The sequence below is a fragment of the Scyliorhinus torazame genome, chromosome 12 (assembly GCF_047496885.1).
Source record: "Scyliorhinus torazame isolate Kashiwa2021f chromosome 12, sScyTor2.1, whole genome shotgun sequence".
Classification (NCBI taxonomy): Eukaryota; Metazoa; Chordata; class Chondrichthyes; order Carcharhiniformes; family Scyliorhinidae; genus Scyliorhinus; species Scyliorhinus torazame.
Window position 1 is genome coordinate 218,078,478 of NC_092718.1, and position 271,077 is coordinate 218,349,554.

Below are 271,077 nucleotides of genomic sequence, written 5' to 3' on the forward strand. Positions count from 1 at the left end.
GTGGGTCGGGTGCTGGGTGGGATTGCAGGTTGCGGGTGCTGGGTAGACGTAGCGGGTGCTGGGTGGGGTGCAAGTGAAGGTACTGGGTGGGGGGATGCGGGTGCTGAGTGGGGGTGCAGCTGCGGGGGTGGGGGAGCGGGTTGGTGCAGGTGTTGGGTGGGGGTGGGGAGCGACTCTACTTCAAACACAAATGCTAATGCAAAGGTCAACTTTCATAGGTGACCCTCGACATTGAGCACGGACAGTGAGGGACATCGTGCTCAACTATGTTTTAATTTGTTATACATTCACTCACACACACTCACTCACTCACACACACTGACACAGACATTCACACTCAATCACAGACATACACTCACTCACACACAGGCTCACGCACACATACTCAGTCTCATTCACGCACACTCTCATTCACACACACGCACACACTCACTCACACACCCATTCACTCACACACATATTCACTTGCACACACTCACGCACATACGTGACTCCAGTCTCACAGCAATGGGGTTGACTCTGAAATGGCCCAGCAAGCCACTGAGTTGTATTCAACCGCTACTAAATCACGAAAAAGGAATGAAACCGGACCGACCACCCGGCATCGAACCCGGCACCGGAAACAACAACGTCAAACCCAGCCCTGTCGCCCTGCAAAATCTTCCTTACTTGGTTTGTGCCAAAGCTGGGAGAGCTGTCTCTCAGGCTAGTCAAGCAACAGCCTGACACAGTCACACTTGCAGAATCATACCTTACAGATAATGTTCCAGCCAGCGCTATCACCATTCCTGGGTATGTCCTGTCTCACTGGCAGGACAGACCCAGCAGAGGTGGCGGCATAGTAGTATGTAGTCGGGAGGGAGTTACCCTGGGAATTCTCAACATCGACTCCAGACCCCATGGAGTCTTATGTCTTCAGGTTAAACATGGGCAAGGAAACCTCCTGCTGATTACCACGTACAGGCCACCCTCAGCTGATGAATCAGTACTCCTCTATATTGAACGCCACTTGGAGGAAGCACTGAGGGTGACAAGGATGCACTCTGGGGAGTGGCTCGGTAGTACCACTACAGACTAAGCTAGCTGGATCCTAAAGGACATAACTGCAAGACTGGGACTGAGCAGATGGTGAGGGAAATAATAAGACCTCATCCTCACCAACCTGCCGACACAACTGTCCATGACAGTATTGATGTGGAGATGCCGGCGTTGGACTAGGGTGGGCACAGTAAGAAGTCTTACAACATCAGGTTAAAGTCCAACAGGTTTGTTTCGAATCACTAGCTTTCGGAGCGCAGCGCCTTCATCAGGTGAGTGAAGGAACTATGTTCTGAAAGCTCGTGATTCAAAATAAACCTGTTGGGCTTTAACCTGGTGTTGTAAGACTTCTTACTGTGATAGTATTGGTAGAAGCGACCACCACACAGTTCTTGTGGAGACAAAATTCCGTATTCACATTGAGGGTACCCTCCATCATGTTGTGTGGCAATCGACTGTGCTAAATGGGATAGACTTCAAACAGATCTTGCAGCTCAAGTCTGGGCAGCCAGGAGGCGCTGTGGGCCCTTCAGCAGCAGCAGAATTGGACTCAACCACAATCTGTAACCTCCTGGCCCGGCATATCCCCCACTCCCCCATTACCACCCAGCCAGGGGGTCAACCCTGGTTCAATGGAGAGTGCAGGAGGGCGTGCCAGGAGCAACACCAGGCATATCTCAAAATGAGATGTCAACCTGGTGAAGCTACAACACAGGACTACTTGTGTGCCAAACAACATAAGCAGCAAGTGATAGACAGAGCTAAGTGATTCCACAACGAACACATCTGATCTAAGTTCTGCAGTCCTGCCACATCCAGCTGTGAATGGTGGTCGACAATTAAACAACTCACTGGAGGAGGAGGCTCCACAATTATTCCCATCCGCAATGAAGGAGGAGCCCAACACATGTGTCCAAAAAAACAAGGCTGAGGCATTCGCAACAATCTCCAGCCAGAAGTATCGAGTGGATGATCCGTCTCGGTCTCCTCCGGAGGTCCCCAGCATCACAGCTGTCAGTCTTCAGCTAATTCGATTCACTCCACGTGATATCAAGAAACATCTGAAGGCATTGTATACTGCAAAGGCTAGGGATCCTGACAATATTCTGCCAATAGTACTGAAGATTTGTGCTCCAGAACTTGCCGCACCCCGAGCCAAGCTGTTCCAGTACAGCTACAACACTGGCATCTACCCGGCAATGTGGAAAATTGCCTAGGTGTGAACTATAAACAAAAAACGGAACAAATCCAACCCACCAAATCATTGCCGTACCAGTCTACTCTCCATCATCAGCAAAGTGATGGAAGGGGTCATAAACAGAGCTATCAAGCGGCACTTACTCAGCAATAACCTGTTCACTGACACACAGTTTGGGTTCCACCAGAGTCATCAGCTCCTGACCTCATTACAGCCTTGGTTCAAACATGGATGAAAGAGCTGAAAGCCAGATGTGAAGTGAGAGTCATGAAGACAGCATTTGATAGAGTATGGTATCAAGGAGCTCTAGCAAAACTGGAGTCAATGGGAATCAGGGAGAAACTGTCTGCTGCTTGGTGTCATACCTGGCACAAAGGAAGATGGTTGTGGTGTTTGGAGTCAATCATATCAGACCTGGGACATCGCTGCAAGTGTTCCTCAAGGTAGATGGCCCAACCATCTTCAGCTGCTTCATCAATGACCCCCCTTCCATCATAAGACCAGAAGTGAGGATGTTCGCATTCAGCACCATTCGCAACTCCTCAGATAATGAAGCAGTCCATGTCCAAATGCAGCAAGATCAAGACAATATCCAGGCTTGGGCTGATAAGTGGCAAGTTGCATTTCTGCCACAGAAGTGCCAGGCAATAACCATCTCCTACAAGAGAGGATCGAATCATTGCCCCATGACATTTAACGGCATTACCATTGCTGGATCCCCCACAAACAACATTCTGGGGGTTACCATTGATCAGAAACTGAACTGGACTAACCATATTAATACTGTGGCTACCAGGGCAGGTCAAAGGCTGGGAATCCTGTGGTGAGTAACTCACCTCCTGACCCCCCAGAGCCTGTCCACCATCTACAAGGCACAAGTCAGGAGTGTAATGGAATAATCTCCACTTGCCTGGATGAGCGCAGCCCCAACAACACTCGAGAAGCTTGACATCATTAAGGACAAAGCGGCCCCGCTTGATTGCTCCTCCTCCCACAAACATTCAAACCCTTCACAACAGATGAACAGTGGCAGCCGTGTGTACCATCTACAAGATGGTTTTAGGGGCTGGTTTAGCACAGTGGGCTAACCAGCTGGCTTGTAATGCAGAACAAGCCGAGCAGCGCGGGTTCAATTCCCGTACCGGCCGCCCGAACAGGCGCCAGAATGTGGCGACTAGGGGCTATTCACAGTAACTTCATTGAAGCCTACTTGTGACAATAAGTGATTATTATTATTATTATTATTATTAAGATTCACTGTAGTAACTCACCAAGGTTCCTTCCAAACCCACGACTGCTACCATTTAGAAGGACAAGAGCAGCAGATACCTGGGAACCTCACCATCTCGAGTTTCCCCTCCAAGTCACTCACCATCCTCACTTGGAAATATATCGCCGTTCCTTCACTGTCGCTGGGGCAACATCCTGGAACTCCCTCCCCAACAGCACTGGGGGTGTACCTACACCTCAGGGACTGCAGCGGTTTAAGAAGGCAGCTGATCACCGCCTTCTGAAGGGCAATTAGGGATTGCCAATAAATGCTGAGCTAACCAGCGACGCCCACATCCCATAAATGAATTTAAAAAACACACTCATACACACACTCACTCGCATTCATACACACACAAACTCACTCACTTACTCACACTCACCCACTCACATTGACACACTCACTCACACACAAACTAACAAAAGCACACACACTCACACATGCTCACTGACATACGCATGTACACACACACATGCACACTTTCACACGCACACACCAAACACATGCAGGTAAGGTAAGGTCGCCATAGTCCCAGGTGACCATCGACTGCTTTCCCCTTTGAGGGGGAGAGCTGACTGCTGGTGATTTCACCTGAGGATCACCACATCTCAGGCGGGGGGCAAGGTTGAGACGGGGGGGCCTGCATAAATAACCTTTCACACATATAAACATGCACTCTCTCACACGCACACACTCACATGCACTCATGCACACACACACACTCGTATTCTGGCACACACACACACACTCATTCTCACACACACTCACGCATGCACACTCTCACTGCACACACGCATGTACATTCTCACGCGTACACAATTACTCATTCACACACCTACAACCATAAATAAAACTCTCACAAGTATGCACTTGCACATTTACACTCACACATCCACACTCTCATACACACTCACTCTCCAACAGGTCTCACTGAATTGCGATCAGAAAGTGGGAGATCAAAGACTAACTTTCTCTTGAACTGTAATCGCCAAAGTTTGATTGTACCAAACAAAACCCTGAATCATCTCTGACCACTTAACACATGTACTGGGCCTCCAGTAGATTAAACTGGAGAATGTGGGGTCTCTCTCCTTGTCTGAGGTGGTTGCTGACTGTGATGGCATCTGTGGTGGTGCGAATTCTCTCAGTCTTCCGGTTATTTAACCTGGCGATGAAGCTCCATCTGGGTATTTCAGAAGGTGAAACAAAGCAGCTTCCTGGGGCTTAACTCCGAGATGTGGGATCTTGCAGAGTCTACGCCAATTACAGGTACAATGAATGAGCGATATTGACGATGATCTAATGGTTACAATCAGAGTGAAGAGGTTGTGAGTGGGTTCGTTCAGCGAATCTCAGGTGTCTGAACCCATGTAGGTCACGGAGGTCATGATTTGACACTTGCCAACTTCATTCCTTCCGATTAAACAGCAATCAGCGAGGAATGTCCCAAAGTGAATGTGGCGCAACCAATTACTCATGAGTCGAGAAGTGATTAAGTCAATCGAGGCTTTATTAAGCAAGACTTGTTCCCCAGCAGCTCTGTTACAGAATGCGGCTGCTGGGAGAACCCGGGCTCTTAGACTCCGCCTTCCTGGGTGGAGCCAGCAGGCGGCAGATCCAATCAGGACCCAGTGTCTGTCTACCAATAGCCTCTCGGCATCACATGTACCGTACTACCCCTAATACATACCACCACATTCATCCCTTGTTAAAAAGGAACCCGGCGGGGTGGTGAGTCGCATGGTGGTAGGGGTTTACAAAGCTGGTCCTGGAATTACCTCCATACAGCGGCTATGCATTGATCCCAACAGTTAACTAGTTACAGGTTTTGGCTGAATTATTTACAGATTTTTGTTTTGTCACACGGATTCCACGAGTCGAGTGGGTGCCCTGGTCGTCCTCGTCGACAAGGGCATTGCCTCGAGCAGGACGTCAGCCCCGGTGGTGGTGCAGGTGCTGGCTCGGGCACTGTCGTCTCTGGGAGCGTTGCGCTGTTTGTTCCTGTTTCCTTACTCCTGGGCGGGCACGGGAGGAGGACCGATCCACCCGGGAAGGGAGCGGCCGTGGGGTGCGCCGGCGGGAGGGAGGGGGTGATTGGTGTTGGGGGGGGTGTGTGTGGTTCCGGCGGGTGCCAGGTCCCGCAGGGAGACCGTGTCCTGTCGGCCGACGGGGTACGCCACGTAGGCGTACTGAGGGTTTGCATGGAGAAGGTGAACCCTCTCGACCAACGGGTCCGATTTGTGCGCCCGCACATGCTTTCGGAGCAAGATGGGTCCTGGGGCTGCCAGCCAGGTCGGCAGCGACGTTCCGGAGGAGGACTTCCTAGGGAAGACAAGGAGGCGCTCGTGAGGCGTTTGATTAGTGGTGGTACACAGCAGCGACCGGATGGAGTGGAGGGCATCCAGGAGGACTTCCTGCCAACGGGAAACTGGGAGACTTCTGGACCGTAGGGCCAGTAGGACTAGGACGGTCTTCCAGACCGTACCGTTCTCCCGCTCTACCTGACCGTTCCCCCGGGAGTTGTAACTGGTCGTCCTGCTCGAGGCAATGCCGTTGCTGAGCAGGAACTGACGCAGTTCGTCGCTCATGAAGGAGGACCCCCTATCGCTATGGATATACGCGGGGAAACCGAACAGTGTAAAGATGGTGCAGAGGGCTTTAATGACTGTGGCCGCGGTCATGTCGGGGCAGGGGATGGCGAAGGGGAAACGGGAGTATTCGTCCACCACGTTTAGGAAGTACGCGTTGCGGTCGCTGGAGGGGAGGGGGCCTTTGAAATCCAGACTGAGGCGCTCAAAGGGTCGGTAAGCCTTTATCAGGTGCGCTCTATCTGGCCTGAAAAAGTGCGGCTTGCACTCTGCGCAGATTTGGCAGTTCCTGGTGGCTGTTCGGACCTCCTCAACCGAGTAGGGGAGGTTGCGGGTCTTCACAAAGTGGTAGAATCGAGTGACCCCCGGGTGGCAGAGGTCCTCATGGAGGGCGTGGAGGCGGTCTACTTGTGCGTTGGCACATGTGCCGCGGGATAGGGCATCGGACGGCTCGTTCAGCTTTCCGGGACGATACAAGATCTCATAGTTATAGGTGGCGAGCTCGATCCTCCACCTCAAGATCTTGTCGTTCTTGATTTTGCCCCGCTGTGCATTATCGAACATAAAGGCTACCGACCGTTGGTCAGTGAAGAGAGTGAATCTCCTGCCGGCCAGGTAATGCCTCCAATGTCGCACAGCTTCCACTGTGGCTTGGGCTTCCTTTTCCACTGAGGAGTGGCGGATTTCTGAGGCATGGAGGGTCCGGGAGAAAAAGGCCACGGGTCTGCCCGCTTGGTTGAGAGTGGCCGCCAGAGCTACATCGGATGCGTTGCTCTCGACTTGGAAGGGGAGGGACTCGTCGATTGCGTGCATCGTGGCCTTTGCAATATCCACTTTGATGCGGCTGAAGGCCTGGCGGGCCTCTGTCGACAGGGGGAAGGTAGTGGACTGAATTAACGGGCGGGCCTTGTCTGCATATTGGGGAACCCACTGGGCGTAATACGAGAAGAAGCCCAGGCAGCGTTTCAGGGCTTTGGAGCAGTGGGGGAGGGGAAATTCCATCAGGGGGCGCATACTTTCAGAGTCGGGGCCTATCACTCCATTACGCACTACGTATCCCAGGATGGCCAGACGGTTGGTGCTAAACACACATTTTTCCTCGTTATAGGTGAGGTTCAGGGCGTTAGCGGTGTGGAGGAATTTGCGGAAGTTGGCGTCGTGGTCCTGCTGGTCATGGCCGCAGACGGTTACATTGTCGAGGTATGGGAACGTGGCCGCAAACCTTGCTGGTCAACCATTCGGTCCATCTCCCGTTGGAAGACCGAGCCTCCGTTCGTGACGCCAAATGGGACCCTTAAAAAGTGGTAGAGTTGCCCGTCTGCCTCGAAGGCCATGCACTTGCGGTCACTCAGGCGGATGGGAAGCTGGTGGTAGGCGGACTTAAGGTCCGCGGTGGAAAAGACCTTGTACTGTGCAATCCGATTGACCTTGTCGGATATGCGGGGGAGAGGGTACGCATCTAGCTGCGTGTACCGATTGATGGTTTGACTATAGTCTACGACCATCCTCTGCTTCTCCCCGGTCTTTACAACTACCACCTGGGCTCTCCAGGGACTATTGCTGGCCTGGATTATGCCTTCCTTCAGCAGCCGCTGGACTTCAGACCGGATAAACGTCCGGTCCTGGGCGCTGTATCGTCTGCTCCTAGTGGCAACGTGTTTGCAATCCGGGGTGAGGTTCGCAAACGAGGAAGACGGTTCAACCTTGAGGGCCACGAGGCTGCAGATAGTGAGTGGGGGTATAGGGCCGCCGAATTGGAATGTTAGGCTCTGGAGGTTACATTGGAAATCTAACCCTAGGAGAGTGGGAGCGCAGAGGTGGGGAAGGACATAAAGCCGATAATTCTTAAACTCCCTCCCTTGCACTGTTAGGTTTGCGAAGCAGAACCCTTTGATCTCTACGGAATGGGATCCCGCTGCCAGGAAAACATTTTGGGCGCTCGGACGAATGGAAAGAAAACAGCGTCTTACCGTATCCGGATGGATAAAACTTTCCGTGCTCCCAGAGTCGATCAGGCATGGCGTCTCGTACCCGTTGACCAGCACCGTTGTTATTGCCGTTTGGAGCGTCCGGGGCCGCGACTGGTCCAGAGTCACCGAAGCCAGTCATGGTTGCTGCATCGGGGCGTTTTCTTCAGACTCCGTGGAGCCGTCTATGCTGGGGTCCTTGGCTATCAGCCAAGATGGCGGCGTCCATGGATCGCACGCGGTCGGGGGCGGACAAAATGGCCGCGCCCATGGATCGCACGTGGCCGGGGGGGTCACAAGATGGCGGCGCCCATCCTCCCCACGTGGCGTCCGGGATCAAAATGGCGGCGCCCGTTGGCCGCACATGGATCGTTGGGGGGGTTGAGTCTGCTGTCCCCGTTCTCACTCGGAGATTGCGGCGACCCCCCGGGACTGGCACACCGCTGAGTAGTGCCCCTTTTTGCCGCAGCTTTTACAGATGGCCGAGTGTTTAAATACGGCCGCTGAGTTTGCTGCATGGGGGCTGATTCGCAGACACTCCGGGGCGAACCGGAGCTCCATAGTCTTTTTAAGTCTGCTTAATAAATTGTGGCGCAACCAATTACTCATGAGTCGAGAAGTGATTAAGTTAATCGAGGCTTTATTAAGCAAGACTTGTTCCCCAGCAGCTCAGTTACGGAATGCGGCTGCTGGGAGAACCCGGGATCTTATACTCCGCCTTACTGGGTGGAGCCAGCAGGCGGCAGATCCAATCAGGACCCAGTGTCTGTCTACCAATAGCCTCTCGGCATCACAGGTACCATACTACCCCTAATACATACTACCACAGTGAACTATTTAAAAGGTAGTGAATACTTCTCGTGATTTCAGGATTTCCCAAAGCTCCTCACAGCCAATGAAGTGCTTTTTGAAGTGCGGTTACTGTTGTGATGTAGGGAAAGTGGCAGATGGTTTACACACAGCAAGATCCCATAGTCAGCAGTATGACAAAGAGCTGGCATTGTGACTGGTCTCACCACCCCTAGGGAGTCAATTAACAAAAGCAGCTCTTGATCCCCAGCAACTCGTCAAGGCTCCTTCGACAACAAGTCCCAAACCCGCGACCCAAACTCACCATCCTGACTCGGGAATATCCTGGGTCAAAATCCTGGCACTCCCTCTCTAACCGCGCTGTGCGTGTACCTACACCTTACAAGGCACTGAGACGATTCATGAAGCCGCTATCTTCCTCAGGACAACAAGTGATGGATAAAAAAATGGTGGCCTTGCCAGGAACACCCACCTTCCAAGAATGAATTACAAAATCATCGGTTAGGAATATAAATTAGGAATATGGGCGTCAGACAAGAAATAGAATCAGGATTGGTGACTCACACCTCTGCGGTGAAGCATTGGGAGAGTTTTCTTTGTACTGAGCAGGGAGGCAGATTGAAATATAAGAGGAAAAAATGTTTTTTCAGTTAGCATCGTGAGATGTACTTCTGAAATAACGTCCTGTCTCCTGTGGACAGTTGGCTGTGTGATACATGAACGTCAGGCTTTTCTTCTCAACTGAAAGCTCCTTTTACTTCTGTAATCCCTGCCCTGTGGTTTAATGTTAATTAAGTTTATTAAAACGATGCGTCTGTAACCTTCATACATGCAGATCCTGGCTAAGCCTCGTAGGCATCTCAGCTTGTACGCTATTGGGATGGGACAAGATTGAATGAAGTGATTCTCGAGAAACACCCTGGCCTAATTCACCAGGGGGGCCTTTATAAGGTTTCTGTTGCCAATACTGATCAGGAGTTGGATTCCTGATGTGGCCTTGTGGTGATGCCATGTGATGTCCCCAATCACAGCCTAGATTATCATAGAACAAGAAAAGACTTGCATTTCTATGGCGCCTCTTGCTCATTCTGTAACTCTCCCTGATCCTCCTCTGACATCCTTCCCTAACATTTTCTTCAACTTGTCCAGTCCTGCCTCTAAAGCCCTCCCACTTTGAGAGGACAGCACCCTGACAGAGATAAGGTGTTAAAAATGAGGCACTGTCTACCCCCTCAGGTTGGCCTAGAAGATCCCTTGACTCTATTTTGAAAGCTGGGGAGGTCCCCCCCAAAGTCCTGATCCCTCAACTAACACCACCAAAAGCAGAATTTTTTTAAAAGTATCTTCTATATACCGAGGATATAAGACACAGGAGCAGAATTAGGCCACTCGGCCCATCGAGTCTGCTGCGCGTTTCAATCATTGCTGATATTTTTATCATCCCATTCTCCTGCCTTCTCCCCATAACGCCTGATCCCCTTATTAGTCAAGAACGTATCTATCTCTGTCTTAAAGACGCTCAGTGATTTGGCCTCCACAGCCTTCTGCGGCAAAGAGTTCCACAGATTCACCACCCTCTGGCTGAAGAAATTCCTCCTTATCTCTGTTTTAAAGGATCGTCCGAGATGGTGTCCTCTGCTTCTAATTTTTCTGACAAGTGGAAACATCCTCTCCACGTCCACTCTATCCAGGCCTCGCGGTATCCTGTAAGTTTCAATAAGATTCCCTCTCATCCTTCTAAACCCCAACAAGTACAGACCCAGAGTCCTCAACCGTTCCTCATACGACAAGTTCTTCATTCCAGGGATCATTCTTGTGAACCTCCTCTTGACCCTTTCCAAGGCCAGCACATCATTCCTTAGATACGGGGCCCAAAACTGCTCACAATTATCCAAATGGGGTCTGACCAGAGCCTTATATAGCCTCAGAAGTACATCCCTGGTCTTGTATTCTAGCCCTCTTGACGCGAATGCTAAAATTGCATTTGCCTTCTTAACTGCTGACTGAACCTGCACGTTAACCTTAAAAGAATCTTGAAAAAGGACTCCCAAGTCCCTTTGTGCTTCTGATTTCCTAAGTATTTCCCCATTTAGAAAATAGTCTATGCCTAAATTCCTCCTTCCAAAGTGCATAACCTCACACTTTTCCACATTGTATTTCATCTGCCACTTCATTGCCCACTCTCCTAGCCTGTCCAAGTCCTTCTACAGCAGCCCCCCCCCCCCCCCCACCCCACCCCCCGCTTCCTCAATACTACCTGTCCCTCTACAGATCTTTGTATTATCTGCAAACTTAGCAACAGTGCCTTCAGTACCTTCTTCCAAATCATTAATGTATACTGTGAAAAGTTGTGGTCCCATCACAGACCCCTGAGGCACAGCACTAGTCACCGGCTGCCATCCTGAAAAAGACCCCTTGATCCCCACTCTCTGCCTTCTGCCAGTCAGCCAATCCTCTATCCATGCCAGGATCTTACCCTGGACACCATGGGTTTTTAACTCATTTAACAGTCTCCTCTGCGGCACCTTGTCAAAGGCCTTCTGGAAATTTAAATAAATCACATCCACTGGTTCTCCTTTGTCTAACTTGCTTGTTACCTCCTCAAAGAACTCAAACAGATTTGTCAGACACGACCTCCCTTTGACGAAGCCGTGCTGACTCAGTCCTATTTTACCATGCATTTCCAAGTACTTCGCAATCTCATCTTTAATAATGGACTTTAAAATCTTACCAATTACCGAAGTCAGGCTAACCGGCCTATAATTTCCCGTCTTCTGCCTCCCTCCCTTCTTAAACAGTGGTGCTCCATTAGCCACTTTCCAGTCCTCTGGGGCCCTTCCTGCCTCCAGTGATTCCTGAAAGATCATCACTAATGCCACCACAATCTCCTCAGCTGTCTCTTTTAGGACCCTGGGCTGTAGTCCATCCGGTCCAGGTGACGTATCCACCTTCAGACCTTTCAGTTTCCCCAGAATCTTCTCCTTAGTGATGGTCACTGCACTCATCTCTGACCCCTGGTTCTCCTGGAGCTCTGGCATCCCACTGGTGTCTTCCACCGTGAAGACTGGTGCAAAGTAACTATTCAGTTCATCTGCCATTTCTTTGTTTCCTATTATTACTTCTTCAGCCACATTTTCCAGTGGTCCAATGTCTATTTTTGCCTCTCTTACCTTATTTATATTGAAAAAAAACTCTTCTTATCTTCCTTTATATTATGAGCTAGCTTGCACTCATATTTCATCTTTTCTCCCTTATTGCTTTTTTAGTTGTCCTCTGCTCGCTTTTAAAGGCTTCCCAATCCTCTGGCTTCCCACTAAACCTCGCCAGTTTGTATGCTTTTTCTTTTTCTTTTATGCTGTCCTCAACTTCCTTCGTAAGCCATGGTTGCCTTGTCCTCCTCCTTGGGATGAATTTCTGTTGTGCCTCCCTAATAACCCCCAAAAACCCCAGCCATTGCTGTTCCACTGTCTTCCCTGCTAGGCTCCTTTTCCAATCAAATCTGGCCAGCTCCTCCCTCATGTCTTCGTAGTTACCCTTATTTAATTGTAATGTCGTTACATCTGATTGCAGCTTCTCCCTCTCAATCTGCAGCATGAATTGATTTTAAAGAGTAACGCTGTTGTAGGCTCAAACAGAGCAGTCACGAGACATCTCACAAACAGTAATGAGGTAGGTGACCAGGTAAAATGTGTTTTGAACGTTGAGAGATAAATGCTAGAGGTGGAGGGAAAATAAACCTCCTGACAGGAACAGTCAACAGCAAGAGCAATAAATATTTCAAACACACCAAATGTCAGACAAGCTTATCATGTTTATTGATTCTATGTAAACATCAATCTTGTTTCTTGGGGCTTGTACTTCCACATTACGATCACCAGGGGTCAGTGTTAGATCAGGTTTATGGAAGAATGACTCAGCAGGGAGCAGCATTCATGATTTCAGGGGATCCTCTCTCCCTTTGACTGAGATACGGGGGAGCATTGGAATACTCAAAGACTTGCCTTGCTATAGCGCCTTTCACGACCTCAAGTTGTCCCAAAGCCAATGAAGTACTTTTAAAACCAAGTCACTGTTGCAAGTGGGAAACGCGAGAACCAATTTGCGCACAGAGATTGGTCGCACGGACAATGTGATAGTGATTATGTTCTATGTGAAGCTGGTATTGGTCAGGACCTAGGCTGTCTCATTTTGAGAGGAGGTAGGCCCGGCCTCTCAGTCTATCCCGTGGTTCTAATGTGCTGCCATCAGAACAGCAAGTGTAAACCACCACAATTTATATTAGAATCTCAGAATGGAAGCCATTCAGCCCATCAAGCCCAAAGAGCACTCCAGTGAGTTCCGCTTCCCACTCTGTCCCAATACTCTTCTGAGGTTTTCCCTCTTTCAAATGGGTGGGTTGTGTGGCTGAAGGGGGCAACAGAGAGAGGGCGGAGTGAAACTGCAGAACTTTCAAGTAAATCAACAGGGGGAGCCTTTATAAAGTTTATGTGGCCAATACTGATCAGGAGTTAGATTCCTGATGTGGGCGTTGCTTAACTGGAAACCAATGTTGATCAGTCAGCACAGGGTGAAGGGGTCGGGCCGCACGCTATGGTGGCGATATTTGGGATATCAGCGAAGTCGGAGCTGATGGAGGGGGAGGAAGGCCGATGTTGTGGCCTTCGCCTCTCTAGTTGCCCGGATCTTGTTGGAATGGCTGTCGGCACCACCACTGGGGGTGGTGGCCTGGCTGGGAGACTTGTGTGATTTTTTTCAGTTTGGAAAAGAGTAAATATGAACTGAGGGGATTAGTGGAGGGCTTTGAGGCAAGGTAGGGGCTGTTCGTGACCATGTTTGAGGAGCTGGTCATCGTGGGGGGAGTGAGGGAGGGGGGAAGAGGTAAGGGGGAGGGGGTGTGGGGCAAACATTGGGAAATTCTGTATCAACTGCAGAATTGTGTGATGGAGAGTATGTTTCCCGGATTGTCTATGTTTTGTAACTGTTTGAATAAGTTTGGAATAAAATACAATAAAAAAAAGCACAGGCTGCAAGGTGTATGGGATTGGGTGCGAGTTAAGATACAGGCAGCAGAACTCAATTTCGCGCAGGCTAGCGTTATGTATTGTATGTTTTGCTTGGCCCGGCCTGATTTTAGAAGTCAGAGTATTGGGGGATCGCAGGATCCATGTTTTCTCATTAGCTCGGCAGAGACAGCCGTGAAAGATCAGCTGCGATGTTCCACACCTCCTGTGTCTACCTGAGCACTGGCTGAGCATGGGGAAGGTCCCAGGTCCAAAAAAACATAAGTGGTTAGCACTGCTGCCTTACGGCGTCGAGGTCCCAGGTTCGATCCCAGCTCTGGGTCACTGTCCGTGTGGAGTTTGCACATTCTCCCCGTGTCCGCGTGGGTTTCACCCCCACAACCCAAAGATGTGCAGGCTAGGTGGATTGGCCACGCCAAATTGCCCCTTAATTGGAAAAAATGAATTGGGTACTCTAAATTTATTTTTAAAAACATAAGATTATCCAATATTGCTCCCAGCTGCAGAACATCCAACGCTCGGAGAGGTACGGTCTGAAGACTCAATGATACCGTCACAAATTATCATTCACTGATTAACTCTAATAGATGTACAGCAGCAATCTTAATTAAACATATATTTCCCTTTGACTGCTGCTTACTGACCTTTGGTTTGTTTATCAGTTGATTTATAACTTCCAAACCATGATAATGATAAGGACCGGTGAACACACAGATACAAACTAAAGCTTATCTTATACACCACAAGCTTTTATAATCTTCAAACCACATTAAACACTGATTATTTAATATATAGCTTATCAGCACACAAAGTGTTGATTTGTGTTATTTTCCTACTCAACACTGTTACACAGTGTAAACAGGCCATTTCACACACATGGTCTGGGCTCCACCCACCCAGATCATTTTCTCCTATTGCTCTCTCCCTCATGTACTTATCAAACCTCCTCTTAAATCTCCCCCATTTATCCCAAACACACTTTGTGGTAATGCGTTCCCCGTTGTGGCCATTCTCTGCGAAAAAAGCAAGAGGAGCGGGAAACAGACAGGCGGGGATAGAAAAAGGAGAGCAGAGAAAGAGATCTTCACTATACAAGGAACAAAGGCAAGTTTAAAATTCACAGAATTCTTTTCTCAAATGCATTAATTTAAGTTTTTTAATTATTTCATGCGATGTGGGCTTCGCTGGCTAGGCCACTGCTTATTGCCCAGTCTAGTTGCACTCGAGAAGGTGGCGGTGAGCTGCCTTCTTGAACCACTGCCGTCCTTTTGGTGTAGGTACACCCACAGTGCTGTTAGGGAGGGAGTTCCAGGATTCTGACCCAGCGACGGTGAAGGAACGGCCGATATATTTCCAAGTCCTGGGGGTCACCATCACCAACAGTCTGTCCTGGTCCACTCCCAGTCTCTGACCTGTGCTGGTAGCCACAGTATTTATATGGCTGGTCCAGTTCAGTTTCTGGTCAATGGAACCCCCCCCCCCCTCCTCCCCTCCCCCCCCCTCCTCCCCTCCCCCCCCCTCCCTCCCTCCCCCCCCCCCCCCCCCCCTCCCTCCCTCCCCCCCCCCCCCTCCTCCCTCCCCCCCCCCCCCTCCTCCCTCCCTCCCCCCCCCCTCCCTCCCTCCCTCCCCCCCCCTCCCTCCCTCCCCCCCCCCCCTCCCTCCCTCCCCCCCCCCCTCCCTCCCTCCCCCCCCCCCTCCCTCCCTCCCCCCCCCCTCCCTCCCTCTCCCCCCCCCTCCCTCCCTCCCCCCCCCCCTCCCCTCCCTCCCCCCCCCCTCCCCTCCCTCCCCCCCCCCTCCCCCTCCCCCCCTCCCTCCTCCCCCCCTCCCTCCTCCCCTCCCTCCCCCCCCTCCCCCCCTCCCCTCCCCTCCCTCCCCTCCCTCCCCCCCTCCCCTCCCTCCCCTCCCTCCCCCCCCCCTCCCTCCCCCCCTCCCCTCCCTCCCCTCCCTCCCCCCCCTCCCCCCCCCCCCCCCCCCTCCCCCCCCCCCCCCCCCAGCGGTAAATAGCTGGGTTGGATTTGTTCTACACTGTGTAGACAAGGCATATCTGGGCAATTTTCCACATTGTTGGGTAGGTGCCAGTGCTGCAGCTATACCGGCTATGGGCACAGCTATTTCTTCCATCTTCAGTCCCAATGCCGGAATGTGGACAGGGCCCAGAGCCTTTGCAGTGTTCAGTGTCATCAGCCGTTCCTTGACAACATGTGGACTGAATCCCAGTTAGCTGAAGACTGACATCTGTGATGCCGGGGACCCCCAGACGAGGCCGAGGTGGGTTGCCAGCTCACCATTCTGGCTGATGTGCTGGGCTCCCAGGAGGGGGATACATGTGGAGCAGTGGCTTGTCATCCCTTCCTCTGAACCTGAAGCTCCAGGTTCGAGTCCCACTGCAGGACTTGGTGGCCGAGGAAGTTACATTTATAAAACAGCCAAACTAGTGGAATATCAATCTGTAAATCCTTCAAGCATATGCCAAAGGCCAATGGTAAAAGTGGGAGAGATTTCTGGTTGTGATGTGATAGAAAGAAATTGGCTCCTGTAGCATAGCTATCCACAGCTCTTGGCCACAACATGCATTTAGAAATGTGTGTTGCCACAGCAACTTGGACTCCTTTGATTGGATGGCCGGTGTGGATCAGCGTGGGGTTCAATCTCCATTCTGGATGGGTGGATTTGGGACCTGCCTCCTTGCTCTACCCAAGGTGGAGACTGTGTGTCCGCCTTGCCTCTGGGCAGAGAATTCAAGAAGGTATTTGTGGGGCAGCACAGTGGCGCAGTGGTTATAGCACTGCTGCCTCATGGCGCCGAGGTCCCGGGTTCGATCCCGGCTCTGGGTCACTGTCCGTGTGGAGTTTGCACATTCTCCCCGTGTCTGCGTGGGTTTCGCCCCCACAACCCAAAGATGTGCAGGTTGGTGGATTGGCCACGCTAAATTGCCCCTTAATTGGAAAAAATGAATTGGGTACTCAAAATTTTTTTTTTTTTTTTTTTTAAGGTATTTGTAGAACCTCCTGCTTCAGTTGTTTGTTTAATTTTCCACCACCATTCCCAACTGGATGTACCAGGACTGCAGAGCTGACATCTGATCTGTTGGTTGTGGGATGGTTAAGCTCCATCTATCGTTTGCTGCTTTCACTGTTAGGCACATAAGGAGTCCTGTGTTGTAGCTTTACCCTCATTTTGCAGTGTGCCTGGTGCTGCTCCTGGCCTGCCCTCCTCCAATCTTCAATGAACCAGGGTTAATCCCGTGACTTGATGGCAATGTGGGATATGTCAGGCCATGAGTTTACAGATTGTGGGCGAGTACAATTCTGCCGCTGCTGATGGCACACTAACCCTCATGGATGCCCAGTCTGGAGTTGCTGCATCTGTGTGAAATCTATCCCATTGAGCAGTTGTAGTGCCACACAACACGATGAAGAGTACCCTCAATGTGAAGACAGGACTTGGTCTTCACCAACACTGTCATGGACAGATGTAACTGCGACGGTAGATGGTTAAGGACCAGGCTGAGTCAGCTGTTCTCGCTTGTTCCCACCCCACCACCTGCCTCACATCCAGCCTGGAAGATGTGCCCTTCAGAAATTAACATCTTGGCCTCTACGTTGGCCAAGAGGGCAATTTTATCAAAATGAATCAGAGGACATGTGCATATGTCATTGATGGTGGCAGGAGAGGTGGAGAGAGTAGTTAATAACGCAGTGCCCTGGTCTCTATTAATAGGGGCACAAAGTAAAGCGCAAGGAAGTTATGTTGATTTTCTATAAGACACTAGTATGGCCTCAGCTGGAATATTGTGTCCAGTTATGGGTTCCGCACTTTAGGAAGGATGTGAAGGCAATAGAGAGGATGCGGAAAAGGATGGTTCCAGGAACGTGGAACTTCAGCTGTGAAGATAGATTGGAGGAATTGGGATTGTTTATCTTGGAGTAAAGAATGCTGAGAGGAGACTTGATAGAGGTATTCAAAATCATGAGGGGGTGGATAGGGAGAAGCTGTTCCCACTCGTGAAAGAATCAAGAATTAGCGAAAGAAACTGAAGTGGCATAAGAAATGTTAACTTTACGTAGCGAGTGGTTAGGGTGTGAAATGCGCTGCCTGAGAGTGCGGTGGAAGTAGGTGCATTTCAAAAGGGAATTTGATTGTTATTTGAGAAGGAGCAATGTGCAGCATTACGGTGAGAGGTTGGGAGAATGGCACTCAGCTCACTCGAGGACAGGTACAGACCGATGGGCTGAATGGCCTCTTTTGGTGCCATAACAATGATCTAATTCTGTAAATTGCCAGCTTGTTGCCCTGATGATTTCTCACAGAATCGATCCTTTCAAAGTATAATATCCTCAGGAGTCCCAAGAAGGTTATCATACATAGATCATAGAAAATTACAGCGCAGAAGGAGGCCATTTGACCCATCGAGTCTGCACCGGCCCTTGGAAAGAGCGCCCTACTTAAGCCCACACCTCCACCCTATCCCCGTAACCCCACCCAACCTTTTGGACACCAAGGGGAAATTTAACATGGCCAATCCACCTAACCTGCACATCTTTGGTTTAACAATAAATGTTTATTTAGTCAAACAAAAGTAAAAGCCCCAACGTGCCATACAGTCCCAGCCGAGACTACTGGTCGTGCCGGTCCCAATCTGGGCCGGCTTTTAAGTGCATGTTTCACAAGCCCCAGGTGCCCGGCCTCCGTCCCTCAGTGGACACGGGGAGATCAATTGGGTTATCCCTTGGGTCTCATGAGGGTTATTTGACAAAATTCATGTAATATTAAAGATGGAACTTGGAGGTTCACGGAAGCATGTACTTGTATCCGACCTAATCGCACACATCCTAGTTTCAATGGACATACCCATCATGGTTAAGGTGTCTATATACGTGTTCCAGTGTTATATATCCCCACCCCCACATTCTCCCCGTGTCTGCGTGGGCCTCACCCCCACAACCCAAAGATGTACAGGGTAGGTGGATTGGCCACATTAAATTGCCCCTTAATTGGGGGAAAAAAAAGAATTGGGTATTCAAAATTATATATCCCCACCCCAACTCCTCCAAGGTCCTGGCTCTCATTGGCCAGTTCCACAGCTGACATCACCCCACTCATTTATACGGCAATGAACATCAGCTGATGATCGACAGCGAAGCATCAGAGTTGCACATTTACCAGCAAATGGATCATGGACAGCTATGCTGCGGAGATGCCGGCGTTGGACTGGCGTGGGCACAGTAAGAATCACTAGCTTCCGGAGCGCAGCTCCTTCCTCAGGTGACTCACCTGAGGAAAGAGTTGCGCTCCGAAAGCGAGTGATTTGCAACAAAGCTGTTGGGACTTTAACCTGGTCTTGTAAGACCTCTTATCATGGACAGTGATCAGGAGGGGCCATTTCCCTCCCGGTCTCTCTCACCCAGAGTCACTAAAGCCAATTATTTCTACTCACACGCCCAACCCAAAGCCACCTGACAGGAGCTTGTGTCACGTCCAAGCTCCAAAAGGTGAGTTTGAATTGTGTGACTGGCCCTCAATAGCAATCTTCCATTTGCAGCTTCTTGACAAAATTCACTTTCCAAGGAATGGTTCAAATCCCATCGGGTAACTATGCGTTAAATTTGCTCACAAGGAAACTTCTCAGCTTCAGGGTATTCCAAAACATTTTGCAGCCCGTGAAGTACTTTTTAAAATGTAGTTACTGTTATAATGTGGGAATCGCAGCAGCCAATTTGCACAAGGTCCCACAAATAGCAACGTGATAAACGATCAGATTATTTTTGCTGCTGTGATGATGGTTGAGGGATAACTATTGGCCAAAACACCAGGGAGAACTCCTCTGCTCAGCTGCCGGGAGTTCTGCAGACAGGTTTTGCCATTCCTGGTCTCCTGGCAAAGACGGAATGGAGTTGACAGATAATTCAGCAGATCGGTTGTGAGATGGAGGAGCAGAGGGCTGCAGCAAAGGGTACCAGTCGTAAAGTGTCTAATGGTCAAAACCTAAAGGCAAGGCAATTGTTAGCAGAACAAGGTTCACTGAACTTGCACAGTGGTTAGCACTGGTGCCTCACAGCTCCAGGGACCCGGGTTCAATTCCCGCCTTGGGTCACTGTTTGTGTGCAGTTTGCATGTTCTCCTCGTGTCTGCGTGGGTTTCCTCCAGGTGCTCCAGTTTCCTCCCAGTCTAAAGACGGGCAGGTTAAGTGAATTGGCCACGCTAAATTTCCCCTTAGTGTCCAAAGGTAAGGTGGGGTTACAGGGATAGGGCGGGGGATTGGGCCCAGGTAAGATGCTGTATCAGTGCAGGAGCTGGTGCATTCTCGATGGGCCAAATGACCTCCTTCTGCACTGAGGGATTCTATGATGAAAGGGGGATCTCACAGAACCCTACAAAATTCTAACAGGTCGAGACTGACCTGGGCAGCATGGTAGTACAGTGGGGAGCACTATTGCTTCACAGCAGCAGGCTCTGGGTTCGATTCCCGGCTTGGGTGAAAGTGTCAGTGAAAGTGTCAGTCCAGGTGAAGCACTCACCACTGTGCTCTCTGACTTAAACCAGGGCAGCACAGTAGCACAGTGGGGGGGCAGCACAGTGGTTATCACAGTTGCTTCACAGCTCCAGGGTCCCAGGTTCGATTCCCGGCTTGGGTCACTGTCTGTGCAGAGTCTGCACGTTCTCCCCGTGTCTGCGTGGGTTTCCTCCGGGTGCTCCGGTTTCCTCCTACAAGTCCCGAAAGACGTGCTGTTAGGTGAATTGGACATTCTGAATTCTCCCTCTGTGTACCCGAACAGGCGCCGGAGTGTGGCGACTAGGAGCTTTTCACAGTAACTTCATTGCAGTGTTAATGTAAGCCTACTTGTGACAATAAAGATTATTATTATTTGAGTAGATGCAGAAAGTATGTACCCGGTGGTGGGTGTGTTCAGAACCAGGGTCACAGTCTGAGGATACGGGATAGATCATTTAGGACAGAGATGATGAGAAATTTCTTCACCCAGTGAGTGGTCAACCTATGGAATTCGCTAATATGGAAAGCATTTGAGGCCAAATACTATGTTTTCAAGAACAGTCAGATATAACACTTGGGGCGAAGGGGATCAAAGGTCATGGGGGAGGGGAAGCGGGATTAGGCTATTGTAATGGATGATCATAATTTATGGCGGAGCGGGCTCGAAGGGCCAACGGCTTCCTCCTGCTCTATTTTCCATATTTCTATGAACCCACGCTCCCATTCATCAAATGATAACACATTAGAGTTAAATGGAGCTACTGTCCATTTGGAGGTTTGTAATGCAGTGGCCTAGGACGCTGTCTTCATAAAGTGGTCAAACAGCTGGACTATCAACCCTGTAAATCCTTCCAACATACGCCAATAGCAGGCAGCAGGAGTGGGAGAATCCTGGCCTGTCACGTGATCATTGCTATCCATGGCTCCACAGTATAACAAGCATGTAAAAATACATGTTGGCACATCAACTTGGGCCTGCTTGGAGTGTTGGGTGCCTCAGTTGGCTGCACGGCCAGTGCGATCACATTGGGGGCAACAGCATGGGGTTCGATCCTTGTTCTGTGGAGTGGGGTGGAAGGTGGACGGTGGATTTGGGACCTGTCTCCTTCTCCTAACCATGGCGGACACCCTGATCCTGTAGCTGGGACTTAGAGAGCTGAAAAACACAGCCGAAGTCCGAAGGACTGCGAACACGCCAGGATGGTTTTGGGTCTCGGAATTGAAGATTTAGGTGCAATGCATTGAGGGGTCATTGGGGCGTCCAACAAATCTTTTTATTCCATTCTCTTTGAACATTTTGATTTGTTTTAAAAATATTGGAAATGAGAGGAAAAGGCCATTGGCTAAGAGTCAAGATTCTTCCAACTGATTAACAAAGACTCTGCTCCCTTTCCAATTGGCTGAACCAATGGCAGGAGTGTGGGAGAGGAGCTCTTTGAGGAAGATCATGGGAAGGAATCTCCAGGAATAAACCCAACCAAGGTTGGCAACAATGTTCTGGCCCCCCAACCCCGAGTTTATCGTCAACGTTCTCCCTCACACCTGGGAACTTTACATTCCTGGGATGAAAAAGACACATCGGTGGAAGCACTTTATTAATTATATTTTGCTACACACAACACATTACAATCGCAATATAACAGCTCAGTGATTGGATCCCACATGAGCTGGGTCTCCTCCAGGATACACAGGCAACAGCCACAGGCCGAGCACAGGAATGGGACATTAGACACCGTCAGCTTGGTGATGATTGAGGGTTGGGGGTGTACAGGGGGCAGGAAGCGGGACTTGGCTCGTGGCAGCCGGAGCATTTCCTGATTGCAGCTCCCAACACTGACATTGGAAACCTCACCGTGTCCTGGATACAGGGGCCGAGTTTGGAGAGGGAACTTCGACACTTGGAGCAGTAGTATGTTTATAACTGCTGTCTGCCACTCACCCATTCACAAAAGGGCTCAGCTATGCAAACTCTCGTTCCCCACTGAGCAGAGAGGAATTACAGAGACACCAGCTATTTGGCGCCTCTCTCCTCTCACATGATTGTATCAAACCCAATCAGTACAAACACAATGTGACCATCGAGGCAATCATATTTTTGACAACTTGCCTTCGTGTCGGCAGCTCAGCGCCAGGGACCCAGTTCGATTCGCGGCTTGAGTCGCTGTCTGTGTGGAGTCTGCACGTTATCCGTGTCTGTGTGGGTTTCCTCCGGGTGCTCCAGTTTCCTCCCACAAGTCCCGAAAGACGTGCTGTTAGGTGAATTGAACATTCTGAATTCTCCCTCTGTGTACCCGAATAGGCGCAACACTTCTTCCTTTATAGATTCTCACTGGCAAACACTGCTACCCATCAACAGAGAGAGCTGGTAGGGGAATGGGGACTTGGTGGCTGTATGCCTGTACACTGGGTAAAAATGGGAGTTATGTGACCGTTAGCAATCTCCAGTTTCCAGCTTCTTGATTAAAAAAAACCCTCACTTTCCATGCTGGAAACATGATCACAATCCCATCATGTAACTGGCATCAAACGTGATCAGGCAGAAAGAAACTTTAATTGTATGGCATCCTTCCCAGCCCCAGGGCACCCCGCCACCAATGGAGTACTTTTAAAAAAGTGGTCACTGCCGTGATGTAGGGTACAGAAGAACTGGGAGCAGGAATAGGCTATCTGGCCCCTCGAGCCTGCTCGGCCATTCAATGAGATCATGGCTGATCTTTTGTGGACTCAGCTTCACTTTCCCGTCCAAACGCAGCAGCCAATTTGCACGAGAGATCCCACAAACAGCAATGCTTAGAGTATTTTTGCTGATGTGATGGTGGTTGAGGGAAGAAGTATTGGTTGGGATACCAGGGAGACCTCCCCTGCTGGGAGCTCTGCGGACAGGTTTGGTCACTCCTGATCTCCTGGCAAAGACAGAATGGAATTGACAGCTAGTTCAGCAGGCCGATCGTGAATCAACAATGTGAACCTCGTATCAAAAGAAGTTTTAAAAATTCATTGTTGAACCTGCTTCCATGAAGGGAGTCCTACTTTGGAGGGTTTATCTTCTGTAACGTGGGTGGAAAGAGATTCGTGTGGAACCTTCAGCTCAACTGGTTTGTGTTGTGTGGTATTATAGGTATTACGGTACCTGATAGGCTAAAGCACCATTGGTGGAAACTGTATGCTTTCTATTAGTTAGAACATATGATAGCTCTATCCTGCTAGGTAGGGTATAAGAACCCGTGCCGCTCCAGCAGCCTTCATTCTGTACCTGAGCTGCTGGGGGAAACATCTAGCTTATTTTTTAAATATATATATTTTATTTAAGTTTTTAAAACTTAATTTTTCCACTTTACAAATCAACATAAAAATAGCACAATAACTGATAAATAACATTATTTAAATAAAATAGTGAACTAACAAAGTAACAAAAAAATAGTGCTCCCCCCCCCCCCCCCCGGGCTGCTACTGCTGATCTATTTTCCCTTAACGTTCCGCGAGATAGTCAAGGAACGGTTGCCACCGCCTGGAGAACCCCTGAGCCGATCCTCTCAGCGCAAATTTCATTTGTTCCAGTTTTCTGAACCCTGCCATGTCGTTTATCCAGGCCTCCACGCCGGGGGGGGTTACGCTTCCTTCCACATAGGTAGGATCCTTCGCCGGGCTATCAGGGACGCAAAGGCCAGAATATCGGCCTCTTTCGCCTCCTGCACTCCCGGCTCTTCCGCTACCCCAAATATAGCCAACCCCCAACCTGGCTTGACCCGGACCTTCGCCACCTTTGAGATCACCTTTGCCACTCCCCTCCAGTACTTTTCCAGTGCCGGACACGACCAGAACATGTGTGCGTGGTTCGCCGGGCTTCCCAAGCACCTCCCGCACCTGTCCTCCACTCCGAAGAACCTGCTCAGTCTTGCTCCCGTCATATGTGCTCTGTGTAGAACCTTAAATTGTATCAGGCTAAGCCTGGCACACGAGGACGAGGAATTTACCCTACTTAGGGCATCAGCCCACAGACCCTCCTCAATCTCCTCCCCCAGCTCTTCTTCCCATTTTCCCTTCAGCTCCTCTACCAGCGCTTCCCCCTCGTCTCTCATCTCCGGATATATTTCGGACACTTTACCCTCCCCGACCCATACCCCGGAAATCACTCTATCCTGGATCCCGTGTGTCGGGAGCAGCGGTAATTCCCTCACCTGTAAATGCCCTCACTTGCATGTATCTAAAATTATTCCCCGGGGGCAACTCATACTTTTCCTCCAGCGCTCTCAGGCTCGCGAACGTCCTGTCAATAAACAAATCTCTCAATCTCCTAATTCCTGCTCGTTGCCAGCTCTGGAACCCTCCGTCCATCCTTCCTGAGGCAAACCTATGGTTGTACCTGATCGGGGACCACACCGAGGCACCCGTCACCCCCTTGTGTCGCCTCCACTGCCCCCAGATCCTTAAGGTTGCCACCACCACTGGGTTTGTGGTATACCTTTTCGGGGAGAGCGGCAGTGGCGCCGTCACCAGCGCCTTTAGGCTCGTTCCCTTGCAGGATGCCATCTCCAGCCTCTTCCGCGCCGCCCCCTCTCCCTCCCTCATCCACTTACAAACCATCGCCACATTGGCGGCCCAGTAGTAGTCGTCCAGGTTCGGCAACGCCAGTCCCCCTCTGTCCCTGCTACGCTGCAGAAACCCCCTCCTTACCCTCGGGGTCTTCCCTGCCCACACAAAACTCATAACGCTCCTGTCTATTTTCTTGAAAAAGGCCTTCGTGATCAGAATGGGGAAACATTGAAACATGAAAAGAAACCTTGGGAGAACCATCATTTTTACCGCCTGCACTCTGCCCGCCAGTGAGAGCGGCAGCATATCCCACCTCTTGAAATCCTCGTCCTTCTGCTCCACCAGCCGCGTCAGATTGAGTTTGTGTTGAGTTCCCCAGCTCCTGGCTACCTGAATCCCCAAATATCGGAATCTCCTATCCACTCTCCTTAACGGCAGGGCGTCTATTCCTCTTCCCTGATCCCCAGGGTGTATTACAAAAAGCCCACTCTTCTCCATATTTAGCCTCTATCCCGAAAAATCTCCAAACTCCCTCAATATCTGCATAACCTCTGTCATCCCCTCCACAGGATCCGCCACATATAGCAATGGGTCATCTGAGTAGAGTGACACTCGATGTTCCTCTCCCCCTCTAACCATCCCCCTCCATTTCTTAGAGTCTCTCAACGCTATGGCCAGTGGTTCAATTGCCAACGCGAACAGTAATGGGGACAGGGGACACCCCTGCCTTGTTCCCCTATGTAACCGAAAATACTCCGATCTTTGCCGATTTGTGACTACACTTGGCACTGGGGCCCCATATAGGAGTCTGACCCAACTGACAAATCCCTCCCCGAACCGAAACCTCCTCAGCACCTCCCAAAAGTACTCCCACTCTACCCTATTGATTGCCTTCTCTGCATCCATCGCCACCACTATCTCTGCCTCCCCCTCCGCTGGGGGCATCATTATCACCCCCAACAGCCGTCGCACGTTGACATTCAGTAGTCTCCCCTTTACAAACCCTGTCTGGTCTTCATGCACCACCCCCGGGACACAATCCTCGATCCTCGTCGCCAGTACTTTTGCCAGCAGCTGGGCATCTACATTTAGGAGTGAGATAGGCCTATATGACCCGCATTGCAGCGGATCTTTATCCCGCTTCAGGATTAGTGATATCGTCGCCTCCGACATTGTCGGGGGTAGAGTCCCCCCTTCTCTGGCCTCGTTAAAGGTTCTCGCCAGCAGCGGGGCCATCAAGTCCACATATTTCCTGTAAAATTCCACCGGGAACCCGTCTGGTCCCGGGGCCTTCCCTGCCTGCATATTCCCCAGCCCTTTAGTCACCTCATCCACCTCAATTAGCGCCCCCAGACCTGCCACCTCCTGCTCCTCCACCCTCGGAAACCTTAATTGGTTCAGGAACTGTTGCATTCCCTCTTTTCCCTCCGGGGGTTGGGACCTATATAGCCTCGCATAAAAGGTCCTAAACCCCTCAATTATCTTCCCTGCTCTCCGCTCCGTAGTTCCCGTTTCATCCCTAACTCCCCCAATTTCCCTCGCCGCTATCCTCTTGCGAAGTTGGTGGGCCAGCAGCCGGCTCGCCTTTTCCCCATACTCATATCGCATCCCCTGTGCCGTCCTTCACTGTGCCTCTGCCTTTCCTGTGGTCAGCAGGTCAAACTCTGTCTGAAATCTTCGCCTATCTCTATACAGTCCTTCGTCTGGGGCCTCCGCATATCTTTTATCCACCCTCAAAATCTCCCCCACTAATCTCTCCCTTTCTTTGCCCTCTTGTTTCTCCTTGTAAGCCCAAATGGAGATCAACTCTCCCCTAACCACCACCTTCAGCGCTTCCCATACTACCCCCACCTGGCTCTCACCATCATCATTGGCCTCCAGGTACCTCTCAATATGTCCCCGCACCCTCCCACAGACCCCTCATCCGCCAATAGTCCCACATCCAGTCGCCAGAGTGGGCGCTGCTCCCTCTTCTCTCCTAATTCCAGATCCACCAGTGCGGGGCGTGGTCTGAAACGGCTATGGCCGAGTACTCCGTTCCTGCCACCTTCGAGATCAGTGCCCTGCTCAAAACAAAGAAATCTATTCGGGAGTATACCTTGTGGACATGGGAGAAAAAGGAGAACCAATGGCCTAGCAAATCTCCACGGATCCACTCCCCCCATTTGCTCCATGAACCCCCTCAGCACCTTGGCCGCTGCCGGCCTTCTTCCGGTCCTGGATCTAGACCGGTCTAGCCCTGGATCCAGCACAGTATTGAAATCCCCCCCTCCCCCCTCCCCTCCCATTACCAGGCTTCGCACCTCCAGGTCCGGGGTACGTCCCAGCATCCGCTTCATAAATCCCGCGTCATCCCAGTTCGGGGCATATACATTTACCAGCACAACCTCCTTTCCCTGCAATCCACCACTCACCATCACGTCTCTACCCCCGCTATCCACCACTATATTGCTAGCCTCGAACGACACCCGTTTCCCCACCAATATCGCCACCCCCCTATTTTTCGCATCCAACCCTGAGTGGAACACCTGTCCCACCCATCCTTTCCTTAACCTAACCTGATCCGCCACCTTCAGATGCATCTCCTGAAGCATGACTACATCCGCCTTCAGTCTTTTTAAGTGCGCGAACACTCGGGCCCTCTTAATCGGCCCATTCAGGCCTCTCACATTACACGTGATCACCCCCCCCCCCCCACCCCCACGCCGACTAGCCATCCCCTATTCTAGGCCAGCCCCCCATCCGGGTCCCGCGCACCCACCCATCCCCCAGGCAGCGCCTTCCCGTCCCGACCACCTCTTCTCTTGCCAGCTCCCCCTTGCTCCCAGCAGCAGCAACCCAGTTAGTCCCCATCTAGCATGGTTACTCCCCCCTTGATGCTTCCGAAAGTCAGCTAACTCTAACTGACCCCAGCATCCCCCGTTCTCTCCTTGACCCCCCTGTGCGTGGAACTCTCTTCCCGCCATCATCTCCATAGCGCGGGAAAAACCCCGCGCTTTACTGGATCGGCCCCGCCCCTTATGGCGCAGCTCCCCCATTCCCCACCCCCCCCCCAGTCCCTTTTTCCACCGGCGCCCATATTTCTCCGTATCCCCCCATCAAGAGGAGAAAAATTCCCCGTCTATCGTCTCGATACTATAAACCTCCCATTCCCCAATTTACACTTCTGTACATCAACCTCGTTGTCTCCCCCCCAACATCAGTCTCTCAGTTCTAGTCCAGTTTCTCTTCTTGGATGAAGGTCCATGCCTCATCCGCCCTTTCGAAGTAGTAGTGCTTGCCCTGGTGCGTGACCCACAATCGCGCCGGCTGCAGCATCCCAAATTTAATTTCTTCCTGTGAAGCACTGCCTTGCCCGATTAAAGCTCGCCCTCCTTCTCGCCACCTCCGCGCTCCAGTCCTGATACACTCGTATCACCGCATTCTCCCACCTGCTACTCCGTACCTTCTTGGCCCAGCTCAAGACAGCCTCTCTGTCCGTGAAGCGGTGAAATCTCACCACTATCGCCCTTGGTAGTTCTAACATCTAACTTCCGTTGGATTACAACCTCGCTTTAGTGGTCATTGATCGTGCATCATTTTGATAACCATAGGGAGCTGATTGGCATGATCAGACATTGCTGGGAACACAATCACAATCCCATCATGTAACTGGCATCAAACTTGCTCCTGATAAGCCTCTTCCCATCATATCTTTCAATTCATTTCTCACTCACGTTGATCCAAATTTGCCTTCAATGCATCTCTGCTATTCACCTCAACTACTCCTGCGGCAGAGTTTAAAATCTTTTTACACTGGATATACAGTACGGCACAGAAAGAGGCCCCCCCCCCCCCCCCCCCCACCCCCAGTTGATGGCAGTGCTTATGCACCACGCAAGCCCAATTTTGACACAAACAAACGGGGAATTAGGAATGACTATGTGAAAGGGAGATAATGGTGGGACACTCAGGAGAGAGGAGAGCGGAACTCTCTCGGTTAGTTTTTTCAAGTTGGCAATGTTGGGCCAAATGGCCGTCTCCCGCACAGGAACCTTCAGCAACAACATCCCTCGAGCCAGTCACCCAATGATACTGTAATCCACTGGAAATATGCACATCTTTACAATGCATAATATGGGGAGGAGCCTTATGCAAACCAATCAATAGGTTGAATGTGAAGCCCAGGATTTAATCTGGCAGCTGCTGGTTGGTTAGGGTTAAGGTACTTTCCAACTCTCTCAGCCCCATCCCAACCTTTCTGATGGTCCAAAATGCAACTCACATCCAAGAAAAAGTGCGCGCGCGTGTGTGCGGATGAGGGGGTTGGGGGGGGGGGGGGGGGGGGCGGAAGAGAGAGAGAGAGAGAGAGAGAGAGAGAGAGAGAGAGAGAGAGAGAGAGAGAGAGAGATGCTTACCACTGAAACTCATTGCAGCCCATGAACAGAACAGACGGTCATGTGTGGTTTGCACTCAGGGAGGATAAATTTATTTTTAAAAAAAAGAATTGAGTACCTATTTTTTTTTTCCAATTAAGGGGCAATTTAGCAACGCCAATCCACCTACACTACACATCTTTTGGTGTTGTGGAGGTCACACCCACGCGGGGAGAATATGCATAAAGATTTACAATTCCATCTGCCGTTCGCACATTATAATCCGAGGGACAAAGGTAAGTCTGATTTCATTGTGAATTTGTTTTGTGATTTAAAAAAAATGAGGCTGTTATTCATCTCCAATGGTCAAAAGTTAACCATTCCCATATTATATACCCTCCACAGTCAATGCCCAATATTATACCTCCCTCCACAATGCCCAATATTACACATCCCTCCAGTCAATACTCAATATTACACATACCCTCCAACAATGCATATTACACATCCCTCCATAATGCCCAATATTACACATCCCTCCACAATGGCCAATATTACACATCCCTCCACAATGGCCAATATTAGACATACCCTCCAGTCAATGCCCAATATTACACCTCACTCCAGAATGCCCAATATTACATACCCTCCAGTCAATGCCCAATATTACACATGCCCTCCAGTCAATGCCCAATATTGCACCTCCCTCCACAATGCCCATTACACATACCCTCCAGTCAATGCCCAATATTACACATCCCTCCACAGTCAATGCCCATTACACATCCCTCCACAATGCCCAATGTTACACATAACCTCATCAATGCCCAATATTACACATACCTTCCAGTCTATGCCCAATATTACACATCCCTCCATTCAATGCCCATTACACATCCCTCCACAGTCAATGCCCATTACACATGCCCCCACAGTCAAAGCCCAATATTACACATCCCTCCACAGTCAATGCCCAATATTACACATCCCTCCAGTCAATTCCCATTACACCTCCCTCCACAATGCCCAATATTACACATCCCTCCAGTCAATACTCAATATTACACATACCCTCCAACAATGCATATTACACATCCCTCCACAATGTCCAATATTACACATACCCTCCACAGTCAATGCCCAATATTACACATCCCTCCAGTCAATTCCCATTATACCTCCCTCCACAATGCCCAATATTACACATCCCTCCAGTCAATACTCAATATTACACATACCCTCCACAATGCCCAATATTCCACATCCCTCCACAATGTCCAATATTCCACATACCCACCACAGTCAATGCCCAATATTACGCATCCCTCCACAGTCAATGGCCAATATTAGACATACCCTCCATAATGCCCAATATTACACATCCCTCCACAATTCCCAATATTACATACCCTCCAGTCAATGCCCAATATTACACATACCCTGCACAGTCAATGCCCAATATTACACATCCCTCCACAATGCCCAATATTAGATATACCCTCCAGTCAATGCCCAATATTACACCTCCCACCACAATGCCCATTACACATACCCTCCAGTCATTGCCCAATATTACACCTCCCTCCACAATGCCCATTACACATAATCTCCAGTCAATGCCCAATATTACACATCCCTCCAAAGTCAGTGCCCAATATTACACATCCCTCCACAATGCCCAATATTATACATAACCTCCAGTCAATGCCTAATATTACACATACCTTCCAGTCAATGCCCAATATTACACATCCCTCCACAGTCAATGCCCAATATTACACATTCCTCCAGTCAATGCCCATGACACATCCCTCCACAGTCAATGCCCATTACACATCCCTCCACAGTCAAAGCCCAATATTACACATCCCTTCACAGTCAATGCTCAATATTACACATCCCTCCACAGTCAAAGCCCAATATTACACATCCCTCCACAGTCAAAGCCCAATATTACACATCCCTCCACAGTCCAAAGCCCAATATTACACATCCCTCCAGTCAATGCCCAATATTACACATCCCTCCAGTCAATGCCCAATATTACACATCCCTTCACAGTCAATGCTCAATATTACACATCCCCCCCCAGTCAATGCCCAATATTACACATCCCTCCACAGTCAAAGCCCAATATTACACATCCCTCCACAGTCCAAAGCCCAATATTACACATCCCTCCACAGTCAATGCCCAATATTACACATCCCTCCAGTCAATGCCCAATATTACACATCCCTTCACAGTCAATGCTCAATATTACACATCCCCCCACAGTCAATGGCCAATATGACACCTCCCTCCAGTGAATGTTCAATATTACATATCCCTCCAGTTAATGCCCAATATTACACATACCCTCCACAGTCAAAGCCCAAATACCTCATGTGAATAATTGAGAATTAGAATGGCCGATATTTGCAGTGGACCTAATGTGTACATATTAGGATTGAAAAATGAAATTCCAAATTGTTACAATGAGCCCACAGGGGATTTGTTGCAAAGTCAGATCAAAGCTTTACACATTCCTAAATTAACCTGTCCACTAAGAAAAAGGCTAAATTGCAGTTACTCCAATCTATTTCCTCCTTCCCGAGAGGAGGCTTGAAGTGAAATGAAGTCTGTTCCAGGGCACTGTCTGCTCTGCTTTATGGCCAAGGTCGTGGCTAAACCTCTAAGGTTGGAGCTCGGGAGCGGGGCTTGTGGATTGAACCTTGGAACATAATTCCATGTATAAACTGATCTGAAAGCAGATTAATTCAATACCCTGCAAGATTATCCTCACTTATACATTCATCAATCTCCGATTGACGCACTTTAATTATTCAAACTCAAACTTCCCAATTAATTTGTCAGGTTTTCAGACACTCTGTCATCTGTACAGTTAAAATTGCCCAAAAATGTGTTACTTGCGCACGCTGAGTCCGAACAATCTGTTAAATACAACAAACATTTACATTTGTTCTTAATAAACTTTCAGTATTGGGCTCGGGTCACATTCTCGGAGATTTATCGGTCTGGTGTTGTGAAGATTGGGTTTGGAAAATTCCACACCCAGCTTTTGAAATGTGACCAGGCCAACGAGCTGCCCGGTGTTTAAATAATCTGCTTCAGCCTGTAGGAAATGTATTCTGTCGCAACGTTACCGGTAACTCTAATTTGTAACCAGTGTCTGCTCAACCCCCCGCATTGGTGATTTTTGTTCAAATTGAAATTCTGATAAATTTATCCGTCCTGAAATCCATTGTTGGCCAATTCTGCTCAATTAATTTGCCCAGAATCTCCCCCGCATGAAATGTCATCCATATCCCAGAGCGCAGCTCCTGAGAAACTCAAAACTGATTCAGAAATTAACTGGTAGGGGGGAGAAATTCTGCTGGGTGAGTTAGAGCAACAATTTAAAAATCAACAGGACTCAATAATTCAGGACTCAGGTTGTAGTATAAGTAAATGATGAGGGAAAATGTGGGTGGCCTGATTAGTAAGTTTGCAGATGACACGAAGATTGGTGGAGTTGCTGATAATGCAGACGATTGTCAGAGGATACAACAGGATAGATAGATTGGAGACTTGGGAACAGAAATGGCAGATGGAGTTTAATCCAGACAAATGTGGGGGATGCATTTTGGAGGATCAAATCTAGGTATGAATTATACTGTAAATGGCAGAACCCTTAGAACATTAACATACAGAGGGATCTGGGTGTGCAGGTCCTCTAAATGTGAAAACACAGGTGGGCCAAGGTGATTAAGAAGGCATATGCCAAGCTTGCCTTCATCAGCTGGGGCACTAAGTACAGGAGTTGGGAAATCATGTTGCAGCTGTATAAAACCTTGGTTCGGTCGCATTTGGAGTATTGCGTGCAGTTCTGGTCACCACATTAACAGAAGGATGTGGACACTTTGGAGAGAGTGCAAAGAAGGTTCACCAGGATATTGCCTGGTTGAGTGTGCTGGCTATGAGGAGAGGTTGAATAAATTTCACTGGAAAGGAGGCTGAGGGGAGACCTGATAGAGGTCTACAAAATTATGAGATTCACCTGAGGAAGGAGCAGAGCTCCATAAGCTAGTGATTCGAAACAAACCTGTTGGACTTTAACCTGGTGTTGTAAGACTTCTTACTGTGCTCACTCCAGTCCAACGCCGGCATCTCCGCATCATGGCTACAAAATTATGAGAGGCGTAGACAGGGTGGATAGTCAGAGGCTCTTTGTAAGGATGGAAGTGACAATTACAAGGGACACAGGTTCAAGGTGAGAGGGGAATATTTACGGGAGATGTGCAGGGTACGTTTTTCACGCAGAGTGTGGTGGGTGCCTGGAACGTGCTGCCAGAGGATGTGGTGGAAGCAGGCACATTAGCAACATTTAAGAGGCATCTGGATGGACACATGAATAGGGAGAACATAGAGGGATACTGACTGAGTACGGGTAGAAGTTTTTTTTTTTAGTTAGGGCACCATGATCGGCTCAGGCTTGGAGGGCTGAAGGGCCTGTTCCTGAGCTGTGCTTTTCTTTATTCTTTGTTAAGCTCCCACATAGTTGGGAGCAACCACTTGAACTCCCTGAAGGAGAGGTCAGAGTCCTGGCTCGACAGGGGTTCATTCACCCCAATGAATCGCATTTGGTAGATGCTGTAGAGCAAGGAACCTGCTCACTTTTCGAAAGCTGCGCCCTTAGTTTCAGGTCTGGAAATCGGGTGCTGCGTTTACATTCAAGGAGACACGGCTGCCTCAGGACAGATATACCCAGAAATTGCCCCTATCTGGCCCAACAAAGTCTGCACCAAAGAGATGGAGCTACAGCAGTGCTGCTATCTGAGCACACGGTGGCACAGTGGTTAGCACTGCTGCCCCAAGCGCCAGGGACCCGGGTTCAATTCCAGCATCGGGTGTCTGTGTGGCATTTGCACGTTCTCCCAGTGTCTGCGCGGGCTTCCTCCGGGTGCGCCGGTTTCCTCCTACAGTCCAAAGATGTGCGTGAGGTGGATTGACCATGCTAAATTGCCCCATAGTGTCCTAGGTTAGGTTAAGGGGATAGGGCAGGGGAGTGGTCCTAGGTAGAGTGCTCTTTTTTTGGGGGGGGGGGGGGGTGGTCAGCGTAGACTCGATGGGCTGAATGGCCTCCTTCTGCACTGTAGGGATTCTATGATTCCAGTGCGGTCCAAGCCCAGTACTCCCAGAGTGCATGGTGCTATCACAATGCACAGCAGGATATCAGGGTGAGCCTCTGGCTTCGCTAATGGAAGGCACAGCAACACAAACGCAGCTAATGGCACAGGACATAGAAAAATACAGCACAGAACAGGCCCTTCGGCCCACGATCTTGTGCCGAACTATTGTCCTAGATTAAGAACAAATTAATCTACACCCCATCATTCTACCGTAATCCATGTACCTATCCAATAGTCGCTTGATACGATATGAGATGTTAGCAATGTTCATATTAACAGTACAGAAATCATATGTAGTGGCTTTCAATTTAGCTCTATTGCAGTAACTTTTAAACGTGTGGTCCCCCAGGTCTGCACTCCACTCACCCAATCACTCAGGAAGACTGAAAGTAAAAATTGTAAAGCTCACACAGTCGGACAGAGACTGTGCCCTGCAGTGTCTTGTAAATAAACACAATTTAATAATCTCAATTTTTAAAATGTATTCATTCGTGGGTTGTGGACGTCGCTGGCAAGGGCCTTTATTGACCATCCCCAATTGCCTTCAAGAAGGTGGAGGAATTCCTTCACAGACAGAGATACTTTTCAGATAGTGACTGGGCCCGGATTTACCAGCAAAACGGCCAGACTCCCTCAGTATTGCAATTTTGCAAACGATGTGTTTAAATGTTATGTGGCTTTTGAATTTGGAGGAGTACGCGCTCAGGTAAGCAAAACTGACGTGGTGTTTGCATTAAGCAGTGATCAATAATGAAGAAAGAAAAACAGGACAAAAGGTTCCATGTTAACATTTATAATAGTCACCATGTGGCGTGTTTGATGGATGAAAATCCATCCTAAAATATGATTACATGAACAATCACTAGTGTTGCATACATAATATTAGCACTAACTCTATAGAACTGATAAGAATACATATTAAATATACTACATTTGTCTCTTTTTCTACTTATTTTGTTTTTAAGATTTATTTTTAAACCATAATTTTGATTCATTCAAACAGATACACCAACTGTACTGAAGCAAAATCATTTTTTGGCAGGTGAAGAAATTAGATAAAATTTAAAAATATTTATTGATAAAAAGATGCTTTCGGCTGTCTACACAATAAAAAATAAGTGACCAACAATTCGGGCCTGTGCAAGGCAGCAACCACTGTCCAGTTAACAGTCTCCCGTTGGCTCAGCATTAGTTTGGGATTTCCTCATTTACCTGGGGTCTTACCAGAACAAAAGTACAACCTCAAGACTGAACACGTCATTGTACTTTTCACACACCCTGTCAGCAATTCCATCCCAACTCCAAACAAATCATACATCTGTACTGATTGCTAAAATAGTCACTCTCTACCTTGCCCTCTGCCACACAGAAACAACTCCATCCTGCCCAGAACTAAACTCCGTTATAAATCTAATCAACACTGAGCAGAAAGCTACACTGAGACACTGAATCTTACTGTACAAGAGATAGAGGGAAAACAAGAAATAGGCAAGGTGGAATTACCCGACAGGGGACCGATTAGCAGTGCACCAAAAAAAACACAGCATATATCAATCCAAGCTCAACTAAAATGATTCCCCCCCCCTCCCCAGGTTGCGAATGAGATGTGTATTAAGGCTTTTGTTTCCAGAAGACTTTTTGCAAAACAGGAATATCTGACAGCACCCGTTTGGTTCTGGTCTTTTGTGAGTTGTACCACAGGTGTTGGGAAACAGTGACTCTCTTCAAAACGGCATTCCAGAAATTGCATATTAGACCACGGTCAGGAACGAGACATGGTTGCCTTGACCACCGTGCAACTCCATCTACTCTACTGGGGAGGAAGGTCACCTTTGATGAGTTCAGATCACATGTGTCATACACAGTAACCAATAATTGTGTAATGATTCTCTGCTTTTTCAACAAGTCACTGATTTGTTTAAAATAAATCATTAATTTGTTAGGTTGATGCAGCCTGCAAATAAATGTCAAACAAACTCGCTTATAAATATGCGCTTTCCACCTCCCCCCCCCCCCCTCCCCAAATTGAAGTTAAGACTTTTCATAAATTGAACAGCCGGTATTGAGCTGTTGAGTGGAGTTTGCTCCCGGGTCTGTGGAGAACCTGCACTCCTGCAGTGGTGCGAGTGCCCTCCGTTTATTCTGCATTGGTGCCAATGGATCAATTGCAGGTTATGGACAACCTAGATCCGATGAGGCCCGGTATTACTAATCATCTATTCCACGTGAGGTATCCCTATGTCACCGGGGCCCTCATGGCATCAGATTTAATTCATTTCGCGGGAAGAGTCACTGACCGAGGTATGAAACTATTATTTGCACCGGTGAAATTTGTTCTCTGACCTCCGAAGGACACTTTAAAAGTCAGGAAAAGATCACTTGTGCTCGTGTTCATCAATTTCCCCCCTTAACAGGGGAGAAAGAGTAAAACAGATATTTGATCGCTGGTGTGTAGAGGACAATTTTTAAGTTGATGTTAAACCCCACTGGAGATCATATTGTGGTGTACATGTGTGATTTAGCCACATATACAACACACAAGACACTCAACAGCCAAGACAAAATAGTTACCTTCTTGCAAACTTTATTCTTGTAGGTTATGTACCTTGTACCAAACTCTGCTGTGAATTTCAGTTTAAAATAAGATTGCATATTTTAATATACACGTTCACGTAAGCCTCAAGTTGAGGAGCACACCCCAATACACTCCAGGACAACATCTGAAAATATCCTCTACACATCACCAACCCATGGCAATTACCACAAATCAATTCTCTCCCATCTCGGGACAAAACAGAAATGGCTTACAAAAAAAAATACACGATTAGTAATGTCTCATGGCATCAACTTTACATGATCACATCAAACCAGTGACATCCCTGGCAGCAGAAGCACGCCTGGCTTGCTGGAGTTACTTATGGCTTTTAGAATTTGTCATTTTCTATCTGATTTGTCCGTGTCCACGATGCAGGGTCAGATATCTAGATATGTCCAGGGAGCGAAATTTAAACTTAAAAGAAAACACTTCAGGGCCAGAAAGGAAGCAGCATTTGAAATTTAGTGGAAATTTGAGTTTATGTATTTGGGAACTCTATTTGAATGTGAGAGCTGAGACAGACCAGCTTGTGGCTTCAAATCATTTACAGAGTTGGCGTAGGTGTGACAGGGCAAATTCGAGGAAATCGCGCCCCTCACCGTCAACGCCAGCTGTTGACACCTTCACGGCCGAGAAAATAGAGCCCGATTCCAGCAGGGTATGAGGCTGAGATCAACATTGGCACTGGCGTTATAATCAGCGGACAAAGACACGCAAGGGTAGAGCAGTAAGAAAGCTTGAAACGGGCAAATTTTTCATAAGAACTGGACCATTCCGCTCCAGCCGACCTACAACATGGGCATCCATCAGAACCTGCTTTTTTCTTTAAGTGATTAGCAACAAATGGAAAACTATCATTGAAAGTTTGGCTTTGAAGGGAGAAAATAAAAGAATGCCTGTTATGCATTGAATTCTGACCCAGATTAAATTAAGGCACCGGAGGTTTTAAAGAGGAAAAAAAAATAATAATAACATTTTTTCAAAAAAGGAAAATCGCACAAGTTGTCAGTAGAAAAGGTGTTTCCTTATACAAGTGTTCTGAGGTGGAGATCTGTGGAATAGTATTTTCTATAGAGAAATATCCTGAATTTGTTGTGGCTTTTTCATGATCAGGCCTGGGCGTTGGTTAATTTTTGGATTAAAGGTACCTAGAAAAGAAAGACATGCAATATTGAGAGAACGATAAAAAATGGCAACCTGGAATTTATACTTGGGTTATGATTACATGGTTAGGGTTTCACTAAATATCAAGGGACCACCACAACAGGAGAATACCCTGACAGCCACCCGAACATGCAACAGGGCCTTGGTTTAATTTAAAGAGCACCCCCTTTATTATGTCAGTGAAAGTGTCAGTCCAGGTGAAGCACTCACCACTGTGCTCTCTGACTTAAACCAGGGCAGCACAGTAGCACAGTGGGGGGGGGCAGCACAGTGGTTATCACAGTTGCTTCACAGCTCCAGGGTCCCAGGTTCGATTCCAGGCTTGGGTCACTGTCTGTGTGGAGTCTGTACGTTCTCCCCGTGTCTGTGTGGGTTTCCTCCGGGTGCTCCGGTTTCCTCCCACAGTCCAAAGATGTGCAGGTTAGGTGGATTGGCCATTCTAAATTCCCCTTACTTTCCAAAATGCTTATCATACATAGATCATAGAAAGGTGAGGTTACTGGGTTACCGGGATAAAGTGGATAGGGTAGAGGCATGGGTTTTAAGTAGGGTGCTCTTTCCAAGGGCCGGTGCAGACTCGATGGGCTGAATGGCCTCCTTCTGCACTGTAAATTCTATGATTCTATGAAACGAGCACTTGGTTAAACTACACCTCAATTTAAAAATTCCCTTCCTGGTTTTCAAATACCTTCATGAGCTCATCCCTCCCCATCTCTGTAACCTCCTCCAATTTTAGAACCCTGAGACGCCTGCACTCCTCCATTTCTGAGCATGCCAGGTTTTAATCGCTCCACCATTGGCAGCCGTGCCTCAAGTTGCCTGGGGGCTCCCTCCCCAAACCTCCTCTTCCCCCACACCACATCTCCCCTTTCCCTGCTCCCCCTTTTCCCCACCGCCTCTTTTAAAAAAAAAAAGTGTTTTTAAAAACCTACCACTGTATCCATTGACCCCCGATATACTCTTATTTTTAAAAAAAATTTAGAGTACCCAATTCTCTTTTTTCCAATTAAGGGGCAATTTAGCGTGGTCAATCCACCTACCCAGCACATATTTGGGTTGTGGGGGCGAAGCCCACGCAAACACTGGGAGAATGTGCAAACTCCACACGGACAGTGACTCAGGGCCGGGATCGAACCTGGGACCTCGGCGCCGTGAGGCTACAGGGATAACCCACTGTGCCACCTTGCTGCCCCCCCCCCCCCGATATATTCTTACGTGGCGCATTGCCGATTTGTAATTGCTAACACCCCTGTGACATTTTACTATGATAATGGCATTGCATAAATATAAAACTGTTATTGAGAGAGGCTCGAAATCGATTGAAGCCAAGAGGTGAAAGTGATGTTGCTGAACGAGCTGGGATACCCATAGTTCCCAACTGGAGCTGTTTAGCACAGGGCTAAATCGCTGGCTTTGAAAGCAGACCAAGGCAGGCCAGCAGCACGGTTCAATTCCCGTACCAGCCTCCCCGAACAGGCGCCGGAATGTGGCGACTAGGGGCTTTTCACAGTAACTTCATTTGAAACCTACTTGTGACAATAAGCGATTTTCATTTCATTTCAGTTCCAATTTCCATGGGCCTTATTTGGATAAAACCATAAGTTTGCATCAAATTGTTATTTGATTGAGAAGTTCGCCAAACATACAAAGTGCTTACTAGTTAATTGAACAAAAATGTTTCGATATAATATGAAAATACTCAGATACTAGAACGAGATGTGGTACTGACCTTTGTTAGATCGACTCCCGTGAGAGCATGGACAGAGGCAGGGACCTCTGCCAATAAGCGTGTGATCTCCGATGTAACACGGTTACTGTCTCCTCCAAGAATCACAATTTCATCAGTCTTAGCAAGAGGAGCAGTCACCTCGGCAGCGATCTGGAGACAATTTACCATAATTACAAAAGAAAGACATTGAGACAACACAAATGCCCACCCGCCCCCTCCACTCACTGATCATGAGATGAATCCAAGTATTTCTGAGCAATTTGCTGTTCTCCTCAACATCCAATGCTCTTTCGGTTACCCCCTCATTGCAGACGTTCCAATTGTAGCTGAGAGTTAAACCCACCGAGCACGAGGGTGGATGAAATTCCGAAGGCGCCCAGTACCCCACCACGTGCTGCCAAAGTGCAAAGCTTTGCACTGAGTGCAGGCTTGTGAAGTTTGCCATCTAACCTCCAGAACTCTGAACCCAGTCAATGAGACCAGCATTTAATTAGAACGAGGGGAAAATAGGGTTACGGACAATAAAAGGCCTAAGGAGATTGCAGAACCGACCGTTAGAAGGTGCAGTCACAAGCCAGACATGCAATTTATAAACTCAGAATTTACAATTTGCAGGTGCCAGCTCTTCTACAATGAGTTCACTTCCCATTTTATTTATAATCTTCCTTCTCCAAATGAATATCCAGCTCTCTTTTGATTTTAAGCAGCAGTCTGTTATTGCTCAGACGCTGAGCAATAACAATCACTTCCAGTTTCCCCCTCTTGTTCTAGCGCTACCTCCAGTTCACCAACCGCACAGCAGGACTACAGGTGGCAAATGGTGAAATTAAACGCGCTTCATCACCATTGGACATCATCTAAATCAGGCATTGTCAAACTCGGGGGCGCGACCCGCGGGTGGGTCGCGGAGCCGTCTGTTGCGGCGCTCCCGATTTCGCAAATCTGCACGCAACAGCCAGCTGTTAATAACGCCTTAAAAATGGCCACGATCATGTAAACAAAATACAGCCGCACTGCGCATGCGTGTCCGATCATCGGTGCGCACGCGCAGTGTGGCCGTTTTTTTTGTTTTTAAACGGTCGCAGCTTTTTGTTTTACAAGTTCGGGGTTTTTTTTTCATTTATTTTATTCATTTAATTTTTTTTTTCATTTTTTTTTTTTACTAGTTCGGTGGGGGATTTATTTGATAAAATTTTACAGGAAAAAAATGCAGAACTTTGGACAGATGGAGACTCCATACTTTCCAACACCGGAAGGCTTCACCTTCATCCAACAGGTTCCATTGGAGGAGTGTGTACGAGGGCCAAAGGGACCCAAAACCATTTCCTCCATTTTTGTCAGCAGCAAACAAGGTAAGAGAAAATGGCGGGTCGCTCAGGTCGGCCGGCGTGGGTCGCGAAGATCGGCTGTTTGGTAAAAATGGGTCCCTGGAAAAAAGTTTGAAGAACACTGATCTAAATCACCACGTTACCTTTGGAAGAGCATTCAGCACCAGTGCAACCTTGGCTGCGTTTCCATACTGTTGGTAAGCTGCCGCCTTCAATCTCATTTTCTCAGCATCAGCTTTGCCAATCGCTGAAATGGAGGAAGCTTCTGCCTCTCCAATCTTGCGAATCTTTTCAGCCTGAGCCTGGGCGATCAGCACTTGTTTCACTCTTGCGAAAAAAACAAACAAGAAGGGTAAACATGAGGAGAAATTTCTTCAGCCAGAGAGTGGTGGGTCTGTGGAATTCATTGCCACAGAGGGCGGTGGAGGCCGGGACATTGAGTGTCTTTAAGACAGAAGTTGATAAATTATTGATTTCTCGAGGAATTAAGGGCTATGGAGAGAGAGCGGGTAAATGGAGTTGAAATCAGCCATGATTGAATGGAGGAGTGGACTCGATGGGCCGAATGGCCTTACTTCCGCTCCTATGTCTTATGGTCTTATGGTAAGAGAATTGTGGAGGCAGGGGCGACCAAACTGAAACACAAAAGACTTGCATTTATATAGCACCTTTCACCATCTCAAGACAGCACAAACCGCTTTATAACCGGTCAAGTACTTTGCAAAATGTAATGACGGGGGTAACACAGAAAACAAGGCAGCCAACTTGCATAAAGCAAAATCTCACAAACAACATGATAAAAGGTTAGATCAGCTGCTTCAGCATTGCTGATTAATAGGGGGATAAATATTGTCCACGTTTTATTCTTTGAAATATTGTTCACCAATACATGACCTATATGAACAGGTGCTGCCTTCACATCTAAATGTATGATTAGGAACAGGAGGAGGCCATTCATCCCTTTTCGCCCATTCAATAAGATCGTGGCTGATCTAATTGTAACCTCAATGCAACATTCCATCCTACCCCAAAGAATCTTCCACCCTTTGCTCATCAAGAATCTATCCAGTTCTGCCTTAAAAATATTCCAAGACTGCCCCCACTGCCTTTCAATAAGAAGTCTTACAACACCAGGTTAAAGTCCAACAGGTTTGTTTCGATGTCACTAGCTTTCGGAGCGCTGCTCCTTCTTCAGGTGAATGAAGAGGTATGTTCCAGAAACATGTATATAGACAGATTCACAGATGCACGGAACAGCCATGGGGACCAAATTCACACCCCAATACGCCAACATCTTCATGCACAAGTTTGAACAAGACCTACTCATCGCACAGGACCTTCAACCGACGTTATAAATCAGATACATCGGTGACACTTTTTTCCTTTGGACCCACGGCGAAGAATCACTGAAACGACTACACGATGACATCAATAAGTTCCATCCAACCATCAGACTCACCATGGACTACTCTCCAAAATCAGTTGCATTCTTGGACACACTCGTCTCCATCAAGGACGGTCACCTCAACACTTCGCTTTACCGCAAACCCACGGATAACCTCACGATGCTCCACTTCTCCAGCTACCACCCTAAACACATTAAAGAAGCCATCCCCTATGGACAAGCTCTCCGTATACACAGGATCTTCTCAGACGAGGAGGAGCGTAACAGATATCTACAGACGTTGAAAGATGCCCTCGTACGAACAGGATATGGCGCTCGACTCATCGATCGACAGTTCCAACGCGCCACAGCAAAAAACCGCACTGACCTCCTCAGAAGACAAACATGGGACACAACCAACAGAATACTCTTCGTCGTCCAGTACTTTCTCGGAGCGGAGAAACTGCAACATCTTCTTCACAGCCTTCAACACGTCATCGATGAAGATGAACATCTTGCCAAGGTCATCCCCACATCCCCATTACTTGCCTTCAAACAACCGCGCAACCTCAAACAAACCATTGTTTGCAGCAAACTACCCAGCCTTCAGAACAGTGACCACGACACCACACAGCCCTGCCATGGCAATCTCTGCAAGACGTGCCAGATCATCGACATGGATACCACCATGGTGAGAACACCACCCACCAGGTACGCGGTACATACTCGTGCGACTCGGCCAACGTTGTCTACCTCATACGCTGCAGGAAAGGATGTCCTGAAGCGTGGTACATTGGCGAGACCATGCAGACGCTGCGACAACGAATGAACGGACACCGCGCGATAATCACCAGGCAGGAATGTTCCCTTCCAGTTCCGCACACATGAGTGCGGCCTCAACCGGGACCTGTGATTCATGTTGCATTACATTCATCCCCCACCATCTGGCCTGCGAAATCCTACCAACTGTCCTGGCTTGACACAATTCACACCTCTTTAACCTGGGGTTACCCCCATCTCTGGCTCTGTAAAGATTTAATCACCTGCTAATGCTCGTATTCCAAGCATTGTCTGACATCTTTGAATCTGTCCATATATATGTTTCTGGAACATACCTCTTCATTCACCTGAGGAAGGAGCAGCGCTCCGAAAGCTAGTGACATCGAAACAAACCTGTTGGACTTTAACCTGGTGTTGTAAGACTTCTTACTGATCTCACCCCAGTCCAACGCCAGCATCTCCACATCATGACTGCCTTTCAAGAAGGGGAGCTCCAAAGTTGCAGTACCCTCAGGAAACAATTTACATCTCTGTCCTAAATGGGCGACCCCATATTTTTAAGACAAGCAGCCCATTCCAGATACAAGTCCAATTAACCTTCTCTGAACTGTTTCCAATGCATAAGGAGACCAATACTGAACACATTACTACAGATGTGTTTTCATCAATGTCCTGTATGGCTGAAACGTATAACATTGCCCACTCATACCCTCCAAATGTTCAAGCGCGACAAGGTTCTGCTCGCTTGGTCTCCACACATTTCCACATGGTCCTTCCTTCTGGAAGCAAAGCATAGTCCACGGGAAGCAACAATATGGGAGACCGTTGCAAAGTCATTCAACACTGGTCCATCATGATGAGTTGCAGAGGGAGAGAGCGTTCTGACGAAAGGCCACAACCCGTTTCTGTCTCTACAGCTGCTGCCAGAATCTGCTGGATTATTCCAGCACTTTCTGTTTTTACTTCAGATTTCCAGCTTCTGCAGCATTTTGCTTCTGGATAGAGTGACGGTGATATCTGTGACATCACAAGGTTTAAAATGTAGCTTTAAATTTACATCTAGACCTTTTTTAAAAATGAATCTATTTTCCTTATTTAATGAATCTATCGAGTAGGGTGTGACATTTGAGCCGTACCTCCACACAGGGCCTTTGGAGCAGTGCTCCACTGTTTACAGCACATACAGTGCAGAAGGAGGCCATTCGGCCCATCGAGTCTAAGCCGACCCATTTAAGCCCTCACTTCCACCCTATCCCTGTAACCCAATAACCCCTCCTAACCTTTTTTGGTCACTAAGGGCAATTTATCATGGCCAATCCACCTAACCTGCATGTCTTTGGAGTGTGGGAGGAAACCGGAGCACCCGGAGGAAACCCACGCAGACACGGGGAGAACGTGCAAACTCCTCACAGAGACCCAGCGGGGAATCAAACCTGGGACCCTAGCGCTGTGAAGCCACAGTGCTATCCACTTGTGCTACCGTGCTGCCCTAATAATAATAATCGCTTGTCACAAGTAGGCTTCAATGAAGTTACTGTGAAAAGCTCCTAGTCGCCACATTCCGGCGCCTGTTCGGGGAGGCCGGTACGGGAATTGAACCTGCGCTGCTGCCTTTTTCTGCATTACTAGCCAGCTATTTAGCCCACTGTGCTAAACCAGCCCCTTAATTATATTTACTGTTTTTTTTTTTTTAATTTAGTGTACCCAATTACTTTTTTCCCAATTAAGGGGCAATTTAGCGTGGCCAATCCACCTAACCTGCACATCTTTGGGTTGTGGGGGCGAAACCCACGCAGACACGGGGAGAATGTGCAAACTCCATACGGACAGTGACCCAGGGCCGGGATCGAACCCGGGTCCTCGGCGCCGTGAGGCAGCAATGCTAACCACTGTGCCACGTGCCGCCCTATTATATTTACTGTTCATTTCATAATCCCAGGGGCAGCACGGTGGCGCAGTGGTTAGCACTGCTGTATCATGGCACCGTTTGCAAAATGTGCCAATCTTACCGACATAAATAGTGACTACTCTTGAAAAATAATCATTGCACACGTGCCATTTTCAGATGTATCGGAGAGGCAGAATCGGGCACTCAACATAAATATCGAAAAGCTCTTTTGAAGGAAAATATTCCATTGCAATTAGAAACAATGTTAAAAACTGCACGGTGAGGTGGTCTCAACGCAAGTTGTTGCTTTGAACGGTGCTGGGGTACAGGGAGCACTTAGCATCATTGTGAACTTTCCTCCATGTTCATCGACACATGCAGATTCAACGAAGATATAGATCATAGATCATAGAATTTACAGTGCAGAAGGAGGCCATTCGGCCCATCGAGTCTGCACCGGCTCTTGGGAAGAGCACCCCACCCAAGGTCAACACCGCCACCCTATCCCCATAACCCAGTAACCCCACCCAACACTAAGGGCAATTTTGGACACTAAGGGCAATTTATCATGGCCAATCCACCTAACCTGCACATCTTTGGACTGTGGGAGGAAACCGGAGCACCCGGAGCAAACCCACGCACACACAGGGAGGATGTGCAGACTCCGCACAGACAGTGACCCAAGCTGGAATCGAACCTGGGACCTGGAGCTGTGAAGCAATTGTGCTATCCACAAGGCTACCGTGCTGCCCCTGATATAAGGAGTACAAGACTGGGGAGAGGAGCTGGGAGTTCAGATAAAGATTGGCCATGATCTAACTGAATGGCAAAACAGGCCCAAAATGGTCAGGTTCTGATGTTGCTAAATGAACCTGTGGAGATTGGGAACTACCGTGAATCCCACTTCACTACCAAACGTTTTGTAGAGGATCCATCACAATTTACAGGTATGTTCGTGTGACAAGATGGCAGCTGCACAATGCAATTTCAATAATGTACAATACTGATTCTGGGGATACAGAGCACATCAAGGGGGAGCACGTACTTTTGCCCTTCTGCAATCTGCTGCATTCTGAAGGCCTCTGCTTCTGCCGGCCTCTTCACTGTCCCTATCAGCTCCTTGTCCATACGAGCAATTTCTTTCTCCTCTATGTCGATCTGCTTTTTGCGCTGGACCACCTCGATCTCTATTTCTTCCTGACGGATTTTCTGCTGCTCCTTAGCTCCCTGCAGCTCGTAAGCCAGCTGAGCCTCTGCTTTCTAAATAGAGCCAAGAAAATACAAGACAAAGCATTAATCTAGCTTGGCCCAGACAGTGACGTCAAAGCTTTAATCCTCACCGTGCTTGCAGGACATTACAAATTAAGCTTAAACATTTACATTTAAACATTTTTGAATCTATATTCAGCATTTCTTTCTCTGCTGCTCAGTCAATGGACGAACAACCTACTACAAAGTTGTTATCTACAGCAGAATTTAGTTTTATTGTTCTTTTAAAAACTATGAATCCTAACAGAAAATATGTCTCTATTGAGAATTTAACCAACGATAGCTGTACCCGCCCTAACTTGGACATTATCACCATTCCCACATCACTGGGTTAAAAGCCAATAATTCTCTACGTAATGTCTACTTCATTACATGGCCCACCATAACCTTCTAAAGGGTAACCAGGGATAACGAATAAACAACTAATAAATGCTGACGTGCCACTGTTCAGAATTGGGGAAAATTAAGATGAAAAAAATCCAAAGTAAAACAGGGAGTTGATTAGGGACAAATGTCTGGAGAAATGATGAGCTGCAAATTCGCCTATCAGTGGAAAACAAGTATTTTTCCGATGTGATTCGAGAAAATAATGGGGCTCTCGAGGTAGTAACTTCATAAGGAAATGGTCACGTGCCTGCCAAAAGCCAACTCCACAGGGTGAATGACTTCAAAGGGAAAGAAATAGGATAACTGTAGAACCCTAACTAAGGAAAGCAGGGGAAGAGAGAGACACCTAACATCAGAACTGTATCAAGTTGCAGATATGTTTCCTGAAAGAAGCAGTCATTTTCCAGAAGACTATTTCCCAGACGTGGTCACCATAATCTGGTTAGCTCATAAAGTTACTTCATATTGGATGTTGTTTGGTGCCTCAGAGTTCAGGTAATGGAGGTTTGGGGACCAAGGCATGGTTCCATCTAAAACTGCGTGTATAGTTATTGGTCTGCTCAAGCATCATAGTGTATTATTGTCCTTCCTGTTGTGTGTGTTTTTGTTTTTCCTTTAAGTTCATGAATATGCTTTGTTAAATAGTTCACACAGCGACTGGACTGCTCCCTGTTAGGGGGTTGTACATGTTCCTCACATTATACTAAAAACAAACAAACACCACTACGAACCGGAGTTCCAAGTTGCCTTCTGGATTTTGGGATACTCTTGCACTTATCAGCGTCGTTCGGCAAAACCCATATCCCCAAGAATGAAACGAGAGAGAAAGCTACGAAACATCCCAGGTTTATTTCCTGGTAATTGCTAGTTAAGCTGCTATAGGGCACTAAGGCTAGCCTCAGCATCCCAGGATTAGCAAAGCTCCTGCATTTGATCACTGCCCTATGGACTCCTCTATGGTGCCCAATAATCGAGGTATGGCACACTTGGAGCAGGTCACAAAGCTTATGATTGATGACTGATCTTAATTTAAAGGAATACTTCTCAATGCCCCTCCGGAACCTGTCCCATAAGCCCCGAGCTTGCACCCTTCATTGCCATGGTATTTGCTTTTGGTTTGTTTCCTCTCACCCATTGAGTATCTTGCCTCCAGTCAATGGACCTTGAACATTCCCTTCAAAGCTCACCATGTTGACCCTCACCACTCTTTTGTAGACTCCTGGGCTAGCCTCAACATTCTCTCTGCATTTTACCTTGGCCACTGTATGATCTGCTCCATTTTCTTGTCCCACGTGGCAAGGTTGAAAAATGGGATTTAAATATCATGAATTACAGAGAAGTTTGATAAATTTCTGCCCACAAGTCAGGTCGCCAAGAAGGCTACCAGAATGGAGAGGTTATAACTATCAGGGAAGATGAACTGACTGAGTGACGCTCTTTCTCCAGAAAAGGGAAGGTGGAGGGGTGAATTGGCGAGCATTAACATAATTAAGGGATTTGGTAGGGTGGAAATGGAGAAAATATTTTAGCTTGTGGGATAGACTAAAACGAGGATTAGAAAGCTTGGATAATCAGTCGTAAATCCAACATCTTTACCTAAGGAATGATTAGACCGTGGAACTCACTACCATTTGGTGTATTTTATGCATTAAATGCATTTAAGTATTGAAGGAGAAGCTGGACAAGCACAAAAGTTTGGAGCAGGCTTGCATGGAGGGTAAATACTAGCATAGACCCGATGGGCTGAATGGCCGGTTTCTGTGCTGTGCAATCCATGGCCGGAATTTTACCAGACACCGGAGTCAAGGCACAAAGCAGATCCCGAGCCTGTGCTTATTGGCAGCAGAACCTGCTCAGAAATGTTACCACAGACACCCCCCTAATTTACTAATTGTGCATTGCTGTGCAATTGAGCATGGTTGTGGGGGGGCACCTCCATTAAACTGGCAGTTTCTCCACATGGCAGAGGGTGGCTCCACTGTCAGAAAAATGATGACAGGGCCGATAAAAAAGGTCTCACGGCGAATAGCTGATAAGGATCCAGTCCAGCTGATGAGCTCTCCAGATATGGCTCCCGCTATTTCACTGTCACCCCCGCCATCTGTCCCTGCAGTCTGAGGGGGGCCAGTAAAATCCAGGCCTATGTCACAGAGACAAACCCTCGCACCGTACGTCACAGTGTCATCAGGACAAAATCATTTCTGATTTGCCAAGGATTCCCTGATCTCACATTGTCATTGAGAGTGAGAGTCAGCGGCAGAAGAAAATATACCTACTTTCATATTTATTTCCTGATTAAAGGATGCCTTCTGCATTTCGAATGCTCGCTTGGAGTCAGCCATCTTGGTGTCAGCACTATACTTAACATCCATGGCTTCTTTCTTGCATTCAGCTTCCTGTGGATTTTGGGGTTGGAGAAAACAAAGAATAATTTGGATTAGCCAGGCAGGATGAGCAAGACTCGAGCATTGAATTACATCATAATACATATATATGGTTTTGCAAGTTAACATTAATAAAGACAACCTGGAGTTCCCTAGTGAATACTGGAGTTATATGGGTCTCAGTTTTGGGTGGAAGGCGAGTTAGCTGCTCTCACCTGGTCTGATTTGCGGTGGTGGCTGTACCTGTAACTGAGGAGGCAGGAAGGGAAGCAGAGTTCCACTCTCGTTTATTACCCGATGACCAGGTGAGACAGCAGGGCGTCAAGATGAATCCACCTGGATAACAAAGATTGTGTTCCCTTTCCGATTGGCTGCGACAAGTTATACACCTAGTGGTGGACCAATGATGGTTGGCGGCAGGCTGTGGGAGTTGGAGGACTGGAGAATAGCCAATGTTGTTCCTCTGTTTAAGAAGGGTAGCAAGGATAATCCAGGGAACTACAGGCCGGTGAGCCTTACGTCAGTGGTAGGGAAATTACTGGAGAGAATTCTTCGAGACAGGATTTACTCCCATTTGGAAGCAAATGGACGTATTAGTGAGAGGCAGCATGGTTTTGTGAAGGGGAGGTCGTGTCTCACTAACTTGATAGAGTTTTTCGAGGAGGTCACAAAGATGATTGATGCAGGTAGGACAGTGGATGTTGTCTATATGGACTTCAGTAAGGCCTTTGACAAGGTCCCTCATGGTAGACTAGTACAAAAGGTGAAGTCACACGGGATCAGGGGTGAGCTGGCAAGGTGGATACAGAACTGGCTAGATCATAGAAGGCAGAGAGTAGCAATGGAAGGATGCTTTTCTAATTGGAGGGCTGTGACTAGTGGTGTTCCGCAGGGATCAGTGCTGGGACCTTTGCTGTTTGTAATATATATAAATGATTTGGAGGAAAATGTAACTGGTCTGATTCGTAGGTTTGCAGACGACACAAAGGTTGGTGGAATTGTGGATAGCGATGAGGACTGTCAGAGGATACAGCAGGATTTAGATTGTTTGGAGACTTGGGCGGAGAGATGGCAGATGGAGTTTAATCCGGACAAATGCGAGGTAATGCATTTTGGAAGGTCTAATGCAGGTAGGGAATATACAGTGAATGGTAGAACCCTCAAGAGTATTGAAAGTCAAAGAGATCGAGGTGTACAGGTCCACAGGTCACTGAAGGGGGCAACACAGGTGGAGAAGGGAGTCAAGAAGGCATACGGCATGCTTGCCTTCATTGGCCGGGGCATTGAGTATAAGAATTGGCAAGTCATGTTGCAGCTGTATAGAACCTTAGTTAGGCCACACTTGGGAGTACAGTGTTCAATTCTGGTCGCCACACTACCAGAAGGATGTGGAGGCTTTAGAGAGGGTGCAGAAGAGATTTACCAGAATGTTGCCTGGTATGGAGGGCATTAGCTATGAGGAGCGGTTGAATAAACTCGGTTTGTTCTCACTGGAACGACGGCGGTTGAGGGGCGACCTGATAGAGGTCTACAAAATTATGAGGGGCATAGACAGAGTGGATAGTCAGAGGCTTTTCCCCAGGGTAGAGGGGTCAATTACTAGGGGGCATAGGTTTAAGGTGAGAGGGGCAAGGTTTAGAGTAGATGTACGAGGCAAGTGTTTTGCACAGAGGGCAGTGGGTGCCTGGAACTCGCTACCGGAGGTGGTGGTGGAAGCAGGGACAATAGTGACATTTAAGGGGCATCTTGACAAATATATGAATAGGATGGGAATAGAGGGATACAGACCCAGGAAGTGTAGAAGATTGTAGTTTAGTCGGGCAGCATGGTCGGCACGGGCTTGGAGGGCCTGTTCCTGTGCTGTACATTTCTTTGGTCATGTGCAGATTTCTCCAGGAATGCACCCAACCAGAGTTGGTAATGCCTGCTAAGATATTATAGATTGATTATAGCGATAAACATCTTGAGCAGAGGAGAAAGGTCTGGGAGCAAAAAAAACAAACAAACCCTAGTTTAGGCTGGAGGTGAATCACTGCCCTTCAATCTGGAGAAACGTTAACACAATTCAGACACCGTGATTCATACTGTAAGGATCCTCCAGTATAAACCCGGTTTTCCTCTTTTATTTTATTTTTGCGATTACAATTTTTACCCATGGACGATTAATGAACCTGTACCTGTAATGCAGGCTTCTGCCATTAATTCAAGCAGGAGAAATCAGTGATTTTCTTTTTTAAATTTAGTGTATCCAATTAATTTTTTCCAATTAAGGGGCAATTTAGCGTGGCCAATCCACCTACCCTGCACATCTTTGGGTTGTGGGGGCGAAACCCACGCAAACACGGGGAGAATGTGCAAACTCCACACGGAGAGTGACCCAGAGCCGGGATCGAACCTGGGACCTCGGCGCCGTGAGGCAGCAGTGCTAACCACTGTTCCACCGTGCTGACCTAGGAGAAATCAGTGATGACTGGTTTTAGTTTCATTTTGGATTCTGAAGCCTGGATGGAGGAGCTCTAACTCGCTCTCTCAAAAGTCTGAGGAATTCTCCCTAAACATCCACTGTAGGAACTCTTTTCGCTCCCCAGTAAGGCTGGATGTCATTTTATTGAAACCGCAAAGGATTGAGATTAAAACTCAGGCTGGAAACCGGGTTTGATGCGAAACACAGTCTTAAGAGAGAGGCAGACTCAAAGGTGGACCTTTGAGTTGAAGGCCCAGTTTTATAAAGGCTAAAGTTCTCTGGGAACGAGACAGACTCGCGGTTGGTGTGTTGCCTCCCAAGTGCCAGGGTGCGTGATGTCTCGGATCGTGTTTTCGGGATCCTTAAGGGGGAGGGGGAGCAGCCCCAAGTCGTGGTCCACATAGGTAGGAAGAGGGATAGGGATGTAAGGCATCAATTCAGGGAGCTAGGGTGGAAACTTAGATCGAGGACAAACAGAGTTATTATCTCTGGGTTGTTACCTGTGCCACGTGATAGCGAGACGAGGAACAGGGAGAGAGAGGAGTTGAGCACGTGGCTACAGGGATGGTGCAGGAGGGAGGGTTTCAGATTTCTGGATAATTGGGGCTCATTCTGGGGTCGGTGGGATCTCTACAAACTGGATGGTCTACACCTGGACCAGAGGGGTACCAGTATCCTGGGGGTGAAATTTGCTAATGCTCTTCGGGAGGGTTTAAACTAGTTCAACAGGGGCTTGGGAATCTGAATTGTAGCTCCAGTATACAGGAGGTTGAGAGTAGTGGGGTCATGAGTAAGGTTTGAAAGTTGCAGGAGTGTACCAGCAGGCAGGATGGTGGTTTGAAGTGTGTCTTCTTCAATGCCAGGAGCATCCGGAATAAGGTGGGTGAACTAGCGGCATGGGTTGGTACATGGGACTTCGAAGTGGTGGCCATTTCGGAGACATGGATAGAGCAGGGACAGGAATGGTTGTTGCAGATGCCAGGGTTTAGATATTTCAGTAAGCGCAGGGAAGGTGGTAAAAGAGGGGAGGGATGGCATTGTTAGTCAAGGACAGTATTATGGTGGCAGAAAGGACGTTTGATAAGGACTCGTCTACTGAGGTAGTATGGGCTGAGGTTAAAAACAGGAAAGGAGAGGTCACCATGTTAGGGGTTTTCTATCGGCCTCCGAAAAGTTCCAGAGATGTAGAGGAAAGGATTGCAAAGATGATTCTGGATAGGAGCGAAAGCAACAGGTTAATTGTTATGGGGGACTTTTAACTTTCCAAATATTGACTGGAAACGCTGTAGTTCGAGTACTTTAGATGGGTCCGTTTTTGTCCAATGTGTGCAGGAGGGTTTCCTGACACAGTATGTAGATAGGCCAACGAGAGGCGAGGCCATATTGGATTTGGTACTGGGTAATGAACCAGGACAGGTGTTAGATTTGGAGGTAGGTGAGCACTTTGGTGATAGTGACCACAATTCGATCATGTTTACTTTAGTGATGGAAAGGGATAGGTATATACCGCAGGGCAAGAGTTATATCTCGGGGAAAGGCATTTATGATGCGATGAGGCAAGACTTAGGATGCATCGGATGGAGAGGAAAACTGCAGGGGATGGGCACAATGGAAATGTGGAGCTTGTTTAAGGAATAGCTACTGCGTGTCCTTGATAAGTATGTACCTGTCAGGCAGGGAGGAAGTGGTCGTGCAAGGGAACCGTGGTTTACTAAAGCAGTCGAAACACTTGTCAAGAGGAAGAAGGAGGCTTATGTAAAGATGAGACATGAAGGTTCAGTAAGGGCGCTCAAGAGTTACAAGTTAGCTAGGAAGAACCTAAAGAGAGAGCTAAGAAGAGCCAGGAGGGGACATGAGACGTCTTTGGCAGGTAGGATCAAGGATAACCCTGAAGCTTTCTATAGATATGTCAGGAATAAACGAATGACTAGGGTAAGAGTAGGGCCAGTCAAGGACAGTAGTGGGAAGTTGTGCTTGGAGTCCGAGGAGATAGGAGAGGCGCTAAATGAATATTTTTCGTCAGTATTCACACAGGAAAAAGACAATGTTGTCGAGGAGAACACTGAGATTCAGGGCTACTAGAATAGAAGGGCTTGAGGTTCATAAGGAGGAGGTGTTAGCAATTCTGGAAAGTGTGAAAATAGATAAGTCCCCTGGGCCGGATGGGGTTTATCCTAGGATTCTCTGGGAAGCTAGGGAGGAGATTGCTGAGCCTTTGGCTTTGATCTTTAAGTCACCTTTGTCTACAGGAATAGTGCCAGAAGACTGGAGGACAGCAAATGTTGTCCCCTTGTTCAAGAAGGGGAGTAGAGACAACCCCAGTAACTATAGACCTGTGAGCCTTACTTCTGTTGTGGGCAAAATCTTGGAAAGGTTTATAAGAGATAGGATGTATAATCATCTGGAAAGGAATAATTTGATTAGAGATAGTCAACACGGTTTTGTGAAGGGTGGGTCGTGCCTCACAAACCTTATTGAGTTCTTTGAGAAGGTGACCAAACAGGTGGATGAGGGTAAAGCAGTTGATGTGGTGTATATGGATTTCAGTAAAGCGTTTGATAAGGTTCCCCACGGTAGGCTACTGCAGAAAATACGGAGGCATGGGATTCAGGGTCATTTAGCAGTTTGGATCAGAAATTGGCTAGCTGGAAGAAGACAAAGGGTGGTGGTTGATGGGAAATGTTCAGATTGAGTCCAGTTACTAGTGGTGTACCACAAGGATCTGTTTGTCATTTTTATAAATGACCTGGAGGAGGGCGTAGAAGGATGGGTGAGTAAATTTGCAGATGACACTAAAGTCGGTGGAGTTGTGGACAGTGCGGACGGATATTACAAGTTACAGAGGGACATAGATAAGCTGCAGCGCTGGGCTGAGAGGTGGCAAATGGAGTTTAATGCAGAAAAGTGTGAGGTGATTCAGTTTGGAAGGAATAACAGGAAGACAGAGTACTGGGCTAATGGTAAGATTCTTGGCAGTGGATGAGCAGAGAAATCCCGGTGTCCACGTACATCGATCCCTGAAAGTTGCCACCCAGGTTGAGAGGGTTGTTAAGAAGGCGTACGGTGTGTTAGCTTTTATTGGTGGATGGATTGAGTTTCGGAGCCATGAGGTCATGTTGCAGCTGTACAAAACTCTGGTGCGGCCGCATTTGGAGTATTGCGTGCAATTCTGGTCGCCGCATTATAGGAAGCATTGGAAAGGGTGAAGAGGAGGTTTACCAGAATGTTGCCTGGTATGGAGGGAAGATCTTATGAGGAAAGGCTGAGGGACTTGAGGCTGTTTTTGTTAGAGAGAAGGTTAAGAGGTGACTTAATTGAGGCATACAAGATGATCAGAGGATTGGATAGTGTGGACAGTGAGAGCCTTCTTCCTCGGATGGTGATGTCTAGCACGAGGGGACATAGCTTTACATTGAGGGGAAATAGATATGACAGATGTCAGAGGTAGGTTCTTTACTCAGAGAGTAGTAAGGGTGTGGAATGCCCTGCCTGCAACAGTAGTGGACTCGCCAACACTAAGGGCATTCAAATGGTCATTGGATAGACATATGGACGATAAGGGAATAGTGTAGATGGGCTTTAGAGTGGTTTCACAGGTCGGCGCAACATCAAGGGCCGAAGGGCCTGTACTGCGCTGTAATGTTCTATGTTCTAAAGTGTTTCTCCAGAAGAAATCCTACTGCGAGTACTGAATGAAGGTTTCTACAAGAAGACCATCACCAACTGTACTCCAGTGGCTTCGATCAATCAGCCTGCAGGGAGGGCAGCCTGCTACAAAAATTCACGTCGAAACCAAGGACTCTTATCTTTCTTTTACCTCAATTATTTATACCCTTTTCCACTCCTCTGTGTTTACTCTGTCTTGTGTGCGTGGGTAGTGGGTGGGACAGTAAAGGGGAGGTAGTAGGTCACCTCGCCATTTTTCCGTTTTAATTACTGCATTTTTCGTCTTAATTTCTGTTATAAATAAACAGTAATTCTGTTTCAACTTACAAACCTGGTGACTGCAAATTATTGGGCAGTCAAGGGCCAAAGATTTCATAGAAATGGTTGGTTAATTCACTTGTGTTGGGACTCCGGGGCCTGTGGGGCTGCAATTGACCGTGCACTGGCCCAACATGTCATAGTAACGATACAAACTTGTTTAATGAGTTTGAGGACAAAGCACTGGCAGAAACTGTTTGTAACCTATATTATGGACTTTTCCTGTTGTACACAATAGCTACAGAGTGGAGACATTTTGCAATCGTTGACAAGCGCCAATCCAGGTGTCATTGATGAACACCACAGATCAAGTCTGATTATTTTCACACTGTTAGAAGCAAGGATCTAGGGATCTATGGATTGGACACTACATAAAAGAGTGAGTAATATACAGGAGCTAGGCATGCGTGTTCCACACCGAGTGTCACTCCTGCTGAACTGATCAGAATTAATGGCACATTGATCTCGGAGCTTTCCAGTTAATGATTTGTGAATCACAGTTACCCGAATTCCGGCGTCTCTCTCAGCTTCTGCCACTCCTATCTCTGCGTCTCTCTGCACTATCGCTGTCTGCGACTTCCCCAATGAGCTTAGGTACTCCACTTTGTCATAAACATCCTGTAACACAACGAGAACAAAGGAGATCACTGGCACCTTGAACAGGCTCTCATCAGTGAAACACATTTAATCATAAAAATCAATAATGGAGCTCACATTGGCAAAAATCAACAACTGACAATGGTGAACATGTTGGTAAATGGTTCAGTGAAACAAAACACTGGGCATAGACCCACAGAAGGTTATTCTGCAGAATCGGCTGTGCGCTGGTGTTGCACTTTGGTTTAGCCACTTAGTTTAATTTCACTCTTCAGCTGAAATACGAGTACCCAATTCTTTTTTTCCAATTAAGGGGCAATTTAGCCAATCCACCTACCCTGCACATTTTATCAGGTTGTGGGGGTGAGACCCACGCAGACACAGGGAGAATGTGCAAACTCCACACGGACAGTGACCCGGGGCTGGAATGGAACCCGGGTCCTCAGCGCCTTGAGGCAGCAGTGCTAACCACTGCGCCACCATGCTGCCATCTATGAAATACTTTTGATGTACAGTCACTGCAGTAATGTGTGAAATGCGGGAGGGAATCTACACACAGCTAGCTTCCATGCAAACATCAACCTGATAATGACCAGTTCTTGGGTTGTGTGAGTGATTGAGGAATGAATATTGGCCAGAACATCTCTGCTGCTCTTATGAACATATGAATTAGGTGGAGTAGGCTACTCCACCCCCGAGAGTCTGCTCCGCCATTCATTAAGATAGTGGTTGATTTGATTCGAACCTCAACTCTTCATTCTTGCCTATCCTGGATAACCTTTCACCCCATTGCTTCTCAAGAATCTATTCATCTTAAAAATATTCAAAGACTCTGCTTACATCAGCTTTTGAGGAAGAGAGTTCCAAAGGCTTTCAACCCTCAGAAACAAATTCTCTTAATCTCCGTCTTAAAGGAGTGACCCCTTATTTTTAGTAAGAAGTCTTACAACACCAGGTTAAAGTCCAACAGGCTTGTTTCAAACACTAGCTTTCGGAGCACTGCTCCTTCCTCAGGTGAATGAAGGAGGAAGGAGCAGTGCTCCGAAACCAGTTGGACTTTAACCTGGTGTTGTAAGACTTCTTACTGTGCTCACCTCAGTCTAATGCCGGCATTTCCACATCATGGCCCTTATTTTTAAGCAGTGATCTCTAGTTTGAAATTCTCCCACAAGAGGAAAACATCCTCTCCACAACCACCCTGCTAATACCCCTCAGGGTATTAGATGTTTCAATTAAGTTGCCCCTTACTTTTCATGTTTCCAGCAGATACATGTCCAGCCTGTCCAGACCCATTCCATGTCTAAGTCCAGTAAACCATCTCTTAACTGCTTCCAATTCATTTACAGCGTTCCTTAACTAAGATCAATACTGTACACCGTACTCCAGATGTAGTCTCCATATAACTGAATCAAAACGTCCATACTTTTGTAATCAATTCCCCTTGCAATAAATGATAACCTTGTATTATCCTACCTAATTACGTGCAGTACCTGTATGCTAATATTTTGCGATTCATGCACTAGGACACCCAGATCCCTCTGTACCCGAGCTCTGCAATTTCTCACCGTTAGATAATAAGCTTTGTTTTTATGCTTCCTTCCAAAAAGGACAATATCACATTTGCCCACATTATACTCCATTTGCCAGATATTTGCCCATTCACTTAGTCTGTCTATGTTCCCTTTGTGGCCTCCTTACATCCTCTTCCCAATTTACTTTCACAATTTACTTTCCTACCTCTTTGTGTCATCACCAAATTTAGCAACCGTACCTTCAGTCTCTTCATCCAAGTCATTTATATAAATTGCAAAAAAGTTGAGACACCAACACTGTTCCCTGTGGCACACCACTCGTCACATCCTGCCAACCAGAAATTACCCATTTATGCGTACTTTGTTTTCTGTTAGCTAGCCAACCTTTTATTTATGCAAACATGTCCCCCCCACTCCACCACCCCCATACCATGAGCTTTTATTTCCCACACAAACCTGTGATGTGGCACCTTATCAAATGTCTTCTGGAAATCTAAGTACAGTACATCCACCAGTTTCCTTGATCCACAGCACTTTATCCATAGTACATGTTAAATTTGTTAAACATGATTTCCCTTTCACAAAACCCTGGTGACTCTGCCCGAGTCGGCTATTACATATTCATTAATAGCTTCTAATATTTTCCCCAAAATAGTGCTGGGGATCTTTTACATCCATCCGAGGAGGCAGATGGGACCTCTGTTTAACTTCTCCAACAAGTAACACTCCTTTGGTACTGCACTGGAGTGTCAGTCTATATTTTTGTCCCAGAATGGGGCTTGCATCCGTAACCTTATTTACTCAGAGGTGAGAGTGCTGTCAACTGAGTGAGAGCTGACATGAAAACCATCATCTAATTCCCTTTCATTTAAATCTTGGCTGGGGGTAATTCTCAACACAGATTTCAGTATTTGTTTTTTCTCTGCTCCTTCAACAAAGCCCACCAAGTTTCCTCAAAGCACCCATCTCCAAGATCAACAGACATCCACATGGCTAAAAACTATTTTCTTCAACAAAACTCATCTGCACTTTATCCCAGCCAAAAAGTAGCTTTTAAATTATATTTTGGCAGGGCGCCTGGTGATCGATAGCTTGAAATAACTGATATTCCACCTTGCCTCCAGTAACAGGATGGCTCAAGCGCTAAGGGCTGAGACGCCTCACTCAACAAGTCCCCGATCTCAGCAATGCTGGATAAGGAGCACAGAATGAAAACACTTCGCAATGGTCAAGAAACAGGGGAAGAGTGAAGTTGGGGGCAATTTTGTGAGCAACATGCAGAGTCAGAATTTGATTGTAAATTTGATCCAGACTTTTTCAAACTCCAGTGTGAAGTCAGGTTAGAACGTTCAAAATCAGAGACAAATGCAATATTGGCAATGATGGAGCATTTTCCATATGAAAAATACAGAAGATTCTGAAGAATGCCAGTGCTGACAGAAGGCAAGTCAGGAGTGTCACAAACAAATGGGGGAAATCGCCATTTTCTGGGCAGCACGGTGGCAGAGTGGCTAGCACTGCTGCTTCACAGCACCAGGGACCCTGGGTTCAATTCCAACCTTGAGTGACTGTGTGGAGTCTGCACGTTCTCCCCGTGTCTGTGTGGATTTCCTCTGGATACTCTGGTTTCCTCCCACAGTCCAAAGATGTGCAGGTTAGGTGGATTGGCCATGCTAAATTACCCCTTAGTGTCCAGGGATATGCAGGTTAGGTGGGGTTATGGGAATAGGGCAGGGGCCTAGGAAGGGTGTTCTTTGAGGGTCGGTACAGGCCCGATGGGCCAATTGATTCTGTGATGTGCATTTTACTGCCGAATCTTTAAAAGTCAAGACACCATATTAATTTAAATTAGTGCTCCACAGGACATTTTCATTACACAGGAAAAATGTTTCAATGACCATTGTAAACGAAAGGAGTCAACCAGGCAGTGAATGTTGGCTAAGAAAGCAAATTATTTGTACTTCTTCACTGAATGGAAATTCCCAGAAAAAGAAATGGAAAGAAATGCCAGCACTTACCAAATTGCTTCCATCCCTAGATTAATGCATTAGCTCATATACCGTGTCCCTTGCTGTTTAATCCTTGCAGAATTACAGCATTATTTCTGCACCATAGTTAAGGGAACCTAATTTGATTTCAAGTCAGAGAATTGCACAAGTTAAATCATTCGAGGATTTCACTATTTCTACCCAGTGAGAAGATTTAGGCTCAGTCGGTCGCACCATCACCTTCCAGCCATGTGGCCGTGGGTTCAAGCTCCACTCTCGGACTTGGGTAAGATGATACCTCAGTGCAACACTGGGTCCCATTCTTCGGAAGATGTGGCTAAACTGATGCCTCATTCGCCTGTTTTGATCATACGAGCAAAAGTTGGAAACCACCTGACACAAATTTGCCAAGTGTTTATTGTGAGAGATGAAAAATGCGTATTTCTTTTCAAATGAGAATTATGAGGCAATCAGAGGGTTAAAGTGTTACACATCCCCAATATTTCTAAATGCAAGCACAGCAAATACGGTGTCAGGTCTTAAAATATAAAATCAAAGCCTCTCACCACATTCTTAACATGGCTTTAGAATTTCAGTCTAAAAATAACACAGCTCTAGAGAATTGCATGGAGATGAGTGAACGTATGCTTGAAAGAGTGGAGCAGAATGTAATGGAGTAGGTACGTGTTAAAGAAATAGCCTCCTACTATACAATGTTATGACTCACTGAATACTGCAGGGTATTTAAACCCACCTTAGATGGGGTTGTCTTAAAATTCCCACCCCTCTTTTGAAACAAAGAGTGGTATCGGTACCTGTGATCTTACTGGAAAATGTGACTGGGTATTCCCACTGGCACGGTTTCAGATGCATAAGGGAAGCAAGATAAACACGTGAAGGAGAAAGGTAGAGAGGTAATGTCGATGGCATTAGATGAAGAGGTGTGGGAGGAGGCATGTGTAAAGTGAATAAGCGCAGAAGCAGATCATTCTATGTAAACCTCATTACAGCTTCCTCAATCGAACGGTCCATGGAGTTAGCTGATCTCAGTCAGGATGTGTTAGCTGAACGACAGGCAGCCCCAGAGCCTGAAGTCAAAATAAACACTTGCCGACCACCGATAGACTTTACTCTATGCTGGGTGACAGGTTGGACAGCCTTGACCGAGATGCTTTCCATGGTAATTTAGCTTGCTGACACACAATCGAGGTTTCCACATGACTGATGTATGCTCTCGCGCAGTACTGAAGGGGCATTAGAAGTGCCATCATTCTGGTGAAACATTAAACTGAGGCCTGTCTGCCCTCTTGGATGTAAATTATTCCATGTCACAAGAGCCAGGGAGGGGGGTTCTCACCAAGAGTCTCTGGCCAAAATCTATTCCTCAACCAACATCACCAAAACAGATTATTTGGTCATCATCACGTTGCTGTGTGTGGGAGCTTGCTGTGCCAAAATTGGATGTTACCTACTCTACAGCAGCAACTGAAGCATTTGATTGGCTTCCAGGTTCTTCGGGGTACAGTCAAGGTGCAATATAAATCTTCCTTGCCTGAAATGCAACTTGTTAAAGAAAACCAGTATTTCAAGCACAGGTCAATATGGTTCATAGTCATCTGGATTGGATTGGATTTGTTTATTGTCACGTGTACCGAGGTACAGTGAAAAGTATTTTTCTGCGAGCAGCTCAACAGATCATTAAGTACATGAGAAGAAAAGGGAATAAAAGAAAATACATCATAGGGCAACACATTTAATTAATGGTTTTGAAATAACATTGCACAACACAAACTCAGTATTCTTCAGCACTCTTTCAAACCTCACATTTGAGCAATCATCAGGACTGTCTACCTGCATCTCAACTTTCATCCATCTCCAACCTTACTTTGTCATATCGGTGATAAAACCCTCATTCATGCTTTAGACCAAATGTCACCCACGGAACCAGAGCTCCACTTTATGTAAACTCAAACCAATCTAGAATTTCTCCACCTGCATCGCACATGATGCAAAATCTCACTCACCATCACTACTGCCCTTACCTCCGGAAGCTCCCAATCTACCAGTTGGTTGATGCAGAAATTCAGCCGTAACCTTATTGAACGGCAGTGCAGGTTTGCCAGGCTGTGTTCTACTCCTGCTCATGTGTATTATGCTCTTCCCTAATAACCTCTCCATGACTTCTCACCTCCCTACCATTATAATCTCCTCCAGTAGTGCCATTCTGCCTCCATGCCCCCTACAATGATATACCATCTGTGGTGAAGCTTTCAGGCATAATGCCATCGCACGGTGGAACTTTCAAAAACCTGCTTAAAATCCACAGTTTCTTGTGCTGTGTTCTGTTCGGTCTGCTTGATCCACACAACCCTTGCTACTTCAATTAGTACAAGCCGGCACTCCGTTTTTAAATAATTCATATGGCTGGGGGAGAAGTTTTCGATCGGCGTTGAGCTAACTGTGCTAAGTACCCGGCTGCGACTGAAAATTCCCCAAGGACATGTGCACATGGCAGTTTTTATTTAGAAACATGCAAAGAGTATGGTCTGAAATTGCAGAACTCAATGTTTAGTCCACAAGTCCGAGGAACAGCAGCAAAGTGGTTAGCACTACTGCCTCACAGCTCTAGGGACCTGGGTTCAATTCCAACCTTGGGTGATTATCTGTGTGGAGTTTGCACTTTCTCCCCATGTCTGCGTGAATTTCCTCCGGGTGCTCCGGTTTCCTCCCACAGTCCAAAGATGTGCAGGTTAGGTGGATTGGCCCCTTAGTGTCCAAAAGGTTAGGTGGTGTTACTGGATTACGGGGATAGGGTGCAGACTTGGGCTTAAGTAGGGTGCTCCGAGGGCAGCACTGGGGCGCAGTGGTTAGCATTGCTGCCTCATGGTGGTGAGGTCCCAGGTTTGATCCTGGCTCTGGGTCACTGTCTGTGTAGAGTTTGCACATTCTCCTGTGTTTGCATGGGTTTCGCCCCCACAACCCAAAGATGTGCAGGGTAGGTGGATTGGCCACGATAAATTGCCCCTTCATTGCAAAAAATTAATTTTTTCAGTTCAAACAATGCCAGAGCATTTTGTTGCTTCACAACGACCTACATGTGCAAGGCTAGATTTTCAATCCTTACAAAGATGGAGACAGCACAATGGAACCAGCGGAAATCTGCACCTGGTATGTGCACTGTCCTCTCCTCCTGTGAACCTAATTGAAGTGAGACCATGAGGACCAAGCTGACTTACCTGACGCATTAATGATTAGTGAAAGGCTTGGGTCGCAAAGGTCAGCCGGCGAGGGTCGCAAAGACCAGCCGGCGGGTAAAATAGTGGGTCCCAGGAAGAAAAGTTTGCACAACACTGATCTACATCTTTCTTTTGTTTCTTCTTCATACCCGTCTTCCAGCTTTTCTCCACATACTTGGTCACATTCTCATCATCCCCATCACATAGCTCAACGGAAGCTGCAAAATTCATTGATCGCGGCACTTCTTGTCTCACTTGCTCAGTTAGAACGTCCATGACTATCAGGAGGAAGGGGCTCAACGCCGATCCTTAATGCAATTTGAATCATCTACATCCTGCTACAGTAATCCGTGCCACAGCCCAAGAATAATGGAAATTAATCTGGTCCTTTGCAATTGAAAACAAAATAAAACAGATAATCCCAAAACAAAACAGAAGCATAAATCCCAAGACAAAAGCACCCCTCTGCAGCAGAAGCCACAAGGAGCTGTTTGGACACGGCCCCTTCAGTTCCCCTTCCCACACAGCACCTCCCTCCCTCCAAATGCTCCACGTTGCAGCCAAGAAGGTAGGCAGGCCATCTGCTCTCGATGCCCTGCCAGTTCCGATCGACAACTGAGCACACAGAGATATTCAAACGGCAGCCTGGGTTTACCAACAATCTCGGTGTAGAAACAGCTCATCTTCATTTGCAATCTCCCCCTCAGATTGGCTGATTCAAATTGATAGTGTAGTGTGGGAAGCTCTGTCATTTAAATGCAAATATACCACAAATTACTTCCCCTTCAAAACCCACATGCACAAAAATCGGCTTTCAACCCATATGTGATTTGGAGTGGAAAAACAAAAATCACAAGTGGAGAGGTACAAAAAAAATCATAGAAAAAGCTAATGGAATATTGTTGTCTATCTCAAGGGATCTACAATACCAAGGGATGGAAGTCACGCTACCATTATGTAAAATTGGTTGGACTTCACCTGGAGAAGAGTTGTGCTTGAAGAAGGATACTGAAAGGGTGCAGCAGATTCACCAGAATGATAGCCGGGACAAAAGGGTTAATTTGCAAGGACAGATTGTGTAGACAGGACTTGTATTCCATTGAATATAGGACATCAAGTGGGGATCTAATTGAGATGTTTAAAATGGTTAAAGAGTTTAATAGAATAAACAGAGAAATAATTTCCTCTGGTGTGGCAATCTAGAACAAGGGGGCAGAACACTAAAATTAGAGTTAGGTCAGAGTTGGTGTCAGGAAGCCCTTTTTCACGCAAAGGTTAGGGGAAATCTGGAACCCCCCACAACCCCGAAGAAAAGGGCTGCTGAGGCTGGAGGAGGGGGAGGTGAATTGAAAATTTCAAATCTGAGATTGATAGCTATTTATTGGGTAACAGTATTAGGGAACACAGAACTGAAGGAACACAGACCGTAAGGAACTACAGCGAGTCGTGAACACCGCCAGTCCATCACGCGAAACCGCCTCCCATTCATTGACTCCGTCTACACCTCCCGCTGCCTTGGGAAAGCGGGCAGACTAATCAAAGACCCCTCCCACCCGTTATTCTGTTTTGTATCACCTACCCAATGGATGAGGTTGGAAAAGTCTGAGAACACCCGCTAACAGATTCAAAAACAGCTTCTTCCCTTCTGTTAGCAGACTCCTGAACGGCCTCTTATGTACTGAATGGATCTCTTCACACATCTTCTCTACTGAGTAGGACTACACTCCGTATGCTTCACCCGATGTCTAAGTCTATGTATTTACATTGCGTATCTATCGTATGTCCTATGTTTTTTTTCATGTATGGAACAATCTGTCTGGACTGTAGGTAGAACAATACCTCGGTACACGTGACAATAAACCCAAATCCCAATTGGATAGATGGAGTCAAAATTGCAGAACAGCCAGAGTATAATTGAATGACACAACTGGTTTGAGGTACTGAATGGCCATATTTTGTTTCCATGGACCCACTCCAAGCAGAAGCAATGCCAGATCCCCAATACACAGCGAATATTAAACATGCTTATTCCATTTGACTCTTTGTCTGATCTTTGCAAACCTTGGATCCAGCTACCGATGGGATATTTCGGAATTCATTAAAAATGAAAAGCAAGTGAAACTAACGTTGGCCACAGATAAATCTACGTTCAAAGTATGTTTTTTATTTTTAACCTTGATTGTGAAACTGAGGATCTCGATTCCCATGCGACCGACATCAGGAGCTGCCACTTCACGCACCAGCTGGGCAAACTGATCTCGGTCCTGATAGATGGCTTCAACGGTCAGTGTTCCTTTGGGAAAAAAAATAATTCACTCCAATGAATCTGAAAGTTTACAAACAATTTTCTGCAAGGGGGGGGGGGGGGGGGGGGGAAGAAAGAGAGAGAGAGAGGAAGGAGAAAACCACATATTAATTTGCAACTCCACAAGGGAGTCAAGATTTATCAAAAGTTTAAAGTGATAAAACGCCAATACGACAAATTTAAGGTTGCAATTAAATGCTTTTGAAAACATTTCAATGTGTACACAGTGGACGGAGACAACAGTAGGAGTAGGAGAGGCACAGAATTTAAGTGAGCCCTGCTCAGCTTTTGAGAGTTATGTCCAGTGAGTGAGGCATCAACTCGAACGGTGTTTTTCAAATGTTTTTTTTCCTGGGACCCACTTTTACCACCCGGCCGGCCTTCGCAACACATCATTTTCTCTTATCTTTAATGCGATAGGTAAGCCTGCTTGGTCCTCACGATCTCACTCCAATCGGGTTCACAGGAGGAGACGGCAATGCGCATATCAGGTCAGAGTTCCGTCAGTTCCTTTGTGCTATCTTCATCTTTGTAAGGATGGAAAATTCAACCTCACACATGTAGGTCATTGTGAAGGGGAATAGCAACAAAATGCTTGTTTTACTCAGCACTGGATACTCCTTGGAGACGTTACTCCAGAATGCTGACAGCTTCATAGAATTGTGGTATGTTTTTAATGTGCCGTCACAGGTGAGGCGCAGAAGTTCAGTCTCTTCATTTGGAGTGAGCTGTAAGTTATTAACTCTGGGATCTCAAACTCAAAATGATTTTTCACCCGCCTCTCCGCTTTCAAAATCTGAAACTTCTCAGGAATGTAGCAACAAAAACTGTTGATCAGCACACCCAAATGCGACTGAATATATCATGCCAGTCCACTGACACTGTTTTCTTCAATGTATTGTAGCAGTGTGGGGAGCATGTAGCAGTTTTGGCTTTGTACTCGCACTTGCCAAACTTTCAATGACTTTTGGAAAGCATCTATTTCTTCACAGTGCCGAAAGCCATCATCATCCTTTCCTTGCAATTTGAGGTTGTTAGTTTGCAATTGAAAAAAATGTCTGCAAAACTTTTTATTTTAATTTAGAGTACCCAATTATTTTTTTTTCCCAATTAAGGGGCAATTTAGCATAGCCAATCCACCTAACCTGCACATCTTTTGGGTTGTGGGGATGAAATCCACGCCGACACGGGGGAGATTGTGCAAACTCCACACGGACAGTGACCCAGGGCTGGGATTTGAACCTGGGTCCTCAGCGCCGCAGTCCCAGTGCTATCCACTGCGCCACTGTGCTGCCCCATCTGCAAGGTTAAGACAAAGATAGCATCCAAGTTTCATCACCAATAGAAGGTGCCAGAATGGACAAATTCTCAAGGAGGAAAGTGTGGATTTGGTACCTGAGTTCGCAAACTCTTGACAAGCACCCAAACCCTTGACGGCCAACGTACTTCCGTGTGGAACAATAAATGTGTGCGCTCGGCCCCCATATTGGAGCACAGAGCCTCAAAAAGCCCGGTATTGAGTGCACTGCATTTAATGAAATTCACAACTTCCACAATTCTTTTCAACAGCATTTCAAGGTCAGGTGGAATGCCTATCGACGCCAATGACTCACGGTGAATACAACAATGATTCCAAACAACTGTCCTGACCAGGTACCTCCTTAATCCTTATTATAACTCCGCTGTTTTCCCAGTCATGTTGGCTGTCCCATCGCTTGTGATTCCTCTGCAATTACCTCAGTTGAGCCTGCACTTTCCAACCACATAACCACTCAATGCTTCACAAATCTCTGCACCAGTCATGTGGGTTGGCAGTATCAAGCAGCACAGCAAATCCTCAACAAATGAATTGTGCTAAATATATCTAAAGTAAACTAGCAAGGTTGCACAATCTGAAACGTCTGTACTTTCATGCAGTTGTATTGAGACCTCCTGTGCTGACTTTAAACGAGAAATAAGCTGGGCTTCTAAATTCTCAGCAATATCACAAATCCGGCGATCCACTGTGTTATCACTAAGTGGGATGCATTTCAGCTAACCTCCCATCCAGGACTGTACAAACCATGCGTATTGCTGGAGGGATAATTAATCTCTCTGCTACTGTGTGGGCCATTTTCTCTCTTGCTATATGGTAAGCTATCATGTAAGAGTCTGATTGTGCTTTGTCACTCAATGTTACATTTCTGCTAAGGACTTCAGCTGATGATTTAAGTTCTTGCTGTATCCTTTGAAAAACAAAACAAGAGGTTTGTTCTCAAACTTGCCATGCTTAGTCTTCAAATGCCTTTAAGGTTTTGAGGGTTTTAAACTTTCATTTACCAGTACTTCCCTGAATTCAACACACATGGGCTTTGCATCCTGATTTGCACTGGTACAATTAATAAAACCATACCTCAAGAAATCATCTTTATACTGCTTTGTTCCTGATTTCAACAACTTCTTTATGGACTGTTCACCAGAGGCCCTGGAGCTTACATCAGCACTGCTTTATCCTGTTGTGGATTCTGCCGAGTAGCTCACACGACCACGGATTTGTCCTGCTGTGGACTCTCCTGGGCAGCTCTCTCCAGCAGATTTAGTTGAGAGATTCTGGCCTGTTTGTGTCTCTGGGTCTCTCTTCCTTATTCCAAAAGGATGAACTTGAAACGTTTCAGTCCTGTTGCTTGCTCGCTGGCAGCTACAAAATGGAGGAATCTCTCTTCAGTGATTTTTGTGTCAGAACACATGACGTCAGTGTACTGCATGATCTGCTCTCTGTTGCCAGTTCTGGCAGGAAGACTCCATTGATTAAAAAATATTCTGCTCCTGGAACAGCGTGCTGACGCCTGGAGGAAGCGGTTTGCCCATTGGGCTCTGGGCCTGCGCACTGCTACATCCGGCTGAGGGGCACGCATGCACCGGACATCCGGCATTTTTAAAAGTCGGTCAGGCCGTTGGGCACTTCCGGGAATGCCGCGACTGATCACTCTGCGACCCTCCCGACACCTGCCCACAACCCACCCCTGGGTTGCGACCCTGAATTTGAAAATGACTGAACTAAAAGCTGTTGCATTTCTCAGTACCCAGAGGCAGAGTGGAAGGAGCACCAGAGGGAAACGCCAAGCCCACACAGTCCCTTACATCTCCACGCAGGTACAGGAGAAGACCCATCTTCAGACATGTTGCAGTGAGACAGGAACATGCATTGCTCCTCTCTCCCCCCCCCCCTTAAGAATAACCACAAAAACCCATCTCCTATGATTAGCACCAATTTGATTTGTTATTCAGGATTGGGGTTGGAATAAAGTTAATTATTCTGTAGCAGAGACAGATAATTCTTCTCAATTATTATGCTTTTTCTCGCCTTCGTTAACAACCCTCACTGAAGATTAAACTAGCTTTGTAAACATAGCTTCTGTAATGTCGAGTCAGCATGAGAGGAGATTAAAAGTGAATCTGTGAAAGTTTAACTCAATTAACGTGATTGGGCTAATATATAAACTCCTGGAAATTTAAAGCAGAGCAGAAACAACATTTCAAATTACACAAATTTAAGTAAAGGGCGAAGGGTCACAATACAAAAATCATAAACTTGAGAGTTAGACGGTTGTGGGTTCAAATCCCATTCTGGTGGCTGAGCACAAACATCAGGCTGACACCGCCAGTGTAGTGCTGAGGGAGTGCTGCACTGTCAGAGGTCCTGTCTCTCAGATAATTGGTTCTAATGGTTCTAATCAGATGAACAGCGAGTTCTCCTTGGTGTTTTAGATGATATTTACCCCCTAACCAATATCATTAAAAACAGATTATCTATTGTGCAACTTTGCTGCCAGCAAATTAGCTGCTGCAATTTATAAATTACAATAGTTCAAAAGATTGCAATGGCTGTCAAGTGTTTTGGGAGGGACTGAGGTTGTGAGAAGCACTTTATAATCTTTTACTTTAACTGCGATTAGCTAAATCAGTAAGATATCAAAGTTTGGATTTTAAATTTTGATTTAGGTCGACAATTTATTGCAAATTTAGGATTTACCGATCATTGAGGTGTTTCATTACTGATATCTATACTGCATATGTTCTTGTGAAAAACACATTGTCGAATTACATTTTAAATTGATTCTCACTGCTTGTGACATGGTAAATCTTTCTTTGATTTAGAAGGGCAACTTAATCCCACAACAAACATTTATGTCTGTGGCATGGAAATCCTCTGTACAGTGTTCAGAACTCTGCAAGTTTATTTCAGGATCAATGCAGCTGCAACCCTTGCAGCCAGTGACATTTAGTCAAAATAATACTGGTCTGCGCTTGATCGAAAGAGGCTTGTTCAGCCAGGGCCAGCTGCTCATTCCAAGGGAACTCAGTGATGTGCATAACATCAAAGTTGGAAGTCGGGTTCACTGTATTATCTGATCAGCCATGAAGGAGATAAGCCTGGCCAAGAAAGCAAATGCAATTGGCAATTGTGGCCAAACGCGCAACATTAATAGATTTTCTTTCAGTACAGCCTCGCCCACTGTATTAAAGAAAGAAAAAAGATTTAACAAACTTTACACAACCAATGGACATCTCAAACTGCTGTGGAGGCGATGAAGAACTTCTGAGGTTTAAGTTCCTGTTGTAACGTAGGAATTGCAGCAGGCAATTTATGCATAGAAAGCCCCCACAAACAAGGTGATAATAGTACGAAGTCTTACAACACCAGGTTAAAGTCCAACAGGTTTGTTTCGATGTCACTAGCTTTCGGAGCGCTGCTCCTTCCTCACCTGTTGTAAGACTTCGTACTGTGCTCACCCCAGTCCAACGCCGGCATCTCCACATCAAGGTGATAATAAGCAGATGTTTTGTGCTGTTGGTTGAGGTGTAAATATTGACCGGGAGATTAGGCTAACTTCCCCACTCTTCTTCAAACTAGTTTCTTTTTACATCCACCCATAAGCGGTACCTCAGTTTAGTGTCACATCCAAAAGACAACTCCTCTGACAGTGCAGCACTGCCTCAGACCACACTGCAGGGGCAGCCTTGATCTTTGTTGTCAAAGCCTGGAGTGGGACTTGAACGCAAATCTTTGAGAGCCAGAGGTGAGAGTGCTACCAAGTAAGTCATGGCAGATGCAAACGTAAAAAAAAAGATTTAAATCCCACTGGTACAATGAGAGGGTACATCAACTTAAGGTCCACGTATCGGCATTGCACAAAATATGCCTCCTGCCTTCAATGCTCCTGGAGTTGAGTTGCTGGTCGAACTCCGTCCTATCCTTTGGGGAATGGAATTGAGGAGGGATATCGTCAAACACAGGGTGAGTGTCGGAAGAGAGTCGTAATGGGTCGGAAAGAATATTAAAATTGGGGAGCATGGAGTGATGCCTGAAGCAAGAGGGAATATTCACAGCTCCCAGTACTTATTCTGAAGATGGTTACAGTCCCTGTAAATGACGGCTCACTATCCAACATCAACAGTGGGCCAATCACATTAACACCAATACACGGGTTATTAACAATGGGGATTGTATTACATCATGTGTTCGCAAATAGTCTTTTTTGGCGGGGAGGAGGGGTAGGAGTGAGGAGCAACAGGCTTGCAACAAGAATAAAAGAAACTCAGGCCCACCAATTACCTAAGATTGCTCGGAGATGTCCTTCTAGGGTTTGTAACACCACACTTTTGGTCTCCTGGACACTTTTCCCCAGGAACTGCTCACAAGCCACAGCTAACAGCTCCATCTCAGTCATTACCTTCACCTGCACACAGGGAGCACAATATAAACCAACAACACATGACAGTTATATAACACTCTTAATACTTTAAGGCTATTAACAGAAGCAGGTTCTAAAACTTACAGAATTAAAATAAGACTACAGTTCTGTAATGCTTCTAAAGATGACTAAAAGCAGGTGTTAAAAATTGCAGGATTGCACCATGAAAGCAGATTAGCACAGCAAAAACTAAACAAAGCACACCCAATATGAACAAAAATCACACCGATGCACAAAGCAACAAAACAGTATTTGCACCCTACAACACTTCAACTTGGCAACAAGGTAGTGAAATTAAGACTTAATAAAAGGGATTTTAATTCTGACCATCTGAGAAGGCTGGGATATTCAGATTCGCGCATTGAATTTCTGCGTGCGCGTGTTGCTAAGTTAAACTGTTGCAGGGTTCAGAGGCAAAACACTTTTTTTTTTTTTTAAATTACCAATCACAACTTATTTGAAAATTGAATTTGACTGGCTCGAATGGAGGTCTCACCAGCACATGCATTTGCGTGAATCACACCACCACATACGTTACATCAAAGCAATTCCAAAATGACACAACGTGGCATGCAGTTTTGACCGTCAAGGTCTAACTGGCAAAATAATTAAGAAAGCAAAACGTGGAGTTGACAATGAGGGGGAAGGGAAGAGTCGCATGTGGAAGGGCTGGAGAAGTCCAAGGAATTATAGAGCTGTGAGCACGGGAGCATGTGAAAAATGCCCCAGTTATACAGCACGGCTGTGGTAACAGAATCTCAAGTCACTTAATTTCAAAGGGCAAGTTTCGAAGGAAAGGTAATGCCAAACAGATCTGCCTTCTCAATAAACCACAATTAAACAGGATACTTGTGGGAACAGTTGAAATGAATTGCAGGTAGCTTCAATCACCTGGGCTGGTACTTCCCTCCCTCACTTCAGGTAAACCAAAGTGTTCAGTAACAAACTTATAATTAGTTAAGATCCTTTCTCCGATCTGCAAGATGGCATTGTGGAACTGTTCTTTTTAGTCAGGTTCTACAACCAAGGACTCAAGGGGCAGTCTAAAGACGAACAACGTTCACACCAAAACAAACGGCGACCTGGAACACAGGTACATCGCTTCCAGAAATACAAGCTGATGATCAACCAAACACAACCAGTGCTCTTGCCAACAGCAGCATCATTCACATCCACTTCCAGCTTCTCTCATGTGTCTACCTATGTGCGCACCGGTGCAATTTGCTTCTCTCATTGGAAGACAAATGTTCACTTGACAGGAATGGCAGCTGGTTTCAAGCTGGTAGCTATCACTGTGACACTAATAATGAGCCAAGCAGCCTCCTGTTTATTTGATTGGATACTGGGTTTTCTTTCCCTCTCTCCTCCCCATCACCCTACGCTGTGCTTTCTCTCTCTCCTCACCTTTACCCAGTTCCTGTTGTCACTCTTCTCCCATGAGCATTTTGACATTCTTCACCCCATGTAGCACACAAGAGTATTTCTATCTCTCTCAACACCTCTCTCAGTAGACCACTGCGAAAAAGAAAGACTTGCATTTCCATTGTACCATTCACAACTTCTGGTCATCCCAAAGCCTTTTAAGTAAAGTCACTGTTGCAACGTAGGAAACGCAGCAGCCAAATTGTGCACAGCAAGCTCCCACAGTCAGCCATGAGATTTTGTGATGTTGATTGAGGAATAAATATTGGCCACAAGATCTGCTGTTTGAAATAACGCCATAGGATATTTTATTTAAACCCGAGGGCAGGTGGAACCTCAGTTTAACTTATCAAAAGATGGCACCTCTGCCAATGCAGCGCTTCCTCCACTGAATTTGAGCGCCAGCCTAGGACCTGTGTGTTCAAGCCTCTGGTGTAGGACCTGAACACACAGCCATCTGACTCAATTGTGACAAGTGTGCTACCCACCAAATCATAGCTCTCTCACCACACTTCCAGCTGCCATTCTACACGTCATCTTCACACTGACATCTTTCATCTTTTCTTTTCTTTGCCTTGCCTAGCGCATAGCATCATTCTTTGTTCGACCTTCTGAAAGAGCAGCCTACCTAGGCCCACTCACCTGCAAACCCGCAACCCCACCTAACCTTTGGACACCAAGGAGCGGTTCATCATGGCTAATCCACCTAACCTGCGCATCTTTGGACTGTGGGAGGAAACCCACGCAGGCACAGGGGAACGTGCAAACTCCGCACAGTCACCCGATTTCAGAATGTTAAAATTCAATTAGGACATTTGAATTAATAATTCATCTCTTATTCATCCACTGTTTTCTCAGTCCACACCTGCTGCTGCTACCAGAGTATTTTACCCTATTCCCAGACCTACCACAGAGCACCAAAGGGAGGTTCTCTCTCTGCTCTGCAGACAACAATTGCAACTCCACTCAATACTTCAGTCTTCGTGCAATTCAAATGGGGACCAGAGTTGGGAGTGATTTAATCTACCTTGTATTTCACATTAAAAACATTTTTAAAAATTTTTTTTAAAAAGAGTACCCAATTCATTTTTTCCAATTGAGGGGCAATTTAATGTGGCCAATCCACCTGCCCTGCACACGTTTGGATTGTGGGGGCAAAACCCACGCAAACACGGGGAGAATGCGCAAACTCCACACGACAGTGACCCAGAGCCGGGATCAAACCTGGGACCTCGGCGCCCTGAGGCAGCAGTGCTAACCACTGCGCCACTGTGCTGCTGTATTTCACATGTCCAAATGTTAATTGCTGAAATTTATTTTTACGTAAATATTTAACACGTCAATGGTCACCCAGAGCCTTTATCCTGGAATACTAATCTAAAGTCAACCTGATTTCATCAATGGAAGAGTTATTTGTCTCTACAGTTTCAACAGTCTCTCTACGGTTTCATATTTCAATTTTGAATAAAATTGTTCAATCAACTCTAATTTGGTTTTGAATCACTTTGCTATTTTGCATTGTGACATTCAAGGAAATGGGTGGCCTCTTCGTTATGGAATATTTCAATTTCCACTAAGCGTTTTAATATTTCACAGTCCATTTCAAACTGCAAGTTTGAATGGACTGATTACATTTAACAGAATTCCTTTTCACAGCCTCGTCACTGTGCCCAACACAGGCCAGAAGGCAATAATGACTTAACCACAGGAAAACAGAAGGTGGGAGGTGGAGGAAATCAAAGAATGATATCGCTTTAAAGAGGGCCATTCAGCCCATTTTGACATTGCCAGGTCACTCCTGGCACACGTTACAATAACATGGTCTCCTTATCTGCGGAGGGATGCTCTTGGTCTAGAAGGAGCGCAGAGGTTTGCCAGACTGGATGGCAGGACTGATGTATGAGGAGAGATTGAGTCAGTTAGGACTAGAGAAACTAAGAGGTCTAAAAATTGATAAATATCCAGGCCCAGATGGGCTACATCCTAGAGTTCTAAAGGAGATAGCTGAAGAAATAGTGGAGGCGTTAGTTATGATCTTTCAAAAGTCACTGGAGTCAGGGAAAGTCCCAGAGGATTGGAAAATCGCTGTTGTAACCGCCCTGTTCAAGAAGGGAACAAGGAAAAAGATGGAAAATTATAGGCCAATTAGCCTAACCTCAGTTGTTGGCAAGATTCTAGAATCCATTGTTAAGGATGAGATTTCTAAATTCTTGGAAGTGCAGGGTCGGATTAGGACAAGTCAGCATGGATTTAGTAAGGGGAGGTCGTGCCTGACAAACCTGTTAGAGTTCTTTGAAGAGATAACAAATAGGTTAGACCAAGGAGAGCCAATGGATGTTATCTATCTTGACTTCCAAAAGGCCTTTGATAAGGTGCCTCACGGGAGATTGCGGAGTAAAATAAGGGCCCATGGTATTCGAGGCAAGGTACTAACATGGATTGACGATTGGTTGTCAGGCAGAAGGCAGAGAGTTGGGATAAAAGGTTCTTTTTCGGAATGGCAACCGGTGACGAGTGGTGTCCCGCAGGGTTCAGTGTTGGGGCCACAGCTGTTCTCTTTATATATTAACGATCTAGATGACGGGACTGGGGGCATTCTGGCTAAATTTGCCGATGATACAAAGATAGGTGGAGGGGCAGGTAGTATGGAGGAGGTGGGGAGGCTGCAGAAAGATTTAGACAGTCTAGGAGAGTGGTCCAAGAAATGGCTGATGAAATTCAACGTGGGCAAGTGCGAGGTCTTGCACTTTGGAAAAAAGAATAGAGGCATGGACTATTTTCTAAACGGTGACAAAATTCATAATGCTGAAGTGCAAAGGGACTTGGGAGTCCTAGTCCAGGATTCTCTAAAGGTAAACTTGCAGGTTGAGTCCGTAATTAAGAAAGCAAATGCAATGTTGTCATTTATCTCAAGAGGCTTGGAATATAAAAGCAGGGATGTACTTCTGAAGCTTTATAAAGCATTAGTTAGGCCCCATTTAGAATACTGTGAGCAATTTTGGGCCCCACACCTCAGGAAGGACATACTGGCACTGGAGCGGGTCCAGCGGAGATTCACACGGATGATCCCAGGAATGGTAGGCCTAACATACGATGAACGTCTGAGGATCCTGGGATTATATTCATTGGAGTTTAGGAGGTTGAGGGGAGATCTAATAGAAACTTACAAGATAATGAATGGCTTAGATAGGGTGGACATAGGGAAGTTGTTTCCATTAGCTGGGGAGACTAGGACCCGGGGGCACAGCCTTAGAATAAAAGGGAGTCACTTGAGAACAGAGATGAGGAGAAATTTCTTCAGCCAGAGAGTGTTGGGTCTGTGGAATTCATTGCCACAGAGGGCGATGGAGGCGGGGACGTTGAGTGTCTTTAAGACAGAAGTTGATAAATTCTTGATTTCTCGAGGAATTAAGGGCTATGGAGAGAGAGCGGGTAAATGGAGTTGAAATCAGCCATGATTGAATGGTGGAGTGGACTCGATGGGCCGAATGGCCTTACTTCCGCTCCTATGTCTTATGGTATTTGTTGGAGTTCAGAAGAATGAAGGGGGCATCTTATAGAAACATATAAAATTCTAACAGGGTAGATGCAGATAGATATTGCACTTGGAGTGAAGGGGATCAAAGGATATGGGGGGGGGGGGGGGGGGGGGAAGTGGGATTAGGCTATTGAGTCGAATTATCAGTCATGATCATAATGAATGGCTGAACAGGCTCTAAGGGCCGAATGGCCTCCTCTTGCTCCTATTTTCTATGTTTCTCTGCCGGAGTTTGAGGAACTGTAGAGAAAACTGCTTTCAAAGACTGTAAACTTCAGCTCTTGCAAAACTCTGCTGCCTATTTCCTAACTCTCTGACCAGCAATGCCTCAATTTTAAAATGTTATCCTTGATGTCAAATCCTGCCATGGTCTTGCCCCTCTCCTTCTCTGTAACCTTCTCCAGTTCTACAACTAATGTTCCTACGAAGCTGCACTGCAGCTGAAAAGTACTGTGCAGTTATTGTTCTGAGATGACAGCGCTTGTGCGCATTAAAGGCGCTAGATAAATGTAAATTGTTCTTGATCTATAACCGCTTGGCTAAAGGTAAAATGAGAGCTGCAGAAGAAGGAGAGGAAATAGGGGAAATTGGCTTGACCACTGTTTAGTTTGCTTTTTTTTTCAATTTTATTCTATTCCATAGGGTAAAAGACAATTAAAGCAGCTCCACTATTTTTACTTAGTCAGCTCTAGCCTGGAATGTGATTGCTCACTTGACTTGCTACAAGAGGCATTGCATAGTGCCAAAAGAGCACTATAAATTGGCACGGGGGTGGGGGGAATGAGAAAATGGACCAATTCTAAGGCATAATTAACTTTAAGGCAATCATTTGAATTACTTGGCATTCATCTGGACCTGCGTAGCGACATTAATGGCACAGTATCCAAGACCTTGAGGAAACGTGTAGATAATAAAAATATAGAAAGTTTTACTGCACATCGTGTGTATCAAATTAAATGTGGGATTTGGATCGCACGGAAACCATACTATAATAAGTACATATATATCCAGATCATGACCGATGACAGGTATTTACCACATCTCACTCAAATTCAATTGAATTGCCTGAAAGTTAATAATGCATTTAAATTAGTCCAATTTTGTCATTCATTGCGAGCCCCCCCCTCCGCTCCCACCCACCCAACAGTTGTTAAACATGCTTCTGGCACTGGGCATTCTCCTGTTTTCCACCAGTCAATAAGTCTCCCTTACTCCTTGCAAGCCGATTCATGCCACTGGTGACTCTCCACTAGCTTGACCTTCACGTGAGCTCAAACAACAAATGTTGCTCGACCACTTGTAGCATCACATTGGAATCGGACCCCGTCCACACTCTTGTATTTCCCAGCAATTGCTGGTCAAGTAATGACCAAGAAACTGGGGGGGATGGGGGTAGCGGTGGTATACTCCTCTGGGTGATTTACACTCATCCCAACAAGGCTGATAAGAGTGGAATCTCCACTTAGCAGGGATGCCAGTCTTCAATCCAGCATCTCTCCACCACACTGCATGTATATTCAAAGTGGTCAGGGGGGAGCCAAAAGCAAACATGTAAAATAGTCTTCAAAACGTGGCCACACCTTATGTGCAGAGAAATACAGATCAAAGATATAACACAATGGTTCATAACCCCACAGAATAAATTACAAGGGTGCACGCATTCAGGAAGCATTTAGTTCAATGAGCAGAAGTTGTGGATGAATATTCACCCAAATTCCTGAGCTCATCCTTTTATTATCAAGAATGTTTAAAGTGGGGAGGAGGAAGGAGAAAAAGCAAGGGAAATAGAGAGGGAAATTATAAACAAAACACAATAAGCCTGTAGTGAAAGATGCTGAAGAGATAGGAAAACAGAAGCTTTGTGCTGCCAATGCTTTTGAAAGTTACAATTTCTCTATTTTAATTTGGGTGTTCCCTCCACCCCAGCCTTTTCACCCCTCTGGTATTTCAAACCTTGCACCCGTCACTGCCTCCACCCGCCTTCTGTGCTTTAACCTGGCAAGCAAGCACAGTGTGGGTTTAGCACTGCCAACAAGTGCCGAGTCAGTGATCTATCTGCCACTTTGGAGTCAGTTCTTGGCTGCACTTTGACTGATATTGCAAAGATTAATCAAATGGGTTGGCAAGAAATTATAAATATCCATGAACCTTTCCACTTTTCAGTTGTAAACTGATCACATTGCACATTCTGCAATGACAAATATGACCACCGTGTACCCCATTATGGAAGAGTGGTTCACACCAGAATTATAGTCTAAAACGCCCGCCCAAGGCTGCAAAGTTTTATTGAGCCAATTGACTCAATGCTCCAACATGGCAGAACAAAGTGCATTTGCAAAGTGGTCTCTAATTGAATGGTCAGCAACCATGCACCTTTCCTTTCAGTCTCTACCAGCCCTTTCACAACAGCAGCACAACCTGACACACTGTCCTGTGATGTACATGCAGAAATGAGAGATTAGACAAAAAGTGTTTTTGTAAATTCAGGTGGGGAAGAAAAAGATTTCTGAAGTGGTCAGCAGTGCATCCGAGGCTGTGAAATCTAAACTCAAGGTGCTGTCCAGATTCCATTTACACTGAATAATAAAATGCTAATCACTTCCATTTTTAAAATGTTGATGATTGAAATTTCACTTTGTGACACCCAAATGCGAATAGATATAATCTATTTTCTATCTTCTCATTCCACCTTCTGTGGCAGCCTGGAATTTTGTAGGTCGCGTTCTCTGCGTAAGGAGACACAGAGAACGTATCGTTCAGAGGCAGAGAGACAGCATCTTTGAAAAATTTAATCAAATCAAGTACTTTTCGAACTGATTTTTTTGGTCAATTTTGGCGTCCCGAGCCCCTTTCTTCTTCTGAAGGTACAGAATCCTGCAGGGATATGGTTCCCAAGGGACAGGAGGATGCTCTTTTCCAGTACATTGGCCAAGTGTCCATGAGCCTACACAGTGAATGGGGCCAAGACATTGGCTGTGACTATCACAGTCCCCCCACCCCCCCTGAGAGAGAAAGGGGGGCTCGTCCCTGCCCTTTTGCGATTTGACCCAGTAAGGGTCCCATGCTCAGGGTCATAAGCTTTAACCAAGGGTGGTGCCAGTGGATTTTCGGTGATTAATCGTGGGAGAGCTTGAAGAGCCTGGAGGGATAACAGCTACTTATACGCAGAGGATCCTTCGACAAGAGGACTGGTTTCTGGTCTGCAGAAATATTATCCGACTACAATCCACAACATAGTGAACAAAAGCAGCCCAATGCAACTAATTTGCAGACATGCTTGGTCATCATGGCCTAACAAACAGCGGTTAAGTCCCTCGCCACAGATAGTATTGTAAATTCCATCCCTTAGGCCTCAATGGTTGCAGTTCCCACCTCACAATGACCCTTTTGGGGATGCTGGAATCGTCCAGTGCAGGGGGGCAGGTAGAGTGAAGCTGGACGAGTGCACTTTTGGCAAGTCAACTCCATAAGAAACCCTAGTTGTTGTCACTCTCATATCTCATCTATTCTAGCTCCTTGGAATGGATGTGCACAGCAAGGAACTCGAGCAGCACCATGCTTCTCACTCACTTCTCTTTTAATTCAAACTCACTCAGTCCTAACGATAAGTTAACTGGTGCCAACACTTCAGCTTCAAGCACTTTTAGAGTTCCCTATGCATCATTCCTCCATGATTAAATACTGCCTATGACATTACTCACTCGTACCGAGGAGGCCAGTCAATGTCCTAAATTGGTCTCTTCTGGAAACAGACCACTGAGCAGTAGAAATACTGAATATCATATTTTTAAATAACAAACATAGCTAGGGTCCAGGAACCAGTGTGTCCTTTTGCATCAGTAACAATTCATGTTAATGTAATGAATATTGTTTACTAAACCAAAAGCAGGAGGCAGATTGGGAGATTCAGGATAGACTGGGTCTGTAGGAGTGGGATTTACCTTTCGTCCTGCAGTGGATTGAGTAGGGTATGCCAACCATGGAACAGTGGCACAAGTGCAAATCCCATTAAACAGGCACCAAGTTGACGCGACAAATGACTACACCTTGCTACAGGTTGGGTAGTCTCTTTCAATATGCCTGCGACCAGTCAAATTATTTGATGGGAGCTGGATAAGTATTTGAAAGTGAAGTCAGCAGAGCGCTGGGGAAAGAGCAGGGCTCATAGGACTAATTGAATAGCTTGTTCAATGCACAGGCACCAACGAGCTGAATAACCCACTGAGGTGTAAAATTCGATGAACTGTGAGGTTACTGCTGCAAACGTGAGACTCGATTTGTGGCAAACACAATTTTTGAAAAATCACATTAGGCTGGAGTGGCTCACACAGATGATCTATAGCCAGCTCTTAAGTGGTACTTATTGTGAGGATTCACTAAAAGCTGCCTCCCACTTAATGTAAACAAAGGAAATACTGAAGGGAAGAGTATCGTTGGTAATGTCCTGGATCTAATTTTTAAAAAGCAGCTTCAGTTCAGGTGCTAATGCGAGAAACAGTGAGCAATTCCCCCTCCATCAAGCAAATAGGATTCCACAGCAGTGCCCCATGTTTCCCCAGGGGCAGGAACCTAGCTGTTCATTGATGTAGGGAATCAAAAGAGGTGATCCTGTGCACTGCAGAGGAGGGGGCCCATGAAAGAATGATATATAGATTGGACTTGATGGTGCAAATCACTATGCCTTGCTACAGATGGACTAATCTCTTTCAGACTGACTGTTTTGCAATATTGAAAATGGTAGCTTATAATACTTGCGATATTTTCTATTGGGATTGATAAATCTTCCAAGTAAAAAATGCAATTTTAGTCTTGCTTAAAAGATTCAGCCCTGCAGTGCATCATGAGAATGTATGTACTTACATTAAGCAGCAGCACAGAGGAAATAGACAGGTCTCCCTCAATCAGCCGCAGTTCTGAAACACTCCCACTCCACACACAAAGGTGGGTTTTTTTTATTGGCAAGCGGTTAGATCAGTGTGACTGGCAGCCAACTTTAAAAGTGGAGAATGAATTACAACCATCGCTTGCCCTTAAAAGACAGCAGGAAAACAGCCAGGCAACATCGATGCCCCCTACAATGCAACATCAGCCAGGACTTGGGGCTCAGTGGGCAATGGAGCAGACATGATGGCAGTGCGTTGAGACCGTTGTAGCAGCATCATTCCATCGGTCAATACAGATTCCCGCATCAACAAGTTGGCAACAAAGGCTAGTCCGCAGGTGCGGAAAGGGGAAACTGTGGTTTTCTCCAGGGGAAAATAACCCAAAATTAAAATTTACCTGCAATTCACTGAGCACAAATGCACCTTGGAAAACTTGCCACCTACACTAACTAGTGTGATCACTTATGCAAACTGTTGCCAAAGGAAAAAACTTGCAGCTTAATTACGACTCAATTTGAATTCCAAAAATCTGATGGATGTTCCTATATTCCAAATTGTCATTCGGGGGACAGAAACTTTTTAAAAAAACAAAGTAGGGCATGACAAAGGGACTATCTTGAATTTTCAACAGCGATATTGTGTTTGCCTAATTTCACCCTCACTGCCTAAGGTTCTTACTGGAGTCCAGGTGCCTTGTTTCATATGCAAGAGCCTGGCCAGGGGGTTTGCACGAGGATAATCGACTTAATCAATTGAGCCCAATGCTGTCCTCACATGGACATTCACAAGTGCTCTTCCCAGTAACGGTCACTATGTAGCAACAGGGAACCATGAATTTCTTGACGACTTCTCTCCGCTTTCTAACCTACACATCTGAAGGCCAATGTCTACCCTGTCGAGTTAAAATCAAAATTTTGTGCAAGGAGAAACAAAAAGAATAAACTGATACAGTAGCTCCAATTAATTTTCTTTTTAATTAACATAATTTGAAACGATGAACTTAAAAGTAAAAATAGACTGGACCAAGGACCAGATATCAAATCCAGGATCCTCTGGCCTCCAGTACCACAGCTAGTGGTTTCCCCTACAGTTGGGTTTAAATAAAAACCTCAAAATGTTATCCCATGTTGAATTCATTAATACTAGGTCACGGGAAGGCTGAGCGTGTGTGAAGTCAAGAGATCGCCACAGGCAAATTTCACAGTCTGGTGCAACTTCTTAGCTTTGCATTCAGGGCAAGTTTGTAACAGAACTCGGAAGTGAGCAGTCTTCAAGCTGCACTCCAGATCAAAGCCTCTTAATTGTGGCATTTGGGAGCATGTGCCTTATCACCCTCTCCCTCTAGATTCAAGATTTTCTCTACCCAAATGCAAATAGTTACCATTTCTCAAAGTTTGCGAGCCACATAACGCTATTCCTGTGTTATAAGTCTGTTGCAAATTGTTTTGGCATTAATCTGTTGCAGTTTGAAGCTTGAATGTGCAACTGGAAAAAAAGAATAGTTAGCAGGACAATAAACTCAGCTGTGGGAATCCCCGACACTGCAAACTCTTCAAATACCACAATATAGGTCACACTGGTGGTTTGCGCCACTCAAAATGTAATTCGAGCAAACACTGAATTATAGCCATCCATAGGTAAGTAAATGTATATATGTCAGCACAGTCCCAGAGGGCCATAGGCTGCTCTCCCCTTTGAGGGGGAGAGCTGACTGGTGGTGATTTAACCTGAGGGTCACCACACCTCAGGCGAGGAGCAAGGCTGAGAAGGCGGGGCATTCGTGAATAACCTCACCCAAAACGGGAATTGAATCTGCACTGTTGGCGTCGCTCCGCATCACAACTCCGCCATCCAACCAATTTTCTGCAAACTCAAATTCTTTAAATTATAAATTTCTAAAATGCTCATGACATGTGCTGTTAATGAGTACTGGGACACTGTCAATTTTGCCATTCTGCTAACCTCATCTCAGCTACACATCCAAAGTAAGCCGATCGGATTTAATTAATTTCTGTGCTGCTCGTTCTGGGTTTCCTGGACTCCCCCTTCCTCAGCCTCTTGGTCACATGGGTTCAGCTTGTACAAACACACTGATAGCTACCTCTCTGCCATCTCTCTGTCTCTCCACTGCCAGATTCTTCTCTGAAATCCAGTCCAAGATGCCTAGAGATTTCCACCAGTTAAAAATTGGGAACACTGAAGCCATTGTCTTCACTCTACCAGATTCAGTTGTTCCAATGCTCTTCTGGCTAGCCCCTCACCCACGCTACTGCATACACTTCAGCTTATCCAAACCTTACTGGGGCCATTTCAGGGGTAGCATTTCTGCCTCTGATTCAGAAGGTCATGGGATCATCTGCATTATTTTTCTTTTGTGATACGGGATCCTTTGGGATGCAGAGGCAATGGGTTTAGACACACAGTAACTTAGGATACCAAGGTGGCGAGCAATGTTCAGCTCGAGATAGTGTCTGGCGAGGGTGGTGCAAGATCAATATACAAGACATAGCAGAGCTAACGATGGCTTCAGTGTTCCCAACGTTTAAACATGTGGAAATTGCTGACATCCAAGACCGGATGTCAGATAAGCAGTTTGCCAGTGGAGTGACTGAGAGATGTTGGGAGAGGTGGACATAAGTGTGATCGTACAAGCTGACCCCATGTGGTCAAGGGGCAGCATGGACCTGAGGAAGAGGGAGTCCAGGATAGATCGCTGGCAAACCCCAGAACTTTAACATAATCCAGGCTAACACTTCAGTGCAGCACTGAGGAGGCGGTGCACTGTCAGAGGAAGGTGGTGATGACGTGGTCATGTCACTGGACAACTAATAACGAGGCCTAGGCTAACATTTTGGGGAACACGGGTTCAACTCCCATGATGGCAGCTGGTGGAATTTAAATTCAATTGATAAAATCTGGAATCAAAAGCTAATCTCTGTAATGGTGACCATGAAACTATCGATCGTCATAAAACCCATCTGGTTCACAAACGTCCTTTAGGGAAAGAAATTGGTCATCCTTAATCAGTCTGGCCTACATGTGACTTCAGAGCCACAGCAATGTGGTCAGCTCTTAGCTGCCCTCTGAAACGGCCTGGCAAGCCATTCAGTGATGTCTGCATCCCATAAAAGAAATTGCCATCTTTCGACTGAAATATTGAGCCCCTTCCACTGTCCCCTTCATTGGCTGATTGCCTGGTGATGTTTTCCTACTTTGAAAAAATTATATAAATGCAAATTGTTGTCGTTATGGGGAAGGGTCGCTTCTCTATGCCCACTGCGAAATTTCCCGTTTCAAGTATTTAACCAATTCCCTTTTGAAAGTTACGACTGAAACTACCTCCCATAACCTTTCAGGCAGCGCATACCAGATCATAACTCATGATTATAAATCTTGTTTTCTGTGTTTCTCTGGTTACCATCAAACCTGTCAATGGAGAGGGGTTCTCTTTATTACCTTCCATCATTTTAAAAACTTCTACTAAATCGTCCTTTAAGTCTTCTCTGCTTTAACGAGATTAACTCCAGCTTCTCTCGAATCACAGAACGTTTACGGCACAGGAGGCCACTTGGCCCATCAAGTTTGAGCCGGCCGAAAACACGGACCACCCAGCCTAATCCCACTCTCCAGCCCATTTGGTGCGCTATCCTGCAGCACTTCAGGGGCATATCCGGACACCTTCTGAATGAGATGACATGAGATTTCATGCCTCTACGACTCTTTCAGTCAGTGAGTTCCAGGCCCCCGTCACCCTCTGGGTGAAAACACTTTTCCTCATCGCCCCTCTAATCCTTCTACTAATCATTTTAAAATCAATGCCCCTGGTCCTCTCTGCTAAGATAAATAGGCCCTTCTCATTCACTCTATCCAGGACCCTCACCATTTTGTACATCTCAATCAAATCTCCCCTCAGCCTCCTGTGTACCAAGGAGAAAAACCCCAGCCTACCCAATCTTTCCTTATAGCTGCAATTTTCCAGTCCTGGCAACGTTCTTGTAAATGTCCTCTGTACCCTCTCTATCGTCCCTCTATATAACTGAGGTTCCTCATCCTTGGTATTATTGTATAACTTTGCTAAAACTCCTTGACCTTCCCACACCATTCTTCCTAAAGTGTGGTGACTGGAATTGGACAATAATTCAGACAGCAAGGAACACTTACAATAACATGGAGACTATCACGGGTTCAGGATTTCCCAATGTGTTTTAAAGCCATGACGTTATTTTGAGGCGCTGTTAAATTTACAATGTCGGAAACTTAACTGCTGATTGGAAAATAACATACCATAATGCGACAACAGTCAGATATTGATTGAGGGATAAATATTGGCCAGGAAATCAGACTGAACTTCTGTGCTCTTTGAGATAATGTCATGAAATATTTTACCTGAGGAGGGAGCAGACTGGGACCTCAGTTTATGTCTCTTCCAAATGACTGCACCTCTGATAGTGCTGCACCTCTGATAGTGCAGCAATTCCTCAATAGTTCACTCCAGCCTTGATTAAATTTCTGCAGTGTGACATGAACCCATAACCTTTCGATTCATTGAACCAAGGCTGGCATTCCAGCTGAAGCAAAGCAGCAGCTTGTAAAAGGTACAGCTTAACATGGTGCTTTTGCACAACATGCCTTTATTTATGAAGCCAATGATTTTTTTTCCCTTTAAAACAGCTCAGCAATGAATGACGCTGATGGGCTGCACTGATTTAGCTAATTAAACTCCAAACATAATCTTGTGCACATATGGGGACTCTTGAGCATGGTCTCCTCCTGAACTCTGTCTCACCACTTGGGACCTGAATACATGGTGTGTCCCGAGAGAGCAGTGTCTGCACTCCATATCCAACAAACAAACACTCCACTAAGGATGACTTTACTGCCACTTAGTTTGGAGATTCCTGGCTCCCGTGTGCATCAGACACTCTCAGTTGCGACAGGAAAAAATAATTTGGTTCCACTTACATTGAAGATTAATTTCCCAACGTTAACTATAAAAAATCTGTTTTATTTTGCAGTTTTTCCAACCAATTTGTCTCTCTTATCTTTGATCATGATATCAAGAAAAAGTTTGTTCCTGCATTTCTTCCCCCCCTCCAACTCAATTAATTTTCTCTCGCTCTCTACCCGAGTTGTCGGTTAGCTCTGCAAATAAATTAATCTAGCTCTATCCTTTCAGCCTGCCTCAAACAGTTTAATCTGCGGTCCTGATCTAGTCACTCCGTTGTGGGAAATTAAAATTCATTGTTAAAGGATCTCACTGCATCTCCGACCTATTATGCCGCGTCAAAAATCCCATTCAATGCCAAGGGCTTGAAGAAGCATCAAAAAAAAAGGTCTGCTGTCACTCGTTCTAGATTAAGGGTTATTACTGTCGGGTGAAGAAGCCGATTTATACCTGCCGATTTATAGGTGAAATGGCATAGTGAAATATCGCAATTCTTGGCACATGGAAAAATCATTTGTGATATTACCAGATACAATACTTAATTTATTATATGCATTATCTTCACATGCTGCTGTTACCCTGGGGCCCAGACCTGAAGACAATACTCCAGCTGAGGCCTAACCAGTGATTTTTAAAGGTTTAACAGAATTTCCATGTTTTAGTACTCAGTGCCTCTACTTGTAAAGCAGAGCACCCATACAGCTGTTTTTTAAAAGCAACAATTTATCCGTGAATAAGGCAGTTTATAAGCAGCAAGTTGAATGCTTCTGGATTATTTTAAATATTTGTCAAAAACGTCCAGTGAAAGCACAGGTAACTTGCTGGAAGTTATAGCACTTGGGCACATGTTGCACTGTAATAGATTGGAGCCCCAATAGGAGACACTAAGAGAGCTCAGGATGCTTGCGACTTCCCATGCTGTGTGGGCTCAAACCAGGGACAATGCCATTCATTTTATGGTCATGCAGTTCCACTTAACCGGTTGAGGCAGAATAACCAACGAAAAAAAAAGAATAAAATTACCAAAGCCTGCAAAGTTAATTGAACGTTACAGAATATGTTCCCATGGTTTCAAAGTGAACCATCAGCTCACCATTAATATTCAGGGGTGGAAAGTTGTACGAGAGTTTTCATACCAGATTCTTTGGGACTTTTTCAACCACAAATGTACAAATTTTGTTGCAGAGCCCTTGGGCTGTCCATTGGCACTTGCCAAGGGTCTGTTTTATGTCACTACAAGTTTCAAATCTCACACAGCCCTGTGCTGCATGGTGTGAATAACATGGGAGGGTGCTTGAATATAGATGGCAACGAGCCTGAATGTTATCACAGTCAGGTCCTATTAAAACACATTTTCCACCCTTGAATGTCATTCATGTAAGAATTACAGAATAAGTGGCCTCCTACTGTTTTGTTAAGATAAGCAAAAAGCATTAGTAAGTTTTCTTTTGTGCCTTTGACAGACTCAGGCTGCAAAGAGTTTTTAGAAATTAGATTTTCTTTGGGATTGTGGGGTTATTTACCTGAGCGACCCCTGTGACAGTTAGTGCTACCCCCTCTGCGGTCTCTACATCCTCACACTTGGGCTGAAGCGTCATAATCTCAAGGGAAATCCTGTGAAAAACGTAAAACACTCGCAAATTCCAGGTCACATGACAGGCCTCATGCCTCACTTCCTTTTTATTCCAATCTTTTCATCGCTCACCTTTGAAGCCCAACTAGAGGTACTGTACCGGGCTCGAAAACAAAGCCAAGCTAAATAATTAGCATCAAAGAAAGATCATCGCATGGGTCTTGAGATAGTCACGGTGTGGGTGATCCCACTTAGTTAGAACTCCTTCTGAAGAAATTGCTGCACCAACCATTTTATGCAATAAAGTAATACATACAAAGAAATAAACTACTTTAAAGAACACACAAACGTGGCTTATAATTCGGGCCACTCAATAATTCGTAACATCAAGTCAATCCCCATAACCTGGTGCGGAAGACAGCATCATTTCTTCAGAAAGGAGTTCTGTTTGTCATCATTGCAATAGATGCATTTCATAATTCGAAGACCTGATAAATCCTGATGAAATCAGAGACTGTCCATTTGAGAAATGCAACCCATGATCAATGCCCAGAACAGCTCATTCCGAAGGGCATTAGACATTTCTGCCCTTCTGATGTGGAGGTGGCAGGGGAACAAACGCACAAAATGTGCACCCATTTTGGTCTTTCCTTCACTGAAATTTAAAACAGTCTGTCCCTTCCAACCTTTTTCTTCCCTCTTCATTTGGTTTACTCCATTTCCTTGCTGAGCAATACCTACAGAGCTACAGACCATGCCACTTGGCCGTGATGCTGGGGGGAATAAAGCGGTGAGGGTGCTGCATTAGAGGTCAACATTCAGTTGCTGCTGGGGAGGAAAGGGGGAAGGAGGGAGAGAGTGGGTGGATTGAGATAGTGGGGCAAAGAGGGAGGGGGTAGAAAAAAAGAGACAATCATACGAGCAAGGTTAAGATCAAGTTACCTGTGCGACCCCTGTAACATATACAGGGACCCCCTCAATGGTTTCTATATCCTCACACTGACAGACGACGGTCATGATCTCCAGAGGTAGTCTATGCAGCAGGTGGCGTTTTGAGGGGGGGTGGGGGAAGGAGGTGGGACAGCACATATTCAGTCAGAGCAATTATCAGAACAAAGCATGAGAAATCCAACTCCCAGAGACATTAAGTAAATCATTCCATGTTTTGCTATGGGTGGTCGAAGTGATTTAACCCTTTGAGAACTGCTTTAGCAATTTGGCAGCCCAATACGTCACTCATTTTCCCTGCACAGCAAGGATAATTTGCTTTTGGGTTTGCTGTGTCTGCAGTAAAGTCCGCTGGCGATTCCACTTGCGAGTTGTAATTCCAGTAATATTGCGAATCAAGTGTCTTGGAGTTTGGGGTGCATGATTTACACACTTGTGAATCTTTACTTCCTAAAACCGAACTAGAAAGCCCATTAAATCAGTTTTACAATCACTATATCCAGAGTGAGAAGCATTTGACAGCTGCAAAAGGCTTCCAGTTAGATGATCTACTTTGAAATGCGAGACAACCTGAAACCTTTTGGATGGCATTTTATTTTAGAAAACATCAAATAACATCAAAGAGTTGGAGGTGAGATCTGCTTTCCTGGAAACTCCCCGACTGAAGACAACACTGTGTGCTTATGGTGACCACCCTACTGCAATAATAAGGACACTGGAGGCTGCAGGCTTCGGGTTCTGAGTGTCCTGTTACCAGGATGTAAGTAAAACGCTGATGGGTCTGCTATATTTAAGTTAACAGCCCATTAGCAGCAAGAAACATTTAAAATCGGGAGTACACAATCATCAAGTGGTGTGAAGCCATGAGCAGTTTGAGAAAAGAAATCTGTGGATCTTGTGCCCTCTTCCACACATCAGCTCCCCCATTCCCCTGAAAAACGCCTGCCAGCTTGAGCTATTGGCTTTTTCAAAATGGATTCATTAATAGATGTGGACATCACTGACAAGGTCGATATTTATTGCCGGTCCCCAATTGCCACCTTCTTGAAACGCTGCAGTTCGTGTTGAAGGTGCTCCCATGGTGCAGTTAGGCAGCACCAGTGATGATGAAGTAACGGTGGCATATTTCAGAATCAAGATGCTACGAGATTTGGAGAGGGATTTGGAGGTAGTGGCATCCCCACACAACTACAGCCGACGTCTTTTGAATTGGTGGAGGTTGTGGGTTTGCTGTCAAGAGAAGCATTGGGAAGTTTCTGCAATGCAACATATAGATTGCATACACTGTGGCCATACTGTGTTGGTTATGGAGGAAGCGAATGTTTAAGGTGGGCAATTCATAACCCTCGAGTGGTGAGCTCCAATAGTGAGGGGTTGGCTGACATCGGCAGTGAGGCTACGCCCAATACTAGCCTCCTGTGCATTCTTTCACCAAAGGGTCTCAAATCAGGAAGGATTTGTCGGTGATGAACAAATGACTCTCTTGAATATAGGGTGGTGATGGTGATGGCACCAAGCACGTCTTCACGCAAAGGATGGAGGAAATCTGGACCTCTCCCCTCCCAAAATAAGCTGCCAAGTAAAAATTTAAAACTTGAGGTTGACATATTAGTGAGGCAAGGTTTTGAAGGGATTCGGAATCAAGGTGGGTAAATAAGATTACGGTATAGATGATCTAATTGAATGGCACAGCCAACTAAAGTGGCTGATTGTTCCACTCCAATTCCAAGTATTGTTACATTGTGAGCCACTTAATAATCATCTTAATTATCACAAGTAGGCTTACATTAACACTGCAATGAAGTTACTGTGACAATCCCCTAGTCGCCACATTCCGGCGCCTGTTCAGGTACGCTGAGGGAGAATTCAGAATGTCCAATTCACCTTACAACACATCTTTCGGGACTTGCGGGAGGAAACCAGAGCACCCAGTGGAAACTCACGCAGGCACGGGGAGAATGTGCAGACTCCGCACGGACAGTGACCCAAGCCAGGAATTGAACCCGGGTCCTGTGAAGCAACAGTGCTAACTACTGCACTACTGGGGACTTAAATCCCAGCTATAATAAAAAAGTGTAAAACATTTAAACAAAAACGAAATGATTCCTGCTGGACCTGCAGCCACCCTTAATTTGAGGTGAGACATAACTAAATCCACCATTTATGGCAGCCACCAGGTGGCAAGTCACAATGGCAGCAAGGGTTGGTTCTCAAATATTCTCTTCCTCCCACATGGGGAGGGCTGGCAGAGGGATTGCCTCTCTTAGCAAGCCAGTCAATACTGGAAACTAACCACGATGAAAGATTGCAAACAAGGACGGTTTCCTGCCACTGGATTGCACATGCCACAGGGAGTACTATACTTTGAGAGATTAAGAGGTCTGTGGCACATTGCATGTTACAGCAGGAGTTACTGTTGTGACACTGTAGGAATTGAACATTTACAGTTTTCCATCCTCTTGTGTAAGCTCTCAGTTTGGAACATCTCACTTGGCACAAGTACTGCAATCCACAATTGGGTAAGTGATCGTCCATGCCTTAATGCCTTGCAAAATATTTTCTCAGTTCTCTCCAACTACTACAGATTAAATGTTCTGCATTTCAATCCATGTTTTATGTCCAGGATTACATTGCACTCACACTTCCTCAGCTTTCTAGGCCAGGACACAGAATAAACAAAACACAGGCCAGCTCGATGAGTGTGTGTAAATGGCGCATAATAAAAATAATCGCGCAGTAAACGAGATACTATTTCGGTTATCAAACCAGGAATATCTGATTCCAGCAGATCAATAAAATGCTGAAATCTCCTTCCTCACATGAACTCGTCTCCCTGGAGATTTATTTTTAAAAAAAATAAAAAAAATCAGTCTTCGCAAATCTAGAAAAAAAAATCATTGACAATATGGTTGCTGGGAATTCTAACAGCACCAGATTCTGTCAGGCTTTTCCTTGAATTGCAATGCAGTGTGAAACCTTCGGCAGCGATGTTTGGAATCAACTTGGGACAAGTCAGGAGTGTTCGGGCAAATTGAAGACTGGAGTAAGATCCAACTGACCCAAAACAGCGAGGATTTGTTTTTAAAAAAACAAACTTTAGATATTGATTGCAGGGTTAGTACTGTTGCTTCACTGCGCCAGGGTCCCAGGTTCGATTCCTGGCTTAGGTCACTGTCTGTGCGGAGTCTGCACGTTCGCCCCATGTCTGCGTGGGTTTCCTCCGGGTGCTCTGGTTTCCTCCCACAAGTCCCGAAAGACGTGCTTGTTCGGTGAATTGGACATTATGAATTCTCCCTCTGTGTACCCAAACAGGTGCCCGAGCGTGGCGACTAGGGGATTTTCACAGTAACTTTATTGCAGTGTTAATGTAAACCTACTTGTGACAATAATAAAGATTATTGATATTGATTGCAGGATTTGCAGGTTGGATGGGGATGTTGGATGCGAGAGTGGGCCGAAGCGGGGTGCTCGTTCAGAAGGTCAATGCAGACTCGATGGGCTGAATGGCCTCTTTCTACACTGTAGGGATTCTATGATTCTAAGCAGATTATTTCCTGTGGCATTTTAACATCCATGGCATGTGAACAAGGAATCAAGTGTTGTACTACATCATGGTCATTCCACTTTCAAAGGGAGCCTTGTACCTTCAAAGCCACTGAAGACTTGATCAGAACAAGAGAGATATGCAAGACCTCTTAAATCATGAGCAATAGAATATATGCCACCTCCACACCTTTTCTTCCTTTCCCCTATTTCAGTAGTCAGCAAAGTTAGATGGTAAAATAATCAGTATATATTTTTTGAAAAGGACACAAGAGCACAACCAATATGGATTCAACCCGTGAAATGTGTTAGAAGTATTTTACATGGAATAATGGGTAGTTGGCAGTGCTGACATGATTAAGAGGTTCAGCGGAGGCCATAAAATAAGGGTGGAGCTGGCAGGATTCACAGGCAGCAAATGATCATCCAGCCTTCAACTCTCACTGCAGTTTAGCATTTTAGTTTACACCGTGTGAGATTATAATCTACTTTTAATTAAATAATTCTTGTGGAGTTTTCTTAGGTATTGGGTTCCGTGGCTGGAGCATTGTGAAACTGAAGCCAGTTCCACATATGCTGAAGTATAACCACCTATTTTTGTGGATACTCTTCTCAAGCTTCACACCATTTGATATTCTGCGTTGATGAATGGAATGATTTTGTTTTGGAATGTAAAAATACGCAGAGCGATGATTGTATACGCCAGCAGAAATGGTTATTTAATTGCACAGTATGGATTCACTCGAATTGTGATAATCCCCCAAATCATCCTTGGGATGTTTTCTAGATTTCACAGCTGTCTTGTTTCAGCGGTTTTCGTAATTGTTTTTTTTAAAGTACCTGGAGCTACAGGAATGAAATACAATTTTCTTTGGATTTGAAGGATATCATGACACAGTGAAGAATTTACATAACTTATTAGGGACCAGCAATTTTAAAGCGTAACCTACAATATTGCGGGATGACCGCTTCCAGAAGTCATTCTGTAGCATTTCCAAGTTGGATTTCCTTTGGTATTGAACATAAAAGGATGTAATTTAAAAAAAACACCCCTCTTGACATCACAAAGACCTAAATTGTCTTTGCTGTGCAACAACTGTTCCAATTGCCGGAGCACCCTTATTAATTTGGGCTAACTGTAGAAGATGTTGCAAGATTTGTTCATTGCATTTTTAGAGTAGGATGCATTTGTTTAGACAACCGGACATATATGGATGGACATTAGTTTGCTGGGGTATTTTGTTTAACAAATGGACTGGGATTGCTCAGCAGTATGGAGTCCTGATAGAAAAGTGACTTGATTGGGGAGTCGGTTACTTCAAATCAGATTCTTAGATTTTTAAAGCGTTGACTGCATTTAAAAAAAAAAAATCACTTTAGTTATTTTAGTGACTGCAAACAGGAACATTTAGGTTTGTAAAATAAATCTGAAGTTTTTCCTCTCCTTTACAATTTCCAAAATGTTGTGGATTCTTCCAATACTCTAATATCATAAAAATCCACCCTTCAGTCAACAGCCAGCAGTGTGTGCTGGTTTGTGAGCAGGAGCAGGAGGAATTGAGATTTTCACTTCCTCAGTTCAGAGACATGAAGATCAGGTGATTGGCAGACCCGGGAATCAGTCATGGGGTTTTCCTGTTCAGCAAAGCTTGGCACTCACAGCTCCAGAGCAAGCTCTTTACAAATAAGGGCAGCACGGTAGCATAGCGGTTAGCGCAATTGCTTCACAGCTCCAGGGTCCCAGGTTCGATTCTCGGCTGGGTCACTGTCTGTGCGGAGTCTGCACGTTCTCCCCGTGTGTGCGTGGGTTTCCTCCGGGTGCTCCGGTTTTCTCCCACAGTCCAAAGATGTGCAGGTTAGGTGGATTGGCCATGCTAAATTGCCCTTAGTGTCCAAAATTGCCCTTAGCGTTGGTTGAGTGGGGTTACTGGGTTATGGGGATAGGGTGGTGTGGGATTGGGTAGGGTGCTCTTTCCAAGAGCTGGTGCAGACTCGATGGGCCAAATGGCCTCCTTCTGCACTGTAAATTCTATGAAATCGGATTTTAAGTAACCAACTGCCCTGTAAAGTCAATCAGGGCTCCATGTTGCTAAGCTATCCCAGTCCATTTGTTTAATAAAATACCACAGCAATCTAGCATCCATCAACATTGATCAGGCAGTCTCAATAAATGCATCCTACTTCAAAAATGCATCAAGCAAACCTTCCAGCAGTTTCTAAAACTATCCAGAATTAACCCATTACATAGAACATAGAACAGTACAGCACAGGCCAGGCCCTTCAGCCCACGATGTTGTGCCAACCATTTATCCTAATCTAAGATCAACCTAACCTACACCCCTTCAATTTACTGCTGTCCATGTGCCTGTCTAAGAGTCGCTTAAATGTCCCTAATGACTCTGACTCCACCACCTCTGCTGGCAGTGCATTCCACACACCCACCACTCTCTGTGTAAAGAACCTACCACTGACATCTCCCCTATACCTTTCTCCAATCACCTTAAAATTATGTCCCCTCGTGACAGCCATTTCCACCCTGGGGAAAAGTCTCTGGCTTATCCACTCTATCCATGCCTCTCATCACCTTGTACACCTCTATCAAGTCACCTCTCTGCCTTCTTCACTCCAGTGATAAAAGTCCTAGCTCCCTCAACCTTTCTTCCTAAGACATGCCCTCCAGTCCTGGTAAATCTCCTCTGTACCCTCTCCAAAACAAACACATCTTTCCTATAATGAGGCAACCAATACTGGACACAATATTCCAAGTGTGGTCTAACTAGAGTTTTACAAAGCTGTAGCAAAATCTTGCGGCTCTTAAACTCAACCCCCCTGTTAATGAAAGCCAACACACCATACACCTTCTTAACAACCCTATCAACCTGAGTGGCAACTTTGAGGGATCTATGTACGTGGACCCCACGATCCCTCTGTTCCTCCACACTTCCAAGAATCCTGCCTTTTAAGCCTGCATTCAGCATTCAAATTCGACCTTCCGAAATGAATCACTTCACATTTATCAAGGTTGAACTCCATCTGCCACATCTCAGCCCAGCTCTGCATCCTGTCAATGTCCTGCAACAACCCTCAACACTATCTACAACTCCCCCAACCTTCGTGTCATCAGCAAACTTACTAACCCACCCTTCCACTTCCTCATCCAAGTCATTTATAAAAACCACAAAGAGCAGAGGTCCCAGAACAGATCCTTGCGGGACACAACTGGTCACTTACATGCAACACAGACACATTTACCATTCATGATTAAGGAGATCCTGGTCACAATTGGCAGATTCAATTTTGCATTGACCCCAATGAAAATTCAATGCATTTCAGTCGAGTGCAGTTCCTGGTGCTTGAGAGTGATTATGCCACTCCTTGAACAGATCACCGCAGGTTGGAATTAGCATTTTCAGTCGGAAAGCTCTGCTTGGTGTCAACAAGGCAATGAATCACCACACCAAGATTGAAACAAGTTTGCAATTTTCTTTTTGCATTAGGTTAGCATTGAAGGAGGTCCTGCGGAGCAGTGGGTAGTGGCCAAGCAAAGTGCGCTCATAACGTGGACAAACAGGTTGTTTATCAGCCAGTAAACCTTTTCAGTACATCTGATGGAAGGCTGCAAGAGCGGGAGAGTTTCCTGTCAACCACACTGCAGAAATCATCGACCACTCGCTGCAATACTGCCAAACATAATCATGAACTAATGCAATGGATCAACCTAAAAGAGGCATTGAGGTCTCCAGTGCAGTTGAGTGCAGTGTGAAACACCCTCCAGTCATATTATAGATGTCTCAGAGAAAGACTGGTCATTTTTTCTGGCTGAATTATAGGAATAAGGAATTGGGTTGAAAATTTCCAAACTCAATTTTGCAAAAACAGCCTTCACACTACTCGCAGGTGGTTGGATTCAAGACCAACTATCTGGAACAAAAGAAGGGCTTTGATCCTGTCTGTCCACCATCAGTACAACTGTTTCACATTACCTGCACTCCCACGTGGTGTACAGCTCAATAGCACATGAACACTCAGCATCATGGCTGTGAATGATGTATACAGAACAGCTAATATTTTGCTGCTGGATTATCAAAATGACATGGAGATTTGGACATTCTGGACCAATGCATTTCTCTGATGCACCTTGTCCATTATGAATCATGAGCTATAATTGCCTTTGAACAAAGCAGTGATCAACAAGTCAATGCAGAAAAGCATGTGTGGCTTGGGTCCCACTCACACAGGAGAAGAAAAGCAACAGGACAAAAAAATGAAAGGAAAGAGAATCACCTTCTGCCATTAGCCTACTCAGCATTCGCATATTTCAAGGCAGAATAACTTGTACCTAAATTCAATACGTGCCCCTCTGACCTCTGTTAGAGTCCCTCCTTTTGATTTTCCTTTGTTCCCATTTCTTTTCTTTTATTACTTTTGATCCGTGGACCAATAATTGGAATGTGTCTTCAAGCAGAGGACTCAAGCTGAGACAGCCTGTTAGTCTGGACAGTGTGTTCCAGGTTTTGTATTTTGGGGAGGAGAAAACAGACTCGCCTGCACCGAGTGAATCTTAAGAATCAGCTTTGGAGGAAATCGGTTTGATTGGCCGGCTGCAACCTGTGGGTCGGCCAGCAGTATTCTGGCTGACAACAGTCAGTAACTGGTTCCTGCGTGATGCTTCCGAGAGAGCTGGGCAGAAGTGATTAGACCTTTAAAGCAGAAGGAACAGTCTCTCTCGCTGCTGAAGTAAAGAACTGCTTTAATGTTCCAAAACAAGAGAGGGCCTAGCACATCTTTGATATACTTTTGAAATGATCTTGAACTTACAGGGAGCAGACAACCTTGCCAGAGGAAACCATCTCTTGCTCTTGCCTAGAAGGAACTGAAATGAAAGCTTGAACCCCTGAAAGACATTAACTGGAAACCAAACTAGTCGATCAGAGATCCTTTATCCGTTTGTGTTATGATTACTTTCTTCCCTCTCCACCACCCTTTGTTGGGCCTGCGTGGGGGCGGGCCTGTGCAAGAGGTGGGCCTGCGGGCGGACATGCCTGTGGATGTGTGTGTGTGGGCGGGCGCGTGTGTGGGGGCAGGCGTGCATGTGGGCAGACGTTGGTGTGGCCTTTATAGAAGATCAAAATACAAGTTAGATTGTGAAATCCGAAAAAGCAATTAATAACTTCTACTGGATAGTTAGAAATTGCAGAATTGTTGAGAAATGTGCAAACACAACAATTTCCCTGTAAGATTAAATGTGTTGCAATTAGAATTCCAAGAGCTAGATTATCCAACCCCCAGGCTGCAATTATTCTGATTTCACACCTATTCTATGGCTATTGTGTCAATGGGAATTGACTAAATAAAAATGCCAAGCTCCCTCGTCAACTGGGTAAATAAGCTTTGTGATGTAGTACCAAGGCATTGAGGTTCAAAGTTTGATTTCCGAGTCTGCTGAGCTAATGAATACAGGTTTGGAAAACAAATTGCCATTACATGAGTATTTGGTATGCTTTCAAGGTCTAATCACTTCTGCCCAGTTACATTGCAGCAAAAATTCTCAAACTTCTTCATTAATGGATCACTTTGACAGGTCAAAAGACATCGACCAGTCCTATCACACCTGCTTTCACAGGTGTGAACATCGAATCAGATATATGGGAAGAATGGAGCTGCTTTTTAATGAGACACCAAAGGGGTGATGCCTGGTTCAAAGCTGGGGAGCTTCAGTCTCACGTCAGCTATTCAGCTGGTTCCTCTTCTTTTTAGCCCGGCGGTGTTGAAGATCCGATCTAGCAGTTATTTATTGTTAGGACCAGCAGCAGGTGCTCCAGAGCTGCACCAGCGAATCCTGGATGCTCAGACTGTACGTGGAGTCAAAAGTCCATCAAACCTTTCTGGTCAAATACCAGCTTCAGTGACTTGCATTTACATTAGAGAAACTGTACAACGACATTGTGATAGTCAGAAGATTGGACAGAATATAAAGAACAGCAAAGAACGACTAACAGATTAATAAGGAGGGAGAAATTAAGAATACGAGAGGAAGCTAGCTACAAATCTAAATACTGGTGACAGTTTCTCCGGCTATTCAAAAATGAAAAATAGCAAAGTGAAAGTTGATCCTCTAGAGAGTCTGAGGAACTATTTAGTGGAAAATAAGGAAATGGCGGATGAACTGAACAAATATATTGCGTCTGCGATGGGGAGAAACTCTAGAACTGAGAGGAGGAGGAACTACTTCTCACAGAGGGTGGTGAATTTGTGGAACTCGCTATCCCATAGTGCGGTGGAATCGGGGTCATTAAATGGTTTCAAGGAGGAGATAGACATATTTCTGATTTTTAAAAGCTGGATAAAAGGATATGGGGATCAGGTGGGGAGGTGTATTTGAGACCAGGAAGAGTTCAGTTATGATCTGATTGAATGGCGGAGCAGGCTCGAAGAGCTGAATTGCCGACTTCTACTCCTAATTCCTATGTTCCTATGTCTGTCTTCATTGCAGAGAATACAAATAGCATCCCAGAATTAAGTGTGAATCAAGAGGTGAGAGCGAGGAACTTAAAACAATCACAATCACCAGGGAAAGAGTTCCAATCTAATGATTGGAACCAACAGTTGCCAAGTCCCCAGATGCTGATGGACTTCACCCGAGGATTTTTAAAGAAGTCATTGTCGAAATAGTCGGTGCATCGTTTTAATTTGCCAAAATTTCCCAGATTCAGATTGGACAATAACAAATGTGACTCGTTTAATCAATAAAGGAGGATTTTGTGGTGACGTTTGCACGTAATGATCTGAGCACTGAAGTACAGCATGATCACGGTGGGAGTGAACCACATCAGAGGGGCTTCTGAAGTAGTTCTCTCCCAGCAACGTTGGAAGAATAAACAATCGTGCTGTACCCGAGTCTCCCGAGATCATTTTGTACAAACGTTATCAGAACAATTTAGCGTGGTCAGCAGGATTCAAATGTGCACAGAGAAACCCCCCTTTAATTTACTCCTATATGGGTGTGGTCAGTTTAGCTAGGCCTTCCATGAAAGTTGAGCAATAATTAAATAATCCCAAAATGTATCTAACCCCTCACATGTCTGCAAGTCTTGCATTCTTTCTATAACCTCTTTTCGGCTGTGGGGAAGTTCCCGCTTGTCGTGCTATCATATAGCCCAAATATTGTACTTCTTGTTTTCCTCGCTGAGCTTTCTTTGGACTGGCTTCGAGTCCGGCTGCATCCAATAATCTATGGATATGCAACAGCACCCCTGTGTTCTTTAGCGGTTTCTGAGACAACCAGCAGATCATCTCCATACCACATTAATGTAGCATGAGTTGTCGGCAAATTCAGGTCCATAATTGAAATGGCTGCTCCAGTGCCTATTAACATACTGTATACCGGCTCCCCAATAGCACGTCAATAAATATACAGGGATCCCCGGCTCTGGATGTTCAAAAGATCAGCACCACCTATTCTTATCAGCTAAATGCTGGAAAAGTTTCAAGGCTTCATCCTTGTATGGGGTGTCTGCCCTGTGTCTATTTCCAAGGATTACCTTGGCCCCTGACTTTCCCATCCTGTTCCTTACAGCAATCGTTCCCAGGGTGTCCAAGCTTCCTGCAATTTGCACAACGTATCCCCTTCCATGAAGCCCTACCGTCCCCGGACACGTCTCGCTCCTTTTCTACAGTTGAAACATCCCCTCCTTGGGGGTCACTGCTACTTATTTTCAAATATATTTGTTCAGAGCTTGGCCAGCATTTAATGCCCATCCCTAATTGCCCTTGAACTGAGTGGTTTGCTCGGCCATTTTAAAGGGCATTTAAGAGTCAACCACATTGCTGAGGGTCTGGAGTCACATGTAGGCCAGACCGGGTAAGGATGGCAGATTTCCTTCCCTAAAGGACATTGGGTTTTTACAACAATCAATAACATTATTCGACTTCTAATTCCAGATGTAAAAAAAAAATAATTTCACCATCTGCTGTAGAACATTACCCTGGATTACCAGTCCAGCGGCAATACAACTGAACCACCGCCTCCCCTACTGGTGCGACTTTATTTCCCTGACATTGTAATTCCGTAGCCCATCGCATAATAGCCATATAATTTCCACTCACCGAGAGACCCAACCGAATGATCTTCTGATGCTCCGGACTGAACCCCTCCTTTAACAATTTCAAGGAAATGTATTTGTCCCGGTCGAGACAATGGTCCCTGAAAACTGTACGGATGCCTCCTACCTTCACTCCACATAATTCATGACTGATTCACCCAATCTTTGGGCAACTGATGTCATATATCCCCAGTTTATTTCACCTATTCCCAGGGCCTCTTTGACCTCTCTCTCAAATCTCCTATGTAGGCCCGTGTCACTTCTCGACTGAGAACACCCTTTGGGTTCGCCCCGTCTCCATTTTTCATTTGCCAGGGCAATTGCCCCCAAACATCCCGTGGATATTTTGCCTTTACCAAGATGTGCTTGTCCATAGGGTACATTACATGGAAGTCCTGCAATTCCTGTAATTTAGTCCAGAATGCGGAATTGTTACATCTCAGCAACTTGTTAAACAACATTTGTTTCTCTCCAGGGCTAAAGGGCGTGTCCAATGCTGCACCAGAGTCTCTGGAGATCATTTTGTGCAAATATCACCAGACATCTTTGGAACAATGAACACAATGTTCTGCATCCATGACTTTTGCGTATAAAGGTGCTTGCAGATCTGCAAACTGGCAGAGTACTGCTTTGGAAGTCCCTCTGATGTAGTTATCTCCCTGCATATGTTGGAAGAATAAATGATCGTGCTGTACCAGAGTCTCCGGAGATCATTTCGTGCAAACATCACCACAACAGAGGAAGACAAAAGGCAGGAAATCCAAGGCCAGTTAGCTGAACATCTGTCACAGGGATAATGCTGGAATCTATTATTCATGAGGTTATAGCTGGGCACTTGGAAAAATCACAATGCAATCAGGCAGAATCAACATGGTTTTGTTTTAAAAGGAAACCAAATTTAACTAATTTATTGAAGTTCTTTGAGGCAGTAATAAGCAAAGTGGATCAAGGGGAACCTGTGAATGTGGTGGTACTTAAATTTCCAGAAGGCATTTGAGAAAGTGTTACTTTAGAAAATAAGTGCTCATAGTGTAGGGGGTAACATATTTGCATGGATAGAGGATTGATTAGCTAACATGAAGCAGAGAATGCGCATAAATGGGTCATTCCTGGTTGGCAGGATGTGACAATAGACGTGCCACAGGGACCAGTGCGAGGGCCTCAACTATTTCCAATTTATCTGAATAATTTGGATGAAGGGATTGAGTTTATGGTTGCTAAATTTGCTGATGACATAAAGATAGGTAGGAAAGGAAGTTGTAAAGAGGACATAAGAGGGGTAAAGAGATATAAATAGGTTGAGTGGGAAAGGATATGGCAAATGGAATATAATGTGGGAAAATGTAAACTGGTCTACTTTGGCAGGAAGAATTACTCAAACGGAGAGATTATAGAACTCTTGAGGTTCAGAGGGATCTGGGTGTCCTGGTACATGAATCAAGAAAGGTTAGTTTGCAGGTACACCAAGTGTTCAGTGCAGCATTTTCCAGCACTTGGTCCATAGCTTTGCATTCTATGGCATTTCAAATCGCCCCTCATCTTAAACCTATGCCCCTTGGTCATTGGCCCTTCTACGAAGGGGAAAAATTCCTTCCAATCTACTCACGGTCTCTCAGAATTTTGTACGCCTCAATCAGGTTCCACTCTCATCCTTTGCTCTTCACCCCAGCTTTACCAATCTCTCTTTATAGCTGAAATGCCCTAGCCCAGGGGCATTCCTGAGTTGGCTGCTTTCTAGCTCTTCTTTAAAAAACAAAAGTTCTTGTAACCGTGAGGTTTTAGTATTGAGAGACTTAATTTTGTGCTAAATTAATTGGGGAAATAATTACCTAATGCTTGCTTTGAACTCTTGCAATATTATCTCCTGTGTCACCGTACCTTTCACATAACGGTAAGGGCAGCTTGTCCACAGGGATGTGTAGCTTTGGTGTGTACGGCTCAAAACGACCAGTTACCAAAATGACTTCCGAAACTAGGTATGTATGAACATATGAATTGAGAACAAGAGTATTGGTCCCTCAAGCCAGCTCCGCCATCAGTAAGATAATGGCTGACTCCTTGTTAATCAAGAATCTAGCTACCTCTGCCTTAAAAATATTAATTGTCCCCACCCTCCGCTTCTTTCTGGAGGAAAGCGTTCCAAAGATTCACGACCCTCTCAGGAATACATTTGTCTTCATAGTATTAAAACATCATCAGGATCAATGTCCCATAAAGGTGGTATTCTCGGTTATCTAACCAATTTACACATGGTTAATAAATCAAAATTCTTTTTGTCATAAGCCAAATTCCTGATGAAGGTTACCATCACACTGTGCTCAAGGACCTTTGTTCTTTTTTAAAGTTAGTTACAGAAATGCCACCTATTTGATGATGATCTAATAGGGTCATTTTGGGGATCGCTAAGTATTTAATTGCAAAGAGGTGCAGTGACCGTGGCATTTAAATCATTCGGTTTCACAGAGGTGCAAAGTTAGCAATGTGGAACATTAGAAAATGTATTATGTCTGCCCCAAAATTTAATTGTTTAAAATTTTTCTTTATAAATTTAGAGTACCCAATTAATTTTTTCCAATTCAGGGGCAATTTAGCGTGGCCAATTCACCTACCCTGCACATCTTTGGGTTGTGGGGGCAAAACCCACGCCAACACGGGGAGAATGTGCAAACTCCATACAGACAGTGACCCAGAGCCGGGATCGAACCTGGGACCTCGGTGCCGTGAGGCAGCAGGGCTAACCCACTGCGCCACCGTGCTGCCCTCCCAAAATTTAAATTGATGGTGGTAAACACAATAGGTTGAAAGGACTGGTATTGTTAGGGTTGAAAGTTGTGTGCCAGCCCATATGAATGACAGTAAGGGCAAAATCATATCAGATGTCACCATAACGTTTGAGAACTGAAGTTTAACTTGCACTGATACAAATTGTTTTAATATCAATACACTTGCTGAATGGTCCGATTTATTCAAAGAGAGCCACAGTTTCATGGGACATGACTCTATTCCCAACTGTGTTGGAATAGCCTCCCCCGCCACTTCAAATTCAAAACAAGTACCCTTGAGGAATGCAGTGACCTCTCCCCCACTTGGAACCAAGAGTTGTTCTGGTGCCAACATTTAATTTAATTTTACTACAATGATCAGTGCTTGGAGAAGACAGGGTGGCTCACTGTGATATGGCCATGATTGCTAACAGTTGCTGTTTTAATCATGTCAGCGTGGTGAAATAATGTTCAAAGGCCTGGCCCTTCTACCGCACAGAAGACAAAACAGCCGAGCATAACTAGCAGCGGCCAGATTGCAGCACAACTTGCAACAGATCATCTGGTGAGCCATAACAGGGACTGCAGCTGGGGAGATCTGAGACAGGATTGAAGAGAAGGAAGGTAACAGGAATTTTATTCATTTTTTTGCTGTGTCTGTACTGCACAAACACTGCATCTTTTTTCAAAATGCGGCCAAGACGTAGCTGAACCTCACACTGATCTGAATGCTGTAAGGAGAGCACAGTGCATCCTCATCGACCGATGCTGAAACATTCTGGGCAAAGCCAACAGAGGGCACAAACAATTGATGGCCGTGTAAATCACTGCAGGTGCGATGCATGCGCTGAGCATATTGTGTGACACGGCACAGATTCTGCCGTCCAAGTAAATAGGTAAGAGCAATCTTAGAAACACAGACTGCATAGAACAGCGGAGACAAAACATGCACGGTTCTACAGGGAAGTGGAGGAATGAAGCCACGGGGGGGGGGGGGGGGGGGGGAGGAGGAGGAGGAGGAGGAGGAGGAGGAGGAAGAGAGAGAGAGAGAGCGAGAGAGAGAAAAGAGGAGAGCAAGAAATTTAATGTACATCTACACTGCCTGCTCTGGAATGCACAGCAATACTGTGATCCAGAAATCTAGATGAGGAGGAAACTGGAACAGGACAAAGTATCCCTCAGTGGAAGATTTCCATGAGATTCACATGCAATAAAATGCACCATTAAAGCAGTCAGTTTGATGTGTTTATTATTTTAACAAGCTGGCTACTAGTTTCACAGAACATCGTGACTGCATTACTTCCAAAGGGGAGCTTTTGTCACCACTTACTGACTGGTGTGACATGATAATTATGAAGCAAGTGCACATGAAAATTGTGTGCAAGAAAAATAAGCAGAAGTGATCTCAGAAAGCTGGATCCCACTAAATTCTACACTTCAACTGCCGTGATGGTAGGTTTTAGGGCAAATATGACGACGTTTACACTGTTCGCTCACGGGGGGGGGGGGGGGAAGAAAGAGAATCTGGAACAGTCTCCCCCCCCCAAAATAACTGTTGAAGGCGCTGGGGACCCAATTGAAAAATTCAAGACCGATATTGCCATTTTGTTTGTGTTGTAATGTACAGTGAGGAGTATGGAACCAAGATACGATGAAGATACAGATCAGTCACAATCTAAGTGGTGAGGGGGCTGAATGGCCTATTCCTGTTCAATTTTCTGTGGTGAAGATGTATTTCATGTGTATGCCCCATTTGAATTTTGTTTTTTTAAATTTAGAGTACCCAATTTATTTTTTCCAATTAAGTGGCGATTTAGTGTGGCAATCCACCTACCCGGCACATCTTTGGGTTGTGGGGGCAAAACCCACGCAAACACGGGGAGAATGTGCAAACTCCACACGGACAGTGACACAGAGCCGAGGTCGAACCTGGGACCTCGGCGCTGTGAGGCAGCAGTGCTAACCACTGCGTCACCATGCTGCCCCGAGCACGAGGGGACATAGCTTTAAATTGAAGGGAGATAGATCTAAGACAGATGTCAGAGGTAGGTTCTTTACTCAGAGAGTAGTAAGGGCGTGGAATGCCCTGCCTGCAACCGCAGTGCACTCGCCAACACTAAGGGCATTCAAATGGTCATTGGATAGACATATGGACGATAAGGGAATAGCGTAGATGGGCTTCAGTGGTTTCACAGGTCGGCGCAACATTGAGGGCCGAAGGGCCTGTACTGCGCTGTAATGTTCTATGTATATCCAACTTGTGTTGCTAACCTGTGCAGGTTTGCCAGGAGGTTAAAGAGCACATTTATGAGGAAATCTCAAGGAAAATGGAAAGAATACGGAATAAAGATTCTTTATATCCAAAATATGTGAAAATTAATTTTGTAACTGTGAGGAGTTCCAAGTTTTCAAATGGCGAGATTATATGCGAATGGCAGTCTTCCCCATTCGGAGCATATGGAGTGGACAAGGCTACAGATCTGGTATCTTATTTATCTGGGGCATTCATCTACTCAACCTGGGAGTCACAAAATTCTTTAAGACCACATACAAACATACAAGGAGCAGGCCATTCAGCCCCTCAGGGCTGATGTGCCATCTAATAAGGACACGGCTAATCTGATGGTAACTTCAAATCTGCGGCCCACCTACCCCGTTTAACCTATCACCCTCTTGCTGACCAAGTTTCTATCCACCCACCTTAAAAAATATACAAACACTCAGCTTCCGCTCCCTTTTCATGGTGAGAGTTCCAAAAACACTCTGCCCTCAGAGTGAAAAACTCTCACCTCATCTTTTTAAATGAGCGACCCTCTTATTTTTAAACAGTGACCCCTCGTTTCAGATACTCCCACCCTGTCAAGAGCCCTGTCTCTTAAAGGTTTTGATCAAGTCGCCTCTTACTCTTTTAAACCTCAGCGGATACAAGCCTAGCCCTCATAAGACAATCTGTCCATTCCAGGTATTAGTCTGGTAAACCTAAAATCTTTGCTTACGGACCACTTTCAAGCTAGCCTGGCTACGATTGTAGCTTACTTAGCCAAATTTTACCAAATGAAAAATTTGGTAAGAAGAAACAGTTACTAATTGGAACGGTGAATAAACTCAAAAAGTGACTTTTAAAGAGCTTGATTTGGAGTGTGGTTTTGTATGGATGAGAGCCGGGGGACCTCACAGAAAGAGGAGACCAACTTGCTACATGATTCAGGAATGTGGGCTTGGTTAAGAGTAGAAAGGATCTGTTGGATAGGAAAGAACAATGATGAAGTGCAATGGAGCGTGAATGAACAAAGCAATCTGTTGAACATAATTTTAAAAAGGCAGAGAGATTGGGTAGGACACATGTTTAAGAGGACAAGGACTTGCAAGAGATGTTATGGAGGGAAGGTTTCAAGAAAAAGAGGAAGAGGAAAGAAGAGAGCATCAAAATCGAACTAAGTTGTTAAGAAATGAAAAGAATGGCCAGGATAGAGAGATACGGAAAGGCTACTTTGAGCCAAGGACCTGCCTTTGAGCAGGGCACACACTGATGATGAGTCCTCACATTTCAACTCCGAGGTTGCAAGAAGGGTTGAAACAGAGTATGTGTGGGGATAAGATATATTCATATGATAATGAAGCTCAGCAATTTTTCTTGAATCGCATCATAGCAGTGCCAAAAATAAGAGGCATTAGCTACTTCGATTTGATGTTAAAGCTTAGCTTAAGAACTGATGTGCGTTAAAAGATGTACTTTTGGCAGCAAATGTAGACCAGATGGATCCAGCAAAGGCATAACCAACATTGTGCAAATCGATAACGGCACATTGGTCTTGAGCGGAGTCCCTCTGCATACCTCAATGTCCCTTTATCCTGTAGTTAACGAATAAAAGGTATCAAATTCACAAGCCATTGAGCAATGCCTTATTTCACAATGGCCCTTTTAAAAATTAAATTGAATAGTGAAACTCAATAGCCATCTAGACTCACCCAATTCTTTAGCACGGTCGATATTTGATCATTGAGAATTGTGGATGAAAAGGGGGTTGCTTATCATAACAAGTCCTGTGATGTTGAGTAATAACATCAGATAAAGCTTAACGATGGTTTCATCTCATTGTCGAGTGAAAACTGGTGAATCCACCCGAGAGTTTGAAACTCATTTTCTCAAGGTGAAGAAGCTAAAGCCAAGCAGCTGCCTAAAGCTAAGAAAATGCGAGGCTTAAAAGAGCACACTGATTTGAAAGAAGAGCCCAAAGAGAAAACAAAGCTCAGGTCCCACGTTGAGGTTATTGAGAATAGAGAGGACCAATCCTCCCTTGCATCCCTTCATGAAGATAGACTCACAGGAGTGCTCCCCCGCAGGCAGAGGTGGGTGCTAGGAGAATGAAAGCTCTCTGTTGTAAATACATGTGCTGTTTCACCGTTTGTCCATTGTATTGCTTCCTCAAGGCAGGCCTTCATGAATGGAGGCATCGAGTAACTCCAATGTCTTTTCAAGGTAGCTGCTCATCACAGGACATGAACGACATGAAGCTTCCTACAGTCCAAGTACGCACATCGCTTAAGATGTCCCAAAACTCTTTTACAGGCAAGAAGACATTGTGAAGCACAGTCACCATTGTTATGTAGTTAAACACAGCGGCCAATTTTGTCCAAGAAAAAGCAAATGACGTGAGTAACCAGTTAGTCTGATCTTTTGGTTAAGCATGGGATGTTGTTTGGGACACTCAGAACTCCCTGCTCTTTGAAAGAAATACCACAAGCTTGACAACCCCAAAACTTTATGGTTATTTGACTGTATTGAAGCACCCCAGAGTGCAACATAAGCTTGTAGAAAACCACTGCATAATGACCATTTCAAAATGCTTGTGATGTTCTTCCAGAAATTTTACGAATAAAGTACATTAAAAAAACCAAAATTGTTTGAAAACTTCACCAGTGACAACAACAATCCGCTGCTGACAAAAGAAAAAAAGACAAAAAGTAGTCCTTGGGTGGGCCTGAGATCAGAGAAGGTAAGTCTCAAAAACAGATTGGTAGCCAAATTGATGAGAAACAGCAAGACATCATAGCATTTTAAAAAACTGAATCTCACAGTAATTGAAGGATTCACATCAAGTGAAATCAGTCAGGCAGCACGGTGGCACAGTGGTTGGCACTGCTGCCTCACGGCGCCGAGGTCCCAGGTTCTGGGTCACTGTCCGTGTGGATTTTGCACATTCTCCCCGTGTTTTCTTGGGCTTCACCCCCACAACCCAAAAGATGTGTAGGATAGGTGGATTGGCCATGCTAAATTGCCCCTTAATTGGAGAAAAAATGAATTGGGTACTCGAAATTTATTTTTAAAAAGTGAAATCAGTCATGTTTCCACATACTGTCCACTCCAACGGCAAATTCTCTACCCACTCCCCACACCGCGCTTGCAGTTCTCAGCTTTCTTATTTTCAAGTCATGACGTGCCACAGTAGAGGATTTGAAATCGCAGCCTAAATATTCACAAATGTGCTTGATAAACATGGAAAGGATAAAAACAAAGATGAAGAAATAAAGATTTCACATTCGTCACATGGAGAAATGGAGATGGAACATGAAAAAGAATCAAAGTTCCCTCTGGAACATGAATTGTGGAAACAGTAGCCTGCCATCACAGCCTTTCTATGGAAACCATCAATTGCTTTACCAGCAGGTGGTTGAAATACAAGGGCACGTCTACAATTTACTTTCAGCATCTTCAAAATTCTTACTGTACTCGGTATGCACAAGCCACAGCTTTTGTCATCTCACCGTGACTGAAATCTCCTCTTCAGTTAGTCCTTGCAGTAAAGCTGGATCAGCCCAAATTTAAATAGGTGCAAAAAAAGACACTACAAAATGGAAGCTCTCTATTTTCAGATTTCAGAATGGTGCATATTGTGCAAAGTTTAATGAACTGTCTAGTTAATGGAATTAATTTTCATTACCTGAGCCAACAGTCAGTCTCAGGTCTGGTCCTGATCAATAAAATCTACATTGTTGTTGTTATTATTGCTCATAGTTTATGTAGAGATCACTGACCAAAATGATACACTGATAACGGAGATGCTCCCGACCATTTACCTGCTGTTCTGATGGAAGCTTCCGGAGAGACTGGGGGGACATTCGCAATGGGATACCTGCAGCACAAGTTCCTGCTGCCCCATGCTTTACTTTTTGGAAAGGGATTAGTTCCCCCAAATTGATTAATGGAGGCAAATAAAAGTCCAGATTCCTGGTCTTGACATCCATCCAATGATCTGCACAAAAAGATGCAAACGTGCGGATGCCAGGTAGGGGCAGGATCATAGAACATAGAACATAACAGCGCAGTACAGGCCCTTCGGCCCTCGATGTTGCGCCAACCTGTGAAACCACTCTAAAGCCCATCTACACTATTCCCTTATCGTCCATATGTCTATCCAATGACCATTTGAATGCCCTTAGTGTTGGCGAGTCCACTACTGTTGCAGGCAGGGCATTCCACACCCTTACTACTCTCTGAGTAAAGAACCTACCTCTGACATCTGTCATATCTATCTCCCTCAATGTAAAGCTATGTCCCCTCGTGCTAGACATCACCATTCGAGGAAGGCGGCTCTCACTGTCTACACTATGCAATCCTCTGATCATCTGTATGCCTCAATTAAGTCACCTCTTAACCTTCTTCTCTCTAACGAAAACAGCCTCAAGTCCCTCAGCCTTTCCTCATAAGATCTTCCCTCCATACCAGGCAACATTCTGGTAAATCTCCTCTGCACCCTTTCCAATGCTTCCACATCCTTCCTATAATGCGGCGACCAGAATTGCACGCAATACTCCAAATGCGGCCGCACCAGAGTTTTGTACAGCTGCAACATGACCTCATGGCTCCGAAACTCAATCCCTCTACCAATAAAAGCTAACACACCGTACGCCTTCTTAACAACCCTCTCAACTTGGGTGGCACCTTCAGGAATCTATGTACATGGACACCGAGCTCATCCACACTGCCAAGAATCTTACCATTAGCCCAGTACTCTGTCTTCCTGTTATTCCTTCCAAAATGAATCGCCTCACACTTTTCTGCATTAAACTCCATTTGTCACCTCTCAGCCCAGCGCTGCAGCTTATCTATGTCCCTCTGTAACTTGTAACATCCGTCCGCACTGTCCACAACTCCACCGACTTTAGCGTCATCTGCAAATTTACTCACCCATCCTTCTATGCCCTCCTCCAGGTCATTTATAAAAATGACAAACAGCAGTGGCCCCAAAACAGATCCTTGTGGTACACCACTAGTAACTGGACTCCAATCTGAACATTTCCCATCAACCACCACCCTTTGTCTTCTTCCAGCTAGCCAATTTCTGATCCAAACTGCTAAATCACCCTGAATCCCATGCCTCCATATTTTCTGCAGTAGCCTACCGTGGGGAACCTTATCAAACGCTTTACTGAAATCCATATACACCACATGAACTGCTTTACCCTCATCCACCTGTTTGGTCAGCTTCTCAAAGAACTCAATAAGGTTTGTGAGGCACGACCCACCCTTCACAAAACCGTGTTGACTATCTCTAATCAAATTATTCCTTTCCAGATGATTATACATCCCATCTCTTATAAACCTTTCCAAGATTTTGCCCACAACAGAAGTAAGGCTCACTGGTCTATAGTTACCGGGGTTGTCTCTACTCCCCTTCTTGAACAAGGGGACATTTGCTACCCTCCAGTCTTCTGGCACTATTCCTGTAGACAAAGATGACTTAAAGATCAAAGCCAAAGGCTCAGCAATCTCCTCGGATCGGACTGGGAAATGGCGCACTGTGTGATTGGACACCGTTCAAATCTTCAAAGAGCAGTCACTTGAGTCGGGTGCCAGAGTGGCGAGTGTGTGTATGCATCAGTATTTCAGGAGAGACGGGCAAAGAGCAGAGCCATTTGGTTAAGAGGCATCACAACAGCAGAAACGATGCTCCAAGGGGAGGTTTTAAAGATCCTTGCATCAGCAATTGTACACTGCCTCTCCAGATTAATCAAAACCAGAACCAGTGGCATCCTGCTGAATTTAATATATGGTATAAACAGGATGTGAGAAATGAATTGTTATTGCCAGGACTGGATTTCACACACATCTCAGATGGATCCCTTGAATTGACATTTCTTTCGTTGATTATTAGGGAACCGTTTCAGATGAAAATTCAAAAAGGGAGCACAGGTAATTTAGATATTATTTATATAGGGAATCAATACACACTTTAGGCAATCAACAGTGCTGTAGCAGCGATGGGCTCTACAGGGTGGCGCACCACATACCAGTTTCTGCTAATGCTGTCGCGCATGGCAAAGGGGATGTTGGTTGGGAGCTTTTTTGAGAGGGTGCGGAGGGGGGTGGGGGCTGCCAGCTGAACAGTAGGTTTCCCATGATGGGGGGGGTGGAGTAGAGAAGTGAAGAGAGGCGATAGGAAATAGAAGTTACTTGCTGCAGGGATCGGTAAGCTTGGTCTGAAAGGGAATATTTTTTAAATTAGAGTTCAGCGTTTGATCTTTATAGGAAACAGGCTGAAAAATGACCACAGCGTCTGAATGGTGCCATGATCTTCAGCATTCAAAGGATGAAGGAAAGGAGGTACGAGTTAGTTTTTATGCAGCAAACAATCCATCAGAACAGAAAGCTCAAAGCACACAAACAAAAACCTTCAGGAAGTGTTTGTTCATTTTTGCACATATTTGTGGAGGAATTAAAAACACTGTACATATTTTTTCTGGAATTCAGATAGGGTGGGGAGGTTTTGTATACATACAATGGCTATATTCTTCCTTCCCTGCCTTATGTCTATAAGAAAAAAAAGCTGGAGTGTCAAGACTCTAGAATACGGAGAGCATTAGGAAACATTTTCGGTTACCATAGAAAGATTTTAAAAAACAATTAGACCACCAAATCCAGTCTTGCTCATTTATGTAGATTTGTAATGGATGTGAAAACAAAATCTCTCACATTACCAGGGACGGAGAGTCATTTCCTATCAATTACCACTCTAGCATTGAGACGGGAGAAAAATAAAATGCACAATTACTGGCGTGGTATTGAAAATAGTTCAGCGCGTTTAAGAGATGCAACGCTCGAGGTTAAAAGGCGAATGAGTTGGATGCCAGCCAATAACAAATTGATTTTCCACTAACATGTTACTCAAGTACATTACTCTAACGTCACATGTTTTACAGGGGGCCTGAGATTAATGTTCTTCATGGTCAGATTAATTTTTTTTAAACAAAAGGAGACATTTTTCATCAAAATGTTTCTGAATTTTGTAACTAAGTTTTCAACAAAGAGCTGACTTTCCAAACAGTTTAATTTTTCAAAGATTGTGTGCGTGACTGGAAGATTTGGGTTCCACCTTGCTCTCTCTCAGCTGTGTTTAAAGATGATCTCTTATGGAAGATTTAAGTTTTCTTTCATTCTTTCCAGGAAATCAAATGATTTTGAAGAATGTGTTCCGCTCCAATAAAAAATATGGCAACAAATTACCTAAAAGTTACATTGCGACCAAACTATAAAAGTGACCACGCTTGCAAAAATGTTTATTTAGAGTGTTCTTTTCATATCATTGACTTTTTTTTGTGGATTCATAGAATTTACAGTGCAGAAGGAGGCAATTCGGCCCATCAAGTTTGCACCGGCCCTTGGACAGAGCACCCTACCTAAGCCCACACCTCCACCCTATCCCCGTAATCCATTAACCCCACCTAATCATTTTGGACACGAAGGGCAATTTAGAATGGCCAATCCACCTAACCTGTACATCTTTGGACTTGTGGAAGGAAACCAGAGCACCCGGAGGAAACCCACACAGCCACAGGACGAACGTGCAGATTCCGCACAGACAATGACCCAATCCGAGAATCGAACCTGGGACCTTGGTGCTGTGAAGCAACAGTACTAACCGCTGTGCTACCGTGCCGCCCCCATTCTTCCATTTCTCCTTCACTTTCCCCAAGTTTAAAACTTGAATTTCATGTTTTAAAACTGGAAATGAAGAACAAATGCATAATGCTGTGGATGGTGTGACCCAAAAAAGGGCATTTTAGTTGTCTGTGCAGGCTAAATAAATTCCCAAACCACACACAAGGTAATGAATTAGGTCTCAGCAGATTATGGCAGTGTTCCTGTTGTATTTTTGTAACAGTAGCAGACGCTGTTATGTTGTACACACGCTCACAGAAAGCATTGGAACAACATCACCAAAACAGAAACAAAAATGGTGACCGGCCTACATAAAACCTGAAACATGACAACCGTTTTGAGGAAAATGACGAGGCCCAAAGGTTTCTTCCAGTCCTTTGTGACATGATGTCAGCTAGCGAATAAACAAATTAAACTCAAATTATTGGAGTTCACTGTAATCTGATATTGCACCCAATGGAAAATAAGCTGCATTTTAAGTACAAGTCACATTCCTTTCACGTGCCTGAGAAGAAGGTGACCAGAAATTCTCATTGCTGGAGCTATATGTACCGTTTTGCAGTTTCATCCACCCTCACCTTGTTCCTGCCATCATCCACCATTGTGGAGAGCCTGTTAGCTCTCCTCATTTCCCATGTTTCGTTTGCAATCATTTGCATCAAGTTTAATTTGGAACATTGCATCTCATGACCCATCAAATATGCCTTTACACAGCACACAATTACCATCACATTCATTTCCCTGCATCCTTTTTTTAAAAGTATTACAAAAGAATTACAAAAAAATAACAATTCTTAAATATGAATTGTACAGTGTGGAAGAGAGTCTTCGGAAACAAGCACAATGGGAGGGGGGGGTAATTCTTGGGTGCCTTACCTCTGTGTCTGTGAGACACACCACCAAGCCCAGGCCCATCCTCCAATGACATACTGCTTCTGGTCTGATCCACAGCAGCCACCTGGAACAGAAACAAGAAACACTTCATTACAAATTGAACCATTTTGAAACTAAATTGTGGAACATTTCTTTTATGGAATGGAGTCCATGCTTGAATATTTAGGATCTGTAACCAGTACAATTGTACACTAGGGCGGCAATGTTCAGTGACAAAGACTTGAGTGCCAAGCTTGGTCAGAGGATGGAGGTCCTTGGGTTAAGCCAGTCTGCACCTGCAGAAATCTGATAGGCTATTGTAGCCTTTTCTCTTTAGAAGTCAGCCCTGGACGCATTACTATTGGACTTGCAGTAAATATTATGGGCCCAAAGGAAAGAGTCCTATATCAGGTGATGTAGAATCATAGAATGATAGAAAGTTCATGGCACAAAAAAGCCACTCGACCCATCATGTCTGCACCAGATGGCAAATGAGCCATCCAGCCTAATTCCATTTTCCAGCATTGGGTCCAGAGCTGTGCGGTTGCATATCCAGATACCGTTGAAACTATTTGACCAGATCACCCCTCAAATGTCAAGTCACTCCAAGACAGATTGAGGTCAATTTGAAATGCAAGGAACAGGCCGCCCACAACTCTTGCTTCCTTCAAGATGCACAGTACAAAAAATAGGCTGTTTGCAACGTAGAAAGATTAGGGGGAACACTGCCCAAAACGGTGTTGCAGCGTCAAAGAATAGCTGACTCCATTGCCATAGATAAATCAGCAAAGAATGGTCAAAATAGATCAAGTTTCCCAATTCTTTTATGTGTGGGGAGAGAAGGTTAAATGATGTCAAGACTACTTTCTTGAATGTGATGAATGCAGGATATTAGATATATTGGATTATAAACATTTGGCAATTTAAGGGTTAAACGCCTGGGTTAGTGCGTTTGACTGCAGTAGTCATGTTTCTAAAAGAATATTGTTTTGCAAGACCAGAAAGCTTTTAGGAGTCAGAGGTGAGTGACCAGAGTAAAAAGCCTGGACTAATGCATTATTGTTTGACCAGGAGGAGTCCCTGGGGAGGTAATTTGTTTTCAGCTTGGGGCGGTGCCTTTGCTGGGTGGAGCTAAGGCATTCAGACAGTTTGAGAAAGCTTTGGAGTGGAGTTCAGATCTGGCTAACCCTTCAGACCGCAATAAGATATTTCACTCTCACAGTAGGATTAATAGTATTTAAAGCAGTGCAGACTTGTCTGAGGACAAGGGGGAAACTGAAACAAACCAGTCGAAACAGCTTTTTGAACACATCCAGCCAGAGTCTACAGGGATTCTAAAAGAGCCAAATCTGTTCTGGAAAGTAAGTATTGCGCTATGTCATTGGGATGTAGGATGGATTGAGCGCTGGATGTTTTTTTTTCTTGTCGTTTAATTGGGAATAAAGATAGTAATTAAGGGTATTGTATTTACTGTATTGAGGAGTATTGTTTAAGGGGTAATTGTAAGCTATTTTCGGGTGTGATGTTAAAGATTTTAATATTGAGTTCATAATAAGGTTTTGCTTTAAAATACTTTAAAATCCTCATTTCTTTGTGCAATCACTCCTGAAGTGAAGTATGCTTTCCGCACAGTCTTAAAAAGAAAATTTTGGGGTTTTGGTCCAGTATCCTAGCCACTGTTGGGGTCGGGTCGGGGATCGTAATACGAGTTCCAGATAATTTATGTCAGGAGAATCAGCTGCTGATTTTTAATCAGCTGATACTCCATTGCTTCACCTTTGGCTGAGTCTTCAGCCAGCAAGGCCCCAAGTTCTGGAATCTCCTCCCGAAAACTCCCCAACTCCCTCTCCCACCCTTCGAAGTCATTCTTTTTAAAAAATATATAATTTTAGAGTACCCAATTTTTTTTTCCCAATTAAGGGACAATTTGGCATGGCCAATCCACCTAACCTGCACATCTTTGGCTTGTGGGGGTGAAACCCACGCAGACACGGGGAGAATGTGCAAACTCCACACGGACAGTGACCCAGGGCCGGGATTCCAACCCGGGTCCTCAGCGCCGCAGTCCCAGTGCTATCCGTTGCGCCACATGCTGCCCCCTAAGTCATTCTTTAATACTCTTTAATCTGGCCTGGTGTCAAATTTCATCTGATTAACGTGCAAAGAAGCTCAGGATCTTTCAATATTTTAAAGATGTTACACAAATACAAGGAGTTGTGAAATTATTTGTTCTCAAATGCTTTTAGGCCTTTTGACGAAGATCAAAAGTGTCAGATCAAGCCCAAGATGAGGTGCGATGCCTTTTCTTGTCAGCTTGGATCCTGTATGTCTCCCTGGCGAAGATCATGGACTGGCTTCAACTTGAATTGGTATTTGGAGCAAGCAATGAGATGGATTAAGGATTTGCCTTCTTAGCTCTGCGCATGGGCTTTGTAACTTTGAGGAGGGGAGAAAAACAAATTACTTATTTTTTTCTTGAGATGTGGGAATTCCAAGTAAGACCACATTTGCTGATCATCTCCATTTGCCCAAGATGGTGGTGGGTTTTCCTCTGAAGCCAACATAATCCTTGTGGTGATCGTTTGGTTGATGGTGGTGGTGGTGGTGGTGGTGGTGGTGGGGGGGGGGGGGGGGGGGGGGGGGGGGGGGGGGGGGATTTAAGTAACAAATTCACAGTACCAACAAAGACACGCAAGATCGGGATGGAGCGGAATTGGAAGGAGGAGGGCTTTCCTTTGGTGCTCTCGTCGCCTCTGTAGTAGGGATTGTGGTTGAGGAGGTGCTAACAAGTAACCCTGAGGAGCTGCTGTGGCTTGTACGTACAACGGCCACTTCACAGAGATGGTGGTGACATAACTTGACGTCAGAGGCACCGACCACCCAAGTAAACAGTTCTGGAAAGTGGCCCAAATATATTTCCCTTCTGTGGCCCATACAGTCCCTTTCCCAATCCTCCCATGAACTCCCGTAAGAGTTTGGTCGCTGGGAAAGTTGCTCTCAAGTATGATGTGTTATGAGCAATATGAAGCGCAAAAATCCTGTCATTTGTAAAAATGTTCAGCCCTGACATTTCAGTCAACTCCTGCTCGAGTTCTTGTGCAATAGTGAATTTCACTTAAACAACACATCACATGCCAATATTCAACTCTCTGTAAACTATAATTCACATCAGAGTTCATTTTTGGCATTGTTCCTTGTACATGCTGGAATAGCCGACTGTTACAGCATTACTACACAACAGCATGCAGCAGAGACATAGATTCAGAGCTTCAGATCACAGTTATTTATTACACAGAAAATAACCTCTCCAAAGGAGCTGTTGCATGGAGGAGGATAATTCCTTAAAACAAAAAAAAAGAAAAGCAACTCAGGTGGTGGGGTGAGAGAGAGGGAGAGAACACACAAGGAAAGAAGATGTCGTTTTCCGCACATTAAGCAAATTACAACATATCCTATTCATCAATTCCCACTACCAACTGTGCCAGATAGAGACCTCAGCCTGGATTTTCATTCCCAGGTCGAGTGCACAGATTCGGGACATTTCCCGACTCTACAAATCCAACCCAGGAGAGGGGTCCAGGCGGTTGGATTTTCATTTGGAGGGAGGGAACAGGTGGAGTGGTGGTGGTTAGAGGTTTGGCCTGCCTTCTGCGCTCCTGCACTTTGTGGAAGCTATTAAAAAAGGGATAAAACTAAAAAGCAGCCCTGAAGTCCTTACCCCTTTCACACGCTTCACGCCAACCTATATCAGCTCATTTTCCAGCCACACGACAGGGCCCCCCTCAAATCCTCTATGCATCATGGATGTGCAATTTTGAACCCATCCCCATTTCCTCAGGTTCGGGCTGGGACGTCGGGATTCCGGCCTCTGCTGCCATTTTTGTGCAGATGGAGGGGTCTCAAAAATTCAGGCTTTCATTTCCTACTGGAATATTTCTCAGCTACTCTTAGGAGCGGTTACAGAATAACCTGACAAAGATCCAACTTAACAGAGCTTGGACATTTGCCCTTTAAGTGGTAAACAGTTTCTGCACATCTTTGGACTAACACACTCTGCTCATGGCTAATGAGATTGCAGCATTTTCAGTTGGCCTGTCACCATCAGAACGGCTATTTGCTAATTCAAGCCACGCATCAAAGAAATAAATGCGTTATGTCAAAATGCTGTAGAAAATGCCCCAGGGAAAGGTCAATTAGGCACAAGTTGTTAGTGATGCTTTTACCCGGCTTCACGCCACCGTCTCCAGGCCCCAGCACGGGGGGCAGGATAAGACAACAACTTCCAATTACACTGCACCTTTAACACCGTGAACATCCCAAAATCTAACACTCAGCCACGTAATGAGATGTTAGGACAGATGATCTAAAGTTTTGTCAAAGAGGTAGATTTTAAGGGGCATCAAGGAAGAGAAAAGTTAAAGAACTTTGGTTGGTGTGGGGGGGGGATTCCAGAGCTTTGGGTCTAGGCTGAAAGCACTGTCACCAATGATGAAGCTATTAAAAAATAAATCAAAGTTGCGCACGAGGCCTGTATTGTAGAAGCACAGAGTTCTCGGAATATTGTGGGGCTGGAGAAAGATGAAAAGGTAGGTAGAAGCAAGGCCACGGAGAGATTTAAAAACAAGGCTGTTAACTGTAACATCGAGGTGTTTCTGGATCTGGAGCCAATGTTGGGTGACTGGGACTTGGTGCCAGTTAAAAGACAGCAGTAAGGTTTTGGATGAACTCTCAGGTTTACACTGGGTGTAAGATGGGAGGCTGTCCAGAAGAGCAATAGAATAATTTCAGCAGCAGACAAGTGGGAGAAGGCGGGTGAAGATCGGGTGGTGGAGGTAGGTGATCCGTTGTGCTGGAATGGATGTGTGATCAGTTCATCTCAGGGTTAAATACAACGCCACGGTTGCAAGCAGTCTGGTTCAATCTCAATGACTTGAGTTTCCAGATGTGTATATGGGAGAAACTCAAATTGCAGGCAAAAATATATAACTGGAGTTTTTAAACCACAATTACAAAATGTACATTTGACATTTTAGTTCAGAGTGGAGGACAGAAGTGGATTGTAGAATAAAGCACTCAAAGTCAAGCTCAAAATCCCTAAAGTTTCAGGACAAACAATAAAGAGATTCATTGCGGTCATTTGTAACTAACAGATTATTGGCGAACACAGGCCTTTACTGTGTGATGGTATTAGCTTTTCGTCAATAGGATTCATGTGACTTCAATAATCTAACTAGAAAGTAATTCTTGCAGTTCAACAAAGCTCTTTTATGCAAAACGTCGCTCAAACGTATCCTGTGTTTTTCAAACAAATGGTCTGTAGTACGACAAATATGGCTCACTGCACACTCTCCACTCTCTCGGATTGACAGCAGCTGATTCTTGCAAGTGTGCAAATTTAAAAATGCATTCCAGGCAAAGACAAAGGAATCTCAACATGACAATCTACCTTAGTTAATCTCCACAAGGATTTCATGTCATGCTTGGAAAGAGTGGATGAGTCAGAAGAGTTTTTCAGAAGAACTTAGATCCAGCATGCAACTGGGGAAACAAACTACAAATTAAACGATAACTTGCATTTATGCAACACCTTGAACATAGTCAATGTCCCACGGTGCTACGCACCAAGCCACATTTGGAGCTATTAGAACAATGATTGAGTCAAAGAGAATCGTATTAAAAGGACTCTTCTTGAACACCCTATTCTTTAAACCAACAGCATCTGCAGTTCAAAGGTATTTAAGTGGCCGTGAAATGTTTTAACCTGTCCTGAGGTCATGAAAGGTACGATGCAAATACAAGCTCATCTGTTTATTTTAGTCAGACCTATGATCTTGCCTCACAGTAGCTCTATCTCTGCTTCTGAGCATGTTTTTTCTTACATTTCCCTCTTGAGGCTGGGATGTTCTAATACCAAAACCTCTAAACAAGTCAAATGTATAGTTTTTTAGGTACCTCACAAAAAGGTTGCATTCCCTCTGCCATCCTATATATTGCTCAATAGAAAGCTCCAGCTCTCCTTCCAGAGGCACGGGTGAGGGGTAAGGGGGGGACATTTTCATTAAACTTTAAGTGGTTCAGAGGTGGCACAGTAGTTAGCACTGCTGTCTCACTGCTCCATGTTCAATTCCGGCCTCAGGTGACTGTGGAGTCTGCACGTTCTCCCCGTGTCTGCGTGGGTTTCCTCTGGATGCTCCAGTTTCCTCCCACAGTCCAAAGATGTGCAGGTTAGGTGGATTGGCCATGCTAAATTGCCCCTTAGAGCAAAGGGTTAGGTGGGGTTACTGGGTTGCGGAGATAGGGTGGAGGCGTGGGCTTAAGTAGGGTTCTCTTTCAAGGGCTGATGTAGACTCGATGTGCACAATGGCCAGCTTCTGCACTGTAGATTCTATGATTCAATGATTCTAAGTAACCCCAGAATATCATTCCAAATATCATTCTGCCAACAAAAGCACTTTTGAAGCGGTGCCACTGTTATAAGATACCTGGCCCTGAAATCAATTTGCCCACAGCAAGGTCAATGAAAAGCAATGTGAAAAAGACCAGAAATGATATTGGTCAGTAGAACTCATGGGAAAATAGTGGAAATAAGGTATCTAAAACAAATACCCGAGAGGTGTTTGCTAACATCGGTCTGATGACTGATTGTAAAGACGGCACTGCCTACAGCGTAATAATCTCCACACAATGAGACTCAATCACTCTCCATTGGCTAGACTCTACAACATAAGAAAGTCTAAATTTATTTTCCCCAATGCAGGGTGAACCCTATGCTGCCATCTGAGTGCAGGACCTGTTTTTGTAAAAGAGGGCAATTGGTCTCAGTGGGTGGACCCTCTTGATTCAAGAATAAAATCGGCTCAAGATCACGGGTCTTCACGTGACTTGGTGTCTCATGAGGCAGCTGGATCCAGACTGCAGGGTTTGCTTCCTTTTGTTTTCCTTTGCTCCTGCTCTGCCTCATGGTGAAGACGTTGTACGTGCAAACATTAATTAGCAGCAGGAGCAGGCCGTTCAGCCCCTCAAGCCTGCTCTGCCATTTGATTACATCATGGCTGATCTAAATGTGGTTTCGACTCCACTTTCCTGCCTAACCCTCACAATCTGACTCTTATGACAATAAAGAATCTATCTAAATCAGGTTAAAAATATGCAAATGGTCAGCCTTCACTGTGGGCTGGGGAAGAGAATTCCACAGACCAACTTGGAAGACAAAAATGATTTCCCTTTCACCAAACCATGTTGCCTGTGCCTGATTGCATTAAGATATTCTAAGTGCGCCACTATAACCTCCTTAACAATAGATTCTAGCATTTTCCCTACAACAGATGTTAGACTAACTGGCCTGTGACTGCCTGCTTTCTATTTTTCTTCTTTTTGAATAGAGTTACATTTGCTACTTTCCAATCTGATGGGGCCTTTTTAGAATCCAGGGAACTTTGGAAAATTACATCCAATCTATCATCTTAGCAGCCACTTCTTTTAGGATCCTAGGATTCAGGCCATCAGATCCTGGGGGCTTCTTCAAATTCATCAGCAAATGTCTTCACATCTGACCTCCTGTTGGAAGGAAGGTCATTGATGAAGGTGGTTGGGCCTGGAACACTACCCTGAGGAACTCCTGCAATGACATCCTGGAGCAGAGATGATTGATCACCAACCACCTTCCCTTGTTTGATTCCAACCAGTGCAGAGTTCTCCCCCTCCCCAATTCCCATTGACTCAGTTTTGCTCAGGCTCCTTGAGGCCATGCTCAATCAAATGCAGCCTTGATGTCAAGGGCAATCACTCACCTCACCTCTGGAGTTCAGCTCTTTTGTCTGTGTTCGTACCAAAGCTGCAATGAGGTCAGGAGCCGAGTGACTCTGACAGAACCCAAACTGAGCGTCAGTGAGCTGGTTATTGCTAAGTGTCGCTTGTTAGCGCTGTTGATGATTCCTTCCATCACTTTACTCATGATTGTGATTAGACTGAGTGGCCAGTAAATGGCTGGGTTGGATTTTGTTTTTGTACAGGATACACCTGGGCAATTATCCACATTGCCGGTTAGATGCCAGTGTTGTAGCTGTACTGGAACAGCTTGGCTTGGGGCGCGGCAAGTTCTGGAGCACAAGTCTTCAGTACTAGTGCCAGAATATTGTCCGGGCCCATAGCCTTTTGCAGTACCCAAATACCTTCAGCTGTTTCTTGATATCACGTGGGGTGAATCAAATTAGCTGAAGACTGACATCTGTGATGCTGGGGACCCGAGGATGAAACAGAGATGGATCATCCACTTGGCCTCTGGCTGAAGATCATCGTGAATGCTATATCTTTTGCACTGTGCCAGTCTCCTCGATCATTAATGATGGGGATATTTGTGGAATTTCCTCCTCGTGAGTTGTTTCATTGTCCACCACCATTCACGGCTAAATGCAGCAGGATTGCAGAGCTTAGATCTGATCTGTTGATTGTAGGATCACTCAGCTGTCTATCCCTTGCTGCTTATGTTGTTTGGTATGCAAGTAGTGCTGTGTGTAGCTTTGTTAGATTGACATCTCATTTTTCGGTGTGCCTGGTGTTGCTCGTGACATGCCCCCCCTGCACCCTTCATTGAACCAGAGTGATCTCTTGGCTTGGTTGGTGATAATGGTAGAGTGGGGGATATGCCGGGCAGTGAGGTTACAGATTGTCGCGGAGTACAATTCTGCTGCTGCTGATGGCCCAGTGACTCATGGATGCCCAGTCTCAAGTTGTTCGATCTATTCTCAATCTGTCCCGTTTAGCACGATGGTAGTGGCACACAACACGATGGAGGGTATCCTAAATGTGAAGTTGGGACTTCATCTCCACACAAGGACTGTGCAGTGGTCACTCCTACTGATTCTGTCATGGAGCTACATCTGCAGTAGGCTGGCTGGTGAGGATGAGGTCTAGTATGTTTTTCCCTCTTATTGATTCCTTCACCACCCGTCGCCGACTCAGTCCAGCAATTACGTCCTGTAGGTCTCGGCCAGCTCAATCAGTAGTGGTGCTACCGTTAGCAATTGAACTTTTAGTCCCCTACCCAGAGTACATCCTGTGCCCTTGTGTTCAACATGGAGATATACTAATTCATCAGCTGATGGTGACGGTATGTGGCAATCAGCAGGAAGTTTCCTTGCCCACGTTTGACCTGAAGATATGGGTCCGGAGTCGATGTTGAGGACTCCCAGGGCAACTCCTCCCGTTAGTATACCACTGTGCCCCCACCTCTGCTGGGTCGATCCTGCCGGTGGGACAGGGCATACCCAGGAATGGTGATAGTGGTGTCGGATACGTTATCTGCAAGGTATGATTTCATGAGTCTGCCTAGCTCAGGCTGTTGCTTTACTAGTCTGTGAGACAGCTCTATAAAGTTTGGCACAAGCCAAGGAGAATTTTGCAGGGTCATAAGGACTGGGTTTGCCGTGGTCATTTCCAGTGCCCAGATCGATGCCGGGTGGTCTGTCTAGTTTCTTTCTTTTTTATGAACTTTGCAGTGGTTTGTGTACAACCGAGTGGCTTGCTGGGCCTCGTCAAAGGGCATCAAGTGTCAACCACATGTTGTGGATCTGGAGTCACATATAGGCCGAACTAGGTACTACTCACTTTAGTTACTCTTTTTCTTCTTAAATATTGTAGGAACTATTACTGTTTTTATATTTCTAGCTAGCTTTCTCTCGTACTCTAATTTCTCCCTCCTTATTACTTTATTAGTCGTTCTTTGCTGGTTTTTAAATTCTACTGGAAAAACTGTTATGTTCTTTCAATTTGACACTATATTGAACTTTGTTAGCCATAGGTGGCACATTAATTTACAACAATGTTTCTATCCCGCTGGAATGTATGTTTGCAGTGTCAGGAAATATGTCCTTAAGTATCTGCCATTGCATTTCTACTGACCTATTTTTCCAGTTCACTTTAGCCAGTTCTGTCTTCATCTGCTTCAAAATGCCTTCAAATTTAATACACTAGTTTTAGAACCACTCGCCTCTCCCTCAGATTTAGTGTGAAATTCAATCATTAAAAAAATTTTTTTAAGAGTACCCAATAATTTTTTTTCCCGATTAAGTGGCAATTTAGTGTGGCCAATCCACCTAACCTGTACATCTTTTGGGTTGTGGGGGTGAAACCCACGCAGACATGAGGAGAATGCGCAAACACCACACAGATATTCTGATCACCAGAGGTTCCTTTACTATGAGGTCATGAATTAATCCTGCCTCATTGTACATTGTGACTCAAAGCGTGATTTAGCTTGATGGACCAGTTGTTGCCATTCTGAATGATTGGCAGTAAACGCACAGCCATCAGTGTCAATGCTGCTGCACTTCACATAGAGCACAGACACTGAACATACAGGACCAGCTACCCATTAGAAAAGTGGGTGGTCCAACAGATAATTTGCCCAAACTACACTTAATTTAAAGTGAAGGTAGTGGTATGATTATGATATGGTGGCTTTTCCTAATCTCAATTTCTGTTCTTCTTTTTCAAATAGAGAACGTCCCCTCCACAAGTGCAAACTTCAAGAGTTTATAGACAGAACGAGTGAGCTTGCTGCAAAACTAAATAACCCAATCCATTTCCATTGTTCAAGCATAAGCAACCTTTTTAAAATCCTTGTCTAATCCTGGTTTCCCTTTCCAATTCCTGTCTTGCTGGCTGCTTTTAAACTACAGACGTTTGAATCTCTCCCCGATATACAAGCTGCTATTTGAACTGGCCCAGGCACGCCCCTCGATCAATCCAGTGTGCTGCATGCAGGATCCCATGACATTATTCTGATGGACTTGGCTAGCAGCCAATCAGCTCTTCTGAAATCTGGGGCTGGTTTAGCACACTGGGCTAAATCGCTGGCTTTTAAAGACGACCGAGGCAAGCCAGCAACACGGTTCAATTCCCGTACCAGCCTTCCCGAACAGGCACCGGAATGTGGCGACTAGGGGCTTTTCACAGTAACTTCACTGAAGCCTACTTGTGATAATAAGCGATTTTCATTTCATTTCATTTTTCATTTCTTTGACAGGCTCTCGATTCTGATTGGTGTGGGTTGTTCCAGAAAGTTCTGCAAGGAATGGCAGGCTGGCTCTCAGATTTTAATTTCACTTTGAGACACTTGAAGAAGGCTTTAAGTTCTCTCTTGCTGAAGAAGGTGGATCTCTCGCAAACCCCCAGTTGGAGGCTCTGTTTTCTCCTCAGCCGAGCAGGTAGGCATTTAATCCGTGACCGTTTTCCAAGTTAGTTTTCGGTTGGATCAAGAAGCTGGAGTGTACAAGCTCTGATCTCTCTGTTCCGATGGGCCTCTGTCTGAAGGTGCAAAGTAAAGACCTTTCTCTCTCTAGTCAGGTGGGCTCCAGAAAGTTCAGTCCAGCAGCAGCTGCAGGCAATGCCAGTGGTTTAAAAAATCCATTTAAAACCCTCGTGTTGAGAAATGTAGATCTAGCTCAATGAGGCTGATAGTCCATTTGGTGGACACAAGCTAGAATTGCACAGACCTGAGGGGAATTATCAGTGTGAAAGCCCAAGTCAGTGGAAGTGAAGGTAATTTCCCAGAGGGAGCCTTACAGCCTGAGAGTTCTAATTGAAGGCAGATACTAAAAGGTCAGAACCAACCGATGGTTTTCAACACTATGTCCAGAGAAGATCATCGCCTACAAAGACCACAACCACAGCAGCGAAGGTACACATCTCTCACCCGCAGTTTAATCCCTGTTATTTTGAACCTTTCCTACCCGCCCAGCACTTGTCTGTCTTGTGTGTCTGGGTGGAGGGTGGGACAGGGTTTGGGGAATAGTTAGATTAGTAGACCACTGTTATATTATTTCCATTACAAGTTTATCTCTTCTCTTGATATAAATAAACAATATTTTTATGCTTTACTTACAAATCTGGTGCCTGTAAGTCATTGGAACAGTCAAGGGTCAAAGATGTCAGGAAAACGTACAAATTGTTGGTTAATTCACTTCTGTTGGGACTTCGGGGCCGGAAATGACCACACACTAGCCCAGGGTGTCATAACAGCAGATAAATCAGTCTATTTGTGTACCTTCTCAGTAACATAACCTTCAACACAGCCAATTACCAAAGATTACCTGCTCCAAATAATTCTTAGTTAAGTGCTGTCATCAGTCACCTATCTCCCACTCACCACCTTCGTCAATGCTTCTGTTAAATGTTTGAGAGACCAGATTCCATAATTCCTATAATTGTGCTGAGACACCTCTTTGCAAAACAAAAGGAGGATTTATTTTCAAGTAAACTGAAATCAAAATCACTATACAACCTCTGCAGATTCTGGAACAATTCTAACGAACCACTGTGCTATTATTTAGCAGAATTGTTCTGTAAACATACAACTGCACAAGTCAGGCAGTGAAAAGGCTAAAAGTAGCAGAGCATATTGACAAAAGAATTTAACATCCAAAGCATCCATGTTGCGAGGTGAGGAGTGGGTGGGGGAAGTGAGAAGGAAAATTACAACTCTTCATCTTACCAAGAATCATGACCCGAGCACAGAAAAATACTTTTGCAGAGACACCCAGTCCTGACTACCTAATCATAAGTACATATACAGAATGTCTTGCAGTATTCCTTCATTATTTCACACAGTCGCCTAGAGCTATTAGGGTTCATAAAATTTACAGTCCAGAAGGAGGCCATTCGGTCCATTGAGTCTCCAGCATCATAGATCCGAGCCTTCAGTCAATTCGCTTCACCCCACGTGATACCAAGAAACATCCGAAGGCACCGAATATTGCAACAGCTATTGGCCCTGACAATACTGCAGTAATAATGAAGACTTGTGCTCTCGAATTTGCCATGCCCCCAGCCAAGCTGTTCCAGTACAGCCACAAAACTGGCATCTACCCAGCAATATGGAAAACTGTCCAGGCATGTCCTGCACACAAGGAGCAGAACAAATCCAGCTAGGCCATTTACCACCCCATTAGCCTATTGTTGATCATCAGTAAAGGAATGGAAAGGGTAATCAACAGCGCTATCAAGTGAATGTGGACGCCAAATTGCTGGCTAAGATACTGGCCACGAGGATAGAGGACTGTGTCCCGGGGGTGATAGGGGAAGACCAGACGGGATTTGTAAAGGGCAGTCAACTCAAGGCCAATGTTCGAAGGCTTTTGAATGTTATTATGATGCCCTCAGAAGGAGAGGAGGCCGAGGTGGTGGTAGCAATGGATGCAGAGAAGGCTTTTGATCGGGTTGAATGGAATTACCTGTGGGAGGCGCTGGGAAGGTTTAGGTTTGGTGAGGGCTTTTTTGACTGGATGCAGTTGCTCTAGCAGGCTCCAGTAGCGAGTGTGCGTACGAACTGGCTGAGGTCGGGGTATTTTAAACTACACCGAGGGATGAGGCAAGGGTGCCCCCTCTCCCCGTTACTGTTTGCTCTGGCCAGAGACCCATTGGCCATGGCGTGAAGAGCCTCTAAGAACTGGAAAAGGCTGGTTGGGGCAAGGGGGGGGGGGGGGGGGCACTGGGTCTCACTTTACGCAGGTGAAAGAGCTTTCGCTATCTGGGAATCCAGGTGGACGGGAATGGAAGGCACTGCACAATTTAAACCTATCCCGGCTGGTAGAACAACTGGAAGGGGACTTTAAGAGATGGGACATGCTCCCGCTGTTACTGGCGGGGAGGGTACAGACCGTGAAAATGACGGTCCTCCCCAGATTTCGGTTTGTCTTTCAGTGCCTCCCCATATTCATCCCAAAAGCCTTTTTCAAGCAGGTGAATAAGGTTATTTTGGGCTTTGTGTGGGCAGGTAAAACCCCGCGAGTGAAGAAAATGTTGCTGGAGCGCAGTCGGGGGGGGGGGGGCTGCCAAACTTCTGCAATTACTACCGGCCAGCTAATATAGCCATGATTAGGAAGTGGATAGTGGGGGAGGAGTCGGTGTGGGAGCGGATGGAGGCGGCGTTATGCAAAGTCACCAGTTTGGGAGCACTGATAACGGCACCTCTTCCGTTCTCGCCGGCCCGATACTCCACAAGTCCGGTGGCTCTGAGAATCTGGGGCAATGGAGGAGATATGAGAGAGTGGAGGGAGCATCGGTTTGGACCCCGATTTATAATAACCACAGGTTTGTACCGGGTAGGCTAGATGGCAGGTTCCCGAGTTGGCAGAGGGCAGGAATTAGAAGGATGGGGGAATCTATTTATAGATGGGAGCTTTCCCAGCTTGAAAGCCTTGGAGGATAAATTTGAATTGCCAGCAGGGAACGGGTTTAGGTATTTGCAGGTGCGAGACTTCTTGGGAAATAGGTACCGGCCTTTCCGCTGCTGCCGCCACGAGGGATACAGGATAGAGTAGTCTCCCGTACCTGGGTGGGAGGGGAAGGTTTCAGATATTTACCAGGAGCTTTCGGAAGCAGAGGAAACTCTGGTGGAGGAGCTTAAGGGCAAGTGGGAGGACGAGCTAGGAGGAGAGATAGAGGCGGGTCTATGGGCGGATGCCCTAAGCAGAGTTAATACCTCCTCATCATGTGCCAGGCTTAGCCTGATACAATTTAAGATAGTCCACCGGCACACATGGCAGTGGCTAGGATGAGCAGGTTTTTCGGGGTAGAGAACAGGTGTGCGAGGTGCACAGGAAGCCCAGCAAATCATGTCCACATGTTTCGGGCATGCCCGAAGCTCAGAGGGTTTTGGCAGGGTTTTGCTGAGGCAATGTCCAAGGTACTAAAAATACGGGTGGTGCCGATTCCGGATGTAGCGATCTTTGGAGTGTCGGAAGAGCCGGTAGTTCTGGGGGGTGTGAAGATTGGGATGGGGGGGAAATGTTTATTTTACCATGTTGATGTCATTGCTAATGTTATTATTATAAAAATTTTCAAATACCTTAATAAAAATATCTATATTTTTTTAAAGACAGCGCTATCAAGTGACACTTGCTTTGCTATAACATGTTCACTGATGCTCAGTTTGGGCTCCCCAGAGTCAATCAGCCCCTAACCTCTTTCCAGCATTGGTTCAAACGTGGGCAAAGAGCTGAATTCCAGAGGTGGAGCGAGAGTGACTGCCCTGAACATCAAAGCTGCATTTGACAGTGTGGCATTAAGGAGCCCTTGCAAAATTGGAGTCAACTGAAATCAAGGGAAAAGCACTCCTCTGGTTGAAGTGTTACCTACGTAAGGAACTCCTGTTAATCCCTTGTTTTTCCCTTTTAATTTCTGTTATTTTGCTATTTCAATTTTAATTAATGGGACCTATGCCTTTAAGATGAACTGCACCTTTAATTTGAGTGGCTGGTAAACTGAGGCCTGCTTATGACCTCAGGCAAGGCAGGCTGAAAAGAGTTGTTTATATTTCGGATCAGCAGATTCAAGGGAGATCAGTGCTGATGCATCGTGATGGACTTGGCTGTCGGCCAATGGACTGTTTAAAATTGCCAGGCCTTATCAAAGGCCCTTGCTGATTGGTTGGGGTGTTCTCTGGAATGATTCTTCCTTTGTGTGACTGTGTTTGCTTTTACTTTCAACAAACAAAGAACAAAGAAATGTACAGCACAGGAACAGGCCCTTCGGCCCTCCAAGCCCGTGCCGACCATACTGCCCGACTAAACTACAATCTTCTACACTTCCTGGGTCCGTATCCTTCTATTCCCATCCTATTCATATATTTGTCAAGATGCCCCTTAAATGTCCCTATCGTCCCTGCCTCCACTACCTCCTCCGGTAGTGAGTTCCAGGCACCCACTACCCTCTGCGTAAAAAACTTGCCTCGTACATCTACTCTAAACTTTGCCCCTCTCACCTTAAACCTATGCCCCCTAGTAATTGACCCCTCTACCCTGGGGAAAAGCCTCTGACTATCCACTCTGTCTATGCCCCTCATAATTTTGTATACCTCTATCAGGTCGCCCCTCAACCTCCTTCGTTCCAGTGAGAACAAACCGAGTTTATTCAATCGCTCCTCATAGCTTATGCCCTCCATACCAGGCAACATTCTGGTAAATCTCTTCTGCACCCTCTCTAAAGCCTCCACATCCTTCTGGTAGTGTGGCGACCAGAATTGAACACTATACTCCAAGTGTGGCCTAACTAAGGTTCTATACAGCTGCAACATGACTTGCCAATTCTTATACTCAATGCCCCGGCCAATGAAGGCAAGCATGCCGTATGCCTTCTTGACTACCTTCTCCACCTGTGTAGCCCCTTTCAGTGATCTGTGGACCTGTACTCCTAGATCTCTTTGACTTTCAATACTCTTGAGGGTTCTACCATTCACTGTATATTCCCTACCTGCATTAGCCCTTCCAAAATGCATTACCTCACATTTGTCCAGGTTAAACTCCATCTGCCATCTCTCCGCCCAAGTCTCCAGACAATCTAAATCCTGCTGTATCCTCAGACAGTCCTCATCGCTATCCGCAATTCCACCAACCTTTGTGTCGTCTGCAAACTTACTAATCAGACCAGTTACATTTTCCTCCAAATCATTTATATATACTACAAAGAGCAAAGGTCCCAGCACTGATCCCTGTGGAACACCACTGGTCACAGCCCTCCAATTAGAAAAGCATCCCTCCATTGCTACCCTCTGCCTTCTATGGCCTAGCCAGTTCTGTATCCACCTTGCCAGTTCACCCCTGATCCCGTGTGACTTCACCTTTTGTACTAGTCTACCATGAGGGACCTTGTCAAAGGCCTTACTGAAGTCCATATAGACAACATCTACTGCCCTACCTGCATCAATCATCTTAGTGACCTCCTCGAAAAACTCTATCAAGTTAGTGAGACACGACCTCCCCTTCACAAAACCGTGCTGCCTCTCACTAATACGTCCATTTGCTTCCAAATGGGAGTAGATCCTGTCTCGAAGAATTCTCTCCAGTAATTTCCCTACCACTGAAGTAAGGCTCACCGGCCTGTAGTTCCCGGGATTATCCCTGCCACCCTTCTTAAACAGAGGAACAACATTGGCTATTCTCCAGTCCTCCGGGACATCCCCTGAAGACAGCGAGGATCCAAAGATTTCTGTCAAGGCCTCAGCAATTTCCTCTCCAGCCTCCTTCAGTATTCTGGGGTAGATCCCATCCGGCCCTGGGGACTTATCTACCTTAATATTTTTTAAGACACCCAACACCTCGTCATTTTGGATCACAATGTGACCCAGGCTATCTACACCCCCTTCTCCAGACTCAACATCTACCAATTCCTTCTCTTTGGTGAATACTGATGCAAAGTATTCATTTAGTACCTCGCCCATTTCCTCTGGCTCCACACATAGATTCCCTTGCCTATCCTTCAGTGGGCCAACCCTTTCCCTGGCTACCCTCTTGCTTTTTATGTAAGTGTAAAAAGCCTTGGGATTTTCCTTAACCCTATTTGCCAATGACTTTTCATGACCCCTTCTAGCCCTCCTGACTCCCTGCTTAAGTTCCTTCCTACTTTCCTTATATGCCACACAGGCTTCGTCTGTTCCCAGCCTTTTAGCCCTGACAAATGCCTCCTTTTTCTTTTTGACGAGGCCTACAATATCATTCGTCATCCAAGGTTCCCGAAAATTGCCGTATTTGTCTTTCTTCCTCACAGGAACATGCCTGTCCTGTATTCCTATCAACTGACACTTGAAAGCCTCCCACATGTCAGATGTTGATTTGCCCTCAAACATCCGCCCCCAATCTATGCTCTTCAGTTCCCGCCTAATATTGTTATAATTAGCCTTCCCCCAATTTAGCACATTCATCCTCGGACCACTCTTATCCTTGTAAGATCAGAAGCTGGAGGGTCACAAACCTCATCTCTCGCTCTCATCTAATGGACTCGTTCTGACAATCTGAAGTAAAGACCTTTATCCCTCCAGCCAGATTGAACTGCAGGGAAATTCAGTCCAGCCACGAGCTGCAGGCAGATTTCTAAAATCTCATGTGGGGAAATTTTTTCTTATGTCAGTAGTGCTGTTAGTTATTCTGGCGGAGTTGGAAACAAGAAAGAATTAAACAGGCCTGAAGTGGATCCTTTGAGTGAAGGCCCAGGTTAATAAAAGTTAGTGACTCCCCAGAGGGAATCCTTCAGCCTGGGAGTTGTGATTGAATGGTCATGCCAGAAGATCATGAACTATCCAGCCGGTGGCTTTGATCCCTAAGCAATTGGGAGGACAGCCTGCTGCAACAACCTCGACATCGGAAGCAAGGACACATCTGTCATTTCATTTTAATTCCTATTATTATTTTACCCCTCCCCATCCCTTGTGTCCCTGCCTAACAGCACAGTGGGTGTACCTACACCACATGGACTGCAGCGGTTTACAGCAGCAACTCATCACCACATTCTCAAGGGAATTAGGGATGGACAATAAATGCTGGCCTGGTCAGCAACACCAACATGACGAATGAATGAAAAAAAAGCTTCAAGTATACAGTCAAGAGTTATTTATGACACTGAAGGAGATATGGTGCATCAACTGCATGTCAGCTCTCTGCAGAGCAATCCAGTCAGTCCCATTCCCCTGTTCAATCCCTATGATCCTGCAAGTTTATTTATTTATCCATCTCCAAGTGCCTATCCAACTTCCTTTTCAAATCATTGATCATCTCTGCTTCAACCACCCAATGGGCAGCGGGTTCTAGATCATTACCACTCACTGCATGAAAAAGCTCTTCCTAATATTCGCCCTGCATCTAATGCCCAAAACGTATATCTGTGAGCTTAGCCCTTGTACTGTCAACTCGAGAAATCTTTCCTTGTGTACCATATCCAAACTGATCAGAATCTTGTACAACTCAATCAAATCACTCCATAACCTCCATTGCCATAAACACAGGTTTACAAAGTGAGGACCATGGACTCTTGGAGCACCGCAAGGTGATCCTTCAGGCTACCTGAAGTGGTTTGATTTTGGCCTATTTTCCGACATTTGTTCACGTTGCAGCTCTTTCAGTTGTGGTTCACACATTTCTTTAAAAATCTGCAATGTTAGCAATTTTCCTCAGACGAGCTGATGTGGTATTTTGGTAGTTAGCAGATCCACACGAGAGCTACAGGGGAAGACCACACTCATAGAAACTAACTTACAGAGGGGGAAGACAGCTGTGTGTTTGGAGGAATAATGGTGTCCAATTGCAGACACAACTCGTGGGCAGCACAGTAGCTTCACAGCTCCAGGTCCCAGGTTCGATTCACGACTTGGTCACTGTCTGTGTGGAGTCTGCACGTTCTCCCCGTGTCTGCGTGGGTTTCCTCCGGGTACTCTGGTTTCCTCCCACAGTCCAAAGATATGCAGGTTAGGTGGATTGGCCATGATAAATTGCCCTTAGTGTCCAAAAAGGTTAGGTGGAGTTACTGGGTTACGGGGATAGGGTGGAGGCGTGGGCTTAAGTAGGGTGCTTTTTCCAAGAGCCGGTGCAGACTCGATGGGCCGATGCACTGTAAATTCTATGATTCTATGAACTCCCCTCGCCTGCTAGAAATACACAGCTTCATTTGACACCTACAAACTGCTGTAACTCAAACAGCAGAAACATACAAGTGACTCAAGACATGAATCCATGCTCACATTGACACTTGAAAATTTTAAAGCTTCAGATTCATTTTATGGGTCCAAAGTTATTTTGTGATTTAGCGCATGTCAGGTCTTTATGTGGAAAAATTGGATGTGCATTGCAGTGATTTACTACACTCTTGAATTAATCAAAATAAAAGCAAAATACTGTGGATGCAGGAAATCAGAAATAAAAACAGAAGAGAGAAAAGAAGAGCTCTGAAGAGCATTAACTCGGTTTCCACTGCCAGGCCTGCCGAGTTTCCAGCTTCTGTTTCTGTTAATAATTAATCAACCCTGGACAAACCCAAAAGGCAAGGGATGGAGAGACAGATTGGTGCATTAGTATGGACCAAAGATTCGCTGCCAAGTGCTCCCATTTACCTGTATTTACTTCAGTTGGATTCCTCTTCACTCCCATCCCACCCAAATACAATCCTATCCTTTTTAATATTTTACAAGCTCACCCGAAGAGCAATATCATATCATTGAGGTATAAAAGCTGATACCCACGTCATGATCAGATACTCAAAGCTATTTCTGAGCCTTCAATGAGTCTCAGTGAAATATTGGAAATGAGGTTGATGATAAGAAATGCAAAGAATGACTGCATAAACACACGGGAGTTTGTATTCAATTTTAAGGACAATATATTGAACTAAGTCACATTTTCGAATGGCAACTTACATTTTTATATCATCTTTAAATCATCTTTAAATCAGAAAAAAGTCCGAAGGCCTTTACAAGAAGGTAATAAGTGAAAGAACATGAATGCTTAGCTGAGGGATATCAAATGGGTCAACTGAAAGCTTCATATGGTACATTTGACATAGGAAACCAACCTTGGGCACTTCACAGGAATGTTGCAAACAAAATCTGACACCAAGCCACTTGAGGAGATATTAGGACAAGTGACCAAAAACCTGTCTTTTTATACTTTATAGGGTGTTTTAAAAAGAGGGAAAGGGGAATAGATTTAGGGAGAAAATTCCAGACTGAGTCCAGATAGCTGAAGGCACAACTAATAATAATCTTTACTATTGTCACAGGTAAGCTTACATTAATACTGCAATGAAGTTACGATCATGGAATCTATTTAAGGCAGAGTTGGACAGACTTTTGATAGACAAGTCGTCAAGAGTCATTTGTCGGGCTGGGGTGTGGGACACAAAAACGGAGCTGAGTCCACAACCAGGTCAGCCATGATTTTATTGACTGGCAGGGTTGGTAGAGGGGTTGAAAAGCCTATCCAAAAGTTTGTGCCCACTGGAAATGCAATCTATCCTGCAGTGCTAGCCTCCAACTGCAACTCTTTAGAAAACTTGTCCTGTCCCTACATTAACAACATTGGAACGGATGATGATCACTGCCTTTTTTCTAGTCCCTCCCAAACTGAAAATAATTCATCCCATACTCACTCTTTACATGTTGAAATCATAACATTGCGCTCTTAACTCAAATTCATGACTTCCAAGGGCTTGCGGAACATTGCACCTCTCAAGTCTTTCTCTTCCCCCAACAATCCACAGGTTTTTAGTACCCGAGTTTAACATTATCTAACCATAGCCACCTCCTTCAATGAGGTGCTGGAAAAGATGGAGCAATGGTTGTAAGTGGCGAAACGGGAGCTAGAAAAAGCAGCGACCAACCAAAGCGACCCAATCACCCATTGGAGACGGAAGATGGGTGGTGACCCAAGGAACACTCCAGGGGAAGGTAGAGTATCAGGAGAACCGGTCGCACTACCAGAATCTCCACATTGGGAGCCTACCGGAGGGTAATGAGGGCAGGAACCTCACAGAGTACGTGGCTCAGATGCTGGATAAGCTTGTCGGGGGGACTTCCCCAAACCCCAGAGATAGACAGAGCCCACAGGTCACTCCAGCCGAGGCCAAAATTGGGAGAGCAACCACGGGCCATCATTGCTGCACCGGTACCAGGATAGAGGATCCTGAACTGGGCGAGACACTCATGTTGCTGTAAATGGGAGGGATACTCGATCCGGATGTACCTGGATCTAAGCAGCACGCAGGGCAAACTTTAATAATAATCGCTTATTGTCACAAGTAGGTTTCAATGAAGTTACTGTGAAAAGCCCTTAGTCGTCACATTCCGGTGCCTGTTCGGGGAGGCACTTCACCTCCACGTGTGCAGGACTGAGCTTAACGCAGCTAAAGATAATGCACAGGGCGCATCTAACCAGAATACGAATAGCGTGTTCTTCCTGAAGATGGAAGACAAATGTGAACAGTGCCAGGGAGGCCTGGCCAACCACACCCACATGTTCTGGGCCTGCCACAGACTTGTCAGGTACAGGACATCCTTCCTTGAGGCCATGTCTAGGGTTGTGGGAGTGAGGGTGGAGCTGCGTCCAGTAGCGGCGGTCTTCGGGCTATCAGAGCAGCCTGAGCTCTTCAAGGGGAGGAGGGATGACATTTCATTTGCTCTTATTTGATAGTCGTGGGTCAATGATTCACATCCAATAACTATATCTTTCATCATGATGTGCAAACATTCACTCAAGGCACAGAAGGTATTGAAACCTCACTGTTCACTCCCAATCACTGAGAACTGGATATGCACCAGGTAGAAATGACTTAGGTAAAGAGATCCACAGGGACAAGAAAGACAGAAATTATGGCCCAATGGAGCGGATGGTGATGATGAAGAAAATTTTAATTTGGGGTTGTATTTTAAATGCAATTTCCAACAAACAATATAAATCTTCTCCCAATAGCTTTCATCTTAAGCCAAACTTATTTATTTTACAAAATTCTAATTCTAAGCAATTATTCTTGAAAGAAGCAAAAAAAGCCACTTTCTCGTCTGGTCCTGTGTTCAAGGTCTTCATCGCCATGAAGCAAGGGTCCTTCCTGTTTATTCGTTTCTTTCTCCTTCATTTTATTTTGCCCTTCTTATTTTTGATGTATGGATGATTAATGGCTTTAAGGCAAGCAGCAGAAGTCAAGGTCACAGTGGAGAACACTTCTGCTGGTCTCTGCGGGTTTAAACAGAAGTTCCAGACTTGCCTGCACGAGAGAGAGAGATGGGGTGGGACTCGGTTTGATTGATTGTCTGGTGGCTGGCCAATGAATTTGCCCAAAAGGCTGGACTTTGCCCAATAACAGGTGGCAATTGGGTCCTATCCCACTGGAACGATTTTCAGGGTTCCAAGGTGTTCAGCTTGATTCCTGAAGGCACAGGAGAAAGATCTGTCTCTCGCCTCTTGTATCCCTCTTCAGAAAAGCTTGAGTGCTGGTATTTCTGAACTGGCAGAGAACTTGAATGAATCTATCGACAGGAAAACCATTATTGACGGCAACCAAAGACCAGAACCCACTGTCTCTCTCGAGAAGGGCCTGAGTAAATGTATTTCTGAAACTTCAGAGACCTGAATGAACCTACAATAAAACCACAAACTGAAAAGAAGGCTTGAAGAGATGTATGGTGCTGGAAACCATCATTTGAAACAAAGACTTTTCCCCCCTCTTGCTTATGAATATTTTGTACCCCTTTCTTCCCCTGTTTGTCTGTCTTGAGTGCGCATGTGTATGTGTGTACATGTTGAGGGTTGGGGGGGGGGGGGAGGGGAGTTAAAGTGGGAACTAGGAATTAGATAATCGTTAACCAGTTGTATTTGCTGCATATTTCATTACAATTCTTGTTATAAATAAAAAGTAATTGTGTTTACATTTACAAACCTGGTGACTAATTATTGCCATCCAAGTACCAAAGACTTTGGGTCTTTTTCTTTTTTCAATAAGGGGCAATATAGCGTGGCCAATCCACCTACCCTGCACATCTTTGGGCTGTGGGGCTGAGACTCACTCAAACATGGGGAGAATGTGCAAACTCCACACGGACAGTGATCCAGGGCTGGGATCGAACTCCGGTCCTCGGCTCCGTGAGGCAGCAGTGCTAACCACTGTGCCACCCTTACTTTGGGTAAATTATTGGTTAATTCACTTGTGTTGTGACTCCGGGTTAAGTGGGACAGGAATTGATCGCGCACTAGCCAAGGGTGTTGTAACAATGTGCATAGTTAAACAAAAACAAAGAACAATACAGCACAGGACCAGGCCTTCGGCCCTCCAAGCCTTCATCAAACACGTGTCCTATCTCGACCAAACTCCTGTATCCTTCTATACCCTGTCTGTTCATGTGTCTATCCAGATAAGTCTTGAAGGTTGCTAACGTATCTGCCTCAATCATCTCACTTGGCAGTGCATTCCAGGCCACCACCACCCCTTGTGTAAAAAAATCCCCCGCACATCTCCACTGAACCTATCCCCTCTCACCTTGAACTTGCATCCCCTTGTAATTATCATTTCCGCCCTGGGAAAAAGCATCCAACTGTTCACCCTATCTATACCCCTCATAATTTTATAATCTTCTATCAGGTCGCCCCTCAGACTCCATCTTTCTAGGGAGAACAATCCCAGTTTATTCAATCTCTCCTCATAGCTAATACCAGGCAACATCCTGGTAAACCTTTTCTGTTCTCTCTCCAAAGCCTCCACGTCGTTCCGGTAGTGTGGTGACCAGAATTGGACACACTATTCCACGACTGATTTCAAATAAACTTTGTACTTTCTATTACGTGAAAGACGGTTCAAATATCTCCCCAGCTGAAGTTTCGCAACAAAGGTTACATGGTGGAGGCGGTATTTCAGATTTTTAAACACCCCACAATTATGGCTGAGTAAATTGAGCTGTTTACAGTTCCCGGGCAACATGCAGCACGTCCCAATTTTAAAAAGAATTTACTTGGTTCCATTCTCTCACAATAAAAATGGGAAACCAAGCTCAGACTTGCTGCAGTAAGGCCTTTAACTTTATTGAGCCACCTTTCCTGCAGTCACTGACCTGATTTGGCAGAAAGTGAGGGGAAAATACATTTATGCCTGTCTTCCAAAATGTGATAGTCTTTTTGTGTGCAATAGCCTCAATTCAAACCACTTCCACTGCTAATGACAGACATGTAACCACCAGCATTTCATCCTGCCATTGCAATAGCTCAAAATGTTCTCGCCACACAAATTGAGAATAAAATCTATAATTAAACTGCTGAGCATTTTTCAAGTGGAGCACCTACATATCTTATGATGTACAAAAGGCTCCACTCACTTCCCGGAAATACTTATTCAAAGATTATTCATGGAAGACTGCACATACGTCTCGGGAAAGGCTGAACATAAAAATGCTAACAAAGTGACAAATCAAAAACAGCAAGAGGTGAAAGTGCATGAACATTGCAATGGACAGGTTGTGTGTCCCCTAACTTCCACAGCCCAAACCATGGACCCACCACCACACATCATCTGTGGCACTATTGTTCTATGTTTAAATATATAAAGGTCTCAAAAATAAATTGCTAGTCAGTCACTGATTGCAACACAGAGCCTCCTCTTCCTCCAACCATGGTAAAACACAGGTTAGAACTAAAGTTGTTACCCTGCACATCTTTTTGAGTTGTGGGGGGTGAGACCCACATACACGGGGAGAATGTGAAACTCCACATGGACAGTGACCACCGGGGGGGGGGGGGGGGTCGAACCTGGGTCATCGGCGTTGTAAAACAGCGGTGCCAACCACCATGCCGCCCTCAGTTGGAATTAAAGTTGATCCGTAAATGACCTCCTTATCAGGTGAGATCAGCCAAACAAAAGCCGTAGTAATCAGAGGGACATGCAGCATTGTTACACCAGCCCATGGCCCTGAGCTTTGGCACATCCCTCTGATATATCTCAGAAATCAGTAACGGGAAAGATCTGCATTCATATAACACTTTTCACAAGCTCAGGACAAAGCACTTTACAGCCAATGAAGTACTTTTGAAGTGTCATCACCGCTGAAATGTAGGGAAATGCAGCAGCCAAATTGTACACAGTAGGATCCCAGAAAGACGCATTACCAGATACTGGGTATTAAATAATGTCACATGTTGCCAGTGGATTGCTTTTTCAAATAGTGCATGGAATCTTTTACGTTAACCCAAGAGGGCAGGCCATTAAATGCATAATCTGAAAGACAGCTTCTCCCACACTGCAGCACCCCACAGTACTGCACCACAGTCAACTTGGACCCACAACATTCTGACACAGAGGCAAATGTGCTGCCTATCACATGTGGCTTTGTTAGCAACACGGAAATGGGCATGAGGATAACACCTTCAAATGGACCTGATAATTTTTAAAACCTTTAAAAAAGTCTTCACCTGACGTTACCACGGAGCCAAAATTCGCAGCCAGTAAATTTCAGATATCAGGTGGTCAACCAAACAACCATACACTTTGGGTATCCAATTTACGATAGGATTTGCCTCAGACAGTAAGCACTTTATTCAAAGACAATATTCCTGTAACATAACTGAGATGCAATTATCTAAGCACTTAACTGTAACAAGCCAGCTAATGCTAGACTCTTTATAGTCAAAGGCAAGAGTAATACCCATATCTAGGGCACTGATGATGCTGAAACCTGGTGCACTGTACAATGCCCTGCTAATGTGGTTTATGGTTGAACACAGTCCAAAAGAAGATTGATTATTTAGATATCAAAATTGTCAGCAGCCATCTGTTTCAAATCTGCCAACAGAATTTAAGAGCCATGACTTGGGAATAATATTTCATGTTGTGGGCTGGAGTTTCCACACCATCCCCCACGCCCACACTTTTCTCACCAAATTTTCTTTCCTCTCTCGAAGACAGCAAATATTTGCTGTGATATACTTCAATAGGTAGAAACCCAAGCACTATACTTCAGACGTCTCATCTTTACAGTGAGTGCTCTCAAGCTGCAGCAAAGGTGGTGAGAACAGGGTTTTTTTAAACTGAGCAAATGTTCCAATAGAACCCAACAACTTGCATTATGCAGCATCTTTAACTCAATAAAATGTCCCACTGGGCTTCACAGTGGCAGAACAAAATTTGACACAGAGCTACACAAGATATTGGGCTTGAATGCCAAAGGCTCAAAGAGGCAGGTTTTAAGGAATGTCTTGGAAGAGGTGGAAGAGTATTAGGGAGGGCAGCCCAGAAGTTGGGGTCAGGCAGCTGAAGGCACAGCCAATGGTGGGTAGCTTAAATCAGTGACGCTCAAGAGGCTGGAATTAGGGGCAGCACAGTGGCGCTGTGGTTAGCACTGCAGCCTCATGGCACCGAGGTCCCAGGTTCAATCCCGGCTCTGGGTCATTGTCCGTGTGGAATTTGCACATTCTCCTTGTGTCTGTGTGGGTTTCACCCCCACAACCCAAAGATGTGCAGGGTAGGTGGATTGATCATGCTAAATTGCTCCTTAATTGGAAAAATGAATTGGGTACTCTAAATTTATTTTTAAAAAGAGGCTGGAAGTAGAGGAGCACAAATATCTCAAGAGGGCTGTGGGGCTGGAGGAGTTTACAGAGATTGAAAGGGTGAGCCTGTGAGAGATTTGAAAACGGGTGAGAATTTGAAAATGAAGGCATTGTTTAACCGGTCTGCAAGCACAGGAAGAATAGATAAATGGAACTTGACCGAGTTAGGATAACTTCAACTTTTCCAGGAGTTGGGAGGCTGGCTAAGACTGTGTTGGAATAGTCAAATCTGGAGGTAACAAAGACAGATCAGTGCTTTCAGCAACTCATGATGTTATGGAGATGGAAATAGATGGTCTTAGCGATGACGACAAGATGAAGCTCATCTTGTGGTCAAATATGACACCAAGTCTGGTTCAACCTCAGAGGCATGCTAAAGGGAGGGATGGAATCAGTGAACAAGAAATGGAATTTGCAGCAGGGACAGAAGACAACAGCCTGAACCACCCCAAAGTTTAGATACTGTTGTTTGGTTCAGTTAAAGCAGGTGAATCTTGCCAGATTGGTTGTTTAGGAGCCAGAGTAGTGACTTAGCACGAGATTTGACATTTTAAGGATTTTGAAGATGGGTCCAATGAAAATGCAGTTTTTAAAAGAAAATTTGTAACGGTAGTAAATGCTGGGCATCTCCAACAAAAATATGCATTTACAGAGCACCTTTAACATAAAGAATTCATAGAATTGATTCTCAAACAAAATTTGACTACCAGCCATAAAATATTAGACCAAAAGCTTGGACAAAGAGGCAGATTTTAAGAAATGTTTTTGGAAGGCTGAGGAGGAGAGAAGCAGAGGGAATTACACAGAAAACAGTAGAGTTTTGGGGCCGGAAAAGCTAAAGGCACGGCTGTCAATGATGGAGCGAAGGAAATCGGGGTTGCATCGCAAGCTGTTAACAATGTAAGTTTTTGCACACAGAGATTGTTTATCGTTACATTTTTGTGCGATGCAGTCAATGTCAAGAGGAAATTGCTCCATTCACATGCATTTCCAGTTGGATTACATTCCCCTTTGTCTGTAGCAATATTCAGAACAGCTTCATCCATCCAAATTATTGCAAAACTTTCAAGGTCAGGAGTGAGCTTTTCCTGCTCCAATTTCGAAACTACATTTGGGTTCAAGTTTTGCAACATCAAGATACCACATGTCAATTCTCTTACTCCACCTCTGGCAACTTGTTGGCAGTTTGTTTTAGTTCTTCATTTTGTTTTATTAAAATTTAAAAACCAGCAGTTAAGAAATCAACTGCTTCCGAAAGCTTATGGAGCCAGTATTCCTGGCTTTTTAAAAAGAGATCAATTTTTTAAAATGGCAGTTTTTGATTCTCTGAGCATTACCTAAACTCCCAGTATAATAATCTATTATCTTTATTATTGTCACAAGTAGGCTTACATTAACACTGCAATGATGTTCCTGTGACAATCCCCTAGTTGCCACCTAACAAGCACATCTTTCGGGATTTGTGGGTGGAAACCGGAGCACCCGGAGGAAACCCACACAGACACGGGGAGAATGTACAGACTCCGCACAGACAGTGACCCAAGCCGGGAATTGAACCTAGGACTCTGGCACTGTGAAGCAACAGTGCTAACCACTGTGCTTCCGTGCCGCCCTCATACCCTGTCCCATTGCTCATTCTCCCTCTTGACTTTTCACTGTACTCAGTGAGATTTGATATTCAACCTCTAAATTCATGGTCATTCTGTCCAACTCCCCAAAAACACCCAGCAGAACCTCGGACTCCTCCCATTTTCTCAACCATCCACTCAAGTTCAACCAGGAAGCATGTGCCAAATGGGTATTTAACTTAATCCAGTGAGCCTGCCAACTACCACTTGGATAGGGTTGTTCAAGTCCACACTTACCCGCTGCCTCCAGCATCACCTTCCCCACTGCCCTGTTCAATTACCCAATTCTATTTTACAGAAACTACATTTTTTTCCCCCAAAACTCCACCGCTTATCTTACTTATTCCCCGATTACCCAGTCTTTGCTCACCTGGTTCAGCATTGCTCTCGCCTCGGAGTCAGAAAGTTGTGGGTTCCAGACCTATTCCTGGTCTTGAGCACTAAATCCAGGCTGACCTTCCAGTGTAATACTGACAGATTTTAAAATTGATATACAGACTATTGGCATCGCTGGCTAGGTCAACATTGGTGCGGTCTTTCAGATGAGATATTAAATGGAGACCCCCGTCTGCTCCCTCATTTGGACACTACTTCAAACAAGAGCAATGGAATGCCTTCTCAAAGTCCTGACCAATGTCTGTCCCTCAATCAAAATCAGAAAACACAGATTATCTGCTCATTACGGTACGGCTCTATCTGGGATCTTGCTGTGCAACAACTGGCCGCCACATTTCCTACATTACAGCCGTGACTATACTTTGGAAAAACAAATCAGTGGCTGTAAAACCCTCTGGGGCTTCCAGAGGTTTTGAAAGATCATAGGCGCAGTTTTCCATTCCCCCAATGGAGTATTTCACGGCAGAGGGACCATTGCCGGCGTAGTCAATAGGGTTTCCCATTTTAGGCACGGAGGCTCCACCGGGAAACCCGGCAGGTGCTTGCTGCCGACGGGACCAGAATTTCCCGCTGGCGAAAACGGCAGGAATTTTTAAATGCAAGTTTTCCTTTTTTTTAAAAAAAAATGGTCTTCACTCTCGAAAACCAGCCACCTTTCACTCTCCAGCCTTTCCCACCTTCAATAACTGCTTCCAGTCAATTCAGTTTTCTGCAGTGGAATCCCTAGTTATGCTGTTCTTCCTTTTATCAAAACAAAACTAGCCCAAACTTAGTGTCACTGCCTTCAAACAGCTCGCCTCGTTCAATGCTGCTCCATGCCCATTTTCGCCTCTTAATGAGCACATTTTACCACATTGAAAATACCCATTGAAACGTCACGGGGACTTTATCACAATTCTATTTCATAAAGCTTGCTCCCATTCCTGAACCACCTTGAATTTTAATAATCTCATTCTTGTTAACTGCCCTGGAACATTTTCCTACATCAAAGATTCTCTATATATAGAAGTTGTTGCGTTTGTTCATCCTCCTGCATTTTCTGAGAATGATACTCCCTTTAAATTTCACACATTATTTTGCGCTTCCCAAAATGACATTTTTTGTGACAAGTCAGAGAACAAACCAAATGCTGAAGCTGTTGTAACTTTTTAACGGAAATAATTTTGGAACCCTGTGTATCATAACGCCAGATTCCTAGCAAAAAGGTTACACAATTATGACCAGCACTGAAATGTCATAACTTAACATGCCTCAACAGATGAGGCATTTTGAGGAGTGACGATGGTGCGCAAGCTTTCATGGGTTTTGGCAAACACAGTAGAGCACATTCATAAACCACTTATAAACTCTGAATGTTGCACTATCAAAATGATCAATTTTACTGAATCGCAATTATGTACTTTATTGCTTCGCTCCCTGAAAACTGTGCTGACAGTCACATCTTTTCACTTTTGGGATTGGGATTCAAATGCATCGTCCCACAAAGGATATAAAACCTGTTTTTCGGCAGCTGCAAGCCTACTCGTTGGTGCACAGCAGTAATTAAGTGGAACAAAGGTTTGGAAATTCCTCGATGTAACAAAATGGCAATCTGATATTAGTTCCAGGAACAAGCACATCAGTAGAGTTTAAAGTTACATATACACCAAATTTAGCCTTGCTGTTTAATAGAGATCAGATTGCGCAAGCACATGGAAAGTGAAGTCTCCGGACATTGGGTGGGGTTTTCCAAGCACAGTGCAGAGCAGACTATAAACCCAAGAGGCTGCAGTCCACCCTGGGAAGTGCACAGAATGTTTCTCATTCTTTGATGGGACATGGGCAAAGTCAACATTTGTTGCCAGGGGTGCGGAGCACCACTCCAACACCTCCTAGTTAAAGCTTTTACTATTTACCACTGGAGGGTACCTCCTTCTCCGATTGGGTCATCTGGTATACACCCAACTTCCATTGATTCCAGTAGGATCCACTCCATTCATTGTCTGACTGGATCTTTAATCTGTAAGATTGGTGTTGCTTTTGATCTTCACTGCCTTCATTATGGAAGCTACTGATTTCCAGGAGTAACACATGCAGGGGGATTTGGTTGCACAGTGGTTAGCTCTGTTGCTTCGCAGCACCATGGTCCCAGGTTCGATTCCCGCTTGGGTTACTGTCTGTGCTCAGTCTGCACGTTCTCCCTGTGTCTGCGTGGGTTTCCTCCGAGTGCTCCCACAAGTCCCGAAAGTGGACTGGACATTCTGAATATTCCCTCTGTGTACCCAAACAGGCGCCAGAATGTGGTGACAAGGGGATTTTCACAGTAACTTCATTGCAGCGTTAATGTGAGCCTACTTGTGACAATAATAAAGATTATTCTTATTTGGCTCATTGACAGCAACGATCAGAACTGTCGGGAAATCCTCTTGCAACCACTTGGCACTGTGTGACTTGTGATACAGGGCAGTTGGCGCAGAGACCACTGAGTGGATTCTACTTGCAGTATTATGTGGGGCAGGTTTGACTGTGAGTTCCTGGTGATCGAGTTCAGGCCGTTTGAGTTCAGGGTTGACTGGAATATCTGGAGCTCAAAGCACGGCTGTGAATCTGGAGCCCGAGGAGGTTAAAAGGTGGTGGAGGGAATGGCCAGGCCCAGGGTCCCAGGCATCACGCTGCTGCTTCTGAATGTCTTGGAGTCAATGTGCAGCAGCAACAACAGCAGTAAACTTCCTGTACAGCTTACTGACTGTAAAAAAAATTAGACTTTCCAACTACCCTCACACAACTTTCTCTTAAACAGTCATTTCAGAGTTTCCAAAGCTCAAGGTTCCCAGGATCTAAAGCAACATCAATATGCCTAAAACCGGGGCAGCACGGTGGCACACTCATGGCGCCGAGGTCCCAGGTTCGATCCCGGCCCTGGGTCACTCTCCGTGTGGAGTTTGCACATTCTCCCCGTGTTTGCGTGGGTTTCGCCCCCACAACCCAAAGATGTGCAGGCGAGGTGAATTGGCCACGCTAAATTGTCCCTCAATTGGAAAAAATGAATTGGGTACTCCAAAAATGTTTTGCCTCCTGAACAATAATTCCTCGTCTGTGGTGACCAGACAATTTGAAACGCAAGTAGTGTTTGTATTTCTTGAAGGCAGCTTTACATGGAATTTGCAGTACAGAAGCAGCCCATTTGGCCCACCTTATCCATGTCAGTGCTCATGTCCCACAGAAGAACTCCTCCTACCATGATCACACTATCATGGTAAACTTCAGCTGCTTTCTTCCTAGTTTCTAACAAGTTCCTTGAATGTATCGATTCTAAAATCATCGAATGATTAAAAGCACAGGCGGGGCCATTCAGCACATTGTGTGTGTGTGTGTGCGCGTCAGTTCTCTGCATCAGCAACTCAGCCAGTCCCACTGTCCCACCTGGTCCCTGTAAAATATTTTCTCTTCCGATTATGACCCAGTTCTCTTTTGAAAACCGCAACTGAATCAGTCTCCACCACACCCCAAGCAGTGCATTTCAGATCCAAGACATGGAGATTTTTCCTCGTATCGCCTCTGGTTCTGACCTTCTGGCAATGGCAACGGTTTCTCCCCATTTACTCTCCTCAGACCCTCTCAAGAGTTTCAGCATGTCGAACAAATCTCTTCACCTTGTCTTTGCTAAGAACAGCCTCCATTTCACCCGTCTAGCCACATCCTCTCATCCTCGAAACCATTTTTGTAAATCTATGTTGCACCCTTGCTAAAAACTTCACATCCTTGCCGTTGTGGCTGAGCGAATGCTTTCTGAAGGTTCCTAACTTACTCAGTGCCCCCCATTTATAAAACCCAAAATTCGGCATCATTTATTAGCTGCTTTCTCAACCTGCCCTGCAATCTTCAATGATTTCTGCAGATACATCCAGGTCTCTCTCTGCTCCTGCATTTCCTTGAGAATTATACCATTTATTTCATGACGCCTCTCCTGATTCTTCTGTCCACAATGTACCACTTCACACTTCTTTGGGTCGGGGATGGGATGGGGGAGTGGAAGGCCCCAATTTGGCTGGTTACTTGGAGTGCAAGTACGTTGACCAGCCCAGTGCAAAGGTCAAGATATTTGCTCACCTGAAAAGTTTCAATGCTTATGTAGTGTTCCTGCCGGGAGACTCACTTGCGAGGCAGGGACCAGACAAGGTTACGGAAGGGGTGGGTGGATATGTATTGGGCTTCGATGGTAGGGCCCAGGTGCCAGCAGTGTTGATTAACAAATGGGTTCCTTTTTTGGTGGCCAAGATCTTGGCGGACCCGAACAGGAGACGCGATTGTCAGCGCGCCTTTGGCGGGTACCTCAGTGGCCCTGCTTAATGTGTATGCGCCAAATTGGGATGATAATGCTTCTATTATGTGCATCAGGTTCATTCCTGGATTGACTTCTTTGTGGTGGATCGGTCTCTCCTTCCTTGGGTGAAGAGAGCGGGATACTCGGCAATTGTGATCTCAGACCACGCCCCACACGTTTTGGTATTAGAGCCAGGTCCCTCTCAATGCTCGCTGTGGAGATTGGACACAGCGTTGTTGGCAGACTAAGGATTCTGCGAGTGCATATCCTCCCCCATCAGGGAGTACATTATGTTGAATAAGGGTGAGTCTAACTCGCCTTCTACATTGTGGGAGGCCTTTATTGTGGTTATAAGGTTCGAGATGATTTCCTACATGGCACAAAAGGGATTGGGAGGTAGAGCAACAAAAGCTGGTGGATTCCATCCGTGAGGTGGACTATCAGTATTCGCTTGCCCTGCACTGAGGTTGATGGCGAGTATGAAGAAGTTGCATACACAATTGGAGATACTCCCAATGGGTAAGGCGGTGACCCAGCCTGTGACGCTCGGTTGTATGAATACCGTGAGGAAGCCAGTTGTCTTTTAGGTGAGGCGGCTGGCTGCCTCCCGGGAGATGGCGCAGGAAAGGGACTCGGGTGGCAGTTTGGTTTCCGCCCCACTGAAGGTTAACGCTTCGTTTGAAGCCTTTTATCAAAGTCTTTATAGATCAGAGCTCCAGGAGGAGAGTTTGACCATGATGCAGTTTTTGGATGAGTTATCCTTCCCGATGGTGAGGGGAGGGGAGATATGTTGATGTTAAATTGCTTACTGAAGTGCTGGCACTGCGGTTGGAACGCTGCTTTCCAGAGGTGATCTCGGAAGAGCAGACAGGTTTTGGAAAGGGTCAGCATGTCCACCAATATTAATTATTGAGTGTCGTCCTCAGCCCCTCTCCAGTACTCGACCGTAGGTGGCTGTCTCAATGGACACCAAAAAGGCGTTTGATAGGGTGGAGTGAGGTGGTATCTCTTTGAGATCCTTGGGAGGTTGGGTTTCGGGCCAAAGTTCATTTCCTTTTTCAAAGAGTGAGTCACTGTCAGATTCTCCCCGTGTCTGCGTGGGTTTCACCCCCAAAGATGTGCAGGTTTTGGTGGATTGGCCACTCTTAATTGCCCCTTAATTGGAAAAAAAAATAATTGGATACTCTAAATTTCTTTATTTTTAAATTTTTTTAAATGTATGGGTGGTATAGTGTGGTTTTACTTTGTTAGAATGAAACATTTCTTCAATAAAAATTTTTTTTTACAAATAGATGTGACTTTACTGCATTTGTCAAGAATTCTGAAGTGTGCCAAATGCACAAATTGCAATTCTTGGATTCTGTACAACAATCCTTGGCGTTCATCCAGATGGAGTCATTGAGGTAAGGGAGATATCCATGAGATCCTGCCCAATAGAATCCGTAAGACTCAAATCGTTAGCTTTCATAGAAACATAGAATTTACAGTGCAGAAGGAGGCCATGCTGCCCATCGAGTCTGCACTGGCCCTTGGAAGACCATCCTACATAAACTCGCACATCCACAATATCCCCGTAACCCCACCACCCTTTTTGGAGACTAAGGGCAATTTATCATGGCCCTTACCTATCACCCAACCGGCACATCTTTGGACGGCAGGAGGAACCCAGAGGAAACCCACGGAGACACTGGGAGAACGTGCAGACTCCGCACAGACAGTGACCCAAGCCGGGAATCGAACCTGGGACCTGGAGCTGTGCAGCAGGTGCTAACCACTGTGCCGCCCATCATTAAAGGATGTTTCTGGGTGTTGCTCTTGTGGAATCGTCATCAAGACCTTCGTAACTAATTCTGCCCCTCCACTTTGGGGCTGCGTAACCACGAACTCTTGTTGGTCAGGATGTAAATTTATGAGGTTGAGTTTATATATAATATAAATAATAAATATATATATATATATATACACACACACACACACACACATACGTTCCAAACCCAAGGTCTTCTATATCTGATTTTATTCCATCAATCAAATCCTGGGCCAACATATTTGCGTTTGTAGTGTTGACTAATCTTTCAACCGGAAACCTTCAAGGCTCTCTCTCATCAGTCCTTCCCCTTGTATTTTAATGGCTGTTAAGGTGTACTCTCTCCTGTGGGTATTATATCGTAACCCTTCAGCTGTTTCATCCACCATCGAGGATATATAACTATTTGCATCATAAATTTGAGCTGAATTCAACACTGAGTTAGTACTTCCGAAGAGTCTTCACCTTTCCTGCCTCTTGATCTCAGGGACAATTCGAGTTTTACAATCCCCTATAAGCCGCTCTAACTAATGATGTGCCCATCTGATTGAACTCGGGTGGTGAGAACACTGCCCTTACGTGCTGTTACCAGGCCAGAGGGCTGCACGGTAGCTCAGTGGTTAGCACTGTTGCTTCACAGCTCCAAGGTCCCAGGTTCGATTCCCGGCTTGGGTCATTGTCTGTGCCGAGTCTGCATGTTCTCCCAGTGTCCGTGTGGATTTTCTCCGGGTGCTCCGGTTTCCTCCCACAGTCCCAAAAGACGTGCTGTTAGGTGAATTGGACATTCTGAATTCTCCCTCTTTGTACCCGAATGTGGCGACTAGGGGATTTCACAGTAACTTCATTGTAGTGTTAATGTAAGCCTACTTGTGACAATAATGAAGGTTATTATAGTTACACTGTATGTTACTTCCAAAGACACAGAGGTTGAGTCAATCTTACTGGTATTCCTGGAGCTACCAAATGTATCTCTGCCTCCCACGCTACGAAGAAACTTGTAATGACATTAACATTGGCTCCCATTGCCTGGATCGACATTGGATCTCTTGGTTTCCATATACAGTTTTGAGTAAAATGTTTCCATTTACCCCCAGTTTTCAGGTCTACCTTTCATAATTACCTCGGATGGCCACTGCCATCTGGGTTGAAACCTACACTCGTACAATGACCTTATCTGCTATCCTGGCGTCTTTTGTTTCTCCAATCGCTGATTTAACTCTTAATCTCTAACTGCTTGCCTGTCCTTCACTTCGTGTTTAATCTGATGTAATTGTTTACTCATTTCCCGAACATCCTCTCGAATCCTGCCTCTGAGAGGGCCTACGTCTGTCCACCCAGTTATTATTCGCCCTGGTAACTCCATTGCTTGTCCTGTCATCAACTTAAATGCAGTAACTCCGGTGCTTTTATTTGCGGTGGCCCGCAGGTGCATTAGAATGAGTTAGAACGATAACCCAACCTTTCCCCATCTCCTGGATTGCTTCAGCTATAGGTATCTTTAAAGTTTTATTCATTCTCTCCACCATTCCTGAACTCTCTGAAATTTTTGTTTTATCGTCATCTGTTTTCATGCTTCCTTAATAATCTTGCCGGTAAAATGTGTACCCTGGTCTGAATCAATTTGTGTTGGCACCCTCCCATTGGGTTTTAGACTCCTCTGCTAATCCCTTGGTTACGGTCAAAGTGGAGAAATCCCTTATTGGGAATGCTTCTGGTAAACTGATCAATCATCAACAGACAGTATTCCTTCTCCTTCAATGGAGGGAATGGTCCCGTAAAATCAATCTGCACTTGTTCCCATGGTCCATGGCTGGTGCTGTAATTTAATTTGGACTCCCTTCCCTGGGTTATGCTGGGCACAGGTAATGCACTTTTGGCAATACTTAGCAACTTCCTGATCCACACCCTTCCACCACCAACAACTCATTATTAACTAGCTGTTCCGCTCACATGCCGATTCCCATGGTATATTACCAATAGTTTGTCTGACTCCGTGTGGGATCATTATTCTCCCTTCCTTTTGCCACACTCCATCTGCGTCTGGTGATGCTTCCCTATCTTCCCATTCCTTCCATGCTCCCTTTGCTTGTGCTTGTAGACTCACAACATTTATGTCTGTAACTTCTTCCAGCTGCTTGGTTATCATACTTAACAATTCCACCCCCTCTTCTACCTCCGCAGCCTCTTTGGCTGCCTTGTCAACCTGACTGTTACCTAACTGCTGTGGTGTGTCAATTTTCCAACGTGCTTTAACTTTAATCAACGAACACTGGGGGGGGTGACGGGTGCCTCGGTGTGGTCCCCGATCAGGAATAACCACAGGTTTGTCCCAGGAAGGATGGATGGAGGGTTCCAGAGCTGGCAACGAGCAGGAATTAGGAAACTGAGAGATTTGTTTATAGACGGGACGTTTGCGAGCCTGGGAGCGCTGGAGGAAAAGTATGAGTTGCCCCCGGGGAATATCTTTAGATATATGCAAGTGAGGGCGTTTACGAGGCAACAGGTGAGGGAATTTCCGCTGCTCCCGACACAGGGGATCCAGGATAGAGTGATTTCCGGGGTATGGGTCGGGGAGGGCAAAGTGTCCGAAATATATCAGGAGATGAGAGACGAGGGGGAAGCGCTGGTAGAGGAGCTGAAGGGAAAATGGGAAGATGAGCTGGGGGAGGAGATTGAGGAGGGGCTGTGGGCTGATGCCCTAAGTAGGGTAAATTCCTCGTCCTCGTGTGCCAGGCTTAGCCTGATACAATTTAAGGTTCTACACAGAGCACATATGACGGGAGCAAGACTGAGCAGGTTCTTCGGAGTGAAGGACAGGTGCGGGAAGTGCTTGGGAAGTCCGGCGAACCACGCACACATGTTCTGGTCGTGTCCGGCACTGGAAAAATACTGGAGGGGAGTGGCAAAGGTGATTTCAAAGGTGGTGAAGGTCCGGGTTAAGCCAGGCTGGGGGTTAGCTATATTTGGGGTAGCGGAAGAGCCAGGAGTGCAGGAGGCGAAAGAGGCCGATATTCTGGCCTTTGCGTCCCTGATAGCCTGGCGAAGGATCCTACCTATATGGAAGGAAGCGTAACCCGCCCACCCCAGCGTGGAGGCCTGGATAAACGACATGGCAGGGTTCAGAAAACTGGAACAAATGAAATTTGCGCTGAGAGGATCGGCTCAGGGGTTCTCCCGGCGGTGGCAACCGTTCCTTGACTATCTCGCGGAACGTTAAGGGAAAATAGGTAGTCAGCAGCAGCAGCCCGGGGGGGGGGGGGGGGGGGGGGGGGGGGGGGGGGGGGGGGGGGGCACTATTTTTTGTTACTTTGTTAGTTCACCATATTATTTAAATAATGTTATTTATCAGTTACTGTACTATTTTTATGTTGATTTGTAAAATGGAAAAATTCTGTTTGAAAACTTTAATGAAACATATATATTTTTTTAAAACTTTAATCAACGCAATTTCTTCTGAAGCACAGCCTATATTAACTCCCTAATTAACTTGTCGTGCTGGGGAGCACGGTGACGCAGTGGTTAGCACTGCTGCTTCACGCTGCTGAGGACCCGGGTTCGAACCCGGCCCCGGGTCATTGTCTGTATGGAGTTTGCACATTCTTCCCGTGTCTGCGTGGGTCTCACCCCCCACAACCCAAAGATGTGCAGGTTAGGTGGATTGGCCATGCTAAATTGCCCCTTCATTGGAAACATTTTTTAAAACTCCCTCCAAATGCTCCCCCCCATTCTATCCACTTCCTCGTCACTTCTGCCACATCAGGTATATGGCTTTCTCCCTCTATTATTATATTCATGAATCTGCGGGATTGTTACCATCATCTCTTATATTCTTCTCGCATCTAATAATAATAATAATAAATTGTTTATTGTCACACGTAGGGCTTCAATGAAGTTACTGTGAAAAGCTCCTGGTTGCCACATTCCGGCGCCTGTTCGGGGAGGCTGGTACGGGAATTGAACCTGCGCTGCTGGCATTGTTCTGCATTACAAGCCAGCTGTTTAGCCCATTGTGCTAAACCAGCATTTGATGCGGATTCTAGGGTCTCAGTATTCAGAATTGCACAAGGGTGTGTGCAGCATGCACAACCACTTCTCCCAATCTGATATTTGGCTCATTTACTTTGATCGCCCATGCAGCACAATCTAGTGCTTTATTGCACCGAACTAACTCAGCAGCCACAGGGGATTGTTTTCTCATTGATTATTTGAATAGTAGGTTACAGGTCGTTTGCAGTCCCCGTGCTGTACAGCCTTTCCTGCACCTTAATTTGTAAGAGGTTACTTAAAAAAACGAAGGTTGTGTGGAGATTTAAAAACAAAACAACTGTCTGCTGAAAGGGTTAAGTAGAGAGCATTCTATTCATTTACCAGACTCCGCACGGCCCCCGGTCTACTCTCCTTCACATCTGCTACAGAGCGCACCCAATCCTCGAAGTCTCATGGAATCATGGATTCCCTCCAGTGCAGTAGGCCAATCGAGTCTGCACCGGCCCTTGGAAAGAGCACCCTACTTAAGACCATGCCTCCACCCTATCCCTGTAACCCACAAACCCTACCTAACCTTTTGGACACTAAGGGGCAATTTATCATGGCCAATCCACCTAACCTGCACATCTTTGGACTGTGGAAGGAAACCGGAGCACCCGGCGGAAACCCACACAGACACAGGGAGAAAGTTCAAACTCACAACAGTCACCCGAGGCTGGAATTGAACCCAGGTCCCTGGGGCTGTGAGGCAGCAGTGCTAACCCGTGTCATCTCGTCCAGTGCTTGGATCCATCTTTTCGGGCCTCCGCTCCAAACTGACAACTGCTGGCAAGTATTCTTTCATGTGAACAACACTCATCAGGTTGCTGTCCTATCTTCACGGAGCCAGTCTGCCGAACTCCTGGCTATGCCCATTGATAGGGAGAGAAAGATATACTCCAATTCTGCAGACTCTCGACAGTTTCTTTGTTCAAGCCAGTTTATTTATACTGGTATATGCTAGGGAACACATACCCATTCAAGATGGAGCATGAGTTTCATGAAAAACTACACAACGACTAGTTTTATACTGATACACAGATAGCGATTACCCCAATCAGCAGGTTGTACAACAGTGCTCTGCTTTCTCAGTCCAATTATGTCTACAAGACTAGATTACTTCATTTCATTCTAAGTGAGTACATGATTATATTATCCAATCACTGTCAATACTCCATCGGTCCCATCACTACCAAGGCACGGTGGCGCAGTGGCTGCAGACTCACGGAACCGAGGTCCGAGGTTCGATCCCGGCTCTGGGTCACTGCCCATGTGGAATTTACACATTCTCCCCATGTCTGAGTGGGTTTCGCCCCCACAACCCAAAGATGTGTAGGTTAGGTGTATTGGCCATGATAAATTGCCCTTAGTGACCAAAAAGGTTAGGAGGGGTTATTGGGTTACAGGGATAGGGTGGAAGTGAGGGCTTAAGTGGGTCGGTGCAAACGCGATGGGCCGAATGGCCTCCTTCTTCACTCTATGTTCTATGTGCAGGGTAGATTGATTGGCCACGCTAAATTGCCCCTTAATTGGAAACATTTATTTTTAAAAAGGCACAAATACATTGTCGCGCGTCACTACTTGTGGTTAGTCCTGGTCACCTCTGTCCTCCTTGCGGTTCTAATTTTTAAAAACTCCTTCACTCCCCAAATGCGTGCATTCATAAGACAGTAAGGTTGCGAGAAGTCAAATCAAAAGGCTTCAAACTGGTTTCAAAACCATTGCGAATGGGATCTCTGCAGACACAGTAAACATCAGAGATTGCCTGTTCACCTGTGGAAGCAAACCTCAGCTTTCCCGTTGCAATACTCCACTACGGTACAATGACTCAGGGATTTTAAGACAAGAGGACAAGACAGACTAAATTTTAAGTGGTTAAGTTTGGGAACAATTCGTGTTGACACAATTTTACAAGGAAACACTGGCTCTAGGGAAGGTTTGTGCGATAGGTGGGAAAAATCAGCTAGTTGGTGTTCGATGCGTGCCTGAGAAATTCAGGTAAAGGCACATTATTTGGGCAATGTAAAAGGGGTTACAATGTTCCAATGTAAAATACTCTATCCAACTGCACTGTACCCAATTGGGGTGCTTGATGTAGACAGAAACTGTGTGTCCGGGAACCAACATATTTCTGATTAACACAGAAATCCAAAGCAAACAGAATCAGAATGATGGATCCATACTTAATGGGCTTCAAAGAGTTCTGTACAGAATGAATAAATGACAGTGATTGCAAACTAGTTAAAATATCAGAATGCAGATAATGGCATCATCTGACAAACTGAAGCTCCAGTTTGTTTTAAAGATTCACTGGTACAACTCATATGCAGTTTCTATGCCTTGCTGTCGGCAAAATGTTAAACCCATTTCACAGCATCATACAATAGAATAATGCAGGAAGCCATTTGTTCCGTCATGTCTGTGCTTGCTCTCTGAAGGAGCATTTCACCGAGTGCCAGTCCCCCTCCTTCTTCCAGAATCCCTACACATTCTACCTTTTCAGATGACAATCTAATTCCCTTGAGTTGAAATGTTTCTCGGTTCTTCTCTTCCCATTTCGGAGATACTTCCGACTCTGGTGCTCATTTTGCGCCAAACTTTTCGGCGCACGGCATACCTGTACATCGCTCTGTCCTAACTTCTCAAATACAAGGACATGGATGTTGTGGCAATAATAGCAATGAAGCTATTGTTATGACACCCTGGGCTAGTGTGCAGTCAATTCCAGCCCCACTTAACCCAGAGTTAAGGGCAGCATGGTAGCACAGTGGTTAGCACAGTTGCTTCACAGCTCCAGGGTCCTAGGTTCATTCCTGGCTTGGGTCACTGTCTGTGCGGACTTCTCCCCGTGTCTGCGTGGGTTTCCTCCGGGTGCTCCGGTTTCCTCCCACAGTCCAAAGATGTGCAGGTTAGGTGGATTGACCATAGTAAATTGCCCATTGTGTTCAAAAAGGTTAGGAGGGGTTACTGGGTTGTGGGGATAGGGTGGAGGTGGGTTGGTCTTTCCGGTGCGGACTCAATGGGCCAAATAGCCTCCTTCTGCACTGTAAATGCTATGTCTATGCCCTAACACAATTTAAATTAATTATTAATTCTTAGAAAATACCCAAAGTCTTTGGTCTATGGTTGCCCACTAACTACAGTCACCAGGTTTTTAAAGGGCCCTTACACTATCAGCATGTACCGTTATTAAGGAATAAACTCGACAGCAACGTCGGGTGTCCATACTTGCAGTGAAGTGGGACATTGAAAAGTCAAAGCCAAGCTTCGCTACACTGATACCTCACCGAGAGACTATGTAAGATATATGGCACAGAAACAAAGCCTATGCTTTCCCATTTTCCTCAACTGCATTTTGACATTAAATTACTTGCAAGAGCATGAAGTTGAAATACTTGTCCACTAAACATGAGAAAAGTTCGGATTTGCCCATTTTTAACAGCTTGGTAAGTCATATTTGCTGAACAATGCTTCTGAGATTAAAAATGAACTTTAATAAATGTGGAATTACCATCCTTCAAATTTTATTTATTGTTGGAGATTTTGAAAAAATATTTTTGCAATTTCTTATTGTTCTTTCTCTGCAAACCATCTTTTTTCCCCCAGTCAATTGCCCTTTCTGTTCATGACTTTACATGGAATAAGATTTTCTCATTTCCACTTCCTGCTTTGGAGTCTGCGCGTCTCAGTGAAGTCTCTTCAATCTGATTGGCTGAGGAGACACGTTGCTGATTGTGCCTTGTTTTTTAAGACATTCAAGATCCCCTGTTTCAGAGGCTCGGTGTCCTTCAGCTGCTGCATAAAAACCCCGGAGAGTGCAGGCAGCTCCAAGAGTAAAGAACAGCGAGCACCGAGCCTTCCGTGCGGACCACCATGCCTTCCGTGCGGACCACCATGCCTTCCGTGCGGACCACCATGCCTTCCGTGCGGACCACCATGCCTTCCCTGCGGACCACCATGCCTTCCCTGCGGACCACCATGCCTTCCCTGCGGACCACCAGTTGGTGTCAGTTTCTTCAATAAAATCGGCATCACTGTAGCAGAGACCATTTTTCATTGGTATCTAACAACCGACCTCAATGTAGCATTATGTCAATGGATAAAGAATAATTCAGGAATTTGATAACTCCACAAACCACCTGGGAACCATCCGCCCAGTCTGATAGCCTATGCCAAGCCAACTTGTTCTATTTAACTCCAGTAACAACACTACACGAGGTACAATAGATTGTAGCAATTCAACAACCATGCTTGGAATTGCACTTTCTTGCAACCCTGGTGATTTAGGGCAACACTTGTATTGTGGGGATATTTCCCTTAATAACGTTCCCATAATGTCGCTCATTGTTTAAAGGCATTTCAGAGATCCCAGATTTCATTTTGTGTTCGAGTTAACTGTACCCCAGCATGAACATCTGGTTCTTTGCTCTTTCTCTGCGTGTTTACTCTGTTACTTACTTTAAAATAAATTTAAAGTGCCCAATTCTTTCCCTAATTAAGGGGCAATTTAGCGTGGCCTATCCACCTACCCTGCATATCTGTGGATTGTGGGGGTGAGACCCACACAGATACGGGGAGAATGTGTAAACTCCATACGGACAGTGACGCAGGGCCGGGATTGAACCCGGGACCTCGGCGCCGTGAGGCAGCACGGCTAACCACTGCATCAGTGCCGCCATCATCTCTGTTACTTTCTATCTGTTCACCTGTAATATCTTCCAGCTCTGGCAAAGGGCTCACTCACACCTCCAACATGAACTCACCTGCTCTCTCTCTCCAGGCGTTGACTAATCTGCTGTCACAACATATTTATTTCAAATTTCCAGAAATCGTGGGCTTTTGCTTTTCGTATTTTTAGGAGGAGAAGCTGGGTGGAGGGGGCGGGGAAAGGTTAGATTTACTATAGTTGGCCTCTGTGTTGCTTAAAGGAATGGGGGGGGGGGGGGGGGGTTGCAGGGTGAGGACAGCCAACAGGGATCACTGACTCGTGACTGCTGGAAAGTCCACAATAATGGAGAAATGCCTAGCAGCCCTCACTGTTGAGGTACTGCTACAGTATCAGGACTAAGCAATGATGCTGGGCAACTCCAGTGCTAACAGGTGTTTACCCCAGCCTTATTCAGCACCCTCAGGAGAAGGGGAAAGAGGAATAAAAAAGGCTCCAGTATGCAGGCAACAAAACAGCAAGACTCAGAACTGGGGCTGCCGGCTCTGAACAGTAAGAAACCTTTTAAATTGAATTATTAAGACAGTCAGGATGTCTCAGGGGTAGAAATGCAATTGTGGAATTAAATTTATTAAGCAGCTAAGTCTGGTCGTCATGCTCAGAAGTCAAATCAACCCCATTAAACACTGCTTCCAGGATAATATACTCTTGTATTCACATTGAGCAAAAATAGGATAATGTTACACATTTTATTTATTCTTCCTTGCTCAACAGGCATTAAATTAAGAGAATGGACAAAGATTTTAGCTGTGGGTTACTCACAGCTTCACTGTTGACAGGATAGCTAGAGGGATGGCACGGTGGTGCAGTGGTTAGCGCTGCTGCCTCACGGCACCGAGGACCCGGGTTCGATCCCAGCCCCAGGTCACTGTCCGTGTGGAGTTTGCACATTTTCCCCGTGTCTGCGTGGGTTTCGCCCCCACAACCCAAAGATGTGCAGGGTAGGTGGATTGGCCACGCTAAGTTGCCCCTTAATTGGAAAAAAAATGAATTGGATACTCTAAATTTATAAAGAAAAAACAGGATGGCTAGAGATCAGGATGTACTCGACTGTTGCCCAACTCATGGTTTCATGACATACTGGAGTGCAAGGAAATAGCAATTTCTCAAACTGAATTCACCGCAAAGACCAGCGTTTCTGGAAAAAGCAACAGCTTTCTCGCCTACATTTTAAAACTCTCATCCTCATGTTCAAATCCTTCCATGGTCCCACCCCTCCCCATTTCTAAATGCTTCCGGCTCTTCGACCCTCGAAGGTCTCTGCACTCTGCCAATTCTGGCCTCTTGAGCATCCCTGATATCCATTGTTTCACCATTGGTGGCCATGCCTTCAACTGCTTGGGCCCGGAGCTTGGAAATGTCTCCTTAAACCCCTCCCTTACTCCCGTCCCCCTCCCTCCAAGATGCCCTTTAAAACCTCCCTCTCTAACCAAGCATTAGATTGAATATCTCCACATGGCTGTGTCAGATTTCATTCCATACACTCTTGTAGAGCACATTGGGGTGTTTTATCACATTCAAGAAGCTGTGGAAATGTAAGCTGTTTTTTGTATGGGCTCAGTGCCCTCTATCTGAGCAGGACTACGCCACGATTAAAATCCTCGGATGCCTCAGACTCTAACAGCTCTGCTGTTAGCTTCAAATTGATGTGATGCAACTTGACAGCAGCCCTCTGCCACAGTGCATGTTGGTCCCAGCTTCTTCCGCAAACTTCTTTCCCATTATTCATATGGATTGCCGGAAAGCTGGATTGAAAGGTTGTACCAGATAGACAGTAAATCTTCTACTGTGCACTCAAGTGATAGAGATAATACCGCCCGCTTGCTAAGGCGAGGGTGAGCAGTATGGCCTTGATAGCAAAGTGCATAGTTGGTGATCTATTTGACAGGGAGAGGTATGATCATGTGGTCAGAACCAGTCAAGCCTGAGTGAGGAGAGTCAACATGCATTCTCTGCTGCTCTCTGTCCCAGGGTTAGGACCAGGAGTGGAAATTTGGACCAATTTTTACCTTCCTCATTCAAGCCCCTTCACCCTCACATTGTTGCTGTACGTCCTCCACTGCCCCAGCTCAGATCAGCAAGCATATACAGAGCACGATTGAGTCCAGCATCCACAGCGCAGAGTCTCTCCCTGGTCCAGTAAATCGAGTCAATCATTTCTCAGCAGGGTTACACAAAACAGGCACATTTATAAGAAGGTCCTCGCACAATTCAGAGTGAAGTTAATATTTGAAAATTCAGATTGGTCAATCTACCAACTGACCCACAAAGCCATCCTGCAGCTTTACTTCTGCCCTGAGCTAGCTCAGACGGCAAACTTTAAAAGTTTATTTTTAAACGTTCATGGTTCAGATATTCAGTTTCACAAAAAGCAACTTCCCAAATGAAACAACTCAATTCCTTGCACCAACCTGTCTGTAACTTTCTTGAATGTTCAGACATTTCGTTTTTGCTCTTGGAGTTAGTGAAAGAAACTGCTCATCAAGGTTCTCTGTAACCTCCTCCAGTCCCACACTCCTCCAAGATCTGCAACCTCCTCCAGTCCCACACTCCTCCAAGGTCTGCAACCTCCTCCAGTCCCACACTCCTCCAAGGTCTGCAACCTCCGCCAGTCCCACACTCCTCCAAGATCTGTAATCTCCTCCAGCCCCACACTCCAGAAATCTGAAATCTCCTCCAGCCCCACACTCCTCCAAGATCTGTAACCTCCTCCAGCCCCACACTCCTCAGAGATCTATAACCTCCTCCAGTCCCACACTCCTCCAAGATCTGCAACCACCTCCAGCCCCACACGCCTCACAGACCTGTAACCTCCTCCAGCCCGATGACCCGGAGATCTTCATGAATCTCCAATTCCAGCATGTCTATATCGACCACGGCTTTCATTTAGAAAAAAAAAAATTTAGAGTACCCAATTATTTTTTTTTTTACAATTAAGGGGCAATTTAGCATGGCCAATCCACTTACCCTGCACATCTTTGGATTGTGGGGATGAATCCCATGCAGACACAGGGAGAATGTGCAAACTCCACACGGACAGTGACCCAGGGCCGGGATTCGAACTTGGGTCCTCAGCGCCGTAGGCAGCAATGCTAACCACTGTGCCACATGGCGCCCCGACCACAGTTTTCATGACCTCAGGATGCTCCAAAGTGTTTTACAGTGAAGTGCCTTGAAATGTAGTCATTGTTATCTTAAGAATACAAGGGATAGGAACACCATTCAACCCATCAAGCTTGCTCCACCATTCAATAAGATTGTGACTGATATTGGGAGACACCAGAAATCTGTTATCTGAATATGCCCAAAGGTGAGTACAACCCACTGGGGTACAGGATTCCTGGAATCACTATCCTGGAGTGAAGAAAGTTCTCATCTTAATGCTAGTGATCGGATGCTTGTCTGGAGATTGTGCCCCCAGTGTTCTAGATTCCTCAGGCAGGGTAAACATCCTCTCAGTATCCACCCTGCCAATCCTCTTCAGAATCCTCCAGGTTTCAATGAGATCTCCTCTCAGTCTTCTGAACTCCAGAGATTAAAGGTTCAATTTACTCAGCCTCTCACAGGACAACCCTCTCATCCCAGTGACCAATCTGAACCTTCGCTGTACCGCCCCCAATGAAAGTACAATATGGTATGTTTGCTTTGCCTAATGCCTGGTGCTTGCCTCATTGTCTGAAGTTTCTTCATGAGCTATTTTCTTGGCAGTGTTGTCAGTGGTGGTTTACCATTGTTTCCCACTCATGGGCAGGGCAGGGAGGCTGCTCCAAGGTCTACCTCAGCCAAGACTGAATTTGAACCTGCGCTGTTCGCATTTTTCTGAACCACACATTAGCCACCGGAGCTAACCAGCCCTGAGTGCAAGTATATTCCTCCTTATATGTGGAGACCAAACCTGCAGAATGTTCACGGTGTTGTCTCAAAGCCCTATCCATATCAGAGCTGTTGGAATTGCAACAGCCAATTCATACATAGCAAACACCCACAAAAAGCAATAAGATAATGAGCAGGTAATGGATGAAGTGCTATTGATTGAGGGACAAATATTGACCAGAACTTTGGGGAGAATTCCCTGCTCACAGTCTTATCCACCAGACTCCTTGATAACCACAGTTTTCACAGGGATCAAAAACACTAATTATTTTCTAACCAGATGCTTCTGGACAGGTCTGCAGGGTCTTTAGAATCCACAGAATCCCTCCAGTGCAGAAGGAGGTCATTTAGCCCATCGGGTCTGCACCCGACCCTCTAAAAGAACACCCTACCTAGGCCCAACCCCCCCCACCCTATCTCCGTAGCCCCACCTAATCTACACATCTTTGGAAATCAAGAGACAATTTTAGCATGGCCAATCCAACTAACCTGCACATCTTTGGACTGTGGGAGGAAACCCACGCAGACACTGGGAGAATGTGTAAACTCCACACAGTCACCCAAGGTTGGAATTGAACTCGGGTCCCTGGCGCTCAGAGGCAACAATGCTAACCACTGTGCCACCTGGGAGATTAATGCATTCTTTAACTTGCGATGAAAATTAGAGAGTGGGAACCAGGACTAATGTTTCCCTACATTTAGTAGGAGGTGCTGTGTTCAATCCCAGCACCCGTGGCTTGCCAATTTAGGGCATTAAAAGTCGGTGAATTCCCCCAGTTGGCAGGAAGCTGCTGTGGAGACTGGACCACATCCAGAGCTGGAGGTGGGGGGACCTCTGGCTGACGAACTGCCTCTAAGCAAATCTTACCGGAGATTCAGACCAGGAAAGTGAGAAAGCAATTTCATCTCTCCCTCTCTCCCAGCCACACCACAGGATAGTAGCCAGTTTTTATTCAAACTAGCTGCCTTACTGAGCAAATTTTGTTAAATTAGTTTACAAAGTAGAATGTATTTTTGTCCCCAATAAAGACATTTCCAGGAATTGTGCAATTTAAGCAAATTGGAAAAATGAAATGCAAATGATTCTGATGATATAAAGGCCGATCACGTTCTCACCATCCTCCTGAATCATAGCAGGCTCCCATCGGCGTTGTAAATAAATACAAGTTTCTCCCCACTTTGATGATTTGTCTTCATTATTGCCCAACTTGTTAGAAATTTGCATAAGCCTGACAGTTTTGTAAAAGTGTCCCAGATTCCCGAACAACATCAGAACAAAACTATTCACCAGCTCGGAGTACATTATTGGCCAAACGCCTTGAGGCCATTAAGTTATTCAGCAAGTAACAATGTGGTTCGATGTGGAGTTCCAAACTCAGGCTCCCAGTCCAACCATTGGCTCGGCTTCTTAGCAGTTCAATGCTGGATTATTTATGTATCAGTGTTTTGATGCAGTGTCGAGGTTATTGTCCGCACTTCTCCACGGCACTAGTTGGACTGGAGATGAAGGCAGTATGTTACTGTAAAACCACCACTGCGCCTCACCCACAGTCCGCTATTGGGTAGAAACAAAGGATATTTGCAGTTTGAACAATCCTTTGAAGGGCTGCAAGTAAAAAGGGTTAATCAGGCAGTTAGCGGTTGTCTCCACCCTACATTCAATATGCTGTTCACAGCTGGGACAGTGGTTGAGCCAATAACATTTGGAGGGAACCTCACCAGGACTGGGGGCAAGCAAAAAGCCGGTTTTCTCACCGTCAACCACTCTCCAGGGACCCTGCTGCCAAGTGCAGTGTGCGTAGCTATTAGGCGAGAATAACAACTTGCATCTGTGTAGCACGTTCAATTTAGAAAGCGTCTTCACTGGCGTATTATCAAACAAAACAAGACAGCCAGCCACATTAGGAGGTATTCAGATAGGTTCACAAAACCTCTAAGGGTGGCACGGCAGCACAGTGGTTAGCACTGTTGCTTCACAGCATCAGGGTCCCAGGTTCGATTCCCGGCTTGGGTCACTGTCGGTGCGGAGTCTGCACGTTCTTCCCTTGTCTGTGTGGGTTTCCTCTAGTTTCCCCTCAAGTCCCGAAACATGTGCTGTTAAGTAAATTCTCCCTCTTTACCTGAACAGGTGCCGGAATATGGCAGCAAGGGGCTTTTCACAGTGACTTTGTTGCAGTGTTAATGTAAGCCTACTTTTGACAATAAAGATATTAAAGAAAAAAAAAGCCTGGTCAAACAGTTAAGGCTTTCAGGAGTGTGTCAAAGGAAGGGAGAGGGATAAAGAGTTCGAGAGATGTAAGGAGGGGGATTCCAGAGCTTGGGGCTCAGAAGTTGAAGCCACCAATGTTGGAGAAATCCAAATCAGGAATTTCTAGAGGCCACAACTGGAGGCGAGCAGCTATCTCGGACAATAGTGGGATTGAACCACGTCAGAGTTAGGGGAGTGGCAAGGCCAATGGGTGTGGGCGGGCGGGGGGGGGGGAAGAATCTGAAAATAAGGGTGAGATTATAAAATCAAGTGTTGGCAGAGCAGGAGCCAATGTAGGTCAACAAGAGTGGGTGGATTGGAGTTTGTGCAGGGTGAAAAAATTAAATGAAAATCGCTTATTGTCACAAGTAGCCTTCAAATGAAGTTACTGTGAAAAGCCCCTAGTCGCCACATTCCGGCGCCTGTTCAGGGAGGCTGGTTCTGGAATTGAACCCGCGCTGCTGGCTTGCCTTGGTCTGCTTTAAAAGCCAGCGATTTAGCCATGTGCTAAACCAGCACCCGGGTGACAGGTGAACAGGACTGAATGAGATGGGAGAGAGGCAGCAGGGTGCTGGAGGGAGGTTTGTGCCGGGTGCTGGAGGGAGGTTTGTGCCGGGTGCTGGAGGGAGGTTTGTGCCGGGTGCTGGAGGGAGGTTTGTGCCGGGTGCTGGAGGGAGGTTTGTGCCGGGTGCTGGAGGGAGGTTTGTGCCGGGTGCTGGAGGGAGGTTTGTGCCGGGTGCTGGAGGGAGGTTTGTGCCGGGTGCTGGAGGGAGGTTTGTGCCGGGTGCTGGAGGGAGGTTTGTGCCGGGTGCTGGAGGGAGGTTTGTGCCGGGTGCTGGAGGGAGGTTTGTGCCGGGTGCTGGAGGGAGGTTTGTGCCGGGTGCTGGAGGGAGGTTTGTGCCGGGTGCTGGAGGGAGGTTTGTGCCGGGTGCTGGAGGGAGGTTTGTGCCGGGTGCTGGAGGGAGGTTTGTGCCGGGTGCTGGAGGGAGGTTTGTGCCGGGTGCTGGAGGGAGGTTTGTGCCGGGTGCTGGAGGGAGGTTTGTGCCGGGTGCTGGAGGGAGGTTTGTGCCGGGTGCTGGAGGGAGGTTTGTGCCGGGTGCTGGAGGGAGGTTTGTGCTGGAGGGAGGTTTGTGCCGGGTGCTGGAGGGAGGTTTGTGCAGGGTGCTGGAGGGAGGTTTGTGCAGGGTGCTGGAGGGAGGTTTGTGCAGGGTGCTGGAGGGAGGTTTGTGCAGGGTGCTGGAGGGAGGTTTGTGCAGGGTGCTGGAGGGAGGTTTGTGCAGGGTGCTGGAGGGAGGTTTGTGCAGGGTGCTGGAGGGAGGTTTGTGCAGGGTGCTGGAGGGAGGTTTGTGCAGGGTGCTGGAGGGAGGTTTGTGCAGGGTGATGGATGAATGGGACTGGATGAGATGAGAGAGAGGCAGCAGAGTGCTGGATGAGGGCTTGTGCAGGGTATTGGATTGGAGTCCACCAAGGGCAATGTCAGACCAGTTAGATGCAACGATAACAAAAGGCATAGCAGTAAATGAACTGAGGCAGGAGCAGGGTTTGGCCATGTTAGAGGTGAAAATAGGATCGACCTCTGACCAGCTAACACGCAAGGTGAGGGAAATGGATAGGATCTGGTCAACCGCCCACTTTACACAGCAATTTCAATGGACTGTAAAATCAGGACAGGTTAGCTTTAAATAAACACCTCAATGCCTCAGTACACGTGAAGAGTGATAACCTGTGTTTATGAAGTGAGTGTGTGTGTGGGAGGGGTGAAGAGTGAGGGAACAGGGTGATTGGACAAGAGGCAATGAAATGTATCCATGAATTTTTAAAAATTGAAGCTTGTTTTTCAACCTGCCTGTCTCTTATTACACATTAGGGAATTAATTAACTATACTCTCACTGTGACAGTCATTCATTTCCCTTTTTAAAGAGCTTGTCACCGTCAGTTGTTAAGGGGTTTCGTTTAGGTTTGGGCAGTTCGGTTAATTAGTGATTTTGGATGTTTGCTGTGTTCTTTGTCATTGTAACTTTAATTAATTGATTTATAATGAAAAATTTTCAATAAACATTTTTTTTTAAACTTTACGCTTACAAAACATTTCACTCCAACTTTCTCCCTTCCTCTCTAATTCACACCGGAATATTTTGGCAGCACGGAAAGACATTCTTCAGCCCAGCATTTGTCCGCTCTTCACTGGAGCAACATCCTGGTAAATCTTCTCTGCACACTTCCAGTGCATACCTCCTATAATGTGGATTCCAGCACTGCACACGATACTCTAGCTGTGGCCTAACCAACGTTTGTACAGTTCCAGCGTAACCTCCCTGCTCTTAAACTCTAAGCCTCGATTAATAAAGACAAGTATACCATATGCCTTCTTAACCACTGTGTCCACCTGCCCTGCTACCTTAGGGGATGGGTGTGCAATCACACCAAGGTCCGTCTGATCCTCGATGCTTCCCAGGGTCTTGCTATTTATCATATATTCCCTGGCCTTGTTTGTCCTGCCCAAGTGCATCACCTCACATTTATCCGGCTTGAATTCACTAAATTCCGTACCCAATTATTTTCTTCCAATTAAGGGGAAATTTAGCATGGTGAATTCACCTACCCTGCACATCTTTGGGTTGTGGGGGTGAAACCCACACAGACACAAGGAGAATATCCGGATTGAATTCCATTTGCCACTGACCAGCCCTTCTATATCCTCTTGTAACCGAAAACTCATCAGAAGATTCGATCTCTCCAAAGGAAAGCTTGTGCTCTGCCTCCAACCATGGCTTGGGACGGAGTCTATAGTCGAGCTTGGAAGCCAGACAGATCACAGTGGAACAATGAACTGACAGAGACAACAGACCCAGCTTTATTTATAAAAAATGCAGTTAGCAATTACAAGATAATAAAGATTATGTGGCTGAGATTGAATAGTCAACTTTCCACATTACTCGCCAAAATCTCACTCGCTCATATTCATTGCTGAACGTACAAGGGATGGGCTACAAAGCGGAGTAAATATCAGTGATTCGGCAACAAGTGCTGATGGGAGTCAGTGTGTTGTACACAACATCTGGGTTATCATCAACGGATAACTAGTCTTTTTGGAAATTGAACCGTAGCGAACATCCATACTTTGAATCTAAAATACTAACCCCCGTCATCTTCCATGATGATCACCACTGGAAGCTGAACTGGAAACACAACTGTGTGGCCAGCCCACAACATAGAAAACTCATTCAAACGCTAACAGACTGTATAGCGGGCTAGACAGCTGGTTTGTGATGCAGAACAAGGCCTGCAGCGCGGGTTCACTTCCCGTATCAGCTTACCCGAACAGGCGCCAGAATGTGGCGACTAGCGGCTTTTCACAGTAACTTCGTACTTGTGACAATAAAAGATTATTATTATATCCCTCACAAACTGACCTTGGAATTTGAGCAATTCCATAAGAGATCTTGCGGGAAAAGCAAGTTAACCTCGCGTGTAAACCTGCGGCAGACTGAAGTTCTGAAAAAAGGTGTCCACGTAAGCTCAGAGAGCAGCACTTCAGAATCAGCAGATCCATCCGGCACATCATCCAAACCAACACTCCCAGTTGCGGATGCTGTCTATCAGATGAGAGAATTCCACAGAGACCTTGCCTGCCCACTCATGTGCATTTAATATATTCCAAGGTATTATTCTCTTTTTAATGAATTTAAGTGATGTGGGTGCCTCTGGCTATGCCAGCTTTTATTGCTCATTCCTAGCTGAGGTGGTGGTTGTGAGTTGTCTTATTGAATCGCAGTACACCCACTGTGCTGCTAGGGAGGGAGTTCCAAGGTTTAGTACCTGCGACAGTGAAGGAACGGCGATATATTTCCAAGTCAGGGTGGTGAGTGACTTGGAGGGGAACCACCTCCAGGTGGTGGTGTTCCCAGGTGTCTGCTGCTCTTGTCCTTTTAGATGGTAGTGGCCGTGGGTTTGAAAGGTTCTGCCTAAAGAGCCTTGGTGAGTTCCTCCAGTGCATCTTGTAGATGGTACACACACCTGCTTCACTGGTGGGATTGAATTTTTGTGGAAGGGGTAGCAATCAAGCGGGCTGCTTTGTCCTGGATGGGGACGAGCTTCTTGAGAGAATCCCATTATACTCCCGACTTGTGCCTTGTAGATGGTGGATAGGCTTTGGGGAGTCAGGAGGTGAGTTACCCGCCGCAGGATTCCTAGCCTCTGACCTACCGTTGTAACCACAGTATTAATATGGCTAGTCCAGTTCAGTTTCTGGCCAATGGTAACCCCCAGGATGTTGATAATAGGGGATTCAGTGATGGTAATGCCATTGAACGTCAAAAAGATTGTGGTCAGATTCTCTCTTGTTGGAGGGAACAGCAGCAGGGGAATACTCTTTGGTGTCCCGGCCAACATTACGCGGAAAACAGATTATCTGGTCATTATCTCATTGCAATATATAGCTTGCTCTCTGCACAAGTTGGCAGCAGTGATTTCCGATTGCACTTCTAAAGAATCTGAAACCGGCTGGAAAACACTTGGGGATGCCCTGATGTGGTGAAATATACATTAAAAATTGGAGTGCTTTCTTTGACAAAGGGTCATGGCTCAAACTTTAAGCTATCTCTGTTCTATGTCAGTTACGTTTCCTATTTTTTGTTCTAATTCCTGCCTTCACTGATGTTTCCCTTTTAACTGCACACCCCAAGCCAGTTTCCCCACTCGCTGTTAAGTGTAACAAGTTAAAACACGGGCAGGCACGGTGGTGCAGTGGTTAGCCCTTACGGCGCCAAGGACCCAGATTCAATCCCGAATCCCCAGGTCACTGTCCATGTGGAGTTTGCACATTCTCCTGGTGTCTGCGTTGATCTCACCCCCATAACCCAAAGACGTGCAGGGTAAGTGGATTGGCCACGCTAAATTGCCCCTTAATTGGAAATTTTTATTTTTTTTATAAAGTTAAAACACACGCAACAGGTACAATTCAAGATCTATCATAGATAAGTAATTTTAGTTTTCAGTTTTTCTTCAGAGAGAAATACTGCTGGAAATCGGAAAATGCTACAAATACCTAGCAGGTAAGGTGCACACATAAGAAACAGGGGATCAAATGTCATCACTCTGAAATGTAAACTGGTTCTCTCTCTCTATAAATGCTGCCCAGTTTCAAGCATTTTCTGTTTCTATTTCACCCTTTTATGTTTGCTTGACAGGGTGGACACAGGGGTTGCTTCACCTGCTTGGGGAAAATAGAACACAGGGTCACACTCTCAGGATAAGGGGTGGGTAATTTAAGAGTGGGATGAGGGTATATTTTTTCCCTCAAAGGATTATGAATTGTCCATTCCAGAGAGTTGTGAATGCTCCGTAATTGTGTAGGGTTAAGACCGCGATGGACAGATTTTGGGTCTCTAGCGGACTCAAGGGATACGGGGAGGGGGTCGGAAAGTGGAGTTGAGGCAATGGGCTATGCAGTTCATTCTTGCTCTTATTTCTTACTGCTTTTAATACTGTCGCATGACCTACATGACTTAGAACCTTGGGCAGTGGTCATGATTTCACCCACTATAATCAGCTTCAGGAGATGCAAATAAATGCAAAGGCCTCAAATTCAATGTCTCCACCCAGAGAAGCCACGCCCCTTCAACTAACAGAGCAAATGGCATCCGAAGGCTAATTTTATAAACTGTAAAAATCCATATTGGAATGATATTGCCCCCTTACAGAGCACACCAATCAACGTTGACTGTATACATGACAGGGGTGTATACAGGTGTTACACAGTGGGTTAAATGCAAACTCCCTTTGCAATCAAAGGGTTAATGGGCCAGCCTTCAAGTGTGCTTACATAAACAAGACAGGAAAATTCAAGAGGTTAGACTGAAAACAAAATCTAAGACAGGCAGTGTTTAAATGAGTGGGGGGGGGGGGGGGGGGAAGAGAACCGTTGTGTAATCTACTACAATGCAGCTCTCCATTTGTGGTCAGGTACACACCCTGGTTCAGGTTGGCAGCCGAGCATTCGAACAAGGTGCATACAAAAATCACCTCAAAAACATAAAGGTTCCTGCTGCTTTCGAACCGCCAGCCAATGCAGATTGTGGGCATGGACCAAACTTTCGGTGTTTTATTGATGGAAAGCGTTCAATTTGCAATAAATTATTAACACAAGCCGAACAATTGAACCTTGGGGGGGGGGGGGGGGGGGGGGGGGTCAGCTCTTTAAAATAAACAGATTGTAAAGGAAGAGAGGGAAGGGATTCAGATTCCTCCAACTCTGGCATTTAAATCCCTCAGCAAGAAAGCAAAACAGCAGCAACTGCACAAAAAAAAACCCCAGACCCACTACATCCATTAAAAAAAAACACCCACATTTCATCCCAATTGCCAGGTCAGGGATCTCAGAAACTTTAATCAAGTGGGTTGGAAATGGAGTTTTAAACATGGTTAACGATTTTGAGTGAAGGGGGAGGAAAAACGTTTTTTATGGAAAGGAAGGAAAATAATGATAAAAATCTGCCCCCTCCCCAAAAAAAATTAAACCTGAAGCAAATGGAGACTGGGCCAATTTAACCCCACTCACTATCTGAGCATTTGTGGGGGTTTGGGTCAGTGAGGCCTAGTTTCTCAGGAGCCCCCCCCACCACCTTTATTTATTTTAATGTCGCCCCCCAGCCTCGCCCCCCCCGGGGGTTAATCGCGCCGCTGCTGCCGCCAGCGAGGCTGGAAGCGGGTTACCTGACACCACCAGCGCCTCGTTGGGCCCCACCGTGTGACAATTGCCCATCTTCGCCGCCCGCCGCTTTCCCCCTTCGCCTCTTCAACAACAGGCAGCGGCCGCGATCCCCGGCCGAGAAAACCGCCTCGCCACACCCAGCGCCGTCTCTCTCTCTCTCTGCGGGGCGGAAGTCAATCAGCGTTGCCGCCGCCGCCCCCATGGCCGCCACACCGAAACCCCTCCCCGCGGGCGGAACTGTTCCGCCGCGGGGCGGAAGCTGTTCGGGGGGTGTCACACTGATACTGTTCCGCCGCGGGGCGGAAGCTGCTCGGAGGGAGGCGGGTGTCACACTGAAACCGCACCGGAAAGGTTTGGCGCGCACGCGCGCTGTCAAGCGGCAACCGATTTCTTCACTCCCGCTGTTACTTCATCGCCAACTGCCGCCTGCTTATTGCCCCGCAATTTAACAGAAATTAATGTCACAATCTCAGATCATGCACCCAGGGTGTAATGTAGGAGAAAAATCAACGCTTTTTAAAATACATTTTCCTGCCCTTTTCCTCCCCCGCAGTCACTGGTTTGGATCATCCTGGAGGTCAGAGTTTATCAAACCTTTGACCCGGGACACATTTTTACCAACTGGCCGACCTGCGCCACCGTCGACCTTTGTGACCCCCAACCTCCGACCTTCATGACCCGCTGACCTTCGCAACCCACTCCCGCTGACCTTCACCGTCGTCGACCTTTGTGACCCCCAACCGCCGACCTTTGTGACCTGCTGACTTTCGCCACCCCCAACCGCCGACCTTCGAGACCCCCACCCGCCGACCTTCAGGACCCCCACACGCCGACCTTCGAGACCCCCACCCGCCAACCTTCGGGACCCCCACCCGCCGACCTTCGGGACCCGCTGACCTTCACAACCCACTCCCGCTGACCTTCGCCACCCCCAACCGGCGACCTTCGGGACCCCCACCCGCCGACCTTCGAGTCCCCCACCCGCCAACCTTTGAGACCCCCACCCACCAACCTTCGGGACCCCCACCCGCCGACCTTCGAGACCCCCACCTGCCGACCTTCGGGACCCGCTGACCTTCACAACCCACTCCCGCTGACCTTCGCCACCCCCACCCACCAACCTTCGGGACCCCCACCCGCCGACCTTCGAGTCCCCCACCCGCCAACCTTTGAGACCCCCACCCGCCAACCTTCGGGACCCCCACCCGCCGACCTTCGAGACCCCCACCTGCCGACCTTCGGGACCCCCACCTGCCGACCTTCGGGACCCGCTGACCTTCACAACCCACTCCCGCTGACCTTCGCCACCCCCACCCACCAACCTTCGGGACCCCCACCCGCCGACCTTCGAGACCCTCACCCGCCGACCTTCGCGACCCACCATTTTCACTTACCTTTGATGTGACAGGTGAGCCTGCCTGGTCCTCACGATCTCAATCGCTTTGTTATTCAGTGCTCCATTTCTGATAATAATTCCCCAGATCATTTAAGATCTCACTACATCGGTTGAAAAAAAAAGAGGTTTGTCCTCAAACTCGCCATGTTTAGTCTTCAAATGTCTTTGAAGTTTTGAAGGTTTTAAACTTTCATTTGCCAGCGCTTCCTTGCATTTAACAGACATGAACTTTGAATCCTGATTTGCAGTGGCACAATTAACCCGCACCTCAAGAAATCATCTTTATGCTGCTTTGTTCCTGTTTTCAGCATCTTCCTGATGGGTTGTTCACCAGAGGCCCTGCAGCTCACACCAGTACTGCTGGCAGCAACAAAATGGAGGAATCTCTCGCGCCCAGAACTCGTGATGTCAGCGCACGGGGCTGCATGACCTGCTCTCTGCCACCACGCCCATCGCTTGCTGAAAGAAAACTGGTGCTGGACAGCATGCTGACGTCAGGAGGAGGCGGTCCACCCCGCTGGGCTCCGGGCCTGCGCACTGCTTGGTCCAGCACGCACGCGCAGGATGGCCGGCAATCTCACAAGTCGGTCGCTAACGGCATTTCTAAAGCCGGTCGCGGCCATTAGGCATTCCACCTGCGATCGGGAATGCCACGATCGAGTGCCACGACCCTCCTGAAATCTGCCCGCGACCCACCCGCGGGTCGCAACCCTGAGTTTGAAAACCCCTTCTGTAGAGCCTCCTTCAAGTGGTCATTCCCCATGTCTGGGCCCCAACAGGGACGGTGCGGAGCCACATGGGTGATCTAGGGATGCCAACCCTCCAGGATTAACCTGGAGTCAGAGAGGTTTACAGCACAGAACGAGGCCCCTTGGCCCATCCTGTCTGCGTCGGCCATTAAGCACCTACTTATTCTCTCATTTTCCAGCATCTGGTCCATAGCCGTGTGTACTACGGCATTTCAAGTGCTCATCAAAATGCTTCGTAAATGTTGTGAGGGTTCCCCTTCAGGCAGTGAGTTCCAGATTTCCACCACCCTCTGGGAACATAGGAATTAGGAGCAGAAGTCAGCAATTCAGCCCTTTGAGCCTGCTCCACCATTCAATCAGACCCTGGCTGATCTCTTCGTGGCCTCAAATCTACCTCCTCGCCTGCTGCCCATATCCCTTTAACCTGTTTTTTTAAATCAGAAATACATCTACCTCTTTTTTTTCCTTTCCTTTTTTTTTAAATTTAGAGTACCCAATTCATTTTTTCCCATTAAGCGGGCAATTTAACGTGGCCAATCCACCTACCCTGCACATCGTTGGATTGTGGGGACGAAACCCACGCAAACACGGGGAGAATGTGCAAACTCCACACGGACAGTGACCCAGAGCCGGGATCGGACCTGGGACCTCGGCGGCAATCTATATCTGTGACCTCTTGGTCTCGATTGCCCCACAAGGGGGAACATTTGGTCTATGTTTCCTTTATATACCTTGATCAGATCCCCTCTCATCCTTCTAAACTCCGCGAATATAAGCCCCACTGTTTAATCTCTCCTCGTACGTCAACCCTTTCATCCACAGAATCAATCTGGTGAATTCCTCTGAACTGTCTCCAATGACACCACATCCTTTCCCAATACTCCAGATGTGGTCTCACCAACACCTTAGACAATTGCAACAACACTTCTCTACTTTTATACTCCAGTCTTTTTGCAATAAACACTAACATTCCATTTGACTCTTTATTTGTCTTTTTTGCCTGGGTGAAAGGGTTTTTGCTCAAATCCCCTCTCAATCATTTTAATAATTACATAATTCCCTTTGGAAAGCTACGATCGAACCTGTCTCCACCACACTCTCAACAATGCATTCCTGGTCTGAACCACTTGCCTCTAAATCTATGCTCCCTGGTTTTTGGCCCCTCTACTAAGGGGAAAAGTTTCTTCCTGCCTACTCTATTCATGACCCTCACAAATTTGTACACCTCTATCAGGTCCCCCCCTCAGCCTTCTCTGCTCGCAGGAAAACTACCCCAGCCGAACCAGCCTCTCTTTCTAGCTGAAATGTTCCAGCCCAGGCAACATCCTGGGGAATTTCCTCTGCAGCCTTCCCACTGCAATCCCATCCTTCCTATAGTGTGGCGACCAGAACTGCACACAATACTCAAGTTGTGGCCTAACCAGCGTTTTATACAGCTCCATCATAACCTCTCTGCTTTTATATTCTCTGCCGTAGCCAATAAAGGCAAGTGACCCCTATGCCTTGTTAACCACCTTATCTACCTGTCCTGCTGCCTTAAGGGATCTATGGACATGCACCCCAAGGTCCCTCTGGTCCTCCGTACTTCCCATCGCCCTATCGTTCATTGTGTATTCTCTTGCCTCCTTAGTCCTCCCAAAATCACCTCACACTTTTCAGGGTTTAATTCCATGTGCCTCTGTTCTGACCAGCCCGTCTATGTCGTCTTTTAATCTCAGGCTTTCCTCCTCGCTATTTACCGCGCCTGATCTGGCGCCTCCAGGAACTGCAGTTCAATCTCCAGGTTTGTGCAAAGCAGGAGAAAAATCACCGGGACATCGCAATAGGTAGATTTTGTAATTTTCTTTGAACATTTCTCCAAAACAGAGAGAAAGATTGAAAGCTGGCGGGTCAGGGGAAGCTGACATTTGGCTCATTTTGCTTTCAGATTGGCATAGGAGGGCTTTGCACTCCAAGGATGAACGTGAGGGTCAGGTTGTGTGGTGAAACATCCAGGGCACTCCCAGTGAGGGACTGCGATGCCCAGCACACTATCAGCACATTCCATATGGGGGCACTAATTTAAACCAATTGGCAAAAGAACCAGAGGTGACATGAGGATCTTTGTTTGAGGCAGGAAGTGGTTAGGACCAGGAATTCTGAGAGTGGGCAGCACAGTGGTTAGCACTGCTGCCTCACAGCTCCATAATAATAACCTTTATTATTGTCACAAGTAGGCTTACATCAACACTGCAAAGAAGTTACTGTGAAAATCCCCTCGTCGCCACACTCCGGCGCCTGTTTGGGTACACAGAGAGGGAGAATTCAGAATGTCCAATTCACCCAACAGCACATCTTTCGGGACTTGTGGGAGGAAACCGGAGCACCCGGAGGAAACCCACGCAGACACGGGGAGAACGTGCAGACTCCGCACAGACAGTGACCCAAGTCGGGAATCAAACCCGGGTCCCTGACGCTGTGAAGCAACAGTGCTAACCACTGTGCATCATTAGCAAAGTGATGGTAAGTGTCACCAGCAGTGCTATCAAGCAGCACTTGCTCAGCAATAACATTCAAGTCGACAGGGAAAATGGGTGGCTCCAACAGAGTAGCTCTTACAGAGAACCAGCACGGACGTGACCGGCTGAATGGCCTTCTTCTGAGCTGCAAGCAATGTATGTTAAAATGAAACCTTGGCTACCCACTCGGGTGAATATAAAAGATCCCACAGCGTGGATTTGAAGAAGAGCAGGGAGGCTACTTTCAGGATTGGCTGTAAGGAGCTCTGGAATGTCCTGAGGATGTAAAAGGTGCTAGATAAATGCAAGTTGTTTCTCAGGGACGTGTGAAAAGTTTACACGTGGTCTGTGTTCGGGTTCCACCGGGTTTACAACAAGAAACCTGAATGACCGACCTCTGCTGGCGAATGGTGTAACTGCAGCACAACGTCAAGGGCACAATAGAAACTTGCATTTCTGTAGCACCTTTCGCAACTTCATGATGTCACAATATGCTCAGCAGCCAATGAAATATTTCTGAAGTGTTGCCATTGCTGTAATGTAGGAAACAGTCCATTAATTCTTTCATGAGATACTAGAATTTTAGACTTCGGTGGGGCTGACTTCTTTAAAAAATATATTTTAATTCCAAACATTGCAAAAATCTCACAAACACTTAAAAAAAGCACTCAAATATAATACAAACATACTGTTACAAATTAACAGTAATGAACCCAAAACCCCTAGTCCCCCCCTCCACCGGTCGACCCCTCCCTCCTCCCTGACCACAAACAGATTCTTGACAAAGCAGCTTCCGCCTGGAGTAAAACTCTTCCTCCTACCCTCTGATGGCATATTTGATTATTCCCAATCTCAGAAATTCTGCCAAGCCCCCCCCCCCCCCCGGGAGTGGTCCGAGGTGGCAACGCCGACCTCCAACCCAGCAGGGTTCGTCGCCGGGCGATCAGAGAGGCGAAGGCCAAGGTGTCGGCCTTCTTCCCCTCAAGAAACACCGGCAAATCCGACACCCCAGAAATCGCCACCGGTGGACACAGCTCCAGCCTAACCCCCATGACCTCCGACCTTGTCCCAAAGAACGAAACCCAAAACCCGACCAATATTGGGCAGGGCCAGAACGTGTGTGAGCGGTTCACCAGCCACCTTAGACACCTCTCACTCCGGGCCCCCTACACCGGGAATGAACCCACTCATGTGCGCTGTAGTCAGGAGCACCCTATGGACTATTTTAAATTGTATCAGGCTCAGCCTGGCCCAAGAAGAGCTCGAGTTTACCCCTAACAAAATCTCACTCCAGTCCCCTCCCTCCAGCCCCAGGCCTGATTCCTCTTCCCACTTCCCTTTATTTTCTCTAACAGACCTTTCCCTGTCTCCACCAACCACTATTTATGTCCGAGATCTTCCCTTCCCCCAGCTCATTGCAAGACAACATCCTGTCCATCAGTGAAGGTCTCGGTAACTGGGGGAAATGAAGAGATTTCTTTGTGAACAAAGTCCCGCACCTGCAGATACCTAAACCCCCTCTCCCTCAAGATTGGCATTTTTCCTTCAACTCCTCCTGGCCCAGGGGCAGCAGAGTGGCGCAGTGGTTATCACAGCTGCCTCACGGCACCGAGGACCCGGGTTCGACCCCGGCCCCGGGTCACTGTCCGTGTGGAGTTTGCACATTCTCCTCGTGGGCATGGGTCTCACCCCCACAACCCAAAAAGATGTGCAGGGTAGATGGGTTGGCCACGCTAAATTGCCCCTTAATTGGGAAAAACGAATTGGGTACATTTATAAATTCTAAATTTATAAAAAGAAAAAAGGGCCTGGTATGGTTAGTCCTCCTAGCTAGGATTGTACTGGGAGTAATATGCTATGTTATGTAGACCTTTGTGAATACTGAAATATATCTATGTTCGCTTACCACCTGCCTCCTCTGAGTCATTAAACTGGCGACGAGGATTTTTAAATTACATTTAGAGTACCTAATTTGTTTTTTCCAATTAAGGGGCAATTTAGCGTGGCCTGGCCTGCATATCTTTGGGTTGTGGGGGTGAGACCCACGCAGACACGGGGAGAATGTGCAAACTCCACACGGACAGTGACCCAGAGCCGGGATCGAACCTGGGACCTCGGCGCCGTGAGGCAGCAGGGCTAACCCACTGCGCCACCGTGATGCCCCTAGCGACGAGGATTAAAGGAAACTCCGGACTCAATCAGAGATTCGCCGAGCCACCGGAAGTTCACTGTTTGGGGATATCACGTCGTACCCGGTTAAGATGCCGTTATTTGGAAAGTTGGAAGCAGCCCTGGAAGGTTGGCACCAGTATGCGGAGCGCATGAGGTACTTTTCCCAGGTGAGCAGGATTTTGAGGGAAGACGAACAGAAAGTCCTCCTCCTGACAGCCTGTGGGGTCCAGACGTTTGGGATCATAAAGAGTCTGACTTACCCGGCTGTCCCCGACTTCAGGACTCTGATGAGCTGGTCGCTTTGGTTTCGGAACACTGTGACCTCAAGCCTTCCGTACTTATGCATCGGTATAATTTTAATATGGCGGTGCGCTCTCCTGGTGAATCAGTCATGGACACCTTGACCCGCTTGTGGTGTCTGGCTGCACACTGCCAGTTCGGGATGTCCCTCTCTGTGATGTTGAGGGACCGGCCCGTGTGGTATTAATAATACGGCCACGCAGAGGACACTGTTGGCAGAAGCAACTCTACATTTTAAGCTGGCCCTCTCTCGTGAACACGCAGAGAAAGGTGTGAAGGAGCTGACGAGTTCCATGGACTGCGGTGTCCATAGTTTGAGCCGCTCACCCTTTCGACCTCGCTCTCGGCCCCGGGACGGTGCTGGTCCGGCCAGACGTCCTCCGAAAGATCATCCCCCAAGGCAGCTCCATAGTAGAGTTGGTTTTCGGTTGCTGCCGCTACCCAGTGTGATACTTTGCCCGAGGAAGACGGAGAGAGCCGGCTGCATTGTCAACTGTATGGGCAAAAGACTCATGAGGGTCAGGGTCACTCGGTTCAGCGTAGCGAACATGTCCATGACGACCACCAAGGTTGCCGTGAACCAGGACAACTCGCTAAACTGTGTCTCGGCTCCAAGAGTTGCACCGATTCAGATCACCTGCAGCTCAGTGGCCATCCAGGGCTGATGGAAATGGATACTGTGCCATCGTCTCCATTGTTGACCTCCGCACATTTTGGTGCCTTCATACAGGGATCATGCCACTGGCATTGGGTGATACCAACACAAGGTTGGTAAACTACACGGAGGAGGCTTTGAAGATCGTGGGGGCCATTGTGACTGGGTAGCAGACGGTCAGCCGTCGGTCCGCCTTCCATTGGTTGTGGTGCGGGGACGGGTTCAAACTTGTTGGGGCGAGACTGGTTAAGAGTCGTACGTTTCGACTGGCAACAGGTCTTCCGGGTGGGCGCCCGGAATCTCTATGATGTGCTGGATAAATATCCCGAGGTGTTCCAGGAGGATTGGGCAGAATAAAGGGGCCAAGGTCCGTAGCCCCGTGGATCCCGCTACTCAGTCCCATTACTTCAGGACAAGGCTTGTCCCTTGTGCACTCCTACTGAAAGTCGACGTGGAACTATGGCGCCTGCAGGATCTGGCGGTCATGCGCCTTGTTCAGTTTGCGGAATGGGCTGCACCTATGGTGCTGGTGATGAAGCTCGATATCCGGCTCTGCGGTGATTTCAAGCTCACTGTGAACAGGGCTTTGTGTCTGGAGCAGAACCCGATGCCCTGGGTCGAGGATTTGCTCCCCAGTTTGGCTGGAGGATGCTCTTTCATGAAACTGCACATGAGCCAAGCTGACTTGCAGGTAGAGCTCGACTCGGACTCCAGCAAGTTTGCAATCATCAATACTGAGATACCCTCAATTAAGACTCAGGAGAGAAGATTGATAATTCAAAGGCTTTAATTACCAGAGGACCAGACAGCTGCCGAGAAGTGTGCTCCCTGCACGCTGCCCACTTGTATACAGTTCCCTGGGGGCGGAGCCGGAGGCGGATTCCCCCAGGGTTCCAAACCCGGTCTTAAAGGGGCCTACGCATTAAAGGTACACGTGTATACATATATCATTCATCACAAATACGCATCGGGGATTGTTTGAGTATTCGGCCGCCCAATCGATTTTTCAGTGGGTGATCGAGAATATCTTGCAGGGCCTACCGAAGGTGGCTGTCTATTTAGACGACAGGTGTAATACGGGGTCTTCAGAGAAGGAACATATGGCGAACCTACAGGAAGTGCTCCGGCGTTTTTCCCAGGTGGGAGTCATGCTGAAGTACAGTAAGTCTCCCGTGCTAGAGCAGTGACCTATCTCAGTTACAGGGTGGACAAGAATGGTCTCCACCCGGTGGAGGATAAGGTTCGGGGCTTCAAAAGGGGCCCTCAGAAGACTGAGGAAACTTAGCATGTCAGCTACGACTCTCACCAACTTCTACGATGCACCATAGAAAGCATTCTTTCTGGTTGTATCACAGCCTGGTATGGTTCCTGCTCTGCCCAAGACCGCAGGAAACTACAAAAGGTCGTGAATGTAGCCCAGTCCATCCCGCAAACCAGCCTCCCATCCATTGACACTGTCTATAATTCCCACTGCCTCGGAAAGGCAGCCAGCATAATTAAGGACCCCACGCACCCCGGACATACTCTCTTCCACCTTTTCCATCAGGAAAAAGATACCAAAGTTTGAGGTCACGTACCAACCGACTCAAGAACAGCTTCTTCCCTACTGCCATCAGACTTTTGAATGGACCTACCTCGTATTAAGTTGATCTTTTCTCTACACCTTGCTATAACTGTAACATTATATTCTGCAGTCTCTCCTTCCTTCCCTATGTACGGTCTGCATTGTTTGTACAGCATGCAAGAAACAATACTTTGCACTGTATACTCATACATCTGACAATAATAAATCAAATCAAATCAAACCCCAAAGAACGCTGCCAAACTCTGGCCGCTTTTGGGCCTGGTCAACTACTTCATTGCCCACTCTGCTCGCTCTGCTACATGTGCTGTTGAGGAATGACCAGGAGTGGGGCTGGGGTGCTTCTTAAGACAAGGCGTTTGTTGCTGTTAAGAAGCGCCTTTCTTCGAAGCAGTTTTTTGTGCATTATGATCCGGCGAGGCCTCTAATCGTAACAAGTGACGCTTCCCCCTATGGCATGGCTGGTCCATGGCTGGCCCATGGCTGGGATGATGGCACAGAACGCCCCATTGTGTTGTTTCAAGGACCCTGGAGGACGTAGAGCATCATTACGCACAGATAGAGAAGGAGGGCTTGGCTGTGATTTTCAGAATTAAAAAGTTCTATCAATACGTTTATGGGAACTTTTTTTATTATTTTTTAAAAATAAATTTAGAGTACCCAATTCATTTTTTCCAATTAAGGGGCAATTTAGCGTGGCCAATCCACCTACGCTGCACATCTTTGGGTTGTGGGGGTGAGACCCACGCAGACATGGGGAGGATGTGCAAACTCCACACAGACAGTGACCCGGGGCTGGGATCGAACCTGGGACCTCGGCGCCATGAAGCAGCAGTGCTAACCACTGCGCCACCGTCCTGCCCAACTTTTTTTACTGTAACGGACCACAGGCCGCTGACCCGCCCTCTTGTGGGAGGATAAAGGCCTCCCGTCAATAGCATCGGCTAGGATCCAGCGTTGGGCGCTCCTGCTCGCTGCGCACGAATATTCCTTCCAGAACCGTCAGGGTGCAAAGATTGCCCATGCAGATACCCTCAGCCCACTGCCATTGCCCATGAGCGTCCCGTCACCACCAGTGACGGATGGGGTGATTGCGACACTCAACTTCATGTCACCTTGCCGGTGATGGCTGCTCGGGTGTGTGTGTGGACACAGAGGGACCCGGAATTGGCGAAGCTTCGCCTCATCCCGTTGAGCGACAGGAAAAAGGAGGCCCCTCCGGTCGGCCGTTCGCCCAGAAAGTCTCCAAACTCAATCTGGAAGGCGACATCATACTGTGGGGAGCTCAGGTGGTCATGGCCCCCACTGGGTCAGGAAGCCCTGATACAGGACCTGCAAAGTGGCCATCCAGGAGCACCTAAAATGAAAATGTAGGCCCGGAGTTATGTCTGGTGCCCCAGTATCGATGAAGACGTCAAGAGGGCTGTGCAAAGGTGCCCGGCATGCCAGCAACTTCACAAACTCCCGCCAACATCCTCCCTTCACCCTTGGGACTGGCCAAGACACCCATGGGTTCACCTCCATGTGGATACTGCAGGGCCGTTCATGGGGTCCATGTTCCTTGTGATTGTGAATGCCCAGTCGAAGTGGCTGGAGTATATAGGCTGACTTCTAAGGTATGCACGGCCAGGATTGAAAAGCTCCGGGGTACTTTTAACCAACCTGGGATCCCGGAGGTCCTGATGCCAGATACTGGGACGTCGTTCACGAGCGAGGAATTTGCCGTGTTTATGCGGCAGAACGGCATTCGGCATATTCAATCCATTCTGCCAATGGACGGTCCAGGCCTTCAAAAGGGGCTTGAAATCAACGGGGTCCATGGACACGGGCTTGGCACGATTCCTTTTTAGTTATCGCACGGCACTGCATGTGACGACGGGAATCGCCTCTGCGGAGCTATTGATGGGCCGAAGGCTCAGGACCCGGCTGAGTCTGACCTTTCCGAGTCTCGGCAACCAAGTAGAGAGGCAACAGGAGATGCAGAAGAGGCACCTCGGCCTGAGGGCGCCGGAGCGGACGTTTCACGCCGGACTTGTCGTCTTTGACACAATTTTGATGATGGAACATTCTGGCTCCCGGCTGTGATACTGGATGCAGGGGCCTGGTTTTGTATAAGGACCGGGTTCAGGGAAGGATCCAGAAAAAGCACCTGGACCGCTTGATAAAGCCTGAACCCGCACATGAACCTTCGCCACACCAGGAACCTCAGTCCGGGAGCCTAGACGTCCGGGTCGCCAAGCCGGGTCCAACAAGAGGAGGAGGATTCTGGATCTGAGATGGACGCAGAGGGGCCTGAGCCGGCGGACGATGGCGTGTCTGGAACCGAGGTCCCGGCAGTGACTCTTCAGCGGTCAGTCAGGAAAACGACAATCAGCTCATCGAGACACTCCACCTGACCCAGAACCGCCACAGGCAGAAACGGAGCCGAGGGCGAAGCGGAGCAGAAGGCCCCCATCGTTGGTGGCTGAAAGGGGAGTTTCGGACTTTGGGGAGAGGGTGTCATTACCCCCACGAGAACCACAGGTGGAAAGGTGTGGAGCATTTTACCATGTTTTCCTGGCTTTATCCTTTGTCCCCATTCTCTGGTGGTGCGTTTAGAGGCACCAAGTTGAATATAATGATTGTACTGAGGCAGTTTCATAGAATTTACAGTGCAGGAGGAGGCCATTCGGCCCATCGAGTCTGCACCGGCTCTTGGAAAGAGCACCCTTCCCAAGCCCACACCTCCACCCTATCCCCATAACCCAGTAACCACACCCAACACTAAGGGCAATTTTGGACACTAAGAGCAATTTAGCATGGCCAATCCACCTAACCTGCACATCTTTGGACTGTGGGAGGAAACCGGAGCAACCGGAGGAAACCCACGCACACACGGGGAGAACGTGCAGACTCCGCACAGACAGTGACCCAAGTCGGGAATCGAACCTGGAACTCTGGAGCTGTGAGGCAATTGTGCTATCCACTGTGCTACCGTGCTGCCCGTTCTCTTGCTGTTCTCTGTATCTATGTATGTTCAGACTTTTACTTTGTGCTGAGCTGTCCCATACCTGTGTTTTTGTTGCATTATTCGTTAAAAATTAAAAGCTTCAATAAAATGCTTTAAAAAAAGGAATTTCTCTATTCTTTATCTTGTCTCAGTGGAGAATTAATCAGCTGACTTTTGTTAAACAGCAGGGATGGAATGTTTGTGGCTGATTTTCATGTGGAAAAAACTGACCAGCCAGGGCTAATGCTCTTGGTCACGACTGGGAAGAGTGTAGGACTGTCTGTAGTCGAATAGTCAAACGCTCAGTGTCTGTCGCATCGCTTCACCACCAAGTGGCTCTGTCCACACTGTCAGGAAACAGGAATCCCTTGCATTCTCCTCTTGCTCTCCATCTCTACCTCCCCTTCATCCCTGTCTTCCCTTCCCCCATCTCCCTGTCTTCCCCCTTCCACATCTCCCCCTCTGATACAATCCCGGTGACCCCGTGTAAATATCGACACGCTCCCGGGGATTTCTTCAATTTAAAATGTCTGCAGATACACACCTTCCCCAGTCCCTACAACACTTTGCATTCCTCTAATTGTGGCCTCTTCAGCATCCCACATTTTAAGTCTCCACCATCGCCGGCTGTGCCTAGGCTCCAGATCTCTGGAATTTCCTCTCAAATCCTCTGCAACTCGATGTCCTTGAAACATATCTCTTTGACATGCTTTTGATGACCTATCCTCATATCTATTTAAAAAGCTCAGCATCAGATTGTGTTTAACTAACATTCCTGTGAAACACGGTGAGATATTTTATTATATTAACGGCGCTATCTGAATATTAATCTTTGGTGTCACAAGTAGGCTTACATTAACACTGCAATGAAGTTACTGTGATAATCCCCTAGTCGCCACACTCCGGCGCCTGTTTGGGTACACAGAGGGAGAATTCAGAATGTCCAATTCGCCTAACGGCACGTCTTTTGTGGGAGGAAACCGGAGCACCCGGAGGAAACCCACGCAGACACGGGGAGGATGTGCAGACTCCGCACAGACAGTGACCCAAGCCGGGAATCAAACCTGGGACCCCGGCGCTGTGAAGCAACAGTGCTAACCACTGTGCCACATGTGAATACAAGCTGTTATTGCTGTTTCTGTAAAAGGAGAGGTGGTGATGTAGTGGTGTTGTCACTGTGCTAATGATCCAAAGACCCCTAATGCTCTGGGGACCTGGATTCGAATCCCACCACAGTACAGGGTGGAATTTGAATTTTTAAAAAATCTGGAATCAAAAGTCCAACGACGATCACAAAACCATTCTCGATAGTTGTAAAACTCCATCTGGTTCACCGTTGTCCCTTTCAGGGAGGGAAATCTGCTGTCCTCGCCTGGTCTGGCCGACATGTGACTCCAGCCCCGCAAGCCACAGTCGATGGAAAGTCTCCCAAGAAGCGGAAGCGGACGGACCAGCCGGCAGCGACCTTGGCACCGAAAACGACAGCAGCAAACCCAGCCCTGTCGCCCCTGCAAACCCCTCCTCACTAACATCTGGGGGGGGGTTGTGCCAGAATTGGGACAGCTGTCTCAATTCTGACGTCAAGAAAGACGATTTCCAGCATTTTCTGTTTTTGTTCCAGCACCCGCAGTATTTTGTAACAAGCGACAGTCTGACACAGTCAGTGCTTCACAGGAGTGTCAATCAGGCCTGGAGGGGCCTAACTAAGAGGCACAGTTTCAGGGTATGGGCCATTTCGGACTGGAGTGAGGAGAAACTTCACTCAGAGTGTGATGAACTTGTGGATTTCTCTACCACCGGAGGCTCTGTAGGCCAAGTTACTGAATAGATTTAAGGAGGAATTAGATAGATTTTCTAAACTCTAAAAGTGTTAAGGAGTATGGGGAGAGTTTAGAAGCAGGGCAATGAGATTTAGGGCTCGATTCTCCCGGCCTCGTTGACTTCTCGCTCGAGCGAAACGAGGCCGGTGAATAGCGGGAGAGGCCGAAAAAGAGAACCGCGCCCAACAGTTTGCGATGCAACCGTCCCGCTCCCGAAGGCGAAATCGGGATCTCACTGTAGCGAGGCGAGAAACGAATTATCACCACTTAAGCCCCATTTCCACACAATTAACGAGAGCCACCCCATATCCTACGGCCTCCCGTCATTCAGCGGCCTCCCCAGCAGGTGGTCACACTGGTGCCGATTAGTACTCCTGAAAAACGTGAAACCTGGCGGAAGGGCTGCTGCGGGGAGCCGAGGAGGTGAGAAGCCATCTTTGCTCACAGGCAAAGAGCCCGGGGGTGCTGGGATTGCCACCCCACTGCTCGGCGGGGGGTTAGGGACCCTCACCTGGGGTTGGCGGAGGGTGACCCTCCACATGGGTGGGTCGCCATGGGAGGGGGGGTGACAAGGGGGCAATAGCATGTGGCACCAGCATGCCAACCCTTGTATCATGTGTACCCATTCCAGGGGCGACCCTTGTCCCTGCCTGACTGTACCACCAACCACCCCATAACCCCCACCAACTGCCAAGGCCACTGCCCGTGCGGCTGAAGGCTATCGCTAAAATGGAATTGGCAATCATGGTTAAGTGAGCACGTCACACAACACAAGTGGATTCCCGTGTGCGGGCGGGCCATGTAGCATGTGGGAGTCATTGCCTCGCATCCCAATCATACCTTGATGCCTGGACAGTGTGCTTGAATACTGTGAGAGGCAACAACACACACAGCAGCCAACACTCAGGGGATGGGATACTCCGTACACTCAGGGAATGGGATACTCCGTACACTCAGGGGATGGGATACTCCGTACACTCAGGGAATGGGATACTCCGTACACTCAGGGGATGGGATACTCCGTACACTCAGGGGATGGGATACTCCGTACACTCAGGGAATGGGATACTCCGTACACTCAGGGAATGGGATACTCCGTACACTCAGGGGATGGGATCCAGCTCCGGGGACATGTCCACGGCCGGAGAGTGGGTGGGTGCCACGGGGAGGGGGAGATGCCTGGAGAGATAGACCAAGGGTTCGGAGGTCGGCCCGCTTTGCGGAAGAAAGTGACAGAGGCGTCATACTGGTTGTTCTCAAAGGTGTTTATAGTGTGCAACAATTCCCCACCCTCCCAATGGTACCCCCCCCCCCCCACCCTCCACCTACACCCTACCCCCTCTCCCCGGTGCCCTCAGTGATCCTCAGTGTACTTGGTCCTCATAGCTCTACCGCTACATCTGGGTGTGTCCCCAGGCTGCCCCTGCATCATCTGGCTCTGCCAGCCTTGGCGGTTCCCCATGGTCTGCACCATTGTGTCCACACCCTCGGCGATGCTCCTCAGCGACTGGGTCAAGCTCCGCAGCGTCTCGGCCATTCCCATCTGAGAGCAGGACATGTCCCACTGAACCTCATCAAGGTCAGCCTGGTACTGAGTGACATCCCCCAGCGAGGCGGACATTCTGTCGAGACCCTCAGCCATGGCCGTCATCGACTGCGCGATGCCTTGGACACCTTCGATAATGGTGCCAATATCGTGCACCAGGTACACTGCAGTCGCCACCCTAGCAGTGTTGGCCTCGGTGTGACGAATTGTGGGTGACATCTCCTGCGCCTGTAGCCTCTGGGACTCCTCCAAGCGGCTGTGGATCTGCTGGAGTGTCACTGACATCTCCCTCAATGTACAGGCCGCTTCCTAACATCTCCAACAGCTCCGGGTAATCCTGTTCCACAGGCTCAGCATCAGGCTGGGACTCAGCTGTGTCCTGGGATCCAGCAGACCCTCCAACTGCTGTCTCTCCTGGGGGTTCCTGCCTCCACCTGATGTGCATCAGCAGCAGTGTGGTGCTCACCAGATTGTGCCCAGAAGCCTGACCACTAGCATTTCCCACCGAGGTGAGTGCATCTGCGCTGGTGGAGGGTGGGGGTGACAGCTGTGACACCTCAATTGAGGCATCCTCGGAGCTCTCCTCTGAGGTGGTCTCCTGGGAGGCTGGGGAGGGGGCGGCCGGGATGGGCCTGCGCCGTTGGCTGGAGGACCCGTGGGCGAATGGACATGTGGTCAGTGGGAGGGACGGGTCAGTCAGTAAGGCAGTAACAACTCGCATTTGACAGATCCTTTGTCTGGGCCCATTGGTCCCTCACCTCTGCGGCGCCCGCCAGCCTCCACGTGGGTGACCGCTCTGTCCTCAGCCACACCAGTTACCTCCAGGCCACGCTCCTCGAAGCTGGTGAGGATCATTACATCTGGAACACCACCGCCAGACTGGACCCTCTCCCAGCGATTGTGGGTGAGATTTTCCTGAGGAGACACAGAGAGGGGCACCGTCAGCCACACTCGTGGTTCACTGTGGGGGGTTGGGTGTAGGAAAGATTAGGGGGTGTTGAAGGGAGAGGGGGGTGGAAGGCGGGTTGGAGGTTGCATGCAGAGCTGGGGGTGGTACCACCACAGACCGAGGTGGCCGGGTCCTAAGGAACATAGCAGCTAGGCTGGGTGTACTGAGAACCGAGAAGAGGGAAGAACATACTGGACCTCATCCTCACCAATCTGCCTGTTACAACTGCATTTGTCCAGGGCAGAGGTGGCAGCACAGTGGTATGCTGTCAGGAGGGAGTTGTACCACAGTCCTTGTGGAGACAAAATCCCATATTCACATTGAGGATACCCTCCATCGTGTTGTGTGGCACTACCACCGTGCTAAACGGGACAGATTCAGAACAGATCAAACAGCTCAAGACTGGGCATCCACGCGGCGCTGTGGGCCCTTCAGCAGCAGCAGAATTGGACTCAACCACAATCTGCAACCTCATAGCTCAGCACATCCCCCACTCCCCCATTACCACCCAGCCAGGGGATCAACCCGGGTTCAATGGAGAGTGCAGGAGGGCGTGCCAGGAGCCGCACCAGGCAGACCGATCAATGAGGTGCCGACCTGGTGAAGCTACAACACAGGACTACCTGTGTGTCACACAGCATGAGCAGCAAGTGATAGACAGAGCTCTTAAAAAAAAAAATTAATTCATTTTTTCCAATTAAGGGGCAACTTAGCGTGGCCAATCCACCAACCTGCACATCTTTGGGTTGTGGGGGCGAAACCCACGCAGACACGGGGAGAATGTGCAAACTCCACACAGACACTGACCCAGAGCCGGGATCGAACCTGGGAACTCGGTGCCGTGAGGCAGCAGTGCTAACCCACTGTGCCACCGTGCTGCCCGATAGTAATAGACAGAGCTAAGCAATCCCACAACTAACGCCTCAGAGCGGGCTCTGAAGGTCTCCTCTTGCTTCTATTTTCTATATATATAAATGATAGAATCCCTGCAATGCAGAAATAGGGCATTTGGCCCACCAGGTCTGCACAGACCCTCTGAAAAAGCACCCTACCCAGGTTCAATCCTGTACCTTGCCCTGTAACCCTGCCTTGGGGCAATTCAGCATGACCAGTCCGCCTAACTTGCACTTCTTTGGACTGTGGGAGGAAACCGGAGCACCCGGAGGAAACCCACGCCGACACGGGGAGAACGTGCAAACTCCACACAGACAGTCACCCGAGGCTGGAATTGAACCTGGGACCCTGGAGCTGTGAGGCCGCGGTGCTAACCACTGTGCCGCCGTGTCGCTCACGGTGTGTTCCTCCTAAAAATCAACAACGCATCTCAACAATTTTTGGATTTCTCAACATACATTTAAACGCAAAATATGGTGGAGTTCCTACTTAATTCGCTGTTAATGATGCCTCAGGGTGGGAGAAGTCGCTACAGAAATGCTGGCCTTTTACTCTCTGTCTTTTCTCAATTTCTTTCTTTTTTGGAATGTTTCATTCCCTCTTTTTATTCTTAAATTTGTGAAGTGTTCCCCTGTCGGGCAGATACTCTTGTCAGGCAGATAAGGTGGAGAAGGTTTGGTGCACACCCTGGGCACTGGGTGAACTGGATGGTTTCTCTGGGTGTGAATGTAGGCCTCTGATAGTGAATCCGCAAACCGCACCCTCCAGCTGGCCACCCGCTATAACACTATCTCAAAATCCTCTAGTTCTTCGTTCTGGGGGAGGGGATGGTTGCAATGCCACAAACAGAATTGCATCATTTTTTAACATGGGTGGGGGGGTGGGTGGGGTACACAACGAGGGACGTGCTGAAGCGCCAAGTGTGAAGTGGCCACAGGCTCAAGCAGTCTCAGCTGGACCACTACCCACATCTCCACTGACCTTCCTTCAGTATTCCGCTGACCAGTGCCACGATTGTCCAGTCTCGCTCTTATCGGGATCACCGGATCTCACACAGTTCCACAGTTGATGTTTCCCAAATTCACACTCAAACCCCAATCCTTCACTCTCCCAATTTCTTTTTAGGGTACCCAATTCATTTGTTTTCCAATTCAGGGGCAATTTATAACAGACAATCTACTTAGCCTGCACGTCTTTGTGTTGTGTGGGTGAAACCCACGCAGACACTGGGAGAATGTGCAAAAATTCCACACGGACAGTGACCCAGAGCCGGGGTCGAAACCGGATCATCCGCGACATGAGGCAGCAGTGCTAACCACTGGGCCACCGTGCTGCCCCCAGCTTCTCGCTCACTTCATCATTTCCACAAAACCCACCAGAGGGGCTTCAAACACTTCCATAAAGACTCAGCCCATCATTCCCATCTCATTACATCCCAAAGAGCTTCGCAGTCAATGTACTTTTCAAAGTGTCATTTAATGTCTCGTCGGCAAGACAGCCAAACTGTGCAGAACTCCCTCAGTACTGACCCTCTGACAGTGCAGCACTCCCTCAGTACTGACCCTCTGACAGTGCAGCACTCCCTCAGTACTGACCCTCTGACAGTGCAGCACTCCCTCAGTACTGACCCTCTGACAGTGCAGCACTCCCTCAGTACTGACCCTCTGACAGTGCAGCACTCCCTCAGTACTGACCCTCTGACAGTGCAGCGCTCCATCAGTACTGACCCTCTGACAGTGCAGCACTCCCTCAGTACTGACCCTCTGACAGTGCAGCACTCCCTCAGTACTGACACTCTGACAGTGCAGCGCTCCCTCAGTACTGACCCTCTGACAGTGCAGTGCTCCCTCAGTACAGACCCTCTCACAGTGCGGCACTCCCTCAGTACTGACCCTCTGACAGTGCAGCACTCCCTCAGTACTGCCCCTCTGACAGTGCAGCACTCCCTCAGTACTGACCCTCTCAGTGCGGCACTCCCTTAGTACTGACCCTCTGACAGTGCAGCGCTCCCTCAGTACTGACCCTCTGACAGTGCAGCACTCCCTCAGTACTGACCCTCTCACAGTGCGGCACTCCCTTAGAAGTGACCCTCTGACAGTGCAGCACTCCCTCAGTACTGACCCTCTGACAGTGCAGCGCTCCCTCAGTACTGACCCTCTGACAGTGCAGCACTCCCTCAGTAATAACCCTCTGACAGTGCGGCACTCCCTCAGTACTGGCCCTCTGACAGTGCGGCACTCCCTCAGTACTGACCCTCTGACAGTGCAGCACACCCTCAATACTGACCCTCTGACAGTGCAGCACTCCCTCAGTACCGACCCACTGACAATGCAGCACTCCCTCAGTACTGACCCTCTGACAGTGCGGCACTCCCTCAGTACTGACCCTCTGACAGTGCAGCACTCCCTCAGTACTGACCCTCTGACAGTGCGGCTCTCTCTCAGTACTGACCCTCTGACAGTGCAGCACTCCCTCAGTACTGACCCTCTGACAGTGCAGCACTCCCTCAGTACTGATCCTCTGACAGTGCAGCACTCCCTCAGTGCTGACCCTCTGACAGTGCAGCACTCCCTCAGTACTGACCCTCTGACAGTGCAGCACTCCCTCAGTACTGACCCTCTGACAGTGCAGCACTCCCTCAGTACTGACCCTCTGACAGTGCAGCACTCCCTCAGTACTGACCCTCTGACAGTGCAGCACTCCCTCAGTACTGACACTATGACAGTGCAGCGCTCCCTCAGTACTGACCCTCTGACAGTGCAGTGCTCCCTCAGTACTGACCCTATCACAGTGCGGCACTCCCTTAGTACTGACCCTCTGACAGTGCAGCACTCCCTCAGTACTGACCCTCTGACAGTGCAGCGCTCCCTCAGTACTGACCCTCTGACAGTGCAGCACTCCCTCAGTACTAACCCTCTGACAGTGCGGCACTCCCTCAGTACTGACCCTCTGACAGTGCGGCACTCCCTCAGTACTGACCCTCTGACAGTGCAGCACACCCTCAATACTGACCCTCTGACAGTGCAGCACTCCCTCAGTACCGACCCACTGACAATGCAGCACTCCCTCAGTACTGACCCACTGACAATGCAGCACTCCCTCAGTACTGACCATAGGACAGTGCAACGTTCCCTCAGTATCGACCCTCTGAAAGTGCAGCACTCCCTCAGTAATGACCCTCTGACAGTGCAGCACTCCCCCAGTCCCGACCCTCTGACAGTGCAGCACTCCCTCAGTACTGACCCTCTGACAGTGCAGCACTCCCTCAGTACTGACCCACTGACAGTGCAGCACTCCCTCAGTACTGATCCTCTGACAGTGCAGCACTCCGTCAGTACTGACCCACTGACAGTGCAGCGCTCCCTCAGTACTGACCCTCTGACAGTGCGCACTCCTTCAGTACGGACCCTCTGACAGTGCAGCACTCCCTCAGTACCGACCCACTGACAATGCAGCACTCCCTCAGTACTGACCCACTGACAATGCAGCACTCCCTCAGTACTGACCATAGGACAGTGCAACGTTCCCTCAGTACCAACCTCTGACAGTGCAGCACTCCCTCAGTACTGACCCTCTGACAGTGCAGCACTCCCTCAGTCCCGACCCTCTGACATTGCAGCACTCCCTCAGTACTGACCCTCTGACAGTGCAGCACTCCCTCAGTACTGACCCTCTGACAGTGCAGCACTCCCTCAGTACTGACCCGCTGACAGTGCAGCACTCCCTCTGTACTGATCCTCTGACAGTGCAGCACTCCCTCAGTACTGACCCTCTGACAGTGCAGCACTCCCTCTGTACTGATCCTCTGACAGTGCAGCACTCCCTCAGTACTGACCCTCTGACAGTGCAGCACTCCCTCAGTACTGACCCGCTGACAGTGCAGCACTCCCTCTGTACTGATCCTCTGACAGTGCAGCACTCCGTCAGTACTGACCCTCTGACAGTGCAGCGCTCCCTCAATACGGAACCTCTGACAGTGCAGCACTTCCACAGTACTGACCCTCTAACAGTGCAGCGCTCCCTCAGTACTGACCCTCTGACAGTGTAACACTCCCTCAGTACCAACCCTCTAACAGTGCAGCACTCCCTCAGTACTGACCCTCTGACAGTGCAGCACTCCGTCAGTACTGACCCTCTCACAGTGCGGCACACCCTTAGTACTGACCCTCTGACAGTGCAGCACTCCCTCAGTACTGACCCTCTGACAGTGCAGCGCTCCCTCAGTACTGACCCTCTGACAGTGCAGCACTCCCTCAGTACTAACCCTCTAACAGTGCGGCACTCCCTCAGTACTGACCCTCTGACAGTGCGGCACTCCCTCAGTACTGACCCTCTGACAGTGCAGCACACCCTCAATACTGACCCTCTGACAGTGCAGCACTCCCTCAGTACCGACCCACTGACAATGCAGCACTCCCTCAGTACTGACCCACTGACAATGCAGCACTCCCTCAGTACTGACCATAGGACAGTGCAACGTTCCCTCAGTACCAACCTCTGACAGTGCAGCACTCCCTCAGTAATGACCCTCTGACAGTGCAGCACTCCCTCAGTCCCGACCCTCTGACAGTGCAGCACTCCCTCAGTACTGACCCTCTGACAGTGCAGCACTCCCTCAGTACTGACCCTCTGACAGTGCAGCACTCCCTCAGTACTGACCCGCTGACAGTGCAGCACTCCCTCTGTACTGATCCTCTGACAGTGCAGCACTCCCTCAGTACTGACCCTCTGATAGTGCAGCACTCCCTCTGTACTGATCCTCTGACAGTGCAGCACTCCCTCAGTACTGACCCTCTGACAGTGCAGCACTCCCTCAGTACTGACCCGCTAACAGTGCAGCACTCCCTCTGTTCTGATCCTCTGACAGTGCAGCACTCCGTCAGTACTGACCCTCTGACAGTGCAGCGCTCCCACAATACGGAACCTCTGACAGAAGAACACTTCCACAGTACTGACCCTCTAACAGTGCAGCACTCCTTCAGTACAGACCCTCTGACAGTGGAGCATCTCCTCAGTACTGACCCTCTGACAGTGCAGCACTCCCTCAGTACTGACCCTCTGACAGTGCAGCACTCCCTCAGTACTGACCCTCTGACAGTGCGGCACTCCCTCAGTACTGACCCTCTAACAGTGCAGCACTCCTTCAGTACACACCCTCTGACAGTGGAGCATCTCCTCAGTACTGACCCTCTGACAGTGCAGCACTCCCTCAGTACTGACCCTCTAACAGTGCAGCACTCCCTCAGCACTGACCCTCTGACAGTGGAGCATCTCCTCAGTACTGACCCTCTGACAGTGCAGCACTCCCTCAGTACTGACCCTCTGACAGTGCAGCACTCCCTCAGTACTGACCCTCTGACAGTGTAACACTCCCTTAGTACCGACCCTCTAACAGTGCAGCACTCCCTCAGTACTGACCCGCTGACAGTGCAGCACTCCCTCTGTACTGATCCTCTGACAGTGCAGCACTCCCTCAGTACTGACCCTCTGACAGTGCAGCACTCCCTCTGTACTGATCCTCTGACAGTGCAGCACTCCCTCAGTACTGACCCTCTGACAGTGCAGCACTCCTTCAGTACAGACCCTCTGACAGTGGAGCATCTCCTCAGTACTGACCCTCTGACAGTGCAGCACTCCCTCAGTACTGACCCTCTAACAGTGCAGCACTCCTTCAGTACAGACCCTCTGACAGTGGAGCATCTCCTCAGTACTGACCCTCTGACAGTGCAGCACTCCCTCAGTACTGACCCTCTGACAGTGCAGCACTCCCTCAGTACTGACCCTCTGACAGTGTAACACTCCCTTAGTACCGACCCTCTAACAGTGCAGCACTCCCTCAGTACTGACCCGCTGACAGTGCAGCACTCCCTCTGTACTGATCCTCTGACAGTGCAGCACTCCCTCAGTACTGACCCTCTGACAGTGCAGCACTCCCTCTGTACTGATCCTCTGACAGTGCAGCACTCCCTCAGTACTGACCCTCTGACAGTGCAGCACTCCCTCAGTACTGACCCGCTGACAGTGCAGCACTCCCTCTGTACTGATCCTCTGACAGTGCAGCACTCCGTCAGTACTGACCCTCTGACAGTGCAGCGCTCCCTCAATACGGAACCTCTGACAGTGCAGCACTCCCTCAGTACTGACCCGCTGACAGTGCAGCACTCCCTCTGTACTGATCCTCTGACAGTGCAGCGCTCCCTCAGTACTGACCCTCTGACAGTGCAGCACTCCCTCAGTACTGACCCTCTGACAGTGCAGCGCTCCCTCAGTACTGACCCTCTGACAGTGCAGCACTCCCTCAGTACTAACCCTCTAACAGTGCGGCACTCCCTCAGTACTGACCCTCTGACAGTGCGGCACTCCCTCAGTACTGACCCTCTGACAGTGCAGCACACCCTCAATACTGACCCTCTGACAGTGCAGCACTCCCTCAGTACCGACCCACTGACAATGCAGCACTCCCTCAGTACTGACCCACTGACAATGCAGCACTCCCTCAGTACTGACCATAGGACAGTGCAACGTTCCCTCAGTACCAACCTCTGACAGTGCAGCACTCCCTCAGTAATGACCCTCTGACAGTGCAGCACTCCCTCAGTCCCGACCCTCTGACAGTGCAGCACTCCCTCAGTACTGACCCTCTGACAGTGCAGCACTCCCTCAGTACTGACCCTCTGACAGTGCAGCACTCCCTCAGTACTGACCCGCTGACAGTGCAGCACTCCCTCTGTACTGATCCTCTGACAGTGCAGCACTCCCTCAGTACTGACCCTCTGACAGTGCAGCACTCCCTCTGTACTGATCCTCTGACAGTGCAGCACTCCCTCAGTACTGACCCTCTGACAGTGCAGCACTCCCTCAGTACTGACCCGCTGACAGTGCAGCACTCCCTCTGTACTGATCCTCTGACAGTGCAGCACTCCGTCAGTACTGACCCTCTGACAGTGCAGCGCTCCCTCAATACGGAACCTCTGACAGTGCAGCACTTCCACAGTACTGACCCTCTAACAGTGCAGCGCTCCCTCAGTACTGACCCTCTAACAGTGCAGCACTCCTTCAGTACAGACCCTCTGACAGTGGAGCACCTCCTCAGTACTGACCCTCTGACAGTGCAGCACTCCCTCAGTACTGACCCTCTGACAGTGCAGCACTCCCTCAGTACTGACCCTCTGACAGTGTAACACTCCCTTAGTACCGACCCTCTAACAGTGCAGCACTCCCTCAGTACTGACCATCTGACACTGCAGCACTCCCTCAGTATTGACCCTCTGACAGTGCGGCACTCCCTCAGTACTGACCCTCTGACAGTGCGGCACTCCCTCAGTACTGACCCTCTGACAGTGCAGCACTCCCTCAGTATTGACCCTCTGACAGTGCGGCACTCCCTCAGTACTGACCCTCTGACAGTGCGGCACTCCCTCAGGACTGACCCTCTGACAGTGCAGCACACCCTCAGTACTGACCCTCTGACAGTGCGGCACTCCCTCAGTACTGACCCTCTGACAGTGCGGCACTCCCTCAGTACTGACCCTCTGACAGTGCAGCACTCCCTCAGTACTGACCCCCTGACAGTGCGGCACTCCCTCAGTACTGACCCTCTGAAGTGCAGCACTCCCTCAGTACTGACCCTCTGACAGTGCAGCACTCCCTCAGTACTGACCCTCTGACAGTGCAGCACTCCCTCAGTACTGACGCCCTGACAGTGCGGCACTCCCTCAGTACTGACCCTCTGACAGTGCGGCACTCCCTCAGTACTGACCCTCTGACAGTGCGGCACTCCCTCAGTACTGACCCTCTGACAGTGCGGCATTCCCTCAGTACTGACCCTCTGACAGTGCGGCACTCCCTCAGTACTGACCCTCTGACAGTCCGGCATTCCCTCAGTACTGACCCTCTGACAGTGCGGCACTCCCTCAGTACTGATCCTCTGACAGTGCGGCACTCCCTCAGTACTGACCCTCTGACAGTGCGGCACTCCCTCAGTACTGACCCTCTGACAGTGCAGCACTCCCTCAGTTCTGACCCTCTGACAGTGCGGCTCTCCCTCAGTACTGACCCTCTGACAGTGCAGCACTCCCTCAGTACTGACCCTCTGACAGTGCGGCACTCCCTCAGTACTGACCTTCTGACAGTGCAATGCTCCCTCAGTACTGACCCTCTACAGTGCAGCACTCCCTCAGTACTGACCCTCTGACAGTGCAGCACTCCCTCAGTACTGACCCCCTGACAGTGCGGCACTCCCTCAGTACTGACCCTCTGACAGTGCAGCACTCCCTCAGTATTGACCCTCTGACAGTGCAGCGCTCCCTCAATACGGAACCTCTGACAGTGCAGCACTTCCACAGTACTGACCCTCTAACAGTGCAGCGCTCCCTCAGTACTGACCCTCTAACAGTGCAGCACTCCTTCAGTACGGACCCTCTGACAGTGGAGCACCTCCTCAGTACTGACCCTCTGAAGGTGCAGCACTCCCTCAGTACTGACCCTCTGACAGTGTAACACTCCCTTAGTACCGACCCTCTAACAGTGCAGCACTCCCTCAGTACTGACCCTCTGACAGTGCGGCACTCCCTCAGGACTGACCCTCTGACAGTGCAGCACTCCCTCAGTACTGACCCTCTGACAGTGCGGCACTCCCTCAGTACTGACCCTCTGACAGTGCAGCACTCCCTCAGTACTGACCCTCTGACAGTGCGGCACTCCCTCAGTACTGACCTTCTGACAGTGCAATGCTCCCTCAGTCCTGACCCTCTGACAGTGCAGCACTCCCTCAGTACTGACCCTCTGACAGTGCAGCACTCCCTCAGTACTGACCCCCTGACAGTGCGGCACTCCCTCAGTACTGACCCTCTGACAGTGCAGCACTCCCTCAGTATTGACCCTCTGACAGTGCGTCACTCCCTCAGTACTGACCCCCTGACAGTGCGGCACTCCCTCAGTACTGACCCTCTGACAGTGCAGCACTCCCTCAGTATTGACCCTCTGACAGTGCGTCACTCCCTCAGTACTGACCCTCTGACAGTGCGGCACTCCCTCAGTACTGACCTTCTGACAGTGCAATGCTCCCTCAGTACTGACCCTCTAACAGTGCAGCACTCCTTCAGTACGGACCCTCTGACAGTGGAGCACCTCCTCAGTACTGACCCTCTGACAGTGCAGCACTCCCTCAGTACTGACCCTCTGAAGGTGCAGCACTCCCTCAGTACTGACCCTCTGACAGTGTAACACTCCCTTAGTACCGACCCTCTAACAGTGCAGCACTCCCTCAGTACTGACCCTCTGACAGTGCGGCACTCCCTCAGGACTGACCCTCTGACAGTGCAGCACTCCCTCAGTACTGACCCTCTGACAGTGCGGCACTCCCTCAGTACTGACCCTCTGACAGTGCAGCACTCCCTCAGTACTGACCCTCTGACAGTGCGGCACTCCCTCAGTACTGACCTTCTGACAGTGCAATGCTCCCTCAGTCCTGACCCTCTGACAGTGCAGCACTCCCTCAGTACTGACCCTCTGACAGTGCAGCACTCCCTCAGTACTGACCCCCTGACAGTGCGGCACTCCCTCAGTACTGACCCTCTGACAGTGCAGCACTCCCTCAGTATTGACCCTCTGACAGTGCGTCACTCCCTCAGTACTGACCCTCTGACAGTGCGGCACTCCCTCAGTACTGACCCTCTGACAGTGCAGCACTCCCTCAGTACTGACCCTCTCACAGTGCGGCACACCCTTAGTACTGACCCTCTGACAGTGCAGCACTCCCTCAGTACTGACCCTCTGACAGTGCAGCGCTCCCTCAGTACTGACCCTCTGACAGTGCAGCACTCCCTCAGTACTAACCCTCTAACAGTGCGGCACTCCCTCAGTACTGACCCTCTGACAGTGCGGCACTCCCTCAGTACTGACCCTCTGACAGTGCAGCACACCCTCAATACTGACCCTCTGACAGTGCAGCACTCCCTCAGTACCGACCCACTGACAATGCAGCACTCCCTCAGTACTGACCCACTGACAATGCAGCACTCCCTCAGTACTGACCATAGGACAGTGCAACGTTCCCTCAGTACCAACCTCTGACAGTGCAGCACTCCCTCAGTAATGACCCTCTGACAGTGCAGCACTCCCTCAGTCCCGACCCTCTGACAGTGCAGCACTCCCTCAGTACTGACCCTCTGACAGTGCAGCACTCCCTCAGTACTGACCCTCTGACAGTGCAGCACTCCCTCAGTACTGACCCGCTGACAGTGCAGCACTCCCTCTGTACTGATCCTCTGACAGTGCAGCACTCCCTCAGTACTGACCCTCTGACAGTGCAGCACTCCCTCTGTACTGATCCTCTGACAGTGCAGCACTCCCTCAGTACTGACCCTCTGACAGTGCAGCACTCCCTCAGTACTGACCCGCTAACAGTGCAGCACTCCCTCTGTTCTGATCCTCTGACAGTGCAGCACTCCGTCAGTACTGACCCTCTGACAGTGCAGCACTCCCTCAGTACTGACCCCCTGACAGTGCAGCGCTCCCACAATACGGAACCTCTGACAGAAGAACACTTCCACAGTACTGACCCTCTAACAGTGCAGCGCTCCCTCAGTACTGACCCTCTGACAGTGCAGCACTCCCTCAGTACTGACCCTCTGACAGTGCAGCACTCCCTCAGTACTGACCCTCTGACAGTGCAGCACTCCCTCAGTACTGACCCTCTGACAGTGCAGCACTCCCTCAGTACTGACCCTCTGACAGTGCAGCACTCCCTCAGTACTGACCCTCTGACAGTGCAGCGCTCCCACAATACGGAACCTCTGACAGAAGAACACTTCCACAGTACTGACCCTCTAACAGTGCAGCGCTCCCTCAGTACTGACCCTCTAACAGTGCAGCACTCCTTCAGTACAGACCCTCTGACAGTGGAGCATCTCCTCAGTACTGACCCTCTGACAGTGCAGCACTCCCTCAGTACTGACCCTCTGACAGTGTAACACTCCCTTAGTACCGACCCTCTAACAGTGCAGCACTCCCTCAGTACTGACCCGCTGACAGTGCAGCACTCCCTCTGTACTGATCCTCTGACAGTGCAGCACTCCCTCAGTACTGACCCTCTGACAGTGCAGCACTCCCTCTGTACTGATCCTCTGACAGTGCAGCACTCCCTCAGTACTGACCCTCTGACAGTGCAGCACTCCCTCAGTACTGACCCGCTGACAGTGCAGCACTCCCTCTGTACTGATCCTCTGACAGTGCAGCACTCCGTCAGTACTGACCCTCTGACAGTGCAGCGCTCCCTCAATACGGAACCTCTGACAGTGCAGCACTCCCTCAGTACTGACCCTCTGACAGTGCAGCACTCCCTCTGTACTGACCCTCTGACAGTGCAGCACTCCCTCTGTACTGATCCTCTGACAGTGCAGCACTCCCTCAGTACTGACCCTCTGACAGTGCAGCACTCCCTCTGTACTGATCCTCTGACAGTGCAGCACTCCCTCAGTACTGACCCTCTGACAGTGCAGCACTCCCTCAGTACTGACCCGCTGACAGTGCAGCACTCCCTCTGTACTGATCCTCTGACAGTGCAGCACTCCCTCAGTACTGACCCTCTGACAGTGCAGCACTCCCTCAGTACTGACCCTCTAACAGTGCGGCGCTCCCTCAGTACTGACCCTCTGACAGTGTAACACTCCCTCAGTACCAACCCTCTAACAGTGCAGCACTCCCTCAGTACTGACCCTCTCACAGTGCGGCACACCCTTAGTACTGACCCTCTGACAGTGCAGCACTCCCTCAGTACTGACCCTCTGACAGTGCGGCACACCCTTAGTACTGACCCTCTGACAGTGCAGCACTCCCTCAGTACTGACCCTCTCACAGTGCGGCACACCCTTAGTACTGACCCTCTGACAGTGCAACACTCCCTCAGTACTGCCCCTCTGACAGTGCAGCACTCCCTCAGTACTGACCCTCTCACAGTGCGGCACACCCTTAGTACTGACCCTCTGACAGTGCAGCACTCCCTCAGTACTGACCCTCTGACAGTGCAGCGCTCCCTCAGTACTGACCCTCTGACAGTGCAGCACTCCCTCAGTACTAACCCTCTAACAGTGCGGCACTCCCTCAGTACTGACCCTCTGACAGTGCGGCACTCCCTCAGTACTGACCCTCTGACAGTGCAGCACTCCCTCAGTACTGACCCTCTGACAGTGCAGCACTCCCTCTGTACTGACCCTCTGACAGTGCAGCACTCCCTCTGTACTGATCCTCTGACAGTGCAGCACTCCCTCAGTACTGACCCTCTGACAGTGCAGCACTCCCTCTGTACTGATCCTCTGACAGTGCAGCACTCCCTCAGTACTGACCCTCTGACAGTGCAGCACTCCCTCAGTACTGACCCGCTGACAGTGCAGCACTCCCTCTGTACTGATCCTCTGACAGTGCAGCACTCCCTCAGTACTGACCCTCTGACAGTGCAGCACTCCCTCAGTACTGACCCTCTAACAGTGCGGCGCTCCCTCAGTACTGACCCTCTGACAGTGTAACACTCCCTCAGTACCAACCCTCTAACAGTGCAGCACTCCCTCAGTACTGACCCTCTCACAGTGCGGCACACCCTTAGTACTGACCCTCTGACAGTGCAGCACTCCCTCAGTACTGACCCTCTGACAGTGCGGCACACCCTTAGTACTGACCCTCTGACAGTGCAGCACTCCCTCAGTACTGACCCTCTCACAGTGCGGCTCACCCTTAGTACTGACCCTCTGACAGTGCAACACTCCCTCAGTACTGCCCCTCTGACAGTGCAGCACTCCCTCAGTACTGACCCTCTCACAGTGCGGCACACCCTTAGTACTGACCCTCTGACAGTGCAGCACTCCCTCAGTACTGACCCTCTGACAGTGCAGCGCTCCCTCAGTACTGACCCTCTGACAGTGCAGCACTCCCTCAGTACTAACCCTCTAACAGTGCGGCACTCCCTCAGTACTGACCCTCTGACAGTGCGGCACTCCCTCAGTACTGACCCTCTGACAGTGCAGCACTCCCTCAGTACTGACCCTCTGACAGTGCAGCACTCCCTCAGTACTGACCCTCTGACAGTGCAGCACCCCCTCAGTACTGACCCTCATGTCTGCATGCCTCAGTTTTAAATTTCAGGTTTGTTAGTAGGGCTTGAACCATGTGACTCAGAGGTGAGGGAGTTACTCTCGGAACCATGATACTGAACACATGTTGCATGAGTGTTGCCTACATAATGGGGACAGCTGAGTCCTGATGTTTGAAAACAACTGTTCTCACCATCCTACATGTGGCATATCAAGCAGACATTTCGCCGGGAATATTCTGGTATCATTACCCATTGAAATGTGCTGATTCCTGATGTTGGGACTTGAGCTCGAGAAGGTGGAGCAGACATGATGGGCTGAATGGCCTAATTGTGCTCCTATATCTTATGGCGGTATTGGTTCAAGACTCACTCCACAGATTTTAGCACAAGATCCAGGTGGTTGACACTCCCACTGGGGGAATACTGCATTGTCAGAGGGTGAAAGACGCAGGCTCAGAGAAGTGGACTGAACAGAGGTGTACAGCAAAACACTCACCCGACCTGTCTTTGTAACCCCTCTCCCAGTGTGATGCACTATCAATCACCACAAAGACGAGAGTAGTAGAATAATCGAGGCTTTATTGAGCAAAGGTGTTGTGCCTCCTGTAGCTGGAACCAGAATGGCTGCAGCACCAGCGAGCACACACATTTATACTCTGCCTAGTGGGCGGAGCCAGCAGGCAGGGATTTACCCCTGTACCTCTACTATACGTGTCTTACCGTAATACATATAATACTGCTAGTGGTGACTACCACACAATGTAGAGGAGACCACATCGTCAGCAGCGAATACTAAATTGAAAGATGTACAAGCAAATTGCAATTTCATTACCACTTTCTAAATCACTGGTTAGTTCTCAGCTGGAATATTGTGGATAATTCTGGACACCAGGCTTCAGGGAAGATATGAAGGCCTCAGAAAGGCCTAGCGGGATCTTCTGAGGGATGAGGAATTACAGTTATGGGGAGAGGGTGGAAAAGTTAGGACTGTGTCCTTGGAACTGAGAAGGTGACCGTATAGAGATTTTCAAGGTGATGAGAGGTTGTAATAGAATAGAGAAGAATCCGTCAATTGGTCAATACCCAGGGGTTGGGAGGGGGTATCATAGATACAAAAGGTATTCGAAAGAAGATGAGAAGAAACTTTTTTCACTCAGGGGTGTCAGAATCTGGATCGCTTCACCTGAAAATGAAGTAGAAACTGATTTGAGAAATAATTTAAAATGTCATTGTTCTTATGTCCAAATGTTCTTTTTTTTAATTTAAAAACTTTGGGGTGTCCAATTCATTTTTTCCAATTAAGGGGCAATTTAGCGTGGCCAATCCACCTAGCCTGCACATCTTTGGGTTGTGGGGGTGAGACCCACGCAAACACGGGGAGAATGTGCAAACTCCACACGGACAGTGACCCAGAGCCGGGATCAAACCTGGGACCTCGGTGCCGTGAGCCAACCGTGCTAACCACTGCGCCACCGTGCTGCCCATGTCCAAATGTTCTTCTGTTATGTTCTTATGTCACTGGACCAGTAATGCAGAGGCTCAGGCTAATGCCCTTGGGACACGGGTTCAAACCCCACCAGGGCAGCTGGAAGAATATAAATGCAATTAATAAATCTGGGGTATGAAGCAAGAATGGTGGCCATTAAACTCTCATCGGTTGCCATAAACCATCTGGTTCACTAATGTCCTTTAGGGAAGGAAATCCGCCCTCCTTACCTGGTCTGGCCTACATGTGACTCTAGACCCACAGCAATGTGGTTGACTCTTAACTACCCTCTGAAATGCTGAAGACGTCACTCAGTTTAAGGGTAATTAGAGATGGGCTAGAAATGCCGGCTTCACCAGCAATATCCACACCCATGTAAGAATTTTAAAAAAGATAAGCACTTGAGGTTGAGGAAATTTTAGAGTTAGAGACCAAAAGTGGGGAATGGGAACTTAGTGTGACTTTTCATTCAAAGGGGCAGCACGGGCATGGGGGGGCTGAATGGCCTGTTTCTGCACCGTCATGTTCTCTGATTATTGGCACAGTGGAGTCTGGAGTCAACACAAGTGGAAGGGGGTCTGGAATTTACTGGGGGGAGGGAAGAGGCGGGAAATTGGATTCAAAGGTGGAGAGAGGGAGGGAGTTGGAGTTAAGGGCAGTTTCTCGGAGTGGTTGAAGTGGGAAGTGGTGAACCACATGTTTCTGTCTGAAACCACTTTTCTTCGCTGTGTACATCAAAGATATTGGAGCTGAGGGAGTGACGGCCAAATTCTGAAACAACACAAAACTAGAAAACACAGTGAATAACTCTGAGGGCCAAACAAAGTTGCGTGGTGGAGTTTATTAAAATTCAATTCAGAGTACATAATTATTTTTTTTCCGATTAAGGGGCAATTTAGGGTGGCCATTCCACCTAACCTGCACATCTTTGTCTTGTGGGGGTGAGACCCACACAGACACAGGGAGAATGTGCAAACTCCACACGTGACAAGGGGCAGGGATCGAACCCGGGTCCTCGGCGCCATGAAGCAGCAGTGCTCACCACTGCACCACCGTGCCGTCCTTCCGTAGTAGAAATTGATCAGTCATTGGAATGGGCAAGAAATGGATCTGATGGGTGGCACGGTAGCACAGTGGTTAGCACTGTTGCTTCACAGCGCCAGGGTCCCGGGTTCGATTCCCGGCTTGGGTCACTGTCTGTGCGGAGTCTGCACGTTCTCCCTGTGTCTGCGTGGGTTTCCTCCGGGTGCTCCGGTTTCCTCCCACAAGTCCCGAAAGACGTGCTGTTGGGTGAATTGGACATTCTGAATTCTCCCTCTGTGTACCCGAACAGGCGCCGGAATGTGGCGACTAGGGGATTTTCACAGTAACTTCATTGCAGTGTTAATATAAGCCTACTTGGGACAATGAAGGATGTTAAAAAGAAATAATAATCGCTGGAAGGAAGGGGGAAATCGACTCAACGTACAGGAGTACACAATGGACCAGGAGAACGATATCACAATCAGCTCCATACAATCAATAGACAAACCTCAATATTCACGCACCCCACCAGAGACCGAGGGAGAAACAGATTGAGAGCATGAAAACATGACACAATGGCACACATGCACCCCCCCCAGCCCCCCCCCCCCCTCCCCACCCTGCACATGCCCACAATCATCACGGGAAATCGGAATAACCTTCCTGCACCATTCTCAGACGCCTGCCAACGTACATCCCCCTTAGCTCCAGCAGTGCCAATGGCACCAGTGATCCATCTCACCCTCCTCTTTATCAGACCCTCTGCACCCGTGTGGGACCCAGGAACGGGTATGTCACCCTTATTAAAACTAAACAATATACACGGAAACCCCAGTTCTGAAGGAAGTTACATACATTCTTTTTGTTAAATTTAGTGTACCCAATTATTTTTCCAATTAAGGGGCAATTTAACGTGGCCAATCTGCCTAGCCTGCACATCCTTGGGTTGTGGGGGTGAGACCCACGCAGACACGGGGAGAATGTGCAAACTCCACACGGACAGTGACCTGGGGCCGGATTCAAACCCGGGTCATCAGCGCCGTGAGGCAGCTGTGCTAACCACTGCTCCACTGTGCCGCCTGGAAGTTACATACATACCAGAAAAGGTAACTAAACCCCAATATAGCTGTTATTGGTAGAGAGATTGAGTTTCGGAGCCATGAGGTCATGTTGCAGCTATACAAAACTCTGGTGCGGCCGCATTTAGAGTATTTTGTGCAATTCTGGTCGCTGCATTATAGGAAGGATGTGGAAACATTGGAAAGGGTGCAGAGGAGATTTACCAGAATGTTGCCTGGTATGGAGGGAAGATCTCATGAGGAAAGGCTGAGGGACTTGAGGCTGTTTTCGTTAGAGAGAAGAAGGTTAAGAGGTGACTTAATTGAGGCATACAAGGTGATCAGAGGATTGGATAGGGTGGACAGTGAGAGCCTTTTTCCTCGGATGGTGATGTCTAGCACGAGGGGACATAGCTTTAAATTGAGGGGAGATAGATCTAAGACAGATGTCAGAGGTAGGTTCTTTACTCAGAGAGTAGTAAGGGCGTGGAATGCCCTGCCTGCAACAGTCGTGGACTCGCCAACACTAAGGGCATTCAAATGGTCATTGGATAGACATATGGACGATAAGGGAATAGTGTAGATGGGCTTTAGAGTGGTTTCACAGGTCGGCGCAACATCGAGGGCCGAAGGGCCTGTACTGCGCTGTAATGTTCTATGTTCTATATTCTAATACAGGCCCAGTGCAGAACCAAAATCATTCCATAGAATTGTGAAGAGAGGACCGGCAACTACAACAACAACATGTTTGGATTATTATTAAGCCTTCATGGCCTTCCAGGAGGGAAACAGAAGGAAGGAAGATCTAGCACTATCAGAACTAACCCATCCGGCAGGGTCAGCTTCCGACCCAGACACCAGACCTCCCTGGGCCCAACCAGCACCCACCAATGAAGAGGAGAACGGGCCATTCAATCAACAAGAAGGTGCCCCACCCCTCCCCCAGGGGGGTAGCAGGATATCCACCAAGGCTCAGAACCCGGCCCATCTCCGGGCCCCCGTGCACCACAGAAGCAAAACACAGCCTCCCAGAATGCCCCTTGCAAGCAGCCTCGGAGAGGGACATCCTGCGCCCCCTCGGGGCTACAGGGTAACAGCCACAACCCCGGACCTGGTCTCGCCCAGCACCAGCTGACATACAAGAAACTATACCCACAGGACCTCCAGGTCACCTCAAAAACCTGCACCCATGTCCAGCCCATACCTTTCCAACCCCATCCAGGGCAACGCAGCATCCATCACACAATAGGAAGAGGATAATTACCCCAGTCCCAGCCTAGGCCGGGCCCCAGCCTGAGAAGAAGAACTATCTAAACACCCAACAATTGGTGCCCTTGGAGGGAGGGCCGATTCCCTCCTCCCCGGCACACCCAGCGAAACATCCCCCCGATCCACCAGGTCAGATCCGGTTAGGAACCAACACAATGCTCACCCGGACGAAGAGGAAAGACCCCAAGGAAGGGACGCCCATCCTAGCCCATAGCGACCACCATTGCAGAGAAACCTCCCTCCTCAACAAACCAGGTCTAGCATTTCGAAACCACCTCCCGCCACCTCAGGATGGCCTAAAGCACTTTGCAGCCAATTAAATACTTTGGAAATATCGGCACTATTGTAATGTGGGCGGGACATTAGGGGGAGGTGGTGGGAAAGTGGTGTCATCACTGGACACAGTAACCCCGAGACTCTGGATAATGTTCCACGGACCCAGGTTCAAATTGCACCATGGCAATGAGGAACTTTGGATTCAATCAGTAAAAAATCTGGAATTAAAAGTCTAATAATAATTATTGTAAAAACCCATCTTGTTCGCGAATGCCCTTTAGCAAAACAGATCTACACGCGACTCTTGTTCGGGCAGGATACTGGATCGACCACTGGAATTGACAATGGTAAACTCAGTCCTATTGACCCTGTAAAGTCCTTCTTACCATCCCTGGGCATGAACTGGCACAGGGGTTTCCAGTCAAGATACAGCCCTGGGTGAGGGCAGCACGGTGGGAGGGCAGCACGGTGGCCTAGTGGTTAGCACAGCTGCCTCACGGCGCCGAGGTCCCAGGTTCGATCCCGGCGCTGGGTCACTGTCCGTGTGGAGTTTGCACGTTCTCCCCGTGTCTGCGTGGGTCTCACCCCCACAACCAAAAGATGTGCAGGCTAGGTGGATTGGCCACGCTGAATTGCCCCTTAATTGGAAAAAATAATTGGGTACACTAAATGTATTTAAAAAAAAGATACAGCCCTGGGTTTCCATGGACCACATGGCTTCAGGTCAAACATTATTGATTACTGTCCACCGTCAGCTCATGAATCGATACTCCTCCATGTTCAACATCACTTGGAGGAAGCACTGAAGTTGGCAAAGGTGCAGAATGCACTCATTAATGAACTTCAATGTCCATCACCAAGAGTGGCTCAGTAGCACCACGACAAGCCGAGCTGGCCAGTTCCTGCAGGGCTTAACTGCTGGTCTGGGTCTGCGGCAGGCGGTGAGGGAGCCAACGAGAGGGAAAGACCTACTGGACCTCATCCTCACCAACCTGCCTGCCGCAGGTGCATCTGTCCATGAGAGCATCGCCAGGAATGACCACCGCAGGGCGGCACGGTGCTTAGCACTGCTGCCTCATGGCGCCGAGGACCCGGCTTCGACCTTGGCCCCGGGTCACTTTCCGTGTGGAGTTTGCACATTCTCCCCGTGTCTGCGTGGGTCTCACCCCCACAACCCTAAGATGTGCAGGGGAGGTGGATTGGCCACGCCAAATTGCCCCTCAATTGGAATTTTTTTTAAAAGACATGACCACCTTGTGGAGACAAAGACCCATCTTCACACTGAGGATACCGTCCATCGTGTTGTGTGGCACTACCACCGTGTTAAATGGGATAGATTCAGACAGATCCAGCAACTCAAGACTGGGCATCCACGCGGCGCTGTGGGCTCTTCAGCAGCAGCAGAATTGGACTCAACCACAATCTGCAACGTAATTGCCGCACACTACCATTACCACCCAGCCAGGGGATCAACCCTGGTTCAATGGAGAGTGCAGGAGAGCATTTCAAGAGCAACACAGGGCATAACTAAAATGAGGAGTCAACAGTAGAAACATAGGAAAAGTGTTGATACATTGGCCAGGACACTGGGGATAACTCCGATGCTCCAAGAGGCTCGTTTAGCACAGGGCTCAATCGCTGGCTATAAAGCAGACCGAGGCAGGCCAGCAGCACGGTTCAATTCCCGTACCAGCCTCCCCGAACAGGCACCAGAATGTGGCGACTAGGGGCTTTTCACAGTAACTTCATCCGAAGCCTACTTGTGACAATAAGCGATTTTCATTTCATTTCACTTCAAAATGGAGCCATTGAATAGTTTACACTCCCTCCAGAGGGCAGACAGATTTCAGTTTGAGGAACTATCTGAAAGATGGAACCTCTGACAGTGTGGCACTCATTCAGTACTGACCCTCTGACAGTGTGGCACTCATTCAGTACTGACCCTCTGACAGTGCGCCACTCCGTCAATACTGACCCTCTGCCAGTGCGGCACTCCCTCAGTACTGACCCTCTGACAGTGCAGCGCTCCCTCAGTACTGACCCTCTGACAGTGCGGCACTCCCTCAGCACTGACCCTCTGACAGTGCAGCACTCCCTCAGTACTGACTGTCTGACAGTGCAGCACTCTCTCAGTATTGACCCTTTGACAGTGTAGCACTCCCTCAGTACTGACCCTCTGACAGTGCAGCGCTCCCTCAGTACTGACCCTCTGGCAGTGCAGCACTCCCTCAGTACTGACCCTCTGACAGTGCAGCACTCCCTCAGTACTGACCCTCTGACAGTGCAGCACTCCCTCAGTACTGACCCTCTGACAGTGCAGCACTCCCTCAGTACTGACCCTCTGGCAGTGCAGCACTCCCTCAGTACTGACCCTCTGACAGTGCAGCACCCCCTCAGTACTGACCCTCTGACAGTGCAGCATTCTCTCAGCACTGACCCTCTGACAGTGCAGCACTCCCTCAGTACTGACCCTCTGATAGTGCAGCACTCCCTCAGTACTGACCCTCTGACAGTGCAGCGCTCCCTCAGTACCGACCCTCTGATAGTGCAGCACTCCCTCAGTACTGACCCTCTGATAGTGCAACACTCCCTCAGTACTGACCCTCTGACAGTGCAGCACTCCCTCAGCACTGGCCCTCCAGTGCTACACTGGGAGTGTCAACTTTGATATGTTCTTAAATCTCGGGAGCGCTACCAGCTGATCCTGTCCATTTGGAACGTGAAGGAGATGGTTTGGTGAATTGCCATAAAAACCTGTTGAGATGACAGTTGGTGCACTGTGTGATTTATTTCATCTCATGCTATCGGAAGGATGTTGAAGCAATAGGGAAGGACAGACTGACTAAAATACTGCCGGTTATCAGGAAACTCAAATGTGAGGAAATATGTGAGAAACTTGGGCTTTTTCCACGACCCCAGCGGAGATTGAGGAGCACGTTACCCAAAGTGTCTAAAATTACGAAAGAATGGAATTGTCTTCACGGTTGAAGATGCCAGAAATAGGTCGTAACCAAGGGGGTTGAGAAAAATGAGGAACTAACATCAACAGAAACAAAGTGCTGGAAAAACATAAAGAACTAAAATCCCACAAGTTGTTGGCCTTTTGGTTGCCAACCCTCCAGGATTGTGCCTGGAGTTTGGCGGAATTGGAGATCAGTGTCCATGTCACTGCTGTGTGAAACCTGGAGTGAAGTCGTCGGGACATCAAAAAAAATATGTTTTTAAACATTTTGTTGGAACATTTCTCTTTTGCAATTTTGAAAATAGGGGAAAAGAATAGGCAGTCTGGCTGCTGGTCACCCATCATTCAACTGGGCCGTGGGTCTTTCAGCTTTCCAATGGGTTCAGGAAGGCATTGCATCACAAGATGGATATGCTGACCAATGATTGGCTCGAGTGTGGGGCCAGGTCCTGTGACAAAACCTCCAGGAATACTTTTAATCACAGTTGGCAACACAAGATACCCCCACATCGAGGATTCGAAATGAGATAGCTGCAGAGATAGTGGATGTGCTTGTCAACGGTTTTCCCTAGATTCCCTGGATTCTAGAATGATCCTGGTTGACTGGAAGTACCACTATTCAAGAAAGGTGGGAATTGTCGACCAGTTAGCCTGTTATCAATCGTGGGAAAATGCTGGACTGTATTATAAAGGAAGTCCTTATGAAGGGATTCAGGTGCATTGGTCCTTAAAATGTCTGGAACAAGTGCAGAAAATAATCAGAAAGGCTAATGGAATGCTAGCTTTTCTATCTGGAGGATTGGAGTATAAAGACATAGGGGTTATGCTGCAGCTATACAAAACCCTGGTTAGACCCCAGTCAGAGTCACTGGGAGCAGTTCTGGGCACCACACCTCAGGAAGAATATTTGGGCCTTGGAGGGAGTGCAACGTAGGTTTACAAAACTGATACCTGGGTTACAGGGGTTGAGTTACGAGGAGAGATTACTCAATTTAGACCTATTTTCGCTCGAATTTAGAAGGATAAGGGGTGATGTGATCAAGGTATTTAGGATATTAACAGGGAAAGACAGAGTAGATAAGGATAAACTATTTCCACGGATTGGAGATTCTAGGAGGCATGGTCGAAAAATTAGGGCTAGACGGTTCAGGAGAGATGTTAAAAAGCACTTCTTCACTCAAATGGTGGTCGAGGTTTGGAACTCTCTCCCACAAACAGCAGTTGTTCATGTTAAATCTGAGATACATAGATTTTGTTCAGCAAAAGTATTCAGGGATATGGGCCAAAGGCAGGTATATGGAGATAGGTCACATTTCAGCCATTATCTCAGCGAATGGCGAGACAGGCTCGAGGGGCTGAATGGCCTTCTCCGGTTCCTGTGTTCTTCACAATGCACGTTGAACATAACAATATGATCAGACCAAGTCAACATGGTTTTCCATACCCAGGTTCGAATCCCAGCCCTGGGTCACTGTCCGTGTGGAGTTTGCACATTCTCCCCATGTCTGCGTGGGTTTCACCCCCACAACCCAAAGATGTGCAGGGTAGGTGGATTGACCACCCCAAATTGCCCCTTAATTGGAAAAAAAAAATTATTTAAAAAAAACAACATGGTTTTCCAGAACGGAAATCATGGGCGAAATTCTCCGTTATCGGCGGAAAGTCCGCCAATCGGCGCAAAAAACGGCGCAAATCCGACTTGCGTCACGTCGGAAAAATGGGTCGATAGTCTCCAGCCCGAAATGGGCTAGCAGCGACGTAACGGGATCCCCGCTTGCGCAGTGGTTCACGCCGTGCAGCGTCATAAGCGCCGCATGGCGTGACGGCTCATAAGGCCGCGCTGCTCCCCCCCACCCGACCGCAACACCCGACCGCAACACCCGACTGGATGGCTGGCCGTCGCTCAGCCCCGAGGTTCGAGTCACGCGATGTGGAGGCGCTCCTGGACGCGGTGGAGCAGAGGAGGGACGCCCTGTATCCCGGGCACGGCCGCAGAGTTGCCCCACGCCACAGCCGGCGTCTGTGGAGGGAAGTGGCAGAGGCCGTCACCGCTGTGGTCCTGACACCACGGACAGGCACCCAGTGCCACAAGAAGGTGAACGACCTCGTCAGAGCAGGCAGGATGAGCCTCCCCATATCCCCCCCTCCCCATATCCCCCCTCCCCCATATCCCCCCTCCCCCATATCCCCCATATCCCCCCTCCCCCATATCCCCCCTCCCCCATATCCCCCATATCCCCCCCTCCCCCATATCCCCCACCCCCATAACCCCCCTCCCCCATATTCCCCATATCCCCCATATCCCCCCTCCCCCATATCCCCCTCCCCCATATCCCCCCCATATCCCCCCTCCCCCATATCCCCCCTCCCCATATCCCCCTCCCCCATATCCCCCATATCCCCCTCCCCCATATCCCCCCTCCCCCATATCCTCCCCTCCCCCATATCCCCCCTCCCCCATATCCCCCCTCCCCCATATCCCCCCTCCCCCATATCCCCCATATCCCCCCTCCCTCATATCCCCCCTCCCCCATATCCCCCATATCTCCCCCTCCCCCACATCCCCCCTCCCTCATATCCCCCCTCCCCCATATCCCCCCTCCCCCATATCCCCCATATCTCCCTCCCCCATATCCCCCATATCCCCCCTCCCCCATATACCCCCTCCCCATATCCCCCCTCCCCCATATCCCCCCTCCCCCATATCCCCCATATCCCCAAGTGAATCCAGCCCTAACCTTAACCTCTGCAATGCACGCGCAACCGATGGCGTGCATTCATATACCTGCCTAACACTGTTGCCTTTTACCCCTGCCCCCCCCCCCCCCACAGGAGAAGCGCGCACACAACAATAGGGAGCATGTGAGGACTGGAGGAGGCCCCGCTGATGAGAGGCCACTGACCGTACACGAGGAAAGGGCCCTGGAACTGGCTGGCGGACCTGAGGACCGGGAGGTTGCTGAGGCAGAGGTCGGGGGCGTACTAGCGAGTGAGCCACCGACAGCCCGTCCCCATATCCCCCCTCCCCTATATCCCCCTCCACCGTATCACCTGATCACTGCCTGATGTCTAACCATGCATGCTTCATTGTGTATCGCAGGACCAAACGTCCAGGCACCCATCCCCGCAGATGCAGACCGCCCGCAGGATGCCCCTCGGAGACCACAGGAGACGGAGAGACCCGCACTCTCCAGCATGCGACGCCCGCAGGATGCCCCTCGGCGACCACAGGAGACGGAGAGACCCGCACCCTCCAGCATGCGACGCCCACAGGATGCCCCTCGGAGACCACGGGAGACGGAGAGACCCGAACCCTCCAGCATGCGACGCCCGCAGGATGCCCCTCGGAGACCATGGGAGACGGAGAGACCCGCACCCTCCAGCATGCGACGCCCGCAGGATGCCCCTCGGAGACCACAGGAGACGGAGAGACCCGCACCCTCCAGCATGCGACGCCCGCAGGATGCCCCTCGGAGACCACAGGAGACGGAGAGACCCGCACCCTCCAGCATGCGATGCCCGCAGGATGCCCCTCGGAGACCACGGGAGACGGAGAGACCCGGACCCTCCAGCATGCGACGCCCGCAGGATGCCCCTCGCACACCACGGGAGACGGAGAGACCTGGAGCAACAGGGAGACGACACCCCCGTCACGTGCGGGAGCGACCACCCAGCGACGAGGGGGGCAGCCACAGGCCCCCGTCACATCCGAACCAGGACACCACTACCCAGGACACCACTACCCAGGACACCACTACCCAGGACACCACTACCCAGGACACCACTACCCAGGACACCCCTACCCGGGACAGCACTACCCAGGGCACCCCTACCCGGGACAGCACGACCCAGGAAGACGAAATACCGGACAGTGACTCAGAGTGGATGGGTGGAGATGAACCCCCACCCCAAAGTGCCATGGACTCAGAGTGGGACGAAGAGCACGACACAACGCCACTGCTGTCACCAACACCCTCCACCATCGCAGAAACACTCACCACGGTTGGGCACTTTAGTGATGAGGCGTCTGGTACACTCACTGGTGCGCACAACACAGCCGTCCCGGTACAGCAGGTGGAGGTAGGAGCAGCAGAGGGACCGGGCGGTCGGAGGGCAGCCCAGCCCAAGCGAACATCTGCCGCCCAGATGGATCCCGGGTTCCTGCAGTTACCACACCCACACATAGATCCGATGCAACCACCGACACGGAGACGAGCGAAGAGGGTGACGGGTGGCTTGCGGCGGCTGCGGTCGCAGGTGGAGGAGTCCACCCGCGTCCAGGAGCTGGGAGTGGTCCCGGTCATGCGTGCCACCCAGGCTGACACCGCACGGGTGGCGTCCGCGGTGGAGGCAATGGGTGCGATGGTGTCAGACATGGGGAGCGGTTTGCGAGGCCTGGGGCCTTCCGTGCAGGTGGCGTCTGTGGCCCAGGAAATGGCTGCCCTCTCACAGGAGGCCATGAGCCAGTGCCAGCGCCAGATGGCAGAGGCGCTCAACGCCATAGCCCAGTCTCTGCAGGCCATGGCCCAGTCTCAGCAGGCCATGGCCCAGTCTCTGCAGGCCATCGCTGAGGGCATCGGCGCCAGTGGCCATGTGCGAGCCGGCGTCGCACTGTCACAGACAGGGTTTGCCAACCCCCTGGGCTCCATGGCTGCAAACCTGCAGACCCCTGTCGATACCAGCACGGGCCTCCAGGACTGGCAGCGCCAGATGTCGGGTGGGCGTTGGATGGCCAGTCCGTTCGCATCCCCCACCCATGTAGAGGCCTGGGGTCATCGGGCACCCCAAGGGAGGAGGAGGTGGTGTGGTCCGTCCCGGCTCCCTCTGTAGGGGAGGTCCCGGTACACCGCGACACCTCGGACTCCCCCCTTCCGTCCCAGGTGCATCGGGTGGGCAACGGGCAGGACAGGCTGGCAGCTCGCCATCCCAGTCGCCCGGGCCGCAGCCTGGCCCATCTAGGCCAGGACGCCCCAGGAAACGGCCGCCAAAGGGATCCAGTGTCAGAGGGCAGGAATCACAGGAGTCCACCTCCAGTTCTGCTGTACCGTCTGGGGAACCACGTAGACGTAGTCAAAGGGCCCGTAAGACCAAACAATTAGACACTGAGTAAGTTGGCACGGGTGCAGGGCACAGATGAGTTTTAAGGGCTAGGGCACGTGCATGAACTCCTTTGGTTATTAAAGTCAATGTTACACCTACCGAAGCTGCCTTTGTGCTCTGTCCAAAGTGTGCGGGGGTGTCATGTACGTTGAGCGCAAGTGTGTGTGTGAGGGGTGGTCTTACCTCAGCCCCAGGTGAGTCTGCCCCCTTCCCCCTGGGCCGCCATCAACATCCCCCGGGCAGAGGACGGGACCGTGCGCTGCAGTGTCACAGCCGCATGCAGGGATGGTCCGGGTGGATGGTGGTACTGTGGCCATGGGTCAGACATAGTCCAACGATGTAGAGCCAGGAGCTCATCGCAGGGCGGGTTGTCATCATCCTCCATGGCCTGCAATAGACACGCTCACTGTGTGAGCCCGGCCCGTTGTGCCGCAGGTGGATCGGCAATGGGGGGGGGGGAGGGGGGGTTGTGCATGCGGGTGGGGTGGGTGGGGTTGGGGAGGGGGGTGAGGGTGTTGGGTGGGTGGATGGGTGGGGGGTGTGGGTGGTCGGCTGTTGCCATGGTGTGCGGTCTGTGGCCATACTACCCGATTCCCACGCCCATCTAGTCAGTGAAGCGGGCGTCTATCAGTCTGTCCCGTGCCCGCTGGGCCAGCCGGTAACGGTGGACAGCCACCCGCCTGTGTCTACCCCATCTGCCCTGACCATTGCCCCCATCCCCCTCATCTGGGGAGGACTGGGCCTCTTCCTGCTGCTCCTCCACTCCGCCCTCCTCTGCCTGCGGCACATCGCCCCTCTGCTGGGCTATGTTGTGCAGGACGCAGCACACCACAATGATGCGGCCGACCCTATCTGACCGATACTGGAGGGCGCCCCCAGAGAGGTCCAGGCACCTGAAACGCATCTTCAGCACGCCAAAGCACCTCTCGATCACTCCCCTTGTCGCTACATGGGCATCATTGTAGCGGTTCTCCGCCTCATTGCGCGGCCTCCGTATTGGCGTCATCAGCCACGATCGCAATGGGTAGCCCCTGTCGCCCAGCAACCAGCCCCTCAGCCGGGGATGGCGTCCCTCGTACATGCCGGGGATGGATGACCGCGACAACACGAATGAGTCGTGTACACTGCCTGGGTGACGGGCGCAGACGTGCAGGATCATCATGCGGTGGTCGCAGACCACCTGTATGTTCATTGAATAGGTCCCCTTCCTATTAGTGAACACGGCCCTGTTATCTGCAGGTGGCCGCACGGCGACGTGCATCCCATCGATCGCGCCCTGGACCATGGGGAACCCGGCCACGGCAGAGAAGCCCACGGCCCGGGCATCTTGGCTGGCCCGGTCCATGGGGAAGCGGATGTAGCGGTGCGCCATGGCATATAGGGCATCTGTCACTGCCCGGATGCACCGGTGCACCGATGTCTGCGATATGCCGGACAGGTCCCCACTCGGTGCCTGGAATGACCCCGTTGCATAAAAGTTCAGGGCCACCGTAACCTTGACGGGAGAGGGTGTCCCCCGCCAGTGCCACGCGGTGACAGGTGTGCCAGCAGGTGGCAGATGTGTGCCACGGTTTCCCGGCTCATCCGGAGTCTCCTCCTGCATTCCCGGTCCGTGAGGTCCTGGTATGACTGCCGGGGCCGGTACACACGGGGCGCCCTCGGGTGCCTTCGTTGCCGTGGGGCCGCGACGTCCTCCTCCCCCTCCTCGCCCTGTCGGTCAGGTGTCCCTCCAGCCTGGGCGGCTGCCGCCTGCCCCTCTGCGGCAGCCTGCGCCGCCTCTCTGGCACGCTCCTCCTCCTCCTCCTCATCCAGGGCAACATAGACATGAGCGGCTGCCACCACGGCGGCCAACATCGCTGGATGATCTGAAAACGTGACGGCCTGGTGGGGGGGAGGGGAACGACGACATGTCATCATTGCCCATATCCCCTCCTCCCCCCAGCCAGGTGGCATGGACCGCATGCGTCCAACTGTTGGAGGCTGGCACCTGGCCAGGTGGACCAACTCACTTGCCCTCCCATCACCCACCCCGGCACGGAAACCCCCCCCATCCACCTCCTCGGCACGGACCCCCCCCCCCCCCCCCCAACCTTCACACCAGCACGGACCCCCCCCAACCTTCACCCCAGCACAGACCCCCCCCAACCCCCAACCTCCATCCTGGCACGGACCCCCCCAACCTCCACCCCGGCACGGACCCCCCCCCCCCAACCTCCACCCCAGCACGGACCCCCCCCAACCCCCAACCTCCACCCCGGCACGGCACAGACCCCCCCAACCTCCACCCCGGCACGGAACCCCCCCAACCTCTACCCCAGCATGGACCCCCCCCCAACCTCCACCCCGGCACGGCACGGACCCCCCCCCCAACCTCCACCCCAGCACGGACCCCCCCCATCCTCCACCCCGGCACGGCACGGACCCCCCCAACCTCCACCCCAGCACGGACCCCCCCAACCTCCACCCCGGCACGGCACAGACCCCCCCCCCAACCTCCACCCCAGCACGGACCCCTCCCAACCTCCACCCCGGCACGGCACGGACCCCCCCCAACCTCCACCCCAGCACGGACCCCCCCCCAACCCCCAACCTCCACCCCGGCACGGCACGGACCCCCCCCCAACCTCCACCCCAGCACGGACCCCCCCCCCCAACCCCCAACCTCCACCCCGGCACGGCACGGACCCCCCCAACCTCCACCCCAGCACGGACCCCCCCCCAACCTCCACCCCAGCACAGACCCCCCCCAACCTCCACCCCGGCACAGACCCCCCCAACCTCCACCCCAGCACGGACCCCCCCCCCCAACCTCCACCCCGGCACGGCATGGACCCCCCCCCCAACCTCCACCCCGGCACGGCATGGACCCCCCCCAACCTCCACCCCAGCACGGACCCCCCCCCAACCCCCAACCTCCACCCCGGCACGGCACGGACCCCCCCCAACCTCCACCCCAGCACGGACCCCCCCCCCCGGCACTCCCCCGGAGCCCAGCCTACTCTAACCCCCCCCCCCCGCCCCCCCGCCCCCCGCCGCACACACACACACACAACACGAGACACACCTCTCCTCACGCAATCAGACTGCGGCCACGCCATTGCCTGCCCAGATCCAACCCCCCAGGCCGTCACTCACCTCCACGCTGGTCGGCGTGAGCCTGGAGCACCGGGTCACGCCGATGAAAAGGAGGTTTGATTCACGTCGACGTGAACGGTCATCACGTCGACGGGACTTCGGCCCATCCGGAAGGGAGAATATCGGCAGGCCGAAAATCGGCTGCCTTGCGCAGACCCGTGACATTCTCCGCGGCAGCGGCGCCATTAACGCCCCGCCGACTTTTCTCCCTTCGGAGACTTCGGCAACCGGCGGGGGCGGGATTCACGGCGGCCAACGGCCATTCTCCGACCCTCTGGGGGGTCGGAGAATGACGCCCCATGCTTGGCAAATTTGTTAAGAGTTTTTGAGGGTGTAACTGGGAGCATAGAGAAAGGGAAATAAACAGATGTGTTGTACTTGGATTTCCAAAAAGCATTCAATAAGGTGCCACGCAAAAGGTTGATGCACAAGGATAAGAGTTCCTGAAGTTGGGGATGATAGAAGGCAGAATAATTGGGGCATTTTCAAGTTGCCAGACTAACTCGCGGAGAGCTGCAAGGGCCATTACTGGGGTCTCAGCTAGTTAAAGTTTATATTAATGCTTTAGGTGAAAAGACAGAGAGTAATGTATCAAAGTTTATTGATGATGGACAGCACGGTGGCGCAGTGGGTTAGCACTGCTGTCTCACGGCACCAAGGTCCCAGGTTCGATCGCAGCTCTGGGTCACTGTCCATGTCGAGTTTGCACATTCTCCCCGTGTTTGCGTGGGTTTCGCCCCCACAACCCAAAGATGTGCAGGGTAGGTGGATGGGCCACGCTAAATTGCCCCTTAATTGGAAAGAAATAATTGGGCATTCTAAACTTTAAAAAAAAGTTTATTGATGATACAAAACTAGGTGAGAATGTAAGCTGTGAGGAGGACATAAAGAGGCTGCAAAGTGATATACACAGCTTAAGTGAATGGCCAACAGCGTGGGAGATAGAATCTATCAAAGTGTAAGATTATTCACTTTGGTAGTGAGAATAGAAATGCAAAATATTTTTACAAGTTGTGAAACATGTAAATGTTTTTTTTTTAATTTAGAGTGCCCAATTAATTTTTTCCAAGGGGCAATTTGGCGTGGCCAATCCACCTAGCCTGCACATCTTTGGGTTGTGGGGGCAAAACCCACGCAGACACGGGGAGAATGTGCAAACTCCACACGGACAGTGACCCAGAGCCGGGATCGAACCTGGGATCTCGGCGCCGTGAGGCAGCAGAGCTAACCCACTGCGCCACCGTGCGAAACATGCAAATGTTAATTTTCAAAGGGGCTTGTTTGTGCTGATACAAGGAACACCGAACGTTAACATGCAGTTGCAGCGGTTAGTAAGGGAATTGGGATGGCCGTTGCCTCCCAACAATTAGAGTTCAGGAATGTGGAAACCTTGATACAATTTGGAGAGAAGGTTGCGTCGCTGTAATGTCACTAGACTAACAATCCAGAGGCACAGACTCACATCCTGAGGGTTCAAATCCCACCAAGATAACTGAATTTTAGTTCAATTAATAAATCTAGAAGATTCTCAGTCATGGCGATCTCAAAGCTATTGTCGATTGCTGTAAAACCCACCTGGCTCACTCAGGTCTTTGAGGGAAGGAAATCTGCATGCTTACCCTGGTCTGGCCGACATGTGAGTCCAGGCCCACAACAATGTATTTGACTCTTAACTGCCCTCTGAAATGGTCCAGCAAACCCTCAGTTCAAGGGCAATTAGGCATGGGCAACACCTTTTATAAATTCATTCATGAGACGTGGGCATCACTGGCTCTGCCAGCATTGATTGCCCATCGGTAACTGCCCTTGCGAAGGTGGTGGTGGGCTGCCTTCTTGAACCGCTGCAGTCCATATGGTGTAGGTACACCCATTGTGCTGTTAGGGAGGGAGTTCCTGGGGTTTGACCCAGTGACAGTGAAGGAACGACGATATATTTCCAAGTCGGGGCGGTGAGTGACGTGGAGGGAAACCTCCAGGTGGTGGGGTTCCCAGGTATCTGCTGCATCTGTCCTTCTAGGTGGTAGTGGTCGTGGGTTTGCAAGCTGCTGTCTAAAGAGACTTGGTGAGTTACTGCAGTGCATCTTGCAGATGGTACACACGGCTGCTCCTGTGCATCGGTGGTGGAGGGCTTGTGGACGGTGTGCCAATCAAGTGGGTTGCTTTGTCCTGGATGGTGTTGAGCTTCTTGACTGTTTTTGGAGCTGCGCCCATCCAGGCAATTGGATGTCACCATGCCCCTGACTTGTGCCTTGTAGTTGGAGGAGAAGTTTTGGGCTGTTGGGAAGTGAGTTAATCTTTGCGGGATTCCTAGTCTCTGGCCTGGTCTTTTAGCCACAGTGTCTATATGGCTCGTTCAGTTCAGTTTCTGGACAATGGGAAGCCCCTGGATGTTGATACTGGGGGATCCAGTGATGGTGATACCATTGAATGTAAAGAGGCAATGGTATGATTTTCTCATGTTGGAGATGTTTATTGCCAGGCACTTGTGTGGCGTAAATGTTATTTGCCACTTGTCAGCCTGGATATTGTCCAGGTCTTGCTGCATTTGGACATTATCTGCAGTTACAAATGGTGCTGAACATTATGCAGTCATCTGCGAACACCCCCAGTTCTGACCTTATGATGGAAGGCAGGTCATTGATAAAGCAGCTGAAGATGGTTGGGCCGAGGACACTACCCTGAGGAACTCCTGCAGTGATGTCCTGGAGCTGAGATGGTTGACCTCCAACAACCACAACATACTTTGTGCCCGGTATGACTCCAACCAACGGAGAGTTTTCTCCCTGATTCCCATTGACTCCAGTTTAGCTTGGGCCCCTTAATGCCACACTCGGTCAAATGCTGCCTTGATGTCGAGGGCAGTCATTCCCACCTCACCTCTAGAGTTCAGCTCTTTTGTCCATGTTTTAGTGAGACCCCACACCTAGAGTGATGTGTGTAGTTTCACGAAAGATGGACTTGCATTAGAACATAGAACATACACTAAGGGCAATTTATCATGGCCAATCCACCTAACCAGCACATCTTTGGACTGTGGGAGGAAACCGGAGCACCCAGAGGAAACCCACACAGACACAGGGAGAACGTGCAAACTCCACACAGACAGTGACCCAGCGGGGAATCGAACCTGGGACCCTGGCACTGTGAAGCCACAGTGCTATCCACTAGTGCCAATGTACTGGCCAATCCTGGGATGCGTCTGAATAAATTGGCTTATATTCACATTGAAACATAGGTGCCTTGGCAGGGCAGATACTGAGATGTTGGGCTGGACTAGGTGTTCCCGCCGGAATTGAATAGCATGTGATTCACGTTTCCATTGGGGGAGCTATCCATTCCGTGATTCAAGACATCCAAATGAGCCGCGCTCTGTCGGTGCAAATTAGAAGCAATTCCCGACCCAGCGGGCGGGGTAACCGCTGGAGATGGAATTTGTGTTAAAGAGCGTGACAGCTGGAGCTGTTTTTAAATGTTCCACTCACCTCACACTCACTGCAGCCAGAAAGATGGCTCAGAGACCCCCTGCCACCCCCACCCGCCCCCCGACCCTGAGTTCAGGAGTCTGAGGTGGACCCACTGCTCGATGCCAGTGAGGAGAGGAGGGATACCCCATTCCCCAGGGTGGGCCGCAGACTCAAAGCCGCCCTCCTGAACCGTGCCTGGGAAGGAGGTGAGGAGACAGTTTGTGATCCTGAGGGGGTGGGGGTCTCTGGTGAGGCCTCAGCCCTGAGAGGGGCAGAGTACAAGGGAGGGTTGCAAAGGCCACTGTGCAGATGTCCTTTGTTTGGGGCGAGCTGTGCTAATCCCCGGCTTTCTCTGCAGTGGGGCAGCGCTTCTGAGGACTGCCAACACCTGGTGGGCTGGTGATTGAGCTTGGCCCCACCCATCCTCTTGATCATACTGCTGGGGTGTGAGGGTTTCTGGAGGGGCGGCCTGGACGAGCTCCCACGTCAGCAGAGACTCTCTGAACAGAAAATCCTGGACAATCTCCGTAGACCTGAAAATGAAAAAATAAATTGAAAATGGCTTATTGTCACAAGTAGGCTTCAAATGAAGTTACTGTGAAAAGCCCCTAGTCGCCACATTCCGGCACCTGTTCGGGGAGGCTGGTACGGGAATTGAACCGTGCTGCTGGCCTGCCTCGGTCTGCTTTCAAAGCCAGTGATTTAGCCCTGTGCTAAACCAGCCCCTCAGATCTGACAGCATCTGTGGAGAGAAAAGGGAGCCAATGGGCTGGATCCTCCGCACCTCGACGTCGAAACCGCGGCCGGGACGGAGAATACAGTTTCCCGCATGGAATCGGGAATGGCCCCTAAAAGTGGTGTACTCTCCGAGTACGCCGCGCCGCATATCGCTTACCTGTGGCCATTGCTGGAGGCCCATCCTGCCATTCCCCACCCCCGACTGGCTCAAGTCGCGACGGCGTGGATTGAACATGGTCCGCGGCCGCCATGGTCGGGGGCGGGCTGATCAGGGGCACAGCGCCAATTTTGGGCAGGCAGTCCGGGTTGGGCACGCGGCCGATCGGGGGCACTATTTGGAGGGTCCAGCTCAGATCGGGTGACGGCACAGACGTGCGGGGCCCGGTATCAGCAGCAAGAGCTGCTAGTTTTACGATGGTTCACTGCTAGCCCCCTGCAGGGCTGTGAATGTCATAGAATGTACAGTGCAGAAGGAGGCCATTCGGCCCATCGAGTCTTGGAAAGAGCACCCTACCCAAGGTCAACACCTCCACCCTATCCCCATAACCCAGTAACCCCACCCAACACTAAGGGCAATTTTGGACACTAAGAGCAATTTAGCATGGCCAATCCACCTAACCTGTGCATCTTTGGACTGTGGGAGGAAACCGGAGCACCCGGAGGAAACCCACGCACACACGGGGAGGACGTGCAGACTCCGCACAGACAGTGACCCAAGCCGGAATCGAACCTGGGACCCTGGAGCTGTGAAGCAATTGTGCTATCCACTGTGCTACCGTGCTGCCCTTAATATATGGCCCTTTCACGCCAGTTTTCCTGGTGTGAAAGGCCACAGTTTCTAACTGAATTTTAGTTCAATTAATAAATCTAGAAGATTCTCAGTCATGGCGATCTCAAAGCTATTGTCGATTGCTGTAAAACCCACCTGGCTCACTCAGGTCTTTGAGGGAAGGAAATCTGCATGCTTACCCTGGTCTGGCCGACATGTGAGTCCAGGCCCACAACAATGTATTTGACTCTTAACTGCCCTCTGAAATGGTCCAGCAAACCCTCAGTTCAAGGGCAATTAGGCATGGGCAACACCTTTTATAAATTCATTCATGAGACGTGGGCATCACTGGCTCTGCCAGCATTGATTGCCCATCGGTAACTGCCCTTGCGAAGGTGGTGGTGGGCTGCCTTCTTGAACCGCTGCAGTCCATATGGTGTAGGTACACCCATTGTGCTGTTAGGGAGGGAGTTCCTGGGGTTTGACCCAGTGACAGTGAAGGAACGACGATATATTTCCAAGTCGGGGCGGTGAGTGACGTGGAGGGAAACCTCCAGGTGGTGGGGTTCCCAGGTATCTGCTGCATCTGTCCTTCTAGGTGGTAGTGGTCGTGGGTTTGCAAGCTGCTGTCTAAAGAGACTTGGTGAGTTACTGCAGTGCATCTTGCAGATGGTACACACGGCTGCTCCTGTGCATCGGTGGTGGAGGGCTTGTGGACGGTGTGCCAATCAAGTGGGTTGCTTTGTCCTGGATGGTGTTGAGCTTCTTGACTGTTTTTGGAGCTGCGCCCATCCAGGCAATTGGATGTCACCATGCCCCTGACTTGTGCCTTGTAGTTGGAGGAGAAGTTTTGGGCTGTTGGGAAGTGAGTTAATCTTTGCGGGATTCCTAGTCTCTGGCCTGGTCTTTTAGCCACAGTGTCTATATGGCTCGTTCAGTTCAGTTTCTGGACAATGGGAAGCCCCTGGATGTTGATACTGGGGGATCCAGTGATGGTGATGCCATTGAATGTAAAGAGGCAATGGTATGATTTTCTCATGTTGGAGATGTTTATTGCCAGGCACTTGTGTGGCGTAAATGTTATTTGCCACTTGTCAGCCTGGATATTGTCCAGGTCTTGCTGCATTTGGACATTATCTGCAGTTACAAATGGTGCTGAACATTATGCAGTCATCTGCGAACACCCCCAGTTCTGACCTTATGATGGAAGGCAGGTCATTGATAAAGCAGCTGAAGATGGTTGGGCCGAGAACACTACCCTGAGGAACTCCTGCAGTGATGTCCTGGAGCTGAGATGGTTGACCTCCAACAACCACAACATACTTTGTGCCGGGTATGACTCCAACCAACGGAGAGTTTTCTCCCTGATTCCCATTGACTCCAGTTTAGCTTGGGCCCCTTAATGCCACACTCGGTCAAATGCTGCCTTGATGTCGAGGGCAGTCATTCCCACCTCACCTCTAGAGTTCAGCTCTTTTGTCCATGTTTTAGTGAGACCCCACACCTAGAGTGATGTGTGTAGTTTCACGAAAGATGGACTTGCATTAGAACATAGAACATACACTAAGGGCAATTTATCATGGCCAATCCACCTAACCAGCACATCTTTGGACTGTGGGAGGAAACCGGAGCACCCAGAGGAAACCCACACAGACACAGGGAGAACGTGCAAACTCCACACAGACAGTGACCCAGCGGGGAATCGAACCTGGGACCCTGGCACTGTGAAGCCACAGTGCTATCCACTAGTGCCAATGTACTGGCCAATCCTGGGATGCGTCTGAATAAATTGGCTTATATTCACATTGAAACATAGGTGCCTTGGCAGGGCAGATACTGAGATGTTGGGCTGGACTAGGTGTTCCCGCCGGAATTGAATAGCATGTGATTCACGTTTCCATTGGGGGAGCTATCCATTCCGTGATTCAAGACATCCAAATGAGCCGCGCTCTGTCGGTGCAAATTAGAAGCAATTCCCGACCCAGCGGGCGGGGTAACCGCTGGAGATGGAATTTGTGTTAAAGAGCGTGACAGCTGGAGCTGTTTTTAAATGTTCCACTCACCTCACACTCACTGCAGCCAGAAAGATGGCTCAGAGACCCCCTGCCACCCCCACCCGCCCCCCGACCCTGAGTTCAGGAGTCTGAGGTGGACCCACTGCTCGATGCCAGTGAGGAGAGGAGGGATACCCCATTCCCCAGGGTGGGCCGCAGACTCAAAGCCGCCCTCCTGAACCGTGCCTGGGAAGGAGGTGAGGAGACAGTTTGTGATCCTGAGGGGGTGGGGGTCTCTGGTGAGGCCTCAGCCCTGAGAGGGGCAGAGTACAAGGGAGGGTTGCAAAGGCCACTGTGCAGATGTCCTTTGTTTGGGGCGAGCTGTGCTAATCCCCGGCTTTCTCTGCAGTGGGGCAGCGCTTCTGAGGACTGCCAACACCTGGTGGGCTGGTGATTGAGCTTGGCCCCACCCATCCTCTTGATCATACTGCTGGGGTGTGAGGGTTTCTGGAGGGGCGGCCTGGACGAGCTCCCACGTCAGCAGAGACTCTCTGAACAGAAAATCCTGGACAATCTCCGTAGACCTGAAAATGAAAAAATAAATTGAAAATGGCTTATTGTCACAAGTAGGCTTCAAATGAAGTTATTGTGAAAAGCCCCTAGTCGCCACATTCCGGCACCTGTTCGGGGAGGCTGGTACGGGAATTGAACCGTGCTGCTGGCCTGCCTCGGTCTGCTTTCAAAGCCAGTGATTTAGCCCTGTGCTAAACCAGCCCCTCAGATCTGACAGCATCTGTGGAGAGAAAAGGGAGCCAATGGGCTGGATCCTCCGCACCTCGACGTCGAAACCGCGGCCGGGACGGAGAATACAGTTTCCCGCATGGAATCGGGAATGGCCCCTAAAAGTGGTGTACTCTCCGAGTACGCCGCGCCGCATATCGCTTACCTGTGGCCATTGCTGGAGGCCCATCCTGCCATTCCCCACCCCCGACTGGCTCAAGTCGCGACGGCGTGGATTGAACATGGTCCGCGGCCGCCATGGTCGGGGGCGGGCTGATCAGGGGCACAGCGCCAATTTTGGGCAGGCAGTCCGGGTTGGGCACGCGGCCGATCGGGGGCACTATTTGGAGGGTCCAGCTCAGATCGGGTGACGGCACAGACGTGCGGGGCCCGGTATCAGCAGCAAGAGCTGCTAGTTTTACGATGGTTCACTGCTAGCCCCCTGCAGGGCTGTGAATGTCATAGAATGTACAGTGCAGAAGGAGGCCATTCGGCCCATCGAGTCTTGGAAAGAGCACCCTACCCAAGGTCAACACCTCCACCCTATCCCCATAACCCAGTAACCCCACCCAACACTAAGGGCAATTTTGGACACTAAGAGCAATTTAGCATGGCCAATCCACCTAACCTGTGCATCTTTGGACTGTGGGAGGAAACCGGAGCACCCGGAGGAAACCCACGCACACACGGGGAGGACGTGCAGACTCCGCACAGACAGTGACCCAAGCTGGAATCGAACCTGGGACCCTGGAGCTGTGAAGCAATTGTGCTATCCACTGTGCTACCGTGCTGCCCTTAATATATGGCCCTTTCACGCCAGTTTTCCTGGTGTGAAAGGCCACAGTTTCTAACTGAATTTTAGTTCAATTAATAAATCTAGAAGATTCTCAGTCATGGCGATCTCAAAGCTATTGTCGATTGCTGTGAAACCCACCTGGCTCACTCAGGTCTTTGAGGGAAGGAAATCTGCATGCTTACCCTGGTCTGGCCGACATGTGAGTCCAGGCCCACAACAATGTATTTGACTCTTAACTGCCCTCTGAAATGGTCCAGCAAACCCTCAGTTCAAGGGCAATTAGGCATGGGCAACACCTTTTATAAATTCATTCATGAGACGTGGGCATCACTGGCTCTGCCAGCATTGATTGCCCATCGGTAACTGCCCTTGCGAAGGTGGTGGTGGGCTGCCTTCTTGAACCGCTGCAGTCCATATGGTGTAGGTACACCCATTGTGCTGTTAGGGAGGGAGTTCCTGGGGTTTGACCCAGTGACAGTGAAGGAACGACGATATATTTCCAAGTCGGGGCGGTGAGTGACGTGGAGGGAAACCTCCAGGTGGTGGGGTTCCCAGGTATCTGCTGCATCTGTCCTTCTAGGTGGTAGTGGTCGTGGGTTTGCAAGCTGCTGTCTAAAGAGACTTGGTGAGTTACTGCAGTGCATCTTGCAGATGGTACACACGGCTGCTCCTGTGCATCGGTGGTGGAGGGCTTGTGGACGGTGTGCCAATCAAGTGGGTTGCTTTGTCCTGGATGGTGTTGAGCTTCTTGACTGTTTTTGGAGCTGCGCCCATCCAGGCAATTGGATGTCACCATGCCCCTGACTTGTGCCTTGTAGTTGGAGGAGAAGTTTTGGGCTGTTGGGAAGTGAGTTAATCTTTGCGGGATTCCTAGTCTCTGGCCTGGTCTTTTAGCCACAGTGTCTATATGGCTCGTTCAGTTCAGTTTCTGGACAATGGGAAGCCCCTGGATGTTGATACTGGGGGATCCAGTGATGGTGATGCCATTGAATGTAAAGAGGCAATGGTATGATTTTCTCATGTTGGAGATGTTTATTGCCAGGCACTTGTGTGGCGTAAATGTTATTTGCCACTTGTCAGCCTGGATATTGTCCAGGTCTTGCTGCATTTGGACATTATCTGCAGTTACAAATGGTGCTGAACATTATGCAGTCATCTGCGAACACCCCCAGTTCTGACCTTATGATGGAAGGCAGGTCATTGATAAAGCAGCTGAAGATGGTTGGGCCGAGGACACTACCCTGAGGAACTTCTGCAGTGATGTCCTGGAGCTGAGATGGTTGACCTCCAACAACCACAACATACTTTGTGCCGGGTATGACTCCAACCAACGGAGAGTTTTCTCCCTGATTCCCATTGACTCCAGTTTAGCTTGGGCCCCTTAATGCCACACTCGGTCAAATGCTGCCTTGATGTCGAGGGCAGTCATTCCCACCTCACCTCTAGAGTTCAGCTCTTTTGTCCATGTTTTAGTGAGACCCCACACCTAGAGTGATGTGTGTAGTTTCACGAAAGATGGACTTGCATTAGAACATAGAACATACACTAAGGGCAATTTATCATGGCCAATCCACCTAACCAGCACATCTTTGGACTGTGGGAGGAAACCGGAGCACCCAGAGGAAACCCACACAGACACAGGGAGAACGTGCAAACTCCACACAGACAGTGACCCAGCGGGGAATCGAACCTGGGACCCTGGCACTGTGAAGCCACAGTGCTATCCACTAGTGCCAATGTACTGGCCAATCCTGGGATGCGTCTGAATAAATTGGCTTATATTCACATTGAAACATAGGTGCCTTGGCAGGGCAGATACTGAGATGTTGGGCTGGACTAGGTGTTCCCGCCGGAATTGAATAGCATGTGATTCACGTTTCTATTGGGGGAGCTATCCATTCCGTGATTCAAGACATCCAAATGAGCCGCGCTCTGTCGGTGCAAATTAGAAGCAATTCCCGACCCAGCGGGCGGGGTAACCGCTGGAGATGGAATTTGTGTTAAAGAGCGTGACAGCTGGAGCTGTTTTTAAATGTTCCACTCACCTCACACTCACTGCAGCCAGAAAGATGGCTCAGAGACCCCCTGCCACCCCCACCCGCCCCCCGACCCTGAGTTCAGGAGTCTGAGGTGGACCCACTGCTCGATGCCAGTGAGGAGAGGAGGGATACCCCATTCCCCAGGGTGGGCCGCAGACTCAAAGCCGCCCTCCTGAACCGTGCCTGGGAAGGAGGTGAGGAGACAGTTTGTGATCCTGAGGGGGTGGGGGTCTCTGGTGAGGCCTCAGCCCTGAGAGGGGCAGAGTACAAGGGAGGGTTGCAAAGGCCACTGTGCAGATGTCCTTTGTTTGGGGCGAGCTGTGCTAATCCCCGGCTTTCTCTGCAGTGGGGCAGCGCTTCTGAGTACTGCCAACACCTGGTGGGCTGGTGATTGAGCTTGGCCCCACCCATCCTCTTGATCATACTGCTGGGGTGTGAGGGTTTCTGGAGGGGCGGCCTGGACGAGCTCCCACGTCAGCAGAGACTCTCTGAACAGAAAATCCTGGACAATCTCCGTAGACCTGAAAATGAAAAAATAAATTGAAAATGGCTTATTGTCACAAGTAGGCTTCAAATGAAGTTACTGTGAAAAGCCCCTAGTCGCCACATTCCGGCACCTGTTCGGGGAGGCTGGTACGGGAATTGAACCGTGCTGCTGACCTGCCTCGGTCTGCTTTCAAAGCCAGTGATTTAGCCCTGTGCTAAACCAGCCCCTCAGATCTGACAGCATCTGTGGAGAGAAAAGGGAGCCAATGGGCTGGATCCTCCGTACCTCGACGTCGAAACCGCGGCCGGGACGGAGAATACAGTTTCCCGCATGGAATCGGGAATGGCCCCTAAAAGTGGTGTACTCTCCGAGTACGCCGCGCCGCATATCGCTTACCTGTGGCCATTGCTGGAGGCCCATCCTGCCATTCCCCACCCCAGACTGGCTCAAGTCGCGACGGCGTGGATTGAACATGGTCCGCGGCCGCCATGGTCGGGGGCGGGCTGATCAGGGGCACAGCGCCAATTTTGGGCAGGCAGTCCGGGTTGGGCACGCGGCCGATCGGGGGCACTATTTGGAGGGTCCAGCTCAGATCGGGTGACGGCACAGACGTGCGGGGCCCGGTATCAGCAGCAAGAGCTGCTAGTTTTACGATGGTTCACTGCTAGCCCCCTGCAGGGCTGTGAATGTCATAGAATGTACAGTGCAGAAGGAGGCCATTCGGCCCATCGAGTCTTGGAAAGAGCACCCTACCCAAGGTCAACACCTCCACCCTATCCCCATAACCCAGTAACCCCACCCAACACTAAGGGCAATTTTGGACACTAAGAGCAATTTAGCATGGCCAATCCACCTAATCTGCGCATCTTTGGACTGTGGGAGGAAACCGGAGCACCCGGAGGAAAACCACGCACACACGGGGAGGACGTGCAGACTCCGCACAGACAGTGACCCAAGCTGGAATCGAACCTGGGACCCTGGAGCTGTGAAGCAATTGTGCTATCCACTGTGCTACCGTGCTGCCCTTAATATATGGCCCTTTCACGCCAGTTTTCCTGGTGTGAAAGGCCACAGTTTCTATGACGGCGTGGGGACATAGTCACAAAAACAGAGAATCCAGCCCAATGTATTGAGTCTGGAGGATTCTTTGTCAAAGTTACATTCTTCTGTTTGAGTCAGTGGAAGCAGTACCCAATCTGCGCCTCTACGTGACTCCAGTCCCACACCAACATGGGAGAATCTCATGTCCTTCTATCTAATGCTCTCCTATGACGCTCTGCTGTAAAAGGGTGAGGGATGGGCCTTGCCAGCGATGCCTTCATCACCTGAATGGATTAAAAAGAAATTCGACAGCGGTTCAATGTGCGGCTGAAAGAAGGGTAGGGTGAGGGACATTGGGATCGGGATTGGGATTACAGATCATGCAGAGGACATACCAGGGACTAATTGGGCCCAACAACCTATCTGTGTGTCCTGACTCTCTGTAGATCAGTAATTATTGATAACTTACTGGTGTGGAAACGATATAGAACCAATAACTAAACCCACCAGAGTCAATACCAGATCAATTCATACCTGACCCAACTATAGACACACGCACAGGCCATACATTCAGTCATCAAAGAGCCTGCTGGGGCTGAGTTCCTGGAAGCTGTTTGTTTTTCACTGTTGAATGCAAGATGGTGAGGGACAGATAGAGTGACTTGCTCCTTATCAGGCTGCTCACCCCCAGGGTGTTGACCGTGACGTAACACCTCCACCCAAACCGCAGCAATATCCATTCCCTCCCCTGCCCCGCAGTGTTCCAACCTCCCCCTTGCCCTTTTCTGGAGCAACCAGCCAATGAGAGGCCAACCGAATGGTGAATCAGAGAGGTTCTGGGTGCGAAGGTATGCAAATGAAGTTAGTCCATAATAAAGTTACAGAAGGGAGCACGAGAGAGAAAGAGAGAGGGAGCGAGGTTGAGCAGAGTAGAGAGAAAAAGTCCGAGCTGTCAAACCTGACTCTCCGATGCCTTTGACAGGAGAAGCCGAACACAGAAACTACGTTTTGATGGAAGAGGAGTCAGGTAGGATGGGACACGCCATCTCACCATCAAATTCTAACCTGTACTTTCCCTCGCGGTTTTCTGGTATTTTCTGTTTTGTAATTCAGATTCTCCTTTTGGTCCTTGGTGCTGCCTCATTATCCCGCGGACAGTGAACAAGGCGTAAAGTGAGAAGGCGTTCCGTATCAGCTGCTGCTCAATGGCTACCGTTCGCTTCCCTCAGCTTTTCCCACTTTCCCTCCTCAACCGGCCAGCTCTGGTTTCAACAGTATGTCACCTGGTTCTACAAAAAAAAAATTATCTCGACGGCCCTTTTAAATTCATAAAAGCCTCAATCAAATCATCCCTTAACTTTCTATATTTCAGGCAATACAAGACTATATTTGTGTTTTCTCCTTACGATGTAACCTTGGAGTCCCCGGAACATTCTGGTGAATATATCCTTGCAATGGTGCAGTGCTCAGAACGGTAATCATTACTCCAGATCTTGTCTAACCAGAGCAGGAGAGGCAGCAACGCTTCCTCCCCTCGAGATGGCAGTCCCCTCGATAGAAAGGATAACACTCCATCAGACTTTTAATTATTGGGGCGGCACGGTGGCGCAGTGGTTAGCACTGCTGCCTCACGGCGCCGAGGACCCGGGTTCGATCCCAGCCCCGGGGCACCATCCGTGTGGAGTTTGTACATTCTCCCCGTGTTTGCGTGGGTCTCACCCCCACAACCCAAAGATGTGCAGGGAAGGTGGAGTGGCCACGCTAAATTGCCCCTTAATTGGAAAACAAAAGAATTGGGTACTCTAAATTCATAAAAATAAGACTTTTAATTGCTTTGTTCTACATAGCTACCAGAGTTTAGCGATCTGTGTTCATGGATCTGTAAAACTCCACTGTTCTCAGCATTTCACCATTTAAATAATATTCGGATCAATCCTCTTTTCGTTCAAGGGGGTAACTGTTAAATGTCTCTGCAGATTGTACAGGCCAGGTAGGTTGTTGTTCGCACCACAGGACAAGACCTTGGGAGGTGCATGGCAGATTGTTGTAAATGTCTTTGGTATAGGGTCTTATCTCACAGAGGCGTGGGAGTGTCATTGAATTATTGATCCTATAGCACATAAGGTGACCATTCGGCACAATGTGTCTGTGCTGTTTGTTTTTAAAACAGCCATTCGATTAGTCCCACTTCATTTCCAACCCATGCTCTTTCCTCACAGCCTTGGTTAGCACTGTTGCTTTGCAGCGCCAGGGTCCCAGGTTCGATTCCCGGCTTGGGTCACTGTCTGTGCGGGGTCTGCACGTTCTCCCCGTGTCTGCGTAGGTTTCCTCCGGGTGCTCCGGTTTCCTCCCACAAGTCCTGAAAGACGTGCTTGTTGGGTGAATTGGACATTCTGAATTCTCCCACTGTGAACCCGAACAGGCGCCGGAATGTGGCGACTAGGGGATTTTCACAGTAACTTCATTGCAGTGTTAGTGTAAGCCTACTTGTGACAATAAAGATTAGTAACAAAATGTCCTGAAAACACCATAGGAGCTGGTTTGACACTGGTGTGAAAGGTCAAACTGAGAAAATAAGGGTGTCTGTGACTGTCTTATCTGAGAAACTCTTCCTCCTGTCCTCAATCCAGCCATGCCTCACAATCTGAAGTCTATTTTACTCAGTGGGAAATGGAGTGGAACTTGAGAGAATGCTATGACTGTATCTCCATCTCCTCTTATAGATTGCGTGGTTATGTATAAAAAGGGAGTTCCTCTTTAAGATTTAGCATCTTATTACAGTGTGACCATACACTGTTTCTGTATAAAGCACTAAATTAAAATATATTTTAAAAATAAATAATTTTTCCAACCTATTGTCGTGAGAAAGCATTCAATGTGAGATATTGTCAGTCAGGTCACACAATGTGCAGGAAGTTTATCTTTCCATCTATAAATTTATATTTAATGCTTTTTGTTTAAAAAAATCTTGTTATGTTCACTCAATTCAGAGTTTCAGTTCTCTTTTCCAAGAAAAAAATTCAACTGCTGTTGAACTAAAAATTGTAAAATTGCCTTCCGCAGATGGAGGGAGAGAAACTAGCCAATTAAAAGAGTTGGACGCTCCTCCTTCAGCTCTGAACCCCAACCTCCGCAGCGACAGCACGCAAAAACCTCAGAACGGAGAAGGAAGGGGATCAGACCAGGAACGGTCGAGGGTGGGGGACACAGCTCAGAGTTCGACACACGGATTCTGATTCATGCGTAAAATGAATCTGCTCCAGCCGTGAGTATTTGTGAGTGTTGCTTAGAACAGCAGTTAACGGTGATTGAGGAGAATTTTGCTGAGTTTTCATTTGAGTCAACACATACAGGGAAAGGCTGGAGTAGCTGGGGCAGTTCTCCTTAGAGCAGGGAAGGTTAGAGGGAGATTTAATGGAAGTGTTCAAAATCATAGAGGATTTTGATAGAGTAAAGAAAGGAGAGACTGTAGGCAAGAGCAGGAAAGGTAATAACCAGGGGGCGCAGATTTAAGATAATCGGCGAAAGAGCCAGAGGAGCGATGAAGAACGCTTTCACTCAGCGAATTGCTGTGATCTGTAATATACTGTCCAGGGTTGCGGGTGGCCAAAGACAAAACGGTCTGAAAATTTATTGTGTACTTAGTTTTTTTTAAATTTAGAGTACCCAATTCATTTTTTCCAATTAAGGGGCACTTTAGCGTGTCCAATCCATCTAACTTGGGTTGTGGGGGCGAAACCCACACAAATACGGGGAGAATGTGCAAACTCCACACGGACAGTGACCCAGAGCCGGGATCGAACCTGGGACCTCGGCGCCGTGAAGCAGCAGGGCTAACCCACTGCGCCACCGTGCTGCCCTGTACTTAGTTTTTTAATGACCTGTTGTGAAATGCAAATGTTTCTAGGCCATTTCAAATGGGTGGAATTATTGGACTTCAAGTGGGAGGAACATTAATTTTCCTTTTTATTTCCCTTCCAACTTCGGAGCTATGCATTTGCATCAAATCACCAAACATTACCCCAGCATTACAGGGTTGATGGGATTAGGGGGTGTAATACAAGGTGAAGTCCACACTGACAACAGAATCTGATCATTTCTGGACTGAGTACATGAGAGGCGTAGGAAAGATCATGGGCAGCACTTTGCAAACTATTTTCCAACGTGACCTCACCACCACCTTCTTGAAGGCAATTAGGGCTGGGCAATTATTACCAATGCCCACATCGCATGAACAAATCTATAGTTAAAAAAAACTCTTGAAAATTAAAAACAAAACAGCAATAAAACAACTCAATGTTATTATTAAGCTTTGTGTACAATTCATCATATCTGAAAATCTGTGTTTATCAGAACTTTTTAAAAACGTTCTTATTTTCTGTACTCGTGCATGGTTTCAACCCAACTCTCCAAGTTCTACGGTGTCAGAATTGGCAGTGAATCCTCCCCCACAGGTAGACACATATTGTAATCAGCTCCTCTCCCCCACCACACATTCAGCCCGCCTCCCCCCACTCATTCACACATGTCCTCACTCCCATCCCACTCACTCATGTCCTGCCTCGCTCTCTCACCGCTCCTCTTTCTCCACCTTCTACCTGGATTTATCCAGCTGACCCGGACACGGGGGAGCTGGCGTGAGAAAGCAATAAGAAGGATAATGGATAAAAAGGGAAACATTTTAGAAATTTGGCTCAAACCCTCCAGACCTTAATGAAACATTCAGCGATGTGAGAGAGTTGCGGCTGACAGAGGGCCTATACCACAGGCTCAGCCCTGCTCACCACTTCCCATTCCCCCCTTCCCTCACCAACCCTTCAACCAGAACCCAGCCCCTACACTTCAGCCCTGCATCTGGCTCCTAACCTGGTCCCGTTCCTTCCTCCCCCAGGAATCGGCCTCCCCCGTGGCTCAGCTCTCTCCACACACAGCACCCCCCCACTCCCACTGGCCGGGTCCACTCCTACCTTCCAAACCCTCAGTCTCGGCTCTTTCTGTGCTCTCTAATTCTGTACATCAGGTGCATGCCAATCAAAACAGATGATTTTGATGAATTATGATGTTCTGTCGCAATGACACAAGGGCTGGTAGGGGCTAAACAGCTAGCTTGTAAGGCAGAACAAGGCCAGCAGCGCAAATACCGGCCTCCCTGAACAGGCACCGGAATGTGGCGACTAGGGGCTTTTCACAGTAACTTCATTGAAGCCGACTTGTGACAATAAGCGATTATTATTATGAGTAATTCTTGTGTGCAAATTTTATTGTGTGTCAGTAAGATGGACATAACATCGAGCAAAGCTAAATGACAGGGTAATGTGTGAGGTAACCACGGCTTTTATTGTGAGTTCCTCAACGTGAATCTAATCGTACAGCAGTTGTAAGTCCCTGTTCCTTGCTGAGTGTTCATTTACAACTCGAGTCAGTGTTGATGCAGAGGCTTTGAGCTCTGAAGGATAATGTTGTGTGCTTTATTCCTCAACAATTTGTTAGTCTTTCTTTTAAACTGGACAGGTTGTTGTTCCTCTCTCCCTGCACACTGGACAGTTGAGATGTAGGAATCAGAGTTTAACTGGTCAGACATGCTGGCAAGGAAGAGTCCACATCAAGGTCAGGAGGTAATTGGTCAGGAGGGAGTGGTCAGTCACTTGGTGTCCCAGGACAGTGCAGGCGCACACACACATCCTAAACTCACTGAGTCAAGGCGCTTTGCTTGTCATTCTGACAGCTAATGAGAGTTCTTGTCACAATGCACAGTGCAGAGAACGAACAAAGAGTAAAGGGAAAATGCCTTTGTGTAGACATATTGGACTGACCTTCGCTGCTTTGCCAAGAGTGTGACGCAATGACACCAATCATCCCAAAGTGTAAGGTAGTGAGGCGAAAATGGCAATATATCACTTGCTAGAAATCTCCTTTAGTTCGTCCACTCCACACTCCTCTCCTCCTCTCATTCCACACTCTCCTCCTCTCCCTCCACACTCCTCTCCATCACCATCCACCAGCCACAGGTGCTGAAGACACTGGAGAGTTGAATGTTTGATGTCTGGGTTAGTAAGCAAGCTCCCTTTCATGTTTATTTGTCAATGGGATACGAGTGTTGTTGGTTGGGCCATCCCTATTTGCCCTCGAGGTGGGGTAGTGAGCTGCGATCTTAAACTGCTGCAGTCCATGTAGTTGATGTAGTTTATATGGACTTCAGCAAAGCCTTTGACAAGGTTCCATATCGGAGCCTTGTGAAGAAGACAAATGCACATGGGCTACAGGGTAACTTAATAAAGTGGATTCAAAATTGGCTGAGCTGTAGGAGACAGAGGGTGATGACAGACGGCTGCTTTACTGACTGGAAGCCAGTGACTAGTGGCGTACCACAGGGATCTGTGCTGGGCCCCCTATTGTTTGGCATTTATATAAATAACAGAGATGACTATGATAGCCAGCACGGTGGTACGGTGGTTAGCACTGCTGCCTCACAGAGCCACGGTCCTGAGTTAAATTCTGGCATTGGGTGACTGTCTGTGTGAAGTTTACACTTTCTCCCCGCATCTGCGTGGGTCTCCTCCCACAGTCCAAAGATGTGCACACGGATTGGCCATGCTAAACTGCCCCTTAGTGTCCAAAAATGTGTAGGTTAGGTGTGGTTATGGGGAAAGGGCGGGGGAGTGGTCTAGGTAGGGTTCTCCGAGGGTCGGTGATGACTTGATGGGCCGAATGGCCTACTTCTGCACTGTATGATTCTATGGTTCTATGGGGAGAATGGCACAAAGATTGGCCGGGGGGTTAACAGTGAGGTTGAGAGTCCAGGGTGACAGGAAGATATAGACGGGATGGTCAAATGAACAGATGGAATTCAACCCTGAAAAGTGTGAAGTCAAATTGGGAAGGAATAATTTTGATGGAAGTATTCAATGAATACATGACACTAGGAAATTTTGAGGAACAAATGGACCTTGGCGTGTTTGTCCATAGATCTCTGAAGGTAGAAGGGCAGGTTAATAAGGGGGTGATAAAGACAAATAGGATACTTGCCTTTATCAATCGAGGCATAGATTACAAAAGCAGGGAGGTCATGTTGGAGTTGAATAGAACTTTGGTCATGCCACAGCTGGAGTAGTAGGAAGGATGTGATTGCGCTGGAGGGGGTGCAGAGGAGATTCACCGGGATGCTGCCTGGGATGGGACATTTCAGTTATGAAGCGAGGTTGGATAGGCTCGGGTTGTTTTCGCTGGAGCAGAGAAGACTGAGGGGTGACCCGATCGAGGTGGACAGGATTCTGAGGGGCATGGACAGGGTGGATAGGGAGCAGCTGTTCCCCTTAGTTGAAGGGTCAGTCACAAGGGGACACAAGATCAAGGTGAGGGGACAAACGTTTTACCCAGAGGGTGGTGATGGACTGAAATGCACTTACTGGGAGGGTGGGAGGGCCGGGTTGCCTCACAGCCTTTTTTAAAATATAAATTTAGTGTACCCAATTATTTTTCTCCAATTAAGGGGCAATTTAGCGCGGCCAATCCACCTACTCTGCACATCTTTGGGTTGTGGGGGCGAAACCCACACCGACACGGGGAGAATGTGCAAACTCCACCCGGACAGTGACCCAGAGCCGGGATGGAACCTGGGACCTCGGCAGCGTGAGGCAGCAGTGCTAACCACTGTGCCACCGTGCTGCCTCTCACATCCTTTAAAAAAGTACCTGGATGAGCACTTGGCACGTCATAACGTTCAAGGCCAAGAGCCAAGCGCTGGCAAAGGGGATATGGTCGGCAGGTCAGGTGTTCTTCACTTTTCAGTCAGACTCGATGGGACGAAAGGCCTCGTCTGCACGATGTGATTCTATGATGTGGTGTAGGTACATCCACAATGCTGTCAGGGAGGGAGTTCCAGGATTTTGACCCAGCAATAGTTAAGGATCGACGCTCCTGCATCTTGGAATGTTGGCTTTCCCAATGTATAATGTTGTGACAGGAATGTATAGCTTGTCTTCGAATAGGAAATGTGTCTTGTGCAAGGAAACACATGACAGTAATGATGTCAGCCATGAATATTTAAAGTGTATCGTTTGTGGTTCAGGAAATAAATATGGACGGATTCATTAACTCTCGTATAGAAACGTTAATAAAGCTTGTTCTTCAAAGAGGATATGATCAGTTAGGTCAGGAAGTCGGGTTTGTGAGAAATAACTTTGGAGTAAACAACTACAGCTGTTCACATGAATGGGTTGTCTTCAAAAGGATTTGGGAATAGTTACATCACGAGGCCTTATCTATGACGTGTACCTCTAATGTCGCCAAAATATGATAAGTATGAGGCAGCATGGTTTTCAACAATTCTTCAGAGGGCTTGAATTTCAGGACTAGAAGTCCAAACGCCAGTCTCTTGTTCCAGGTTGAGCTGATCCTCGAGCATCCTGGGTGTCAATAAAGTTTACTCTATATTCTACATTCTCAAATGTCTCAAGCTTACTCAAAACATGTTGTGAGCCAGAGAAGGAAGGTTGCCTGCTAACACTCGGTCCAGTTCATTCCATGTTCACTTTGTGTAAAATTGTTGAACTGCAACATTTGTCTTCCGTGTCAGTAGGTCCAGATTGATGGAAGGAAGTGTGAGGGTGAGTCACAGGGCCTGAGCTTTGACTGTGTGTATTCAGTGACTGTACTGATCTCTGTTGCAGGCTGTACCTGAAGGACAGAATGAAGAGCTGCCTTTGGCTCTGGCTAGGATATCATCATATACTGTAAGTTCACTATTAATGTACTACAGTATAGATGATGTACTATTCAGTGCTCGCTTACATAACCAACACAAGTGCTGGGAGAACCAATCAACATCAACCCAAAGAAGCAGTGGGCTTGAGACTGTCAGTGGCGGGAATAATCTCTCCAAAAAAACCCACAGAAATAATCTTTGTTTTCTGGCACTGGAGACAGAAATAGTATCACTGATTTTGTCTTTAGTTCCCTGGCGAAATAAGGACTTTTGCATCTTTCTTCAGGTCTACTGACAATTCTTTTTGTATCTAATGATCGACTCCATTTAAAACAAATATTGTGCAGAATGGAATTTTCTGTTCCCTTTCTTTTTAGTTACCATTTACTATCTTGGTCAACCAGGAGCTCCAACTCTTGCTGCTGGGTGGCTCCGAAGACACTAATCCAAACCACTCAGTCTCCTGGTCTCTGTGGCTCCCGACAGCTTTTGTCCCGTCTCTCGTGTGTTTATTCTCAGGATGGACCATTGGACTCTCAAGGGAGTGTCGGTTAAACCGTTACCATTACTTGTTTAAGTACTGGTAAGGGTTATACTGCTGCTCCCAAACTCATCTCAGCAGCCACCGAGAGGTGAGGGTAAATTGTGTATCTCTGATGTTAATCCAGCTCTCTCACACTGTTACTCAGTAACCCCTCTGCCCCAGCACCCTGTGTTACTGACTGTATCTCTGATGTTAATCCAGCTCTCTCACACTGTTACTCAGTAACCCCTCTGCCCCAGCACCCTGTGTTACTGACTGTATCTCTGATGTTAATCCAGCTCTCTCACACTGTTACTCAGTAACCCCTCTGCCCCAGCACCCTGTGTTACTGACTGTATCTCTACGGATGTTAATCCAGCTCTCTCACACTGTCACTCAGTAAACCCTCTCCCCCAGCACCCTGTGTTACTGACTGTATCTCTACTGATGTTAATCCCGCTCCCTCAGACTGTCACTCAGTAACCCCTCTCCCCCAGCACCCTGTGTTACTGACTGTATCTCTACTGATGTTAATGCAGCTCCCTCACACTGTCACTCAGTAACCCCTCGCCCCCAGCGCCCTGTGTTACTGACTGTATCTCTACGGATGTTAATCCAGCTCTCTCACACTGTCACTCAGTAAACCCTCTCCCCCCGCACCCTGTGTTACTGACTGTATCTCTACGGATGTTAATCCAGCTCTCTCACACTGTTACTCAGCATCCCCTCTCCCCCCAGCATGCTTTTACTGACTGTATCTCTACTGATGTTAATGCAGCTACCTCACACTGTCACTCAGCAACCCCTCTCCTCCCAGCATGCTTTTACTGACTGTATCTCTACTGATGTTAATCCAGCTCCGTCACACTGTCACTCAGTAACCCCTCTCCCCCAGCACCCTGTGTTCCTGGCTGTATCTCTACTGATGTTAATCCCGCTCCCTCACACTGTCACTCAGTAAACCCTCTCCCCCAGCACCCTGTGTTACTGACTGTATCTCTGCTGATGTTAATCCAGCTCCCTCGCACTGTCACTCAGTAACCCCTCTCTCCCAGCACCCTGTGTTACTGACTGTATCTCTACGGATGTTAATCCATCTCCCTCACACGGTCACTCAGTAACCCCTCTCTCCCAGCACCCTGTGTTACTGACTGTATCTCTGCTGATGTTAATCCAGCTCCCTCACACTGTCACTCAGTATCCCTTCTCCCCCAGCACCTTGGATCACTGACTGTATCTCTGCTGATGTTAATCCAGCTCCCTCCCACTGTCACTCAGTAACCCCTCTCCCCCAGCACCCTGTGTTACTGACTGTATCTCTACTGATGTTAATCCAGCTCCCTCACACTGTCACTCAGTAACCCCTCTCACACAACACCCGGTGTTACTGACTGTATCTCTACTGATGTTAATCCAGCTCCCTCCCACTGTCACTCAGTAACCCTTCTCCCCCAGCACCCTGTGTCACTGACTGTATCTCTACTGATGTTAATCCAGCTCCCTCACACTGTCACTCAGTCACCCCTCTCCCCCAGCACCCTGTGTTACTGACTGTATCTCTACTGATGTTAATCCAGCTCCCTCACACTGTCACTCAGTAACCCCTCTCTCCCAGCACTCTGTGTTACTGACTGTATCTCTACGGATGTTAATCCAGCTCCCTCACACTGTCACTCAGTAACCCCTCTCTCCCAGCACCCTGTGTTACCATTGTATCTCTACTGATGTTAATCCCGCTCCCTCACACTGTCACTCAGTAACCCCTCTCCCCAGCACCCTGCGGTACTGACTGTATCTCTACTGATGTTAATCCAGCTCCCTCACACTGTCACTCAGTAACCCCTCTCCCCCAGCACCCTGTGTTACTGACTGTATCTCCACGGATGTTAATGCAGCTCCCTCACACTGTCACTCAGTAACCCCTCTCTCCCCAGCACCCTGTGTTACTGACTGTATCTCTACTGATGTTAATCCAGCTCCCTCACACTGTCACTCAGTAACCCCTCTCCCCCAGCACCCTGTGTTACTGACTGTATCTCTACGGATGTTAATGCAGCTCCCTCACATTGTCACTCAGTAACCTCTCTCCCCCAGCACCCTGTGTTACTGACTGTATCTCTACGGATGTTAATCCAGCTACCTCACACTGTCACTCAGTAACCCCTCTCTCCGAGCACCCTGTGTTACTGACTGTATCTCTACTGATGTTAATGCAGCTCCCTCACACTGTCACTCGGTAACCACTCTCCCCCAGCACCCTGTGTCACTGACTGTGTCTCTACTGATGTTAATCCAGCTCCCTCACACTGTCACTCAGTAACACCTCTCTCCCAGCATCCTGTGTTACTGACTGTATCTCTACTGATGTTAATCCTGCTCCCTCACACTGTCACTCAGTAACCCCTCTCTCCCAGCACCGTGTGTTACTGACTGTATCTCTACGGATGTTAATCCAGCTCCCTCACACTGTCACTCAGTAACCCCTCTCTCCCAGCACACCGTGTTACTGACTGTATCTCTGCTGATGTTAATCCAGCTCCCTCACACTGTCACTCAGTAACCCCTCTCCCCCAGCACCCTGTGTTACTGACTGTATCTCTACTGATGTTAATCCAGCTCCCTCGCACTGTCACTCAGTAACCCTTCTCCCCCAGCACCTTGGATCACTGACTGTATCTCTGCTGATGTTAATCCAGCTCCCTCGCACTGTCACTCAGTAACCCCACTCCCCCCCCCCCCGCACCCTGTGTCACTGGCCGTATCTCTACTGATGTTAATCCATCTCCCTCACACTGTCACTCAGTAACCCCTCTCCTCCAGCACCCTGTGTTACTGACTGTGTCTCTACTGATGTTAATCCAGCTCCCTCAGAATGTCACTCAGTAACACCTCTCTCCCAGCACACTGTGTTACTGACTGTATCTCTACTGATATTAATCCAGCTCCCTCACCCTGTCACTCAGTAACCCCTCTCCCCAGCACCCTGTGTTACTGACTGTATCTCTGCTGATGTTAATCCAGCTCCCTCACACTGTCACTCAGTAACCCCTCTCCCCCAGCACCCTGTGTTACTGACTGTGTCTCTACTGATGTTAATCCCGCTCCCTCACACTGTCACTCAGTAACCCCTCTCCCCCAGCACCCTGTGTTACTGACAGTATCTCTACTGATGTTAATCCAGCTCCCTCACACTGTCACTCAGTAACACCTCTCTCCCAGCACCCTGTGTTACTGACTGTATCTCTGCTGATGTTAATCCAGGTCCCTCACACTGTCACTCAGTAACCCCACTCACCCCCGCACCCTGTGTCACTGGCCGTATCTCTACTGATGTTAATCCAGCCCCCTCACACTGTCACTCAGTAACCCCTCTCCCCCAGCACCCTGTGTTACTGACTGTGTCTCTACTGATGTTAATCCAGCTCCCTCAGACTGTCACTCAGTAACCCCTCTCTCCCAGCACCCTGTGTTACTGACTGTATCTCTACTGATGTTAATCCCGCTCCCTCACACTGTCACTCAGTAACCTCTCCCCCAGCACACTGTGTTACTGACTGTATCTCTGCTGATGCTAATCCCGCTCCCTCACCCTGTCACTCAGTAACCTCTCTCCCCCAGCACCCTGTGTTACTGACCGTATCTCCGCTGATGTTAATCCAGCTCCCTCACACTGTCACTCAGTAACCCCTCTCCCCCAGCACCCTGTGTTACTGACCGTATCTCCGCTGATGTTAATCCAGCTCCCTCACACTGTCACTCAGTAACCCCTCTACCCAGCACCCTGTGTTACTGACTGTATCTCTACTGATGTTAATCCAGCTCCCTCACACAGACACTCAGTAACCCCTCTCTCCCAGCACCCTGTGTTACTGACTGTATCTCTGCTGATGTTAATCCAGCTCCCTCACACTGTCACTCAGTATCCCCTCTCCCCCAGCACCTTGGATCACTGACTGTATCTCTGCTGATGTTAATCCAGGTCCCTCACACTGTCACTCAGTAACCCCTCTCCCCCAGCACCCTGTGTTCCTGGCTGTATCTCTATGGATGTTAATCCAGCTCCCTCACACTGTCACTCAGTAACACCTCCCCCAGCACCCTGTGTTACTGACTGTATCTCTACTGATGTTAAGCCCGCTCCCTCACACTGTCACTCAGTAACCTCTCCCCCAGCACACTGTGTTACTGACTGTATCTCTGCTGATGCTAATCCCGCTCCCTCACCCTGTCACTCAGTAACCTCTCTCCCCCAGCACCCTGTGTTACTGACCGTATCTCCGCTGATGTTAATCCAGCTCCCTCACACTGTCACTCAGTAACCCCTCTCCCCCAGCACCCTGTGTTACTGACCGTATCTCCGCTGATGTTAATCCAGCTCCCTCACACTGTCACTCAGTAACCCCTCTACCCAGCACCCTGTGTTACTGACTGTATCTCTACTGATGTTAATCCAGCTCCCTCACACAGACACTCAGTAACCCCTCTCTCCCAGCACCCTGTGTTACTGACTGTATCTCTGCTGATGTTAATCCAGCTCCCTCACACTGTCACTCAGTATCCCCTCTCCCCCAGCACCTTGGATCACTGACTGTATCTCTGCTGATGTTAATCCAGGTCCCTCACACTGTCACTCAGTAACCCCTCTCCCCCAGCACCCTGTGTTCCTGGCTGTATCTCTATGGATGTTAATCCAGCTCCTTCACACTGTCACTCAGTAACACCTCCCCCAGCACCCTGTGTTACTGACTGTATCTCTACTGATGTTAATCCCGCTCCCTCACACTGTCACTCAGTAAACCCTCTCCCCCAGCACCCTGTGTTACTGACTGTATCTCTACTGATGTTAATCCCGCTCCCTCACACTGTCACTCAGTAAACCCTCTCCCCTAGCACCCTGTGTTACTGACTGTATCTCTGCTGATGTTAATCCAGCTCACTCACACTGTCACTCAGTAACACCTCTCTCCCAGCACTCTGTGTTACTGACTGTATCTCTACGGATGTTAATCCAGCTCCCTCACAGGGCCACTCAGTAACCCCTCTCTCCCAGCACCCTGTGTTACTGACTGTATCTCTACTGATGTTAATCCAGCTCACTCACACTGTCACTCAGTAACACCTCTCTCCCAGCACTCTGTGTTACTGACTGTATCTCTACGGATGTTAATCCAGCTCCCTCACATGGCCACTCAGTAACCCCTCTCTTCCAGCACCCTGTGTTACTGACTGTATCTCTGCTGATGTTAATCCAGCTCCCTCACACTGTCACTCAGTAACCCCTCTCCCCCAGCACCCTGTGTTACTGACTGTATCTCTACGGATGTTAATCCAGCTCCCTCACATGGCCACTCAGTAACCCCTCTCTTCCAGCACCCTGTGTTACTGACTGTATCTCTGCTGATGTTAATCCAGCTCCCTCACACTGTCACTCTGTATCCCTTCTCCCCCAGCATCTTGGATCACTGACTGTATCTCTGCTGATGTTAATCCAGCTCCCTCCCACTGTCACTCAGTAACCCCTCTCCCCCAACACCCTGTGTCACTGACCGTATCTCTACTGATGTTAATCCAGCTCCCTCACACTGTCACTCAGTAACCCCTCTCCCCCAGCACCCTGTGTTACTGACTGTATCTCTACTGATGTTAATCCAGCTCCCTCACACTGTCACTCAGTAACTCCTCTCCCCCAGCACCCTGTGTTACTGACTATATCTCTACTGATGTTAATCCCGCTCCCTCACACTGTCACTCAGTAAACCCTCTCCCCCAGCACCCTGTGTTACTGACTGTATCTCTACTGATGTTAATCCCGCTCCCTCACACTGTCACTCAGTAAACCCTCTCCCCCAGCACCCTGTGTTACTGACTGTATCTCTGCTGATGTTAATCCAGCTCTCTCACACTGTCACTCAGTAACCCCTGTCTCCCAGCACCCTGTGTTACTGACTGTATCTCTGCTGATGTTAATCCAGCTCTCTCACACTGTCACTCAGTAACCCCTCTCTCCCAGCACCCTGTGTTACTGACTATCTCTACTGATGTTAATCCAGCTCCCTCACACTGTCACTCAGTAACCTCTCTCCCCCAGCACCCTGTGTTACTGACTGTATCTCTACTGACGTTAATCCAGCTCCCTCACACTGTCACGCAGTAACCACTCTCCCCAGCACTCTGTGTTACTGACTGTATCTCTACTGATGTTAATCCCGCTCCCTCACATTGTCACTCAGTAAACAATCTCCCCCAGCACCCTGTGTTACTGACTGTATCTCTGCTGATGTTAATGCAGCTCCCTCGCACTGTCACTCAGTAACCCCTCTCTCCCAGCACCCTGTGTTACTGACTGTATCTCGACTGATGTTAATCCAGCTCCCTCACACTGTCACTCAGTAACACCTCTCTCCCAGCACTCTGTGTTACTGACTGTATCTCTACGGATGTTAATCCAGCTCCCTCACACGGCCACTCAGTAACCCCTCTCTCCCAGCACCCTGTGTTACTGACTGTATCTCTGCTGATGTTAATCCAGCTCCCTCACACTGTCACTCTGTATCCCTTCTCCCCCAGCACCTTGGATCACTGACTGTATCTCTGCTGATGTTAATCCAGCTCCCTCACACTGTCACTCAGTAACCCCTCTCCCCCAGCACCCTGTGTTACTGACTGTATCTCTACTGATGTTAATCCAGCTCCCTCACACTGTCACTCAGTAACCCTTCTCCCCCAGCACCCTGTGTTACTGACTGTATCTCTGCTGATGCTAATCCCGCTCCCTCACCCTGTCACTCAGTAACCTCTCTCCCCCAGCACCCTGTGTTACTGACTGTATCTCCGCTGATGTTAATCCAGCTCCCTCACACTGTCACTCAGTAACCCCTCTCCCCAGCACCCTGTGTCACTGACTGTATCTCAACTGATGTTAATCCAGCTCCCTCACACTGTCACTCAGTAACCCCTCTCCCCCCACACCTGTGTTACTGACTGTCTCTCTGCTGATGTTAATCCAGCTCCCTCACACTGTCACTCAGTATCCCTTCTCCCCCAGCACCTTGGATCACTGACTGTATCTCTGCTGATGTTAATCCAGCTCCCTCCCACTGTCACTCAGTAACCCCTCTCCCCCAGCACCCTGTGTCACTGACCGTATCTCTACTGATGTTCATCCAGCTCCCTCACACTGTCACTCAGTAACCCCTCTTCCCCAGCACGCTGTGTTACTGACTGTATCTCTACTGATGTTAATCCATCTCCCTCACACTGTTACTCAGTAACCACTCTCTCCCAGCACCCTGTGTTACTGACTGTATCTCTACGGATGTTAATCCAGCTCTCACACAAGGTCACTCAGTAACCCCTCTCTCCCAGCACCCTGTGTTACTGAATGTATCTCTGCTGATGTTAATCCAGCTCCCTCACACTGTCACTCAGTAACCCCTCTCCCCCAGCACCCTGTGTTACTGACTGTATCTCTACGGATGTTAATCCAGCTCCCTCACACGGCCACTCAGTAACCCCTCTCTCCCAGCACCCTGTGTTACTGACTGTATCTCTGCTGATGTTCATCCAGCTCCCTCACACTGTCACTCAGTATCCCTTCTCCCCCAGCACCTTGGATCACTGACTGTATCTCTGCTGATGTTAATCCAGCTCTCTCACACTGTCACTCAGTAACCCCTCTCTCCCAGCACCCTGTGTTACTGACTGTATCTCTGCTGATGTTAATCCAGCTCTCTCACACTGTCACTCAGTAACCCCTCTCCCAGCACCCTGTGTTACTGACTATCTCTACTGATGTTAATCCAGCTCCCTCACACTGTCACTCAGTAACCACTCTCCCCCAGCACCCTGTGTTACTGACCGTATCTCTACGGATGTTAATCCAGCTCCCTCACACTGTCACTCAGTAACCCCTCTCCCCCAGCACCCTGTGTTACTGACTGTATCTCTACTGATGTTAATCCAGCTCCCTCACACTGTCACTCAGTAACACCTCTCTCCCAGCACCCTGTGTTACTGACTGTATCTCTACGGATGTTAATCCAGCTCCCTCACACGGCCACTCAGTAACCCCTCTCTCCCAGCACCCTGTGTTACTGACTGTATCTCTGCTGATGTTAATCCAGCTCCCTCACACTGTCACTCTGTATCCCTTCTCCCCCAGCACCTTGGATCACTGACTGTATCTCTGCTGATGTTAATCCAGCTCCCTCACACTGTCACTCAGTAACCCCTCTCCCCCAGCACCCTGTGTTACTGACTGTATCTCTACTGATGTTAATCCAGCTCCCTCACACTGTCACTCAGTAACCCCTCTCCCCCAGCACCCTGTGTTACTGACTGTATCTCTACTGATGTTAATCCAGCTCCCTCACACTGTCACTCAGTAACACCTCTGTCCCAGCACCCTGTGTTACTGACTGTATCTCTACGGATGTTAATCCAGCTCCCTCACACGGCCACTCAGTAACCCCTCTCTCCCAGCACCCTGTGTTACTGACTGTATCTCTGCTGATGTTAATCCAGCTCCCTCACACTGTCACTCTGTATCCCTTCTCCCCCAGCACCTTGGATCACTGACTGTATCTCTGCTGATGTTAATCCAGCTCCCTCACACTGTCACTCAGTAACCCCTCTCCCCCAGCACCCTGTGTTACTGACTGTATCTCTACTGATGTTAATCCCGCTCCCTCTCACTGTCACTCAGTAACCCCTCTCCCCCAGCACCCTGTGTTACTGACTGTATCTCTGCTGATGTTAATCCAGCTCCCTCGCACTGTCACTCAGTAACCCCTCTCTCCCAGTACCCTGTGTTACTGACTGTATCTCTACTGATGTTAATCCAGCTCCCTCACACTGTCACTCAGTAACCCCTCTCCCCCAGCACCCTGTGTTACTGACTGTATCTCTACTGATGTTAATCCCGCTCCCTCACACTGTCACTCAATAAACCCTCTCCCCCAGCATCCTGTGTTACTGACTGTATCTCTACTGATGTTAATCCCGCTCCCTCACACTGTCACTCAGTAAACCCTCTCCCCCAGCACCCTGTGTTACTGACTGTATCTCTGCTGATGTTAATCCAGCTCTCTCACACTGTCACTCAGTAACCCCTCTCTCCCAGCACCCTGTGTTACTGACTGTATCTCTGCTGATGTTAATCAAGCTCCCTCACACTGTCACTCAGTAACCCCTCTCTCCCAGCACCCTGTGTTACTGACTGTATCTCTGCTGATGTTAATCCAGCTCTCTCACACTGTCACTCAGTAACCCCTCTCTCCCAGCACCCTGTGTTACTGACTATCTCTACTGATGTTAATCCAGCTCCCTCACACTGTCACTCAGTAACCTCTCTCCCCCAGCACCCTGTGTTACTGACTGTATCTCTGCTGATGTTAATCAAGCTCCCTCACACTGTCACTCAGTAACCCCTCTCTCCCAGCACCCTGTGTTACTGACTGTATCTCTGCTGATGTTAATCCAGCTCTCTCACACTGTCACTCAGTAACCCCTCTCTCCCAGCACCCTGTGTTACTGACTATCTCTACTGATGTTAATCCAGCTCCCTCACACTGTCACTCAGTAACCTCTCTCCCCCAGCACCCTGTGTTACTGACTGTATCTCTATTGATGTTAATCCCGCTCGCTCACACTGTCACTCAGTAAACACTCTCCCCCAGCACCCTGTGTTACTGACTGTATCTCTGCTGATGTTAATGCAGCTCCCTCGCACTGTCACTCAGTGACCCCTCTCTCCCAGCACCCTATGTTACTGACTGTATCTCTACGGATGTTAATCCAGCTCCCTCACACTGTCACTCAGTAACCCCACTCCCCCAGCACCCTGTGTTACTGACTGTATCTCTACTGATGTTAATCCAGCTCCCTCACACTGTCACTCAGTAACACCTCACTCCCAGCACCCTGTGTTACTGACTGTATCTCTACGGATGTTAATCCAGCTCCCTCACACGGTCACTCAGTAACCCCTCTCTCCCAGCACCCTGTGCTACTGACTGTATCTCTGCTGATGTTAATCCAGCTCCCTCACACTGTCACTCTGTATCCCTTCTCCCCCAGCACCTTGGATCACTGACTGTATCTCTGCTGATGTTAATCCAGCTCCCTCACACTGTCACTCAGTAACCCCTCTCCCCCAGCACCCTGTGTTACTGACTGTATCTCTACTGATGTTAATCCAGCTCCCTCACACTGTCACTCAGTAACCCCTCTCCCCCAGCACCCTGTGTTACTGACTGTATCTCTACTGATGTTAATCCCGCTCCCTCTCACTGTCACTCAGTAACCCCTCTCCCCCAGCACCCTGTGTTACTGACTGTATCTCTGCTGATGCTAATCCCGCTCCCTCACCCTGTCACTCAGTAACCTCTCTCCCCCAGCACCTTTTGTTACTGACTGTATCTACGCTGATGTTAATCCCGCTCCCTCACACTGTCATTCAGTAACCCCTCTCCCCAGCACCCTGTGTCACTGACTGTATCTCTACTGATGTTAATCCAGCTCGCTCACACTGTCACTCAGTAACCCCTCTCCCCCCGCACCCTGTGTTACTGACTGTATCTCTACGGATGTTAATGCAGCTCCCTCACACTGACACTCAGTAACCCCTCGCCCCCAGCACCCTGTGTTACTGACTGCATCTCTACTGATGTTAATCCAGCTCCCTCACACTGTCACTCAGTAACCCCTCTCCCCCAGCACCCTGTGTTACTGACTGTATCTCTACAGATGTTAATCCCGCTCCCTCACACTGTCACTCAGTAACCCGTCTCCCCAAGCACCCTGTGTTACTGACTGTATCTCTGCTGATGTTAATGCAGCTCCCTCACACTGTCACTCAGTAACCCCTCTCCCCCAGCACCCTGTGTTACTGACTGTATCTCTACTGATGTTAATCCCGCTCCCTCACACTGTCACTCAGTAAACCATCTCCCCCAGCACCCTGTGTTACTGACTGTATCTCTGCTGATGTTAATGCAGCTCCCTCGCACTGTCACTCAGTAACCCCTCTCTCCCAGCACCCTGTGTTACTGACTGTATCTCTACGGATGTTAATCCAGCTCCCTCACACGGTCACTCAGTAACCCCTCTCTCCCAGCTCCCTGTGTTACTGACTGTATCTCTACTGATGTTAATCCAGCTCCCTCACACTGTCACTCTGTATCCCTTCTCCCCCAGCACCTCGGATCACTGACTGTATCTCTGCTGATGTTAATCCAGCTCCCTCACACTGTCACTCAGTAACCCCTCTCCCCCCAGCACCCTGTGTTACTGACTGTATCTCTACGGATGTTAATCCCGCTCCCTCACACTGTCACTCAGTAACCCCTGTCCCCCAGCACCCTGTGTTACTGACTGTATCTCTACTGATGTTAATCCAGCTCCCTCACACTGTCACTCAGTAACACCTCTCTCCCAGCACCCTGTGTTACTGACTGTATCTCTACGGATGTTAATCCAGCTCCCTCACACGGCCACTCAGTAACCCCTCTCTCCCAGCACCCTGTGTTACTGACTGTATCTCTGCTGATGTTAATCCAGCTCCCTCACACTGTCACTCTGTATCCCTTCTCCCCCAGCACCTTGGATCACTGACTGTATCTCTGCTGATGTTAATCCAGCTCCCTCACACTGTCACTCAGTAACCCCTCTCCCCCAGCACCCTGTGTTACTGACTGTATCTCTACTGATGTTAATCCAGCTCCCTCACACTGTCACTCAGTAACCCCTCTCCCCCAGCACCCTGTGTTACTGACTGTATCTCTACTGATGTTAATCCCGCTCCCTCTCACTGTCACTCAGTAACCCCTCTCCCCCAGCACCCTGTGTTACTGACTGTATCTCTGCTGATGTTAATCCAGCTCCCTCGCACTGTCACTCAGTAACCCCTCTCTCCAAGCACCCTGTGTTACTGACTCTATCTCTACTGATGTTAATCCAGCTCCCTCACACTGTCACTCAGTAACCCCTCTCCCCCAGCACCCTGTGTTACTGACTGTATCTCTACTGATGTTAATCCCGCTCCCTCACACTGTCACTCAGTAAACCCTCTCCCCCAGCATCCAGTGTTACTGACTGTATCTCTACTGATGTTAATCCCGCTCCCTCACACTGTCACTCAGTAAACCCTCGCCCCCAGCACCCTGTGTTACTGACTGTATCTCTGCTGATGTTAATCAAGCTCCCTCACACTGTCACTCAGTAACCCCTCTCTCCCAGCACCCTGTGTTACTGACTGTATCTCTGCTGATGTTAATCCAGCTCTCTCACACTGTCACTCAGTAACCCCTCTCTCCCAGCACCCTGTGTTACTGACTATCTCTACTGATGTTAATCCAGCTCCCTCACACTGTCACTCAGTAACCTCTCTCCCCCAGCACCCTGTGTTACTGACTGTATCTCTGCTGATGTTAAACAAGCTCCCTCACACTGTCACTCAGTAACCCCTCTCTCCCAGCACCCTGTGTTACTGACTGTATCTCTGCTGATGTTAATCCAGCTCTCTCACACTGTCACTCAGTAACCCCTCTCTCCCAGCACCCTGTGTTACTGACTATCTCTACTGATGTTAATCCAGCTCCCTCACACTGTCACTCAGTAACCTCTCTCCCCCAGCACCCTGTGTTACTGACTGTATCTCTATTGATGTTAATCCCGCTCCCTCACACTGTCACTCAGTAAACACTCTCCCCCAGCACCCTGTGTTACTGACTGTATCTCTGCTGATGTTAATGCAGCTCCCTCGCACTGTCACTCAGTGACCCCTCTCTCCCAGCACCCTATGTTACTGACTGTATCTCTATGGATGTTAATCCAGCTCCCTCACACTGTCACTCAGTAACCCCACTCCCCCAGCACCCTGTGTTACTGACTGTATATCTACTGATGTTAATCCAGCTCCCTCACACTGTCACTCAGTAACACCTCACTCCCAGCACCCTGTGTTACTGACTGTATCTCTACGGATGTTAATCCAGCTCCCTCACACGGTCACTCAGTAACCCCTCTCTCCCAGCACCCTGTGTTACTGACTGTATCTCTGCTGATGTTAATCCAGCTCCCTCACACTGTCACTCTGTATCCCTTCTCCCCCAGCACCTTGGATCACTGACTGTATCTCTGCTGATGTTAATCCAGCTCCCTCACACTGTCACTCAGTAACCCCTCTCCCCCAGCACCCTGTGTTACTGACTGTATCTCTACTGATGTTAATCCAGCTCCCTCACACTGTCACTCAGTAACCCCTCTCCCCCAGCACCCTGTGTTACTGACTGTATCTCTACTGATGTTAATCCCGCTCCCTCTCACTGTCACTCAGTAACCCCTCTCCCCCAGCACCCTGTGTCACTGACTGTATCTCTACTGATGTTAATCCAGCTCGCTCACACTGTCACTCAGTAACCCCTCTCCCCCCGCACCCTGTGTTACTGACTGTATCTCTACGGATGTTAATGCAGCTCCCTCACACTGACACTCAGTAACCCCTCTCCCCCAGCACCCTGTGTTACTGACTGCATCTCTACTGATGTTAATCCAGCTCCCTCACACTGTCACTCAGTAACCCCTCTCCCCCAGCACCCTGTGTTACTGACTGTATCTCTACAGATGTTAATCCCGCTCCCTCACACTGTCACTCAGTAACCCGTCTCCCCAAGCACCCTGTGTTACTGACTGTATCTCTGCTGATGTTAATGCAGCTCCCTCACACTGTCACTCAGTAACCCCTCTCCCCCAGCACCCTGTGTTACTGACTGTATCTCTACTGATGTTAATCCCGCTCCCTCACACTGTCACTCAGTAAACCATCTCCCCCAGCACCCTGTGTTACTGACTGTATCTCTGCTGATGTTAATGCAGCTCCCTCGCACTGTCACTCAGTAACCCCTCTCTCCCAGCACCCTGTGTTACTGACTGTATCTCTACGGATGTTAATCCAGCTCCCTCACACTGTCACTCAGTAACCCCTCTCTCCCAGCACCCTGTGTTACTGACTGTATCTCTACGGATGTTAATCCAGCTCCCTCACACGGTCACTCAGTAACCCCTCTCTCTCAGCACCCTGTGTTACTGACTGTATCTCTACGATGTTACTCCCGCTCCCTCACACTGTCACTCAGTAACCCCTCTCCCCCAGCACCCTGTGTTACTGACTGTATCTCTACTGATGTTAATCCCGCTCCCTCACACTGTCACTCAGTAAACCCTCTCCCCGAGCACCCTGTGTTACTGACTGTATCTCTGCTGATGTTAATGCAGCTCCCTCGCACTGTCACTCAGTAACCCCTCTCTCCCAGCACCCTGTGTTACTGACTGTATCTCTACGGATGTTAATCCAGCTCCCTCACTCGGTCACTCAGTAACCCCTCTCTCCCAGCTCCCTGTGTTACTGACTGTATCTCTACTGATGTTAATCCAGCTCCCTCACACTGTCACTCTGTATCCCTTCTCCCCCAGCACCTTGGATCACTGACTGTATCTCTGCTGATGTTAATCCAGCTCCCTCACACTGTCACTCAGTAACCCCTCTCCCCCCAGCACCCTGTGTTACTGACTGTATCTCTACGGATGTTAATCCCGCTCCCTCACACTGTCACTCGGTAACCCCAGTCCCCCCAGCACCCTGTGTTACTGACTGTATCTCTACTGATGTTAATCCAGCTCCCTCACACTGTCACTCAGTAACCCCTCTCCCCCAGCACCCTGTGTCACTGGCCGTATCTCTACTGATGTTAATCCAGCTCCCTCACACTGTCACTCAGTAACCCCTCTCTCCCAGCACCCTGTGTTACTGGCCGTATCTCTACTGATGTTAATCCAGCTCCCTCACACTGTCACTCAGTAACCCCTCTCCCCCCAGCACCCTGTGTCACTGACTGTATCTCTACTGATGTTAATCCAGCTCCCTCACACGGTCACTCAGTCACCCCTCTCTCCCAGCACCCTGTGTTACTGACTGTATCTCTGCTGATGTTAATCCAGCTCCCTCACACTGTCACTCTGTATCCCTTCTCCCCCAGCACCTTGGATCACTGACTGTATCTCTGCTGATGTTAATCCAGCTCCCTCCCACTGTCACTCAGTAACCCCTCTCCCCCAGCACCCTGTGTCACTGACTGTATCTCTACTGATGTTAATCCAGCTCCCTCACACTGTCACTCGGTAACCCCTCTCCCCCAGCACCCTGTGTCACTGACTGTGTCTCTACTGATGTTAATCCAGCTCCCTCACACTGTCACTCAGTAACCCCTCTCCCCCAGCACCCTGTGTTACTGACTGTATCTCTACTGATGTTCATCCCGCTCCCTCACACTGTCACTCAGTAAACCCTCTCCCCCAGCACCCTGTGTTACTGACTGTATCTCCGCTGATGTTAATCCAGCTCCCTCGCACTGTCACTCAGTAACCCCTCTCCCCCAACACCCTGTGTTACTGACTGTATCTCCGCTGATGTTAATCCAGCTCCCTCATACTGTCACTCAGTAACCCTCTCCCCCAGCACCCTGTGTTACTGACTGTATCTCTACTGATGTTAATCCAGCTCCCTCACACTGTCACTCAGTAGCCCCTCTCCCCCAGCACCCTGTGTTACTGACTGTATCTCTACTGATGTTAATCCAGCTCCCTCACACTGTCACTCAGTAACACCTCTCTCCCAGTACCCTGTGTTACTGACTGTATCTCTACGGATGTTAATCCAGCTCCCTCACACGGTCACTCAGTAACCCCTCTCTCCCAGCACCCTGTGTTACTGACTGTATCTCTGCTGATGTTAATCCAGCTCCCTCACACTGTCACTCTGTATCCCTTCTCCCCCAGCACCTTGGATCACTGACTGTATCTCTGCTGATGTTAATCCAGCTCCCTCCCACTGTCACTCAGTAACCCCTCTCCCCCAGCACCCTGTGTCACTGACTGTATCTCTACTGATGTTAATCCAGCTCCCTCACACTGTCACTCAGTAACCCCTCTCCCCCCAGCACCCTGTGTTACTGACTGTATCTCTACTGATGTTAATCCAGCTCCCTCACACTGTCACTCGGTAACCCCTCTCCCCCAGCACCCTGTGCCACTGACTGTGTCTCTACTGATGTTAATACAGCTCCCTCACACTGTCACTCAGTAACCCCTCTCCCCCAGCACCCTGTGTTACTGACTGTATCTCTACTGATGTTAATCCAGCTCCCTCGCAATGTCACTCAGTAACCCCTCTCCCCCAACACCCTGTGTTACTGACTGTATCTCTACTGATGTTAATACAGCTCCCTCACACTGTCACTCAGTAACCCCTCTCCCCCAGCACCCTGTGTTACTGACTGTATCTCTACTGATGTTAATCCAGCTCCCTCACACTGTCACTCAGTAGCCCCTCTCCCCCAGCACCCTGTGTTACTGACTGTATCTCTACTGATGTTAATCCAGCTCCCTCACACTGTCACTCAGTAACACCTCTCTCCCAGTACCCTGTGTTACTGACTGTATCTCTACGGATGTTAATCCAGCTCCCTCACACGGTCACTCAGTAACCCCTCTCTCCCAGCACCCTGTGTTACTGACTGTATCTCTGCTGATGTTAATCCAGCTCCCTCACACTGTCACTCTGTATCCCTTCTCCCCCAGCACCTTGGATCACTGACTGTATCTCTGCTGATGTTAATCCAGCTCCCTCCCACTGTCACTCAGTAACCCCTCTCCCCCAGCACCCTGTGTCACTGACTGTATCTCTACTGATGTTAATCCAGCTCCCTCACACTGTCACTCAGTAACCCCTCTCCCCCCAGCACCCTGTGTTACTGACTGTATCTCTACTGATGTTAATCCAGCTCCCTCACACTGTCACTCGGTAACCCCTCTCCCCCAGCACCCTGTGCCACTGACTGTGTCTCTACTGATGTTAATACAGCTCCCTCACACTGTCACTCAGTAACCCCTCTCCCCCAGCACCCTGTGTTACTGACTGTATCTCTACTGATGTTAATCCAGCTCCCTCGCAATGTCACTCAGTAACCCCTCTCCCCCAACACCCTGTGTTACTGACTGTATCTCTACTGATGTTAATACAGCTCCCTCACACTGTCACTCAGTAACCCCTCTCCCCCAGCACCCTGTGTTACTGACTGTATCTCTACTGATGTTAATCCAGCTCCCTCACACTGTCACTCAGTAAACCCTCTCCCCCAGCACCCTGTGTTACTGACTGTATCTCTACTGATGTTAATCCAGCTCCCTCACACTGTCACTCAGTAACCCCTCTCTCCCAGCACCCTGTGTTACTGACTGTATCTGTACTGATGTTAATTCAGCTCCCTCACACTGTCACTCAGTAACCCCTCTCCCCCAGCACCCTGTGTTACTGACTGTATCTCTACTGATGTTAATCCCGCTCCCTCACACTGTCACTCAGTAAACCCTCTCCCCCAGCACCCTGTGTCACTGACTGTATCTCTACTGATGTTAATCCAGCTCCCTCACACTGTCACTCGGTATCCCCTCTCCCCCAGCACCCTGTGTTACTGACTGTATCTCTGCTGATGTTAATCCAGCTCCCTCACACTGTCACTCGGTAACCCCTGTCCCCCAGCACCCTGTGTCACTGACTGTACCTCTACTGATGTTAATCCAGCTCCCTCACACTGTCACTCAGTAACCCCTCTCCCCCAGCACCGTGTGTTACTGACTGTATCTCTACGGATGTTAATCCAGCTCCCTCACACTGTCACTCAGTAACCTCCCTCCCAGCACCCTGTGTTACTGATGTATCTCTACTGATGTTAATCCAGCTCCCTCGCACTGTCACTCAGTAACCCCTCTCTCCCAGCACCGTGTGTTACTGACTGTATATCTACGGATGTTAATCCAGCTCCCTCATACTGTCACTCAGTAACCCCTCTCTCCCAGCACCCTGTGTCACTGACCGTATCTCTACTGATGTTAATCCAGCTCCCTCACACTGTCACTCAGTAACCCCTCTCCCCCAGCACCCGGTGTTACTGACTGTATCTCTACTGATGTTAATCCAGCTCCCTCACACTGTCACTCAGTAACCCCTCTCCCCAGCACCCTGTGTTACTGACTGTATCTCTGGTGACGCTAATCCCGCTCCCTCACCCTGTCACTCAGTAACCTCTCTCCCCCAGCACCCTGTGTTACTGACTGTATCTCCGCTGATGTTAATCCAGCTCCCTCACACTGTCACTCTGTAACCCCTCTACCCAGCACCCTGTGTCACTGACTGTATCTCTACTGATGTTATTCCAGCTCCCTCACACTGTCACTCAGTAACCCCTCTCCCCCAGCACCCTGTGTTACTGACTGTGTCTCTACTGATGTTAGTCCAGCTCCCTCACACTGTCACTCAGTAACCCCTCTCCCCCCGCACCCTGTGTTACTGACTGTATCTCTACTGATGTTAATCCAGCTCCCTCACACTGTCACTCAGTAACCCCTCTCCCCCAGCACCCTGTGTTACTGACTGTATCTCTACTGATGTTAATCCAGCTCCCTCACACTGTCACTCAGTAACCCCTCTCCCCCAACACCCTGTGTTACTGACTGTATCTCTACTGATGTTAATCCAGCTCCCTCACACTGTCACTCAGTAACCCCTCTCCCCCAGCACCCTGTGTTACTGACTGTATCTCTACTGATGTTAATCCAGCTCCCTCGCACTGTCACTCAGTAACCCCTCTCCCCCAGCACCCTGTGTTACTGACTGTATCTCTACTGATGTTAATCCAGCTCCCTCGCACTGTCACTCAGTAACCCCTCTCCCCCAGCACCCTGTGTTACTGACTGTATCTCTACTGATGTTAATCCAGCTCCCTTGCACTGTCACTCAGTAACCCCTCTCCCCCCAGCACCCTGTGTTACTGACTGTATCTCCGCTGATGTTAATCCAGCTCCCTCACACTGTCACTCAGTAACCCCTCTCCACGAGCACCGTGTGTAACTGACTGTATCTCCGCTGATGTTAATCCAGCTCCCTCACACTGTCACTCAGTAACCCCTCTCCCCCAACACCCTGTGTTACTCACTGTATCTCTACTGATGTTAATCCAGCTCCCTCGCACTGTCACTCAGTAACCCTCTCCCCCCAGCAACCTGTGTTACTGACTGTATCTCTACGGATGTTAATCCAGCTCTCTCACACTGTCGCTCAGTAACCCCTCTCCCCCAGCACCCTGTGTTACTGATTGTATCTCTACGGATGTTAATCCCGCTCCCTCACACTGTCACTCAGTAACCCCTCTCCCCCAGCACCTTGTATTACTGACTGTATCTCCGCTGATGTTAATCCAGCTCCCTCACACTGTCACTCAGTAACCCCTCTCCACCAGCACCCTGTGTCACTGACTGTATCTCTACTGATGTTAATCCAGCTCCCTCACACTGACACTCAGTAACCCCTCTCCCCCAGCACCCTGTGTTACTGACTGTGTCTCTACTGATGTTAATCCAGCTCCCTCACACTGTCACTCAGTAACCCCTCTCCCCCAGCACCCTGTGTTACTGACTGTGTCTCTACTGATGTTAATCCCGCTCCCTCACACTGTCACTCAGTAACCCCTCTCCCCAGCACCCTGTGTTACTGACTGTATCTCTCCGGGTGTTAATCCAGCTCCCTCACACTGACACTCAGTAACCCCTCTCCCCCAGCACCCTGTGTTACTGACTGTATCTCTCCGGGTGTTAATCCAGCTCCCTCACACTGTCGCTCAGTATCTCTAGTACATTATCTGTTCGTGTGCAGTCAGAATTGTGAACCAACTCCCCACCTCCCGCACATCATCACACAAGGAGGAGAGAACAGTCACGTCAATGATTTACCAAGTGACATTTTAGAAGGCCAGTTTCGCCTCCCTGTCCTCATTGAGCTGGGGACGAGGGGCTTAAATGTCATCCACACAGCTGATCCTCACGTGAATCTTCCCACCAGTCGCACTGATCACAGCTTGCGCAGGCCTCAACTGGCAGTGAAACCCAGCTTCGAATTTTATAAAAATTCTTTCATGGAAGTGGGCGTCGCTGGGCTGGGCCAGTAGGTGTTGCCCATCCCTAATTGCCCTTGAACCGAGTGTCTTGCTGGACCATTTCAGAGGGGCAGGTAAGAGTCAACCTCAATGTGTGAATCTGGGGCCACGTGACGGCCAGACCGGGTAAGGACGGCAGATTTCCTTCCCTGGAGGACATTGTGAACCAATGTTAGTGTTTGCCTCGATCTCTGGATTACTACTTCAATGATGTTACCATTCCATTACCGTCCCGTGTGATAGGAAAGCAGAGATCGGAAGGGAAGCAAAGATCAGTTCAATATTCAGACAATGGCTTCCATTCTAATGTTCGCCGATGTTTTCATTTACTTCTCCTGCCCGAGCCGTTTGATTCTCCTTTTCATTTTGCTTCCTTCCTGTACCACTCGCTGGGTCTTCAAATCAGCCCAGTTATTTTTAACCTCTGACAATTCACATTCCATTGTTCAACGGGTGTTTAGCAATTCTTTGCCGAGCAGAGAACAAACTGTAACTTCTGTCAAAGGAAAGTATTGTGGATCCCAACAGTGCCACCATCTGGCCTTTGTGAGGCCGGCGTCTGATGTTTAACGTTGTGCCAGATCGAGCCTCTGTTGAATTTATTCGGTATCTGAGAAAAATTTAACCAATTAGATTAAAGGATTAGATTCAATCCAATGAGTTGCCTCAGATCTGTTGCTGTAAAATGTCACGTTTAAAACAGACATTGGGGTGATAGAGCAGGGCACCATCAGAACCTAAGAAAGTTGATCAAGAACGTTAACCGGGGTTTTAAAGGGTTAAATTAAGAGGACAGGTTACACAATGGTCGTAATCTATTATGTTTAGATGATTAAAGGAGTGAACGGATTGAGGTATTGAAACTGATTGAAGGGTTCACTGGAGTAGTTAGGCCATAAAACATTGGGGCAGAATTAGGCCACTCGGCCCATCGAGGCTGCTCTGCCATTCAATCCTGGCTGATATGTTTCCCATCCCCATTCCCCTGCCTTCTCCACATAACCTCTGATCCCCTTATTAATCCAGTTAGAGAGGGAACAATTCCTCTGATTGGGGGCCCAACCTTAAAATTCAAGTCAGGATGTTCATGGGTGATGTCGGAAAACACTTCTTCACACAAAAGGGGAGTGGAAATCTGGAACTCTCCCCCCCCCCCAAAAAAAAGCTGCAGATGCCGGGGATCAACTGAAAAATCAAGGATGAGATCGCAATATATTTTGTTGGGCAAGGGAATTAAGAGATTCAGAACCACAGTGGACAATTGGGAGTTAAGATTCAGGTCAGTCATGATTTAAGTGAATGGCAGGACAAGCTCAGGAGGCTGAATGGTTTCGGTGTATTTACTGAGTGACGTTAAGCTTTAGATTTGAAGCCTGTAGTTTGCAGCACGAAGGCAAACCTGGGGGATGTGAATGTTGTCGCAGATCAAGGAGAATGAGGAAAAGAGCAATGTCGGGTTACTATCGGTGCATCACAAGATGGCGGTCACTGGAAATCATGCCGAGCGCGTAACACTCTTGCGATGTCTGATCTCCTTGGGATATTTTACTATGTTAAAGGTGTCGTATTAAAACAAGTTGTTGGTCAATGATTACAAGTCTTAACATTGTTAAAAAGTACAGAAGTCTGAGAACACGCATGAACAGACTCAAAAACAGCTTCTTCCCTGCTGTTACCAGACTCCTGAACGACCCTCTTATGGATTGACCTCATTAACACTACACCCTGTATGCTTCATCCAATGCCAGTGTTTATGTAGTTACATTCTGTACCTTGTGTTGCCCTCTTACGTATTTTCTTTTTATTTCTTTTCATGTACTTAATCATCTGTTGAGGTGCTCGCAGAAAAATACTTTTCACTGTACCTCGGTACACGTGACAATAAACCAATCCAATCCAAATGAAGACAAGCGCTCTGGCCATCTTCAATCCAGAGGAGCGAACCCAACCCAGTCTTCTTTCCTGATCTCTGTGGCTCTTGGTTTGCAATGAAACCTTTTGTGTTCCCTCTTTCGCGTGTTTATTCTCAGGATGGACAGCTGGACTCAGAAGGGAGTGTCGGTTAAACCGTTACCATTACTTGTTTAAGTACTGGTAAGGGTTATACTGCTGCTCCCAAACTCATCTCACAGCCAGGAAGAAACCAAGCGGAAGGGTGCGACGGGGCTGAATGACACGCTGTGGATTTGTGACTCCTCCAGGTACAAACTCCGATTGTCAATCAAACACAGATAAATCTGAGGAGTAGTCCAGCAGCTGACCAACACAGCGGCATATCATGCACAGTCTCCCTTCAATAAAACGTCTGCTGCAAGAATTCCATTCAGTTAAAAATAAATGCAAAATAGCAATTATTTATCCTCATCGAAATTAAATCAAACATCACCGGTGGCCAGAGAAGATCTGTTTCTGACAGTGTGGAGGGTTCAGAATTTAAATGAATACTTTAGACTGTGATTACAAATTTCAAAGATTGTGGACGACACTAAATTGGGGGGAGGGGGGGTAGTTGCCACTGAGCAAGTATGTGACAGATAGACATCAATTTTTAAAATGGGCATGTAATTTGCAAAATAAATTCTCATAAAAATAAGTTTGAGGCGGTCTATTTTGATATGAAAAATAAGGACTCATGCTACTTGGATACTAAGGATCTAAATGTGGTCAAGGAACAAATGGATCCAGGGTAATAACAATAATCTTTATTATTGTCACAAGTGGGCTTACATTAATACAAAGAACAAAGAACAAAGAAATGTACAGCACAGGAACAGGCCCTTCGGCCCTCCAAGCCCGTGCCGACCATGCTGCCCGACTAAACTACAATCTTCTACACTTCCTGGGTCCGTATCCCTCTATTCCCATCCTATTCATGTATTTGTCAAGATGCCCCTTAAATGTCACTATCGTCCCTGCTTCCACCACCTCCTCCGGTAGCGAGTTCCAGGCACCCACTACCCTCTGCGTAAAAAACTTGCCTCGTACATCTACTCTAAACCTTGCCCCTCTCACCTTAAACCTATGCCCCCTAGTAATTGACCCCTCTACCCTGGGGAAAAGCCTCTGACTATCCACTCTGTCTATGCCCCTCATAATTTTGTATACCTCTATCAGGTCTCCCCTCAACCTCCTTCGTTCCAGTGAGAACAAACCGAGTTTATTCAACCGCTCCTCATAGCTAATGCCCTCCATACCAGGCAACATTCTGGTAAATCTCTTCTGCACCCTCTCTAAAGACTCCACATCCTTCTGGTAGTGTGGCGACCAGAATTGAACACTATACTCCAAGTGTGGCCTAACTAAGGTTCTATACAGCTGCAACATGACTTGCCAATTCTTATACTCAATGCCCCGGCCAATGAAGGCAAGCGTGCCGTATGCCTTCTTGACTACCGTCTCCACCTGTGTTGCCCCTTTCAATGACCTGTGGACCTGTACTCCTAGATCTCTTTGACTTTCAATACTCTTGAGGGTTCTACCATTCACTGTATATTCCCTACCTGCATTAGACCTTCCAAAATGCATTACCTCACATTTGTCCGGATTAAACTCCATCTGCCATCTCTCCGCCCAAGTCTCCAAACAATCTAAATCCTGCTGTATCCTCCGACAGTCCTCATCGCTATCCGCAATTCCACCAACCTTTGTGTCGTCTGCAAACTTACTAATCAGACCAGTTACATTTTCCTCCAAATCATTTATATATACTACAAAGAGCAAAGGTCCCAGCACTGATCCCTGTGGAACACCACTGGTCACAGCCCTCCAATTAGAAAAGCATCCTTCCATTGCTACTCTCTGCCTTCTATGGCCTAGCCAGTTCTGTATCCACCTTGTCAGCTCACCCCTGATCCCGTGCGACTTCACCTTTTGTACTAGTCTACCATGAGGGACCTTGTCAAAGGCCTTACTGAAGTCCATATAGGCAACATCCACTGCCCTACCTGCATCAATCATCTTAATGACCTCCTCGAAAAACTCTATCAAGTTAGTGAGACACGACCTTCCCTTCACAAAACCGTGCTGCCTCTCACTAATACGTCCATTTGCTTCCAAATGGGAGTAGATCCTGTCTCGAAGAATTCGCTCCAGTAATTTCCCTACCACTGAAGTAAGGCTCATCGGCCTGTAGTTCCCAGGATTATCCTTGCTACCCTTCTTAAACAGAGGAACAACATTGGCTATTCTCCAGTCCTCCGGGACATCCCCTGAAGACAGCGAGGATCCAAAGATTTCTGTCAAGGCCTCAGCAATTTCCTCTCCAGCCTCCTTCAGTATTCTGGGGTAGATCCCATCAGGCCCTGGGGACTTATCTACCTTAATATTTTTTAAGACACCCAACACCTCGTCTTTTTGGATCTCAATGTGACCCAGGCTATCTACACACCCTTCTCCAGACTCAACATCTACCAATTTCTTCTCTTTGGTGAATACTGATGCAAAGTATTCATTTAGTACCTCGCCCATTTCCTCTGGCTTTAATACTGCAATGAAGTACTGTGAAAAGCCCCTAGTCGCCACACTCCGGCGCCTGTTCGGGTACACAGAGGGAGAATTCAGAATGTCCAATTCACCTAACAAGCACGTCTTTCGGGACTTGTGGGAGGAAACCGGAGCACCCGGAGGAAACCCACGCAAACACGGGGGAGAACATGCAGACTCCACACAGACAGTGACCCAAGCCTGGGACCCTGGTGCTGTGAAGCAACATTGAGCTACTGTGCTGCCCAGATTTGTAAAGACAGACAAATCTGTAAAGCACGACGTGGGTTAATTGGGCCATTGTAAAAAGAAGGTAACCAAACCCAAAAGGTTCATTTTCAAAGGGAGTATATTGAAAATTAAAGAAATGATGGTAAACATGTTTGGAACCATGATCGGACCACATGTGAGGGTACAGTGCTAAATGGAGAGGGGTACTGGAGACGGTGCAAGAGAAAAAAACACGAGGGTGATAACAGAACTGAGGCGATGTACGTACTCAAGAGGAAAAGCTGAAGGGACTGAGCCTGGTTAGAAAAGGGTAAGCAGAGGGCTGGCCTGACAGTCACCCCCAAGGGAATGAAAGGCTTCAATAGAATAGATCTGGAGAAGATGTTTCTCGGTACAGAGGAGTCCAAAGCTAGGGGGTCGCAAACATAAGACAGTCGCAAATAAATCCATTAGGGAATTGAGGAGAAACTTATTTTCCCAGAGAATGGTGAGAATGTGAAATTCACTAACACAGTTAATGTAGGCAGATAGTATAAATACATTGAAGGGAAGTTGGATGAACAGGAGGGTGAAAGGAGTAAAAGGATAAACTGATGAGGAGTGATGAAGAGGGGGCAGGAGGCTCATGTGGAGCATTATCACTGACTGAGCTGATGGGTCAAACACATTGTTGCTGAGTTGTACATTCCATGTCATTAAAATCTGAGAGACGCCACATTTGGAAAAGTTCATTTTCAGAGTCAGAGAGGTTGACTGGCAACAATGGACACAGGGAATGATTAATCGGGCACTAACTTTCAGTGCCTACTTTCATCCGTATCTACCATTTCACTGCAGCAACATCACATGCTCAATGCAATTCAGGGCTGAGGCAGAGATAGTTTTGAACAAAGCTGGACCAGCGATGCCCAGTCTGCAACTTCTGGATCTCATCTTTAACCGTACAGTTGCCACTCACAAGTCGCTGCAATATAAATAATGAGAAGCGGTATTCATCTCTCCATTATGCTGACAGCGAAATCTGGGCCACTAAAATGAATTGTGTAACTTTAATGAGCAATGAATGGCCAATGAAACCTGCCAGACCCAGAATGAGGGAAATGGAGAATATCTGTGATTCTGTGGAGGTGCTGCTGGTTTGTTGGATTTTTCCAGTCGACTCTGTATATTTAATTTCCTCTTTCACTGAATGCAGGAGCTGACTTTGTTCTCCTTACAGCAAGCGAGATTAAGGGGAGATTTGTTACAAGTGTTCAAAATCATGAGAGGATTTGCTGGTGTGGATACAGAGAGCCGATGTCTATTGGCAGAAGGGTTGGTAAGCAGAGCAGTGAGTTTGAAGACAACTGACAAAATAACCAGAGAGAAATAAGATTTTCCTTTTACAAAGGTTAAAATCTGTGATGCACTGCCGAAAATGGTAATGCAAGCAGATTCAATAAAAACGTTAAAAGCTCTGACAGTGCAGCGTACCCTCAGTACTGACCCTCTGACAGCGCAGCACTCCCTCAGTACTGACCCTCTGACAGTGCAGCACTCCCTCAGTACTAACCCTCTAACAGTGCAGCACTCCCTCAGTACTGACCCTCTGACAGTGCAGCACTCCCTCAATACTAATCCTCTGATAGTGCAGCACTCCCTCAGTACTGACCCTCTGGCAGTGCAGCACTCCCTCAGCACTGACCCTCTGACAATGCAGCACTCCCTCAGTACTGACCCTCTGGCAGTGCAGCACTCCCTCAGTACTGACCTTCTGACAGTGCAGCACTCCCTCAGTACTGACCCTCTGGCAGTGCAGCACTCCCTCAGTACTGACCTTCTGACAGTGCAGCGCTCCCTCAATACTGATCCTCTGACAGTGCAGCATTCCCTCAGTCCTGACCCTCTGACAGTGCAGCACTTCCTCAGTACTGACCCTCTGACAGTGCAGCACTCCCTCAGTACTGACCCACTGACAGTGCAGCACTGCCTCAGTACTGACCCTCTGACAGTGCAGCACTCCCTCAGTACTGACCCTCTGACAGTGCAGCACTCCCTCAGTACTGACCCTCTGACAGTGCAGCACTCCCTCAGTACTGACCCTCTGACAGTGCAGCACTCCCTCAGTACTGACCCACTGACAGTGCAGCACTCCCTCAGCACTGACCCTCTGGCAGTGCAGCACTCCCTCAGTCCTGACCCTCTGACAGTGCAGCACTTCCTCAGTACTGACCCTCTGACAGTGCAGCACTCCCTCAGCACTGACCCTCTGGCAGTGCAGCACTCCCTCAGTACTGACCTTCTGACAGTGCAGCACTCCCTCAGTACTGACCCTCTGGCAGTGCAGCACTCCCTCAGTACTGACCTTCTGACAGTGCAGCGCTCCCTCAATACTGATCCTCTGACAGTGCAGCATTCCCTCAGTCCTGACCCTCTGACAGTGCAGCACTTCCTCAGTACTGACCCTCTGACAGTGCAGCACTCCCTCAGTACTGACCCACTGACAGTGCAGCACTGCCTCAGTACTGACCCTCTGACAGTGCAGCACTCCCTCAGTACTGACCCTCTGACAGTGCAGCACTCCCTCAGTACTGACCCTCTGACAGTGCAGCACTCCCTCAGTACTGACCCTCTGACAGTGCAGCACTCCCTCAGTACTGACCCACTGACAGTGCAGCACTCCCTCAGCACTGACCCTCTGGCAGTGCAGCACTCCCTCAGTCCTGACCCTCTGACAGTGCAGCACTTCCTCAGTACTGACCCTCTGACAGTGCAGCACTCCCTCAGCACTGACCCTCTGGCAGTGCAGCACTCCCTCAGCACTGACCCTCTGGCAGTGCAGCACTCCCTCAGTACTGACCCTCTGACAGTGCAGCACTCCCTCAGTACTGACCTTCTGACAGTGCAGCGCTCCCTCAATACTAATCCTCTGACAGTGCAGCACTCCCTCAGTCCTGACCCTCTGACAGTGCAGCACTTCCTCAGTACTGACCCTCTGACAGTGCAGCACTTACCCACTGACAGTGCAGCACTTCCTCAGTACTGACCCTCTGACAGTGCGGCACTCCCTCAGTACTGACCCTCTGACAGTGCAGCACTTCCTCAGTACTGTCCCTCTGACAGTGCGGCACTCCCTCAGTCCTGACCCTCTGACAGTGCAGCACTTCCTCAGTACTGACCCTCTGACAGTGCAGCACTTACCCACTGACAGTGCAGCACTTCCTCAGTACTGACCCTCTGACAGTGCGGCACTCCCTCAGTACTGACCCTCTGACAGTGCGGCACTCCCTCAGTACTGACCCACTGACAGCACAGCACTTCCTCAGTACTGACCCACTGACAGTGCACCCCCCTCTCAGTACTGACCCTCTGACAGTACAGTTCTCCCTTGGTTCTGCCCTTCCAACAGTGCTGTCTTCCCTCAGTATTTACCCTCTACATTTGAAATGAAAATTTATTGTCACAAGTAGGCTTCAAATGAAGTTACTGTGAAAAGCCCCTAGTCGCCACATTCCGGCGCCTGTTCGGGGAGGCTGGTACGGGAATTGAACCGTGCTGCTGGCCTGCTTTAAAAGCCAGCTATTTAGCCTAGTGTGCTAAACATTTGCTGTGTTTCCTCAGTACTGACCCTCTGACAGTGTTGTGCTTCTCAATACAACACCAGGATGGGCCCAGATCACGTGTTAAAATCTCTAGAATGTGACTTGAATAAGTCAAGAGGGAAAATACGATCAGCAGACCACAGCTGACACGTTGACCACTCCAATAATTGCAGTCGGCTGTTCCAGCAATATCCACCCAAGTGTCTGAGACTAATATGGTTTGCGATGTTGAACGGTCTGGATCACAGAACAATGATACAACACAGGACATTCAGTCCATCTCGCCTGTGTCAATCTTGTTAGGATTACCCAATTAATTCCAAAAAAAATTGTCCAATTAATCCTACTCTCCAGCTCTTTTCTCATAAACCTGATTTCAGTAATTATTGGATTGGATTTGTTTATTGTCACGTGTACCGAGGTACAGTGAAAAGTATTTTACTGCGAGCAACTCAACAGATCATTAAGTACATGGGAAGGGAATAAAAGAAAATACATAATAGGGCAACACAAGGTATACAATGTAACTACATAAGCACTGGCATCGGATGAAGCAGGCAGGGTGTAGTGTTAATGAGGTCAGTCCATAAGAGGGTCATTTAGGAGTCTGGTAACAGCAGGGAAGAAGCTGTTTTTGAGTCTGTTCGTGCGTGTTCTCAGACTTCTGTATCTCCTGCCTGATGGAAGAAGTTGGAAGAGTGAGTAAGCCGGGTGGAGGGGTCTTTGATTATGCAGCCCGCTTTCCCCAGGCAGCGGGAGGTATAAATGGAGTCAATGGATGGGAGGCAGGTTCGTGTGATGGACTGGGCAGTGTTCACGACTCTCTGAAGTTTCTTGCGGTCCTGGGCCGAGCAGTTGCCATACCAGGCTGTGATGCAGCCAGATAGGATGCTTTCTGTGGTGCATCCCGAAAAGTTGGTACGGGTTAATGTGGACATGCCGAATTTCCTTAGTTTCCTGAGGAAGTATAGGCGCTGTTGTGCTTCCTTGGTGGTAGTGTCGACTTGGGTGGACCAGGACAGATTTTTGGAGATGTGCACCCCTAGGAATTTGAAACTGCTAACCATCTCCACCTCGGCCCGTTGATGCTGACAGGGGTGTGTACAGTACTTTGCTTCCTGAAGTTAATGGCCAGCTCTTTAGTTTTGCTGGCATTGAGGGAGAGATTGTTGTCGCTGTACCACTCCACTAGGTTCTCTATCTCCCTCCTGTATTCTGACTTGTCGTTATTCGAGATCCAGCCCACTATGGTCGTATCGTCAGCAAACTTGTAGATGGAACCAAATTTTGCCACGCAGTTGTGTGTGTACAGGGAGTAGAGTAGGGGGCTAAGTACGCAGCCTTGCGGGGCCCCGGTATTGAGGACTATTGTGGAGGAGGTGTTGTTGTTTATTCTTACTGATTGTGATCTGTTGGTCAGAAAATTGAGGATCCAGTTGCAGAGTGGGGAGCCAAGTCCTAGGTTTTGGAGCTTTGATATGAGCTTGGCTGGGATTATGGTGTTGAAGGCAGACCTGTAGTCAATAAATATCCAATCCTACTCTGAAAGGTAATTTTTAATCTGCATCCACTGCCCTTTCAGGCAGCGCATCCTGAATCACACCCGTGTTTAAAAAAAAGTATCTTTCCAATCACCATAAATTTGTTTCCTTAGGCCTTCTGCCACTGGAAACACTCTTTATTTATTCTATTAAATCTATTCATTTAAAAAAAAACAATTTTAGAATACCCAATTCATTTGTCCAGTTAAGGGGCAATTTAGCGTGGCCAATCCACCTACCCTGCACATCTTTGGGTTGTGGGGGCGAAACCCACGCGGACACGGGGAGAATGTACAAACTTAACCCGGACAGTGACCCAGAGCCGGGATCGAACCTGGGATCTGACCATGTGCTCAGTAAGGTGGATAAAGAGGAACAGGAGCAGGCCATTCAGCCCATTGAACCTGCTCTGCTGTTCAAATAGATCACGGCTGACCATCTACCTGAACGCCACTCTCCCGCGCTGTCTCCATATCCCTTGATGTCATTGGCCTCCAGAAATCTGTCGACCTGTGTCCTGAACGTGCTCAATGTTCGAGCCCCCACGAGGTAGGAGGTTTGTGTGGAACATAAACACCAAGATGGATCAGCTGAACCAAGTGGCCTGCCCCCAAGGTTGTAAATTCGACACAATACCTTTTACTGTTGTCAGTCTCCCCAGTTGACAAAAAACAGGATTTTCTGGTCATTAAAAAGTCACAGTTGTAACATTTGGTGCAAGCTCAACAGCCAGTCAGCGGGAAGGGCAGCTGGTTCTGCATGTGGATCACTGTTATCTCGAATTGTGTGCTCCAGACCTCTGCTCTCAACGTCAGCTCCAAGAGGTTGTGTTTGACCAGTGCACTGGGGCCAGAGATAAGGACAAGTCTGACCCCAGCTACCCAGTGTCACCTCCCACAGTAGCTGTCTCCAGTGATAGCAAGATGTGGGGAGGGGTAGCTGTTGCAATGGGAGAAATTAAAAGACTTAAAGGCTATGGGCGAACTTCTTTTTAACATTCTCCACCGCCCCCCCACAAAAAAAAAACAGGTATCTAGATCCAAGCATGACTTTGCTTTATCACTTCACCCAATACAAACCCTGAAACACTGGCCTTATTCACCATCCTCCAGTGGTTTGGGCTGTCAGGAATTCATCATTTAACTTCCCCCCCCCCCCCCCCTAAAGACACAAAAGCAGAATATGCTGGAACACAGAAGGCCCATGACAGGGAAGTCCAAACCCTTTGTCAGACCTGGTTGAGGAGGAGCCTGATCACCTGTATGAAGTTACATTATCTCAGCAAGGTACTGGGGCTGTAACGGCTTTCCTTCAGCACCACTGAAATCAGTTTGAGACCCACTCTCCTCGCCACACTTGCTGACAAACGTGTACATGCTGGGCGTGAGCGGTGCTGTCCTTTTGGTCTCTGCTCGTACTGACACAGATTTGGCCTTAATCAGCCTTTTTCGGGTTAAAAATTACTTGGTTTCTGTGCCATTCACAACCCTGAATCCAATTCTCTTGCCCTGCACTTTTGGGTTGGTTGAAGGCACGGCTCCGCATTCAGTTACTCTTAACCTTTACTGAAAAAGACTGGCCACTTGGTCATTACCTTATTGCTATTTTCAGGATCTTGCTGTGTGCAGATTGGCTGCCATGCTTCTTGCAATGACTACACTTCAAAAGGGCTTCATTGACTGGAGAGGGATTGAGCGGGGAGGGGGTGGAATCGAGCACAGGGCAGGGTCTCATTGTCTGCGGACAGTCTGTTACACGTGTAGTTTGGACCGGGTGAGCAGCACCGGAGGCATCATGAAGATTCTGGGGGAATTTGGCTGGTTTTCGAGATACAATTTGAATATGTAAAAAAGTGAGGTGTTCCCGATTGAACCAGAGGGTGGGACAGGAGATATGGGGAGTTGCCGTTTAGGGTGGTGGGGGCGAGTTTCAGGTATTTGGGGATCCAGGTAGCGCAGTTGCTGGTGGAGCGGATGAAAGTGGACTTGAAGAGGTGGGTGGGATGTGCTGCCGCTGTCACTAGCAGGGTGGGTGCAGACAGTGAAAATGATGGTGCTGCCAAGCTTTCTGAATGTGTTTCAGAACCTTCCAATCTTTGTCCCCAAGTCATTTTTTAGGAAGGTGAATGGGTTGATTTCTGGGTTTGTGAGGGTGGGGGAAGACCGGGTGTGGCGGGCTGTAGGGGCAGCACGGTGGCGCAGTGGTTAGCGCTGCTGCCTCACAGCGCCGAGGTCCTAGGTTCGATCCTGGCTCTGGGTCACTATCCGTGTGCAGTTTGCACATTCTCCCCATGTTTGCGTGGGTTTCGCCCCCCACAATCCAAAGATGTGCAGGGTAGGTGGATTGGCAACGCTAAATGGTCCCGTAATTGGAAAAAAATTAATTGGGTACACTAAATTTTCAAAAGGTGTGGCGACTTTCTCGGAGAGCGGGGGTTGGCACTGCCGAACATGAAGGGAAGCACGGTAGCACAAGTGGCTAGCACTGTGGCTTCAAAGCGCCAGGGTCCCAGGTTCGATTCCCCACTGGGTCACTGTCTGTGTGGTGTCTGCACCTTCTCCCCGTGTGTGCGTGGGTTTCCTCCGGGTGCTCCGGTTTCCTCCCACAGTCCAAAGACGTGCAGGTTA

General features: G+C 48.2%; 1 protein-coding gene and 1 long non-coding RNA gene across 4 annotated transcripts; one reads left to right on the plus strand and one right to left on the minus strand.

The window, feature by feature from the left end:
• Positions 1-35,221: 35,221 nt before the first annotated feature.
• Positions 35,222-170,506, minus strand: LOC140386987 (flotillin-2). Of its 3 annotated transcripts, none has more exons than XM_072469945.1 (11): positions 170,292-170,462; positions 113,727-113,808; positions 87,506-87,596; positions 71,056-71,179; positions 65,329-65,447; positions 56,306-56,419; positions 49,246-49,365; positions 46,359-46,573; positions 41,405-41,588; positions 39,934-40,083; positions 35,222-38,188 (listed from the first exon to the last, which is right to left on the minus strand). In XM_072469945.1, the coding sequence occupies exons 1-11, from the start codon at positions 170,338-170,340 to the stop codon at positions 38,150-38,152; spliced, it is 1,287 nt and encodes a 428-aa protein (XP_072326046.1). In that variant the 5' UTR covers positions 170,341-170,462; the 3' UTR covers positions 35,222-38,149. The 3 variants fall into 3 exon arrangements, with proteins under 3 accessions (XP_072326046.1, XP_072326047.1, XP_072326045.1); XM_072469946.1 differs by lacking the exon at positions 87,506-87,596 and adding an exon at positions 88,498-88,588; XM_072469944.1 differs by lacking the exon at positions 87,506-87,596 and having other exon boundaries at positions 170,292-170,506.
• An 84-nt stretch (positions 170,507-170,590) lies between these two features.
• LOC140386989 (uncharacterized) lies at positions 170,591-173,408 on the plus strand. Its single transcript, XR_011933728.1, has 2 exons — positions 170,591-170,640; positions 171,994-173,408. It is a non-coding gene; the product is annotated as an uncharacterized lncRNA (long non-coding RNA).
• Positions 173,409-271,077: the final 97,669 nt, after the last annotated feature.

Coding starts and splice junctions, on each gene's coding strand:
- LOC140386987 (XM_072469944.1), bottom strand. CDS start 170,491: ATGGGGGCGGCGGCGGCAACGCTGATTGACTTCCGCCCCGCAGAGAGA. Junction 46,574..49,245: donor ATCAGGAAATAAATATGAAA/GTAGGTATATTT, acceptor GGCTCTATTTAG/AAAGCAGAGGCTCAGCTGGC. Junction 41,589..46,358: donor CAGATTGCAGAAGGGCAAAA/GTACGTGCTCCC, acceptor TTTTTTCGCAAG/AGTGAAACAAGTGCTGATCG.